Here is a 288,358-nt window from a genome sequence, read left to right on the forward strand (position 1 = left end):
AATTTTGGCAGCAAAACAGTGCAAATAGCAATGAATGTTGTGGTAACTTCACACCTACCCGTCTGTTTATATAGTGATGCAGGTAAGAAGGTGAATCGCCAGGATTTATACACCAGGCGAACAGCTGCTTGCACCCGCTGCGCGGTGGACCGCAGAGACCAAATAGTAACTCTGCAAGGTGGGACCGCTACGCGCTCGGAAACTGAATTGTTTTTCGACAACGAGCTCAGGGAAGGTGTTTTTTCGGACCTTCGGCTTCCCGAAGCCTAAGATACTTTTTTCACGGATCAAGCTCGTTACGAAAAACGATCTAGCACCGCGAAGGGGCTACTGTTGGGACCATGCTTCGTCGCCGAAGGTCCTGCAGAAAGAGACGGCTTCGGCTGAAGCTATCCGCATGAGATGACCGAAGGTTCCTCTTCATGAAGCTTCGGAATTACAAACCGACTTAAAAGTAGAATGACCTTTTAGTCCATAAATGTTTGAGTCGCTGTTGTAATCCCTTATGAGGGGCATAATTGTAATTCCTCACAGGCTGTGTCCCGTGTCTATAAATAGTGAACAGTATTCCTTTACTGTTCACGCATTCCTGTAATAGCGATCGCACCATTCGGGAATCGATCTTTTGTCAAGGCAAAGGTATAATTGTACCCAATGCTTAAATGTATTAAATCGATATAATATGAAAGTAATGTTATTCGTTTATAATTTATTCACCTTTGACGCTTCATATTTTATATTATTTTATTCAATCTATTAGGATTCAAGTACGAAGATTTAACCTTCGTAATCATATTGTCTTAAACCTTCGTCCAAGGCTCATTAATCCATAAGGGAATAATGCTTCATTGGACGAAGGGCATTAACATTTAACATTTTATGTTGCCTTGTTCTTAATTCAAAGCATTTGAGAACAAGTCCCCAACACCAGAATAGAAGACCTGTTCGACCAGTTGAGAGGAGCCAGTGTGTTCTCCAAGATCGATCTGAGGTCAGGTTATCATCAGCTCAGGATTCGACCTTCGGACATTCCGAAGACGACATTCATTACCAAGTATGGTTTGTATGAGTTCACTGTGATGTCTTTTGGTTTGACCAATGCGCCAGCCTTCTTCATGAACTTGATGAACAGTGTATTCATGGACTATCTAGATAAGTTTGTGGTGGTATTCATTGATGACATTTTGATTTATTCTCAAAGCGAAGAAGAGCATGCGAATCATTTGAAGATGATATTGCAGAGATTGCGAGAGCACCAGTTGTATGCAAAGTTAAGCAAGTGCGAGTTCTGGATCAGTGAAGTCCTGTTCTTGGGTCACATAATCAACAAAGAAGGATTGGCTGTGGATCCGAAGAAAGTGGCAGACATTCTGAACTGGAAAGCGCCAACAGATGCCCGAGGAATCAAGAGCTTCATTGGAATGGCCGGATATTATCGGCGATTCATTGAAGGGTTTTCGAAGATTGCGAAACCAATGACAGCGTTGCTAGGCAACAAGGTTGAGTTCAAGTGGACCCAGAAATGTCAAGAGGCCTTTGAAGCGCTGAAAGAGAAGTTGACTACAGCGCCTGTCCTAGTCTTGCCTGATGTGCACAAGCCCTTCTCGATGTATTGCGATGCTTGTTACATATGTTTGGGATGTGTGTTGATGCAAGAGGGAAGAGTTGTGGCTTACTCGTCCCGACAGCTGAAGGTTCATGAGAAGAATTACCCAATCCATGACCTAGAGTTGGCAGCAGTGGTTCATGCACTGAAGACATGGAGGCACTATCTGTATGGACAGAAATGTGATGTTTACACAAACCACAAGAGTCTGAAGTACATATTTACTCAGTTAGAGTTGAATATGAGACAGCGAAGATGGTTAGAGTTGATCAAAGACTATGAGTTAGAGATTCACTACCATCCAGGCAAAGCGAACGTAGTGGCAGATGCTTTGAGCAGGAAGAGTCAGATCAATCTGATGGTCGCTCGTCCGATGCCTTATGAGTTGGCCAAAGAGTTTGATAGGTTGAGTCTCGGATTTCTAAATAATTCACGAGGAGTCACAGTTGAGTTGGAACCTACCCTGGAGCGGGAAATCAAAGAAGCACAGAAGAACGATGAGAAGATCAGTGAGATCCGGCGACTGATTCTAGATGGCAGAGGCTAAGACTTTCGGGAAGACGCAGAAGGTGTGATATGGTTCAAAGACCGCTTGTGTGTTCCCAATGTCCAGTCTATTCGGGAATTGATCCTCAAGGAAGCTCATGAGACATCCTATTCGATTCACCCTGGCAGTGAGAAGATGTATCAAGATCTGAAGAAGAAATTCTGGTGGTACGGAATGAAGAGGGAAATCGCAGAGCATGTGGCTATGTGTGATAGTTGTCGAAGGATTAAGGCAGAGCACCAGAGACCAGCTGGATTGTTGCAACCGTTGCAAATCCCTCAGTGGAAATGGGATGAAATCAGTATGGACTTCATAGTCGGATTGCCTCGCACTCGAGCCGGCTACGATTCCATTTGGGTAGTAGTGGACCGTTTGACCAAGTCAACCCACTTCATACCTGTCAAGACCAACTACAGCAGTGCAGTATTGGCAGAGCTGTACATGTCTCGGATCGTTTGTCTTCATGGTGTGCCAAAGAAGATAGTGTCAGACAGAGGAACGCAGTTCACCTCTCATTTCTGGCAGCAGTTGCATGAAGCCTTGGGCACGCATCTGAATTTCAGTTTAGCTTATCATCCGCAGACAGATGGCCAGACCGAAAGGACCAATCAAATTCTTGAAGACATGTTGAGAGCCTGTGCGTTGCAAGATCAGTCCGGATGGGATAAGAGATTGCCCTATGCAGAATTTTCCTATAACAACAGTTACCAGGCCAGTTTGAAGATGTCACCATTTCAGGCGCTCTATGGAAGGAGTTGTAGGACTCCGTTGCAATGGGATCAGCCTGGAGAAAAGCAGGTGTTTGGGCCAGACATTTTGCTTGAAGCCGAAGAGAACATCAAGAGGGTCCAAGAGAATCTGAAGATAGCGCAATCAAGGCAGCGAAGCTATGCAGACACAAGAAGAAGAGAGCTGAGTTTCGAAGTCGGAGACTTTGTCTATCTAAAAGTGTCACCGATCAGAGGAGTCAAAAGGTTCGGAGTCAAAGGCAAGCTAGCACCCCGCTACATCGGTCCGTATCAAATCCTCGCAAGGCGTGGAGAAGTGGCCTATCAGCTCAGCCTACTAGAAAATTTGTCTGCTGTGCATGATGTCTTTCATGTGTCTCAGTTGAAGAAGTGTCTGCGAGTGCCAGAAGAGTAGTTGCCAGTTGAAGGTCTTGAAGTCCAGGAGGACTTAACCTACGTTGAGAAGCCAACGCAAATCCTTGAGACCGCAGACAGAGTCACCCGAAGGAAGACCATCAGAATGTGCAAAGTCAGATGGAATCACCACTCCGAAGAAGAGGCAACCTGGGAGCATGAAGATGATCTGATGACTAAATACCCTGAGCTCTTTGCTAGCCAACCCTGAATCTCGAGGGCGAGATTCTTTTAAGGGGGATAGGTTTGTAACGCCCTGAATTTGGGGGTAGATTTTTTTCTTCTTTTCTCTCACCAAATTCGGGGGTTACTCTCTTTTCTCTTTCCTGCTTCGCTCCCTCTTCCCAATTTCAAACCAGTATAGTGACAGGTGTCCGTGTCATGTATAAACCAAAACCTAAGTGTCATGGGTGTTGCATCATGCCGAAGCACATTTCTTTGTCTGATGTTGCGTGTTCGTCTCGTTCCGTTTTGGATTTCGATTCGCGATTTAATTCGTTTAGTGGTCGTGCACGTCGTGGGTTTCGATCCGCGAAGTGGCTCGACCCAACCCAACCCAACCCAGCCCGGCCTAGCCCGGCCCGGCCCTGCGCGCCCCTGGCGCCCACACCCCCCCATGCGCCCCCTCCTCTCTCTCTCTCTCATTTGGATTTCCCGTGCAGCAACCTCCCTCTCCCTCTTCCACCTCTCTCTCCCCGTGGTGCCCTAGGGATTGGAGACGGCGATCACCGGAATTTGGACCCCGAGGTGAGCTCCCCTCCCCTTCTCCTCTCTCTCCCTCTCCCTCCCCTTCTCCCCCTGCGCGCGCCCTCTCTTTTCCCTGCGCGCGCACCTGCCCTCCCCGTTCACCGGCGGTGCGGCCCCACCTCCCCTGCCCCGGCGGCGGCCCCGCCCCCTCTCCCGGCCTGCGGCGGCGCGGCCCCGTCCCCTGCTCGCCGGCGCGCGACCCCGCCCGCCCCCTGCGAGCGCGGTGGCGCCCCGCCCTCCCTGCTCGCGCGCGGCGGCGGTCCCGCCTCCCCTGCTCTCCCGGCGCGGCCCCGGCGCGGCCCCGGCACGGCCTCCGGCACCCGGCGCGGCCCCCGGCGGCTCGGCCACCAGCGCAACCCCCGGCGCGGCCCCCGGCACGACCCGGTGTGGTCCTCTGCCCCGGCGGCCCCGACACGACTCGCACGACCTCATTCATCCACTAACGCGTTCCCGCGTGCGCAAACCCGCGCGCGGTGATTATTTTTGGTTTGTAGTTAATGTCAAGCTCCGTTAGTTAGCGTGCTGCGTCGCGCGCTTCGTCGCGCGACAGATTTGTCTAATTTCATATTCTATTTATGTGTTGCGTCGTGCGCTTCGTCGCGCGACGATCCATTTTAATTTTAGGTTGTTTAATGTGTAACGTCGCGCGTGTATTTACGCGACGTTCCGCTTTAGACTCAGTTTAGTTGACATATGCCGTCGTGCGTTTCGTCGCGCGAAGCTTAACGTCTCTTTATAATTAATGCAAAGTGTCTCGCTGTGCGCTCGGTCGCGCGACGAGTCGTGGATTTATTAATTCGATTTAGAGTGCTATGTCGCGCGTCTCGCCGCACGACAATCTTTTTATTTGTCTTCATCTGCTTATAATGGTTAGACATGAAACATGACTTTACTTTATGCTAAACGTAGTATCCAAATTGATTCCCTTCTATATAGCAAGTGGTTTAATCTATAATAATGTAATGTGATCGTTTCTCGACCGTCTCTTTTTCTCTTTCTCTCTTAACCTTAATTGCGAGCCTGCGTGGAACGTCTGTTTACTTACTGCATTCTATTGTATGGTGTACTGTTTGTTTGTATTAAATGTGTGGATGTATGTATGTTTGCGCTCGCATAGAGAACGATCCGGTTGAAGAGCTCGAAGAACTCACAGGAGAAGCCCCTGAGCAGCAGTCGGTTGGTGGAGGCAAGTGTCCCTTGACCTATCTCTGTCCTATTCATTCTTTAATTCACCTCCCGCATTACACATTTATGCCTAAGGATTGACTAGCTTTGTTATCTATATCCTTGTCTACCTATTTGGGTTGGATTATTATTGTTTAGCTTTATGCTATTGCTCAACTCTAATCAATGAACATGATGAGATTATCTATGATACGCTGTTTTCCCTTCTCTTATTATGATGTTGTATTTGTGGCCTTTAAGGGGGCTCGAGCGGTTTCTCGAGTGCCTCTCCGTAAGGACCTGTTCTATGGATGACCGCCCGGGAAAACAGTGCAACCATGAGGGTGGAATGGGATGCCCTTAGCTGAATAATTAGAGGACCTGGGGTGTAGTTCGCTTAGCCGTTGTGCCGTCAATGGGGCTCGGTGTATGCGGCTCGCTCTGCCAAGCTTGGGTTCGCCCCCTTGGGGAGGAGTGCGGTGCATTTAGGAAACCTAACGGGCGGCTACAGCCCCGGGAAATCTTTGTAAAGGCTACGTAGTGATGCCCTGCTGGGTCACCTTGGTAGTGATCAATGGAGAGTCATGATCTCCGGGCAGAAAGGGAATCACGGCTTGTGGGTAAAGTGCACAACCTCTGCAGAGTGTTTGAAAACTGATATATCAGCCGTGCTCACGGTTATGAGCGGCCAAGGGAGCTCCAGTGATTAGTGGTACTTGATCAGAGACACTTTGGTTTACAGGTGGCAATGAGATTGATGGTTCTGGTTATGACTATGGTGCTGGTAAGTGGTATTCTTTCCGTTTGGAAAGGGTACATCGGGCTAATAACTTTGGTTAATGCTAAAACCTGGCTTTCTATTAGTAAATAATAATCTCACCAACTAAAAGCAACTGCTTGACTTACCCCCACATAAAGCTAGTCCACTACAGCCAAACATGATACTTGCTGAGTATGTTGATGTGTACTCACCCTTGCTCTACATACCAAACCCCCCCATCCCCAGGTTGTCAGCATTGCAACCACTGCTCAGGCGAAGATGAAGCTGTGGAAGGAGACTTCCAGGAGTTCCAAGACTACGACGAGTTCTAGGCGTGGGTTAGCGGCAACCCCCAGTCGGTTGCCTGTGAAGGCCGCGTTTATCTACGTTTCTTTTCCGCACTTTGATTTATTGTAAAGACTATATGGATGTCTCAGACATGATGTAATCGACTATTATTTCCCCTTTTAATACTATTTGAGCACTGTGTGATGATGTCCATGTTATGTAATTGCTGTGTACGTGAATTGCTGATCCTGGCACGTACATGGTTCGCATTCGGTTTGCCTTCTAAAACCGGGTGTGACAACGAAACCAGCGCACCACTCCTCCCTCCCGATCATCCACCATCACTTGTGAATTTCCGTCCCCCTAAATCGGCTAAGAACACCGCCGGGTGACCTCGAGTCGTGGCCAGCCATCCTCAGGTCTGTTCATGTCCCTCTGGTCCATGTTTCTACATCCTTTGGTGCTAGTGAAGCCCTCGGTCTCGGTCAATTGAGCGCTACCGCACCATAGCTTAGAGAACGTTGTGTTATTGTCCGTGAATGTCGTCGTGGACATAGCTCACGTTGACTGGCCATTCCTAGTAGTCTCCGTCCAAGTTTGCGTGAGCACCTTAACCCAAGTAGGTCACTAAGTCGTTCCGCATCCTTGGATTAAACTCGATCGGCTCAGGTACACCGGTGAAGGCACGCCGGTGATCCGGTTCCGCCGCTATCGCAGGCAGCTATGAGTTAATGACGCCCTGGCCGAATTGACACATGACTGCGTCCAGGTTGCATCCGTGAGGGTGTCCGCGTGCTCGACACCACCGGAGCACGTCATCGCCGACAGTAATTCGTGCCTCCAGCCATGTGCTCGACGCGGTGCGGTCGAGGACCTAGAACCGTGAAGGAATAGAAGTAGGAGGACCTATGTGAAATTGTCAGTGATACAAGTAACCAGTGTCATGGGCTTTGTATTAGATGTTTGAATGACCAGGGACCTTTGCACAAAACCACCTACGCGGGCGCGGCGCATTCCGCCCGTCTGTGGGTCGGTCGGGCTAAATTGAGCCCATTACTATTCATGTTTTATCCTTTTCTTTTTACTATCAGCTTGGGAAATTTGTAGAAAATAGTAGAAAATTGGTAAAATCATGACAAAATTTTTGCTAGACTCCTAAAATCACATACTTTTTAATAAAAAGAATTCCAAAATTTTTATCCCAAACCTAGAGTTGTGTAGCATTTAAAGATGCTTAAACCAAGCCTTTTAGAATTTTAGAGATAGTTTAGTAATTCCAAAAATCATAAAACTTTTTAATTAAGCTTAATATGATGATTAGAGCCCCTGAGTGAAGTTTGAAATAATTTGAACACTATTTGATCATAAACCCACGAACTAGCCTCATAGGGTTAATTACTTAATACTAATCCTAAAGGAATATCTAATTAGAAAACCTTAGTGATTAGTTTATACTATGAAGGAAAGTTGTATTCAAGATGCAACTTATTATGTATTTTTATTTTTATTCCGTGACTACATATTCATGACATCGCATAAGCATTCATGTACATATATTATCATGTATAGAAAACGAGGAAGAAACCATAGTGGAAGAAGATGTTGTCTCCCAGACTGAGAATCCTCTAGCATAGAACAACTTTTACTTCGACATCTGCGGTGTGGAACCCAAACCTCCTGCAACACAAAGCAATCCTTGTTGTTTAAAATATTTATCGCCTTATATGATGCATTAGGTGATAGGAGTTGTGTGCTAAACAATTGATGCATTCCCTTCCTTGGAAAACTGATTACCATTCCTTGATACCCTTTTATGAAAAGGATTTTTATGATGCTTAGCCTTGCTTTAGAAAAACAAAATATTTTGTTTTAAAACAAAAGGTGATGCTTCACACTGGACGAGATTTTTTACAAAGAAATGACTTATGATGGTGGATCCATCATGACCACGATGGGTTTAACATCTGAAAAGTGTACATCTGTCAGGTACCAAACTTTGGGTTTTAAATGATAAAGATGAGACCGAGCGGGTGTCTTGCATGAGAAGGAAGTCTCGGTGTAGTGTCTCTATCTGAGTCGCTTAAGGACCGAGCCGATGTAGGCCCGCTGACCGAGGACCTTTTAACTGGTCATATGCCTCGTCATGGGTATGCTTTGCCTTGGCCGGACCAATACCAGAAAGGCTACCACGCAATGGGAGTGGAGAGATGGCGAAAGTAGCGTGTACCCTCTGTGGCAAGAGGCTGGACAGTGGAGTATCAGTGCTCTCGGTTGGCGTGAACCCATTCTGGTCTTGAGAAACCCGGGTGCGAGTTGACATATGCAACGATTAAGTGCTACATATGTCGTGTGGTTGGAGATCCCAAGTTGGGTATTAATTGATTCGGATCACCGTTACTTCTCGGACATGAAGACTTGGTCACTGACTTACACGTAGCATCAAGTGAACTGAAGAGATGATAAAAGATGGCTAGTATAGGCCAAGTGCTTGATCTAGAATAGAAAGAAATCTAGATGCAGGTAACTACTTAACCTGACAAGTAAAACGAATTCTTAAGGATCCACTCATAGTAAGCTTTTCTGCAAAAAGAGTCTTTGAATCTTGATAAGCTTTACCTTGATTCCTAACGGCCAGCATATCCTTGAGAGTCTTTTTCCTTTAACGGGTAAGACTTGCGAAAGTACACTCCATACTCAGGGTTTCCAAACCCATGTTGTTGTAGGTGATGAAACGACAGAGTTCTGCTATTTCTGTTCCAAGGTGGTTCCCAAACAGGAGGATGAAAACTAAGTTTTATTTGGGGAAGTAGTTTTGCCTTCCTGTGATGTAATAATAAGTTTACGGACTCAAGTATCCAGAAATGTAATAACCACTCTTACTATATTTTTCTTATGAATGTAAATTATGTTATTGTAATCCTTTCCGCTTACTCCTTACTCCGATGATGTGTAATGTCTGCGTGATGGGTTAAGCGCTCTTGGGCGATGTGATGGAGATACAGATAACTGAACTTGTCGAGTCATTACGTACACCTGCATGACTGTCTGAGGTCCTTAGGACAAGGACATCTGTAGGTGGGCCTAATACCTTAGAAGGTTCCGTGACAGCTGATATCGGAGCAAAGCCCATGTCTTCGGACATTACTTAGTGCTTCAAAAGATTTTAAAATACGTATCTCAGAATATTCTTTCATTCTTATCTTGATCCTTTCTTGTAGCAACTTATCTTTTGAAGTCGGGTAATAGAGTGCTAAATAATAGTCTATGCGTAGGAGGTATGGGATCAACAAGAGGTTGATTCCATAATCGTAGGTTATGCATGCATCATATTTAAACAATACTAAGTAATTTTCCCCTCTTATAGAGGTATGGACGTACCAAGACTACTCAGAGGAAGGCGACCGGACCTCAAGGCGTGCCTCAGCACTAGTTGGCTCCTCGACATGAGGGGAGCATTAGCGGAAGTAATGATCCCATAGGGGATCTAGAGGTCAGAGTTGAAAGACTAACGACGAAACTGCGCCATGGAAGCAGGGAGTGTGCGTGTGATAGCCGTCGTATTGCTGAGTTGTCAGCAGAGGTTGACCATTTGCAGCAGGAGATTGTGGAGTGATACAGGGCTATAGACTGGGCTGTAAATTCATGATATATAGCCTGGGATTGCGAGGCAAATGCCCGAGCTCGGATGGAGGAGCTAAGCGTAGCCTTGGCAAATCTACAAGCATACAATAACACTCTTCACGAGGAAGTGCACGTGTTGTATGACCAGTTGCATCCGAACGTGCCACCAGAGGTTGCAGCAATGGGAGCTGGAACATTAGGAGCAGCTGGCGGAGGAACTTATGGGGAGTTGAATCTCTTTGGAGCCCCTCCTTTCATGAACCTCGCAAATAAAGCTACAGTGGAACGAGAGCAGCCAAGGACGCAGATAACTAGAGTAGTATAGTAGTAGGTTGTTTCCTTATGTAATTTAGATAAGGAAAGCTGAGTTGTACAAATTGAGTATGTATAATTAATACCAGTTTGGAATAATGTAACAAAGGTGGTGTACTCATGGCATGTAATAATCAAATATGTTTTCTTCTTCAGATGCCATCCAGAACTCGTGCTTAAGATGGGACGCGAACTTCCTGTGGTGGGGAGGAAACTCTGGACCCGTTGCCTATACCTCCCACGCTGGCAGAGGCTATCGTTGCCTTAAGCAATACCACTGCTGATAATACTCGCTTCCTTCGGGAAATGGCTGGGAATCAGTATCATCAGCAGGGAGGCAGAGGTCAACCCCAAGGCCTCAAAGACACCACATACCTAGAATTTTCAGAAACTCGTACACCTCTTTTTGTTAAAGCGGAAGAACCTTTGGAGGTGGACGAATGGATTCGGGTTATGGAGCAAAAATTCGGATTGATTCTGTGTATAGAGACCCAAAAGCCCCTGTTCGCTGCCCAGCAACTGAGAGGTCCCACTAGGACCAAGTGGGCAAACTTTATAGCTGTTCAACCTGAAGGACACCTTGTCACGTGAGCAGAGTTCAAGCAAGCATTCAGGGAACACTAAATTCTAGATGGTGTTTTACAGATGAAACTTAAAGAGTTTGTGCGCCTAAAGCAAGGAGGAGATTTGGTGATGCAATACCTCGCCAAATTCAACCATCTCTCCTAGTATGCTATAGAGCAAGTTGACATAGACCTGAAGAAGAAGAATTGCTTTATGAGATGTCTAAATGATCGACTATAGGGAAAGATGGCCACTTGCCTGGACCTCACTTATAGTAAAGCTGTGAGCACAGCGCTTTCGGTGGAAGCCAAGAATTTGATGCAGGGAAATGCACTCGACGAGGAAACAAGTTATGGGCGTGAAGGGGGTGAAGGATCCTCTCAAGGATCTGAGAAGCGGTCGAGGTTGGTGATTCATCCTTTGAACCCAAATCACTCTTTTCCTCGTCCACCCTCTATCCCTTCAAGCAACCAATTTTTATCCGTCCCACTCCTACCCATGCTATAAACAATCAACCGAGTGCCCCTGGTACTCGTTTCCCTGCCTTACCCAGTTCATCTAGTAGATGCTTCAACTGCGGGAAGTCTGGACACTTCATTAAGGACTGTCCCTATCCAAAACAAAATAAATTCAATTCCCAATAGACTTCTGGGAGCCCATTTCAAGGCAAGGTAAATGTGGCCAGCACTAAAGCGGGAAAAAATACAAGGAAAACTGGTCGAGTCTACTACACCCAAGTGGCTACCACCCCAGAAGCAGAGCCTATGATGATGGGTACGTTTTTCGTTGCCAACCATCCCGCCATCATCCTTTTTATTCTGGTGCATCACATACTTTCCTGAGCAAGACTTTTATTGAGAAGCATTGCATACCTACTGTTGAATCAAAGGAGGGTTTTGTTATCCAATCACTTGGGGGTCAAATCTTTACTAAGGAAGTAGTCTTCCACGTACCCGTGAGTTTAGCTGGATATGTATTCCCTACCAACATGATAGTTATAAAGGGGAAAGATGTAGATGTAATTCTACGCATGAATTGGTTAGCCTAGAATAAGGCTGTTATCAATGCTGATGAAAGGACTATTCAGCTAAGTCATGGACAAGAAGAAGTCAAGTTGTCCATCCCTGCATATATCCCAGTTACGGTATCTGGACAAGTTTTTGAAGCCGTGGTGCAAGAAATACAAGACATTTCAGTTGTGTGTGAGTTTTCGGATGTATTTCCTGAAGATTTACCTGGACTACCTCCAGAGAGGGATGTGGAGTTTGTGATTGAACTGAAACCCGGTACAACTCCTATTTCTAGAAGATCGTACCATATGCCTCCTAATGAGTTGGCAGAACTCAAGACACAATTACAAGACTTATTGGAGAAAGGATTTATTAGACCGAGTTCAACGCCATGGGGATGTCCAGCCATCTTTGTCAAGAAGAAGGATCAAACCCTACGAATATGTGTGGACTACAGACCCCTTAATGAAGTGACCATTAAAAATAAGTATCCTCTTCCCCGGATCAATCTTTTATTTGATCAACCCACTGGAGCCCGGGTATTTTCTAAAATTGATCTCAGATCGGGCTAGCATCAGATCAAAATTTGACCCGAGGATATACCCAAGGCAACTTTCACCACTCGGTATGGGTTATTCGAGTATTTGGTTATGTCTTTTGGCTTAACAAATGCTCCAGCCCATTTTACATACTTAATGAATTCGGCATTCATGCCTGACTTAGACAAGTTTGTGGTGGTCCTTATTGATGACATTTTGATCTATTCCAAGAATAAGGAATTGCATGCAGAACATTTGCGGATTGTTCTAACGTGCTTAAGAGAACATCAACTTTATGCGAAATTCAGCAAGTGCATGTTCTGGTTGGAGGGAATCCAATTTTTAGGACATGTTTTATCTGCTAAAGGGATTGTGGTTGATCCCAACAAGGTTAAGGATATTCTGGAATGGAGATCTCCTACCTCGGTGCATCAAGTTAGAAGTTTCCTTGGACTGGCTGGTTATTACCGCAGGTTTATCCCAGGTTTCTCCAAGATCGTTAAACCTATTACTGAGCTACTGAAGAATGATGTTAAGTTTGACTGGTCTCCCAAGTGCAATGAGGCCTTTGAACAATTGAAAGTATTGCTCACCACTACACCGGTTTTTGGCTCAATTGGACATTGAGAAACCGTTTGATGTATATTGTGACGCATCAGGCATTGGGCTTGGGTGTGTTTTGATGCAAGAAGGACGAGTAATAGCGTATGCTTCAAGGCAGCTACGCCGACATGAGGAACATTACCCAACACATGATTTGGAACTGGCCGCAGTAGTTCATGCCCTTAAAACTTGGCATCATTATCTACTGGGAAATGTATGTCATATGTATACTGATCACAAGAGTTTAAAGTACATTTTCAACCAGTCGAAATTAAACATGAGACAAAGAAGGTGGCTCGAGCTGATTAAGGACTATGACCTAGAAATTCATTATCAACCAGGAAAGGCTAATGTGGTTGCTGATGCGTTAAGTCATAAAGCCTTTTGCCATTGCCTCACTGCAAAATTGCCTGACACCACCTTATGTCAGGAAATGGAATGATTAAATCTGGGGATAGTGCAACAAGGAACCTTGATGCATTTGAAGCTTGAGTCAGTTATGAAACAAAAGATTATTGATGCTCAAAGGACTGATAAGGGCATGAAACATATCCACGAGAAAATGGAGGCCGACAAAGCTAATTGCTTTAGGAAAGATAATCAAGGAGTGATATGGTTTAAAAACCGTATAGTGGTGCCTAAGGATGCTGAACTCCGTCAACAAATCTTAAGCCCATCTTAGTCGGTATTCTATTCATCCTGGAAGTACTAAGATGTACCCAGATTTAAAGCAGCATTACTGGTGGACTAAAATGAAGATTGAAATCGCTCGTTATGTGGCAAAATGTGACACTTGTAGAAGAGTCAAGACAGTGCATATGAAAACTACTGGACCTTTACAATCATTGCCTATCCCAACATGGAAACGGGAGGATATAAGTATGGATTTTTTGTGGGATTACCCAAGACATCTAAAGGATATGACTCTATTTGGGTTATAGTGGACCGGCTTACAAAAATAGCTCATTTTCTTCCGGTCAAGACTGATCACCGAGTCATTGTTTATGCTCAGTTATACATTGCTCGTATTCTCAACTTGCATGGAGTTCCAAAGACGATAGTGTCAGACCGAGGACCGCAATTTGTATTCAAGTTTTGGGAAGAGCTGCACAAATCTTTGGCCACAATATTGCTCCACAGTTCGGCCTATCATCCTCAAATGAGCGGACAAACAGAAAGGGTAAACCGAATAATAGAAGATATGCTACGAGCCTATGTCTTGGAGTGTAACACCCCTGGTGTTACTACTACTAAAACTTGAGCATAACATCATAAGCATTGGCATATCATGTGATTGTTACACTTAGAATGCAGTCACTAGGCAAAAAGTTCAAACAAGTTGTATTGATGTGACATGTTATAAGTGAAACCCTAGGGTATAGTGCTTAACCCTAGATTGGGCTTAATAGAGCAAACAAGGCCTAATCAGAGAAAACTTCAAAACTCAATTGAAATAGTCATAAAATGTCACCATGAATAGACTCAAATGGCATCCAAACCCTAGAAGTATCAAAAACCCTAAATAGACCCCTGAGAAACCCTGGACTAAAACCCTAGGGGGTTGTATGCAAAATATGCAAATTTTTGGACCTAAGTGCAAAAACCATGAAATTAGGGCATCTTAACTCATGTGGTTCACAAGTATGTGGATTTGCAACCTAAACCCTGAGATTTGGACCTATTTGCAAAAAGCCACATTTGAGCTCTATTGAGTTAAGTCTGAAATTCAGTGGAATTGGCTCAACTTTGGGGCCCTATATCTTCCAAATTATAAAGTTTTTGACCTAGGTCACCACACCAAGTTTGTAGAGATATAAAAGGGGAACAATTTTTCTATAGAGATCAAGTCCTGGTACTGTCAAAAGTTTTGAGAAAATTGGACCCAAAGATGGGCTGTCAGACTGTCTTAGGTCTAAAATCAGACTGACAGTGTGATTGAGCCATCTTTGGACTGGAATTCAACAATGATCTAGTGAGAGTTTGGCTATGGTTGCTATAGCAAGGTTGTAGCTGGATCATTAGACAACAACTTTGCTACTGGCCGATCAACAAGTTGCCATGAAAAATCAGGAGAAAATCAATGCCAAACTTGGTCTGTCAGGCTGACTAAAGAACAATTCGATGGTATAGTAACCGGATAGGATCAGGTTCAGATCCCATCGCCGCCGACGAGCTGTGCGCTCGGATTCATGCTTGCCATTGGCGATTCACGCTCGGATGAGTTGGATAGCACTTGGGGTAAGTAAATATCACGCCGTGGATATGCTCCGGCCACTAATTTACTCCGACCACCGTACCTGAGCTAGTCACGGTTGCTTCCGATGGGTTCGCCGGAGATAGCCACCTCGCGGCCTTGCGCCACGTGCCCGGGCATCTTACCACGTCACAGTCGATCGTGTTAAGCCTATCCGATGATCGTCGGGGAGCTTGCCACGGTAAATGACACTGATCCCGAGCGCCAGTAACCCCGGTCATCTCCGGCCGCCGCGCGTCTCAATCCAAATTCACCGGTCACCGCTCAAGCCTGCTATAAATTACCAACCCCGCCTGCTCCGCTATGTAATTATGCAACTAGTGAAGCAAACCGTGCCTTGAATCATCCACTAGAGCTCACTAATTTCTCATTTCCCCCAAACCTGCTCTCCATCGCCGTGGTATAGCCCTCGCCGTGGCCAGCGCATCTCAGGTTCGTTCATGCCCTCTGAGTCCTCGTTTCAGTGTTCTTGGATGCTTCTGATACTCGCTGACCCACCCAATTGAGCTAGAGTCCCTAGGATCGTCGGGAACACGATTGAATGTCCGTGATGCCCACTGTCACTGTGGACAGAGCAGGTTAGATCGTCGTTCGTGAAATTAGTTGAGGGGAAACGTTGGTTAGGGATTGAATTCGGTCTCTGCCAAAGTAGAACGTCAGTCCTCAAGTATTCTAGCCGGTACAAGCTCGCCGGAGCTTGTCCCTGCGCCGTTCACCGTCGTGGACTTCGGTCTGTAAAGAAATAGAAGCGCAGGGATGTGTTTGTAACATGTTAGTGAGACATAGAAATAGTGTCGTGCCCCTTTTCCAGTTATTCAAATCGAGAAGGGCGTTTTTGCAAAACCAGCAGCGCGGGCGCGCACGGGCGCGCTTCTGTCTATTGCTGGGCTGACTTGGGCCGGTTTCGGTCCAGAACTGTTCATTATTTTTCTTTTTCCTTTTCTACCAGAGCTAAAGAAATTCTAGAAAATTACAGGAAAATGCTGAAAATACCAAACCAATTTTGCTAGGCTTCTAATTTCCTATAGTATTTAATTAAAATAGTTTCATGATTTTTAGTTCCAATAGGGAATTTTGGGACATTTAAAACCGCCAAAAACCATGCTTCTAGATTTTTAGGGAATAAATAATAAATCCAAAATTCACTAAACTTTTAGGGTAAACTTTAAATAATATTTAGAAGCCTTGGGTAAAGTTTGGTATGATTTGGACCATGTTTGGTACTTAGAACCCAAAACCCTAGTCCCCCTGCCCTATGAACTTCACTATTGACTCCGAAAACCCTAGTTTCTTGGAGATCCGTGAAGGAAAGTTATATTCAAGACATTAGATAATAAACTTTTATTATCTTTGCAACTTCATGAGCATTACATGAGCATTCATTATTATATTTGGTTATATTTAGAAAACGAGGAGGAAGTAGAAGCCGAAGAAGCAAGGACTTCACCACCACCACCTGAAGAACCTCAGGCAGGCAACTGCTTTTATTTTGATATCTGCGGAGCAGAGCCTGATTAACCGGTAACACAAGGCAAGCCTCGGTGCATTTGCCACCTCCTTGTTCCTTTTTAAAATCTTCCTCACTTGCTTGATGCATTAGGTGATAGGAGTTGTGTGCTAAACCAATTTCTGCATTTCCTTCCTTGGATTTGATTACTTCTCCTTAAATCCCTGTTTGACAAAAGGTTTTTATTATTCTTAGCTTTGCTCTAGAAAAACAAAATGTTTTGCTTTTACAAAAGATGATGCTTCAAAGTGGGTGGGATGTTTTCGAAAATAAAACTTGATGGTGGATCCATCATGGCCATGATGGGTTCAACATTCAAAAAGATGTACCTCTGCCAGGTACCAAACTTTGGGTTGAAAAGATAAAGCCGAGGCCGGGCGGGTGACTTGCACTAGAAGAGAGTCTCGATGTAGTGTCTCCGTCTGAGTCGATTAAGGACTGTGTCGATGTAGGCTTGATGATCGAGGACCCTTTAAGTGGTCACATGCCTCATCATGGGTAAGGTTTGCCTTGGGTAGACTAATACCAGAATAAGATAACACGTAATGGGAGTGGAGAGATGGCGAGAGTAGCGTGTACCCTCCGTGGCAAGAGGCTAGACGATGTTGCATATGTGCTCTCGGTTGGCGTGAACCTGATCTGGTCTGAAGAACCCCGGTGGCGAGTTGACATATGAAAGGGTTAAGTGCTACATATGTCGTGTGATTGGAGATCCTCAGCTGAGTATAATCGATTCAGATCACCGTAACTTCGCGGATATGAAGACTTGGTCACTGCCCTACACGTAGCATTCCTGTAAATAAGAAGGGTTGTTAAGAAATTGGCTAGTATAGGTCAAGTGATTGAATTAGGGTAGAAAGAACCCTAGCTACAAGTAATTTTACTTAACATGACAAATAAAACTGGATTTTTAAGGATCCACTGTTAATAAGCATTTCTGCAAACAGAGTCTTTGATTCTTGATAAGCCATACCTTGATTCCCAAAGACCAGCATATCCTTGTGAGTCTTTTATTTGACGGGTAAGACTTGCGAAAGTACACTTCGTACTCAGGGCTTTGTCCCATGTTGTTTTAGGTGAAGAAGCAGCAAACTTTTGTTGCTTCTGTTCCAAGGTGGTACCAATAGAAGAGAATCAAGACTAAAGCTGCGGGAGGAAAGGTCCTCCGTTAAGAAAAACTTTTTACTGCTTATTCGGGAGTGGTTTTTGCCTCCCATGTTATGTAATAATAATACTCAGCACTCCTATATTTTGTTCTGGTCTGTAGCTATATAACTCTGTCTTACTTTTCAATAAAGTATGATATTGTAACTGCTTCCACATTTTCGTACCTCTGATGTATTGTAATGTCTGTGTGACGGGTGAAATACTCTTGGGAAGGTAAGGAATTCAGATACCGAACTTATCAAGTGATCAGGTGCACCTGCAGGGTTGTCTAAAGTCCGTGGGACAAGGACAACTGTAGGTGGGCCTAATGACTTGGGAGGTTCTGTCACAGCTGGTATCGGAGCGAAGCCCATCTCTGCAGATATTATGAGACATTTTCAAAAAGAATTTTCAAAGACTTATCTAGAAAATTTCTTTCCTTCTTATCTAACCATCTTCTGAAGTACTTATTTTAAAGACCAGATAGTAGAGTGCAATGTATAGAAGGTGTGAATCAACTAAGGTTGATTCTGTAGTTATACATGCATCATGCTAGAAACTATGCTAATAAGATTTTCCCCTCATGGAGATATGCCGCCGTGCACAAGAAAAACCGCACGCAAGTCTACCGAACCTATTGGCGTACCCCGCCATCAACTAGCTCCAAGGCATGAAGATAGTTGTAGTGGTAGCAATGATCCAATTGGGGATCTGGAAGCTCAAGTTGAACAGCTTCGATCAGAGCTCCGTCATAGGAACGATATATGGGTCGAGGATGGTGAGAGAATAAACAAATTGAGAACTGACATCCGCCACCTGCAAGACCAACTTGCTGAACGAGATCTAGCGCTCGATTGGGCTGTTAACTCTCGTTCACTTGCTTGGGCCAAGGAAGACAAAGCTCGAGCCCACATGGAGGAGCTTAGCACAGCCGTGGACAACTTGCAGGTTTACTATAATACACTACATGAGGAAGTTCATGTATTGTATTCACAACTGCACCCTAACGTACCTGCGGATCCTGTCGGGATGGAAGCCGGACCTTCTGGAGTAGCGGGAGAAGCACTTGGTGGTGAACTGGACCTTTTTAGGCCTCCTCCCTCTATGAAGCTGGTTGATGAATGGTCTCCTACGCCCAACAGTGAAGCTACCCAAAGCGATAAGAAGCTAGAGTAGTGTAGTATAGAAGTAGTAATAATGTGTAATAGGTAATGTAATCCTGTTGTAAATTCGAGTCTGTATCATTACCCTTTTAAGTAATGTAAAATGGATGGTTTGCTTTGGCATATTATATTTTTCCAAATGTTCTTTGCCTCAGATGTCGCACAAGACTCGTGCACAGGATGGGGCAGGGACCTCCCGTGGGAGGGAAGCAACTCCTAATCCACCCCCAGTACCTCCAACATTAGCTGAGGCCATCGCTGCCTTAGTTAATGCCACGGCCGACAACACCCGCTTTCTGTGGGAAATGGCGGGACAACAAATGCAGCAGCAAGGCGGGCGAGCGTATCCGCAAGGACCCCACGAAACATCATATTTGGATTTCTCAGAAACACGTCCCCCATTATTTGTCAAGGCGGAAGATCCTCTGGAAGCAGATGAGTGGATCTGAGTTATCGAACAAAAGTTCGGGCTTCTCCGATGCACGGAGAATCAAAAGCCCTTATTTGCGGCACAACAGTTGTGAGGCCCTGCCAGCACATGGTGGGGAAATTATGTAGCCGTTCAGCCAGCCGGCCATCAAATTACATGGGACGAGTTCAAATTGGCTTTCCGGGAGCACTATATTCCTGAAGGGGTGCTCCATATGAAGCAGGAGGAATTTATGAAGCTCAAACAAGGTGGGGATACTGTCACTCAGTATCTCAACAAATTCAACCACTTGTCCCAATATGCCATCGATCAGGTCAATACTGATCTAAAGAAGAGAAATTGCTTCATGAGAGGCCTTAATGACCGAATGCAACGGAAGATGGCCACCTGCATTGATCTTTCTTACGGAAGGGCTGTCAGCCCGGCGCTGGCAGTTGAAGCCAAATATGCAGGCCTAGGAAAATCAAAGGGCTATGGAGGCGACAGGCCCAATCAGGGGCCTGAGAAAAGACAAAGGATGGTAATCCGACCTTTTAACCAGAATCGTTCTTTGCCACGTCCACCCTCCTACCCCTTCAAACAACTGGTTTTTATCCGTCCTGCCACTACCCCCACCTCAACAAATCAGCCGAGTGCCCGTGGTACTCGTTTCCCCGCCCTCCCAAGCTCTTCAACAGGTTGCTATAATTGTGGAAAGTCCGGACATTTTATCAAGGACTATCCATACCCGAAGCAGAACAAATCAAATAATCAACAGAGTTTAGGGAGTTCCGCTCAAGGCAAGGGAAATGCGGCGAACAATACCGCGGGCAAATATATGAGGAAAACGGGGTGGATTTATTATACTCAAGTGGCCACGACACCGGAAGGCGAACCGGTTATGATGGGTACGTTTCTCGTGGCCAATCACCCTGCAGTTATTCTTTTTGATTCTGGCGCTTCACATACATTCATAAGCAAGAAGTTTGTGGAGCAACATTGCATTCCATACAATGAATCAAGGGAAGGGTTTATAATTCATTCGCCTGGGGGACAAATATTTACTAAAGAAGTGGCTTACCATGTGCCCGTAACATTGGCTGAACGTGACTTTCCTACAAACATGATTGTTCTAAAAGGCCAAGATATAGATGTAATTTTGGGCATGAATTGGTTAGCCCAGCATAAAGCAATCCTCAACACTGATTTGAGAACCATCAGGTTGAGTTATGGCCAAGAAGAGGTTCTTTTGTCCATCCCCGTAGCTATTCCAGCTAAACCGTGTGGCAGAGTATATGAAGCCATCATACCGAAGATCCAAGATATTCCAGTAGTATGTGAATTCCTGGACGTCTTCTCAGAAGATCTGCCCGGATTGCCTCCAGAAAGAGATGTAGAATTTGTGCTTGAGTTGAAGCCCGGTACGGCTCCTATTTCTAGAAGGTCGTACCGAATGCCTCCGAATGATTTGGCAGAACTCAAGACTCAATTACAAGATCTACTTGAAAAAGGATTCATCAGACCAAGTTCATCACCTTGGGGTTGTCCAGCCATCTTTGTCAAGAAGGATCAAACACTTCGGATGTGCGTGGATTATAGACCCCTTAATGAGGTCACCATCAAGAATAAGTACCCTCTTCCCCGGATTGACATCTTATTTGATCAACTTACCGGAGCCTGGGTATTTTCCAAGATTGACCTCAGGTCGGGTTATCATCAGATCTGTATCCGACCCGAAGATATAACAAAGACCGCATTTACTACGCGGTATGGATTATTTGAATATCTGGTTATGTCTTTCGAACTAACAAATGCTCCTGCCCACTTCACATATCTGACGAACTCGGTATTTATGCCCGAGTTAGACAAATTTTTGGTGGTATTCATTGACGATATCTTAATATACTCCAAGAATGAAGAGGAGCACGCTCGACATTTGCGGATCGTATTAACGTGCTTAAGGGAACACCAATTATATGCTAAGTTCAGTAAGTGCGTGTTCTAGCTGGAGGAGATCCAATTTCTAGGACATGTATTATCTGCCAAGGGGATTGCGGTGGATCCCAGCAAAGTCAAGGATATTTTGGAGTGGAAACCCCCAACCACTGTACATCAAGTCCGAAGTTTCCTTGGACTGGCTGGTTACTACCGTCGATTCATTCCAAATTTTTCTAAGTTTGTGAAACCAATCACAAGTTTATTGAAGAATGATACTAAATTTAATTGGTCTTCAAAATGTAATGAAGCCTTTGAGCAGCTGAAAGTATTATTGACCACTGCTCCGGTATTGGCTCAACCGGACATTGAAAAGCCCTTTGATGTGTATTGTGACGCATCAGGCAGTGGTCTCGGCTGTGTTCTAATGCAAGAAGGCCGAGTGATAGCTTATGCTTCAAGGCAGTTACGCCGGCATGAAGAACATTATCCAACTCATGACCTGGAGTTAGCTGCGGTGGTTCATGCCCTAAAAATATGGCGTCATTATCTGCTGGGGAATGTCTGTCACATTTATACAGATCATAAAAGTTTGAAGTACATCTTTACCCAGTTAGAGCTTAATATGATACAAAGGAGATGGCTCGAGCTGATAAAGGATTATGAATTAGAGATTCACTATCAACCAGGCAAAGCTAATGTAGTGGCAGATGCGTTAAGTCGTAAGGCTTTCTGTCATTGTCTTACCATGAAGACTTCTGACATTATGTTATGCCAGGAAATGGAAAAGCTAAACCTAGGAATGATTCAGCATGGAACTTCAAATCACTTGAAGCTTGAGTCAGTCATCCTGCAAAGAATAATTGACGCACAAAGAAATGACGAGGGAATGAAACACATTCATGAGAAAATAGAGGTCGATAAAGCCAACTACTTCAGAAGAGATGATCAAGGTGTTGTATGGTTTAACCACCGCATTGTTGTGCCTAAGAAAGATGAGATCCGCTAGCAAATTTTGGATGAAGCACATCTTAGTCTCTATTCTATTCATCCCAGAAGCACTAAGATGTATCATGATCTAAAACAACATTATTGGTGGACAAAGATGAAGATTGAAATTGCACACTATGTGGCAAGATGTGACACTTGTAGACGTGTCAAGGACATACATATGAAAGCTGCTGGTCCATTACAATCTTTACCTATCCCAACATGGAAATGGGAGGATATAAGCATGGACTTTATTGTGGGATTGCCTAGGACAGCAAAAGGATTCGACTCTATTTGGGTTATCATTGATCGACTTACGAATATCGCCCATTTTCTCCCAGTCAAAGTAAAATATCCAGTAATCGCATATGCGGAACTGTATATTGCTCGTATCCTCAGTTTGCACGGTGTTCCGAAGACAATAGTGTCGGACCGTGGACCTCAATTCGTATCCAAATTCTGGGAAGAACTTCACAAATCCTTGGGTACCAAGTTGCTTCACAGTTCGGCCTATCATCCCCAAACCAGTGGGCAAACGGAGAGAGTAAATCAGATACTTGAAGATATGTTGCGAGCATGTGTTCTGGAATTCCCACAGAAATGGGATGATTGTTTACCATTAGCGGAGTTCTCATACAATAATAGCTATCAAGAGAGCATCAAAATGGCACCCTTTGAAGCCTTGTATGGACGACGATGTCGTACTCCGTTAAACTAGTCTGAACTAGGTGAAAGAAGTTTCTTCAGGCCAGATATGGTAAAGGAAACAGAAGAGAAAATTCAACGAATAATTTATAACTTGAAGGAAGCTCAAGCTCGTCAAAAGAATTACGCAGACAAATGTCGGATACCCTTGTACTTTCTAGTTGGAGATTATGTCTACCTGAAAGTTTCACCAATGAAGGGTGTATCACGTTTCGAGGTAAAAGGGAAGCTTGCACCCCGGTATATTGGTCCTTTTCCTGTTCTTGAACAATGTGGACCAGTAGCATACCGACTTCAGTTACCCGAAACCTTGTCTGTAGTGCATAATGTGTTCCACGTGTCTCAATTGAAGAAGTGTCTTCGGATTCCCGATCGAACCATTGAAGTAACAGATGTTGCCTTAGAACCAGACTTGACATATGCAGAACATCCTATTCGAGTCTTGGATCAAAAGGACAGAATTACCCGAAGGAAAACTCTCAAGTTTTACGAAGCTACTTGGGAAACTCAAGCCTTTTTAGATAAGAATTTCCCAGGCTTTTTAGCTTCGTGTAAATTGTAAAATGTGTACATTTGTTGTAATAGAGGAATGAACCCCAAACCACCCCTGCCTTGTACCAAAAATAAGGAAATAAAGATGTGTCGTGTTTCCTTTTATGGGGGGAAGGATGTAACACCCCTGGTGTTACTGCCACTAAAACTTGAGCATAACATCATAAGCATTGGCATATCATGTGATTGTTACACTTAGAATGCATTTTGTTACACTTAGAATGCATTCACTAGGCAAAAAGTTCAAACAAGTTGTATTGATGTGACATCTTATAAGTGAAACCCTAGGGTACAGTGCTTAACCCTAGATTGGGCTTAATAGAGCAAACAAGGCCTAATAAGGGAAAACTTCAAAACCCAATTGAAATAGTCATAAAATGTCACCATTAATAGACTCAAATGGCATCCAAACCCTAGAAGTATCAAAAACCCTAAATAGACCCTTGAGAAACCCTGGACTAAAACCCTAGGGGTTGTATGCAAAATATGCACATTTTTGGACCTAAGTGCAAAAACCATGAAATTAGGGCATCTTAACTCATGTGGTTCACAAGTATGTGGATTTGCAACCAAAACCTTGAGATTTTGACCTATTTGCAAAAAGCCACATTTGAGCTCTATTGAGTTAAGTCTGAAATTCACTGGAATTGGCTCAACTTTGGGGCCCTATATCTTCCAAATTATAAAGTTTTTGCCCTAGGTCACCACACCAAGTTTGTAGAGCTATAAAAGGGAAAAAATTTTGCTATAGAGATCAAGTCCTGGTACTATGAAAAATTTTGAGAAAATTGGACCCAAAGATGGGCTGTCATACTATCTTAGGTCTAAAATCAGACTGACAGTGTGATTGAGCCATATTTGAACTAGAATTCAACCATGATCTATTGAGAGTTTGGCTGTGGTTGCTATAGCAAGGTTGTAGCTGGATCATTAGACAACAACTTTGCTACTGGCCGATCAACAAGTTGCCATGAAAAATCAGGAGAAAATTGATGCTAAACTTGGTCTGCCAAGCTGACTGAAGAACAATTTGATGGTACAGTAACCGGATAGGATCAGGTTCAGATCCCATCACTGCCGACGAGCTGTGCGCTCAGATTCGTGCTCGCCGTTGGCGATTCATGCTCGGATTAGTTGGATAGCACTTGGGGTAAGTAAATATCACGTCATGGATATGCTCCGACCACTAATTTACTCCAACCACCGTACCCGAGCTAGTCACGTTTGCTTCGAATGGGTTCGCCAGAGATAGCCACCTCGCGGCCTTGCGCCACGTGCCCGGGCATCTTACCACGTCGCAGTCGATCATGTTAAGCCTATCCGGTGATCGCCGGGGAGCTTGCCACGGTAAATGCCACCGATCCCGAGCGCCAGTAACCTTTGTCATCTTCGACCGCTGTGTCTCAATCCAAATTCACCGGTCACCGCTCAAGCCTGCTATAAATTACCAACCCCACCTGCTCCGCTATGTAATTGTGCAACCAGTGAAGCAAACCGTGCCTTGAATCATCCACTAGAGCTCACTAATTTCTCATTTCCCCCAAACCTGCTCTCTGCCGCCATGGTATAGCCCTCGCCGTGGCCAGTGCATCTCAGGTCCGTTCAAGCCCTCTGAGGCCTCGTTTCAGTGTTCTTGGATGCTTCTGATACACGCTGACCCACACAATTGAGCTAGAGACCCTAGGATCGCCAGGAACACGATTGAATATCCGCGATGCCCGCTGTCACTGTGGACAGAGCAGGTTAGATCGTCGTTCATGAAATTAGTTGAGGGGAAACGTTGGTTAGGGATTGAATTCGGTCTCTGTCAAAGTAGAACGCCAGTCCTTAAGTATTCTAGCCGGTACAAGCTCGCCGGAGCTCGGCCCTGCGCCGTTCACCGTCGTGGACTTCGGTCCGTAAAGAAATAGAAGCGCGGGGATGTTTTTGTAATATGTCAGTGAGACATAGGAATAGTGTTGTGCCCCTTTTCTAGTTATTCAAATCGAGAAGGGCGTTTTTGCAAAACCAGCAGCGCGGGCGCGCTTCTGCCTGTTGCTGCGCTAACTTGGGCCGGTTTCGGTCCAGAACTGTTCATTATTTTTCTTTTTTCCTTTTCTACCAGAGCTAAAGAAATTCTAGAAAATTACAGAAAAATGCTAAAAATACCAAACCAATTTTGCTAGGCTTCTAATTTCTTATAGTATTTAATTAAAATAGTTTCATTATTTTTAATTCCAATAGGAAATTTTGGGACATTTAAAACCGCCAAAAACCATGCTTCTGGATTTTTAGGGAATAAATAATAAATCCAAAATTCACTAAACTTTTAGGGTAAACTTTAAATAATATTGAGAAGCCTTGGGTAAAGTTTGGTATGATTTGGACCATGTTTGGTACTTAGAACCCAAAACCCTAGTCCCCCTACCCTATGAACTTCACTATTGACTCCGAAAACCCTAGTTTCTCGGAGATCCGTGAAGGAAAGTTATATTCAAGACATTAGATGATAAACTTTTATTATCTTTGCATCTTCATGAGCATTACATGAGCATTCATTATTATATTTGGCTATATTTAGAAAACGAGGAGGAAGTAGAAGCCGAAGAAGCAAGGACTTCACCACCACCACCTGAAGAACCTCAGGAAGGCAACTGCTTTTATTTTGATATCTATGGAGCAGAGCCTGATTCACCTGTAACACAAGGCAAGCCCCGGAGCATTTGCCACCTCCTTGTTCCTTTTAAAATCTTCCTCACTTGCTTGATGCATTAGGTGATAGGAGTTGTGTGCTAAACCAATTCCTGCATTCCTTCCTTGGATTTGATTACTTCTCCTTAAATCCCTGTTTTACAAAAGGTTTTTCTTATGCTTAGCTTTGCTTTAGAAAAACAAAATGTTTTGCTTTTACAAAAGATGATGCTTCAAAGTGGGTGGGATGTTTTCGAAAATAAAACTTGATGGTGGATCCATCATGGCCATGATGGGTTCAACATTGGAAAAGATGTACCTCTGCCAGGTACCAAACTTTGGGTTGAAAAGATAAAGCTGAGACCAGGCAGGTGACTTGCACGAGAAGAGAGTCTCGATGTAGTGTCTCCGTCTGAGTCGATTAAGGACTATGTCGATGTAGGCTTGATGATCGAGGACCCTTTAACTGGTCACATGCCTCATCATGGGTAAGCTTTGTCTCGAGCAGACTAATACCAGAATAAGATAACACGCAATGGGAGTGGAGAGATGGCGAGAGTAGCGTGTACCCTCCATGGCAAGAGGCTGGACGATGGTGTATCTGTGCTCTCGGTTGGCGTGAACCTGATCTAGTCTTAAGAACCCTAGTGGCGAGTTGACATATGCAAGGGTTAAGTGCAACATATGTCGTGTGATTGGAGATCCTCAGCTAAGTATAATTGATTCGGATCACCGTAAATTCGCCCTACACGTAGCATTCCAGTAAATAAGAAGGGTTGTTAATAAATTGGCTAGTATAGGTCAAGTGATTGAATTAGGGTAGAAAGAACCCTAGTTGCAGGTAATTTTACTTAACCTGACAAATAAAACTGGATTTTAAGGATCCACTATTAGTAAGCATTTCTGCAAATAGAGTCTTTGATTCTTGATAAGCCATACCTTGATTCCCAAAGACCAGCATATCCTTGAGAGTCTTTTATTTGACGGGTAAGACTTGCGAAAGTACACTTCGTACTCAGGGCTTTGTCCCATGTTGTTTTAGGTGAAGAAGCAACAAACTTTTGTTGCTTCTGTTCCAAGGTGGTACCAAAAGAAGAGAATCAAGACTAAAGCTGCGGGAGGAAAGGTCCTCCATTAAGAAAAACTTTTTACTGCTTATTCGGGAGGGGTTTTTGCCTCCCATGTTATGTAATAATAATACTCAGCACTCCTATATTTTGTTCTGGTCTGTAGCTATATAACTCTGTCTTACTTTTCAATAAAGTAAGTTATTGTAACTGCTTCCGCATTTTTGTACCTCCGATGTATTGTAATGTCTGCGTGATGGGTGAAATGCTCTTGGGAAGGTAAGGAATTCAGATACCGAACTTATCAAGTGATCAGGTGCACCTGCAGGGTTGTCTGAAGTCCGTGGGACAAGGACAACTGTAGGTGGGCCTAATGACTTGGGAGGTTCTATCACATGGAGTTTCCACAAAAGTGGGATGATTGTCTACCGCTGGCAGAATTCTATTATAATAACAGTTACCAAGAGAGTATTAAAATGGCACCGTTTGAAGCTCTGTATGGACAGCGATGCAGAACACCCTTGAATTGGTCAGAACCAGGAGAACAGTGGTTTTATTGGCCTGATTTGGTTAAAGAAATAGAAGAAAAGATCTAACGCATAAGACATAACTTGAGAGAAGCTCAAGCCCGACAGAAAAATTATGCGGATAAACGACGTCGACCATTGATTTTTTAAGTCGGGGATCATGTGTACTTGAAAGTATCACCGATGAAGGGTGTTAGTCGATTTGGGGTCAAAGGAAAGTTAGCACCCCGATACATTGGCCCGTTCCCTATTCTTGAACGATGTGGGCAGGTTGCGTACAGACTTCGGTTGCCAGGATCACTGTCTGCTGTGCATAATGTGTTCCACATATCTCAATTAAAGAAGTGTCTTCGGATTCCTGATCAAACTATGGATGTGGCTGATTTTAATTTGGAACCAGACTTAACCTATTCAGAACATCCCATCCGAGTTTTGGATCAGAAAGACCGAATTACTCGAAGAAGGACTGTCAAGTTTTACAAAGTACAATGGAACCAACACACAGAAGAAGAAGCTACATGGGAGTATGAGGATTTCTTAGAAAAACATTTTCCCAAGTTTTTAGCCTCCTGTAACCTTTAAGGTTTATGTACTTTGCTGTAAAGTTAGAACAAACCCCCACACCCACTCCTGCTCTGTAAGAGAAAATAGGAAATAAAGTTGTGACGCGTTTTCTTTTCCATTACTTACCCTAGAGCCTTAAATCTCGAGATGAGATTCTTTTATGGGGGGAAGGATGTAACACCCCTGGTGTTACTAGAACTAAATATTTGGCACGACATCATATGCATTGGCATTCCATTATGTATGTTGCACCTAGAGTGCATTCACTAGGCTAAAAATTTCAAAACAAACATGTGATGTGATGATTGGACTTGATCCAAGGGGTCTTTGACCCTAGGATAGGGTATTTTCTAGAAGCATTGGAATGTGTGAGATGACAACAAGAGTATGATCCCAAGGGTTAGTAGAGATGTTCAAGAAAGACTAAACTTAGAGACTTTAAGTGCCACTTAAACCCAAGAACACTCAAAACCCTAATTGAAACCCTAAAAACTCTGATTAGTGCCCTATAAGGTGATTTCAATTTCTTTTCACTTTTGGAGAAAACTGTATGTATCAAAATGATAGAGTAACAAAACTTAATCAACTTTCATGTTTGGGAATTTCCAAGTTTTGTGGAGCAATTTGGGGTAAATTGCAAAAATGCCAAAGTGTGTTTCCATATGCCAAACTCTGAAACCAGTGTTATCAGGCCAAGTTTAAGCCTTAATATCTCTTGATCTATGCGACTTTTGTCATGGGTCTCTACAACAAATTTGTAGAGTTACTATAGTAGTCCAAGTTTGATTAAAGGATTGAGCCCTACAACTGTACAGAAATTTGAGCAAAATGCACTAGAACTCGGGCTCTCAGTCGGGCCTTACACTGAACAGAGACTGTTAGTGGTTTCTATTCAACTTTGGGGCCGGATTGTGGCAGAACCGCCCGAATTATTCCAGCTTAAGTGCCCAAGTCGCACCCTTAAGGGTAGCAATACACTTAAACAGGAATAACCCGTCAGTCCCTCGGATCTAGTCCGATAAAGCCACTTATCCTGGATCGAAAACCACTAGCTCACTCGAAGGTGAGGCACAGAGAAATACAATAAAACATAATACAAATTTAATAAGTATCATTAGTGATTACATTATCGGAGTTTCAGAAATGATAACCATAAATTTTAATGCAGCGGAAATAACTAACGGAGAAAATCGAGTAACATGGCGAAGCCTAGCCACGCTACTACTCCTGGTCCTCTCCTGCGGGAGCAATAACCCACTCGATCATCTATCTCGGTGGCAGGGATGAAGGCCAAGTCACACCAGAAACAAATCATCCTAAGGAGTACCTGCAAAAATTGTGCCACAAGCAAGGCTGAGTATACTAATACTCAGCTAGACTTACCCGGTGTGAGGAGTCTACTCCTCTACCTCTAGACATGCAGTTGTTTGGCTGAGGGGTTTGGTTTGCCAAAAGCACTAGCTGAGTCTAAAATCAAGTTTTAGCTTTTCAAGTTTTAGTATGATCCTTTTATACTAGATGATTACCTAGCTACTCATACATGATATCAAACATTTTTAAGCAATCAACATTTTTGCCAGTCAACTCATTTCCACTTATTACTCAATGTAGCAGCATGGATCAAGCAGTCTCATTAGCTGCGAGAAGCAGATGATTCGAATCGAGTTTTTAAACCTTGCAAGGTAAACCTAAACACACGACGTGGCGAGGCAATAGATTAGGGCTCACCGCCTTGGCGTACAATGCCTCACTGACCCCGACTGCCGTCATGCAGTGACCGCACTTGTACCCACCATAACCGGAATGGGAGACCACGTCTCAGGTCGCATGAGGGGTAAAGTCTGCGGGCAAGTTCACTCAGGTACTAGGCTTACCGATTTACCATATTTCTCGGTATGTGTTTAGTACGTTCAAACGCTTGACACAGGTATCCGCACGTTAATCCTTATTCCAATTTTTCCATCTCGTAGACAACCAATCCCCATGGATTGTTGTCCACAGACTAGTATCATGATGATATGAAAGTGGGTACAACCAATTCCTGATCTCGCGCGAGTGCTAGAAAAATCACTCGTCTTCTACCGAGATCCTAATTAAATAAAGCAGCTACTCGACCTAGCATACTAGTATCCATCTCAAAAGGATTCCTGAGATCATGCAACTAGGGTTTCAAACAACTCCTACACCTAAGTGCACATTTAATCCTACAATCATTAAGTATAGTAAAATAGCATAAATAATAGGTTATGCATAAACCGGGGCTTGCCTTAATTTAACACTTAGAGAGTGTTTGCTGGGGAGGTACTCGCTTGGCGAGCATCCACTGGTTAAGTCCATCCTTCCTTGGGTCGTCCACCGACTGCATCTTGTGGTTGGCACCACATCACTAGCTCGATCATCATCTCTCGGTCCTATATGAGGTGCAAGATGCATATGTATGAATATAATGAAAGTAGCACAAAAATAGCACAAGATATACAAAGACACAGTGGCGAACTAAACATTAAAGTGGAAGACACCGTAGATAACTACATGTTAGCTTTAGTTATCTACACGTCGTCGGCATTCAACATTAACACCATTAAAAAGATGACAACATTTTATTTATTTACGCAACATGACCACGACATCACAAGTACACGCATTTACTACGCTCACCTTAATCGTTCATTTGTTCTTCTATTGACCGTACAAGAGCAACCAATACAACGTAAGTTTAAATAGGACCTAGGCATTCATGTCTATGAACTCCTATATCACAATCAACTAGAGAAGAAACATATAAAACAGGACACTTAGGCAATATTAAGCTTAGTCATGGCAAGTTTACATTTATTTATGTGCTAACCAAACATTTTTAGCCAAACGGGTGAACTAACAATCAAATGAGCACTAGTAGAATTTTTGGACAGCAATACAACAGTTGCTTGTTTTAATCATAACTCTTCAATTGTTAGTCCAAAAATATCAAACTAGAACTTTCTGGAAAGCTTAAAAAGTGCTCTACAACTTTGGTATTGTCATCACAACCTGATTAAACACTTAGCAAGGTCGAATTGTCCAAACACAGCAGCTCTGTCCAGATTTGGACAGATTCAGACTTGCAGCTTCAAAAATTCACAACAAAAGATTCAGACATCGAAACAAAGTGATCCTAGACTTTCTGGAAAGCTAATTAAATGTTCTACAAATTATTTATAAACATCCCTGGCTGGTTTAGCATGTATCAAGGGTAAAATATACTATGAAGGCTGTGCTGTCCAAAACTGGACAGATTCAGTCTTCACACTTCAAACACATGTAACTTAATCTTCAGACCACCAAAAATAGTGATCCAAGACTTTTTGGAAATCTTGGGAAAAGTACTACATAACTTTTATAATCACCAAGAAGTGATTCCAGGTTTATTCAGATCAAACATTACAGTTTTTGAAATCTGTTCTGACAGAGGACAGAACACAGCAACCAGTTTGAAAAATTCATAACTCTTAAACTATCAGTCCTATGGTTATGAAATTTTAACACAAGCAAGATCATTGAAGCCTCTACAACTGTCTTATAATCGACAAGGACTGATTCTAAAATTAACTTAAGCAAACAATGCAGCTTCTGAAATCTGTACAGAATTTGGACAGATTCAGTTACTGAATTTGTAAAAAGCATAACTCCTAAACTGTCAGACCTATGACTGTCAAATTTTAACACCAGCAAGATAATAAAGTTGTCCACAACTTTCTTGTGACCACCAATCACTGATTTCAACATTAACTTAAGCAACTATTGCAATTTCTGAAATCTGTTCAGAAATTCGACAGATTCAGGTGCTGGGCTTGTGAAAAGCACAACTCCTAAACGATCAGATTTATGGCTGTCAAATTTTAGTACAAGAAAGATAATCATGTTATCTACAACTTTTCTATAGCGCATATCTAGAGAAAACACAATTTAGTTCATCAAACATACAACACACCGAAAACAGTACGTGCAGCCCAAAACAGCAATCGATACATTTCAGCTTCTATACAATTCAAGAATTGCCGCGTTCTAGAGACTTGAATTATTATAACACTTTGACATTTGTTAGAATTAAAATAACCAAATGAGAACTAACAAGTGGACTTACTAGTTTTTATCCGTGTCATTATGAGCACTAGAAGTACCATATTTAATTAGCAACGCATTCTCCCCGATAATCGATATCGAAGTGTTGTTCACACAATAATTTACATTTTAACTTAGACATCATATGAACACTACTACTTTTTACTCGCGACCGTAACCATACATATGTAGACTACAACAAGCAATTCACCGTGATTACGAGCTTAACCACGCCATCTAACAATTCGGTTAACTAGAGCAACGACATCGCCGCTAAATAACATACACGTCAACTTGCCTTTTATTGCCGCAATCCGAGACATAACATATACTACAACATTTTTATAAACCCACAGATTCACAAGTATATTCGCACACCGACCAACTCATATGAATCGTAAACCACAAATCTCCAAATCGCAATCACCACGCATTTACTTCCCAAATCATGAACGCTTACATGTTTATCCTACGAACCGGGTATTTCAATAATTAGCCTAAAACAACTAACTCCATTACATCCTTGTATCACAAACCTACTTGACTTACGTGAAGTGTCTACTCGAAATTGTGAGTACAATCATACACTATATGCGAAGCCTAATTTAACGAGCGCATAATACGCATCGTCATGACTCGACCTATAAATATAGAGAAAGTGATGACTACTCTGGCATGTCACCACCTCTATAAATTTAAGCCAAGACAATTTCTACCATCGACTAAGAGTCGTAAGCATTAAATACATTACTACTTTACATGCACAAATAAACTTCAACTTAACACAACTGACACTGATGGAATTTTTACTAAACTCATCATACGCATAACCATGTCTCGCATACAACCATATTATGGCGTGCACTCGAGACACTTCACTCAATGTGGCGCGACCACTAATATAAATGAACTCCGACACTCATGTCTTAACGATACATCCTCCACGCAAACTAGCATTCTCTAAACTACTCGCCACATCAATAAATATATCCCCTCTAAAATTACGAATCCCATCACATTGCTTAAAACAAATACACTTTTCACATAAACACATATCGATGCATTTCCCAAAACAAAATCCACATTTTGTAACTTAGTTTTCGCATCAAACAACGCATCGCATATTTTCCTATCAAAATAAAAATACCCGAGTTCTTTTCTATTTCATTTTCTTCCCTACACGCGTCCATTCATACAATTATACTTTCACACACATATAACCACATGCACATCATCGACCAAAACATAATTAGACAACTACAAATCGCGCACATCAATTAACCTCTTGTTCTCCAATCGCAAACGTGATCCTACCAACGTGTATAGCCAAAACATATTACACACATCCACATATATGCATGCACTGCCCGACATCAATCAAAGCATACGTATTATAAACTATAAATCAATCAACCTGAACGAGTCGTGACTAGGCGTGTGGGCTGTCCACATGGCTCGGCATTTCGTCGAACGGCCAAGGCGCGAAGCGCGGCATCAACCACTAGCTGCGATTAGACACACACAACAGTTCAATATTTTTCCGAGCACAAAAATATGATAATAGCAAGGGAAGCGGGGTGTTTCTCACCACGGGTTTCGACGGCGGCGCGCAGGCGCTGCGCAAATCGGGTCAATGCAAGCGATACGGACGAGATCTCATGGCTGCTGCTGGGGAATGCCCGTGTGCTATGGAGGTCGGCTGGTTTCCATGGGAGGTGGAGCGCAGAGCTGCTGCGTAGTGGGGCAAAGGGGAGCAAGGGCTAGCGGCCATGGACAGGGAGGCAGCGCCATGAGGAGACTCGAGCTCGAGCCATGGGGAAGGGAAGGGAGCTCGCTGGGGCATCTCCTGCGCCATGGGAGGAAGCAGGACGCCATGGCTGGGGGTGCGTGGAGCAGGGAGCCTGTTGGTGGCCTTGCTGCCGTGAAGCAGGGAAGAAGAAAGGCAAAGGAAGAAGAAGGGGGAGGGGATGAGGAGCCGGACTGTTCTCCTGCAGGGAGCGAGCGCCAGGGAGGGCGCCATGGGAGGAAGCGTGCTGGCTTCCAGCCTACACGCAGGGGAGAAATTGGAGAGGGCAAAGGGTGTTGTCCCTGCTGCAGCCGTGGGGAGCCAGGGAGGAAGAAGGGCAGAGGACGCCATGGACAGAAGCTCGACGGCCATGGGAGGAGAGGAGGAGCCGAGCTCCCTGCGCGCTGCCACGGGGAAGAAGAGCTCCCTGCCCTAGCGTGCGTGAAGAAGTCTGGCGACTGGGAAAATGGCAGAGCAGGAAGAAGGTTGTGGTGGCTGGGAAAAATTGAGGGGTGGGAATGCAAAATAGCCCAATTTGCAAGGGAGAGAGGTCCTATTTATAGAAGGGGCACTAGGGTTAGGGTTTTCTCATGGGCCAAATGGGCCGGGCTGGAATGGGCTTAGCCCAAAACACGTACTCGGGCCACGCTAATTTATTTTCCCGAATAAAAATGCTCCCATGGAATTTGTTTCAACAGAGAACAGAGCAAAATACAGTTCGGACGAACGGACGATTGAGCGATTAACTCGACCGAGAGTCTGATTTGATTTCGCTCGGCAATAATTTCCTACACATGATTCGAAAATAAATAGTCTCGGGATATGACTGGCTTTCGGATTTAGGATTGAAAGAGACAAATCGCGACATTTAAAATCATCGCCGATGTTGATTTTTTTGAATTCGGATCGAACACATAGGTATTAAGCTGAGTCGAGTAAGATTTGATTAGAGGACGACATACTGAGTATTCCTTTTGAGAGTACAGATTCGGATTAAAATAGTCGAACATCGATCGAAGTTCGAGGAATTGGATTTGGGCTCAGATCAGATAACAGTCGTCGAGAGTTTGATTTAATGAGCTTCAGATGAGATTTATAATTCGAGAATGATCTTCGAGTTTGCATTCGTGCTGAGGATAAAAGTTTTAATAGGCTCCAAAATTGGCCTTCTGTGAGACTGAGTAACTCCGACTTCGGTGAAACGTGAATGAATAATCTGGATAATCAGGGACATACGCGAGCGAGAAATAGAAATTTTTACTGAGCATCCGAGGTAAGGATAAATCTCGCGACGTAACACGAAACTGACACTTGGGGTGTCACAGTCTTCCCCCTTAAAAAGAATCTCGTCCCGAGATTCGAATGAGGATATTTAAGGGTGGAGAAGCATGTAACTCCCAAGCTGGAGATATATGCAAATTTATGAGATGGGATCTGACAAGATACTGAAGATAGATTTGGGTAGAATATCGCGGCATGCTGAGACAAAATGCAGCGATCACTCTGAGAGAATGTTTACAAAAGGTAGCACATCAGTATAGTCCCGTAATGGATCACGACTATTAACCGTGATACCAGCGCGTGCCGAGTAGCTCAACCATGTGTGCGCGCCCACAGGAGGCTCTCGGTTTTGTCGCGGCACCATCAGTTGCTAGCCATAATACCATTACCAAACGCAACCAATAAGAAATCCACATAGCACAGACAGATGGAGCCCATGAGAGTATGGCTCAGAAAATAAGAATGTGATCGGAGTTGAAGCAGAGATTGTTGGCAAAAGAGCATCACATGAGATTTTTTTTCAACTCAGAGAATTATTTTATGATCATCACGGGGATTATCAGCCAAAGATCGAGAGGATATTTAATATGAGAAGGGACTAACCAAGAGATCGAGATTGATAAGCTTTTAGAGACATGAGAGATCCAAAGATAACAACAGCATCCATTACTCCACATGGATATGCCGTTTAGAGATAAGTTGATAAAACAAGCGTCATGATCCTCGGAGAAGGGGTATGAGAATGACCAGAAATGAGAGATTTAGGCAAGATCAACATCCGATACTTGAGAACGGGTCATAGCAGATAACCAGATAACGAGGCAGAATCATTAAGGGATCTAGAGATTCGGATGATAAAGCAAACATGATTCACAAGAAAAAGGATTATTAGATCTAGGCGAAAGGAGAGGTAGGCAAACAGGATCAGCTAGGATGATCGACAGAAATGCTATGAAGTTTTAGGGGCAAGGATTTATGGAAAGAAACATGGCCTCGATAGGGTTTGCGCAACTAGACACCAACAATAATTTTTTTGACGCAACAAGTGCACAAGGAAGTTTTAGTCGATTTAGGGGTCAAGCTATGGGTGTCTACAAGTTGTGTAGGTGCAACTTCACGGTAAAACACACAAGGGTTAGAAAACACCAACACAAGAATGAATTTGTTTTAGAGGTTTCACTTGCTAAACTCAAGGTTGTTTGGGTAGGGGTCTTTTTATGAACAGAACAAGCAAAATTTTTTTGTTGCAAAAAGGGTTGAACAATTACAATACCACGTAGCTAGCAAGACAAGAGAAACATATAGCACGACCTAACAAGACTTACCAATCTGACACGAGGTAAGGCATTTCTTAGAGTTCGCAAGGTGGCAATACATCACATTATTCACAAGTTCTTATTATGGGAATAAAGGTGAGAGAAGCATGTTGATGCACAAGAGACAATTATAATGCGACAATCATGATGCATGCTCATTCTAGTCGTCTTCTCAGACCTAACTAATTTTTCGGATGCTTCTACATCATCCTTATTAATAATAGTAGTAGCCTTTATGGCCTAAATAACTAGCCACCTAGCTACCCATCTATTCCTAGGGCTTCACGTCCTAGGTCTATCCTTATCGTCCTGACATCTATCCAACATTGGTTTCTAAGCAAGTTTTACTTTTAAAAAGTTGATATTCATGACTTATTGACTTCTCTGTAATGGTATTCGCTCCGATACCAGCTGTGGTGGAACCGCCCGAATTATTCCAGCTTAAGTGCCCAAGTCGCACCCTTAAGGGTAGCAATACACTTAAACAGGAATAACCCGTCAGTCCCTCGGATCTAGTCCAATAAAGCCACTTATCCAGGATCGAATACCACTAGCTCACTCGAAGGTGAGATACAGAGAAATACAATAAAACATACTACCACAAATTTAATAAGTATCATTAGTGATTACATTATAGGAGTTTCAGAAATGATAACCATAAATTTTAATGCAGCGGAAATAACTAACGGAGAAAATCGAGTAACATGGCGAAGCCTGGCCACGCTACTACTCCTGGTTCTCTCCTGCGGGAGCAATAACCCACTCGATCATCTATCTCGGTGGCAGGGATGAAGGCCAAGTCACACCAGCAACAAATCATCCTAAGGAGTACCTGCAAAAATTGTGCCACAAGCAAGGCTGAGTATACTAATACTCAGCTAGACTTACCCGGTGTGAGGAGTCTACTCCTCTACCTCTAGACATGCAGTTGTTTGGCTGAGGGGTTTGGTTTGCCAAAAGCACTAGCTGAGTCTAAAATCAAGTTTTAGCTTTTCAAGTTTTAGTATGATCCTTTTAAACTAGATGATTACCTAGCTACTCATACATGATATCAAACATTTTTAAGCAATCAACATTTTTGCCAGTCAACTCATATCCACTTATTACTCAATGTAGCAGCATGGATCAAGCAGTCTCATTAGCTGCGAGAAGCAGACGATTCGAATCGAGTTTTTAAACCTTGCAAGGTAAACCTAAACACACGACGTGGCGAGGCACTCCGTCCCCACACACATCAACCGTCCCCATCGATTCACTTTGACATTTGTTAGAGTTAAAATAACCAAATGAGAACTAACAAGTGGACTTACTAATTTTTATCCGTGTCATTATAAGCACTAGAAGTACCATATTTAATTAGCAACGCATTCTCCCCGATAATCGATATCGAAGTGTTGTTCACACAATAATTTGCATTTTAACTTAGACATCATATGAACACTACTACTTTTTACCCGCGACCGTAACCATACATATGTAGACTACAACAAGCAATTCACCGTGATTACGAGCTTAACCACGCCATCTAACAATTCGGTTAACTAGAGCAACGACATCGCCGCTAAATAACATACACGTCAACTTGCCTTTTATTGCCGCAATCCGAGACATAACATATACTACAACATTTTTATAAACCCACAGATTCACAAGTATATTCACACACCGACCAACTCATATGAATCGTAAACCACAAATCTCCAAATCGCAATCACCACGCATTTACTTCCCAAATCATGAACGCTTACATGTTTATCCTACGAACCAGGTATTTCAATAATTAGCCTAAAACAACTAACTCCATTACATCCTTGTATCACAAACCTACTTGACTTACGTGAAGTGTCTACTCGAAATTGTGAGTACAATCATACACTATATGCGAAGCCTAATTTAACGAGCGTATAATACGCATCGTCATGACTCGACCTATAAATATAGAGAAAGCGATGACTACTCTGGCATGTCACCACCTCTCTATTTAAGCCAAGACAATTTCTACCATCGACTAAGAGTCATAAGCATTAAATACCTTACTACTTTACATGCACAAATAAACTTCAACTTAACACAACTGACACCGATGGAATTTTTACTAAACTCATCATACGCATAACCATGTCTCGCATACAACCATATTATGGCATGCACTCGAGACACTTCACTCAATGTGGCGCGACCACTAATATAAATGAACTCCGACACTCATGTCTTAACGATACATCCTCCACGCAAACTAGCATTCTCTAAACTACTCGCCACATCAATAAATATATCCCCTCTAAAATTACGAATCCCATCACATTGCTTAAAACAAATACACTTTTCACATAAACACATATTGATGCATTTCCCAAAACAAAATCCACATTTTGTAACTTAGTTTTCGCATCAAACAACGCATCGCATATTTTCCTATCAAAATAAAAATAACCGAGTTCTTTTCTATTTCATTTTCTTCCCTACACGCGTCCATTCATACAATTATACTTTCACACACATATAACCACATGCACATCATCGACCAAAACATAATTAGACAACTACAAATCGCGCACATCAATTAACCTCTTGTTCTCCAATCGCAAACGTGATCCTACCAACGTGTATAGCCAAAACATATTACACACATCCACATATATACATGCACTGCCCGACATCAATCAAAGCATACGTATTATAAACTATAAATCAATCAACCTGAACGAGTCGTGACTAGGCGTGTGGGCTGTCCACATGGCTCGGCATTTCGTCGAACGACCAAGGCGCGAAGCGCGGCATCGACCACTAGCTGCGATTAGACACACGCAACAGTTCAATATTTTTCCGAGCACAAAAATATGATAATAGCAAGGGCAGCGGGGTGTTTCTCACCACGGGTTTCGGGTCAATGCAAGCGATACGGACGGGATCTCATGGCTGCTGCTGGGGAATGCCCGTGTGCTATGGAGGTCGGCTGGTTTCCATGGGAGGTGGAGCACAGAGCTGCTGCGCAGTGGGGCAAAGGGGAGCAAGGGCTAGCGGCCATGGATAGGGAGGCATCGACATGAGGAAACTCGAGCTCGAGCCATGGGGAAGGGAAGGGAGCTCGCTGGGGCATCTCCTGCGCCATGGGAGGAAGCAGGATGCCATGGCTGGGGGCACGTGGAGCAAGGAGCCTGCTGGTGGCCTTGCTGCTGTGAAGCAGGGAAGAAGAAAGGCAAAGGAAGAAGAAGGGGGAGGGGATGAGGAGCCGGACTGTTCTCCTACAGGGAGCGAGCGCTAGGGAGGGCGCCATGGGAGGAAGCTTGCTGGCTTCCAGCCTACACGCAGGGGAGAAATTGGAGAGGGCAAAGGGTGTTGTCCCTGCTGCAGCCGTGGGGAGCCAGGGAGGAAGAAGGGCAGAGGACGCCATGGACAGAAGCTCGACGGCCATGGGAGTAGAGGAGGAGCCGAGCTCCCTGCGCGCTGCCACGGGGAAGAAGAGCTCCCTGCCCTGGCGTGCGTGAAGAAGTCTGGCGGCTGGGAAAATGGCAGAGGAGGAAGAAGGTTGTGGCGGCTGGGAAAAATTGAGGGGTGGGAATGCAAAATAGCCCAATTTGCAAGGGAGAGAGGTCCTATTTATAGAAGGGGCACTAGGGTTAGGGTTTTCTCATGGGCCAAATGGGCCGGGCTGGAATGGGCTTAGCCCAAAACACGTACTCGGGCCGCGCTAATTTATTTTCCCGAATAAAAATGCTCCCGCGGAATTTGTTTCAACAGAGAACAGAGCGAAATACAGTTCGGACGAACGGACGATTGAGTGATTAACTCGGCTGAGAGTCTAATTTGATTTCGCTCAGCAATAATTTCCTACGCATGATTCGAAAATAAATAGTCTCGGGATATGACCGGCTTTCGGATTTAGGATTCAAAGAGACAAATCGCGACATTTAAAATCATCGCCGATGTTGATTTTTTTTGAATTCGGATCGAACACATAGGTATTAAGCTGAGTCGAGTAAGATTTGATTAGAGGACGACATACTGAGTATTCCTTTTGAGAGTACGGATTTGGATTAAAATAGTCGAACATCGATCGAAGTTCGAGGAATTGGATTCGGGCTCAGATCAGATAACAGTCGTCGAGAGTTTGATTTAATGAGCTTCACATGAGATTTATAATTCGAGAATGATCTTCGAGTTTGCATTCGTGCTGAGGATAAAAGTTTTAACAGGCTCCAAAATTGGCCTTCTGTGAGAATGAGTAACTCCGACTTCGGTGAAACGTGAATGAATAATCTGGATAATCAGGGACATACGCGAGCGAGAAATAGAATTTTTTACTGAGCATCCGAGATAAGGATAAATCTCGCGACGTAACACAAAACTGACACCTGGGGTGTCACACGGATTACGCTTGATCTAGTGGGTAGCTGATCAACAACCTTATAACTAAGTTGAAGCTGGTATGTAGGACAACAACTTTGATATAGTCGGATTAGCAACTCATCACATAGAAATTATAGGAAAACGTCCCTGAGGTTGCTCTGTTAGGCACACCGAGTGAGGTCTGCATAGTATAGTAAACTGAAGAAGATCACGGGTGCACGGAACCTGGCTACCGGCGATATCCGCACGAGGATTCACACTGGCCGCTGTGATTTGTTCTTGGTTCGGGAAGGATATTACCGTGGGAGTGAAAAGATCAGAAGGGGGTTGGATTGAGCCTGCTTCGCCATACCCACTTGCCCCGCGATGTGGTCATGCGGCTGTCGTCATGGTGGCCACAGTTTACCTCGGTCATGCCACGCCATCGACCGTGTTACCACGTTGCAATTGGTCGCAAGTGATAGTCAGTTACCACCCCAAAACCTTGCTCAATCGTGCGCCATGGTAGCCGTACTCCGATGACTCACCCACTCACCGCCGTAAGCTCAACCTTGCCCAAATTCGTGGCACCAGTGGTCAATTCCTATAAATTAACGCCTCACTCTGCTCCGCTATCTCGTTACGAACCCAGCGCACCACTCCTCCCTCTCGATCATCCACCATAGCTCGCGAATTTCCGTTTTCACCCAAATCGGCCAAGAACACCATCGGGTGACCTCGCGTCATGGCCAGCCGTCCTCAGGTCCATTCATGTCCCTCTGGTCCATGTTTATACATCCTCTGATGCTAGTGAAGCCCTCGGTCTCGGTCGAATGAGCGCTACCACACCATAGCTTAGAGAACGTTGCGTTATTGTCTGGGAATGCTGTCGTGGACATAGCTCACGTCGACCGGCCATTCCCGGTAGTCTCCGTCCAAGTTTGCGTGAGCACCTTAACCCTAGTAGGTCACTAAGTCGTTCTGCATCCTTGGATTAAACTCGACCGACTCAGGTACACCTATAAAGGCACGTCAGTGATTCGGTTCCGCCACTATCGCGGGTAGCTATGAGTTAATGGCGCCATAGCCGAATTGAGCACGTGAATGCGTTCGGGTTGCATTAGTGAGGGTGTCCACGTGCTCAACACCACCAGAGCACGTCACCGCCGATAGGAATTCGCGCCTCCGGCTATGTGCTCGACGCGGCACCATTAAGGACCTAGAAGCGTGAAGGAATAGAAGTAGGAGGACCTATGTGAAATTGTCAGTGATACAAGTAAACAGTGTCGTGGGCTGTGTATTAGATGTTTAAATGTCCAGGGACCTTTGCGCAAAACCACCTGTGTGGGCGCGGGCACGTTCCGCCTGTGCGTGGGCTGGTCGGGCTGAATTGAGCCCATTACTATTCATGTTTTATCCTTTTCTTTTTACTGTCAGCTTGGGAAATTTGTGGAAAATAGTAGAAAATTGGTAAAATCATGAGACCAATTTTGCTAGACTCCTAAAATCACATAGTATTTAATAAAAATAATTCCAAGATTTTTATCCCAAACTTGGAGTTGTGTAGCATTTAAAGATGCTTAAACCAAGCCTTTATAATTTTAGAGATAGTTTAGTAATTCAAAAAAATCATAAAACTTTTTAAGTAAGGTTAATATGATGATTAGAGCCCCTGAGTGAAGATTGAAATAATTTGAACACTGTTTGATCAGAAACCCACTAACTAGCCTCATAGGGTTAATTACTTAACACTAATCCTAAAGGAATATCTAATTAGAAAACCTTAGTGATTAGTTTATACTATGAAGGAAAGTTGTATTCAAGATGCAACTTATTATGTATTTTTATTTTTATTCTGTAACTATATATTCATGACATCGCATAAGCATTCATGTACATATATTATCATGTATAGAAAACGAGGAAAAACCTGTAGTAGAAGAGGAGGTTGTCTCCCAGACTGAGAATCCTCCAGCAGAGAACAACTTTTACTTCGACATCTGTGGTGTGGAACCCGAACCTCCTGCAACATAAGGCAAGCCCCGGTGCATTATCCTTTTTCCTTGTTGTTTAAAATCTTTATCGCCTTATATGATGCATTAGGTGATAGGAGTTGTGTGCTAAACAATTGATGCATTCCCTTTCTTGGAAATCTGATTACCATTCCTTGATACCCTTTTATGAAAAGGAGTTTTATGATGCTTAGCCTTGCTTTAGAAAAACAAAATATTTTGTTTTTAAAAACAAAAGGTGATGCTTCACACTTGACGGGAATTTTTACAAAGAAATGACTTATGATGGTGGATCCATCACGGCCGTGATGGGTTCAAAATATAAAAAGTGTACCTCTGTTAGGTACCAAACTTTGGGTTTTAAATGATAAAGACGAGACCAGGCGGGTGACTTGCATGAGAAGGAAGTCTCGGTGTAATGTCTTCGTCTGATCCGCTTAAGGACCGAGCCGATGTAGGGCTGCTGACCGAGGACCTTTTAACTGGCCATATGACTCATCATGGGTAAGCTTTGCCTCGGCCAGACCAATACCAGAAAGGCTACCACACAATGGGAGTGGAGAGATGGCTAGAGTAGCGTGTACCCTCCGTGGCAAGAGGATTGACGGTGGAGTATCTATGCTCTCGGTTGGCATGAACCCATTCTAGTCTTGAGAAACCCAGGTGCGAGTTGGCATATGCAAGGGTTAAATGCTACATATGTCATGTGGTTGGAGATCCCCAGCCGGGTATTAATCGATTCGGATCATCGTTACTTCTCGGACATGAATACTTGGTCACTAACTTACACGTAGCATCAAGTGAACTCAAGAGATGACAAAAGATGGCTAGTTTAGGCCAAGTGCTTGATCTAGAATAGAAAGAAATCTAGATGCAGGGTAAAACGGATTCTTAAGGATCCACTCATAGTAAGCTTTTCTGCAAAAAGAATCTTTGAATCTTGATAAGCTTTACCTTGATTTCTAACATCCAGCATATCCTTGAGAGTATTTTTCCTTTGACGGGTAAGACTTGTGAAAATACACTTCGTACACAGGGTTTCCAAACCCATGTTGTTGTAGGTGATGAAACAATCGAGTTATGCTATTTCTGTTCCAAGGTGGTTCCCAAGCAGGAGGATAAAAACTAAGTTTTTTTTAGGGAAGGTGTTTTGCCTTCCTGTGATGTAATAATAAGTTCACGCACTCAAGTGCCCGTATATGTAATAACCACTCTTTCCATATTTTTCTTATGAATGTAAATTATGTTATTGTAATCCTTTCCGCTTACTACTTACTTCGACGATGTGTAATGTCTGCGTGATGGGTTAAGCACTCTTGGGCGATGTGATGGAGATACAGATAACTAAACTTGCCGAGTCATTACGTACACCTGCATGACTATCTGAGGTCCTTACAACAAGGACATATGTAGGTGGGCCTAATACCTTGGAAGGTTCCATGACAGTAATGACCCACGAGTTCCGCGGCAAGCCAACGGCGATGGCCATGGCTCTGTTTCCATGGGAGAGAACCAACTGACAATGTGGGTCCCACACGTCAACCAGTCAGCAAGCAACACACACGCGCCTGAGCCGAGGGCACAGGAAACATCACAGCGCAATTTCTTTTCTTTTTGATTTTCTTTTCTTTTACTCATTTTTGGTTATATTTTCTCATTTATAATTGAATTCAAATTTAAGTCATGATTCCTTTATTCAAATAAAATGCATCACATAAAAATATCAGCATGGATGCACCTTTAATTTGCTTAACTTGGTCTCTTTATTTACAGATGTAAAAGAGAAAAGAGGATAATTAATCACATAGGTTCCAAAATTCCCCAAGACATTAACATATAACTATATTTATTTATTTATATCATTATTTTTCTCCGATACAAATTTTGGGCTTTACAAATCCTACCCCCCTTAAAAATAATCGCGTCCTCAAGATTACGAAGAAAAGGGATATAGAAGGTTTTGTTTGTATTTCGCTTCTAGTTTTCAATTGGTACCAAATCATAAAGTTTTTTTTTCTTTAAGACTAACTAGTAGGTGAATAGGATAGCATCGGTACCTTATAACCGTGTGTTAGCTATTGGTAAGAAAGTTGGGGTAAGAAAGATCAAGACAAGTATAAGGAAGAAATATTTTGGCAAGGGAAGACTCCATCATGGATAGTGGATCTTGACTCATCTGGTGATCTAGCTTGGTCATTTAAGACTTGAGTTGGTTCTTATCCTTCCTTGATGAGGTTGATCATCTTCGGTCTTCAATCTTGGAGTTACCATCTGAGTTTATGGATATGTAGATGGATGTGGGTAGGATAGGTTTTATGAGATACTTCAAAATCTCGGATGCTTTTAATTTATGTCGATCTATACGGATTATGCATGTAGGTCAAGTAGTGGTATACGACCGAGTTAGTATAAGACATCAATTTGGGTTGAAACATACTTATATGAGTAAGGTCTAATGTATTTCACACTATTAACTTGTTAAGTGACTGGCCTTAGATTAGCTCAACTTAAGGTTAGACTAGGTTAGGTTAGATTAACCTGTTAGACTAGATCAGATCTAAAATATATTGATATGACTAGTTTAGTCTAGATAAGATCTAATTAATTTAGATTAGATCATGGTGGTTACACTAGGAAGAGATAAGCAAAGTGGTTAGGATAAGATGATTCTATAAGGTCATGATTGAATCTTTTAAGATAAGATGGATCCATTAAGATAAGATGAATCTATTAAGATAAAGTGATCTATTAAGTGATGTCAAATTCTTAATTGATTAATCTTTATTCATTTTTAATGTGGATAATCTAAGTTTTATTAGCTATCTGGACATCATATTTTTATACCTAAATATATAGATGCAGATGCAATTGCTGACACTACTCCACAACTATAATTACACTCACTCAAAGAACTAAATCAAACAGGTACCATAAGAACAAGCATTCAAGCGTATAGATACAAAAATAGTTTTGTTTTTATTCCTAAGGTTTGGTCTCCTATTCCTAAAGGTCACTTTAGGTACAGGATTTCAAAGTGTGAAATCTACTTTTGTCTTTAGAAGTGAAAATGTAAGAATAATCAGAGTAAAGCAGAATAGATGAGAAAAGATTAAGAAAAGCTTAGAAAGAATCATAGTAGAAAAGGTAAGTAGGTAAGGGTTGTCCAGTTCTATCTAGGTTCACCCTACAGTCAACATTCCTTTGATACCACTTCTGTCACACCTGGGTTTTAGGGGCCAAACCCGGGCGCGAAATCAAATGTGTGCTAGGATCAAGTCTCACACATATGATGACTCATGGTATAGAAACGAATGTCACTTCATTAATAAATAACGGAGTTTTGTACAAAATAGATAAATAATTACATCATATGAAGACAATGATCCAACAACCAGAGTTGACTGGGAGACGATGACCTATACAACTCACGAACTCATCACAGCATCCTTCACGCGCCTCATCCTGTGGTACCTGATCTTGACCTGGGGGATGTGAGTACAACAAGGGTGAGCTCACATATGTTCATCGCTCAACAAGTTGTGCGGAATAATGTGCATGAGCTCACTTACTGTGGGGTTCATGTGAAGTGTAAGGCTTACCAAAGAAGATGGCTAAAGCTGAGCATTGCTTTTAGAGTTGGTCAAAATTTTATTAGCAGTTACTAAGTATAAGTAGATACCAACCCAAATAAGAGATCAATTAATAGTAACACCCACGATGCAATGCATATGGCAGATTAAGTTTAGTTTCATAAATTAATCATGCGAGAGTCCTGAGTTGCTCTTGACCGTGAGCACGACTGATATACCAGTTTTATACTCTGCAGAGGTTGCACCCTTTACCCACAAGTCGTGTATCCTGTCTAGCCATGGTTTGCAAGGCACTTAGACACTTCCGAGGTGAATGGCTAGGGATCCACTACGAGGCCTTTACAAAGTTCCACTAGCTTCAGAAAACCCGCTACGGTTTCTGAGAAGGGCAATATACGAATCCCTCAACCGAAAAGTCATCGCAGCATTATCGACCCGAGGACCTCGCTATACGCAGCTCCTCTACCGCCCTTGCCCCTTTCGGGTAAGGTAGTCCTCCACTAGCTTTCCTAATTAGCGAGCCAAGGGCGTCCCATTCCACCCTTGTGGTAGCACAGATATCTCAAGTTAAGCTCCATGTTCCAATTAACACAATTATCTTGTCATGAACAATAATTAAAACAACAACATAATTGGAACATGATCATATTTCAAATGTAATATTAATCCCAAATCTAGGTAGAGCAATAGCACATACTACCCAAAAGTTCAGTGGTAAACAAGGTGTGAAATAAACAAATCTAGGGAAACCTATTAGGTCCCATCAAATTAACCCGAGCATGTCACAGTGATTATCTGGAACATTATTAGGTACAGAAGAGTGATCAAGGGCACAATTTGCCTTAGACTCGAGATTCCCAGGTACTAACTTGGTCTTCAAATGACTCGTAAACTCGCTGCTACTCGTAGCAATACAAACAAGTATGGTATTGGCAAAATTAACATCACACCAAACATAAGAACAAACTGCATAATAATGTTCTATGCATCGTAACGAGATCGTAGGTTTGAGAACCACTAAATTCGGAGTTATGGTTTAAGAGTTATGATTTTCCGAAGGTTTAGGTGTTTGCTACAAAACAAATGAGGTACAAGGTTTTAACCATAGGTTTCATAGTAATACAAGTTTACTACATGATAAACAATATTAATACAAAATTATTGCAACTGGAATGGATTAATTTGGAGTTAAAATAAATTATTTATGAATTAAACAAGTTTCTGGAATTATTTTTATACTAGAAACCATTTTTCCTTATTATTTTACTTAATTTATCCACCCCCTCGATTGCGCGTATAATTTCTATAAAGCTTGGGGTCTACTTTGTAAATTCTGGGGCTCCATTGTAATTATTTCTTAACAACTATGGACGATGGGTTGATATGTAGAAACACGAGGGTTTCATATGCAAAACAGCGCGGCCTACAGTATCTGTGATCCCTGGCCATCCGATCTAATTTCGAGAGCCCAGATTTGATCTAGCCTTTTAATGAATCAATGTCTCATATGGGCTGCTAGATCGGTATCCAATGGCCTAAACTGAACCAGTATGTGGCCCATGATCTCGACCGTCTAACCTAAAGTCTACGACCCCAATCAAAATGAGCTGGAAAGGCACCATCTTCTAATCTCCACCATCGATGATTGATCGGACATCACCTGGTTCTTCTTCTATGTTTGGTCAGCACCAGGCGACGGCGCAGACCCCCCACGGCGGCGCCCGCGTATTCGGCAGAGAGGGGTGATTGCCGAAGTATCACCGCACAGCCAACCGGTGACAAGGGCCCATCTGCGACCCGATCTACACGTTAGGAGGACCAAGGTGAAGCAAGTGGAGCATTCAGACCTCTATCCGTGCGGTGACGAGGTCTGGGCACGGTGCAATGGGGCGGCGGTGGCATACTCCACCCCGGCGAGAAATTGCATCGACAACAAGGGTCTCTGCAGCACGCCGAGGCTCCCTGAAGGTTGCGACACAGACCGGCGACCCATCTGAGCCACCCACCAGGACCAATCGATGGTGATTCCTGAGTTCGGCGGCGGGGTTACTGAAAGTCGCCTAGAGGGGGGTGAATAGGCAAAACCTGCAAAATTATAAACTTTGAACACGCACTACACCAAGGGTTAGGGTTAGAAATAAATAATCTTGAATTCATAGTGCGGAAGATAGTTCCACTTGCTATGTGTTTCTCAATCAATGCGGATAACTTTGGGAGCAAACTCAAAACAATATGAGCAAGGGAACTTTTAGAGAGAGAGGAGAGGGGAGAAACAAATCGAGTGATGAAGATCAACACAAACGAACACGGTGATTTGTTTCCCAAGGTTCGGTTCCAAGGAACCTACTCCCTGTTGAGGAGGCCACAAAGGTCGGGTCTATTCCAACCCTTTCTTTCTCTCAATCGGTCACTTAGACCGGTCGAGTGCTTCTTCTTAATCACACGAGTCACTAAGACCCTGCGAGGATCACCACACAATTAGGTGTCTCTCGCTTGCTTTACAAAACACTTGAGAAGTTTAGAGTGAGAAGAAGAAAGCAATCCAAGCAATAAGAGCAACAAAAGAAACACAAATCACCCGCTCTCATGTCACTATGCACTTGATTTGATTTTGGATCTTGGAGAGGATTTTATGCTTTGATTGTGTCTTGGAGTGTATGCTTTTGCTCTAGTATTGAATGTGAAGGTTGGAAGGCTTGGATGACTATAACACCCTGAATTTGGGGGTATAAAATTTCTTTCTTATTATCATTCAAATTCAGGTATTACTCTTCTCTCTCACACTCTAGTTTCTATCTCTCTCTAGTTCCTCTCTCTTTCTTTCTCTTTTGGTTAGAGTTAGCTTGATTAGGAGAGATTAATTATTTATTTTTTTGCTTAAACATTGTGAGTCATGACATGTTGCACCATGCTGAGCTTAAATATTCTTTGAATTGTTGCACATGTTTGAATTAGTTTGAATTTGAAACTTGGTTTGAATTTGAATTGAAAATCCTAGAGAAAAAGAAATGGAAAAGCAAATATAAATTACAGGAAAAATGAAAAAGCCAAAGTAGCCTAGCCGACCCAGGTCGGCCCAGCCAGGCCGCGCGCCCGCGCCGCCTGACAGGTGGGTTCCACCTGTCAGCGGTGGTTCCCTTCCTCGCACGCTCTCTCTCTCCCTCTCTCTGCCTAGTGGGGCCGGGCTATCGGCGCCAGTTGCCTCCGCCCGCTCGCCCTCTGCCCCTCTGCCTCGCGGGCCCGCCTCGTCAGTGCGCCGAACTGTAACCCCCGCGCGCCCGCTCTCTCTCTCTCGATGCGCCGTGGGACCGCCCTGTCAGCTCCGCCTTCCTCGCGCCCACCGTGGACCAGCACGCGCGCACTCACGCACGCACGCTGAGATCCCCGGCCATGTCGCTCGCCCACGCACCCTAGCTCCTTTTTGAGCACTGCCCGTGCCCGCACTCGCTCCCCCGTCCCAATTTGCACAGCCCTGCCCTCTCTCGCGCTCTACCCACGCTGCTCGACCTCACCGGAGACCCGCGCCCGCCGTGCCAGTCGTGGAGTTCGCCGGAAACTACGCCAGGCCACCCCAAGCTCCGCCCCGCGGTGAGACACCCATTCCCATGCTCGGGTTTCCCAATTGTGCTTCGTTGTTGGTCAATTCAGCTTCGCCGGAGGTTGGCCGTGGTGGTCCGCCGCACCCGCGCAGTGACCGACCAAATTGGCCCAGTCAAGTGCCCCTGCACCGGCCCTTGGCGTTACCCTTGCCCTGCTGAAGTTAGTCCAGGCCTTAGCGCGCCTCAGACCCCCTCCCCGAAGCCGGAATCCCTCACCGGAGTTACCCCGACCCGCCCGGAGTCCTCCTTCAGCCATTCTCCCATTTGTGACCCCGGTCTCGTGGCCATAACCCTAACAGTGAGTTCGCTGCGCCTTCCCCTTCGTTTTTGGCCAGCTCCGGCGACCTCGGAGCCGCCATAGCTCGCACCCGCCCCAACTCCGGCGACCTCACCACCGCGAGAAGTGGCGCCGCTGTAGCCGTTAACACCTCCCTGGCTTTGATCTCCCCCATCCGATCTCTATCGCACGACCCAGATCACGGGATACTGCTTCGCGCACGCGTGCCCTACGTCCGGACCTACCTATCAGCGCATGTGCCCTGGGCCCAACTGGTCAGTCCGCCCCTTCTCGGTCGCTGACACCGCTGGCCCGCCTGTCAGCGCTCGCTCGCCTGCGCGCGCGTGCCTTCGCCCGCTGATCTAATCTCGACCGTCGGTTTTAGATCTGACGGTTGAGTGGATCTCGTACCCCTTCGCATGGTTATTTTGCGTAAGAAACCCTCGGATTGTTGGGAATCAACCCGCCATCCCTGGTTTTCGCGCGCAGGCCCCTGTGATCTTGCAGATTGAACCCTGGGCTTTTAAATAATTACATAATTAGACCTATTTTCATATTTTAAATTCCCAAACTTGTTTATTTCATATCTTTTGCATATGAACTCCAAATTTAGTGATTCAAATTGCAAAATATTCATAGGAATATGCTCTATGCAAATAAATTAGTTCCATTTACTACCTGCACACTCTAATTTTGATGGTAAACTTTGAACTAGTATATGTGTGGATTTATTCATTTAATATAATAAATAAAAGGGAAACCCTAGAGATTAAAGTATACTTAATCTTGTAGGATTAATAGTGTGTATTAAATGATTTTATCTCTGCTTTAATTTTTATGCCTCATTAAAGGTAATTAAATTAGAGTATGTAATCATGGACAGTACTTAGGGAATAATTAACTACTAAATGAGAATTAGTTCACCCTATAATTTGATTTCCCATTTGGGTCTATGCTTTTCTTTTGAGATGTGTTCCCATGTTTGTATATGATTGATGTGTTGTTTATTTGTCATTTACCAAATGTATTGAATGCATGATTGCTTTATTTAGACAACGAGCAGTCTGTGGTTCTTGAGTGTGTTGCTAAAGGTCTTCCTAAGCAACAACTTGGTGAAGGCAAGTGTCCTCAGACCTATCATGTCCTCCTTTACTTTATAATTCACTGTCCCGCACTACATTATTGAAAACTTAAGGATTGACTAGTCTGTATTTACGTTACCCTTGTTTACCTTTTGGGTTATCATGATTAGCTTTATGCTATTGTTTTACTTTAATCAATGAACATGATGTGAATATTATGATACAATAATGTTATCCCGATGATGTTCCTGTGTAGGCTTATCCTCTACATTTTGTATTTCCGCACTTTGATATTAATGTTGAAGACTATGGCTATGTATTAGACTTTGTGGATGTCTTGGACATCTTGATGTAAACAAAGTACCTTTCCGCTATTTACTTTGAGCATTGTGTGATGACGTCCAACTATGTAATCGCTGTGTACGTGAGTTCTGATCCTGGCACGTACATGGTTCGCATTCGGTTTTCCTTCCAAAACCGGGTATGACATAAGTGGTATCAAAGCCTTGATGACTGTAGGACCGCTAACCTAGACTACAATGGTCGCCCTAAGGACTATAGAACCCTACTCTTACCTTGACCGAAGTGTCATTTCAAAAGTTGGTCATCTTGACCAACTCTATGTTATTTACTTATCTCAAAAGTTTTGTCTCACTTTTCTTTCTGTTTACTTTCTGGTCTTATAGTTCTACTCTCACTCTTGTGCTTACGATATCTTTTGTAGATGGCTCGTATTAGGTGCACTACACGTAAGTCTATGATCCCCTTTTTGCCTTCTCTCCTAGAGGAGCGTCCACTGCGTCGCACGGTGCCAGGTCAGTCCAGTCACCTGGAGAGATTGTATTATCACCTGCACGAGGAGCAGGAGCGTCGACGCCAGGAGAAGGAGCAAAAGGACTCTTCCTCCTCGCCTCAGCAGGAGATGGAGTCTAGGAGGCCGCCTTCCCTTGCACCTCAGCCAGAGATGCCCCCTGCATCACCTCAGGGATTCCCGGCTGCTGGAGGAGACCCTGACGGAGACAGAGATGACGATGACGCCGGTGGCAGTTCGGGCCACGGCACTAAGCTCTCAGAGGAGCCGGAGCCAGAGGGGTGGATCGCTAGACCCATCACTCGCGACGTCTCTCGCGGGTGTCACTTCCACGACGCTCTCGACACCTTGTTGCGTCGGGCTTTCGACCGACACACTTGGTCTATCAGTACCGTTGTGTAGTCTACCAGCATAGTCGCGGGTTATATTCGGACCAGTGGGAGGCTACTTGTTTGGTGCGCCATCCGGACGATGATCTCCGGGGTGCATAGGCCTTCTCGGAGCACTATTCTATTGCTGAGAGGGATACTGCCGAGGCAGCCATGCAAGATGCAGCACGACGTGCACTTTCTTAGTATTGCTCGTTGTTCAGTGGGGTAGCTGACGACCTTGACCTGAAATACTACCCTCGTCGTTCGACCGGAAGTGCTGGAGGTGTGATTGTCTCGCCAGTTGGTGAGGGCAATCCCAGGCTAAATAGCATGGTCAACCTGGTCGCCGTGCTCAACACCGAGCTGGACCACGCCCTTGATGAGTTGGGCAAGGTTCAAGCGGAGGTTGCGGAATTACGTGCTGAGTGCGCAGCACGCCACTATCTGGATGGTGGTTCTCCCGCCCCTATTGGGATTCAGCACCCTTACCGCTCACCGCCCCGTGGTCGCTTCTAATATGGTACCCCTGACTGTAGGACCCAGATAGATTTGGATCCATAGATCGACGGAGTCGGAGTCTGTAATAATGATTAATTCAGTATCTTAGTCTTAGTCAGTCTTAGTTAGAGTTAGTCTGCTTATCATATGTTTGATGCTTGTCGTGATGAACATGTAATGAAGTTGGCTCTTTGTAATGATTGTCATCAAGGTGTGGGTATCCCCTGCAACTTGGTGTAGTTATTAATAAAGTCAGTTATTTAGTTGGGTAATTCCTTTATTTCCACTTTCCTCTTTATCTGAGAAGTCTGTCAGAGAAGATGATCGTTTGTTCAGTGCTATGAAGTTTCTGTATATCTTTTCTTATGCTGAAAGACTGCAGAGTCAGATCTGATGTGTGTGTGCTTTCTACAGATGTCTGAGAACAGGCGTCGAGGTGCAAGGCGTGCTCTACCAGAACAGCAGGCACCCTAGGAAGATGCAACTCAGCAGCAGTTGCCACCGCCACCTCCGATGACAGTTGAGCAGATGTTCATGATGCAAACTCAGGTCGTCCAAGCAATTGGTCAGACATTAGCAGCAATGTAGCAGGTGTAGCAGCAGCCACCCCCACCTCAGCCTCCAGTGCAAGTCCAGATGCCACAGGAGCCAAGAGACAAGCAGGCAGAATTCATGAGGGGCCATCCCCTGTCTTTGCCCACTCTGCTAATCCCATGGACGCTGAAGATTGGTTGGTACTATGGAGCGCGAGTTGCACACTGCCTAGTGCAATGATCGCAAGAAGGTTCTATATGGTCCCCGCTAGCTAAGGGGAGCAGCACAGTCCTGGTGGGAGTCTTACCTCGCCACTCACGCCGACCATGAAGCCATCACCTAGGAGGAGTTCAGGGATAACTTCTATCGCTACCATGTGCCAGAGGGACTGATGATAGTGAGGAAGGAGGAGTTTCTCGCCCTGAAGCAAGGTCCCCTATCCGTCAGTAAGTACAGGGACAAGTTTCTGCATCTGTCACGTTACGCCCAGAAGATGTCAACACAGATGCTAAGAGGTAGTACCATTTCCTGAGAGGATTGGTTGATCCCCCCCCCCCACTACCAGCTGATGAACCACACTTTCCCTACCTTCCAACATTTGATCGACAGGGAAATCATGACTGAATGGAAGCGTCGGGAGATGGAGGACAGGAAACGCAAGATCGGTGGATCTTAGGTTCGGAGTAGCAGTTGTCACCGCTACTCAGGCAACCCACCCTAGAAATTCAAGCAAGGTCACCCTCAAGGTCTTTAGCATCAGCGTCAGTACAAGAGGCAGTTTCCTCAGCAGCAGCAGTACCGTCAGAGCACCCAACCTGGAGGAAATCATTACCAGCGTCAGAACAACCAGGCAGCTCGCCTTCCTACCCTAGCAACCAACCAGAATAGCCAAGCAGCTCCAGCGCAAGTAGGAGGTCATGCATGCTTCTACTATGGAGAACAAAACCACTGGGCGAAGAACTGTCCAAAGAAAGCATCTCAGCAGTCGCCAGTAGTCAATGCCCTAGCAAGACAAGGAGCGCCCCATCAAGCACCAGGAGGCTGTGGACAGGCCTACAACCGTGGAAAGGTGAACCACCTAGAGGCCAAAGCAATTCAGGATGCTCAGGACGTGGCAGTAGGTATGTTTCTCGTCGAATCCTATCCAACAAAAGTATTTTTTGATACTGGTGCCACACATTCTTTTGTTTCTTCATCTTGGTACAAGCACATAACATCCCCATAGAACCAATGATCCCACCTTCAAGAGTTAATTCAGTTGGGGGAAAGTTCAGTCCGATAGAATTTGTCCGAATCTAAGGATTGAAATAAGGGGGATATGCTTCCCCGCTAACCTAGTAGTAATGTGAACTCAAGGGTTAGATGTCATCCTAGGGATGAATTGGCTACACAGAAACCAAGCCACTATCAGTTGTTACAAGAGAACAGTTAAGTTGGTGTCCCCATCAGGAAAAGAAGTAGTAACCAAGCTATACTTGCCTGAACTAGAAGGAGTCTGTCACCATTTACCAGTAGACAACAAAGAGTCCAATCCGATTGAGGCAATTAGGATTTGGTTAGAATTCCCCGATGTTTTCCTTCAAGAGTTACCAGGCATGCCACCTGAAAGGAAAGTTGAATTTGCCATAGAGCATATCCCAGGCACTGCCCCTATTTCCAAGAGAGCCTATCGAGTGTCCGAACCAGAATTGGTGGAACTCAAGAAGCAAATGGATGAGTTGTTGGAGAAAGGTTACATCAGACCAAGTACCTCACCTTGTGCAACCCCAGTGCTACTTGTGGAGAAGAAGGATGGTACGAAGAGGATGTACATCGATTATAGAGCTTTGAATGAAGTCACTGTCAAGAACAAATACCCCTGCCTCGAATCGAGGACCTATTTGATCAGTTCAGAGGAGCCAGTGTGTTCTCAAAGATAGATCTGAGGTCAGGTTACCATCAGCTCAGAATCCGACCTTTAGATATACCGAAGACAACATTCATCACCAAGTATGGACTATATGAGTTCATGGTTATGTCATTCGGTTTGACGAATGTGCTAGCTTACTTCATGTACATGATGAATAGTGTGTTCATGGACTACCTCGACAAGTTTGTAGTGGTGTTCATTGATGACACTCTTATATATTCCCAGAATGAGAAAGAGCATGAGGAACATTTGAGGAATGTACTTCAGAGGCTACGAGATTTCCAGTTGTACGCCAAACTTAGCAAGTGCGAGTTCTGGATCAGCAAAGTTCTGTTCTTGGGTCATATTATAAACTGAGATGGACTAGCTGTGGATCCAAAGAAGGTAGCAGCGATTCTGGACTAGAAAGCACCAAAAGATGTCCAAGGAATCAAGAGTTTCATTGGAATGGCCGGTTACTATCGGCATTTCATTGAAGGTTTCTCCAATATTGCCAGACCAATGATAGCCCTGCTAGAAAAGAAGGTTGAGTTCAAGTGGACCCCAGCGTGCCAAGAATCATTTGAGATGTTGAAGCAGAAGTTGACAACAACACCGGTATTGGTTCTGCCAGATGTTCACAAGCCATTCTCAGTATATTGTGATGCTTCGTACACCGGACTGGGATGTGTGTTAATGCAGGAAGGGAAAGTAGTGGCATACTCGTCCCGACAATTGAAAGTTCATGAGAAGAATTACCCCACTCATGATCTGGAGCTAGCAGCAGTGGTTCATGCACTAAAGACCTGGAGACATTATCTTTATGGGCAGAAGTGTGATATCTACATAGATCACAAGAGCCTCAAGTACATATTCACTCAGTCAGAGTTAAACATGAGGCAACAAAGATGGCTAGAATTGATCAAAGATTATGAGCTGGAAATCCATTATCACCTAGGCAAAGCAAATGTGGATGCAGACGCTCTGAGCAGAAAGAGTCAAGTTAATATGTTGGCTGTTCACCCGATGCCGTTCGAGCTAGCGAAGGAATTCGACAGGCTAAGTCTCGGATTCCTGAACAACACTCAAGGAGTGACAGTCAAGCTAGAACCCACCCTAGAGCAAGATATTAGGAAGGGCCAAAAGGATGCTGAGAAGATCAACGAGATCCGACAGCTGATCATAGATGGGAAAGGTCCAGATTTCCGTGAAGATGCCGAAGGAGTGGTATGGTTCAAGGATAGGCTGTGCGTTCCCGACATCAAATTGATCCAGGAACTAATTCTCAAGGAAGCCCATGAGACAACATATTCTATACACCCTGGTAGCGAGAAAATGCACCAAGACCTGAAGAAGAGATTCTGGTGGTACGGTATGAAAAGAGAGATAGTAGAATATGTGATACACCCAGCCCAGGTGGCGTTGGCCGAGGCCCAACAAATTAGGGTTGTCCGGAGCCCAACAGTTCATCAAGCACACCCAACTCAGGGAAAGGCCCAATCGCCCCAAAAGACTAGTCCAATGGGGGAAGGGTGGCTCTCCCTTTTAAAGTGGCTTCCTCCTCCCAAGTTAAGCGAGGTGGGATAATTCTGAGGCTCACACGGTCACCGTCCGACTACAATTGGGCCAACTGGGCCAATTGCGTCTTTGCCAACGGGTAATAGTGGAGGATGTTCTCATCATTCCCACATTCTTAAAATGGGCCCTAACTCTGATACCAGATGATACACCCAGCCTAGGTGGGGTTGGCCGAGGCCCAACAAATTAGGGTTGCCCGGAGCCCAATAGTTCATCAAGCACACCCAACTCAGGGAAAGGCCCAATCGCCCCAAAATACTAGTCCAATGGAGGAAGGGTGGCTCTCCCTTTTAAAGTGGCTTCCTCCTCCCAAGTTTAGCGAGGTGGGATAATTCTGAGGCTCACACGGTCACCGTCCGACTACAATTGGGCCAATTGCGTCTTTGTCAACGGGTAATAGTGGAGGATGTCCTCATCAATATGTGGCCAGATGCGACAGTTGTCAGAAGATCAAGGCAGAACATCCGAGGCCCGCAGGTTTGTTGCAGCCGTTGCAGATTCCTCAGTGGAAATGGAATGAGATTGGGATGGACTTTATAGTCGGTCTGCCCTGCACTCGAGCTGGTTATGACTCGATCTGGGTAGTAGTGGACCATTTAACAAAGGCGGCCCATTTCATACAAGTCAAGACCACCTATAACAGTGCGGTGTTGGCAGAATTATACATGTCTCGAATTGTGTGCTTGCATGGCATTCCAAAGAAGATAGTCTTGGACAGAGGCACCCAATTTACTTCTCAATTTTGGCAGCAGTTGCATTAAGCTTTAGGCACACACTTGAAGTTCAGTTCAACTTATCACTCGCAGACAGATGGTCAGACTGAGAGAACCAACTAGATTCTTGAGGATATGTTGAGAGCTTGTGCTTGGCAAGACAAGTTAGGTTCGGACAAGAGGCTACCGTATGCAAAATTCTCCTACAACAATAGCTATCAGGCCAGCCTGAAGATGTCACCATTCCAAGCACTGTATGGGAGGAATTGCAGAACTCCATTGCATTGGGACCAACCCGACGAAAGGCAGGTGTTCGGTCCATATATTTTGCTCGGAGCTAAAGAGAATATCAGGATGGTCCGGGAGAATCTGAAGGCAGCATAGTCCAGACAGTGAAGCTATGCTGACACCAGAAGAAGAGAACTCAGTTTTGAAGTGGGAGACTATGTCTACTTGAAAGTGTCACCCATCAGAGGAACCAAAAGGTTTGGAGTCAAAGGCAAGCTAGCACCTCGATATATCGGGTCGTATCAGATTCAAGCAAGACGTGGAGAAGTGGCTTATCAGCTCAGCTTACCAGAGAATCTGTCCGCCATGCACGATGTGTTCCACGTGTCTCAGTTAAAGAAATGCTTGCGAGTACCAGAAGAGCAGTTGCCAATAGAAGACCTTGAAGTTCAAGAAGATCTGACGTATATTGAGAAGCCAACTCAAATTCTGGAGACAGTAGATCGGGTCACTTGGAGGAGCACTATCCAGATGTGCAAACTCAAATGGGGCCATCACTCAGAAGAAGAAGTAACATGGGAAAGAGAAGATGATCTGAGAGCCAAGTACCCTGAACTCTTTGCTAGCCAGCCCTGAATCTCGAGGGCGAGATTCTTTTAAGGGGGTAGGTCTGTAACACCCTAAATTTGGGGGTATAAATTTCTTTCTTATTATCATTCAAATTCAGGTGTTACTCTTCTCTCTCTCACTCTAGTTTCTATCTCTCTCTAGTTCCTCTCTCTCTATCTTTCTCTTTTGGTTAGAGTTAGCTTAATTAGCAGAGATTAATTATTTATTTTTTTGCCAAAACATTGTGAGTCATGACATGTTGCACCATGCTAAGCTTAAATATTCTTTGAATTATTGCACATGTTTGAATTAGTTTGAATTTGAAACTTGGTTTGAATTTGAATTGAAAACCCTAGAGAAAAAGAAATGGAAAAGCAAATAGAAATTCCAGAAAAAATGAAAAAGCCAAAACAGCCCAGCCGGCCCAGCTCGGCCCAGCTAGGCCACGCGCTCGCGCGCCCTCGCCGCTTGACATGTGGGTTCCTCCTGTCAGCGGCGGTCCACTTCCCCACGTCCTCTCTCTCTCTCTCTCTCCCTCTCTCTGCCTAGTGGGGCCGGGCTGTCGGCGCCAGTTGCCTCCGCCCGTGCGCCCCTCTCCTCCTCTGCCTCGCGGGCTCGCCTCGTCAGTGCGCCCAACCATTACCCCCGCGCGCCCACTCTCTCTCTCTCGCTGCGTCGTAGGACCGCTCTGTCAGCTCCACCTTCCCCACGCCCGTCGTGGACCAGCACGCGCGCACTCACGCACGCACGCTGAGATCCCCAGCCATGTCGCCCACCCACGCGCTCCAGCTCCTTTTTTAGCACCGCCCGCGCCAGCACTCGCTCCCCCGTCCCAATTCGTGCAGCCTCACCCTCTCTCGCGATCTGCCCACACCGCTCGACCTCACCGGAGACCCGCGCCCGCCGTGCCAGTCATCCAGTCTGCCGGATGCCGCGCCAGGCCACCCTGAGGTGAGACACTTGTTCCCATGCTCGATTTTCCCAATTGTGCTTCGCTATTGGCCAATTTCGGCCTCACTGAAGGTTGGCCATGGCGGTCCACTGCACCCGCGCGGTGGCCGGCAAAATTGGCCTGGTCCAGTGCCCCCCGCGCCGGCCCCTGGCGTTCCCGTCGCCCTGCTGAAGTTAGTGCAGGTCTTAGCGCGCCTCAGACCCCCTCCCTGCGGCCGGAATCCCTCACTGAAGTTACCCCGACCCGCCCGGAGTCCTCCTTCAGCTATTCTCCCCTCTTTGACCCCAGTCTCGTGGCCACAACCCTACCAGTGAGTTCGCCGTGCCTTCCCTTCGTTTTTGGCCAGCTCCGGCGACCCCGGAGCCGCCATAGCTAGCACCCGCCCCAACTCCGGTGACCTCACCGCCGCGAGAAGAAGTGGCGCCGCCGCAGCCGTTAACCCCTCCCTAGCTTTGATCTCCCTCGTCCGATCTCTATCGCACGGCCCAGATCACGGGATACCGCTTTGCACACGCGCGCCCCGCGTCCGGACCCGCCTGTCAGCGCCTGTGCCCTGGCGCTGGGCCCAACCAGTCAGTCTGCCCCCTTCTCGGTCGCTGACACCGCTGGCCCGCCTGTCAGCGCTCGCTCGCCTGCTCGCTCGCCCTCGCCCGTTGATCTAATCTCGGCCGTCAGTTTTAGATTTGACGGTTGAGTGGATCACGTACCCCTTCGCGTGGTTATTTTGCGTAAGAAACCCTCGGTTTGTTGGGAATTAACCCGTCATCCCTGGTTTTCGCACGTAGGCCCCTGTGATCTTGCAGATTGAACCCTGGGCTTTTAAATAATTACAGAATTAGACCTATTTTCATATTTTAAATTCCCAAACTTGTTTATTTCATATATTTTGCATTTGAACTCCAAATTTAGTGATTCAAATTGCATAATATTCATAGGAATATTCTCTATTTAAATAAATTAGTTCCAGTTACTATCTGCACACTCTAATTTTGATGGTTAACTATGAACTAGTATATGTGTGGATTTATTCATTTAATAAAATAAATAAAAGGGAAACCCTAGAGATTAAAGTATACTTAATATTGTAGGATTAATAGTGTGTATACATGAATTTATCTCTAGTTTAATTTTTATGCCTCATTAAAGTAATTAAATTAGATTATGTAATCATGGACAATACTTAGGGAATAATTAACTACTAAATGAGAATTAGTTCACCCTATAATTTGATTTCTCTTTTGGGTCTATGCTTTTCTTTTGAGATGTGTTCCCATGTTTGTATATGATTGATGTGTTGTTTATTTGTCATTTACCAAATGTATTGAATGCATGATCGCTTTATTTAGACAACGAGCAGTCTGTGGTTCCTGAGTGTGTTGCTGAAGATCTTCCTGAGCAACAACCTGGTGAAGGCAAGTGTCCTCAGACCTATCATGTCCTACTTTACTTTATAATTCACTGTCTCGCACTACATTATTGAAAACTTAAGGATTGACTAGTTTGTATTTACCTTACCCTTGTTTACCTTTTGGGTTATCATGATTAGCTTTATGCTATTGCTTTACTTTAATCAATGAACATGATGTGACTATTATGATACGATGATGTTCCTGTGATAGTTTAGGGGACTCAGGCTGTTTCCTGAGTACCTCTCTGTAAGGACCTGTTTGGGGAGTGACAACCCAGGATAACAGTGCAACCATGAGGGTGGAATGGGATGCCCTTAGCTGATTAATTAGAGGAACCATAGGAGTAGTTGGCTTCACCGTAGGGCCGTCAATGGGGTGCAGGCACAGTACTTGCTCTGTCGAGGCTGGTTGCAGAGGTTCTCGATTTGGTTTTGTTAGTCACCCTTCCTTTGGGGAGATGTATTGTGTTTATCAAATTGGAGAAACCTAACGGGCGACTATGACCTCTGGGAAATCTTTGTAAAGGCTACATAGTGAGACCCTGCTAGGTCACCTTGGTAGTGATCAATGGGGAGGCTAGAACCCCGAGCAGAAAGGGAATCATGACTTGTGGGTAAAGTGTGCGACTTCTGCAGAGTGTTAGAAACTGGTATATCAACCGTGCTCACGGTTAAGAGCGGCCTTGGGATCCTCTTTGATTAGAAGAACTTTGGTTACTTTTATGATGATGGTTAACAATGATAGTTATAATTTTGATCTCTGGTATTTCCTCTTGGCGGGAGTGCTTCTAGGTAATCATTGGGTTTATTACTAAAATTTGGCTCTACTTATAGTAATAAAACTTGACCAACTAAAAGCAATTGCTTAACCTTAGCTCCACATACAGCGAGTCCACTTTAGCCAAATGGGACATTTGCTGAGTACGTTGATGTGTACTCACCCTTGCTTTACAAACCACCCCACCCTAGGTTGTCCCCACTGTACTCAGTGCACAGGAGGAGATGTCGGCAACATGGAGGACTTTGAGGAGTTTCAGGACTATGATGAGTTCTAGTTTATCTTAGTGGCAAACCCCAGTCAGCTGCCTGTGTAGGCTTATCCTCTACGTTTCGTGTTTCCGCACGTTGATATTAATGTTGAAGACTATGGCTATGTATTAGACTCTGTGGATGTATTGGACATCTTGATGTAAATAAAGTACCTTTCCGCTATTTACTTTGAGCATTGTGTGATGATGTCCAACTATGTAATCGATGTGTATGTGAGTTCTGATCCTGCTACATACATGGTTCGCATTTGGTTTGCCTTCAAAAACCGGGTGTGACAATGAATTAAATGGAGGTGGTTGGGGGTATCTATAGCCTCCAACCACTTCCTAATTGTTAGATGACTTTGCTGTTGATGGGCACACCGGACACTCCGGTGGCGCACCGGACACTGCACTGTTCACTGTCCGGTGCGTGCCACGTCAGCCAACCGTTAGGGTAGGAGCTGTTGACTGTAGAAGTCCTTTGTTCGCTTGCGGCATTGGACAGTCTGGTGCGTTCTGACTTTGCAGACTTGCTCTGACTTCTGACGGTCAGACTGTACTACAGTTGACCGTGGGCGAAGTTGACCGTTGCTCCATTGGCTCACAGGACAGTCCGGTGGTGCACCGGACAGTCCGGTGAATTTTAGTGCAGTGGCTCTGAGAAAACCCGAGAGTGGCCTGTTCAAGAGGCGCTTCGGCCTGGGCACCGGACAGTGTCCAGTGCGCCACTGGCTGCACCAAAACTTGTATGCTCCAAACTTTGTAGAATTCCCCAACTCATTTTTGTGGTATTTAATGTGAACTTTATGCACCTGATAAAAACATTCACTATGCAAACTAGTTAGTCCATATGGTTTGTGATGGAGGTCAAACACCAAAATCGATTATAGGAAATGTTGAGGCCATTTCCCTTTCAATCTCCCCCTTTTTGGTGATTGATGCCAACACAAACCAAAGCAAATATAAAGTGAGAAATGTAACTAGTTTGTAATTTGATAGATGTGCATAAGTTACTTTGAATTGAACCAATTGAAAGTATTTCTAAGTATATATGGTTGCTTTGATCTAGTTTAACATTTTGGACCAAGTTTGCACCACTTAGCTTGTTTTTGCAAATCTTTCGAAAAAGTCTTTTCAAATTCTTTTGCAAATAGCCAATGGTATAAGAATATGATTTCGAAAAATTCTCCCCCTGTTTCAAATGCTTTTCCTTTGGCTAAATAAAAGCTCCCTCTGAATACATTCTCCCCTTAGCGGACAAGAGGGTTTTTGTAGTTTCAATATTTTCTTCCCATTTTTGAAACAATTTTTAGAAAATAGGGTGGCGGTGCGGTCCTTTTGCTTTGGGCCTAATAATTTCTCCCCTTTGGCATTAAGCATCAAAAACGAAGAAACCTTAGAGGCCTATTACTCTCTCCTAAAAATATATGAATGAAAGTTCAAGAGTAGGGCAAAGGATAAATGATACAGATAGAGTCATAGTGGAAGCCTTGCCTTTGATGAATACTTTCCCTTTCAATCTAAGATTAATCATTAATATACTCATGGAAGCACATTAGTCTTAGCCTTGGCACAAGAAGAATTAGAAATATGCATTTGTACCAAATGAAAGAGACATGATCAAAGGTATATAAATGAGCTATGTGTGCAAGATTTCAATCAAAGTTCCGAAAATCTAAGATGTTTAGCTCATTCCTAAGCTTGCTAAAAGTCTTTTCATCTAGGGGCTTGGTAAATATATCGGCGAATTGGTTGTGGGTGCTAACATAAGCAATTTCGATACCCCCCTTTTGTTGGTGATCTCTCAAAAAGTGATACCGGATGTCTATGTGCTTAGTGCGGTTGTGTTCAACAGGATTATCCGCCATGCAGATTGCACTCCCATTATCACATAGGAGAGGGACTTCGCTCAACTTGTAGCCATAGTCCCTAAGGGTTTGCCTCATCCAGAGTAATTGCGGAACAACAATGTTCTGCAGCAATATACTCGGCTTTGGCGGTGGATAGAGCTACTGAGTATTGTTTCTTTGAAGCCCAAGACACCAGGGATCTTCCCAGAAACTGACAAGTCCCTGATGTGCTCTTCCTGTCAAATTTGCATATGGCATAATCGGCATCGAAATACCAAATTAGATCAAAGGTAGATCCCTTGGGGTACCATAGCCCAAACTTAGGAGTGTAAACTAAATATCTCATGATTCTTTTCACGGCCCTAAGGTGAACTTCTTTAGGATTTGCTTGGAACCTTGCACACATGCATATGGAAAGCATAATATCCGGTCGTGATGTACATAAATGGAGTAAAGAACCTATCATCAACCGGTATACCTTTTGGTCCACGGATTTACCTCATGTGTCGAGGTCGAGATGCCCATTTGTTCTCATGGGAGTCTTGATGGGTTTGGCATTCTTCATTCCAAACTTCTTGAGTATAACTTGAATCTACTTAGTTTGGCAGATGAAGGTGCCTTCTTGGAGTTGCTTGATTTTTGTATCATAATCCTACTAAACTCTTCACAAGATGACTTGTTAGTAGACCCAAATATAATATCATCAACATAAATTTGGCATATAAACAAGTCTTTATCAATTGTTTTGGTGAAGAGAGTAGGGTCAGCTTTTCCAACTTTGAAGCCATTAGTGATAAGAAAGTCTCTTAGGCATTCATACCATGCTCTTGGGGCTTGCTTGAGCCCATAAAACGCCTTTGAGAGATTATAAACATGTGTAGGATACTCACTATCTTCAAAGCTGGGAGGTTGCTCAACATACACCTCTTCCTTGATAGGGCCATTAAGGAAGGCACTCTTCACGTCCATTTGATGTAACTTAAAGCCATGGTAAGTAGCATAGGAAAGTAATATACAAATTGATTCAAGCCTAGATATGGGTGCATAGGTTTCATCAAAATCCAAACCTTCGACTTGTGAATATCCTTTGGCAACAAGTCGAGCTTTGTTCCTAGTCACCACACCAAGCTCATCTTGTTTGTTGTGGAATACCCATTTGGTACCTACAATGTAACACCCCTGGTGTTACTATAACTAAAACTTGAGCATGGCATCATGAGCATTGGCATTGCATATGTTTGACACACCTAGAGTGCATTCACTAGGCAAAAATTTCAAACAAGTTGTATTGTTTTAAGTGTTTTGCAACTAGAACCCTAGTTAAGGAACTTAACCCTAAATGGGGATTATAGGGGTAAAACTTTACCCAAGTTAAGAAAACCTAAATACTTTAGGGTAAAAGTCATAAAATGACCCTAAAAATAAACTTGAATCACTTTTGTACCCCTGAGATACCAGAAACCCTAATTGGAACCCTGGAAAACCCTAAACCAAACCCTAGGGGCTTATATGCAAAATTAGTCCACTTTTGGGCTAAAGTGCAAAAACCAAGTCAAATAGGTTCCTTAAGTCCCTTGGTTCACAAAAATGTGGACTTGAAAGCAAAACCCAAAGATTTGGACTTAAATGCAAAATGGACCTCATTTGAGTTTTGCTCTAAGTCTGAAAATCAGTGTTAAAGGCTCCACTTTGGGGTTTTGTAATTTACAAAGCATAGGGTTTTTGCCCTAGGTCACCACATCAAAGTTGAAGACCAATTATAGGAGAACAACTTTGCTAAAGAGTGCAAGCATAGTTGTTATGAGAAATTTAGAGAAAAACCCCATCAAAGTTCGACTGTCAGGTTGTTTTGAACTGAAATTCTGTTTAGCAGTGAACTGACATCAACTTCTAGCTCAGATTCAAGCATGATCCAGTGCTCAAATATGTTCAAGTCCTATAGTCGAATTGTAGATGGTATATTGCTCTACACTTTTGCTGCAGAGCTCGACATGTGTTGACATTAGAAATTAAGAGATAATGATGCTCCAAGTTCGGCTGACAGACTGTCTGAATGGGATCGCCATGGTACAGTACTGAAGAAGATCACAGGTTCACCCCCCTGCCCATCGCCGGTGACCGTCGCCGTCGATTACCGCTCGCCGTGATTCGTGCACCATGGACATCAGATAAGCATTCCCTAGTAAAAATCTTCACCGCCGTGAGCTGGCCACCACTCCGACGACCCCCCCCTTTTCTCTCTGCTTTGCGGCTGGCACGATAAGCTCGCCGGAGAACCGCCGCTTCCCGGCATCACGCCGCGTGGCCTAGCTTTCTACCGTGTCGCTGTGAATCCCTTGGGCCATCCCATCATCGCCGGGGAGCTTGCCACGCCGTTGGCCACGTAACTGCGCGTGCCAGGCTTCTTCCCCGTCTCCGGCCGCCAACGCATCGCGGTCAAATTGAGAGCCACCGCCCTGGAAGTCTATAAATTGAGGGCGGGGACAGTTGCACCACATAATTGTGAAGCTGTAGCAACCACTCCCACCCTCGATCGTCCACCAGCCCGCCCGAATTGCGCATTCTCCCCAATTCGGTTCAAGAACACCGTGAAGAGCAACCTCACCGCGGCCAGCTCTTTCTAGGTCCGTCCATCCCTAACTCTCTCTTGTTTGAGCACTCTGGCCACCCTGCGATGCTTACTGAACCTCTAATTCGAACCAAGAGACTACCACTCGCCGGGAACACGATGATCTTGCCACGCTGCTCGCGGTCACCGTGGCCAGTGAGTTTTAGTGTCCAATTGGTGAAATTAAGTTAGGGGAAACATCAATTAAGGTACGAATTCGGTGTTAGTCGACGGAGAGCGCTAGTCATAGCCCCTATCGGCCGGTCTACGCGCTCGCCGGAGTTTCTCCGTGCGCTGCCGTCGTCGAGGACGTGTCGGATGAAGAAATAGATATTGGAGGGCTTTTCTGCAAAGCGTCAGTGACTTGCTTAAACAGTAAGCGACCCTGTTCTGGTTTAGTCAAAACGTCGAGGGCCTCTGCGCAAAATCTCCCTCGCGGGCGCGGGCGCGTTCCGTTTTCTCTGAGGCTTGGGCCGTCTGGGCCAGAATCGGCCCAGTTCTGTTTATCCCTTTTCCTTTTTCTTTTTCAGGAAAACTTTAGAAATGTGTAGAAAAATGTAGAAAAATGCTAAAATTGTGAAACTAATTTTCCTAGGTTTGTTATTTTCTATAGTATTTAACAAAAATAAGTTGGTGATTTTTAGTGGAAGTAAGAAATTTTAGGGTATTTAAAGTAGTTAAAAGTCTTGATTATAGATTTTTAGAAAATAATTGATAAGTCCTAAAATGCTCAAAATTTTTATATGAGTGTTATATACTATTTAGAGACTTTGGGTAGAGTTTGAATTGATTTGGACCTTTTTTGATCACCAAACCCCAAAACACCCCCCCTGCCCTATGAACTCCTTTACCGACTCCGGAAACCCTAAGTTCCCGGAACTCCGTGAAGGCAAGTTGTATTCAAGACATAAATAATAAGTTTATGTTGTCTTTGCATCCTCATGAGCATCCCATGGCATCCATTCTTATACTTATGTATGGTTATGAGTAGAACGTGAAGAAGAGGTAGAAGTCCCCGAAGAGCAAGTGCAACCACCTTTGGACACTCAGGCCAGGAATAGTTTCTACTTCGACATTTGTGGATCCGAGCCTGAATCACCTGCAAACGAAGGCAAGCCCCGGTGCATTTGCCACCTTCCTTGATGTTTTTAAAATCTTTCTCACTTGCTTGCTGCATTAGGTAATAGGAGTTGATTGAGTAAACAATTCCTGCATTGCCTTCCTTGATTTTGATTACCCTCCTTGAAACCCTGTTTTTACAAAAAGGTTTTTCTATGCTTAGTATTGCTTTAGAAAAACAAAAGGATTTGTTTTACAAAAGATGATTGGCAAAGTGGGAGGGTTGTTTTCAAAAATAAAACTTGATGGTGGATCCATCATGGCCATGATGGGTCCAACATCGGAAAAGATGTACCTCTGCCAGGTACCAAGTTTTGGGTTAAATAATTAAGCTGAGACCGGGCGGGTGACTTGCACGAGAAAGAGAGTCTCGGTGTAGTGTCTCCGTCTGAGTCAATTAAGGACCGTCTCGATGTAGGCCTGCTGACCGAGGACCCTTTAACTGGTCACATGCCTCGTCATGGGTAAGCCTTGCCTCGGGCAGACTAAGGCCGGAATAAGATACCACGAAATGGGAGTGGAGCGGTGGCGAGAGTAGCGTGTACCCTCCGTGGCAAGAGGCTGGACGGTGGTGTATCTGTGCTCTCGGTTTGCGTGAACCTGATCCGGTCTTAAGAACCCCGGTGGCGGGTTGACATATGCAAGGGTTAAGTGCTACATATGTCGTGTGATCGGAGATCCTCAGCTGAGTATAATCGATTCGGATCGCCGTACCTCCGCGGTTATGGAGACTTGGCCACTGACTTACACGTAGCATTCCACTAAAGATGATGGGCTCTTGTTAAGAAATTGGCTAGTGCAGGACCAGTGATTGAACTAGGGTAGAAAGAACTCTAGTACAGGTAATTTTACTTAACTTGACAAATTAAAACTGGATTTTTAAGGATCCACTTTAGTAAGCATTTCTGCAAAACAGAGTCTTTGAATATTGAAAAGCCTTACCTTGACTCCCACATAACCAGCATACCCTTGAGAGTCTTTTCTTTAGTCGGGTAAGACTTGCTGAGTATTCCATACTCAGGGTTTATCCCTTTGTTGTTTTTAGGTGAGGAAGTAGCAGACTTTTGCTACTTCTGTGCCAAGGTGGTTCCAAAAGAAGAAAATCAAGACTGAGGTGCGGGAGGACTCGGTCCTCCGTTTAGGATCTTTTGCTTTTAGCTTCTTGGGAGGAGTTTTTGCCTCCCTGGTTTGTATAATATTACTCCTATGCACTCACTTTTAGGCTGGTCTGTAATAATATAACTCAAGCTTACTTTTGAAATAAATGTAAAGTTTATGTAATTCGCTTCCGCATTTCTTTATCTCCGATGTTCTGTAATGTCTACAAGATGGGTGAGACGTTCCTGGTAAGGTAAGGAAAGATACCGAACTTGTCAAGTAGTTCAGGGGCACCTACAGGGTTGTCTGATGTCTGTGTGACAAGGACAACTGTAGGTGGGCCTAATTACTTGGGAGGTTCCGTCACAGCTGGTATCGGAGCGTAGCCCTTCTTTGCAGATATTATGAGGCATCTTCAAAAGGATTTTTAAGAGTCTTACCTAAAAATTCTTTTCTCTTCTTACCTAAGTATTCTGAAGAAGTCTATCTTAAAGACCAGATAGGAAGAGTGCAACATATAGAAGGTTGAATCGACTAAGGTTGATTCTGTAATTATACATGCATCATGCTAAGAATCTTACTAATAACATTTTCCCCCTTAGAAAAGATGCCGCCACGTACCAGGCTAACGGCACGCAAGTCCACGGGACCAATTGGGGTGCCTCGGCATCAATTGGCTCCCCGACATGAAAGTAGCAGCAGTGGAAGCAACGACCCGATCGGAGACCTTGAAGCTCGTGTGAGTCGACTTCAAGCAGCACTTCAACATAGGACTGATGCTTGGGTCGCTGACGGTGATAGAATCAACGAACTACGAAGGGACATCCGACATCTGCAGGATCAACTCGCTGATCGAGACTTAGCTCTTGACTGGGCCGTGCAGTCTCGTTTGCTAATGTGTGCTAAGGAAGCAAGGGCTCAGGCCCGAGTTAAAGAACTTAGCTCGACTGTTGATAACCTGCAGGTTTACTGCAACACTTTGCACGAGGAAGTCCATATATTATACTCACAACTACACCCAAGTGAGCCTGCACCACCTGCTGAGGCAGAAGCTGGACCATCTTACGTTGCGGGACGTGCGCTGGGTGGGGAGTTAGACCTTTTTGAGCCTCCTCCTTCCTTGAGGTTGGTAGATGTCTGGACTCCCACACCTGACGATGAAGCCGCCAAGACTGATGGCAGGCAGGAATAAGGGTGTAATAGAAGTAGAGTAGTGTATTGTAGGGTATTGTAGGGTGTACTGTTGTATAATGGGTATTGTATCCTGTTAATAGGTTCAACTTTTGTAAAATGGGTAATGTATCCTGCTGTATAATATTGAGTCTGTATCATTACTCTTCATAGTAATGTAAAACGGAAGGTTTCCTTGGGCATATTATGTTTATTCAAATGTTTTTGCCTCAGATGCCGACCAGGACTCGTGCACAGGATGCAGCCGGAACATCCGGGGGTCGGGACGTTACCCCGAATCCGCCTCCCGTTCCACCCACGCTTGCCGAGGCAATTGCTGCCTTGGTGAACGCCACAGCCGACAACACCCGCTTCCTGAGGGAGATGGCGGGTCAGCAACAGCTTCAGCAACAAGCAGGAAGAGGATTCCAACAAGGTCCCCGTGAGACCACTTATCTGGATTTCTCTGAGACTCGTCCGCCTCTCTTCATCAAAGCAGAAGACCCGCTCGAGGCCGACGAATGGATACGGGTCATAGAGCAGAAGTTTGGCCTTCTACGCTGTTCGGAAGTACAAAAGCCACTATTTGCAGCACAGCAACTCCGAGGACCTGCCAGTACTTGGTGGGGGAATTTTGTGGCCATCCAGCCGGACAACCATCAAATTACATGGAATGAGTTCAAAGCAGCATTCCGCGAGCATTACATTCCTGAGGGAGTGCTGCACATGAAACAAGAAGAGTTTATGAAACTGAAGCAAGGGGGAGATACTGTTAATCAGTATCTCAACAAGTTCAACCACCTGTCACAGTACGCAATTGATCAGGTGAATACGGATTTGAAAAAGAAGAATTGTTTTATGAGAGGACTGAACGACCGGATGCAGCGAAAAATGGCTGCATGTATTGATCTTACTTATGGAAAGGCTGTCAGCACAGCCTTATCTGTGGAGGCCAAATATGCAAATTCTGGAAAGACTAAGGGATTCGGTGGTGAGCGGCCAAATCAGGGCCAGGCGAAGAAGCCACGGTTTGTGATTCGACCCTCAAACCAAAATCGCCCTTTTTCTCGTCCACCTTCATTTCCCTTCAAGCAGCCTATTATTATCCGCCCCAACAATGCCCCCACTACCCCAAAACAGCCGGGTGCCCCAGGCACTCGATTCCCTGCGCTGCCAAGTTCTTCAACTGGATGTTTTAACTGTGGCAAATCTGGGCATTTTATTAAAGATTGTCCCTATCCAAGGCAAAATCAGGCTAATAATCAGCAAGGATCGGGAAATTCAGCTCCAGGCAAGGGAAGTACTTCGGGCAAGAATACCAAGAAAACGGGGCGAGTATATTATACGCAAGTGGCTACCACACCGGAGGGAGAACCAGTGATGATGGGTACGTTCCCTGTGGCCAGTCACCCTGCAATAATTCTTTTTGATTCTGGTGCTTCACATACATTTATTAGCAAGAAGTTTGTGGAACAACATCATATTGCATACCATGAATCAAAGGAGGGATTTAAAATTCATTCACCTGGGGGACATATTTTTACTAAAGAAGTGGCCTATGGAGTGCCCGTAATAATGGCCGGACGGAACTTTCCTGCTAACATGATTGTTCTAAAGGGCCAGGATATAGATGTAATTTTGGGAATGAATTGGTTAACCCAATACAAGGCAATCCTCAACACTGAATTCAGAACCGTCAGGTTGAGTTATAACAAAGAAGAGATTCTCTTGACTCTCCCCGCAACCAATCCGGCCAAAACTTCTGGTAGAGTCTATGAAGCCATTGTACCGGAGATCAAGAACATTCCGGTAGTATGTGAGTTTCCAGATGTATTTCCGGAAGATTTGCCTGGACTGCCCCCTGAAAGAGATGTAGAATTTGTGATTGAGCTAAAGCCCGGTACGGCTCCGATTTCCCGAAGATCGTACCGTATGCCCCCTAATGAATTGGCAGAATTGAAGATTCAATTACAAGACCTGCTGAATAAGGGATTTATCCGGCCAAGCTCGTCCCCGTGGGGTTGTCCCGCCATCTTTGTGAAGAAGAAGGATCAAACCTTGCGCATGTGCGTGGACTATCGGCCCCTGAATGAGGTCACCATCAAGAATAAGTACCCTCTTCCAAGAATCGACATCTTATTTGATCAACTAACTGGGGCGAGGGTATTTTCTAAAATTGATCTCAGGTCGGGCTATCATCAGATCCGTATTCGGCCCGAGGATATACCGAAGACCGCATTCACTACGCGGTATGGATTGTTTGAATACTTGGTGATGTCTTTCGGGCTCACAAATGCTCCTGCCCATTTCACTTACTTAATGAACTCAGTGTTCATGCCTGAATTGGACAAGTTCGTGGTAGTCTTCATCGACGATATCTTGATATATTCCAAGAATGAAGAGGACCATGCTCAGCATTTATGGATTGTATTGACGCGCCTAAGGGAACATCAGCTATATGCCAAGTTCAGCAAGTGCGCGTTCTGGCTGGAAGAAATTCAATTTTTGGGGCACGTGTTATCAGCTAAAGGAATTGCGGTAGATCCTAGCAAGGTCAAGGATATTCTGGAGTGGAAACCCCCAACAACTGTTCACCAAGTCCGGAGTTTTCTTGGACTAGCTGGGTATTATCGCAGATTCATACCAGATTTCTCTAAGCTTGTGAAGCCAATCACAAGTTTGTTGAAAAATGACATCAAGTTCAATTGGTCTTCTAAGTGCAATGAAGCCTTTGAGCAACTGAAGACACTATTGACCACTGCTCCGGTATTAGCTCAACCGGACATCACTAAACCTTTTGACGTATATTGTGATGCATCTGGCAGTGGGCTCGGCTGTGTACTGATGCAAGAGGGCCGAGTGATTGCGTATGCTTCAAGGCAGTTGCGCCGACATGAGGAGCACTATCCAACTCATGATCTGGAGTTAGCTGCTGTGGTTCATGCCCTAAAGATTTGGCGTCACTATCTACTGGGAAATATCTGTCACATATATACAGATCATAAAAGTTTGAAGTACATCTTCACCCAGTCAGAGTTAAATATGAGGCAAAGACGATGGCTTGAGCTCATCAAAGACTATGAACTGGAGATCCATTATCACCCAGGCAAGGCCAATGTGGTGGCAGATGCATTGAGTCGTAAGACTTCCTGCCACTGTCTTATGGCAAAGATCTTCGAGAACACTTTATGTCAAGAAATGGAAAAGCTAAACCTGGGGATCATTCAACAAGGAACTCTAAATCAGTTAAGGCTTGAGTCAATCATTTTGCAAAGAATAATTGATGCTCAAAAGCATAATCTAGGTATGAAGCACATACGAGAAAAGATAAGGGCTAGAACAACCAAGTGTTTCAAAGAAGACGATCAAGGTGTGATATGGTTTAAAAACCGCATAGTTGTGCCAAAGAACGAAGAGCTCCGCCAGCAAATTCTGGATGAGGCACATCTTAGTCGTTATTCTATTCATCCCGGAAGCACTAAGATGTATCAAGACTTAAAGCAACATTACTGGTGGACAAAAATGAAGATTGAAATTGCACGCTATGTGGCTAAATGCGACACCTGCAGACGTGTCAAGGCCATACACATGAAAACTGCCGGTCCATTGCAGTCATTATCAATACCAACATGGAAATGGGAAGACATAAGCATGGACTTCATTGTGGGATTGCCCAGGACCGCAAAAGGATATGACTCTATCTGGGTGATTGTTGATCGACTTACAAAGATTGCTCACTTTCTGCCGGTCAAGACAAATTCCCCGGTTACTGTCTACGCCCAATTGTACATTGCTCGTATTCTTAGTCTGCATGGTGTTCCGAAGACCATTGTGTCGGATCGTGGACCCCAATTTGTAGCCAAGTTTTGGGAAGCACTTCACAACTCCTTGGGTACTAAATTACTCCACAGTTCGGCTTATCATCCTCAAACCAGTGGGCAGACTGAGAGGGTGAACCAAATACTTGAAGATATGCTGCGGGCATGTGTCCTGGATTTCTCACCAAAATGGGATGAATGTTTGCCCCTAGCAGAGTTTTCATACAATAATAGTTATCAAGAAAGTATTAAGATGGCACCCTTTGAAGCTTTATATGGACGACGGTGTCGGACTCCGCTAAATTGGTCTGAACCTGGAGAAAGATACTTCTTTAGACCTGATATGGTGAAAGAGGTTGAAGAAAAGGTTCAGAGAATTATCCATAATATAAAGAAAGCTCAAGCACGGCAAAAGAGTTATGCAGACAAACGGCGAATGCCCTTATATTTCCTGGAAGGAGACTATGTCTACTTGAAGGTCTCACCAATGAAGGGTGTATCGCGTTTCGGAGTTAAAGGAAAACTTGCACCACGATATATTGGTCCTTTCCTTATTCTAGAAAGATATGGGCCAGTGGCGTATCGACTTCAGCTCCCCGAAACATTGTCTGCTGTGCACAATGTGTTCCACGTGTCACAATTAAAGAAATGTCTTCGGGTTCCTGATCGAACCGTTGAAGTGACTGATGTTGTCCTGGAACCAGACTTAACATACTCGGAACATCCTCTTCGAGTTCTGGATCAAAAGGACAGGGTCACCCGAAGAAAGACTCTCAAGTTCTACAAGATACAGTGGAACCAACATTCGGAAGATGAGGCTACATGGGAAACCCAAGACTTCTTGAATAAGAATTTCCCAGGCTTTCTAGCCTCATGTAAATTGTAAAGCCTGTATAGCTGTTGTAATAAAGAAGTAACCCCCACATCACCCCTGCCTTGTACCAAAATTAAGGAAATAAAAATATTCCGCGTTTCCTTTTCCATTACTTACCCTAGGACTTTTAATCTCGGGACGAGATTCTTTTATGGGGGGAAGGATGTAACACCCCTGGTGTTACTATAACTAAAACTTGAGCATGGCATCATGAGCATTGGCATTGCATATGTTTGACACACCTAGAGTGCATTCACTAGGCAAAAATTTCAAACAAGTTGTATTGTTTTAAGTGTTTTGCAACTAGAACCCTAGTTAAGGAACTTAACCCTAAATGGGGATTATAGGGGTAAAACTTTACCCAAGTTAAGAAAACCTAAATACTTTAGGGTAAAAGTCATAAAATGACCCTAAAAATAAACTTGAATCACTTTTGTACCCCTGAGATACCAGAAACCCTAATTGGAACCCTGGAAAACCCTAAACCAAACCCTAGGGGCTTATATGCAAAATTAGTCCACTTTTGGGCTAAAGTGCAAAAACCAAGTCAAATAGGTTCCTTAAGTCCCTTGGTTCACAAAAATGTGGACTTGAAAGCAAAACCCAAAGATTTGGACTTAAATGCAAAATGGACCTCATTTGAGTTTTGCTCTAAGTCTGAAAATCAGTGTTAAAGGCTCCACTTTGGGGTTTTGTAATTTACAAAGCATAGGGTTTTTGCCCTAGGTCACCACATCAAAGTTGAAGACCAATTATAGGAGAACAACTTTGCTAAAGAGTGCAAGCATAGTTGTTATGAGAAATTTAGAGAAAAACCCCATCAAAGTTCGACTGTCAGGTTGTTTTGAACTGAAATTCTGTTTAGCAGTGAACTGACATCAACTTCTAGCTCAGATTCAAGCATGATCCAGTGCTCAAATATGTTCAAGTCCTATAGTCGAATTGTAGATGGTATATTGCTCTACACTTTTGCTGCAGAGCTCGACATGTGTTGACATTAGAAATTAAGAGATAATGATGCTCCAAGTTCGGCTGACAGACTGTCTGAATGGGATCGCCATGGTACAGTACTGAAGAAGATCACAGGTTCACCCCCCCTGCCCATCGCCGGTGACCGTCGCCGTCGATTACCGCTCGCCGTGATTCGTGCACCATGGACATCAGATAAGCATTCCCCAGTAAAAATCTTCACCGCCGTGAGCTGGCCACCACTCCGACGACCCCCCCCCCCTTTTCTCTCTGCTTTGCGGCTGGCACGATAAGCTCGCCGGAGAACCGCCGCTTCCCGGCATCGCGCCGCGTGGCCTAGCTTTCTACCGTGTCGCCGTGAATCCCTTGGGCCATCCCATCATCGCCGGGGAGCTTGCCACGCCGTTGGCCACGTAACTGCGCGTGCCAGGCTTCTTCCCCGTCTCCGGCCGCCAACGCATCGCGGTCAAATTGAGAGCCACCGCCCTGGAAGTCTATAAATTGAGGGCGGGGACAGTTGCACCACATAATTGTGAAGCTGTAGCAACCACTCCCACCCTCGATCGTCCACCAGCCCGCCCGAATTGCGCATTCTCCCCAATTCGGTTCAAGAACACCGTGAAGAGCAACCTCACCGCGGCCAGCTCTTTCTAGGTCCGTCCATCCCTAACTCTCTCTTGTTTGAGCACTCTGGCCACCCTGCGATGCTTACTGAACCTCTAATTCGAACCAAGAGACTACCACTCGCCGGGAACACGATGATCTTGCCACGCTGCTCGCGGTCACCGTGGCCAGTGAGTTTTAGTGTCCAATTGGTGAAATTAAGTTAGGGGAAACATCAATTAAGGTACGAATTCGGTGTTAGTCGACGGAGAGCGCTAGTCATAGCCCCTATCGGCCGGTCTACGCGCTCGCCGGAGTTTCTCCGTGCGCTGCCGTCGTCGAGGACGTGTCGGATGAAGAAATAGATATTGGAGGGCTTTTCTGCAAAGCGTCAGTGACTTGCTTAAACAGTAAGCGACCCTGTTCTGGTTTAGTCAAAACGTCGAGGGCCTCTGCGCAAAATCTCCCTCGCGGGCGCGGGCGCGTTCCGTTTTCTCTGAGGCTTGGGCCGTCTGGGCCAGAATCGGCCCAGTTCTGTTTATCCCTTTTCCTTTTTCTTTTTCAGGAAAACTTTAGAAATGTGTAGAAAAATGTAGAAAAATGCTAAAATTGTGAAACTAATTTTCCTAGGTTTGTTATTTTCTATAGTATTTAACAAAAATAAGTTGGTGATTTTTAGTGGAAGTAAGAAATTTTAGGGTATTTAAAGTAGTTAAAAGTCTTGATTATAGATTTTTAGAAAATAATTGATAAGTCCTAAAATGCTCAAAATTTTTATATGAGTGTTATATACTATTTAGAGACTTTGGGTAGAGTTTGAATTGATTTGGACCTTGTTTGATCACCAAACCCCAAAACACCCCCCCTGCCCTATGAACTCCTTTACCGACTCCGGAAACCCTAAGTTCCCGGAACTCCGTGAAGGCAAGTTGTATTCAAGACATAAATAATAAGTTTATGTTGTCTTTGCATCCTCATGAGCATCCCATGGCATCCATTCTTATACTTATGTATGGTTATGAGTAGAACGTGAAGAAGAGGTAGAAGTCCCCGAAGAGCAAGTGCAACCACCTTTGGACACTCAGGCCAGGAATAGTTTCTACTTCGACATTTGTGGATCCGAGCCTGAATCACCTGCAAACGAAGGCAAGCCCCGGTGCATTTGCCACCTTCCTTGATGTTTTTAAAATCTTTCTCACTTGCTTGCTGCATTAGGTAATAGGAGTTGATTGAGTAAACAATTCCTGCATTGCCTTCCTTGATTTTGATTACCCTCCTTGAAACCCTGTTTTTACAAAAAGGTTTTTCTATGCTTAGTATTGCTTTAGAAAAACAAAAGGATTTGTTTTACAAAAGATGATTGGCAAAGTGGGAGGGTTGTTTTCAAAAATAAAACTTGATGGTGGATCCATCATGGCCATGATGGGTCCAACATCGGAAAAGATGTACCTCTGCCAGGTACCAAGTTTTGGGTTAAATAATTAAGCTGAGACCGGGCGGGTGACTTGCACGAGAAAGAGAGTCTCGGTGTAGTGTCTCCGTCTGAGTCAATTAAGGACCGTCTCGATGTAGGCCTGCTGACCGAGGACCCTTTAACTGGTCACATGCCTCGTCATGGGTAAGCCTTGCCTCGGGCAGACTAAGGCCGGAATAAGATACCACGAAATGGGAGTGGAGCGGTGGCGAGAGTAGCGTGTACCCTCCGTGGCAAGAGGCTGGACGGTGGTGTATCTGTGCTCTCGGTTTGCGTGAACCTGATCCGGTCTTAAGAACCCCGGTGGCGGGTTGACATATGCAAGGGTTAAGTGCTACATATGTCGTGTGATCGGAGATCCTCAGCTGAGTATAATCGATTCGGATCGCCGTACCTCCGCGGTTATGGAGACTTGGCCACTGACTTACACGTAGCATTCCACTAAAGATGATGGGCTCTTGTTAAGAAATTGGCTAGTGCAGGACCAGTGATTGAACTAGGGTAGAAAGAACTCTAGTACAGGTAATTTTACTTAACTTGACAAATTAAAACTGGATTTTTAAGGATCCACTTTAGTAAGCATTTCTGCAAAACAGAGTCTTTGAATATTGAAAAGCCTTACCTTGACTCCCACATAACCAGCATACCCTTGAGAGTCTTTTCTTTAGTCGGGTAAGACTTGCTGAGTATTCCATACTCAGGGTTTATCCCTTTGTTGTTTTTAGGTGAGGAAGTAGCAGACTTTTGCTACTTCTGTGCCAAGGTGGTTCCAAAAGAAGAAAATCAAGACTGAGGTGCGGGAGGACTCGGTCCTCCGTTTAGGATCTTTTGCTTTTAGCTTCTTGGGAGGAGTTTTTGCCTCCCTGGTTTGTATAATATTACTCCTATGCACTCACTTTTAGTCTGGTCTGTAATAATATAACTCAAGCTTACTTTTGAAATAAATGTAAAGTTTATGTAATTCGCTTCCGCATTTCTTTATCTCCGATGTTCTGTAATGTCTACAAGATGGGTGAGACGTTCCTGGTAAGGTAAGGAAAGATACCGAACTTGTCAAGTAGTTCAGGGGCACCTACAGGGTTGTCTGATGTCTGTGTGACAAGGACAACTGTAGGTGGGCCTAATTACTTGGGAGGTTCCGTCACATACAACATTTTGGTTAGGACATGGAACTAAATGCCATACCTCATTTCATGTGAAGTTGTTGAGCTCCTCTTCCATTGCTGCCACCTAGTTTGGATCATCTTCCTTGTTTTGATCATCTTCATCTCCCCCTTGATCAATGTCCTCCTCTTGAGGTGGCTCATCGTCTTGATCTTGATCCTCGTCCTCTTGAGCCATTTCTCATCTTGAGTTCGTGGAGATGCTTGTATGGAAGATGATGGTTGATCTTGTGCTTGTGAAGGCTCTTCAGATTCTTTTAGACACACATCCCCAATGGACATGTTCCTTAGCGTGACGCACAGAGCGTCTTCATCATCTAGTTCATCAAGATCAACTTGCTTCACTTGGGAGCCATTAGTCTCATCAAACACAATGTCACAAGAAACTTCAACTAATCCAGTAGACTTGTTGAAGACTTTATATGCCCTTGTGTTTGAGTCATAACCAAGTAAAAAGCCTTCTACTGCTTTAGGAGCAAATTTAGAATTTCTACCTCTATTAATAAGAATAAAGCATTTGCTCCCAAAAACTCTATAATAAGAAACATTGGGCTTTTTACCTGTGAGGAGTTCATACGATGTTTTCTTGAGGATTCGATTAAGGTAGAGTCTATTGATGGAGTACACTATAGGAATTCTAAAGATTCCCGTCAGCCAGGGTAATTCCCGCTGGCGACGGCAAAAGCCGACGAGAATAGGGTAATTCTCGTCGACTACCTAGCAGCCGACGAGCATTATATTAATTCCCGTCGGCCAATGCACAAGCCGATGGTGATTATATTAACTCCCATCAGCCAAGTCACAAGCCAACGGGGATTATATTAACTCCCTTCGACCAATGCACAAGCCGACGGGGATTAACCATCCCTGTCGGCCCCGTATTCTGGCCGATGGGGATTAAACTTTTATGAGCCAGACCGCACACGCGCGGGCTCATTTCTTCTCCGTGCACTGCTTCTCAAACCGCCGAGCTCGACGCCACCGTCCACAAGCGCTGCCGTCCGAGCTCCACCGCCCCTAGCCCCTACCCGAGCGCCGCCCCCACCCGAGTACAAGACTATGTAGCAAGCGGTGTTAATTGCCTCCGCCCAAAACCGATCCGGTGTCTTGTACTCATCAAGCATGGTCCTTGCCATGTCCAATAGAGTTCTATTCTTTCTCTTCACAAACCGTTTTGTTGAGGTGTGTAGGGAGAGGAGAACTCATGCTTGATGCTCTCCTCCTCAAGAAATCCTTCAATTTGAGAGTTCTTGAACTCTGTTCCATTGTCGCTTCTAATCTTTTTTATTCTTAAACTAAACTCATTTTGAGCCCATCTTAAGAATCTCTTTAAGGTCTCTTGGGTTTGAGATTTTTCCTGCAAAAAGAATACCCAAGTGAAGTGAGAATAATCATCCACAATAACAAGACAATACTTACTTCCACTGATGCTTATGTAAGCGATCAAGCCGAATATATCCATGTGGAGTAGCTCAAGCAGCCTCTCGATCATCATGATGTTCTTATGTAAGCGATCAAGCCGAATATATCCCTGTTTGACATGCGCTACAAATCATGTCCTTCTCAAAATGAACATTGGTTGGTCCTATAATATGTTCCCCCTTTAGAAGCTTGTGAAGATTCTTCATCCCAACATGAGCAAGTCAGTGATGCCAAATGTGGCAGAACCGCCTGAATTATTCCAGCTTAAGTGCCCACGTCACGCCTTAGAGGCCGCAACACACTTAAATCGGAATAACCCGTCAGTGCCTCAGATCTGGTCTGATAAAGCCACTTATCCAGGATCAAATACCACTAACTCACTGGATGGTGAGTCACAGAGAAAATACAATAAAACAAGAAACCTCAAATTAAAGTACTGGAGTGATTACATAAATCGTAGTTTTTCATGTAACTGAAACGAGTTCATAATTTAAATTGCAGCGGATAGTCGGTAACGTCGAATAGTGAGGAATCGGGCAAGGCCTAGCCCACTACTCCTCCTGCTCCTCTCCTGCTGGAACATCATCCCACTCTACTGTCCAACCCGGTGGTAGGGTGGTAGGCCAAGTCACACCATCAACCATATCCTGAAGCGTACCTGCAAAAATTTATGCCACAAGCAAGGCTGAGTATACTAATACTCAGCTAGACTTACCCGGTGTGAGGAATCTACTCCTCTACCTCTAGACCATGCATATGTTTGGCTGAGGGGTTTGGTTTGCCAAAAGCACTAGCTGAGTCTAAAATAACTTTTAGCTTTTCCAGTTCTAGCATAGTTAAATTAGCTAGATTCGTTCCTTTCTAAACATTCATGGTAACAATCATTTAGTGCAATCAACATGTTATCTCAAGTAAAACCTCATTTTGCTTCTTACTCAATGCAGTACAAGGGGTCAAGCAGTCTCATTAGCTGCGAGAAGCAGACGATTCGAATTGAGTTTTTAAACCTTGCAAGGTAAACCTAAACACACGACATGTAGGGGCATTCCGTCCCCACACACGTCAACCGTCCCCATCAATTCCCCGTTCGCGGCCAGGGCTCACCACCTTGGCGTACAATGCTCCAGTGACCCCGTTTGCCGCCGTGCAGTGACCGCACTTGTACCCACCGTAGCTAGCATGGGATACCCAGTCTCAGGACAAGTGAGGGGGAAAGTCCGTGCCCGGCTTCACTCAGGTACTAGGTTTACCGGTTACCATATTTCCCGACATGTGTTTAGTACATTCAAACGCTTAACTCAGGTATCCACACATTAATCCTTAGTTCCTTTTTCCCGTCTCATGGACAAGGCATCCTCCCTGGATCCAAGTCCATGGACCATCATAGATCACGTTATCAAGATGAATACAATCAATTCCTAACCTCGCGCGAGTGCTCGAAAAATCACTCAACTTCTACCGATATCCTAATTAGCAAGTAGCTACTCGACCTAGCATGCTAGTATCCATCTCAAAAAGGAATCCTAAATTAATGCAACTAAGGGTTTCAAGCAACTCCTACACTTAAGTGCACATTACAAGCCTACAAACATTAAGTGTAGTAAAATAGCATATATATAAACTTGTTATGCATAAAACCGGGGCTTGCCTTCAAATGCTGGGGCTGTGGGGAGATCCTCGGTGGCAGGCTCGGGAGCTGGCTCCTGGTCTTCCTCGTGGACAGCTCCTTGCTCGGGAATGAGCACGTACTCTCCATCAACGAGGTTGCAATCTAATGAATGCAATGAGTAAGATATATGTATGACATGATATGCAATTTAGCAATTATACTTGGATGGTGAATGATTAAATTAATAAGGTAAAGCTTAATCTTACTACTGGAAATTTTGGTGGTACACTTAGCCATTTAGGTCAAGTTTGGTTAGGTTGAGTGGTCAGATTATTTTAGTGTTCCACTAATTTTCCTTTTTATGTTTTTGTGAAAGTTTATTATAATTCCTAGCTGAAATCATTGGGGTGAGATTCATTATTCTTCCCAATTTCTCTCTTCTTTCACTTTCTCTTATGTTTTAAGGTGGGTTTGAACTACAAGCTAGTTTTATAAATTTCCGAAAATCCTCCAAAAGTTACTATGGCTTCTCACTGGTGTACAACTCTCTGCATCAAAAATTGGGGCTTAAAAAGTTAAGGGTTCTCTCTGTACCAAATTATCAAATCTTAGGGCAGAGGAGGTGCGTTGAACTACAACTCTCCTCTAACAGTAGATTATTCTCTAAGGCTTATTTTTGCTGGCATTTAGGTGTAATAACATGAGTTTGTACCAAATTTTAGCCACTAATACTTATTGGTCATTTTACTGTGATTTCCTAAAGTTTTTGGCCAAAGGGGTGCTTTCTACTACCACTATACTTGAAAAATGTCAAACAACATATTCCTAATTTTTCCTATTTTTTTCTTTGTGCAAGCGCAATCATTCTAGAATTTGGCAATTTTTTGCTTAAGGGAAGAGGGGTTAGAAATTCTTGGATTATATGGTCTTTTTCATGGGGTAGGGGGTAATGGGTGTTATCTTGTATTTTTGAATAGGTTTTGTATTTTTCTCTGGTGGTATACTTCATCAATAATTTGGTAAAAATTCATTTGCCTACTGTTGCACAATTTTAGACTTTCTTATGATTTAATTAGAACATGGGCCAAAACCATATTTGAATTGTTTAGCTCAATTATTGTGAGGGGTTGGGGTGTTTATTATTTTTGTAGTGGTGTCCTAGTAGTTAGGAGTCTACTGAATTTTTCTTACCATTTTTGAAATGGTTCTTACATTTTTAATCATTGTTTTCCTTGGTTCTTTATTGCCTAATAAATTTTTTAACCCTGAATTAGTCTTGGACTAGGGTTCTCTCTGTTTTTCCTAGGTTCCTCATCACTTAAGTATATTAGGAAAAATATGCTCCTTCTCTGTTTATTATTTTCCACTACCTTTCTTAATTTTCTAAGTTTTGGACAGATGTAGTTTTTAATAGCAAAACTTGAGTTAATCTTGTATACTGGGGTGCTCAGTATTTTTAAACAGTGTCTAAGTTGGGTGTGCATCTCTACAAATTTTCTTAAGCCTAGCTGAGAGCACCTAGAGGGGGGGTGAATAGGTGATCCTGTGAAACTTAAACTTATAGCCACAAAAACTTGTTAAGTGTTAGCACAATAATCGCCAAGTGGCTAGAGATGAGTCTCAACAAATCACAATACCACAAAAGATCAACATAGAGAAGACACAGTGGTTTATCCTGTGGTTCGGCCAAGTACAAAACTTGCCTACTCCACGTTGTGGCGTCCCAACAGACGAGAGTTGCACTCAACTCCTCTCAAGTGATCCAATGATCAACTTGAATACCACAGTGTTATGCTTTTCCTTTCAATATCCCGTTTGCGAGGAATCTCCACAACTTGGAGTCTCTCGTCCTTACACTTGAGATTCACAAAGAAATACGCAGTAAGGGAGGGAAGCAACACACACAAATCCACAGCAAAATGCGCACACACACGGCCAAGAATCGAGCTCAAAAGACTATCTCAAAGTTCTCACTAGAACGGAGCTCGAATCACTGAGAATGACAAACGAATGCGCAAAGACTAAGTGTGGATGATCAAGGATGCTCTAAGGTTGCTTGGTGTACTCCTCCATGCGCCTAGGGGTCCCTTTTATAGCCCCAAGGCAGCTAGGAGCCGTTGAGAGCAATTCTGGAAGGCTGATCTTGCCTTCTGTCATCGGGCGCACCGGACAGTCCGGTGCACACCGGACACTGTCCGGTGCCCGATCTCCTTCCTTAAATGGCGCAGCCGACCATTGCAGATCTGGGTGCTGTTGGCGCACCGGACAGTCCGGTGCACACCGGACAGTCCGGTGCCCCCTTCTAGTCGTTGGCTCGGCCACGTGTCCCGCGCAGATCGCGCGGCCGACCGTTGGCCCGGCCGACCGTTGGCTCACCGGACAGTCCGGTGAATTATAGCCGTACGTCGTCGGCGAATTCCCGAGAGCGGCCACTTCGCTCGAGGCAGCCTGGCGCACCGGACACTGTCCGGTGCACCACCGGACAGTCCGGTGCTCCAGATCGAACAGCCTTTTGGCTGTACACAGCCAACTTTTCTTTGACTCGGTTTCTCCTGTTTCAAGCACTTAGACACAATACATTAGTCTTCAAAACAATGTACTAAGGCTTAGAAACATACCTTTACTCTTGATTTTCACTTTGTCCATCCATGGGTATAGATTCACATTTAAGCACTTGTGTTAGCACTCAATCACCAAAATACTTAGAAATGGCCCAAGGGCACATTTCCCTTTCAATCTCCCCCTTTTTGGTGATTTATGCCAACACAACATAAAGTAACTAGAACAAGTGCAATATCACTTCAAATAAAAACTCAAATTTATTTTGATTCAATTTGGCATATATGGATCATCCTTTGCCACCACTTGGTTTGTTTTTGCAAATCAAACTCAAAATCCTATCTCTAAGTCAAATCCACTTGTAGAGACATAAAGAGAGGTTTTCCAAAGAAAATTGATTCAAGATTCCAAAAACTCCCCCTTTTTCCCATAATCAACACTTCTCCCCACAAGAGGCCAACTTTTGACAAAAGGGACAATGCAAGAGTTTTGACAAACCAAAAGCTCTATCCTACTGTTTTCAAAGTTTCTCAAGTGGTAGCTGATCCATTTATTGCTTTGGCCTTTATTTTCTACTGTTTTCAAAGTTTCTCAAGTGGTAGCTGATCCATTTATTGCTTTGGCCTTTATTTTCTCCCCCTTTGGCATCAAGCACCAAAACGGGATCAATCTTGGCCCCAGAACCCCATTGCCTCACCAAAATCTTCAATAAGAATACAAAGACAATAAGAGTACATGAGATGAACTTGGAATAAGTTACCCTCTCATCGGAGTGCAGTGGAAGTCTTTCATGGTCCAAGTCCACCTTTTCCCTTTTAATTCTCCTTTGAGACTAAAACAAGCAAACTCAAGCATACGGTTAGTCTCAAAGGGTCAAGTTGTAACACATCTCCCCCTAAAACTGTGCATCACTTAGCAACGGACTTGTGAGGTCCAGGGAGTGTTTGTACAACTTGAGCACCACAATAAGCAACAAAATGCAGAATGAACATGATCAAAGGCATAAACACATGCATGCTACAATTCAATCCATGTTCCGCGAATCTAAGACATTAACCTCACTACGCAACCTGCAAAAGGTCTTCTCATCTAGAGGCTTGGTAAAGATATCGGCTAGCTGGTTCTCGGTGCTAACATGAAACACTTCGATATCTCCCTTTTGCTGGTGGTCTCTCAAAAAGTGATGCCGGATGTCTATGTGCTTTGTGCGGCTGTGTTCAACAGGATTTTCCGCCATGCGGATAGCACTCTCATTATCACATAGGAGTGGGATTTTGCTCAGATTGTAGCCAAAGTCCCGGAGGGTTTGCCTCATCCAAAGTAGTTGCGCGCAACACTGTCCTGCGGCAACATACTCGGCCTCAGCGGTGGATAGGGCAACGGAGGTTTGTTTCTTAGAGTTCCACGACACCAGGGACCTTCCTAAGAATTGGCACGTCCCTGATGTACTCTTCCTATCGACCTTACATCCAGCATAGTCGGAATCTGAGTATCCAACCAAGTCAAAGGTAGACCCCTTTGGATACCAGAGCCCGAAACAAGGCGTAGCAACTAAATATCTTAGAATTCGTTTCACCGCCACTAAGTGACACTCCTTAGGATCGGATTGAAATCTAGCACACATGCATACGCTAAGCATAATATCCGGTCTACTAGCACATAAATAAAGTAAAGACCCTATCATTGACCGGTATGCTTTTTGATCAACGGACTTACCTCCTTTGTTGAGGTCGGTGTGTCCGTCGGTTCCCATCGGAGTCTTTGCGGGCTTGGCATCCTTCATCCCAAACCGCTTTAGCAGATCTTGCGTGTACTTCGTTTGGGAGATGAAAGTGCCGTCCTTGAGTTGCTTCACTTGGAACCCAAGGAAGTAGTTCAACTCGCCCATCATCGACATCTCGAATTTCTGCGTCATCACCCTGCTAAACTCTTCACAAGACTTTTGGTTAGTAGAACCAAATATTATGTCATCGACATAAATTTGGCACACAAACAAATCACCATCACATGTCTTAGTAAAGAGAGTTGGATCGGCTTTCCCAACCATGAAAGCATTAACAATTAGAAAGTCTCTAAGGCATTCATACCATGCTCTTGGGGCTTGCTTAAGTCCATAGAGCGCCTTAGAGAGCTTACACACGTGGTCGGGGTACCGTTCATCCTCGAAGCCAGGGGGTTGCTCCACGTACACCTCCTCCTTGATCGGCCCGTTGAGGAAAGCGCTCTTCACATCCATTTGGTACAACCTGAAAGAATGGTGAGCGGCATATGCTAGCAAGATACGAATTGATTCTAGCCTTGCCACAGGAGCAAACGTCTCCTCAAAGTCCAAACCTGCGACTTGGGCATAACCTTTTGCCACAAGTCGAGCCTTGTTCCTCGTCACCACCCCGTGCTCGTCCTGTTTGTTGCGGAACACCCACTTGGTTCCCACAACATTTTGCTTGGGACGAGGCACCAGTGTCCAAACTTCATTGCGCTTGAAGTTGTTGAGTTCCTCCTGCATGGCTAACACCCAGTCCGGATCTAGCAAGGCCTCTTCTACCCTGAAAGGCTCAATAGAAGAGACAAAGGAGTAATGCTCACAAAAATTAACTAATCGAGATCGAGTAGTTACTCCCTTGCTAATATCACCCAGAATTTGGTCGACGGGATGATTCCTTTGAATCATCGCTCGAACTTGGGTTGGAGGTGCCGGTTGTGCTTCTTCCTCCATCACATGATCATCTTGTGCTCCCCCTTGATCACACGCCTCCTGTTGATGAACCTGTTCATCGTCTTGAGTTGGGGGAAGCACTGTTGTTGAGGAAGAAGGTTGATCTCGTTCATCTTGTTCCTGTGGCCGCACTTCTCCAATCGCCATGGTTCGTATAGCGGCCATCGGAACATCTTCTTCATCCTGTTGATGGCGTGGCAAGCCGTGTTCACAGCTTCCGACCAAAAGCACTCGGGGGTCTTGAACTCTCCAAGCATCGTCCTTGCCATATCGATTAGCGTCCTGTTCTTCCTCTCTACCACACCATTTTGCTGTGGTGTGTAGGGAGCGGAGAACTCGTGCTTGATCCCTTCCTCCTCAAGGAACTCCTCCACTTGAAGGTTCTTGAACTCGGACCCGTTGTCGCTCCTTATCTTCTTCACCTTGAGCTCAAACTCATTTTGAGCTCTCCTGAGGAAGCGCTTGAGGGTCCCTTGGGTTTCAGATTTATTCTGCAAAAAGAATACCCAAGTGAAGCGGGAAAAATCATCAACAATAACTAGACCATACTTACTTCCTCCTATGCTCAGATAGGCGACGGGTCCGAAGAGGTCCATATGTAGTAGCTCCAGGGGTCTTGAAGTGGTCATCACATTCTTGCTGTGATGCGCTCCTCCCACTTGTTTACCTGCTTGACAAGCTGCACAAGGTCTATCTTTTTCGAAATGAACATTGGTTAGACCTATCACGTGTTCTCCCTTTAGAAGCTTGTGGAGATTCTTCATCCCCACATGTGCTAAGCGGCGATGCCACAGCCAGCCCATGCAAGTCTTAGCCATTAAGCATGCATCTAGACCGGCCTCTTCTTTTGCAAAATCAACTAAGTAAAGCTTGCCGTCTAGAATACCCTTAAAAGCTAGTGAACCATCACATCTTCTAAAGACAGACACATCTATATTTGTAAACAAACAGTTATATCCCATATTGCATAATTGACTAATAGATAACAGATTATATCCAAGAGACTCAACTAAAAACACATTAGAGATCGAGTGCTCATTAGATATTGCAATTTTACCTAACCCTTTTACCTTGCCTTGATTCCCATCACCGAATATTATTGAATCTTGGGAATCCTTATTCTTGACGTAGGAGGTGAACATCTTCTTCTCCCCCGTCATATGGTTTGTGCATCCGCTGTCAATAATCCAGCTTGAACCCCCGGATGCATAAACCTGCAAGGCAAATTTAGGCTTGGGACTTAGGTACCCAACTCTTGTTGGGTCCTACAAGGTTAGTGCAAATATCCTTAGGGACCCAAATGCAAGTTTTGTCTCCCTTGCATTTTGCCCCTAACTTCCTGGCAACAATTTTCCTATCCTTTCTACAAATAGCAAAGGAAGCATTTAAAGCACAATAAATTGTAGAGGGTTCATTCACTACTTTCCTAGGAGTATGAATAATATTCTTTCTAGGCACATGATGAATAGCATTTCTCCTAGACATATTTCTACCATGCATATAGGAAGAACTAGAAGCAAACATAGCATGAGAAAAATCATCGTAAGCATTATAACTCCTATAAGCATTTCTAGTTTGTCTCCTATCATGATACAAAAAGGCATGGTTCTTTTTAGCACTAGTAGCCATAGGGGCCTTCCCTTTCTCCTTAGCGGGAATGGGAGCCTTATGGCTTGTTAAGTTCTTGGCTTCCCTCTTGAAGCCAAGTCCATCCTTAATTGAGGGGTGTCTACCGATCGTGTAGGCATCCCTTGCAAATTTTAGTTTATCAAATTCATTCTTGCTAGTCTTAAGTTGGGCATTAAGACTAGCCAATTCCTCAGTTAATTTGGAAATTGAAACTAAATGATCACTACAACCATCAACATCGAAATCTTTACACCTAGTGCAAAGCTCAACATGTTCTATAAAAGAATTAGATTTACTAGCTACTTCTAGTTTAGCATTTAAGTCATCATTAACACTCTTTAAAGTAGCAATGGTTTCATGACAAGAAGATAATTCACTAGAGAGCATTTCATTCCTCTTAATTTCTAGAGCAAGAGATTTCTGAGCTTCTACAAATTTATCATGTTCTTCATACAACAAATCCTCTTGCTTTTCTAAAAGTATATTCCTATCATTCAAGGCATCAATCAATTCATTAATTTTGTCTACCTTGGTTCTATCTAATCCCTTGAATAAGCATGAGTAATCTATCTCATCATCGTCACTAGACTCATCCTCACTTGAAGAAGCATAAGTACTAGTATTATGAGTGCTTACTTTCTTCTCCCTTGCCATGAGGCAAGTGTGACGCTCGTTGGGGAAGAGGGATGACTTGTTGAAGGCGGTGGTGGCGAGTCCTTCATTGTCGGAGTCGGATGAAGAGCAGTCCGAATCCCACTCCTTGCCCAGATGAGCCTCGCCCTTTGCCTTCTTATAGTTCTTCTTTTTCTCCCTCTTGTTCCCTTGATCCTGATCACTATCATTGTCGGGACAGTTAGCAATAAAATGACCAAGCTTACCGCATTTGAAGCATGAGCGCTTCCCCTTGGCTTTGGTCTTGCTTGGCTGTCCCTTGCGACCTTTAAGCACCGTCTTGAATCTTTTGATGATGAGAGCCATCTCTTCATCATTAAGTCCGGCCGCCTCAAACTGTGCCACCTTGCTAGGTAGCGCCTCCTTGCTTCGTGTTGCTTTGAGAGCAAGGGGTTGCGGCTCGTTGATCGGACCATTCAAGGCGTCGTCCACGTACCTTGCCTCCTTAATCATCATTCGCCCACTAACGAATTTCCCAAGAACTTCTTCGGGTGACATCTTGGTGTACCTGGGATTTTCACGTATATTGTTCACCAAATGAGGATCAAGAACGGTAAATGACCTTAGCATTAGGCGGACGACGTCGTGGTCCGTCCATCGCGTGCTCCTGTAGCTCCTTATTTTGTTGATAAGGGTCTTGAGCCGGTTGTATGTTTGCGTCGGCTCTTCCCCCCCTTATCATCGCGAACCGTCCAAGTTCGCCTTCCACCAACTCCATTTTGGTGAGCAAGGTGACGTCGTTTCCCTCATGAGAGATCTTGAGGGTGTCCCAGATCTGCTTGGCATTGTCCAAGCCGTTCACCTTGTGATACTCGTCCCTGCACAAAGAGGCTAGCAACACAATAGTGGCTTGTGCATTTCTATGAATCTGTTCATTAATAAACATAGGGCTATCCGAGCTATCAAATTTCATTCCACTTTCCACAATCTCCCAAATGCTTGGATGGAGAAAAAATAGGTGAGTACGCATTTTGTGGCTCCAAAATCCGTAATCCTCTCCATCAAAGTGAGGGGGCTTGCCAAGTGGAATGGGAAGCAATTGAGCATTTGAACTATGCGGGATGCGCGAATAATCGAAAGAAAAGTTTGAGTTAACCGTCTTTCGTTTATCATAGTCGTCGTCGTCCTTTTGGGAGGAGGAAGATTTGTCGCTGTCGTAGTAGACAATTTCCTTGATGCGCCTTGCCTTCTTCTTTCTCCCGTCTTTTCTTTTGTGGCCCGAGCCTGAGTCGGTGAGCTTGTCATCATTGGGCTCGTTGACGAAGGACTCCTTTTCCTTGTCGTTGATCACCATCCCCTTGCCTTTAGGATCCATCTCTTCGGGCGGTTAGTCCCTTTCTTGAAGAGAACGGCTCCGATACCAATTGAGAGCACCTAGAGGGGGGGTGAATAGGTGATCCTGTGAAACTTAAACTTATAGCCACAAAAACTTGTTAAGTGTTAGCACAATAATCGCCAAGTGGCTAGAGATGAGTCTCAACAAATCACAATACCACAAAAGATCAACACAGAGAAGACACAGTGGTTTATCCCGTGGTTCGGCCAAGTACAAAACTTGCCTACTCCACGTTGTGGCGTCCCAACGGACGAGAGTTGCACTCAACTCCTCTCAAGTGATCCAATGATCAACTTGAATACCACAGTGTTATGCTTTTCCTTTCAATATCCCGTTTGCGAGGAATCTCCACAACTTGGAGTCTCTCGCCCTTACACTTGAGATTCACAAAGAAATACGCAGTAAGGGAGGGAAGCAACACACACAAATCCACAGCAAAATGCGCACACACACGGCCAAGAATCGAGCTCAAAAGACTATCTCAAAGTTCTCACTAGAACGGAGCTCGAATCACTGAGAATGACAAACGAATGCGCAAAGACTGAGTGTGGATGATCAAGGATGCTCTAAGGTTGCTTGGTGTACTCCTCCATGCGCCTAGGGGTCCCTTTTATAGCCCCAAGGCAGCTAGGAGCCGTTGAGAGCAATTCTGGAAGGCTGATCTTGCCTTCTGTCATCGGGCGCACCGGACAGTCCGGTGCACACCGGACACTGTCCGGTGCCCGATCTCCTTCCTTAAATGGCGCAGCCGACCGTTGCAGATCTGGGTGCTGTTGGCGCACCGGACAGTGCGGTGCACACCGGACAGTCCGGTGCCCCCTTCTAGCCGTTGGCTCGGCCACGTGTCCCGCGCAGATCGCGCGGCCGACCGTTGGCCCGGCCGACCGTTGGCTCACCGGACAGTCCGGTGCACACCGGACAGTCCGGTGAATTATAGCCGTACGCCGTCGGCGAATTCCCGAGAGCGGCCACTTCGCTCGAGGTAGCCTGGCGCACCGGACACTGTCCGGTGCACCACCGGACACTGTCCGGTGCACCACCGGACACTCCGGTGCTCCAGATCGAACAACCTTTTGGCTGTACACAGCCAACTTTTCTTTGACTCGGTTTCTCCTGTTTCAAGCACTTAGACACAATACATTAGTCTTCAAAACAATGTACTAAGGCTTAGAAACATACCTTTACTCTTGATTTTCACTTTGTCCATCCATGGGTATAGATTCACATTTAAGCACTTGTGTTGGCACTCAATCACCAAAATACTTAGAAATGGCCCAAGGGCACATTTCCCTTTCACTAGCACAGGAGTATTTCTATTTTTCTTCATATTAATAAGGTTTGGGAAGTTTCCTTATTTAATTCAAAACTCTTAAAATTAATACAAAAAACATGGGGTTTACTATTTTTGCCTGATAGTTTCTATTATTTTGAATCCAGCAAAATTGGTTTGACTAATTTTGGATAACTATTCTTCAAGTTATGAATTTCCTAATTTCTCTGTTCATTAAAAAGAATAATCAGAAATGGTTAAATGGAAACTAGCTTTGCATCGGGGTCCCTGGCGAATGTTTTTAAGTTTCCTTATAGACTAGTCCTCGGGTCACTATTCAAGTATGCCACTGACAGTTCAGAAACCTCCCTAGGATTTTGCTAAACCTAACCCGAGGTCCTTCTCCCAATTAAACAGTACCCGCGGCGGAGGAAAGGGCGGAGGGGCTTACCGGTGGCGAGATTGCTCCAGTGAGGTGGTCGAGGGCGTAGGGGAGGTTGTGACGGTCACGCCGATGTGTGGATCGTCTCCGGGGATGGTCGGAGTAGGCCTGTCCACGTGCTGTCACACCCGGATTTAAAGGACAAAGCCGGGTGCATCTCATACATGCGCCAAAGAAGACAACTTATATAATAACAGTATAGAGATAAATGTCACAATATAATCAGAGTACTTATTACATAGCGGAAGTCTTACAAAATAAAAGATAAATATAAAAGGATCAAACTAAAGTCCATCATTGGTGCCAGAAAGTCAACTGGGAGACGCCACCTAGATCGAATCAAACTCCTCGATACGTGGCTTCACTTGAACCACCTGTTCTCCTCCTGTGGAGAGGTGTGAGACAGCAAGAGTGAGCTCACACATGATCATAGCTCAACAAGTTGTGGGGAACCAGTGTGCATGAACTCACCAAAGATGGGAGTTCATGTGAAGTGTAAGGCTAATCAATAAAATAAAGGCTGAAGTTGAGCATTGCTTTTATAAGTTGGTCAAAATTTTAATAGCAATTACTAAGCGTAAGTAAATACTAAACCATAATAATAATAAGTAAAAGTAATAATAAAATAATCCCAATGCAATGAAATAACAAATTGAATTTAATTCCATAAATTAATCATGTGAGTGTCCGAGTTGCTCATGACCGTGAGCACAGCTAGTATACCAGTTTTATACTCTGCAGAGGTTGCGCATCTTTACCCACAAGTCATGTTACCCATTTGCCACGAAGTTGATCAGACCCCATACACTTCTACCGAGGAAGCGAGGCAGGGTACCAGTAGAGGCCTTTACAAGTTCCTCTAGCTTCAGAAAACCCGCTACAGTTTATAGGAAGCTCTAGTGTAGGAATCCCTCGCCTGACCGCCATCGCAGCAAAATCAACCCAAGGACCTCCCTACACTGACCACTCCCCTACTGCCCTTGCCCTTTCGGGTAAGGTAGTCATCCACTAGCTTTCCTAGTTAATCAGCCAAGGGCGTCCCATTAAACCCTTGTGGTAGCACTGTTTTCCCAGGTGGTTCTCCATGTTTCCATTAACATAATGATCTTATCATAAAAAGTAAATAATAAACAGATAATAAAAAGTGTAATCATGAGTAATAAATATCTCTATACCCAAAACCACATAAAGCAATAGCATCTACTACCCAAAAATTTAGTAGTAAAACCAGTGGTGAAACAAGGTATAAAGATAGTCAGAATCTAGGGTAACCTATTGGGTCCCATCAAAATTAACCTATGCATATCATTATGATTAATAAGAACATGACTGGGTAAAAAGGAAGTGATCAAGGGCACAACTTGCCTGGGACTCGAGATTTCAGGTACCAGGATGATCTTCAGATTCTCGGGACCATACAACTATTCGTAGCAATACAAACAAACATGGTATAGGCAAAATTAACATCACACCAAACATAAGCACAAACTGTATAATAATATTCTACGCGATGCTACGAGATCGTAGTTCGAGAACGACTAAAATCGGAGTTACGATTTTCCAAAGTTTTATGTGTTTAAATTATGAAATATATTTTATCAATATAAGACATGTGAGAGAATATATAACTATCTTCGTTCAACTTTAAACTAAGTTATTACTTGCTTACAGCTTACCTTTTAGTCACATCATGACTATAGGATCAGAATATTATATTACTACTAGAAAAGCTAGTCCAATAAGCATAGGTTAAATAATTATCTATTTATAAAAATAGATGATATGATAAAAATAACGTTGTTACTACATAGACAAACTTAATTTGAGACTAACGCAATTTGAACGGGTCCTTTCGGAGCTAAAATAGACAAGTTATGATTTTCGGGAAGTTTAAGTGTGGGGGTAAAAAAGAAATTAAGCGCATAATTTTATACTAGATTCCATGACAAAATAAAGTTACTAGATTAAAAAGAATATTAATATGAGACTAATGCAACTGGAATGAATCAAAAAGGAGTTAAAATAAATTATTTATGAATTACGCAAGTTTCTAGAATTATTTTTATATTAGAAATCCTTTTGTATATTTAATTACTTAATTTACCTCCTCTCTGGATTGCGCGCAAAGATTCTAGAAAACTTGGGGTTGAATCTATAAATACTAGGACTAATCTGTAAGCTTCTTTGTACTACGGTGGTCTGCGGGTTAAATGCAGAAAAGAGTAGGGGTTCTTTTGCATGATTCCCTGGGCCAAGGGGTATTGGATGACAACAGCCGTCGGATCTGATATGGAAGGCTCAGATTATATCTACCCTCGACGCGAACCGGTACGCTATACAGGCCCTACGATCACAGATCAACGTCCGGGATTTAAAACAGCCCCAAACCAACCGTGTCCGCACACACACCAATCTACGGTCGAGATCGGGCCGAGCCGAACCGGTACAAGCCTCTAATCCTAGCCACCCATATCAAGATCAATGGCACAAAGGCCTTCTTCCCCAACGCATTGTGCATCAACAGCGCGCCCCCAGAAATCACGCAGACCCCGACGGCGGCCTGAAGCGCCACCAGCCGTCCCACCCCTGCTTGCCCCAACCACCGCGTCCTAGCTAGAGTCGATACAACGATGGTGCTGCGCCTCGTTTCGCCGAGCTGGCTAACAATTTCTACCTCGGTCCATGCATGCAGCGGTGAGGAAAGGATGAAAGACGAGTCCGAGGTGGTTTCTTACCGATGAGCTTGACCAGCCGCAAACCCGCATACGATGAACCCACACACACACCGCCCTCATGGATTCTCCCAAAAGCCGATGGCAGACGCCGAGGAGCCCAGACGACGACGATCGATTCGAGCTCAGGTCTACCTGGCATGGGCGTGCGATCTCACAGATCCCGTCGGCGCTGCGAAATTATTTTGCGCGGTTGGGTTAGAGGAGTAGGGGAGAGGGTTTTCCCCTCCATATATCCAGGAGCCCAAGGAAGTCCTCGTGTAGATCCTGCATGCCTGGCCGGTGGTTACGGCGGTGGTTGTGAGGTGGGCGAGCCGCCGTGAGAGAAGATCCCGGAGCTGAGGGGCCACATGTGAACGAGAGAGATGGTGCCTCATTTAATAGAAGCAACAGGCACAACGCAGAGCCCGCAAGCCAAAGGCTATGGCCGTCCGAGTGCACACCAAGTTGGGCTGCTAAGTGGGCCCCTCAGTGCAAGAAGAGCCAAGCGCCCATTCAGGGCTTGTTCGGTTAGGCCAATCCAGAAGGGGATTGGAGGGGTTTAAATCCCCTCCTATTCAAAAATGACTAGGAGGGGATTTAAACCTCTCCAATCCCCCTTTGGATTGGTGTAACCGAACACGCCCTCAAGTGGTCGAGCAACGTGAGGAGTTGAGCTGGCCACTCGAAAGGAAGAGAAAAAAAAGAACTGGGTCGAGGGGAAATGAAACAGCACAACGTGGGTTCCTTTATTTATTTATTTTTCTATTTTCTTTCCTGCTATTTTTTATTTCAAATTTGAATCTAAACTAAACTTGTTTCAAATATAATCTTGAGTTTGATGCACAAACAAAGAAATTACAGCATGATGCATGAGTTCATGTGTTTATTTGGCATTTATTTAAAAAGGAAATATGCCTCCATAACAAGTCACATAGTCAGAATGACTCCTTATTATTTCTCAAAGACTAGAGTCTAGCGACTATATTCTAGGGTTCACACGTGCGCAGGCGGTGGAGCTCGTCAGCGGCGAGGGCTCCAGCCTATCCAGGGCCGTAGAGTTCAATTAAACCGGTCAGTGAGCTTCACTAGGTGCTAGGGAAGGCATGGACGCGAGGAATTTGAGAATGGCTCACCGGATAGCTCGGCCTACGCGCGGTGGCGGGCGACCGAAGTCCGGTGACGATGATCTCACTATTCCGGTGAGGCAGGGTCTTGATCCTTGCTTGGAGAAGCTTCACGGCTCCACGGGGAAGCTGTCCAAGGGCTCGGTTTAGGCTGAGAGTCTCCGAAAATGACTGGCCGTGGTGGCCGGTGCTCGGGTGGCTCGGGTGGGTGGCGCAGAGCTCACCGGAGCTAAGGGTGTTGTCTGGCCAGCGAAGGTGAGTGCGGAGTGAGGTGAGGCGCGTCTGGGGGTGGTATTAAAGGCGCGGGCGAGCACGACCGAGGGGTGGCTCTGACACGTGCTCAAGGTGTGCGCGGGCGAGCGCCAGTGCGCGCTCTCGCGCCTGGGCACGACATCGAGCATGAGGCAGCGTAGAGAGAGGTCAAGTTCAAGCGCGGATTGGCCCCAAATCTTCACGATTATGGCCATGATCCCATTGAGAGATCTCTTCCCCTAACATTCCTTTGTCGTTTGTGTGTGGAGGCTTATGGGTTTTGTTGACTGGATCAAAAGATATGGAGGGATGAAGTTTGGTTTGTCTCATTGCTGAACTCCGAGAGGAAATCCCAGATTTGATGTGTCTAGGGCACGAATCTCGATGCCATCTTCACACACGTTGTAGAGGGGTTAGTTTAGAACAAATTTGTCAATGGGGACTTAAGGATTTGAGATAGGGATCAAGGTGAACGTGCTCAAGCTCTAGGTGAGTGCTGAAATTCAGCAATCTGAATTTCAGATTTTCCCTCGAGAGCTTCCACTTGGATGGCCTTTTTGGGGATTTTAATCAATCATTTTGGCCAAACTTTTATAACAATTATTTTGGCTTAATTAGTGTATTTCAACTTTTATAATTGGCCTAAGCCATGATTCCATGTTTTTCATGGTCTTTTTACCAATTTATTTCTTTTTACTTAAATGGCCCATTTAAGGTTATCCTAGGGTTTAGACATTTTTTCCACTTTGAGTGCATGATATGATTAAGGCATGATTCTTAAGGCAAAAAGACTTAGTTGAATTTGTGTTCCCAAGTTTTTGGTGTCTTTTGCTCATTTTGATTAACACGAGATAATGGTTCTTGAGTTAGCACTGAGAAGAACTCTGGGAAATTTCTGGGGTTTTACAGCCTTCCCCCCTTAAAGGAATCTCGTCCCGAGATTCGGGTCGGAGTCCTTCGGGGTGAAGTGAAGGTTAAGGCTTGCTTGAATTTGGTGGTTTGTTCATTAAGGTTCTTCTTAGTAAACTGTTCTTCGAATGTCATCTTCTTTGCAACTTCAGAAGGAAGTCCTCTTAGTTTTAGTCTTACAACTAACTGCTTTTATGTTAAGATCATTTTTCTTATATTTAGATTCAAAGGGTAGGGGGAGGGGTTGGGCATGGTTACGTACCAATTACCCTAGGTAGACAATTGGGGAAATTTGAACTTAGAAATTCCTTAGTCTCCCAAGTAGCCTCTTCTTCTGAGTGATTACTCCATTGGATCTTATACATTTTGATCAATTTAGCCCGAGTTGATCTTTCTTTGCAATGCAGAACCTTGGATGGATACTCTTGGTATGATAGATCTGGCTCTATCTCCACTTCTGGTTCTGGTATGATCTCGGTCGGCAATAGAACACATTTCTTCAGTTGGGATACATGGAATACATTGTGGACGACAGACATTTTTGGAGGTAACTTCAATTTGTATGCCACGAGTCCACATGCTTCTACGATCCCATAAGGTTCAATGTAGCGAGGGGCTAACTTGCCTTTGATCCCAAACCTTTGCACTCCTTTGGTGGGGGATACTTTCAGATATACGAAATCTCCCACTTCAAACTGGAGGGGTTTTCTTCCCTTATCATGGTAACTCTTTTACCTGGCCTGAGCAGCTCCTAGATTTTTCCTGATTAGTTTGACTTTCCTTTCAGCTTCAGTCACTAAGTCAGGTCCAAAAATTTCTCTTTCTCCAGGCTAAGACCAATTGAGGGGTGTTTGACACCTTCTTCCATATAGGGCTTCAAAAGGTGCCATCCTTAGGCTGGATTGATAACTATTTGTCGGGGACCATAATTAGGGGTACCCCCAAGAATCCTAATCTCAGCTGGTAACCCCCATCAGCACAAAGCTGCAAAGGCCTGATGGGCGCGATTCCGGTCAAGGCTCCGTCCACTCAAGGGACACGATCTCGTCTCGCCCGAGCCCAGTCTCGGGCAGGAACAGTAGACCAAGGCAGATTCACGCCTTGCCCGAGGATCTCCTCAAGCAACGGGCGCACCTTCGACTTGCCCGAGGCCCAGCTCGGGCAGGCTTCACGGAGAAGCAACCTTGGCCAGATCGCCACGCCAACCGAACGTATCGCAGGAGCAATCAATGCAAGGATCGCCTGACACCTTATCCTGACGCACGCTCCTCAGTCGACAAGGCCGCAGTGACCGCAGTCACTTCACCGCTCCACTGACTGACCTGACAGGAAAACAGCGCCGCCTGCCCTGCTCCGACTGTTGTGCCACTCGCCAGAGTGAGGCCGACAGCAGCTAAGTCCAGCCTCGGGCGCCATAGGAAGCTCCGCCTCGCCCGACCCCAGGGCTCGGCCCCCGTCTCGGCCTCGGAAGACGGTCTCCGCCTCGCCCGACCCCAGGGCTCGGACTCAACCTCGACCTCGGAAGACGGACTCCGCCTCGCCCGACCCCAGGGCTCGGACTCAACCTCGACCTCGGAAGACGGACTCTGCCTCGCCCGACCCCAGGGCTCGGACTCAGCCTCGACCTCGGAAGACGGACTCCGCCTCGCCTGACCCCAGGGCTCGGACTCAGCCTCGACCTCGGAAGACGGACTCCACCTCGCCCGACCCCAGGGCTCGGGCTCAGCCTCGACCTCGGAAGATGGACTCCACCTCGCCCGACCCCAGGGCTTAGACTCAACCTCGACTCCGGAAGACGGTCTCCGCCTCGCCCGACCCCAGGGCTTGGACTCAGCCTCGACTCCGGAAGACGGTCTCCGCCTCGCCCGACCCCAGGGCTCGGACTCAGTCGACCTCGGAGGAGTCACCGCCTCGCCCGACCTCGGGCTCGGACCGACCACGTCACAGGGGGGGCCATCATTACCCTACCCCTAGCTAGCTCAGGCTACGGGGAACAAGACCGGCGTCCCATCCGGCTCGCCCCGGTAAAACAAGTAATGATGGCACCCCACGTGCTCCATGACGACGGTGGTTCTCAGCCCCTCACGTCAGCAAGGATCCGACAGCCCCGACAGCTGTGCTTCCACAGGGCTCAAGCGCTCCTCCGACGGCCACGACATCACATGAACAGGGCAGCAACACCTCTCCGACAGCCACGACGGCATGTACATAGGGCTCTGGCTCCCCTTTGCTAGACACGTTAGCACATTGCTACACCCCCCATTGTACACTTGGGCCCTCTCCTTACATCTATAAAAGGAAGGTCCAGGGCTCTCGTATGAGAAGGTGGCCGCGCGGGAGAACGGGCCGACGCACAAGGCTCTCGCTCTCTCTCTCTCCCTCGCGAACGCTTGTAACCCCCTACTGCAAGCGCATCCGCCCTGGGCGCAGGACAACACGAGGTCGCGGTTTCCCCTTACTGTTTCCCCCCTTGTGTTCCGTCTCGCGCCAACCCATCTGGGCTGGGACACGCAGCGATAATTTACTCGTCGATCCAGGGACCCCCCGGGGTCGAAACACCGATAGTTGGCGCGCCAGGTAGGGGCCTGCTGCGTGTTGACGAACAGCTTCCCGTCAAGCTCCAGATGGGTAGTCTCCAGCAACCTCTCCAACCCGGGACGGTGCTCCGTTTCGAGAGCCTTGAGTTCATGTCCCTCAACGGCAGCTGCGACATGATACTCCTTCCTCCGCCGCGCGACAGCGACAATGGCGGCCGTCAGCCCGCCCGCCGGCGGCGGAATCGACGACGTCTTCCCCGCGTGACAGAAGAGCAACATCCGGGTCTGTCCCGTCACCTTCCCTGCCGACGGAGGAGGAGGCGGGGCGGGCATGGCCAAGCAGGAGGCGCCACCTTGTCAGCTGTCGAGCGAGTCGACGACGCCGGCGCCCCAGCGGGGGACACGTCGGGCATTGACCTCGCGTCTGAGACGAAGACGAGCGTCATTTCCCCGCAACACGCCAACCCCAAGCAGACGGACGACGCCAACACGCTCGCGAAGGACTTGCTGGGCGTTAGCCTCGTACCTGAGATAACGGTGCAGTCTGTCCCCGACGCGACTTCGTCACCATCCGTCGATCAAGAGGTACCGTCTGTTTCCCATCCTGTGCCTTTTAGATTCAGCTTCGACCCACCAAGCGACCCTGCTTCGGTGGATAATTTCATAAAGGCATATCCGAACCTTCCGGGGTATCATATGCGGTCAACCTAGGACCGACTGACGGCTGTCTCGACCTACAGGCCCCCGGGTTCCGAGGAAGATGACGAGCCCGACTATGGTTGGGATTTCTCCGAGCTCGGTAACCCTAATGCCATGCGGGACTTCATGACCGCATGTGACTACTGCCTCTCCGATTGCTCCGATAGTAGCCACAGCCTCAGCGACAAGGACTGTGGCCCAAGTCGCGAATGTTTCCACGTCGATCTAGGGGGTCTCAACGAAGGCAACCATCTTGGTATGCCGGAGGACGGCGATCCCCCTAGGCCTGCGCCTCGCGTTGACATCCTTCGGGAGCTAGCTGTGGTCCCAGTCCCTGCAGGGGGTCAAGACGCACAGCTCGAGCAAATCCGCGAGATGCAGGCCAGGTTCGACGAGGAAGCAGGACAACTTGTGCCGCTCCGGCAGAATATCGGGCAGGAGTGGGCAGGTCGAGCGCCGACCGGAGAAGCGCGTCATCTGGCCCAGGACGTCCAGCGCCGCATCGCCGACGATGCCAGGGCAAGGCTGCCCCCGGCTTCCAGTGGGGTCGGCCAGAACCTGGCTGCAGCAGGAATACTACTCCGAGCGATGCCGGAACCATCCACTACCGAGGAGCGGCGTATCCAGGGAGAGCTCAAGAACCTCCTAGAGGATGCCGCGGTCCGACGGGCCGAAAGCTCTGCCTCCCGAAGGCAGGGGTACCCCCGGAGCATCGTGCCGCGACTTCCCGATTCTTGCGGGAAGCCTCGGTCCACACTGGGCGCACGCGGGACACAGCGCCTGCAACCCCGGGACGCCTCAGCAACGAGCACCACCGCCACGATCGTCGAGCCCACCTCCACGAGCACCACCCCTGGCTGCTGCATCTGCCACCTGCGCAGATCTCCAACTGGGACGACCTGGTCAAAGCCTTCGCCGGCAACTTGCAGGGCACATACGTGCGCCCTAGAAACTCCTGGGATCTCCGAAGCTACCGCCAGCAGCCGGGAGAATCCCTCTGGGACTACTGAGAGCACCTAGAGGGGTGGGGGTGAATAGGTGATCCTGTAGAACTTCAAAAACTTAAGCCACAAAACTTGGTTAATTGTTAGCACAGTAATTTGCCAAGTGGCTAGAGAAGGATCTCAACACAATAACCAAGAGATATCAATCACAGAGATGGCACAGTGGTTATCCCGTGGTTCGGCCAAGACCAACGCTTGCCTACTCCACGTTGTGGCGTCCCAACGGACGAGGGTTGCAATCAACCCCTCTCAAGCGGTCCAAAGACCAACTTGAATACCACGGTGTTGCTTTGCTTTTCTTAATCCTGCTTGCGAGGAATCTCCACAGCTTGGAGCCTCTCGCCCTTACAAAAGATGTTCACAAAGAATCACGGAGCAAGGGAGGGATTAGCAACTCACACAAGACACAAAGATCACAGCGAATACGCACACACAAAACCCAGACTTGAGCTCAAGAGACTAGCACACTAGAACGGAGCTCAAATCACTAGAATGTCGAACAAGTGCGCAAGAATGAAGTGTGAGTGATCAATAATGCTCAAAGGATGCTTGGTGTACTCCTCCATGCGCCTAGGGGTCCCTTTTATAGCCCCAAGGCAGCTAGGAGCCGTTGAGCACAAATCTGGAAAGCCATTCTTGCCTTCTGTCGTCGGGGGCACCGGACAGTCCGGTGCACACCGGACACTGTCCGGTGCCCGATTTCCTTCCTTAAATAGCGAAGCCGACCGTTGGCAGACCTGAAGCCGTTGGCGCACCGGACATGTCCGGTGCACACCGGACAGTCCGGTGCCATCGTCTAGCCGTTGGCTCGGCCACGTGTCCCGCGCAGATTGCGCGGCCGACCGTTGGCCCGGCCGACCGTTGGCTCACCGGACAGTCCGGTGCACACCGGACAGTCCGGTGAATTTTAGCCGTACGTCGCCGGTGAATTCCCGAGAGCGGCCACTTCGCTCGAGCTAGCCTGGCGCACCGGACACTGTCCGGTGCACCACCGGACACTGTCCGGTGCACCACCGGATAGTCCGGTGCTCTCAGACTCAGCAGATTCTTGGCTGCTCGAGCTAAGACATTTTAAATTTGATTTTTCCTGTTTCCAGCACTTAGACACAATACATTAGTCCATAAAACAATGTACTAAGTCTGAGAAACATACCTTTATCCTTGATTTGTACTTTATCCACCTTTTTACACTTAGGCACTTGTGTTGGACACTAAATCACCAAAACACTTAGAAATGGCCCAAGGGCACATTTCCCTTTCAATCTCCCCCTTTTTGGTGATTTATGCCAACACAACATAAAGCAAGTAGAACAAGTACAAAATCAAAATCAAATAAGAACTCAAAATTGTTTTGATTCAATTTAGACATATATGGATCACTTTATGCCACCACTTGGTTTGTTTTTGCAAATCAAACTCAAATTTCTATCTCTAAGTCAAACACACATGTTAAGACATAAAGAGAGTCATTCCAATTCAAAAACTCCCCCTTTTTCCCATAATTAATACTTCTCCCCACAAGAAGCCAACTTTTGACAAGAGAGACAACAAAAGAGTTTTGACAAACCAAAAGTTCTATTCTACTATTTTCAAAATCTCTCAAGTGGTAGCTGATCCATTTATCGCTTTGGCCTTTATTTTCTCCCCCTTTGGCATCAAGCACCAAAACGGCATCACTCTTGGCCCTTTAACCCCATTGCCTCACCAAAATCTTCAAATAAGAACATAAAGGCAATAAGAGTATAAAGATGAACTTGGAAAAGTTACTCTTTTCATCGGAGTGCAGTGGAAGTCTTGCATGGTCCAAGTCCACCTTTTCCCTTTCAATTCTCCTTGGAGACTAAAACAACCAAACTCAAGTACATGGTTAGTCTCAAAGGGTCAAGTTGTAGCACAGCTCCCCCTAAATATGTGCATCACTTGCAAACAGGACTTGTGAGGTCCAGGGAGTGTTTGTACAACTTGAGCACCACATTAAGCAACAAAATGCAGAATGAACATGATCAAAGGCATAAACATATATATGCTACATTTCAATCCAAGTTCCGCGAATCTAAGATATTGAGCTCACTACGCAGCCTGCAAAAGGTCTTCTCATCTAGAGGCTTGGTAAAGATATCGGCTAGCTGGTTCTCGGTGCTAACATGAAACACTTCGATATCCCCCTTTTGCTGGTGGTCTCTCAAAAAGTGATGCCGGATGTCAATGTGCTTTGTGCGGCTGTGCTCAACAGGATTTTCCGCTATTCGGATAGCACTCTCATTGTCACATAGGAGTGGGACTTTGCTCAGATTGTAGCCAAAGTCCCTGAGGGTTTGCCTCATCCAAAGTAGTTGCGCACAACACTGTCCTGCAGCAACGTACTCGGCCTCAACGGTGGATAGGGCAACGGAGGTTTTTTTCTTAGAGTTCCATGACACCAGGGATCTTCCTAAGAATTGGCACGTCCCCGATGTACTCTTCCTATCGACCTTACATCCAGCATAGTCGGAATCCGAGTACCCAATCAAGTCAAAGTTAGACCCCTTTGGATACCAGATCTCAAAGCAAGGCGTAGCGACTAAATATCTAAGAATTCGCTTCACAGCCACTAAGTGACACTCCTTAGGACCAGATTGAAATCTAGCACACATGTATACGCTAAGCATAATTTCCGGTCTACTAGCACATAAATAAAGCAAAGAACCTATCATGGACCGGTATGCTTTTTGATCAACAGACTTACCTCCTTTGTTGAGGTCGGTGTGTCCGTCGGTTCCCATCGCCGTTTTTGCGGGCTTGGCATCCTTCATCCCAAACCTCTTTAGCAAATCTTGCGTGTACTTCGTTTGGGAGATGAAGGTGCCGTCCTTGATTTGCTTCACTTGGAACCCAAGGAAGTAGTTCAACTCGCCCATCATCGACATCTCGAATTTCTGCGTCATCACCCTGCTAAACTCTTCACAAGACTTTTGGTTAGTAGAACCAAATATTATGTCGTCGACATAAATTTGGCACACAAAAAGATCACCATCGCAAGTCTTAGTAAAAAGGGTTGGATCGGCTTTCCCAACCTTGAAAGCATTAGCAATTAAAAAGTCTCTAAGGCATTCATACCATGCTCTTGGGGCTTGCTTAAGTCCATAGAGCGCCTTAGAGAGCTTACACACATGGTCGGGGTACCGTTCATCCTCGAAGCCAGGGGGTTGCTCCACGTACACCTCTTCCTTGATCGGCCCGTTAAGGAAAGCGCTCTTCACATCCATTTGGTACAACCTGAAAGAATGGTGAGCGGCATATGCTAGCAAGATGCGAATTGACTCTAGCCTGGCCACAGGAGCAAAAGTCTCCTCAAAGTCCAAACCTGCGACTTGGGCATAACCTTTTGCCACAAGCCGAGCCTTGTTCCTTGTCACCACCCCGTGCTCGTCCTGTTTGTTGTGGAACACCCACTTGGTTCCCACGACATTTTGCTTGGGACGAGGCACCAGTGTCCAAACTTCATTGCGCTTGAAGTTGTTGAGTTCCTCCTGCATGGCCAACACCCAGTCCGGATCTAGCAAGGCCTCTTCTACCCTGAAAGGCTCAATAGAAGAGACAAAAGAGTAATGCTCACAAAAATTAACTAATCTCGAGCGAGTAGTTACTCCCTTGCTAATATCACCCAAAATTTGGTCGACGGGATGATCCCTTTGGATCGTCGCTCGAACTTGGGTTGGAGGTGCCTGAGGTGCTTCTTCCTCTTCAACTTGAACATCATGTGCTCCCCCTTGATCATGCGCCTCCACTTGAGGTACATGTTCGTCATCTTGGGTTGGGGGATGCACCATAGTTGAGGAAGACGGTTGATCTTGCTCCAAATGTTCCTGAGGCCGTACATCTCCAATCGCCATGGTGTGTATTGCGGCCGTTGGAACGTCTTCTTCATCTACATCATCAAGATCAACAACTTGCTCTCTTGGAGAGCCATTAGTCTCATTGAATACAATGTCGCTAGAGACTTCAACCAAACCCGATGATTTGTTGAAGACCCTATACGCCTTTGTATTTGAATCATAACCTAATAAAAACCCTTCTACGGCTTTGGGAGCAAATTTGGAATTCCTACCCTTCTTCACTAGAATGTAGCATTTACTCCCAAAAACACGAAAGTACGATACATTGGGTTTGTTACCAGTCAGCAGCTCATATGAAGTCTTCTTGAGGAGGCGGTGAAGGTAGACCCTGTTGATGGCGTGGCAAGCCGTGTTCACAGCTTCCGACCAAAAGCACTCGGGGGTCTTGAATTCTCCAAGCATAGTCCTCGCCATATCTATGAGCGTCCTGTTCTTCCTCTCTACCACACCATTTTGCTGAGGTGTGTAGGGAGCGGAGAACTCGTGCTTGATCCCTTCCTCCTCAAGGAACTCCTCCACTTGAAGGTTCTTGAATTCGGACCCGTTGTCGCTCCTTATCTTCTTCACCTTGAGCTCAAACTCATTTTGAGCTTTCCTTAGGAAGCGCTTGAGGGTCCCTTGGGTTTCAGACTTATCCTGCAAAAAGAACACCCAAGTGAAGCGGGAAAAGTCATCAACAATAACTAGACCATACTTACTTCCTCCTATGCTCAGATAGGCGACGGGTCCGAAGAGGTCCATATGCAGCAGCTCCAGAGGTCTTGACGTGGTCATCACATTCTTGCTGTGATGTGCTCCTCCCACTTGTTTACCTGCTTGACAAGCTGCACAAGGTCTATCTTTTTCGAAATGAACATTGGTTAGACCTATCACGTGTTCTCCCTTTAGAAGTTTGTGGAGGTTCTTCATCCCCACATGTGCTAGGCGGCGATGCCACAACCAGCCCATGCAAGTCTTAGCCATTAAGCATGCATCTAGACCGGCCTCTTCTTTTGCAAAATCAACTAAGTAAAGTTTGTCGTCTAGTACACCCTTAAAAGCTAGTGAACCATCACATCTTCTAAAGACAGACACATCTACATTTGTAAATAGACAGTTATATCCCATATTGCATAATTGACTAACAGATAGCAAATTATATCCAAGAGACTCTACTAAAAACACATTAGAGATAGAGTGCTCATTTGAGATTGCAATTTTACCTAACCCTTTTACCTTGCCTTGATTCCCATCACCGAATATTATTGAATCTTGGGAATCTTTATTCTTGACGTAGGAGGTGAACATCTTCTTCTCCCCCGTCATATGGTTTGTGCATCCGCTGTCGATAATCCAGCTTGAACCCCCGGATGCATAAACCTGCAAGGCAAATTTAGGCTTGGGTCTTAGGTACCCAACTCATGTTGGGTCCTGCAAGGTTAGCACAAATATCCTTAGGGACCCAAATGCAAGTTTTGTCTCCCTTGCATCTTGCCCCTAATTTTCTAGCAACTATCTTCCTATCCTTTCTACAAATAGCAAACGAAGCATTTAAAGCATGATATATTGTAGAAGGTTCATTAACTTTCCTAGGAACATTAACAACATTTCTCCTAGGCATATTATGAACATCATTTCTCCTACCAACATTTCTATCATGCACATAAGAAGAACTAGAAGCAAACATGGCATGAGAATCAAAGGCATTATATGCATTACAACTTCTATAACCATTTCTAGATTGTCTCCTATCATAGTACATAAAGGCATGGTTCTTTTGCACACTACTAGCCATAGGGGCCTTCCCTTTCTCCTTGGCGGAGATGGGAGCCTTATGGCTTGTCAAGTTCTTGGTTTCCCTCTTGTAGCCAAGTCCATCCTTAATTGAGGGATGTCTACCAATCATGTAGGCATCCCATGCAAATTTTAGCTTGTCAAATTCATTCTTGCTAGTTTTAAGTTGGGCATTAAGACTAGCTAATTCCTCATTTAATTTGGAAATTGAAACTAAATGATTACTACAAGCATCAATGTCAAAATCTTTACACCTATTACAAGTTTCAACAATTTCTACACACGAATTAGATTTATTAGCTACTTCTAGTTTAGCATGTAAATCATCATTAAAACTTTTTAACGTAGCAATAGTTTCATGACAAGAAGATAATTCACTAGAGAGCATTTCATTCCTCTTAATTTCTAGAGCAAGAGATTTCTGTGCTTCTACAAATTTATCATGTTCTTCATACAACAAATCCTCTTGTTTTTCTAAAAGCATATTCTTGTCATTCAAGGCATCAATTAATTCATTAATTTTGTCTACCTTGGTTCTATCTAATCCCTTGAATAAGCATGAGTAATCTATCTCATCATCATCACTAGACTCATCCTCACTTGAAGAAGCATAAGTACTAGTATGAGTGCTTACTTTCTTCTCTCTTGCCATGAGGCAAGTGTGACGCTCGTTGGGGAAGAGGGATGACTTGTTGAAGGCGGTGGCGGCGAGTCCTTCATTGTCAGAGTCGGAGGAGGAACAATCTGAATCCCACTCCTTTCCGATATGTGCCTCGCCCTTGGCCTTCTTGTAATGCTTCTTCTTCTCCCTCTTGTTCCCTTGGTCCTGATCACTATCATTGTCGGGACAGTTAGCGATAAAATGACCAAGCTTACCGCATTTGAAGCATGAGCACTTCCCCTTGGCTTTGGTCTTGCTTGGCTGCCCCTTGCGACCTTTAAGCGCCATCTTGAAGCGCTTAATGATGAGGGCCATTTCCTCATCATTGAGCCCGGCCGCCTCAACTTGCGCCACCTTGCTTGGTAGCGCCTCCTTGCTCCTTGTTGCCTTGAGAGCAATGGGTTGAGGCTCATGAATAGGACCGTTCAACGCGTCGTCCACGTATCTTGCCTCCTTGATCATCATTCGTCCGCTTACGAACTTCCCAAGAACTTCTTCGGGCGACATCTTGGTGTACCTGGGATGTTCACGTATATTGTTCACCAAATGAGGATCAAGAACGGTAAATGACCTTAGCATTAGGCGGACGACGTCGTGGTCCGTCCATCGCGTGCTCCCGTAGCTCCTTATTTTGTTGATAAGGGTCTTGAGCCGGTTGTATGTTTGGGTTGGCTCCTCGCCCCTTATCATCGCGAACTGTCCAAGCTCGCCCTCCACCAACTCCATTTTGGTGAGCAAGGTGACGTCGTTCCCCTCATGAGAGATCTTGAGGGTGTCCCAGATCTGCTTGGCATTGTCCAAGCCGCTCACCTTGTGATACTCGTCCCTGCACAAAGAGGCTAGCAACACAGTAGTAGCTTGTGCATTTTTATGAATCTGTTCATTAATAAACACAGGGCTATCCGAGCTATCAAATTTCATTCCACTTTCCACAATCTCCCAAATGCTTGGATGGAGAGAAAACAGGTGAGTACGCATTTTGTGGCTCCAAAATCCGTAGTCCTCTCCATCAAAGTGAGGGGGCTTGCCAAGTGGAATGGGGAGCAATTGAGCATTTGAGCTATGCGGGATGCGCGAATAATCGAAAGAAAAGTTTGAGTTAACCGTCTTTCGTCTATCGTAGTCGTCGTCGTCCTTTTGGGAGGAGGAAGATTCGTCGTTGTCGTAGTAGACAATTTCCTTGATGCGCCTTGTCTTCTTCTTCCTCCCGTCTTTTCTTTTGTGGCCCGAGCCTGAGTCGGTGGGCCTGTCATCATTGGGCTCGTTGACGAAGGACTCCTTCTCCTTGTCGTTGATCACCATCCCCTTGCCTTTAGGATCCATCTCTTCGGGCGGTTAGTCCCTTTCTTGAAGAGAACAGCTCCGATACCAATTGAGAGCACCTAGAGGGGGGTGAATAGGTGATCCTGTAGAACTTCAAAAACTTAAGCCACAAAACTTGGTTAATTGTTAGCACAGTAATTTGCCAAGTGGCTAGAGAAGGATCTCAACACAATAACCAAGAGATATCAATCACAGAGATGACACAGTGGTTATCCCGTGGTTCGGCCAAGACCAACGCTTGCCTACTCCACGTTGTGGCGTCCCAACGGACGAGGGTTGCAATCAACCCCTCTCAAGCGGTCCAAAGACCAACTTGAATACCACGGTGTTGCTTTGCTTTTCTTAATCCCGCTTGCGAGGAATCTCCACAGCTTGGAGCCTCTCGCCCTTACAAAAGATGTTCACAAAGAATCACGGAGCAAGGGAGGGATTACCAACTCACACAAGACATAAAGATCACAGCGAATACGCAAACACAAAACCCAGACTTGAGCTCAAGAGACTAGCACACTAGAACGGAGCTCAAATCACTAGAATGTCGAACAAGTGCGCAAGAATGAAGTGTGAGTGATCAATAATGCTCAAAGGATGCTTGGTGTACTCCTCCATGCGCCTAGGGGTCCCTTTTATAGCCCCAAGGCAGCTAGGAGCCGTTGAGCACAAATCTGGAAAGCCATTCTTGCCTTCTGTCGTCGGGGGCACCGGACAGTCCGGTGCACACCGGACACTGTCCGGTGCCCGATTTCCTTCCTTAAATAGCGAAGCCGACCGTTGGCAGACCTGAAGCCGTTGGCGCACCGGACATGTCCGGTGCACACCGGACAGTCCGGTGCCATCTTCTAGCCGTTGGCTCGGCCACGTGTCCCGCGCAGATTGCGCGGCCGACCGTTGGCCCGGCCGACCGTTGGCTCACCGGACAGTCCGGTGCACACCGGACAGTCCGGTGAATTTTAGTCATACGTCGCCGGTGAATTCCCGAGAGGGGCCACTTCGCTCGAGCCAGCCTGGCGCACCGGACACTGTCCGGTGCACCACCGGACAGTCCGGTGCTCTCAAACTCAGCAGATTCTTGGCTGCTCGAGCCAAGACATTTTAAATTTGATTTTTACTGTTTCCAGCACTTAGACACAATACATTAGTCCATAAAACAATGTACTAAGTCTGAGAAACATACCTTTATCCTTGATTTGTACTTTATCCACCTTTTTACACTTAGGCACTTGTGTTGGACACTAAATCACCAAAACACTTAGAAATGGCCCAAGGGCACATTTCCCTTTCAACTACATCCGACGATTTTCGAAGCAGCGCACCGAGCTGCCCAACATCACCGACTCGGATGTCATCGACGCGTTTCTCGGTGGCACCACTTGCCGCGACCTAGTGAGCAAGCTGGATCGCAAGACTCCCACCAGGGCGAGCGAGCTGATGGACATCGCCACCAAGTTCGCCTCTGGTCAGGAGGCGGTCGAGGCCATCTTCCGAAAGGACAAGCAGCCTCAGGGCGCTAGCCGGAAGACGTCCCCGAGGCATCCGCTCAGCGCGGCACCAAGAAGAAGGGCAAGAAGAAGTCGCAAGCGAAACACGACGCCGCCGACGCAGACCTTGTCGCCGCTGCCGAGCACAGGAACCCTCGGAAGCCTCCCGGAGGCGCCAACCTGTTCGACAAGATGCTCAAGGAGTCGTGCCCCTATCATCAGGGTCCCGTCAAGCACACCCTTGAGGAGTGTGTCATGCTTCGGCGCTACTTCCACAAGGCCGGGCCACCGGCGGAAGGTGGCAGGGCCCACTATAACGATAAGGAGGGCCACAAGGCAGAAGAGTTCCCCGAGGTCCGTGACTGCTTCATGATCTACGGTGGGCAAGTGGCGAACGCCTCGGCTCGGCATCACAAGCAAGAGCGCCGGGAGGTCTGCTCGGTGAAGGTGGCGGCGCCAGTCTACCTAGACTGGTCCGACAAGCCCATCACCTTCGACCAGGGCAACCACCCCGACCGCGTGCCGAGCCCAGGAAAGTACCCGCTCGTTGTCGATCCTGTCATCTACGTCAGGCTTACCAAGGTCCTCATGGACGGAGGCAACAGCCTCAACATCATCTACGCCGAGACCCTCGGGCTCCTGCAGATCGATCTGTCCTCGGTCCGGGCCGGCGCGACATCCTTTCACGGGATCATCACCAGGAAACGCGTCCAACCCCTTGGGCAACTCGATCTGCCCATCTGCTTTGGGACTCCCTTCAACTTTCGAAAGGAAACCCTCACGTTCGAGGTGGTCGGGTTCCGAGGAACCTACCACACAGTGCTGGGGAGACCATGCTACGCCAAGTTCATGGTCGTCCCCAACTACACCTACCTCAAGCTCAAGATGTCGGGCCCCAACGGGGTCATCACTGTCGGCTCCACGTACCGACACGCGTACGAATGCGATGTGGAGTGCGTGGAGTACGCCGAGGCCCTCGCCGAATCCGAGGCCCTCATTGTCGACCTGGAGAACCTCTCGAAGGAGGTGCCAGATGCGAAGCGCCACGCCGGCAACTTCGAGCCAGCTGAGACGGTTAAGTCCGTCCCTCTCGACCCCAGCAACGACGCCTCCAAGCAAGTCTGGATCGGCTCCGAGCTCGACCCCAAATAGGAAGCAGTGCTCGTCGACTTTCTCCGTGCGAACGCCGAGGTTTTTGCGTGGAGTCCCTCGGACATGCCTGACATACCGAGGGATGTCGCCGAGCACTCGCTGGATATCCGAGCTGGAGCCCGACCCATGAAGCAGCCTCTGCGCCGATTCGACGAAGAAAAGCGCAGAGCCATAGGCGAGGAGATCCACAAGCTGATGGCTACAGGGTTCATCAAAGAAGGTATTCCATCCCGAATGGATAGCCAACCCTGTGCTTGTGAGAAAGAAAGGCGGGAGATGGCGGATGTGTGTAGACTACACTGGTCTAAACAAAGCATGTCTGAAAGTTCCCTACCCTCTTCCTCGCATCGATCAAATCGTGGATTCCACTGCTGGGTGCGAAACCCTATCTTTCCTCGATGCCTAGTCAGGGTATCACCAAATCAGGATGAAAGAGTCCGACCAGCTCGTGACTTCTTTCATCACACCTTTTGGCATGTACTGCTACATTACTATGCCATTTGGTTTGAGGAATGCGGGTGCGACATACCAAAGGTGCATGAACCACGTGTTCGGAGAGCACATTGGTCGAACGGTCGAGGGTTACATCGATGACATCGTAGTCAAGACGAGGAAAGCCTCCGACCTTGAAAGGGAATTAGGCTTACACCTATTTCCTAAATGATTTTGGTGGTTGAATTGCCCAACACAAATAATCGGACTAACTAGTTTGCTCTAGTGTATAAGTTATACAGGTGCTAAAGGTTCACACTTGGCTAATAAAAAGATCAAGTATTGGGTTCAACAAAGGAGCAAAGGGATAACCGAAGTGTGCCCTGGTCTGGCGCACCGGACTGTCCGGTGTGCCACCGGACAGTGTCCGATGCACCAGGGGACTTCACGCTGAACTCCTCACCTTCGGGAAAATCCAGAGGCGCTCCGCTATAATTCACCGGACTGTCCGGTGTACACCGGACAGTGTCCGGTGCCCCAGGGAAGAGCAGCTCTGGAACTCGCCAGCCTCGGGAAATTGCTCCGCTATAATTCACCGGACTGTCCGGTGTACACCGGACTGTCCGGTGAACCAGCAGAGCAACGGCTACTTCGCGCCAACTGTCACCTGCAGGCGCATTTAATGCGCGCCAGAAGCGTGCAGAAGTCAGGCACGCGCAAGACGGTGCACCGGACAATCTACAGTACTTGTCCGGTGTACACCGGACAGCCAGGCGGGCCCAGAAGTCAGAAGCTCCAACGATCGAATCCCAACGACCTGGTGACGTGGCTAGCGCACCGGACATGTCCGGTGCGCACCGGACTGTCCGATGCACCATATGACAGTCAGCCACCACCAAACGGCTAGTTTGGTGGTTGGGGCTATAAATACCCCCAACCACCCACATTCAAGTCATCCAAGTTTTCCCACTTCAACTACTTACAAGAGCTCTAGCATTCAATTCTAGACACACACAAGTGATCAAATCCTCTCCAAACTCCACACAACGCCCTAGTGATTAGAGAGAGAGATTTTCTTGTGTTCTTTCGAGCTCTTGCGCTTGGATTGCTTTCTTTTTTCTTTGATTCTTCATTGCGATCGAACTCACTTGTAACTGAGGCAAGAGACACCAATCTTGTGGTGGTCCTTGTGGGAACTTTGTGTTCCAAGTGATTGAGAAGAAAAGCTCACTCGCTCCGAGGGACCGTTTGAGAGAGGGAAAGGGTTGAAAGAGACCCGGTCTTTGTGACCACCTCAACGGGGAGTAGGTTTGCGAGAACCGAACCTCGGTAAAACAAATCCACGTGTCTCACTCCTTATTCGCTTGCGATTTGTTTTGCACCCTCTCCCGCGGACTCGATTATATTTCTAACGCTAACTCGGCTTGTAGTTGTGATTATTTTTGAGAATTTCAGTTTTGCCCTATTCACCCCCCTCTAGGCGACTTTCAATTGGTATCAAAGCCCGGTGCTTCATTAGAGCCTAACCGCTCAAAGTGATGTCGGGAGATCACACCAAGAAGGAGATGGAGACCGGCGAAAAGTGTAACACTCTAAATTCATCGGTTAAAAAGCAACCTAGTTTATATTATTAATTCTCAATAGGAATAAAAATATTTATGATTTCAAATAAGAAAAATGTGATACAAATAAATCGAATAAATTTTTAATAGATAAATTTTTGCCAAGTGTTTGATGCATTCATTATCGATGCATAATTTCTTTGTTTGATAATGAATTGCAACACCTTTATTTTAATTTATCCTCTTTGTGAAGCCCAATTTATTTAAATAATAGAAATTAGCTAAAGCTTATTTATAATGTTTTTTATTAAAATATTGTTATTAGATTTATTATATATTTTTTAAAAGTATTTAAATATAGTTATTTACGAATAACCTAATCTAAAGAAAAGAAAAGAGATTGAATTTTTGAAATAAAAAAAAAAGAAAAACATTTTTTTGGAAAGGAACGGTCGCTCATGTGCTAGCCGATCAGCCCAACTTCCACAGGCACCTGCACGTTCTCCTCCCTCCCATTTTCATTTCTATGCATGTGGACCCATATTCTTTTCTCTTCCCTTCTCTATGACATGTGGGGCCCACATGTAAGCTCTCTCTTCCTCCCTAAATCAGGAAACGCACGCACGCAGCCGCCGACGCCGCGCAGCTGCGCCCAAGCCCGCGCCAGGATGCCGCTACGACGCCTCAACCGCCCAGCCGTGCCTCGCGCCCAACAGGAAACCGTCGCCCCTTCCTCTCCCAGTCGTTTCCCCTTCTCTCTCTCCCTCCATTCAAAACCTCCATTGATGGCCATCAATGGAGTTGATGCCGGTTGTTTCTTCTCCCTCCCCGGCGCCCTCTCCCCTTCCCTCTCCTCCTCTATAAATTGGACAGCCGCGCCCAAGAGCTCTCCCTCCCCAAACTCGCCATCTCTCTCGTTCTCCTTGCTCTCACCATAGGCCACGCTCGTGCCGTACCCAGCTCACCGACGGCCGTCGACTCAACCGCGCAGCACCCCGGCTGGACCATCCACCGCCTTGCCGTGCTCGGACCGCCCGTGGAACTCGCCGGACCGTCCGCCTGCACCACGCCCTCGCCACGCTCGTGCCCTGCTCGTCATAACGACGCCTAGCTGTTCGCGAATTTCCCTCATTGGAAGCCTCGCCGTTCGTTGCCGCATAGTTCCTCAACTCTCTACGTCCGTGTCCCATTGCTGTCACGTCCGACGACGCTGTCGTTGCTGTGAACAAAGGTAGAAAAATGTTATATTTCTAATCTACTTCCTAGAAGCTATGGTTAATAATGTATTAATTCTTGCGACATTGATTTATGTGTATTTGATATGCAAATAAAATGAATAGTATTTAGATAGCTATGTATTAGTGTGCTGATTAGTTGAATTGATAGTTGCAACGATTTATATGTTTTTGTAAAATAATTTGTATTTGTTATAATGTGTAGTTTTCAAATTAGAAATTAAAACGAATTACAACTTTTATGTTTTTGTAAACAAAAATAAGAGATAGTTATTTATCATGATATTTGTACACAAAATGTAAATATTTACTAGCTACCCTTATAGTCTACCTTTATTTATGTGTAGGTTCCTGTTACAGTTTTTATAAAATATAAATTTAGAATCCAAATAAAATAGAAATGGTTTCGTTAGTTTCACAATTATATGATAAGTATTTTTAGTTAGTGTTTCTAACTGTTCAAATGTTGTGTAATTTAAATTCGATTTGTTATTGATATAATAAATTTATGTGTAGTTTTCTAATTATGAAGTTAAAACAATTGTAGTTCACCTTTTCTTAATCAAATGTACGAGATGAATAATTATATAATTACCTATTTATGATTTAGATACAAGTATTTCATATTTACATATGTGTATGCCAGATAGGGATTTCTAATAATATTAATATAGCTTGATTAAGTGCCCACATAACTAAAATAAATCGATTAAATATTATTGAACAAATTTTCCTTTTTAATGAATTAGATCCTTTGTTTCTAAATTAGAACTAAAGATAATTAATAGATTAATTATCCTTTGTCATAATTTATTAATCAAACCCATCATCAATTTGCTCATAACTAGTTATATAGGCTTGATTAATCATACCATCACATTTAGTCCACGTTATATATATCACTTAGTTTTTCCTAAAGAATAAACTAATGAAATTTGTGTTTATGTTCTTTAATAATAATTAAAATGTTTGTTTATATATTGTTTTGTATATAGCTTTCTTAATAAAGAATATAGGACATGTACTTTCTAATAAAAATAAAATATAGTTGTTTGTTCATTGTCTTTTTTTATAAAAGTTCATTTAAGACATATATCATAGCTTTCCATAAATATGTGTTTAATAATAATGATCTTTTCACATAAAACCTATTTAGACTTATATCTTAATTTGGCATAAGTGAAGGTCTAACAATGAATTATAATACGTTCCATAATGCTTCTAAGATTAATAACATGTTTCGTAGCCCATTAACCTTAGATATAACTTATATGTGTTCTAAAAGGTTAAAAAGGTTTAATATCGCTATTACGTGTTTTATCATCTTATTAACCTTTTATCTTAGACGTATCATGTATGACGTTTTATAAAAGATTAAAATTGATGAACCCAATATTTGTATATTTTAATTAAGATATTTTTAAGCTCATGTCTTGTTTAATAAATTATAGATCACACATTTTTGAAAGGAATACCTTCTTATTATAACCATTACTTGCGACGTTTTTGAAAAGCGAACGCTCTTTTCGTTAGGCTTTCTTTTAGCGTTACGTATGGTGAATGTTGTATGTTATTGAATGGTGTTTGTTCTTCTTGTTTGTTTGTGTGATATTCAGTGGTTGATCTAGTAGTTAAGAATCAAGATCTATTCCTATACGCGGAAGAACCTCAAGTTTTCTATAAGCAAGGCAAGTGGACTTCTCCCTCTGCATACTCTGCTTGATCCCAAACAATACATTTAATAAAGTTTATTCTTCGATGAATATATGCATAATTTGATGGGTTACCTATTTAGATACCCCTAACCTTTTCAACCTTACTCCTTGTTTAACCTGGGATTATGATTTAATCAAGTAGCTATGCTATTGCTACAACTTAACTTTATGCAGTCACTCCCGCTTATGATATTAATGTTCCAAAATTGCTAAGTTTACATTATTGTTGTTAACCCGATGGTTAAACAAGATTATTGCATGTTAATTGGAACATGGAGTGACCACCCGGGAAAACAGTGCTACCATGAGGACTATCATGGCTCTGGTCTTGGCTAAATAACTAGGGAAGTCTTATGTTGGGTGCTGGTCGTGGTCGACAGGAACGAGGGCATATGGCAAGCTCTTATAGTTCCGGCTCAGGCAGATTGGATACGGGCATAGTTCCCAAAGCTTTACCCTGTAGTCTGGACTATAAGTTGGTTACGGTAGGTGTGCCTTATGCATTTTGACCATTTCCAGCATTTGTGTAATGAGGACTCTAGGGAGAAGCCTCGTAGTGAGACCCTGGCCATTCACCTCGGAAGTGAATATGGGTCTAGCTAACCCGGGCTAGAAGGGAATCGCGACTCATGGGTAAAGATGCGCCACCTCTGCAGAGTGTAAAACTGATATATCAGTCGTGCTCACGGTTATGAGCAGCCTGGACTCCTCACATGATAATTGAACTTGAAGATGGAAATAAATCGAGATCCGATGATCTGCCAATGGTTTTGCTTAAGTGGTTTCACTTAAGTGTTTTTGATATAATCTTGTATCTTTGTTTAATGGGAATACTTGGGATTCACACTTATTAGTAAGACAGATGTTGTTAATAAAATGTTGACCAACTAAAATGCTTACTGCTCAACCTCAGCCTCACCTTGTTAGACTTGCATTAGTTTTTCCCCCACTTGCTGAGCCCCGACCATAAGTGAGCTCACCCTTGCTTAATTTTGATCAGAAGCTTGCAGATGAAGATATGATGCTGAACCCAATGGATGCTAGTCTAGTGATACCCCCGATCATCTTCCTGTGGATGGATGTCCTTGTTTCGCTGTACTTTGATGAATCAAGATTAAGACATTATGTCTGTTTGAAGTGTAATATGTTAATATAATCGTTATTTACGCTTTTATGCATTGTTCTTTTGATATATTACACTTGTGACGTCAACATATGTGTGGAAATAGATCTTGGCACACATATGCTATGCACCCGGCTCTACCCCTTAGAAACGAGTGTGACACAAGTGGTATCAAAGCAATGTGACCGTAGGTCGCTAGATTAGTTAGAAATGGAAAGCCCAGTCAGTCGTTCAAAACTTGACTTAATTGTGTCCATAAAAACTTACTTTATACAAAAACTCGTCTCTTTATCTTCAACCCTTCTTATCTGATTCTTCCTCTATCAGAAGGTTCTAATGAGAAGCATTGCAAGATGATCAAGCTAGGATTGCGGAACTTGAAGCGAAGATTGCCAGAAGAAACCCGTTCGAAGCTATCGACGATGCCCTATTCTCTGTCTTATCCTCACTCCGCAAGAAGTTTTGTTAAGGATCCTTTGGATCTATCTAGACTTCTTGGTTAGGTTGATAGGATAGTTCTATAGTGTTAAGTTTTCGACTAGATCGGTAAGGACGATATTATATTATATTACAAGTGGTTTTCTAATCCCTAATATTGCTATAAAACCCTTGACTTCTTATACTTTTGTTTCCTTGCCATTGTATTGCCATCCTTAGGCAATATCTACCTTGATATATTAAACTTTTGCCTCTCTACTTTTCTCCTTGATAATGCTTTCTCCCTATTGAATTCTTATACTTTTGTTTTCTTGCCATTGTATTGTCATCATTGGACAATATCTACCTCGAGATATTGAACCCTTTGTCTCTCTACTTGATAATGCCCTTGTATTTTGTATCCTTAAAAAAAGGGAAAAAAACTTTCTCATATCCTTGGTTGTATAATTTATCCTCGCTTCACCAGTTAGTGGTTATCTTATTTCATTATTGGTCATTAACAATAATGTTTTGGTCTTGTCTAACTCCTTGATAATTCTTACCTGACTCCTTGACTTTATAATATCTTTCTTATTCTAAACATTGTCTCACCTTTTGTTTTGGTTGAATGAGTAGAATTGGATTGTGTTGTGCTGGTATGCTTGAATTCATTGTCCTTTGTGTTCACGTTTGATTTGCTTCTTTGAAATGATTGTTGGTGTATTGTGTGACTTTTGTCCACAATGACATCAGTTAGCTAGGCAAAACCTTAGATAGATGGGTTTTCTCTACTCTCTATAATCTGTCTTTGCTCAACCCTTTCGTCCCTTCCATTCTTCCATACCCATACAGATATCAAACCTTGGAATGTCAACTACATGTGACGTCACTAAATGCAAAGAATGTGGTGTGTTGACAAGTCAAAACGTCACTAGAAATGAAACAACTGATGAACAAAAGGATGCACACCAACAGAAAAAGGACCCTGGAACATGTTGTTGTTGTGAGTACTATGGAATTCCTTGTCACCAAATCAATGCAGACGAAAGTGAAACTACAAAACAGAAGAATTAGATTTTATTTTCTAGCATAAACAGTCAAATGTCTCCCCAAGAACAACTAATAGCAGATTCTCTCATATCTAATGCACTGTCAGTTGATGAATTGCAAAGTATTCCAAAAAGGAAACATCACAAGGATGCCAAGCCCCAAGAAGAAACAGAAGAGTGTTACATTGATGGATGGACTATTACTTGCACACAGTTTCAGCCTCGTCGTCGCATCAGATCCAAGAAACAAAAAGGGAAACATGGAAAAAGTCAAGAAATAACTTCAAGAAAAGCTTGCTATCAATGTGGACGTGAAGGTCATTACTTCCGTAACTGTCCTGAGAAGAGTTCACTACAGATCACCTCCGAGATGAAGCTATCTCAGTCTTCAGACATGGAATATGAACAAAAATGCACAGAAACTTCTACCAACACAGTAAAGACAACTCCACCATGTAACTTATCAAGTCGTGCTTGCTTTGGCTGTGGTGATACCGGCCATCTTGTTAATGGTTGTCCTAAGAAGGATGTGGAGATCAATAAGGTCCAAAAGAAAAGACAACGCCCTCAAACCCATGCATCAACAAAGAATAAACAACGGAAAGAGTCCACAGGAAGGATAAGTTATGCAGTGACAGGAACCATTCCATATGATGATGTAGTAATTTTTGGAACACTAGTCATTCACACAACCATCGCCACCGTGTTGTATGATCCTCGTACAACACATTCTCTTATCAGTGCCCAGTTTGCAACAAAGTATGGTATCTTCAAGTGTCCCTTGAGATCAAGAAAGACCATCAGTACATCCGAAGGAAAAATGTTAGTGAACTACATATGTCCGAAAGTAAGTGTTAAAATCAACGGGATAGATTTTCCAGCTGATCTCCTAGTGATAGAATCAATGGGAAATGATGTGATTCTTGGAAAGAATTGGTTACAAAGAACTAAAGCAGTAATCCAACATACTGAGAGAACCATATGTTTGGAAACTCCATCTGGAGAAACAATAGTAGTTGAAGACAATCGACCTCCAGCTCAGATTGGTACATCTATCAAGGAAGAATAATATATCGTTTAACTAGAAGAAGGAGTATGTCACAGAGAAGAAAAAAACGTCAAAGTGTTGCCCCTTTCAAGATAGTGCTAAGTAATATATGAATAAATTTGGAGAATCTTTCACATCTATTGTGTTTTGCCTCTTTATAAAGAGAATAAAGTGTGGTGTCATCTGCTATATGCAATCAATGTGATGCTCTATTCTAGTTGCCCTAAAGTCTCGCTCAAGTTTTTCTATCAAATTGTGCTCGAAGAAATACTGTTGGATCAGAAAGATGATTTGAATATCAAGCTTTGAAATCTATAAGGTTCAAAAGATCTATGTTAAGGATTATAACACTTGTACTCTCTCAAAATATGATGAAGCTAGTAGAAATCTGAAACCATCCTTGTTCCTTGACTAATCTTATCTTGGAAATCAAAAAGTTGTGTTCGCTCTTTATCTTAATGTCATACAAGCCTCTTATGCAATCTGTCTCACTAACTCTTTTATCCTCTGACTAGATGATGAACCCCAATGGAAATGAAGTAAATGGTGCCAACGACAATATTCCTACCTTAACAACTAGGAACGAGAAAAATGAGTCACAGAGATATTTGATGAATGGAATGAAGAACAACAAAAGAAATAGAAAAATGTTTGGATACATGATTAGTCCACCTCAACCACAAGCAAAAGCCACGAAACACATGGATACACAAACAGAAGAATCAAGTCAGGCTCAGCTATATGAGATACAGACACCCAATCAACCCTCACCTCCTGTTGGTCAAGCAAAGTTGACTCGCAAAGAACTCAAAGCAAGAGGTGCTTGCTACTACTGCAAAAACGAAGGACATCTTATTCGCGAATGCCCCAAGAAGCGTCTAGACCGACTAGAGAAGAAAACTGCCAAACATGACCTAAGCAATAAATCAGAAGACCTACCATTTTATAAGTATGATGATGAAGGACGCTTGATTAGTATACATTTCGGAGCAGAGAAGTAAGGAAGTTACTTATGTTTGGAGGAGTTCAATGAGAACTAAGAACCTACAAATAAACCATGTATCTCCCTTGCTTTCGTGCTAGCCTTTCTTAATCTCGAGGACGAGATTCTTTTTAAGAGGGGTAGATTTTGTAACACTCTAAATTCATCGGTTAAAAAGCAACCTAGTTTATATTATTAATTCTCAATAGGAATAAAAATATTTATGATTTCAAATAAGAAAAATGTGATACAAATAAATCGAATAAATTTTTAATAGATAAATTTTTGCCAAGTGTTTGATGCATTCATTATCGATGCACAATTTCTTTGTTTGATAATGAATTGCAACACCTTTATTTTAATTTATCCTCTTTGTGAAGCCCAATTTATTTAAATAATAGAAATTAGCTAAAGCTTATTTATAATGTTTTTTTAAAAATATTGTTATTAGATTTATTATATATTTTCTAAAAATATTTAAATATAGTTATTTACGAATAACCTAATCTAAAGAAAAGAAAAGAGATTGAATTTTTGAAATAAAAAAAAAAAGAAAAACATTTTTTTGGAAAGGAACGGTCGCTCATGTGCTAGCCGATCAGCCCAACTTCCACAGGCACCTGCACGTTCTCCTCCCTCCCATTTTCATTTCTATGCATGTGGACCCATATTCTTTTCTCTTCCCTTCTCTATGACATGTGGGGCCCACATGTAAGCTCTCTCTTCCTCCCTAAATCAGGAAACGCACGCACGCAGCCGCCGACGCCGCGCAGCTGCACCCAAGCCCGCGCCAGGATGCCGCTACGACGCCTCAACCGCCCAGCCGTGCCTCGCGCCCAACAGGAAACCGTCGCCCCTTCCTCTCCCAGTCGTTTCCCCTTCTCTCTCTCCCTCCATTCAAAACCTCCATTGATGGCCATCAATGGAGTTGATGTCGGCTGTTTCTTCTCCCTCCCCGGCGCCCTCTCCCCTTCCCTCTCCTCCTCTATAAATTGGACAGCCGCGCCAAAGAGCTCTCCCTCCCCAAACTCGCCATCTCTCTCGTTCTCCTTGCTCTCACCATAGGCCACACTCGTGCCGTACCCAGCTCACCGACGGCCGTCGACGCAACCGCGCAGCACCCCGGCTGGACCATCCACCGCCTTGCCGTGCTCGGACCACCCGTGGAACTCGCCGGACCGTCCGCCTGTACCACGCCCTCGCCACGCTCGTGCCCTGCTCGTCGTAACGACGCCTAGCTGTTCGCGAATTTCCCTCATTGGAAGCCTCGCCGTTCGTTGCCGCATAGTTCCTCAACTCTCTACGTCCGCGTCCCATTGCTGTCACGTCCGACGACGCTGTCCTTGCTGCGAACAAAGGTAGAAAAATGTTATATTTCTAATCTACTTCCTAGAAGCTATGGTTAATAATGTATTAATTCTTGCGACATTGATTTATGTGTATTTGATATGCAAATAAAATGAATAGTATTTAGATAGCTATGTATTAGTGTGCTGATTAGTTGAATTGATAGTTGCAACGATTTATATATTTTTGTAAAATAATTTGTATTTGTTATAATGTGTAGTTTTCAAATTAGAAATTAAAACGAATTACAACTTTTATGTTTTTGTAAACAAAAATAAGAGATAGTTATTTATCATGATATTTGTACACAAAAATGTAAATATTTACTAGCTACCCTTATAGTCTACCTTTATTTATGTGTAGGTTCCTGTTACAGTTTTTATAAAATATAAATTTAGAATCCAAATAAAATAGAAATGGTTTCGTTAGTTTCACAATTATATGATAAGTATTTTTAGTTAGTGTTTCTAACTGTTCAAATGTTGTGTAATTTAAATTCGATTTGTTATTGATATAATAAATTTATGTGTAGTTTTCTAATTATGAAGTTAAAACAATTGTAGTTCACCTTTTCTTAATCAAATGTACGAGATGAATAATTATATAATTACCTATTTATGATTTAGATACAAGTATTTCATATTTACATATGTGTATGCCAGATAGGGATTTCTAATAATATTAATATAGCTTGATTAAGTGCCCACATAACTAAAATAAATCGATTAAATATTATTGAAAAATTTTTCCTTTTTAATGAATTAGATCCTTTGTTTCTAAATTAGAACTAAAGATAATTAATAGATTAATTATCCTTTGTCATAATTTATTAATCAAACCCATCATCAATTTGCTCATAACTAGTTATATAGGCTTGATTAATCATACCATCACATTTAGTCCACGTTATATATCACTTAGTTTTTTCTAAAGAATAAACTAATGAAATTTGTGTTTATGTTCTTTAATAATAATTAAAATGTTTGTTTATATATTGTTTTGTATATAGCTTTCTTAATAAAGAATATAGGACATGTACTTTCTAATAAAAATAAAATATAGTTGTTTGTTCATTGTCTTTTTTTATAAAAGTTCATTTAAGACATATATCATAGCTTTCCATAAATATGTGTTTAATAATAATGATCTTTTCACATAAAACCTATTTAGACTTATATCTTAATTTGGCATAAGTGAAGGTCTAACAATGAATTATAATACGTTCCATAATGCTTCTAAGATTAATAACATGTTTCGTAGCCCATTAACCTTAGATATAACTTATATGTGTTCTAAAAGGTTAAAAAGGTTTAATATCGCTATTACGTGTTTTATCATCTTATTAACCTTTTATCTTAGACGTATCATGTATGACGTTTTATAAAAGATTAAAATTGATGAACCCAATATTTGTATATTTTAATTAAGATATTTTTAAGCTCATGTCTTGTTTTATAAATTATAGATCACACATTTTTGAAAGGAATACCTTCTTATTATAACCATTACTTGCGACGTTTTTGAAAAGCGAACGCTCTTTTCGTTAGGCTTTCTTTTAGCGTTACGTATGGTGAATGTTGTATGTTATTGAATGGTGTTTGTTCTTCTTGTTTGTTTGTGTGATATTCAGTGGTTGATCTAGTAGTTAAGAATCAAGATCTATTCCTATACGCGGAAGAACCTCAAGTTTTCTATAAGCAAGGCAAGTGGACTTCTCCCTCTGCATACTCTGTTTGATCCCAAACCATACATTTAATAAAGTTTATTCTTCGATGAATATATGCATAATTTGATGGGTTACCTATTTAGATACCCCTAACCTTTTCAACCTTACTCCTTGTTTAACCTGGGATTATGATTTAATCAAGTAGCTATGCTATTGCTACAACTTAACTTTATGCAGTCACTCCCGCTTATGATATTAATGTTCCAAAATTGGTAAGTTTACATTATTGTTGTTAACCCGATGGTTAAACAAGATTATTGCATGTTAATTGGAACATGGAGTGACCACCCGGGAAAACAGTGCTACCATGAGGACTATCATGGCTCTGGTCTTGGCTAAATAACTAGGGAAGTCTTATGTTGGGCGCTGGTCGTGGTCGACCGGAACGAGGGCATATGGCAAGCTCTTATAGTTCCGGCTCAGGCAGATTGGATACGGGCATAGTTCCCAAAGCTTTACCCTATAGTCTGGACTATAAGTTGGTTACGGTAGGTGTGCCTTATGCAGTTTGACCATTTCCAGCATTTGTGTAATGAGGACTCTAGGGAGAAGCCTCGTAGTGAGACCCTGGCCATTCACCTCGGAAGTGAATACGGGTCTAGCTAACCCGGGCTAGAAGGGAATCGCGACTCATGGGTAAAGATGCGCCACCTCTGCAGAGTGTAAAACTGATATATCAGTCGTGCTCACGGTTATGAGCAGCCTGGACTCCTCACATGATAATTGAACTTGAAGATGGAAATAAATCGAGATCCGATGATCTGCCAATGGTTTTGCTTAAGTGGTTTCACTTAAGTGTTTTTGATATAATCTTGTATCTTTGTTTAATGGGAATACTTGGGATTCACACTTATTAGTAAGACAGATGTTGTTAATAAAATGTTGACCAACTAAAATGCTTACTGCTCAACCTCAGCCTCACCTTGTTAGACTTGCATTAGTTTTTCCCCCACTTGTTGAGCCCTGACCATAAGTGAGCTCACCCTTGCTTAATTTTGATCAGAAGCTTGCAGATGAAGATATGATGCTGAACCCAATGGATGCTAGTCTAGTGATACCCCCGATCATCTTCCTGTGGATGGATGTCCTTGTTTCGCTGTACTTTGATGAATCAAGATTAAGACATTATGTCTGTTTGAAGTGTAATATGTTAATATAATCATTATTTACGCTTTTATGCATTGTTCTTTTGATATATTACACTTGTGACGTCAACATATGTGTGGAAATAGATCTTGGCACACATATGCTATGCACCCGGCTCTGCCCCTTAGAAACGGGTGTGACAAAAAGCCCACTACAAGCAACGAGAAAGCCCTATCGGGAGAGTCCCACAACAAGGAGAAGAGAAAGGAAAAGAAGAAGGAGATGAAGACTTCTTCTCACAAGTCGCATCGGAGTGGCGATAAAATAAAGAAGATGAGGAAAGTGGTCTACTACGAGACTGACACTTCATCACCTTCTACCTCCGGCTCCGACGCGCCCTCCATAACTTCTAAGCGCCATGAGCGCAAGAAGTTTAGTAAGATTCCCTTACATTATCCTTGCACTTCTAGACATGCTCCTCTACTTTCCGTTCCATTAGGCAAACCGCCAACCTTTGACGGTGAAGATTATGCTAGGTGGAGTGATTTAATGAAATTTCATCTAACCTCATTCCACAAAAGTATATGGAGTGTTGTTGAGTTTGGAGCACAGGTACCATCCGTAGGGGATGAGGATTATGATGAGGACGAGGTGGCCGAAATCGAGCACTTCAACTCCCAAGCCACAACCATACTCCTTGCCTCTCTAAGTAGGGAGGAGTACAACAAGGTGCAAGGACTAAAAAGCGCCAAGGAAGTTTGGGACGTGCTCAAGACGGCGCACGAGGGTGATGAACTCACCAAGATCACCAAGCGGGAAACGATCGAGGGGGAGCTCGGTCGCTTCCGTCTTCGCCAAGGGGAGGAGCCACAAGATATGTACAACCGGCTCAAAACCTTGGTTAACCAAGTGCGCAACCTTGGGAGCAAGAAATGGGATGACCACGAGGTGGTTAAGGTTATTCTAAGATCACTTATTTTCCTTAACCCTACTCAAGTACAATTAATTCGTGGTAATCCTAGATACACACTAATGACTCCCGAGGAAGTAATCGGGAATTTTGTGAGCTTTGAATTTATGATTAAGGGCTCACGAAAGATCAACGAGCTTGATGGCCCCTCCACGTCCGAAGCACAACCGGTCGCATTTAAGGCGACGGAGGAGAAGGAGGAGGAGTCAACACCAAGTAGACAACCAATCGACACCTCCAAGCTCGACAATGAGGAAATGACGCTCGTCATCAAGAGCTTCCGCCAAATCCTCAAACAAAGGAGGGGGAAGGACTACAAACCTCGCTCCAAGAAAGTGTGTTACAAATGTGGTAAGCCCGGTCATTTTATTGCAAAATGTCCTATATCTAATGACAGTGACAGGGGCGACGACAAGAAGGGGAGAAGAAAGGAGAAGAAGAGATACTACAAGAAGAGGGGCGGCGATGCCCATGTTTGTCAGGAGTGGGACTCCGACGAAAGCTCTAGCGACTCCTCCAACGACGAGGACGCCGCCAACATCGCCGTCACCAAGGGACTTCTCTTCCCAAACGTCGGCCACAAGTGCCTCATGGCAAAAGACGGCAAAAAGAAGAAGGTTAAATCTAAATCCTCCACTAGATATGAATCCTCTAGTGATGAAAATGCTAGTGATGAGGAAGATAACTTTCGCACTCTTTTTGCCAACTTAAACATGCAACAAAAGGAGAAATTAAATGAATTAATTAGTGCCATCTATGAGAAGGATGACCTCTTGGACTCCCAAGAGGACTTCCTAATCAAGGAAAACAAAACGCATGTTAAGGTCAAAAATGCTTATGCTATAGAACTTGAAAAATGTGAAAAATTATCTAATGAGCTAAGCACTTGCCATGAGACTATAGACAATCTTAGGAATGAGAATTCTAATTTACTAGCTAAGGTTGATTCTATTACTTGTAATGTTTCAATTCCCAATCTTAGAAATGACAATGATGATTTGCTTGCTAAGATTGAAGAATTAAACATGTCTCCTGCTAGCCTTAGGAATGAAAATGAAAAATTGCTTGCTAAGGCTAAAGATTTTGATGTTTGCAATGCTACTATTTCCGATCTTAGAGACAAAAATGATATATTGCGTTCTAAGATTATTGAACTTAATTCTTGCAAACCCTCTACATCTACCGTTGAGCATACTACCATTTGTACTAGATGTAGAGATGTTAACATTGATGCTATACATGATCACATGGCTTTAATTAAACAACAAAATGATCATATAGCAAAATTAGATGCTAAAATTGCCGAGCATAACTTAGAAAACGAAAAATTTAAATTTGCTAGAAGTATGCTCTATAGTGGGAGACGCCCTGGCATCAAGGATGGCATTGGCTTCCAACAGGGAGGCAATGTCAAACTTAATGCTCCTCCTAAGAAATTGTCCAACTTTGTTAAGGGCAAGGCTCCCATGCCTCAGGATAACGAGGGTTACATTTTATACCCTGCCGGTTATCCCGAGGACAAAATTAGGAGAATTCATTCTAGGAAGTCTCACTCTGGCCCTAACCATGCTTTCATGTATAAGGGTGAGACATCTAGCTCTAGGCAATCAACCCGTGCTAAGTTGCCTAAAAAGAAAACTCCTAGTGCATCAAATGAACATAGCTTTTCATTCAAAACTCTTGATGCATCATATATTTTGACTAACAAATCCGGCAAGGTAGTTGCCAAATATGTTGGGGGCAAGCACAAGGGGTCAAAGACTTGTGTTTGGGTACCCAAAGTTCTCGTTTCTAATGCCAAAGGACCCAAAACCATTTGGGTACCTAAAGTCAAGAACTAAACATGTTTTGTAGGTTTATGCATCCGGGGGCTCAAGCTAGGTAATCGACAGCGGGTGCACAAACCACATGACAGGGGAGAAGAAGATGTTCTCCTTCTACGAGAAAAACCAAGATCCCCAACGAGCTATCACATTCGGGGATGGAAATCAAGGTTTGGTCAAAGGGTTGGGTAAAATAGCTATATCTCCTAACCATTCCATTTCCAATGTTTTTCTTGTAGATTCATTAGATTACAATTTGCTTTCTGTATCTCAATTATGCAAAATGGGCTACAACTGTTTATTCACTGATGTAGGTGTCACTGTCTTTAGAAAAAGTGATGATTCAATAGCATTTAAGGGAGTGTTAGAGGGTCAGCTATACTTAGTGAATTTTGATAGAGCTGAACTCGACACTTGCTTAATTGCTAAGACTAACATGGGCTGGCTCTGGCATCGCCGACTAGCACATGTTGGGATGAAGAATCTTCATAAGCTTCTAAAGGGAGAGCAGATTTTAGGATTAACCAATGTTCATTTTGAGAAAGACAGGGTTTGTAGCGCATGCCAAGCAGGAAAGCAAGTTGGTGCCCATCATCCACACAAGAACATCATGACGACCGACAGGCCACTGGAGCTCCTACACATGGACTTATTCGGCCCGATCGCTTACATAAGCATCGGCGGGAGTAAGTACTATCTAGTTATTGTGGATGATTATTCTCGCTTCACTTGGGTGTTCTTTTTGCAGGAAAAATCTCATACCCAAGAAACATTAAAGGGATTCTTGAGACGGGCTCAAAATGAGTTCGGCTTAAGGATCAAGAAAATTAGAAGCGACAACGGGACGGAGTTCAAGAACTCACAAATTGAAGGCTTCCTTGAGGAGGAGGGCATCAAGCATGAGTTCTCTTCTCCCTACACCCCACAACAAAATGGTGTAGTGGAGAGGAAGAATAGAACTCTATTGGACATGGCAAGAACCATGCTTGATGAGTACAAGACTTCGGATCGGTTTTGGGCCGAGGCGGTCAACACCGCCTGCTACGCCATCAACCGGTTGTATCTACACCGAATCCTCAAGAAGACATCATATGAACTCCTAACCGGTAAAAAGCCCAATATTTCATATTTTAGAGTCTTTGGTAGCAAATGCTTTATACTGGTTAAAAGAGGTAGAAAATCTAAATTTGCTCCTAAGACTGTAGAAGGCTTTTTACTCGGATATGATTCAAACACAAGGGCATATAGAGTCTTTAACAAGTCCTCTGGACAAGTTGAAGTTTCTTGTGACGTTGTGTTTGATGAAACTAACGACTCTCAAGTAGAGCAAGTTGATCTTGATGAGATAGGTATTGAAGAGGCTCCATGCATCGCGCTAAGGAACATGTCCATTGGGGATGTGTGCCTTAAGGAATCCGAAGAGCCTCCAAATGCACAAGATCAACCATCCTCCTCCACGCAAGCATCTCCACCAACTCAAAATGAGGATGAGGCTCAAGTTGATGAAGGAGAAGATCAAGCAAATGAGCCACCTCAAGATGACGGCAATGATCAAGGGGGAGATGCAAATGATCAAGACAAGGGGGATGAAGAACCAAGGCCGCCACACCAAAGAGTTCACCAAGCAATCCAACGAGATCACCCCGTTGACACCATCCTCGGCGACATTCATAAGGGGGTAACCACTAGATCTTGTGTTGCACATTTTTGTGAGCATTACTCCTTTGTTTCCTCTATTGAGCCACACAGGATAGAGGAAGCACTTCAAGATTCGGATTGGGTGGTGGAGATGCAAGAGGAGCTCAACAACTTCACTAGGAATGAGGTATGGCATTTAGTTCCACGTCCTAACCAAAATGTTGTAGGAACCAAATGGGTTTTCCGCAACAAGCAAGATGAGCATGGTGTGGTGACAAGGAACAAAGCTCGACTTGTGGCCAAGGGATACTCCCAAGTCGAAGGTTTAGATTTTAGTGAAACCTATGCACCCGTAGCTAGGCTTGAGTCAATTCGCATATTATTGGCCTATGCTACTTACCATGGCTTTAAGCTTTACCAAATGGACGTGAAGAGTGCCTTCCTCAATGGACCAATCAAGGAAGAGGTCTATGTTGAGCAACCTCCCGGCTTTGAAGATAGTGAATACCCTAACCATGTGTATAAACTCTCTAAGGCGCTTTATGGGCTCAAGCAAGCCCCACGAGCATGGTATGAATGCCTTAGGGATTTTCTTATCACTAATGGATTCAAAGTCGGAAAAGCCGATCCTACTTTATTCACTAAAACTCTCGAAAATGACTTGTTCGTATGCCAAATTTATGTTGATGATATTATATTTGGGTCTACTAACGAGTCTACATGTGAAGAATTTAGTAGGATCATGACACAAAAATTCGAGATGTCTATGATGGGGGAGTTGAAGTATTTCTTAGGATTTCAAGTGAAGCAACTCCAAGAGGGCACCTTCCTAAGCCAAACGAAGTATACTCAAGACATTCTAAGCAAGTTTGGAATGAAGGATGCTAAACCCATCAAGACACCCATGGGAACCAATGGGCATCTCGACCTCGACGAGGGAGGTAAATCCGTCGATCAAAAGGTATACCGGTCGATGATAGGTTCTTTGCTATATTTATGTGCATCTCGACCGGATATTATGCTTTCTGTATGCATGTGTGCAAGATTCCAAGCCGACCCTAAGGAAGCTCACCTTACGGCCGTAAAATGAATCTTGAGATATTTGGTTTATACTCCTAAGTTTGGGCTTTGGTATCCTAGGGGATCCACTTTTGATTTAATTGGTTATTCGGATGCCGATTGGGCGGGGTGTAAAATCAATAGAAAGAGCACATCGGGGACTTGTCAGTTCTTGGGAAGATCCTTGGTGTCTTGGGCTTCAAAGAAGCAAAATTCTGTAGCTCTTTCTACCGCCGAAGCTGAGTATATTGCTGCAGGCCATTGTTGCACGCAACTACTATGGATGAGGCAAACCCTTAGGGACTACGGTTACAAATTAACCAAAGTCCCTCTTCTATGTGATAATGAGAGTGCAATCCGCATGGCGGATAATCTCGTTGAGCATAGCCGCACTAAACACATAGCCATTCGGTATCACTTTTTAAGGGATCACCAACAAAAGGGAGATATCGAGATTTCTTACATTAATACTAAAGATCAATTAGCCGATATCTTTACCAAGCCACTTGATGAACAAACCTTTAACAAACTTAGGCATGAGCTAAATATTCTTGATTCTAGGAACTTCTTTTGTTGATTTGCACACATAGCTCATTTATATACCTTTAATCATGTCTCTTTCATATGCTATGACTAATGTGTTTTCAAGTCTATTTCAAACCAAGTCATAGGTGTATTGAAAGGAAATTGGAGTCTTCGGCGAAGACAAAGGCTTCCACTCCGTAACTCATCCTTCGCCATCGCTCCGAGCAACTCTCCATCTTTGGAAGAGAGATCACTCTTCTACTTTGGTATATTCTTCACTCACTTACTTATGACCAAAGGGGGAGAGAGTAATTCCAAGGGCTCTAATGACTCCGTTTTTGGCGATTCATGCCAAAGGGGGAGAAAGTATTAGCCCAAAGCAAAAGGACCGCACCACCACCTAATTTTTTTAAAAAAAGAGAGTTTTTCAATTGGTATGATTCTCAATTGATAAATTTAAAATTGGCATCTTATTGTGTTCAAAAGGGGGAGAAAGTAGCTTTTCAAAATTGATATATCAAAACCCTCTTGAACACTAAGAGGAGAATTTTATTTAGGGGGAGTTTTGTTTAGTCAAAGGAAAAGCATTTGAAACAGGGGAGAAAATTTCAAATCTTGAAAATGCTTCGCAAAAATCTTATTCATTTACCTTTGACTATTTGCAAAAGAACTTTGAAGAGGATTTACAAAAGAATTTGCAAAAACAAAACATGTGGTGCAAGCGTGGTCCAAAATGTCAAAAATTGAAGAAACAATCCATGCATATCTTATAAGTATTTATACTGGCTCAATTCCAAGCAACCTTTGCACTTACATTATACAAACTAGTTCAATTATGCACTTCTATATTTGCTTTGGTTTGTGTTGGCATCAATCACCAAAAAGGGGGAGATTGAAAGGGAATTAGGCTTACACCTATTTCCTAAATGATTTTGGTGGTTGAATTGCCCAACACAAATAATCGGACTAACTAGTTTTCTCTAGTGTATAAGTTATACAGGTGCTAAAGGTTCACACTTAGCCAATAAAAAGATCAAGTATTGGGTTCAACAAAGGAGCAAAGGGATAACCGAAGTGTGCCCTGGTCTGGCGCACCGGACTGTCCGGTGTGCCACCGGACAGTGTCCGGTGCACCACCGGACAATGTCCGGTGCACCAGGGGACTTCACGCTGAACTCCTCACCTTCGGGAAAATCCAGAGGCGCTCCGCTATAATTCACCGGACTGTCCGGTGTACACCGGACAGTGTCCGGTGCCCCGCGGAAGAGCGGCTCTAGAACTCGCCAGCCTCGGGAAATTGCTCCGCTATAATTCACCGGACTGTCCGGTGTACACCGGACTATCTGGTGAACCAGCAGAGCAACGGCTACTTCGAGCCAACGGTCACCTGCAGGCGCATTTAATGCACGCCAGAAGCGCGCAGAAGTCAGGCACGCGCAAGACGGTGCACCGGACAATCTACAGTACTTGTCCGGTGTACACCGGATAGCCAGGCGGGCCCAGAAGTCAGAAGCTCCAACGGTCGAATCCCAACGGCCTGGTGACGTGGCTGGCGCACCGGACATGTCCGGTGTGCACCGGACTGTCCGGTGCACCATACGACAGTCAGCCACCACCAAACGACTAGTTTGGTGGTTGGGGCTATAAATACCCCCAACCACCCACATTCAAGTCATCCAAGTTTTCCCACTTCAACTACTTACAAGAGCTCTAGCATTCAATTCTAGACACACCCAAGTGATCAAATCCTCTCCAAACTCCACACAACGCCCTAGTGATTAGAGAGAGAGATTTGCTTGTGTTCTTTCGAGCTCTTGCGCTTGGATTGCTTTCTTCTTTCTTTGATTCTTCATTGCGATCAAACTCACTTGTAATTGAGGCAAGAGACACCAATCTTGTGGTGGTCCTTGTGGGAACTTTGTGTTCCAAGTGATTGAGAAGAAAAGCTCACTCGGTCCGAGGGACCGTTTGAGAGAGGGAAAGGGTTGAAAGAGACCCGGTCTTTGTGACCACCTCAACGGGGAGTAGGTTTGCGAGAACCGAACCTCGGTAAAACAAATCCACATGTCTCACTCCTTATTCGCTTGTGATTTGTTTTGCACCCTCTCCCGCGGACTCGATTATATTTCTAATGCTAACCCGGCTTGTAGTTGTGATTATTTTTGAGATTTTCAGTTTCGCCCTATTCACCCCCCCTCTAGGCGACTTTCAGACCTCCTCTCCGACCTTGAAACGACATTCAAGTGTCTCAAGGCGAAAGGCGTAAAACTCAATCCCGAGAAGTGTGTCTTCGGAGTCCCCCGAGGCATGCTCCTGGGGTTCATCGTCTCCGAGCGGGGCATCGAGGCCAACCCGGAGAAAATCGCGGCCATCACCAACATGGGGCCCATCAAGGACTTGAAAGGAGTACAGAGGGTCATGGGATGCCTTGCGGCTCTGAGCCGTTTCATCTCGCGCCTCGGCGAAAGAGGCCTACCTCTGTACCGCCTCTTAAGGAAGACCGAGCGCTTCACTTGGACCCCCGAGGCCGAGGAAGCCCTCGGGAACCTAAAGGCGCTCCTCACAAGCGCGCCCATCTTGGTGCCCCCCGCTGCCGGAGAAGCCCTCTTGATCTACGTCGCTGCTACCACTTAGGTGGTCAGCGCTGCGATCATGGTCGAGAGACGAGAAGAGGGGCACGCATTGCCCGTCTAGAGGCCGGTCTACTTCATCAGTGAGGTACTGTCCGAGACCAAAATCCGCTACCCGCAAATTCAGAAGCTACTGTACGCGGTAATTCTGACGAGGCGAAAGTTGCGACACTACTTCAAGTCTCATTCGGTGACTGTGGTGTCATCCTTCCCCCTGGGAGAGATCATCCGGTGCCGAGAGGCCTCGGGTAGGATTGCAAAGTGGGCAGTGGAGATCATGGGCGAGACAATCTCATTCGCTCCTCGGAAGGCCATCAAGTCCCAAGTTTTGGCGGACTTTGTGGCTGAATGGATCGACACCCAGCTTCCAGCAGCTCCGATCCAACCGGAACTCTGGACCATGTTTTTCGACGGGTCGTTGATGAAAACAGGAGCGGGCGTAGGCCTGCTCTTCATCTCGCCCCTCGGGAAGCACCTCCGCTACGTGCTGCGCCTCCATTTCCCGGCGTCCAACAATGTGGCCGAGTACGAGGCTCTGGTTAACGGGTTACGCATCGCCATCGAGCTAGGGGTCCGGCGCCTCGACGCTCGTGGCGACTCGCAGCATGTCATCGACCAAGTCATGAAGAACTCCCATTGCCGTGACCCGAAGATGGAAGCCTACTGCGATGAGGTTCGGCGCCTGGAGGACAAGTTCTACGGGCTCGAGCTCAACCACATCGCCCGACGATACAACGAGACTGCGGACGAGCTGGTTAAGATAGCCTCGGGGCGGACGATGGTTCCTCCCGACGTCTTCTCCTGAGACCTACACCAACCCTCCGTCAAGACCGACAACACGCCCGAGCCTGAGAAGGCCTCGGCTCAACCCAAGGCACCCTCAGCCCCCGAGGGTGAGGCACTGCGCGTCGAGGAAGAGCGGAATGGGGTCCCACCTAATCGAAACTGGCAGACCCCATACCTGCAATATCTCCACCGAGGAGAGCTACCCCTCGACAGAGCCGAAGCTCGGCGACTGGCGCGACGCGCCAAGTCATTCGTCTTGCTGGGTGACGGAAAGGAGCTCTACCACCGCAGCCCCTCAGGCATCCTCCAGCGATGCATATCCATCGCCGAAGGTCAGGAGTTATTACAAGAAATACACTCGGGGGCTTGCGGTCATCACGCAGCGCCTCGAGCCCTTGTTAGAAACGCCTTCCGACAGGGTTTCTACTGGCCAACCGCGGTGGCCGACGCCACTAGGATTGTACGCAACTGCCAAGGGTGTCAATTCTACGCAAGGCAGACGCACCTGCCCGCTCAGGCCTTGCAAACAATACCCATCACCTGGCCATTTGTTGTGTGGGGTCTGGACCTCGTCGGTCCCTTGCAGAAGGCACCCGGGGGCTACACGCACCTGCTGGTCGCCATCGACAAGTTCTCCAAGTGGATCGAGGTCAGACCCCTAAACAGCATCAGGTCCGAACAGGCGGTGGCGTTCTTCACCAACATCATCCATCGCTTTGGAGTCCCAAACTCCATCATCACCGACAATGGCACCCAGTTCACCGGCAGGAAGTTCCTGGACTTCGGCGAGGACCACCACATCCGGGTGGACTGGGCCGCCGTAGCTCACCCCATGACGAATGGACAGGTAGAGCGTGCCAACGGCATGATTCTGCAAGGACTCAAGCCACGGATCTACAATGACCTCAACAAGTTCGACAGGCGATGGATGAAGGAACTCCCCTCGGTGGTCTGGAGTCTGAGAACGATGCCAAGCCGAGCCACGGGCTTCACGCTGTTTTTTCTAGTCTATGGGGCCAAGGCTATCTTGCCCACAGACTTAGAATACGGATCCCCGAGGATGAGGGCGTACGACGACCGAAGCAACCGGACCAACCGAGAAGACTCACTGGACCAGCTGGAAGAGGCTCGGGACATGGCCTTACTACACTCGGCACAGTATCAACAGTCCCTGCGACGCTACCACGCCCGAGGGGTTCGGTCCCGAGACCTCCAGGTGGGCGACTTGGTGCTTCGGCTATGTAACGCCCTGAATTTGGGGGTAGAATTTTTCTTCTTTTCCCTCACCAAATTCGGGCGTTACCCTTTCCTTTTCCCTTTTCTCCTCGCTAAACCTTGATCTTTTCCAAAGTTATAGCGGGTTTCAGCTTGAGATCCCATGTAAAGCAAAACCCTAAAATATTTTATTTTGTTTGATGCACCATGTCGAACCATGCATTCTTTTTGATTGTTTGAAAATGTGAATGCATTCATCTAGAGAAAAATAGATTTTAGAAAAAGGAAAACCATTTTTCTTCTCTCTTTCCCCCTCTCCTCCCATTTCGGCCCAGCCGCCCCCCCCCCCTCGCGCCCGGCCCAGCTGGCCAGCGGCCCAGCCGGCCTCTCCCCCTATCCCTTCCCGCCGTGGGCCCCGCGCTGGCCAGCCGGCCCAGCCGGTTTGCGGCCCAGCCGTGGCCCCCCTCGCCCCCCCACGCGCGCCCCGCTTTGGGACCAAGCCGGCCCAGCCACCCCTCCCCTCCCCCCAAATTTCTCTCCCCTTCCCTGCGGGCCCCACCCATCATTCTCCCCCCAAATCCCTCCCTCTCCCCTGCCTCGTCGTCCCCTTGCACGCCCGAACCGCCGCCGCCGATCTCGCCGCGGTGAGGCCCCCTCCCCCCTCCCCTCTTCTCCCTCCCCTCCCTCCCCCTTCCCCGCCCGCCGGCGTCCTCCCGCAGCGCGGCCGTGCCCGCAACCGCCCCCGCGAGCCCCACCCCTTCCCGGCCTCGGCCCCGCCCGGCGAGCTGCGCCCTCCCCACGCGCGCGCTCGGCCCCGGCGAGCCGCCCCCGCGCCACCTCGGCGAGCCCCACCCCTCCCCGGCCTCGGCCCCGCCCGGCGAGCCGCGCCCTCCCCCCGCGTGTGCTCGGCCCCGGCGAGCCACCCCCGCGCCCGCTCCCGGCGAGCCGCCCCGCGCCCCCCCGGCGAGCCCCCTCCCTGCGCCCGACGAGCCCCACGCCGCCCCGGCGAGCTCCACGCCCGGCTCGGCCCCGCCCCGCCTCCGGCGAGCCCCTCCCGGCCCCGCGCCCGCGGCTCCCCGCCCGCGTCCGGCGCCGGTGGCTCGGCCCCTGCCCGTCGCGCCCTCGCCGAGCCCGCTCATCGCACGCCCCCGCTCTCCGGCCGTGCCCCGACGGCTACGCCCTCGTCGCGCGCCCCAGCGGCCGTGCCTGGCCCCGTGTCCAGGCCCCAGCAATTCGCGTCCCACGTGCCTCATGGTTCGCGTGCCTTTGACACGCATAACGTGCTTTCGCGCGTGCGACCGTATTTGCACTGCGCTTAATCTCGTTTTATTCTATTTTAAATTGGTTAGTCGACGTGCTGCGTCGTGCGCTTCGTCGCACGACGATTCTTTTAATTTATAAATATTAAGGTGTTGTGTCGCGTGCTTCGTCGCGCGACAATCTATTTTAATTTCAGATTGTTTAAGGTGCGATGTCGCGCGTCCAGACGCGCGACGCTCCACTTTAAACCCAACCCTGTTGGCGTATGCCGTCGTGCGCTTCGTCGCGCGATGCTTACCGTCTCTTTAAAATTAGTGCAAGTGTCTCGTTGTGCGCTCTGTCGCGTGGCGAGTCGTTTACCTCTTAATTTAATCTAAATGCCGTGTTGTACGTCTCGATGTGCGACCCCTCCCTTTCATTCACCTTCAATTGTTTACAATGATTAGACATGAAACATGACTTTACCTTATGCTAAACATAGTGTCTACATTAACGCCTTTCAATTGAGCGAGTGGTTTAATTCATGATCATGTAACGTGATCGTTTCTCGACTGTCTTTTTCTCTTTCTCTCTTAGCCTTAATTGCGAACCCGTGTGGAACGTCTGTTTACTTACTGCACTCTATTGTATGGTGTACTGTTCTTTTGTATTAAATATGTGGATGTATGTATGTTTGCGCTCGCATAGAGAACGATCTGGTTGAGGAGCCCGAAGAACTCGCAGGAGAAGCCCCTGAGCAGCAGTCGGTTGGTGGAGGCAAGTGTCCCTTGACCTATCTCTGTCCTATTCATTCTTTAATTCACCTCCCGCACTACACATTTATACCTAAGGATTGACTAGCTTTGTTATCTATGTCCTTGTTTACCTATCTGGGTTGGATTATTATTGCTTAGTCTTATGCTATTGCTCAACTCTAATCAATGAACATGATGAGATTATCTATGATACGCTGTTTTCCCTTTTGATTACGATGATGGAACTTGTGGTCCTTAAGGGGACTCGAGCGGTTTCTCGAGTGCCTCTCCGTAAGGACCTGTTCTTTGGATGACCGCCCGGGAAAACAGTGCAACCATGAGGGTGGAATGGGGTGCCCTTAGCTGAATAATTAGAGGATCCGAGGTGTAGTTCGCTTCACCGTCGTGCCGTCAATGGGGCTCGGTGTATGCGGCTCGCTCTGCCAAGGTTGATTTGTCCCTTGGGGAGGAGTGCGGTACATTTAGGAAACCTAACGGGCGACTACAGCCCCGAGGAATCTTTGTAAAGGCTACGTAGTGAAACCCTGCTGGGTCACCTTGGTAGTGATCAATGGAGAGTCATGATCTCCGGGCAGAAAGGGAATCACAGCTTGTTGGTAAAGTGCACAACCTCTGCAGAGTGTTTGAAAACTGAAATATCAGCCGTGCTCGCGGTTATGAGCGGCCAAGGGAGCTCAAGTGATTAGTGGTACTTGATCAGAGACATTTTGGTTTACAGGTGGCAATGAGGTTGATGGTTCTGGTTATGACTATGGTGCTGGTAAGTGGTATTCTTTCCGTTTGGAAAGACTACATCGGGCTAACAACTTGGGTCAATGTTAAAACCTGGCTTTCTACTAGTAAATAATAATCTGACCAACTAAAAGCAACTGCTTGACTTATCCCCACATAAAGCTAGTCCACTACAGCCAAACAGGATACTTGCTGAGTATGTTCATGTGTACTCACCCTTGCTCTACACACCAAACCCCCCCCATCCCCAGGTTGTCAGCATTGCAACCACTGCTCAGGAGAAGATGAAGCCGTGGAAGGAGACTTCCAGGAGTTCTAAGACTATGGCGAGTTCTAGGCGTGGGTTAGCGGCAACCCCCAGTCGGCTGCCTGTGAAGGCCGCGTTTATCTACGTTTCTTTTCCGCACTTTGATTTATTGTAAAGACTATATGGATGTCTTGGACATCATGATGTAATCGACTATTTCCCTTTTTAATACTATTTGAGCAATGTGTGATGATGCCCATGTTATGTAACTGTTGTGTACGTGAATTGCTGATCCTGGCACGTACATGGTTCGCATTCGGTTTGCCTTCTAAAACCGGGTGTGACATAGGTGGTATCAAAGCCGTGCTGACTGTAGGACCGCTAACCTAGAGTAGAATGGTCGTTCTAAGGACTAAAGACCTCTTTCCCTGCCTTGACTGTGATATCCCTTCAAAAGTTGGTCATACCGACCAAACCTATGTTCTACTATATATTATACCTTGCTGAAAATTATGTTTTATTCTAATCCTTCATTTACTTATGGTTCATTATTTGCTGGTCATATTAAGTCTGTTCTCACTCTTTTGCTTGCGGTGTCTTTTGTAGATGGCTCGTCTTAGGCACACTGCACGAAAGTCCGTCATCCCCTTCTTACCTTCCCGCCTTGCTGAGCGTCCGCTTCGCCGTCCCGTGGCCGGTCAATCCAGTCACTTGGAGAGGCTGCACCACCACCTGCATGAGGAGCAGGAACGTCGACGACAGGAGCAGCAGGGCTCTTCTTTCTCACTCCAACAGGAGATAAATTCCGTGAGGAGCTGCTCCCCCGTGCTTCCTCTGGAGGCACCCCCTGCACCACCACTGGGTGCCCCAGCCTCTGGAGTAGCTGATGGAGGAGACCCAGACGACGGAGGTGGCGACGACAGCTCGAGCCACGACACCGATTTCTCTGCTGACCAGGAGCCGGAAGGATGGGTTGCTTGACCCATCACTCGCGACGCTGCTCGCGGGTGTCACTTCCATGATGCGCTCGACACCCTGCTACGTCGGGCACTTAACCGGCGTACTTGGTCCATCGAGTATCACTGTGTGGTCTACCAGCATAGTCGCGGGGTTTACCCGGACCGCTGGGAGGCGACCTGCTTGGTGCGCCGTCCGGAGAACAGTCTCCAGGGTGCGGAGGCCTGCTCAGAGCACTATTCTATCTCTGAGCGGGACTCAGCTGTGGTGGCCATGCAAGATGCTGCACGGCGTGCGCTTTCGCCCTACTGCTTGGTTCTCGGTGGGGTGGCTGACAGTCTCAACCTGAAGTATTACCCCCACCGTCCATCTGGCAGCACAGGAGGCGTGATTGTCTCACCTGTTGGTGAGGACAATCCTAGGTTGAGCAGCATAGTCAACCTAGCCGCCGTGCTAAACACGGAGCTGGACCATGCGCTAGACGAGCTGAGTAGGGCTCGTGCTGAGATCGCCCTGCTGCGAGCTGAGCGCGCGGAGCGTCGTCACCTGGACGGTGGTTCCCCCGCTCCCGTCGAGACCCAGCACCCGTACCGCTCACCTCGGCGTGGGCGCCAGTCTTATGGCAATCCCGACTGCAAGACCAACATAAATCTAGAACCATAGATCGTTAGAGTTGGATCTTGTAATTAATACAAAATATATACGTAGAAGCTAGAGTCTTAGCGTTAGTCTCGCTCTTAGTTAGTCTTAGTTAGCCAGGGTAGTTTGCTATATCCTGTGCATTTATGTTTGTCATGATGAACTATGTTTGATTTGGATCTTTGTAATGACTGTCACCAGAGTGCGGGTACCCCCTGCATTTTTGGTTTACCTGTTATGTTAATGGAGTTAGTTATCTAGCTGGGAAGCCTTTTATTCCACTTTCCTCTTTATATGAGAAGTTGTGTTGGAGATCAGTGAAGATGCTCGTCCGTTCAGTGTTGTGGAGAATTCTATACCCTTTTCTTATGCTGCAAGATTTGCAAGATTGGTTCTGATGTATGGTTGCATTCTGTAGATGTCAGAGAACAGGCGCAGAGGAGGAAGGCGTGCTCAGCAGGAGCAAGCCGCTCAACAGGAAGAGGTACCCCAGCAACAGCAACTACCGCCCCCGCCCCCGATGTCCATCGAACAGATGTTTCTGATGCAGACTCAGGCAGTCCAAGCCATCGATCAGACTCTGGCCGCCATTCAGCAGCAACAGCAGCAGGCACCACCTCAGCCTCAGATGCCTCAGATGCCTAGGGACAAGCGTGCTGAATTCATGAGAGGTCATCCACCAACGTTCACCCACTCTTCTGACCCCATGGATGCTGAAGACTGGCTGCGCACTGTGGAGCGGGAGTTGCATACCGCTTAGTGCGATGACAGGGAGAAAGTCTTGTATGGTTCTCGTCTGTTGAGAGGAGCAGCTCAGTCATGGTGGGAGTCTTATCTCGTCACCCATGCCAACCCCGACACCATCACCTGGGAAGAGTTCAGAGGTAGCTTTCGTCAGTACCATGTTCCTGCAGGTCTGATGACAGTGAAGAAGGAGGAGTTCCTGGCCCTCAAGCAAGGGTCATCGTCTGTCAGTGAGTACCGGGATAGGTTTCTGCAGTTGTCTCGCTATGCTCCCGAAGATGTCAACACCGACGCCAAGCGACAGTACCGTTTCCTGAGAGGCTTGGTTGATCCTCTGCAGTATCAGCTGATGAATCATACCTTCCCGACATTCCAGCACTTGATTGACAGGGCAATCATGACAGAGAGGAAGCGTAAGGAGATGGAGGATCGCAAGCGCAAGATCAGTGGACCCCAGCCTAGAAGCAGCAATCGTCCTCGTTTCTCAGGCAATCAACCTCAGCAGTTCAGGCAGAATCAGCGTCCACCTCAGCAGCACCAGTTCCAAAGGTAGTATCCTCAGCACTAGTATCAAAACCGTCAGAGCAATCAGTCAGGAGGAGGTCAGTTCCAGAGGCAGAATCAGCAGGCACCTCGTCTTCCTGCCCCAGCAACCCAGCAGAACAGTCAGGCAGCACCAGCTCAGGTTGGAAACAGAGCATGTTTCCACTGTGGAGAGCAAGGCCACTGGGTGATGCAATGTCCGAAGAAGGTAGCCCAGCAGCAGTCAGGCCCCAATGCCCCAGCAAAGCAGAATGTGTCTCAGCCTAGAGCAGGCAACCGCTCTCAGCCGCGTTATAACCATGGAAGACTGAATCACTTGGAGGCTGAAGCAGTTCAGGAGACCCCCGGCATGATAGTAGGTATGTTCCCAGTCAACTCCCATATTGCAGAAGTGTTATTTGATACTGGAGCAACGCATTCTTTCATTACTGCATCATGGGTAGAAGCACATAATCTTCTGATAACTACCATGTCAACCCCCATTCAAATTGACTCAGCCGGTGGTAGAATTCGAGCCGATAGCATTTGTTTGAATGTAAGTGTGGAAATAAGGGAGATAGCGTTTCCCGCTAACCTTATAGTAATGGGTACTCAGGGAATAGATGTCATCCTAGGGATGAATTGGCTAGATAAGTATCAGGCAGTTATCAGTTATGATAAGAGGATAATCAAGTTGGTGTCCGCACTAGGAAAGGAAGTGGTGACCGGGTTAGACCCGCCTGAGCCGAGGAAAGGAAGTTGTTATCAGATGGCTGTCGATAGCAGTGAATCAGACCCAATTGAGAGGATCAAGATTGTGTCTGAGTTTCCAGATGTGTTTCCAAAGGATTTACCAGGTATGCCACCAGAGCGGAAAGTTGAGTTTGCCATAGAGCTTCTTCCTGGAACCACCCCCATCTTTAAGAGAGCTTACCGAATCTCTGGACAAAAGTTGGTTGAACTTAAGAAGTAGATCGATGAGATGTCGGAGAAAGGTTACATCCGGCCAAGCACCTCGCCTTGGGCCGCCCCTGTCCTATTTGTGGAAAAGAAAGATGGCACCAAAAGGATGTGTATCGACTATCGAGCTCTCAATGAAATCACGATCAAGAACAAGTACCCTTTGCCCAGTATAGAAGATCTGTTCGACCAGTTGAGAGGAGCCAGTGTGTTCTCCAAGATTGATCTGAGGTCAGGTTATCATCAGCTCAGGATCCGACCTTCGTACATTCCGAAGACAACATTCATTACCAAGTATGGTTTGTATGAGTTCACTATGATGTCTTTTGGTTTAACCAATGCACCAGCCTTCTTCATGAATCTGATGAACAACGTATTCATGGATTATCTTGACAAGTTTGTGGTGGTATTCATTGATGACATTCTGATATACTCTCAAAGCAAAGAAGAGCATGCAAGTCATTTGAGGATGTTATTGCAGAGATTGCGAGAGCACCAGTTGTATGCAAAATTGAGCAAGTGTGAGTTCTGGATCAGTGAAGTCCTGTTCTTGGGTCACATAATCAACAAAGAAGGATTGGCTGTGGATCCGAAGAAAGTGGCAGACATTCTGAACTGGAAAGCGCCAACAGATGCCCGAGGAATCAAGAGTTTCATTGGAATGCCCAGATATTAACGGCGATTCATTGAAGGGTTTTCGAAGATTGCAAAACCAATGACAGCGTTGCTAGGCAACAAAGTTGAGTTTAAGTGGACCCGGAAATGTCAAGAGGCCTTTGAAGCGCTGAAAGAAAAGTTGACTACATCGCCTGTCTTAGTATATTGCCTGATGTGCACAAGCCCTTCTCGGTGTATTGCGATGCTTGTTACACTGGTTTGGGATGCGTGTTGATGCAAGAGGGAAGAGTTGTGGCTTACTCGTCCCAACAGCTGAAGGTTCATGAGAAGAATTACCCAATCCATGACCTAGAGTTGGCAGCAGTGGTTCACGCACTGAAGACATGGAGGCACTACCTGTATGGACAGAAATGTGATGTTTACACAGACCACAAGAGTCTGAAGTACATATTCACTCAGTCAGAGTTGAATATGAGACAACGAAGATGGTTAGAGTTGATCAAAGACTATGAGTTGGAGATTCACTACCATCCAGGTAAAGCGAACGTAGTGGCAGATGCTTTGAGCAGAAAGAGTCAAGTCAATCTGATGGTCGCTCGTCCGATGCCTTATGAGTTGGCCAAAGAGTTTGACAGGTTGAGTCTCGGATTTCTGAACAACATGCGAGGAGTCACAGTTGAGTTGGAACCTACCCTGGAGCGGGAAATCAAAGAAGCACAGAAGAACGATGAGAAGATCAGTGAGATCCGACGACTGATTCTAGACGGCAGAGGTAAAGATTTTTGAGAAGATGCAGAAGGTGTGATATGGTTCAAAGACCGTTTGTGCGTTCCTAATGTCTAGTTTATTCGGGAGTTGATCCTCAAGGAAGCTCATGAGACAGCTTATTCGATTCACCCCGGAAGTGAGAAGATGTATCAGGATCTGAAGAAGAAATTCTGGTGGTACGGAATGAAGAGGGAAATCGCAGAGCATGTGGCTATGTGCGATAGTTGTCGAAGGATCAAGGCAGAGCACCAGAGACCAGCTGGATTGTTGCAGCCGTTGCAAATCCCTCAGTGGAAATGGGATGAAATCGGTATGGATTTCAAAGTCGGATTGCCTCGCACTCGAGCCAGCTACGATTCTATTTGGGTAGTGGTGGACCGCTTGACCAAGTCAGCCCACTTCATACCTGTCAAGACCAACTACAGCAGTGCAGTATTGGCAGAGCTGTATATGTCTCGGATCGTCTGTCTTCACGGTGTGCCAAAGAAGATAGTGTCAGACCGAGGAACGTAGTTCACCTCTCATTTCTCGCAGCAATTGCATGAAGCCTTGGGCACACATCTGAATTTCAGTTCAGCGTATCATCCGCAGACAGATGGTCAGACTGAAAGGACCAATCAAATTCTTGAAGACATGTTGAGAGCCTGTGCGTTGCAAGATCAGTCCGGATGGGACAAGAGATTGCCTTATGCAGAGTTTTCGTATAACAACAGTTACCAGGCCAGTTTGAAGATGTCACCATTTCAGGCGCTTTATGGAAGGAGTTGTAGAACTCCGTTGCAATGGGATCAGCCTGGAGAAAAGCAAGTGTTCGGGCCAGACATTCTGCTTGAAGCCGAAGAGAACATCAAGATGGTCCGAGAGAATATGAAGATAGTGCAATCAAGGCAGTGAAGTTATGCAGACACAAGGAGAAGAGAGCTGAGTTTCGAAGTCAGAGACTTTGTGTGGCAGAACCGCCCGAATTATTCCAGCTTAAGTGCCTAAGTCACGCCCCAGGGGTCGTAACACACTTAAATCGGAATAACCCGTCAGTCCCTCAGATCTAGTCTGATAGAGCCACTTAACCAGGATCAAATTCCACAATCTCACTCGAAGGTGAGTCACAGAAGAAATACAATAAAACAGGAAACCTCAAATTAAGCACTGAGTTATTACATAAATCGGAGTTTTTGAGTAGCAAATAAAGTTCACAAAATAAAGTGCAGCGGATAATCGATGTCGTCGGTACTGAGGAAATGGGCAAGGCCTAGCCCACTACTCCTCATGCTCCTCTCCTGCCGGAGCAACATCCCACTCGACCGTCCAACCCGGTGGCAGGGTGGTAGGCCAAGTCACACCATCAACCATTTCCTGCATGGTACCTGCAAAAATGGTGCCACAAGCAAGGCTGAGTATACTAATACTCAGCTAGACTTAACCGGTGTGAGGAGTCTACTCCTCTACCTCTAGACTATGCAGCTGTTTGGCTGAGGGGTTTGGTTTGCCAAAAGCACTAGCTGTTTCTAAAATCAATTTTTAGCTTTTCAAGTTCTATCATCATTAACTTAGCTAGGTTTGCTCCTTCTAAGCATACATGGTAACAATCGATTAGTTCAATCAACAAGTTATCTCATATAATCCACATTTCACTTCTTACTCGATGCAGTACAAGGAATCAAGCAGTCTCATTAGCTGCGAGAAGCAGACGATTCGAATCGAGTTTTATCCCTGCAAGGTAAACCTAAACACACGGCATGTCGGGGTACTCCGACCCCACACATGACAACCGTCCCCATCGATTCCTCGTTCGCGTCCAGGCCTCACCGCCTTGGCATACAATGCTCCACTGACCCCGGCTGCCGCCGTGCAGTGACCGCACTTGTACCCACCATAGCTAGCATGGGAGACCCAGTCTCAGGTCGCATGAGGGATAAAGTCCGCGCCCGGCTTCACTCAGGTACTAGGTTTACCGGTTACCATTTTTCCCGGCATGTGCTTAGTACGTTCAAAAGCTTGACTCAGGTATCCACACATTAATCCTTAATCCATTTTTCCCGTCTCATGGACAAGGCATCCTCCCTGGATCCAAGTCCATAGACTAACATAGATCCCGTTATCAAGATGAATACAATCAATTCCTGACCTCGCGCGAGTGCTAGAAAAATCACTCGACTTCTACCGAGATCCTGATTAGCAAGCAGCTACTCGACCTAGCATACTAGTATTCATCTCAAAAAGGAATCCTAAGTTCATGCAACTAGAGGTTTCAAGCAACTCCTACACTTAAGTGCACATTACAATCCTACAAGCATTAAGTGTAGTAAAATAGCATAATTAACAGGTTATGCTTAAAACCGGGGCTTGCCTTCAATTGCTGGGGCTGCGGGGAGATCCTCAATAGCAGCCTCTGAAGCCTGCTCCTGGTCCTCCTCTTGGACAGGTCCTTGCTCGGGGATGAGCACGTACTCTCCGTCGGCAAGATTACAATCTAATGAATGCAATGCGTAAGATATATGCATGATATGATATGTGCTTTTAGAAATTACAACTTTAAAGGTGTATGATCTTTTGAGGTTAAACAAGTTAACTTTACTTATGTAAAACCCTTAGTGGTATACTTGGTAAATTGGGTTAAACTTAGCTAAGGTAAGTGGTAGGTTTATTTTTGGGGTTCCACTGAAATCTTTTTAAGTCTTAGGGATAAATGATAAGTACTCAAGTTAGATTTATTGAGGTGAGGTTTATTTCTTCTTCCCTTTTCTTTCATTCTCTTAAGGTTTTGGAGTAGGTTTGAACTACAAGTTGCTATTATAAAATTCTAAAAATTCTGCACAAATTACAGTGGCTTGTTACTGGTGTGTGTTTCTCTGTCTCAAAATTTGGGGATCAGAAAGTGAATAGTTTTCTCTGGATAAAATTATCAAATTTTAGGGCAGAAGGGGTGCTTTGAACTACAACTATTATTTAACAGTGGGTAATTCTCTAAAACTTATTTTTGCTGGCTTTTAGGTGTTATAACATGACTTGATACAAATTTCTAGTCATTACTACCTTTTAATTATTTTTCTATGTTTTTCTCAAGTTTCTAGCCAAATGGGTGCTTTCTACTATCACTATATCTGAAACACATTAAACAACAAAGTTCTTATTTTTCATAGTTAGTATTTTGTGCAAGAGCAATCATTCTGAAGTTTGGCCTCTATTTGCTTAAGGGAAGAGGTGGTATGCATTATTTGAATTAAGTGGCCTTTCTTTTAAATTATTAGCAATAGGTATGAGTTTGCTTCTTTTTCATGGGTTTGCATTTTTCTCTGGTAGTTCATCACATTATGATCTTAGCAAAATTTTGGTTGCCCATTATTGCATCATTAGGGGTTATTCAAGAATTATTTGGAAAATGTCTTATTATCACTTTGTATTTATTTTCCTTACTTAAAAAGTTGGGCTGAGGTGTTCTGTATTTTTGTAGTGGGGCTCTGGTGGTTGTAAGTCCACTGGATTTTTATTAAGCATTTTGGTTATAGTTTTGCCTCTCTAATAATTGATTTTCAGTCCATATAAGGCTAAATAAATCATTTTAATTCAAAACTGGTCCAAATTAATAGGCTCTGTATTTTTCCTAGGTTCTCTGTTACATAAGTAAACTAGGAAAAATAATCTTAATCACTGTTCATTAATTTCTAATGCCTTTCTGATTTTTCCTATGTTTTGGGCAAAATAGCTTTAAATGAATAAGCACATCATAATTTCTAATGCTGGGGTTCCTACTATTTTTAAACAGTGTCTAAATGAGGTTTGATCATCTACAAATTTTCTTAAGTTCAGCACAGAAGAAAAACTAATTTTCCTTAATTAAACAAGGTTTAGTGGGTTTCTGTTTTAATTTCTAAACTCTAAAACTTTGAACAGAAAGTATAGGGTCTACTATTTTTAAATGATAGATTATAATATACAGAAGCTAGTAAAATTGGTTTGACAACTTTCTATTAAGATTTCATCAAGTTATGGATTTTCTAAGTTCTCTGGTCATTTTAAAAGAATAACAGAATTGGTTTAAATGGAAATCCACTTTGCACTGGGGTCCCTGGCGGGTTTTCTAAGTTTTCTTCGCGAATCAGCCCTTAGGCTACTATTCACATGAGTCACTGACATTACAGAAAACCCCTCGGGTTCTACAAATCCTAACCCGAGGTCCTTCTTCTACCTTAAACAGTAACCGCGGCGGAAGAAAGGGCGGAGGGGCTTACCTGCGGCGAGATTGCTCCGGTGAAGTGGTCGAGGACGAAGGGGAGGTCTCGGGGATCACAACGGTGTGCGGAACACCGTCGGAGATGGCCGGAGTCGGTCGGTCCACGCGCGCAAGCGGGGATGCTCGTCGGCGGCGAGGAGACCGGCCTGGTCACGACGCGATAGTTCAATCAAATGGGTCAGGGAGGTCCACGGGATGCCAGAGAAGATATGAGCGCAAGGAATTGGGCGGGGACTCACTGGATAGCTCGGTCCACGCGTGGCGGCGGAAGACCGATGTCCGGTGAGGTCGATCTCGGGCCTCCGGTGAAGTCCGGCCGGGTCCGAGGGCTTGGCAAGCTTCACGGGCTACTGGCGGAGCTAGCCGAAGCACTGGCTTGGCTTGAGGGTGGCTGGAGTGGGCTGGCCACGGTGGCCGAAGCTCTGGCGGCAATGGCGGGCGGAATTAAGCTCGCCAGAGCTAAGGAAAGGTGGCTGGCCGATGAGGGTGAGTGCGGGGCGAAGAGAGGTGCGCCCGGGGAGGCTTTATAGGCGCGGGCGGGCACGGCCGAGGGCGTGGGCGCGCGGCGGACTTGACCGGACGCCGGGGTGAGCGCGCGCGGGGGTTGGGCGAGCTCTGGCGTGCCGACCAGGGTCGAACACGTGTGCCCGTGCGTTCTGCCCAAGTTCTGGCGCGTGTGGTCGCTCATCCGAGCCTGCTCTCGCCTTGGTCAGTGCACAAAACCTCTTCTCCTCCCTACAAGCTACCATTCTTGTGTGGGGGTCATAGGATTTTGCCTACTGGTTGCAGAGATATGGAGCTAGGAAATCTGGTCTGTCTCCCTGCCCAAACCCGAGGCAAATCCAAGGTTTTGTCGTGTCTAGGGCTCGCGTCCCAACGCCATCTTCTGGCACACGACAGAGGGGTTAGTTAGACACAATTTTGTTAATGGGGCCATTAGGATTCGAGTTAGGGATCAAGGTGAACATCCCTGATCTTTGGCTCAAGGTCTGAATTTCAGAATTCTGAAATTCAGAATTCCCATTAAGTCCCCACATGAGAAGCTTGATTTGGGGTTTTATTTGAGGTATTTTGGCTAAGTTTCCTCAACATTTCTTGTTGCCCATTAAATATACTTTAATTTTTATAATTGGCTCAATTCATAATTTTAAACTTTCCATACCCTTTTTCTTATTTTCTTGAATTTTTCTCATGGGGCTCACTTAGGGTCTTTAATTAGGGTTGCACATTCTTATCTTTTAAAAGTCTCAATTGTTTTGATCATGACACTTTTAAGTATATACTTGGTGAATTCTTTATTACTTGAGTTATTTTGATGCTCATGCTTACTTTGATTCACATGAAATAATGATTCTTGGTTTGGCATTTGAGAGAAACCCTAGGTGACACTGGGGTGTCACAGCCTTCCCCCCTTAAAGGAATCTCGTCCCGAGATTCGGGCCAGAGTCCTTCCAGGGTGAAGCGAAGGGTGAGACTTATAGGAAATGGGTGATTATAGTTATTATTAGGGTAAAACTGCTCTTCGAATGTCATTCTCTTTGCAACTTCAGAAGGAAGTCCTTTTAAGTTTTACTTTATAGTTTCTTCATTCTGAATTAAGATCATATTTTCGAAAATTATATTCGAAGGGCAGGAGGAGGGGTTGGGGGTGATTACGTACCAGCTTCCTTAGGTAGGCAATCGGGGAAGTTAGATCTTAGGAATTCCTCGGTTTCCCAAGTAGCTTCCTCCTCTGAGTGATTGCTCCACTGGACCTTGAACATCTTGATCGATTTAGCCCGAGTTGATCTTTCTTTACAATCCAGAATCTTGGAGGGGTACTCTTGGTACGATAGATCTGGCTCTATCTCCAATTCTGGCTCTGCTATGATCTCGGTCGGCAATCGAACACACTTTTTCAGCTGAGATACATGGAATACATTGTGAATGGCAGACATCTTTGAAGGTAACTTCAGCTTGTATGCCACGGGTCCACATGCTTCGATGATCTCATAAGGTCCAATGTAACGAGGGCTTAGCTTGCCTTTGATCCCAAACCTCTGCACTCCCTTGGTGGGTGATACCTTGAGGTATACAAAACTTCCCACCTCGAACTGGAGAGGTTTCCTTCTTTTATCATGATAGCTCTTCTACCTGGCCTGAGCAGCTTCTAGATTCTTCCTGATTAGCTTGACTTTCCTTTCGGCTTCAGTCACTAAATCAGGTCTAAAAACTTCTCTTTCACCAGGTTGAGACCAATTGAGTGGTGTCCTGCACCTTCTTCCATAGAGAGCTTCAAAAGGTGCCATCCTTAGGCTGGATTGATAACTATTGTTATAAGCAAACTCTGCCAAGGAGAGGTGCTTATCCCAGTTCTTGCCACAATCGATCGCACAAGCTCTCAGCATATCCTCCAGAATTTGGTTTACCCTTTCCGTCTGACCATCAGTCTGTGGGTGGTAAGCCGAACTCCTGATTAGCTTGGTTCCCAAAGACTCTTGCAATTGTTCCCAAAATCTGGCAACAAATTGGGCTCCTCGGTCAGAAACAATGGTCCATGGTAATCCGTGCAAACACACGATCCGGTCAATATACAATTCTGCATATTTCTGAGCCTTATCAGTGGTGTGCACAGGAAGAAAATGTGCCACTTTCGTCAATCGGTCCACAATAACCCAAATTGAATCATGATGACGAGAGGTGTTGGGCAGACCCACAATGAAATCCATGCTGATGTCATCCCACTTCCACGAAGGTACGGACAGTGGTTGCAAGGCGCCAGCTGACTTCAAGTGGCTTGCCTTTATCCTCTGACAGGTGTCACACTCTGATACATACTGGGCTATCTCCCTCTTCATTCTGGTCCACCAGTACAAAAGCTTCAAATCATGGTACATCTTGGTGCTTCCCGGATGCATAGAGAATTTGGAGAGATGAGCCTCATCCAAAATTTTCCTCTTGAGCTCCTGGTCTTTAGGAATTACCAATCTGCTTTTGAACCATAACACACCCTTTTCATCCTGGCAGAAACAATTATACTTCTCAACCTTCTGATGGAGATTCTTCTTGATAATCTGCACTCCCTTGTCACTGAGCTGGGCCATGATAATCTGGTCTTGCAAAGCTGGCTCAACAGAAATGTGAGACAAAGAACCAGAAGGAATCACTTCAATTTGCATCTTGCTCAACTCATCACACAAGGTGTTAATGCGAGAATCCATCAGAATACAATTGCATTGCAACTTCCGACTCAAGGCATCTGCTACCACATTAGCTTTTCCTGGGTGATAATGTACCTCCAGGTCATAATCCTTGATCAGCTCTAGCCATCTTCTCTGCCTCATGTTGAGATCAACCTGAGTAAAAATGTACTTAAGGCTCTTATGATCAGTGAAGATGTTGCAGTGGGTTCCCATTAGATAGTGCCTCCACATCTTCAATGCATGAACCACTGCTGCTAACTCGAGGTCATGAGTGGGATAGTTTTGCTCATGAGGCCTGAGTGCTCTTGAGGCATAAGCAATGACTCGGTTGTCTTGCATCAAGACACAACCTAGTCCGGTGCCAGAGGCATCACAATATACATCAAAAGGCTTGCTGCTGTCGGTTGCGCCAATACTGGTGCTATGGTCAGATGCTGCCTTAATGCATGAAAGGCATCTTCGCACTTCTGACTCCACACAAACTTGACTTCTTTCTTCAGCAACTCAGTAATAGGCTTCGCAATTCGAGAGAAGTCCGGAATAAATCTTCAGTAATAACCAGCTAATCCCAGAAAACTCCGAATCTGGCGAACAGTTGTTGGTGGCCTCCAGTTCATCACCTCTTGCACTTTATCAGGATCAACAGCTATTCCAGCCTGAGAGATAGTGTGACCCAAGAATTTGATTTCCTTTAGCCAAAAATCACACTTGGATAACTTGGCATAAAGGTGGTGCTCTCGCAGACGTTGAAGCACTACATGCAAATGCCCGGCATGTTCTTCTTCGTTCTTTGAGTACACCAGAATATCATCGATGAAAACCACCACGAACTTGTCCAATTCCGGCATAAAAACAGAATTCATCAGATACATGAAATATGCTGGTGCATTTGTCAGCCCGAATGACATCACCAAAAATTCATATAGCCCATATCTGGTTGAGAATGCCGTCTTCGGAATATCACTTGCTCGTATTTTGATCTGATGGTAGCCAGAGCGAAGGTCTATCTTGGAAAACACCTTGGCCCCGACCAACTGGTCAAAAAGAACATCACTACGAGGCAAAGGATACTTGTTCTTGATAGTTACCGCATTAAGAGGGCGGTAATCTATACATAGCCTCAAGCTTTCATCCTTCTTCTTCACAAACAGTGCTGGACATCCCCAAGGCGAAGTGCTTGGGCGAATAAAACCCTTATCCAGCAAATCTTGCAATTGCTTCTTCAACTCTGCCAACTCAGCGGGTGGCATTCGGTAGGGCCTCTTGGAAATTGGGGTCGTTCCTGGTTGCAACTCGATGGCGAATTCAATATCCCGGTCCGGTGGCATTCCCGGCAATTTATCAGGAAAGACATCTGCATACTCACAGACCACTGGGATCTTCTTCAGGGGTAACTCCGTCATAGAGAAAGCACATGACTGAGAAGAACCCTGACTAGGCAGAATCAAAGTGAAATTCCCGCAGAACGGAGAATTAACTTCCACGGTACGACTGGCTATATCAAGCACAACTTGGTGCAAGGTCATCCAATTTGCCCCTAGAATAATGTCCATATTTTCCAATCCCAACACAAGAAGAGTGGTTTTGATAATGTGGCTTCCCAGTTGAATAGGCACACTTTGGTTTAATTGATTAGTTGCAATTTTACCCCCAGGTGTGACTATTATGAATGACCCTTTTGAGTGAGAGAATGGCAGTTTGCATTTAGCACTGAACTTTTGGCTAATGAAACTATGAGATGCACCAGAATCAAACAGAATTAAAGCAGGTTGATTATAAACTGAAAAGGTACCGGTCATGATAGGAGCTCCTTCTGGTACTTCCTCTAGAGCAGTGAAGTTGAGCTTCCCTTGCCTGACTTGCACCTTCTGCTATCTTCCCTTGTCTTGATTTGGTGCTGGCATCTGCCTCTGCTGGTTCCTGGGACAATTCTTGGCATAGTGGCCCACATTGCCACAAGTGAAACACTTGTTCCCATTGCCCTGGCGGAGCTGCTGCTGCTGCGGAGGCTGATTGTTCCTTGGGGCGGGAGCTGGGTAGCAGTTGGGTGCCGGCTGCTGCTGCTGCTGAGGTGGCCTGATCACCTATCTGCCTGCCTGCTGCTGAAAACCCCTGCTCTGATTGTGAGAAACAATCCGGAACCTCTGAGCCTGAGCGGATGGTGCTGCCATTGGTGCCTTTCTCTTCTTCTCTGCCCGGTGAGCAACAATGCAATCCTCCTGGGAGATGGCCATGTTGACCAACTCATTGAAGCTATCAGCCCGGACAGTGTTGAGTCTTTCCCGCAGCTTGGTATTGAGACCCCTGCGGAAGCGATCCCTCTTCTTTTCATCAGAATCAGCATGATACCCTGCATACTGGCATAAGTCGTTGAAGGCTTGCGCATACTGCAGTACCGTGCGGGTTCCTTGATTAAGGGCTAGGAATTCATTCAACTTCCGATCAAGAATGCCAGCTGGGATGTGGTGTCCTCTGAAGGCAGTCTTGAATTCCTCCCAAGATACTTCAAAATCAGCGGGGAGCATAGCACGGAAGTGATCCCACCAAGTCTGAGCAGGGCCGCGAAGCTGCTGTGCGGCGAAGCGAGCCTTGCCCTCATCAGGGCAGTCTCCCGTGAGGAGGGGAAACTTGGACTCGACGACGCGAAGCCATACGTCGGCGTCCAACGGATCCTCTGCCTTGGGGAACAAGGGCGGCTGCGTGCTCAGAAACTCCTGGTATGTTGCCATAGCCGGAGGTCGCTGATACTGGCCTCCACCATGCTGCTGTTGGTGGGGCTGGCGCTGCAAGAGCTGTCGCAGAATCTCATTCTGCTGGGCCATCAGCTCCTGCACTGTGGGAGCTGGGGGAGGTGGCGGGGGAGCTTGCTCGTTCTGCCCGCGACGCTGCCTATCTGCCATCTGAAAACAGAGATTGTCGCCATTGTTATCCCAACTCACAGTTTCGAACGGCAAGATATCATCTCATATGGAAGGAAAATGCCATAATCATAATATTGGGTTCGAAATGAAGGTAACATGGTGACAATTATCCCACAGATTTCAAAAGTTACAGGGTTACATCAATCAGGGGAAAGTACCCATAAGCCTAGTCCAAAATGTGATACTACTAAGCTCGCATAGGTTTCTATCCGCCTAAAAATGTCAAAGCGACTGCTTAACCCTGAGCGGTGGAAACGACATTGGATACGGGTGAAGGAGGCATCGCGGAGGTAGTCCCATTAGCACCAGGGGCTGGTCCTAGCTCCTCGGGAGCCTCTTCTCCCTCGCTTCCTGCTTCATTGGCCTCCATCTCCAGGTGGTGCATGTCCAAGTGGTCATTTGCTTCCTCGAGTTCCCTCTGCACATCGTGAAGCTGGTTCTCCAAGACATCAATAGTGTTGTCTCGGATCTCCACTTGCTGCTCCAGGGTGGTGATACGCTGGCTCAGCCTTTCCACCTGCAGATCCTTCTCCACCAACTCTATGGATAGGTCGACCACAAAAGCTTCCCGACTGTCGAGAGTGAGCTTGGCAGCCTGAGCGGTGTTAGCAAGAAGTGTCATAACATCGCTCTGAAGGGCCTGAAGGCGGTACAGCGCACTCATGCACTGGACAGTGACCCTCCCAACCAAGTCAGGATACATTGCCCACACATCCTTCACATGGCTCACGCGGTTACACCACATGGGATCATCCTTCTTCTCAGCAGGGAAGAGTCCCAAAGGGTGCATCACCATCTCCAGGGGATGGTAGCCACAAAAAGTCGTCAGAGTCTTCATGACTGCTGCCTCAACGGTGTCGTCCGTCCTGAGTCCAATCGTCTTAGAGTCAAGAGAACACCAACCCGGCTGAAGGGGATGAGCCTCCAAAGTCAGCCAGACCCGACAACGAGGTACCCGATGCTCCTCATACAACTGCACCGTGTACAAAGGGGGCGTAGGGTAACCGGCGGAGTTAAGCACTTCCCACAAGATGGAGGGAAAGCCATCGCGAGAAAGGAAGTCAGAACTGAAACGAGAGTCTCCTCCACTGGCGGGGGTGGGTGAATTCATCTGCGGAAGGGAATCAAAGATAAAGATTATGGTGGAAGGAAAAAGAAAAAGAGAGCCCGAATGGTTCCAAAGAAAGGGGGTTAGCTCAAATTTTTAATTCTTCTTGGTGTTTTATAATGCATGCATGCTGGAAGAAACGTTGCCTCTCAAGAGAAAGATAGGGTGCCTTTTTAGGGCATCCTGAAAATATAAGTATTGGCCCACGGGGCCTAATTAATTAGCCACCTATATTCCCCTCTATGCCTAAGGCCTTTCGTCTTAGGTCTAGCGGTCTAGTCCTGACGATCCGTAACAGTTTCTAGGCAAGTTTTAGGTTTTGAAAATTGGTATTCATGGTTTATTGTCCTTCTCTGTGGTGGAATTTGCTCCGATACCAGCTGTGGCAGAACCGCCTGAATTATTCCAGCTTAAGTGCCTAAGTCACGCCCCAGGGGTCGTAACACACTTAAATCGGAATAACCCGTCAGTCCCTCAGATCTAGTCTGATAGAGCCACTTAACCAGGATCAAATTCCACAATCTCACTCGAAGGTGAGTCACAGAAGAAATACAATAAAACAGGAAACCTCAAATTAAGCACTGAGTTATTACATAAATCGGAGTTTTTGAGTAGCAAATAAAGTTCACAAAATAAAGTGCAGCGGATAATCGATGTCGTCGGTACTGAGGAAATGGGCAAGGCCTAGCCCACTACTCCTCATGCTCCTCTCCTGCCGGAGCAACATCCCACTCGACCGTCCAACCCGGTGGCAGGGTGGTAGGCCAAGTCACACCATCAACCATTTCCTGCATGGTACCTGCAAAAATGGTGCCACAAGCAAGGCTGAGTATACTAATACTCAACTAGACTTAACCGGTGTGAGGAGTCTGCTCCTCTACCTCTAGACTATGCAGCTGTTTGGCTGAGGGGTTTGGTTTGCCAAAAGCACTAGCTGTTTCTAAAATCAATTTTTAGCTTTTCAAGTTCTATCATCATTAACTTAGCTAGGTTTGCTCCTTCTAAGCATACATGGTAACAAGCGATTAGTTCAATCAACAAGTTATCTCATATAATCCACATTTCACTTCTTACTCGATGCAGTACAAGGAATCAAGCAGTCTCATTAGCTACGAGAAGCAGACGATTCGAATCGAGTTTTATCCCTGCAAGGTAAACCTAAACACACGGCATGTCGGGGTACTCCGACCCCACACATGACAACCGTCCCCATCGATTCCTCGTTCGCGTCCAGGCCTCACCGCCTTGGCATACAATGCTCCACTGACCCCGGCTGCCGCCGTGCAGTGACCGCACTTGTACCCACCATAGCTAGCATGGGAGACCCAGTCTCAGGTCGCATGAGGGATAAAGTCCGCGCCCGGCTTCACTCAGGTACTAGGTTTACCGGTTACCATTTTTCCCGGCATGTGCTTAGTACGTTCAAAAGCTTGACTCAGGTATCCACACATTAATCCTTAATCCATTTTTCCCGTCTCATGGACAAGGCATCCTCCCTGGATCCAAGTCCATAGACTAACATAGATCCCATTATCAAGATGAATACAATCAATTCCTGACCTCGCGCGAGTGCTAGAAAAATCACTCGACTTCTACCGAGATCCTGATTAGCAAGCAGCTACTCGACCTAGCATACTAGTATTCATCTCAAAAAGGAATCCTAAGTTCATGCAACTAGAGGTTTCAAGCAACTCCTACACTTAAGTGCACATTGCAATCCTACAAGCATTAAGTGTAGTAAAATAGCATAATTAACAGGTTATGCTTAAAACCGGGGCTTGCCTTCAATTGCTGGGGCTGCGGGGAGATCCTCAATAGCAGCCTCTGAAGCCTGCTCCTGGTCCTCCTCTTGGACAGGTCCTTGCTCGGGGATGAGCACGTACTCTCCGTCGGCAAGATTACAATCTAATGAATGCAATGCGTAAGATATATGCATGATATGATATGTGCTTTTAGAAATTACAACTTTAAAGGTGTATGATCTTTTGAGGTTAAACAAGTTAACTTTACTTATGTAAAACCCTTAGTGGTATACTTGGTAAATTGGGTTAAACTTAGCTAAGGTAAGTGGTAGGTTTATTTTTGGGGTTCCACTGAATTCTTTTTAAGTCTTAGGGATAAATGATAAGTACTCAAGTTAGATTTATTGAGGTGAGGTTTATTTCTTCTTCCCTTTTCTTTCATTCTCTTAAGGTTTTGGAGTAGGTTTGAACTACAAGTTGCTATTATAAAATTCTAAAAATTCTGCAAAAATTACAGTGGCTTGTTACTGGTGTGTGTTTCTCTGTCTCAAAATTTGGGGATCAGAAAGTGAATAGTTTTCTCTGGATAAAATTATCAAATTTTAGGGCAGAAGGGGTGCTTTGAACTACAACTATTATTTAACAGTGGGTAATTCTCTAAAACTTATTTTTGCTGGCTTTTAGGTGTTATAACATGACTTGATACAAATTTCTAGTCATTACTACCTTTTAATTATTTTTCTATGTTTTTCTCAAGTTTCTAGCCAAATGGGTGCTTTCTACTATCACTATATTTGAAACACATTAAACAACAGAGTTCTTATTTTTCATAGTTAGTATTTTGTGCAAGAGCAATCATTCTGAAGTTTGGCCTCTATTTGCTTAAGGGAAGGGGTGGTATGCATTATTTGAATTAAGTGGCCTTTCTTTTAAATTATTAGCAATAGGTATGAGTTTGCTTCGTTTTCATGGGTTTGCATTTTTCTCTGGTAGTTCATCACATTATGATCTTAGCAAAATTTTGGTTGCCCATTATTGCATCATTAGGGGTTATTCAAGAATTATTTGGAAAATACCTTATTATCACTTTGTATTTATTTTCCTTACTTAAAAAGTTGGGCTGAGGTGCTCTGTATTTTTGTAGTGGGGCTCTGGTGGTTGTAAGTCCACTGGATTTTTATTAAGCATTTTGGTTATAGTTTTGCCTCTCTAATAATTGATTTTCAGTCCATATAAGGCTAAATAAATCATTTTAATTCAAAACTGGTCCAAATTAATAGGCTTTGTATTTTTCCTAGGTTCTCTGTTACATAAGTAAACTAGGAAAAATAATCTTAATCACTGTTGATTAATTTCTAATGTCTTTCTGATTTTTCCTATGTTTTGGGCAAAATAGCTTTAAATGAATAAGCACATCGTAATTTCTAATGCTGGGGTTCCTACTATTTTTAAACAGTGTCTAAATGAGGTTTGATTATCTACAAATTTTCTTAAGTTCAGCACAGAAGAAAAACTAATTTTCCTTAATTAAACAAGGTTTAGTGGGTTTCTGTTTTAATTTCTAAACTCTAAAACTTTGAACAGAAAGTATAGGGTCTACTATTTTTAAATGATAGATTATAATATACAGGAGCTAGTAAAATTAATTTGACAACTTTCTATTAAGATTTCATCAAGTTATGGATTTTCTAAGTTCTCTGGTCATTTTAAAAGAATAACAGAATTGGTTTAAATGGAAATCCACTTTGCACTGGGGTCCCTGGCGGGTTTTCTAAGTTTTCTTCGCGAATCAGCCCTTAGGCTACTATTCACATGAGTCACTGACATTACAGAAAACCCCTCGGGTTCTACAAATCCTAACCCGAGGTCCTTCTTCTACCTTAAACAGTAACCGCGGCGGAAGAAAGGGCGGAGGGGCTTACCGGCGGCGAGATTGCTCCGGTGAAGTGGTCGAGGACGAAGGGGAGGTCTCGGGGATCACAACGGTGTGCGGAACACCGTCGGAGATGGTCGGAGTCGGTCGGTCCACGCGCGCAGGCGGGGATGCTCGTCGGCGGCGAGGAGACCGGCCTGGTCACGGCGCGATAGTTCAATCAAATGGGTCAGGGAGGTCCACGGGATGCCAGAGAAGATATGAGCGCAAGGAATTGGGTGGGGACTCACTGGATAGCTCAGTCCACGCGCGGCGGCGGAAGACCGAAGTCCGGTGAGGTCGATCTCGGGCCTCCGGTGAAGTCCGGCCGGGTCCGAGGGCTTGGCAAGCTTCACGGGCTACTGGCGGAGCTAGCCGAAGCACTGGCTTGGCTTGAGGGTGGCTGGAGTGGGCTGGCCACGGTGGCCGAAGCTCTGGCGGCAATGGCGGGCGGAATTAAGCTCGCCGGAGCTAAGGAAAGGTGGCTGGCCGGTGAGGGTGAGTGCGGGGCGAAGAGAGGTGCACCCGGGGAGGCTTTATAGGCGCAGGCGGGCACGGCCGAGGGCGTGGGCGCGCGGTGGACTTGACCGGACGCCGGGGTGAGCGCGCGCGCGGGTTGGGCGAGCTCTGGCGTGCCGACCAGGGTCGAACACGTGTGCCCGTGCGTTCTTCCCAAGTTCTGGCGCGTGTGGTCGCTCATCCGAGCCTGCTCTCGCCTTGGTCAGTGCACAAAACCTCTTCTCCTCCCTACAAGCTACCATTCTTGTGTGGGGGTCATAGGATTTTGCCTACTGGTTGCAGAGATATGGAGCCAGGAAATCTGGTCTGTCTCCCTGCCCAAACCCGAGGCAAATCCAAGGTTTTGTCATGTCTAGGGCTCGCGTCCCAATGCCATCTTCTAGCACACGACAGAGGGGTTAGTTAGACACAATTTTGTTAATGGGGCCATTAGGATTCGAGTTAGGGATCAAGGTGAACATCCCTGATCTTTGGCTCAAGGTCTGAATTTCAGAATTCTGAAATTCAGAATTCCCATTAAGTCCCCACATGAGAAGCTTGATTTGGGGTTTTATTTGAGGTATTTTGGCTAAGTTTCCTCAACATTTCTTGTTGCCCATTAAATATACTTTAATTTTTATAATTGGCTCAATTCATAATTTTAAACTTTCCATACCCTTTTTCTTATTTTCTTGAATTTTTCTCATGGGGCTCACTTAGGGTCTTTACTTAGGGTTGCACATTCTTATCTTTTAAAAGTCTCAATTGTTTTGATCATGACACTTTTAAGTATATACTTGGTGAATTCTTTATTACTTGAGTTATTTTGATGCTCATGCTTACTTTGATTCACATGAAATAATGATTCTTGGTTTGGCATTTGAGAGAAACCCTAGGTGACACTGGGGTGTCACACTTTGTCTATCTGAAAGTGTCACCGATCAGAGGAGTCAGAAGGTTCGGAGTCAAAGGCAAGCTAGCACCCCGCTACATCGGTCCGTATCAAATTCTCGCAAGGCGTGGAGAAGTGGCCTATCAGCTCAGTCTGCCAGAAAATTTGTCTGTTGTGCATGATGTCTTTCATGTGTCTCAGTTGAAGAAGTGCTTGCGTGTGCCGGAAGAGCAGTTGCCAGTGGAAGGTCTTGAAGTCCAAGAGGACTTGACCTACACAGAGAAACCAGCGCAAATCCTTGAGATTGCAGACAGAGTCACCCGAAGGAAGACTATCAGAATGTGCAAAGTCAGATGGAATCACTACTCTGAGGAAGAAGCAACCTGGGAGCGTGAAGATGATCTGATGGCTAAATACCCTGAGCTCTTTGCTATCCAACCCTGAATCTCGAGGGCGAGATTCTTTTAAGGGGGATAGGTTTGTAACGCCCTGAATTTGGGGGTAGAATTTTTTCTTCTTTTCCCTCACCAAATTCGGGCGTTACCCTTTCCTTTTCCCTTTTCTCCTCGCTAAACCTTGATCTTTTCCAAAGTTATAGCGGGTTTCGGCTTGAGATCCCATGTAAAGCAAAACCCTAAAATATTTTATTTTGTTTGATGCACCATGCCGAACCATGCATTCTTTTTGATTGTTTGAAAATGTGAATGCATTCATCTAGAGAAAAATAGATTTTAGAAAAAGGAAAACTTTTTTTTCTTCTCTCTTTCCCCCTCTCCTCCCATTTCGGCCCAGCCGCCCCCCTCGCGCCCGGCCCAGCTGGCCAGCCCGCCCAGCCGTCCTCTCCCCCCCCCCTCTCCCTTCCCGCCGTGCGCCCCGCGCTGGCCAGCCGGCCCAGCCGGTTTGCGGCCAAGACGCGGCCCCCCTCGCCCCCCGTGCGCGCCCCGCTTTGGGCCCAAGCCGGCCTAGCCGCCCCTCCCCTCCCCCCAAATTTCTCTCCCCTTCCGTGCGGGCCCCGCCCGTCATTCTCTCCCCCCAAATCCCTCCCTCTCCCCTGCCCCGCCGTCCCCCTGCACGCCCGAACCGCCGCCGCCGCCGCCACCGATCTCGCCGCTGTGAGGCCCCCCCTCCCCCCTCCCCTCTTCTCCCTCCCCTCCCTCCCCCTTCCCCGCCCGCCGGCGTCCTCCCGCGGCACGGCCGCGGCCGCGCCCGCCCCGGCGAGCCCCACCCCTCCCCGGCCTCGGCCCCGCCCGGCGAGCCGCGCCCTCCCCCCGCGCGCGCTTGGCCCCGGCGAGCCGCCCCACGCCCGCCCCGGCGAGCCCCACCCCTCCCCGGCCTCGGCCCCGCCCGGCGAGCCGCGCCCTCCCCCCGCGCGCGCTCGGCCCCGGCGAGCCGCCCCCGCGCCGTCCCCGCGCCCGCCCCGGCGAGCCGCCCCGCGCCCCCCCGGCGAGCCCCCTCCCCGCGCCCGACGAGCCCCGCGCCGCCCCGGCGAGCTCCACGCCCGGCTCGGCCCCGCCCCGCCCCGCCCCACCCCCGGCGAGCCCCTCCCGGCCCCACGCTCGCGGCTCCCCGCCCGCATCCGGCGTCGGTGGCTCGGCCCCTGCCCGTCGCGCCCTCGCCTCGCCGAGCCCGCCCGTCGCAAGCCCCCGCTCTCCGGCCGTGCCCCGACGGCTACGCCCTCGTCGCGCGCCCCAGCGGCCGTGCCTGGCCCCGTGTCCAGGCCCCGGCGATTCGCGTCCCGCGTGCCTCATGGTTCGCGTGCCTTCGGCACGCGTAACGTGCTTTCGCGCGTGCGACCGTATTTGCACTGTGCTTAATCTCGTTTTATTCTATTTTAAATTGGTTAGTCGACGTGCTGCGTCGTGCGCTTCGTCGCGCGACGATTCTTTTAATTTATAAATATTAAGGTGTTGTGTCGCGTGCTTCGTCGCGCGACAATCTATTTTAATTACAGATTGTTTAAGGTGCGATGTCGTGCGTCCAGACGCGCGACGCTCCACTTTAAACCCAACCCTGTTGGCGTATGCCGTCGTGCGCTTCGTCGCGCGATGCTTACCGTCTCTTTAAAATTAGTGCAAGTGTCTCGTTGTGCGCTCTGTCGCGTGGCGAGTCGTTTACCTCTTAATTTAATCTAAATGTCGTGTTGTACGTCTCGACGTGCGACCCCTCCCTTTCATTCACCTTCAATTGTTTACAATGATTAGACATGAAACATGACTTTACCTTATGCTAAACATAGTGTCTACATTAACGCCTTTCAATTGAGCGAGTGGTTTAATTCATGATAATGTAACGTGATCGTTTCTCGACTGTCTTTTTCTCTTTCTCTCTTAGCCTTAATTGCGAACCCGCGTGGAACGTCTGTTTACTTACTGCACTCTATTGTATGGTGTACTGTTCTTTTGTATTAAATATGTGGATGTATGTATGTTTGCGCTCGCATAGAGAACGATCTGGTTGAGGAGCCCGAAGAACTCGCAGGAGAAGCCCCTGAGCAGCAGTCGGTTGGTGGAGGCAAGTGTCCCTTGACCTATCTCTGTCCTATTCATTCTTTAATTCACCTCCCGCACTACACATTTATACCTAAGGATTGACTAGCTTTGTTATCTATGTCCTTGATTACCTATCTGGGTTGGATTATTATTGCTTAGTCTTATGCTATTGCTCAACTCTAATCAATGAACATGATGAGATTATCTATGATACTCTGTTTTCCCTTTTGATTACGATGATGGAACTTGTGGTCCTTAAGGGGACTCGAGCGGTTTCTCGAGTGCCTCTCCGTAAGGACCTGTTCTTTGGATGACCGCCCGGGAAAACAGTGCAACCATGAGGGTGGAATGGGGTGCCCTTAGCCGAATAATTACAGGATCCGGGGTGTAGTTCGCTTCGCCGTCGTGCCGTCAATGGGGCTCGGTGTATGCGGCTCGCTCTACCAAGGTTGATTTGTCCCTTGGGGAGGAGTGCGGTACATTTAGGAAACCTAACGGGCGACTACAGCCCTGGGGAATCTTTGTAAAGGCTACGTAGTGAAACCCTGCTGGGCAACCTTGGTAGTGATCAATGGAGAGTCATGATCTCCGGGCAGAAAGGGAATCACGACTTGTGGGTAAAGTGCGCAACCTCTGCAGAGTGTTTGAAAACTGATATATCAGCCGTGCTCGCGGTTATGAGCGGCCAAGGGAGCTCCAGTGATTAGTGGTACTTGATCAGACATTTTGGTTTACAGGTGGCAATGAGGTTGATGGTTCTGGTTATGATTATGGTGCTGGTAAGTGGTATTCTTTCCGTTTGGAAAGAGTACATCGGGCTAACAACTTGGGTCAATGTTAAAACCAAGCTTTCTACTAGTAAATAATAATCTGACCAACTAAAAGCAACTGCTTGACTTATCCCCACATAAAGCTAGTCCACTACAGCCAAACAGGATACTTGCTGAGTATGTTGATGTGTACTCACCCTTGCTCTACACACCAAACCCCCCCATCTGAGAGCACCTAGAGGGGGGGTGAATAGGTGATCCTGTAAACTTCAAAACTTAAGCCACAAAACTTTGATTAAGTGTTAGCACAGTTAATGCCAAGTGGCTAGAGAGAAGATCTTGCACAATAGGATAATCACATGGAGTTCAACACAGAGAAGACACAGTGATTTATCCCGTGGTTCGGCCAAGTACAAAACTTGCCTACTCCACGTTGTGGCGTCCCAACGGACGAGAGTTGCACTCAACTCCTCTCAAGTGATCCAATGATCAACTTGAATACCACAGTGTTATGCTTTTCCTTTCAATTTCCCGTTTGCGAGGAATCTCCACAACTTGGAGTCTCTCGCCCTTACACTTGAGATTCAACAAGAAATACGGAGTAAGGGAGGGAAGCAACACACACAAATCCACAGCAAAATGCGCACACACACGGCCAAGAATCGAGCTCAAAAGACTATCTCAAAGTTCTCACTAGAACGGAGCTCGAATCACTTAGAATGACGAACGAATGCGCAAAGACTGAGTGTGGATGATCAAGAATGCTCTAAGGTTGCTTGGTGTCCTCCTCCATGCGCCTAGGGGTCCCTTTTATAGCCCCAAGGCAGCTAGGAGCCGTTGAGAGCAAATCTGGAAGGCTGATCTTGCCTTCTGTCGTCGGGCGCACCGGACAGTCCGGTGCACACCGGACACTGTCCGGTGCCCGATTTCCTTCCTTAAACAGCGCAGTCGACCGTTACTGATCTGGGAGCCGTTGGCGCACCGGACATGTCCGGTGCACACCGGACAGTCCGGTGCCCCCTTCCGACCGTTGGCTTGGCCACGTGTCGCGCGCAGAATCCGCGGCCGACCGTTGGCCCTAGCCGACCGTTGGCTCACCGGACAGTCCGGTGCACACCGGACAGTCCGGTGAATTTTAGCCGTACGCCGTCGGCGAATTCCCGAGAGCGGCCTGTTCGGCCGAGGCAGCCTGGCGCACCGGACACTGTCCGGTGCACCACCGGACAGTCCGGTGCCCCAGACCGAAACAGCCCCTTGGCTGTACACAGCCACCTTTTTCCTTTTCTTTTTCTTCCTGTTTCCAATACTTAGACAAGTATATTAGTACACAAAACCAATGTACTAAGACTTAGAAACATACCTTTGCTCTTGATTTGCACTTTGTTCATCCATTGCATAAATTTACATTTTAAGCACTTGAGTTGGCACTCAATCACCAAAATACTTAGAAATGGCCCAAGGGCACATTTCCCTTTCAATCTCCCCCTTTTTGGTGATTTATGCCAACACAACATAAAGCAACTAGAACAAGTGCAAAACCACTTCAAATAACACTTAAATTTATTTTGATTCATGTTTGGGATATATGGATCATCCTTTGCCACCACTTGGTTTGTTTTTGAAATCAAACTCAAATCTCTATCTCTAAGTCAAACACACATGTTGAAGCATATAGAGAGTTATTCCAAAAGAGATTGATCAAAGATTTCAAAAACTCCCCCTATTTCCCATAATCACCACTTCTCCCCACAAGAAGCCAACTTTTGACAAGAGACACAATAAAAGAGTTTTGCTAAAACAAAAAGCTCTATTCTACTATTTTCAAAATCTCTCAAGTGGTAGCTGATCCATTTATCGCTTTGGCCTTTATTTTCTCCCCCTTTGGCATCAAGCACCAAAACGGGATCAATCTTGGCCCTTTAACCCCATTGCCTCACCAAAATCTTCAATTAAGAGTACAAAGGCAATAAGATTTCATGAGATGAACTTGGAATAGGTTACCCTCTCATCGGAGTGCAGTGGAAGTCTTTCATGGTCCAAGTCCACCTTTTCCCTTTCAATCCTCCTCCGAGACTAAATCATCAACTCAAGCACATGGTTAGTCTCAAAGGGTCAAGTTGTAACACATCTCCCCCTAAACATGTGCATCACTTTGCAACGGACTTGTGAGGTCCAGGGAGTGTTTGTACAACTTGAGCACCATAATTAGCAACAAAATGCAAAAAGGAACATGATCAAAAGCATAAATACATGTATGCTACAATTCAATCAAGGTTCCGCGAATCTAAGACATTTAGCTAACTACGCAACCTGCAAAAGGTCTTCTCATCTAGAGGCTTAGTGAAGATATCGGCTAGCTGATTCTCGGTGCTAACATGAAACACTTCGATATCTCCCTTTTGCTGGTGATCTCTCAAAAAGTGATGCCGGATGTCTATGTGCTTTGTGCGGCTGTGCTCAACAGGATTCTCCGCCATGCGGATAGCACTCTCATTGTCACATAGGAGTGGGACTTTGCTCAGATTGTAGCCAAAGTCCCGGAGGGTTTGCCTCATCCAAAGTAGTTGCGCGCAACACTGACCTGCGGCAACGTACTCGGCCTCAGCGGTGGATAGGGCAACGGAGGTTTGTTTCTTAGAGTTCCATGACACCAGGGACCTTCCTAAGAATTGGCACGTCCCCGATGTACTCTTCCTATCGACCTTACATCCAGCATAGTCGGAGTCTGAGTATCCAACTAAGTCAAAGGTAGACCCCTTTGGATACCAGAGCCCGAAGCAAGGCGTAGCAACCAAATATCTAAGAATTCGCTTTACCGCCACTAAGTGACACTCCTTAGGATCGGATTGAAATCTAGCACACATGCATACGCTAAGCATAATATCCGGTCTACTAGCACATAAGTAAAGCAAAGAACCTATCATTGACCGGTATGCTTTTTGATCAACAGACTTACCTCCTTTGTTGAGGTCGGTGTGTCCGTCGGTCCCCATCGGAGTCTTTGCGGGCTTGGCGTCCTTCATCCCAAACCGCTTTAGCAGATCTTGCGTGTACTTCGTTTGGGAGATGAAGGTGCCGTCCTTGAGTTGCTTCACTTGGAACCCAAGGAAGTAGTTCAACTCGCCCATCATCGACATCTCGAATTTCTGCGTCATCACCCTGCTAAACTCTTCACAAGACTTTTGGTTAGTAGAACCAAATATTATGTCATCGACATAAATTTGGCACACAAACAAATCACCATCACATGTCTTTGTAAAAAGAGTTGGATCAGCTTTCCCAACCTTGAAAGCATTAGCAATTAAAAAGTCTCTAAGGCATTCATACCATGCTCTTGGGGCTTGCTTAAGTCCACAGAGCGCCTTAGAGAGCTTACACACGTGGTCGGGGAACCGTTCATCCTCGAAGCCAGGGGGTTGCTCTACGTACACCTCCTCCTTGATTGGCCCGTTGAGGAAAGCGCTCTTCACATCCATTTGGTACAACCTGAAAGAATGGTGAGCGGCATATGCTAGCAAGATACGAATTGATTCTAGCCTAGCCACAGGAGCAAAAGTCTCCTCGAAATCCAAACCTGCGACTTGGGCATAACCTTTTGCCACAAGTCGAGCCTTGTTCCTCGTCACCACCCCGTGCTCGTCCTGTTTGTTGCGGAACACCCACTTGGTTCCCACAACATTTTGCTTCGGACGAGGCACCAGTGTCCAAACTTCATTGCGCTTGAAGTTGTTGAGCTCCTCCTGCATGGCCAACACCCAGTCCGGATCTAGCAAGGCCTCCTCTACCCTGAAAGGCTCAATAGAAGAGACAAAAGAGTAATGCTCACAAAAATTAACTAATCGAGATCGAGTAGTTACTCCCTTGCTAATGTCACCCAGAATTTGGTCGACGGGATGATCCCTTTGAATCATCGCTCGAACTTGGGTTGGAGGTGCTGGTTGCGCATCTTCCTCCATCACATGATCATCTTGTGCTCCCCCTTGATCACACGCCTCCTGTTGATGAACCTGTTCATCGTCTTGAGTTGGGGGTTGCACCATAGTTGAGGAAGATGGTTGATCTCGTTCATCTTGTTCCTGTGGCCGTACTTCTCCAATCGCCATGGTTCGTATAGCGGCCGTCGGAACATCTTCTTCATCTACATCATCACAATGAACAACTTGCTCTCTTGGAGAGCCATTAGTCTCATCAAATACAATGTCGCTAGAGACTTCAACCAAACCCGATGATTTGTTGAAGACTCTATACGCCTTTGTATTTGAGTCATAACCTAACAAAAACCCTTCTACAGCTTTGGGAGCAAATTTTGAATTTCTACCCTTCTTCACTAGAATGTAGCACTTGCTCCCAAATACACGAAAGTATGATACATTGGGTTTGTTACCGGTTAGAAGCTCATACGACGTCTTCTTGAGGAGGCGGTGAAGGTAGACCCTGTTGATGGCGTGGCAAGCCGTGTTCACGGCTTCCGACCAAAAACGCTCGGGGGTCTTGAACTCTCCAAGCATAGTCCTCGCCATGTCGATTAGCGTCCTGTTCTTCCTCTCTACCACACCATTTTGCTGTGGTGTGTAGGGAGCGGAGAACTCGTGCTTGATCCCTTCCTCCTCAAGGAACTCCTCCACTTGAAGGTTCTTGAACTCGGACCCGTTGTTGCTCCTTATCTTCTTCACCTTGAGCTCAAACTCATTTTGAGCTCTCCTGAGGAAGCGCTTGAGGGTCCCTTGGGTTTCAGACTTATCCTGCAAAAAGAACACCCAAGTGAAGCGGGAAAAGTCATCAACAATAACTAGACCATACTTACTTCCTCCTATGCTCAGATAGGCGACGGGTCCGAAGAGGTCCATGTGTAGCAGCTCCAGGGGTCTTGAGGTGGTCATCACATTCTTGCTGTGATGTGCTCCTCCCACTTGTTTACCTGCTTGACAAGCTGCACAAGGTCTATCCTTTTCGAATTGCACGTTAGTCAAACCTATCACGTGTTCTCCCTTTAGAAGCTTGTGAAGGTTCTTCATCCCCACATGTGCTAAGCGGCGATGCCACAGCCAGCCCATGCTAGTCTTAGCTATTAAGCATGCATCTAGACCGGCCTCTTCTTTTGCAAAATCAACTAAATAAAGTTTGCCGTCTAATACACCCTTAAAAGCTAGTGAACCATCACTTCTTCTAAAGACAGACACATCTACATTTGTAAATAGACAGTTATACCCCATGTTGCATAATTGACTAACAGATAGCAAATTATATCCCAAGGACTCAACTAAAAACACATTGGAAATTGAGTGCTCATTTGAGATTGCAATTTTACCTAATCCTTTTACCTTGCCTTGATTCCCATCACCGAATATAATTGAATCTTGGGAATCCTTATTCTTGACGTAGGAAGTGAACATCTTCTTCTCCCCCGTCATATGGTTTGTGCATCCGCTGTCGATAATCCAGCTTGAACCCCCGGATGCATAAACCTGCAAGGCAAATTTAGGCTTGGATCTTAGGTACCCAAATCATGTTGGGTCCTACAAGGTTAGCACAAATATCCTTAGGGACCCAAATGCAAGTTTTGTCTCCCTTGCATCTTGCCCCTAATTTTCTAGCAACTATCTTGCTATCCTTTCTACAAATAGCAAAGGAAGCATTTAAAGCACAATAAATTGTAGAAGGTTCATTTACTACTTTCCTAGGAGCATGAATAATATTCTTTCTAGGCACATGATGAATAGCATTTCTCCTAGTCACATTTCTACCATGCATATAGGAAGAACTAGAAGCAGTCATGGCATAAGAATCATAAGCATGTGAATTAAAAGCATCATAACTTCTAAAAGCATTTCTAGAATTTTTCCTATCATGATACAAGAAGGCATGGTTCTTTTTAGCACTAGTAGCCATAGGGGCCTTCCCTTTCTCCTTAGCGGGAATGGGAGCCTTATGGCTTGTCAAGTTCTTGACTTCCCTCTTGAAGCCAAGCCCATCCTTAATTGAGGGGTGTCTACCAATTGTGTAGGCATCCCTTGCAAATTTTAGTTTATCAAAATCACTCTTGCTAGTCTTAAGTTGGGCATTAAGACTAGCTACTTCCTCATTTAATTTAGAAATGCACTCTAGGTGTTCACTACAAGCATCAACATTAAAGTCTTTACACCTAGTGCAAATCACAACATGTTCTACACAAGATGTTAATTTACTAGATTTTTCTAGCTTAGCATTTAAATCATCATTTATGCTCTTTAAGCTAGAAATTGTCTCATGGCAAGAAGATAATTCACAAGACATCATTTCTTTTCTCTTAACTTCTAAAGCATGGGATTTTTGTGCTTCTACAAATTTGTCATGCTCTTCATATAAAAGGTCCTCTTGTTTTTCTAGTAATCTATTCTTGTCATTCAAGGCATCAATCAACTCATTAATCTTATCAATTTTAGATCTATCTAATCCCTTGAATAAGCATGAGTAATCTATCTCATCATCATCACTAGACTCATCCTCACTAGAAGAAGCATAAGTAGGGTTTTGAGTACATACCTTCTTCTCCCTTGCCATGAGGCAAGTGTGATGCTCGTTGGGGAAGAGGGATGACTTGTTGAAGGCGGTGGCGGCGAGTCCTTCATTGTCGGAGTCGGAGGAGCAATCCGAATCCCACTCCTTTCCAATATGTGCCTCGCCCTTGGCCTTCTTGTAATGCTTCTTCTTCTCCCTTTTGTTCCCCTTTTCCTGGTCACTTTCATTATCGGGACAGTTAGCAATGAAATGACCAATCTTACCACATTTGAAGCACGAGCGCTTCTCCTTTGTCTTGGTCTTGCTTGGCTGTCCCTTGCGACCTTTAAGCGCCGTCTTGAAACGCTTAACGATGAGGGCCATTTCCTCATTATTTAGCCCGACCGCCTCAACTTGTGCCACCTTACTTGGTAGCATCTCGTTGCTCCTTGTTGCCTTGAGAGCAATGGGTTGAGGCTCATGAATAGGACCGTTCAATGCGTCGTCCACGTATCTCGCCTCCTTGATCATCATTCGCCCGCTTACGAATTTCCCAAGAACTTCTTCGGGCGACATCTTGGTGTACCTAGGATTTTCACGAATATTGTTCACCAAATGAGGATCAAGAATGGTAAAGGACCTTAGCATTAGTCGAACGACGTCGTGGTCCGTCCATCGCGTGCTTCCATAGCTCCTTATTTTGTTGATAAGGGTCTTGAGCCGGTTGTATGTTTGAGTTGGCTCCTCGCCCCTTATCATTGCGAACCGTCCAAGCTCGCCCTCCACCAACTCCATCTTTGTGAGCAAGGTGACATCATTCCCCTCATGAGAGATCTTGAGGGTGTCCCAAATCTGCTTGGCATTGTCCAAGCCGCTCACCTTGTGATACTCGTCCCTGCACAAAGAGGCTAGCAACACAGTAGTAGCTTGTGCATTTTTATGAATTTGTTCATTAATAAACATGGGACTATCCGTACTATCAAAGTGCATTCCACTCTCTACAATCTCCCATATGCTAGGATGGAGAGAGAACAAGTGACTTCGCATTTTGTGACTCCAAAATCCGTAGTCTTCTCCATCAAAATGAGGAGGTTTACCAAGTGGAATGGATAATAAATGAGCATTAGTACTTTGAGGAATACGAGAGTAATCAAAAGAAAAGTTCGAATTAACCGTCTTTCTTTTGTTGTGGTCGTCGTCATCCTTTTGGGAGGAGGAAGATTCGTCGCTGGAGTAGTAGACAATTTCCTTAATGCGCCTTGTCTTCTTCTTCCTCCCGTCTTTTCTTTTGTGGCCCGAGCCTGAGTCAGTGGGCTTGTCATCATTGGGCTCGTTGACGAAGGACTCCTTTTCCTTGTCGTTGATCACCATCCCCTTGCCCTTGGGATCCATCTCTTCGGGCGATTAGTCCCTTTCTTGAAGAGAACGGTTCTGATACCAATTGAGAGCACCTAGAGGGGGGGGTGAATAGGTGATCCTGTAAACTTCAAAACTTAAGCCACAAAACTTTGATTAAGTGTTAGCACAGTTAATGCCAAGTGGCTAGAGAGAAGATCTTGCACAATAGGATAATCACACGGAGTTCAACACAGAGAAGACACAGTGATTTATCCCGTGGTTCGGCCAAGTACAAAACTTGCCTACTCCACGTTGTGGCGTCCCAACGGACGAGAGTTGCACTCAACTCCTCTCAAGTGATCCAATGATCAACTTGAATACCACAGTGTTATGCTTTTCCTTTCAATTTCCCGTTTGCGAGGAATCTCCACAACTTGGAGTCTCTCGCCCTTACACTTGAGATTCAACAAGAAATACGGAGTAAGGGAGGGAAGCAACACACACAAATCCACAGCAAAATGCGCACACACACGGCCAAGAATCGAGCTCAAAAGACTATCTCAAAGTTCTCACTAGAACGGAGCTCAAATCACTTAGAATGACAAACGAATGCGCAAAGACTGAGTGTGGATGATCAAGAATGCTCTAAGGTTGCTTGGTGTCCTCCTCCATGCGCCTAGGGGTCCCTTTTATAGCCCGAAGGCAGCTAGGAGCCGTTGAGAGCAAATCTGGAAGGCTGATCTTGCCTTCTGTCGTCGGGCGCACCGGACAGTCCGGTGCACACCGGACAGTCCGGTGCCCCCTTCCGACCGTTGGCTTGGCCACGTGTCGCGCGTAGAATCCGCGGCCGACCGTTGGCCCTAGCCGACCGTTGGCTCACCGGACAGTCCGGTGCACACCGGACAGTCCGGTGAATTTTAGCCGTACGCCGTCGGTGAATTCCCGAGAGCGGCCTGTTCGGCCGAGGCAGCCTGGCGCACCGAACACTGTCCGGTGCACCACCGGACAGTCCGGTGCCCCAGACCGAAACAGCCCCTTGGCTGTACACAGCCACCTTTTTCCTTTTCTTTTTCTTCCTGTTTCCAATACTTAGACAAGTATATTAGTACACAAAACCAATGTACTAAGACTTAGAAACATACCTTTGCTCTTGATTTGCACTTTGTTCATCCATTGCATAAATTTACATTTTAAGCACTTGAGTTGGCACTCAATCACCAAAATACTTAGAAATGGCCCAAGGGCACATTTCCCTTTCACCATCCCCAGGTTGTCAGCATTGCAACCACTGCTCAGGAGAAGATGAAGCTGTGGAAGGAGACTTCCAGGAGTTCCAAGACTACGACGAGTTCTAGGCGTGGGTTAGCGGCAACCCCCAGTCGGCTGCCTGTGAAGGCCGCGTTTATCTACGTTTCTTTTCCGCAGTTTGATTTATTGTAAAGACTATGTGGATGTCTTGGACATCATGATGTAATCGACTATTTCCCTTTTTAATATTATTTGAGCACTGTGTGATGATGTCCATGTTATGTAACTGCTGTGTACGTGAATTGCTGATCCTGGCACGTACATGGTTCGCATTCGGTTTGCCTTCTAAAACCGGGTGTGACAGGCTACGACAAGACGCCCGAGGGCGCCACAAGCTCACGCCTCCTTGGGAAGGGCCATTCATCATCGCCAAGATTTTGAAGCCCGAAACATACAAGCTGGCCAACAGTCAAGGCGAGGTCTACAGCAACGCCTGGAACATCCGACAGCTACGTCACTTCTACCCTTAAGATGTTTTCAAGTCGTTCATACACCTCGTTTACATACGCAAATAAAGTCTAACCGTCAAGGAAGGGTCAGCCTTGCCTCGGCAAAGCCCGACCCTCCCTCGCGGGCTAGAAGGGGGGAGCCCCCTCTGCGTCAGAATTTTCCTCGGAAAAAATCTTTCTGCCAGAACATCTTTCGTGCTTTTCGACTACTTCGATAGTGGGATCACGAAAACGACGGAGTACACGTAAGCAGGCAAGGCCGACCAAGGCGAGGGACTCCTACGCCTCCGGGATACGGATACCTCACTCATCACCTTCTGCGATAAGTAACTCACGCTCGGATAAGCGATTCCGCTGGCCAAACAAGTCTTAACGCTCGAAATCTTTTCTGCCAAAACGATTTTTCGTGCCTTCTCGACTATATCGATAACAGAATCCAACGGACGAGTAAGAGTATACGTAAGCGGCAAGGCCGACCGAGCCGAGGGACTCCTACGCCTCCGGGATACAGATACCTCACTCATCACCTTCCATGAAAGTAACTCTCGCTCGGATAAACAATTCTGTTACCGACGTACAAGTCCTGATACTCAAAACAAGGGGAAAAGAAACGCAGCTTTACAACACGACGACGGTATGTTTGGGCCTCGGCGGCTGCAAAAAAAACATACGCACACTACAGATAAACTGTTCCTGCAGGTTCAGACATCAATAGAGGGAGCAGCAGCACCCTCGGCATCGACTCCACCTTCGGCGGAATCCGACCCAGCCTCGGACGGCGACACGGTCGGAGGATCTCCACCTCGAAGGAAGATGTCAGCATCGCGCCTGAGCCATCGCTGCCAGGGTCTCCTCCAGGAACCTGGCCCAAGCAGACAGCTGGACCGGCCATCCTGAAGCCTCAGCCAGCTGTCCCCCGAGGACATCAGCCCGGCTCATGGCCTCGGCAGCCCGACTCCAGGGTTGGTCCCACTAGTGGACGACCTGGCCAGGTTCTAGCCGCCGCTGCTACACCTCCTCGGCCTGGGAAGTGTCACACCCGGGTTTTACGGGTCCAAAGCCCGGGCGCGAACATAAACACCAGGTGTGCTGGGACCAAGTCTCACACATATGATGCATAGTGGCACAGGATCGAATGTCACATCTTTACTATATAACAGGAGTTCTATACAAAATAATTAAATAATTACATCATATGAGGAAACGATCCAGCAACCCAAAGTTGACTGGGAGACGATGGCCTAGACCTCTCACGAACACATCGCAGCATCCTCCATGCGCCTCATCCTGTGGTACCTGTTCTTGACCTGTGGGGGGGTGTGAGACAGCAAGAGTGAGCTCACATACGTTCATCGCTCAACAAGTTGTGGGGAATAATGTGAATGAACTCGCCAAAGGTGGGAGCTCACGTGAAGTGTAAGGCTTACCAACGGAGATGGTTGAAGCTGAGCATTGCTTTTAAAGTTGGTCAAAATTTTATTAGCAATTACTAAGTATAAGTAAATACCAACCCAATTAAGTAGTAGAACAGAAGTAACAACATCACCTGCGATGCAATGCATATGACAAATTGAATTTAAGTTCCATAAATTAATCATGTGAGGGTCCGAGCTGCTCATGACCGTGAGCACGGCTAGTATACCAGTTTTACACTCTGCAGAGGTGGCGCATCTTTACCCACAAGTCATGTTACCCATCTGCCAAGGGATCGCGACTTCCCGTACACCTCTACCGAGGAGGCGAGGCAGGGTAACACTACGAGGCCTTTACAAAGTTCCACTAGCTTCAGAAAACCCGCTACAGTTTATAGGAAGCTCCAATGCAGGAATTCCCTTGCAGGACCGCCATCGCAGCAAAATCCTCCCGAGGGTCTCCCTACACTGACCACTCCCCTACTGCCCTTGCCCCTTTCGGGTAAGGTAGTCCTCCACTAGCTTTCCTAATTAATCAGCCAAGGGCGTCCCATTATACCCTTGTGGTAGCACTGTTTTCCCGGGTGGTCGCTCCATGTTCCAATTAACATAATGATCTTATCATGAACGATAAATAACAACGAATAACAAAAGTATAATCATGAGTAATGTATCTTCATACCCAAAACCACATAAAGCACTAGCAAGTACTACCCAAAAAGTTCAGTGGTAACAAGGTATAAAGATAATCAAACTAAGGTAACCTATTGGGTCCCATCAAAATTAACCTATGCAGATCATTATGATTAATTAGAACATGAGTAGGTAAAAAGAAGTGATCAAGGGCACAACTTGCCTGAGACTTGAGATCCAGGTACCAGGATGATCTTCAGATTCTCGTGACCTCACTGCTAGTCGTAGTAATACAAACATACATGGTATAGGCAAAATTAACATTACACCAAACATAAGAATAAACTGCATAATAATGATCTACACGTGCTACGAGATCGCGGGATTGAGAACTACTAAGATCGAAGTTACGATTAAGAAGTTATGGTTTATAAAAGATCTATGTGATTTAACTGTCACATTATATTATAATTTGGTTATTATAATTCATATGAGAGGTTATTCTATAAATAATTATCTCAACTTTAATCTAAGTTATGAATTGACCATAGATCATCTTCTAGTAGATTATAATGATAAGTAGATTAACAAGACTAACCCACATAAATTAAATAAAGATCTAATTAGAAAAGGATGAGATATGGTATAACAAATATTGTTACTGCATAGTAAATACTTATACAAAACTAACGCAACAGGAACGAGTCAAATCGGAATTAAAACGAGGAAGTTATAAATTTCCAAAGTTGATATGAGATTAATTAGGAGATAAATTTTATTATTGTTTTCATGTCAAAATAGTGACACTATTTGATAAACAACATTATAAAAAATTATAGGAACTAGAATGGATTAATTTTGATCTATTATGAATTTTATATGAATTTTACAAGTTTCTATAAGTATTCTTGAGTTAAAAATCAATTTCTATAATCAATTTTCCTAAATTCTCAATTCTCTGGACCGAGTGCATAAAAACAGATAAATACAGGGGGTTCCATGCAAGATTTCTTAGACTCAGTCCACAGCAACTATGGACGGCGGGTTGATTTGTGTTTTTGTCAGGGGCTCATTTATAAATCTACAGAGCCGAAGGGGTACGGTGAGATCTCGGCCGTTGGATTAGATACGGGCGCGCCAGATTAAATCATTATTCCTGCGAACCGGTATGGAATCGCATCCGTTGGATCCGAATCAAACGGTGAGGGTTTTATTACTCTAGATCTATCGCTGTCCGTCCGATCCAGATCGACGAACCAGATCGAAACGTGGTGAAAGGGTATGCGCGGACTAATCACAGCCGTCGAACACCAGATCTACGGCTGGCAACCTTCCCCTCTACCAACGACGGCCGGCCACGGATGAGCAGAGGCCCGCGGCGGCGCGCCATGGCCTACCAACGCCCCAAGCGGCCCCCGGTGCGAGAGCTTCAAATGAACGGGTGCTACCTAAGCATAAAGTTAAGGCAAATTACATGGATGGATTTTCACCTACCGTGGATTTGTGAAGGAGCATGGCCACGCCGTGATGCGGCCCTGTGGCCAAATCCAAAGACGACAAGCAATACCGGGCTCCCCCGCCATGGATTTCGCTGATTGAGGTCACGAGCAATCTCCAGGCGACCCAAGGAGGAGTTTAGGATGGTTGTAGAGGCTGGGGAGACAACGAATCGCACGACCATGGTGTGCGGTGAACCATCGACAGAGCTTCTTACACCGATTAGCGCAGACAAGAGCTTCACACGTCCCAAATCATGCACAGATACGTCATCAACGAATTCCATGGATGGAAGAACAGAGGGCGAGTTCGCTGTGGCCGGAGGAGCATGAGGGGATGCGGCCATGGCCCAGGAGCGTCGGATGCACACCAACGAGATCCCATGCCGGCGACATGGAGAGGGTGCAGAGAGGGGGCGCACCGAGCGGAGGGGATGGTGGCGGCATGGGCATGGTCGAGCAGAGAGCGGAAGCAGGGATGCGACGGGGGAGCTTGGCCATTGGAGGGAGCTCGCCATGGGGAACAGGGAGAGCGGCCGCGCAGCCCTGGCAAGGAGCCACCCGTCGCGGGATGACAGCGCCTGCGCAACCATGGGAGTTGTTGCAAGGGGGATCGGCCTCGGTTTTTATACCCCGAATCGGATCACAACAACCCAATGATCTCGCAACAAACTGGGTTGGTGCCTGCGGTATTCGCGATGAAATCGCGGCTGTTGCGTGCGATTTGGGAAAGAAAGCTCTGACAAGCCGGTCCCACAAATCGGTGAGCCATCCGGCCAATAGCAATGAAGCCCCGCGCAGGGGCCCCACACGTCAGGGACAGATACCCGCCTGGAGGGCGCAGTGGCCGCGGACTGCGTTGGGCCGCCCCACGCATTTGGCCCAGTACGGGGAGGGGGTTTCTTTTCTATATTCTCTTTTTTTTTTCTTTCCTATTTTCTTTTGCATTTACAAAATCAAGTTCAAGTCCAAGTTTAAACTTAAAATGAAATGCAGAGGCAAAAATTCCAGCATGAGATGCATCAATATTTATTCGTCTATTTATTTATCTATTAATCCTATTTAAGAAATGCTTCCACATAACCTGTTCATGCACACAAAATAGTGGTTCAAGAAAATGTCTTCTTAGGGTGTAGCATTTTTTTAGAGATGTTTTAACTTAAATATATAATCGAACAAATACTTGAATAGAAATCATTCTAGTTGATGTTTATTCCAGGAAATGTAGCTTTCACAAAAGAAAAACCTTATTAGAAGGTATTTTAAATTCAAACTCTTTGAAGAATTTTAACGAATTCGACTAACACAATTTTGAGGTGTTACAAATCCTACCCCCCTTAACAAAAATCTCGTCCTCGAGATTTGTAAGGACAGGGATTTAAAAAGCTTTATTTATAGTTTAGCCTTTAACTTTTAGTTAGTTTAAGAATTAAGAAGTTTCATGTTATTTAGATAGTGGTTATAAAAGCATGGGTATGCACATCCACTCTATTGTGTATGGTAAAAGATGTCTTTAAAGCAAAGAGAGGTTTGGTTAAGAAAGGGTAGGGTGAGGAAAGACTCTATCCAAGATTATGGATCTTGATTCCTTTTGAAGATCTGGCTTGAATCTTTTCCTTCCTCGATTTGATGAGGTCGATCATCTTCGATCTTCGTTCTTGAAGTCTTTATCCGAATTAGGGACATGTAGTTAGGATAACTTGTGGGTAAGGACAGATGGTTAACAGGTTGGTGGCATAAGATAAGTGTATTATGGCAACATCTAGGATGGGATGGATGGTCACCATGAGTATGCTGGTAGGTTATTTGTTCATGGGTGATTTGGTCTGATGTACTAATTTAAGTTAAAACATGGCCAGTGGGTCTAATCTATTTCACTAGTATTAACTATTCCTGTTAAGTGACTTCCAATAGGCTTGATCATAATAAATTAGGTAAGATTGGGTACGACTAGATTAGACTAGTTTAAAGTTAGATAGATCTACCAGGGTAGGATATATATTACTAGGATATGTTAGAATCTTTTGAGGTCAGTTAGATCTATTAGGATGAGATAAAATCTTTTCAAGATAGGATGATTCTATTAAGGCAATAGAGTATCTTTTAAGATAAGGTAGATCTATTAAACTGGATATATTTTAATTAGGATAAGTTAGGATTTTTTTTGAGACGAGATGGATCTATGAGTGTAGGATAGAATCTTTTAAGATGAGATAGATATTGTTAGGCTACCTACCTTAATGAGGGATAATCCAGTTTGTCTAGTTATTTTTATAAGCAATTTTTTTTTCTATAAGTATATGCAGATGTAATTGTGGACATTACTCCACAACCCATCACACTCAATCAAAGATCCAAATCAAACAAATATCATAAGAACAATCATTCGAGCATACAAATATTTAGAAAAATTAGTTTTGATTTTGTCCCTAAGATGAGGTCTCCTATTCCTAAAAGTCACTTTAAGCACAGGATTTCAAAGTGTGAAATCCAAGTTTGTCTTTAGAAGGAAAAAGGTAAGGATAATCAGAGTAAAGCGGAAATAGATGAGAAAAGATTAAGAGAAGTTTAGATAAGAATCAGAGTAGTAGAGGTAAGTAAATATTGGTTGTCCAGTTCTAACTAGGTTTCGTCCTACAGTCAACATTCCTCTGATACCACTTCTGTCACACCCGGGTTTTACGGGTCCAAAGCCCGGGCGCGAACATAAACACCAGGTGTGCTGGGACCAAGTCTCACACATATGATGCATAGTGGCACAGGATCGAATGTCACATCTTTACTATATAACAGGAGTTCTATACAAAATAATTAAATAATTACATCATATGAGGAAACGATCCAGCAACCCAAAGTTGACTGGGAGACGATGGCCTAGACCTCTCACGAACACATCGCAGCATCCTCCATGCGCCTCATCCTGTGGTACCTGTTCTTGACCTATGGGGGGGTGTGAGACAGCAAGAGTGAGCTCACATACGTTCATCGCTCAACAAGTTGTGGGGAATAATGTGAATGAACTCGCCAAAGGTGGGAGCTCACGTGAAGTGTAAGGCTTACCAACGGAGATGGTTGAAGCTGAGCATTGCTTTTAAAGTTGGTCAAAATTTTATTAGCAATTACTAAGTATAAGTAAATACCAACCCAATTAAGTAGTAGAACAGAAGTAACAACATCACCTGCGATGCAATGCATATGACAAATTGAATTTAAGTTCCATAAATTAATCATGTGAGGGTCCGAGCTGCTCATGACCGTGAGCACGGCTAGTATACCAGTTTTACACTCTGCAGAGGTGGCGCATCTTTACCCACAAGTCATGTTACCCATCTGCCAAGGGATCGCGACTTCCCGTACACCTCTACCGAGGAGGCGAGGCAGGGTAACACTACGAGGCCTTTACAAAGTTCCACTAGCTTCAGAAAACCCGCTACAGTTTATAGGAAGCTCCAATGCAGGAATTCCCTTGTAGGACCGCCATCGCAGCAAAATCCTCCCGAGGGTCTCCCTACACTGACCACTCCACTACTGCCCTTGCCCCTTTCGGGTAAGGTAGTCCTCCACTAGCTTTCCTAATTAATCAGCCAAGGGCGTCCCATTATACCCTTGTGGTAGCACTGTTTTCCCGGGTGGTCGCTCCATGTTCCAATTAACATAATGATCTTATCATGAACGATAAATAACAACGGATAACAAAAGTATAATCATGAGTAATGTATCTTCATACCCAAAACCACATAAAGCACTAGCAAGTACTACCCAAAAAGTTCAGTGGTAACAAGGTATAAAGATAATCAAACTAAGGTAACCTATTGGGTCCCATCAAAATTAACCTATGCAGATCATTATGATTAATTAGAACATGAGTAGGTAAAAAGAAGTGATCAAGGGCACAACTTGCCTGAGACTTGAGATTCCAGGTACCAGGATGATCTTCAGATTCTCGTGACCTCACTGCTAGTCGTAGTAATACAAACATACATGGTATAGGCAAAATTAACATTACACCAAACATAAGAATAAACTGCATAATAATGATCTACACGTGCTACGAGATCGCGGGATTGAGAACTACTAAGATCGAAGTTACGATTAAGAAGTTATGGTTTATAAAAGATCTATGTGATTTAACTGTCACATTATATTATAATTTGGTTATTATAATTCATATGAGAGGTTATTCTATAAATAATTATCTCAACTTTAATCTAAGTTATGAATTGACCATAGATCATCTTCTAGTAGATTATAATGATAAGTAGATTAACAAGACTAACCCACATAAATTAAATAAAGATCTAATTAGAAAAGGATGAGATATGGTATAACAAATATTGTTACTGCATAGTAAATACTTATACAAAACTAACGCAACAGGAACGAGTCAAATCGGAATTAAAACGAGGAAGTTATAAATTTCCAAAGTTGATATGAGATTAATTAGGAGATAAATTTTATTATTGTTTTCATGTCAAAATAGTGACACTATTTGATAAACAACATTATAAAAAATTATAGGAACTAGAATGGATTAATTTTGATCTATTATGAATTTTATATGAATTTTACAAGTTTCTATAAGTATTCTTGAGTTAAAAATCAATTTCTATAATCAATTTTCCTAAATTCTCAATTCTCTGGACCGAGTGCATAAAAACAGATAAATACAGGGGGTTCTATGCAAGATTTCTTAGACTCAGTCCACAGCAACTATGGACGGCGGGTTGATTTGTGTTTTTGTCAGGGGCTCATTTATAAATCTACAGAGCCGAAGGGGTACGGTGAGATCTCGGCCGTTGGATTAGATACGGGCGCGCCAGATTAAATCATTATTCCTGCGAACCGGTACGGAATCGCATCCGTTGGATCCGAATCAAACGGTGAGGGTTTTATTACTCTAGATCTATCGCTGTCCGTCCGATCCAGATCGACGAACCAGATCGAAACGTGGTGAAAGGGTATGCGCGGACTAATCACAGCCGTCGAACACCAGATCTACGGCTGGCAACCTTCCCCTCTACCAACGACGGCCGGCCACGGATGAGCAGAGGCCCGCGGCGGCGCGCCATGGCCTACCAACGCCCCAAGCGGCCCCCGGTGCGAGAGCTTCAAATGAACGGGTGCTACCTAAGCATAAAGTTAAGGCAAATTACATGGATGGATTTTCACCTACCGTGGATTTGTGAAGGAGCATGGCCACGCCGTGATGCGGCCCTGTGGCCAAATCCAAAGACGACGAGCAATACCGGGCTCCCCCGCCATGGATTTCGCTGATTGAGGTCACGAGCAATCTCCAGGTGACCCAAGGAGGAGTTTAGGATGGTTGTAGAGGCTGGGGAGACAACGAATCGCACGACCATGGTGTGCGGTGAACCATCGACAGAGCTTCTTACACCGATTAGCGCAGACAAGAGCTTCACACGTCCCAAATCATGCACAGATACGTCATCAACGAATTCCATGGATGGAAGAACAGAGGGCGAGTTCGCTGTGGCCGGAGGAGCATGAGGGGATGCGGCCATGGCCCAGGAGCGTCGGATGCACACCAACGAGATCCCATGCCGGCGACATGGAGAGGGTGCAGAGAGGGGGCGCACCGAGCGGAGGGGATGGTGGCGGCATGGGCACGGTCGAGCAGAGAGCGGAAGCAGGGATGCGACGGGGGAGCTTGGCCATTGGAGGGAGCTCGCCATGGGGAACAGGGAGAGCGGCCGCGCAGCCCTGGCAAGGAGCCACCCGTCGCGGGATGACAGCGCCTGCGCAACCATGGGAGTTGTTGCAAGGGGGATCGGCCTCGGTTTTTATACCCCGAATCGGATCACAACAACCCAATGATCTCGCAACAAACTGGGTTGGTGCCTGCGGTATTCGCGATGAAATCGCGGCTGTTGCGTGCGATTTGGGAAAGAAAGCTCTGACAAGCCGGTCCCACAAATCGGTGAGCCATCCGGCCAATAGCAATGAAGCCCCGCGCAGGGGCCCCACACGTCAGGGACGGATACCCGCCTGGAGGGCGCAGTGGCCGCGGACTGCGTTGGGCCGCCCCACGCATTTGGCCCAGTACGGGGAGGGGGTTTCTTTTCTATATTCTCTTTTTTTTCTTTCCTATTTTCTTTTGCATTTACAAAATCAAGTTCAAGTCCAAGTTTAAACTTTAAAATGAAATGCAGAGGCAAAAATTCCAGCATGAGATGCATCAATATTTATTCGTCTATTTATTTATCTATTAATCCTATTTAAGAAATGCTTCCACATAACCTGTTCATGCACACAAAATAGTGGTTCAAGAAAATGTCTTCTTAGGGTGTAGCATTTTTTTAGAGATGTTTTAACTTAAATATATAATCAAACAAATACTTGAATAGAAATCATTCTAGTTGATGTTTATTCCAGGAAATGTAGCTTTCACAAAAGAAAAACCTTATTAGAAGGTATTTTAAATTCAAACTCTTTGAAGAATTTTAACGAATTCGACTAACACAATTTTGAGGTGTTACAAATCACCTGCTCCTGGGCCGACGAAGTCTTCTTTTCGAGCCAACTCCGCCTCTGTCCATGCTGACATCGCTGCCTCCGGCGCCGGCTCATCGCAGAGCGGCCGAGGGTTTCTTTAACTGGGCAAGAGAAGCCTCGGGCGGCAAGGCCGACCGAGCCGAGGGACTCCTACACCTCCAGGATACGGATACCTCACTCGTCACCTTCCGCACGAGGCAACTCACACTTGGTTAAGTGGTTCCGCTAGCCGACAGGCGAGTCCTAGTGCTCGAAATGAGGAAAAAACACGACTTTACGCCCAATTACATAGCCGACAGCCACAATGAACAGACACCGGCACTCAAGGTGCCATTACAAACGGAACACCGGTTCCACTCCCGCAGGTACGAACAACCCCCCACATTGGAGGGCCTGCGGGACGACAAAATCCCAGGTGGCACGCCGCCGCCCACTCCGGCAGCAGCGACAACGACCTCCGCTCCGGGCGGCCAAACAGCAGCAGCGATGACCTCAGGGCAGACGCTGCTGCGATAAGGCCCACGTCCCCACTCGTGGGGCGAGGACAAGCCATCAAAGCCAAAGAGCCAGAGGCCTGGAGCGCGGATGGCGGCGGCGATCTCGTCGGTGACGAGGACTTCTTCAGCCGCCACCACCTCAGCACCGACGACGGCAGCCGCCTGCCCACTGGCAGATCCCCACTCAAGTCCTCCCAGACAGGCGAGCACCGACCTCCGCGTGAAGGCGTCGTGCCGGAGCAAGGGCATGACAGCCCAAGAACACGAACGCCGCCCTAGCAGCGCGTGACGTCTTGGGCGGTCCCCTGATGCGCGCAGTGCAACAGTCGCCCGTATGTCGGGCAGATAGCCGCACTCCGCCCAGCGGTGGGAGGTGGCACCAGAAGTCGTGCCAGAGCCAGCTGAGCCAACGAACCAGGCATGCTGGAGCCGACGACGCTTGCGGCCGCTCGGCCCCGCGTTGTCAAAGTCCGCCCCTTCCGCTAGGCCGGTGAGCGCCTTCTCCCTTGAATGCTGAAGGAGAAGGTGGCCCACGAACCTGTGCGGGAGGTAGAGCTCCGGCTCATCTCGCCCTCCGCCCCAACAAGGATGATGAATATCCTTGAAGCTGAGGGCGGGGCAGAGGCCGCAGCCCAGCTTGCTTCTCCCCACCATCAAACTAGTGGTCACCGTCTTGGGTGACCATCGGCAAGGGGATGCAGCCGGGCTGCCTGATGAAAATCCTTGAGGCCGAGCGATGGCTGAAAGGTACCAACTTCTGCGAAGTTGCATTCCTCTAACAACGACAGCAAGACGAAAGCAGCGCAGGCGCTCCCCATCCGGGGGCTCGGAAGGTGGAAGGACGCGATGCATGAGGGGAGTGCGAAGGCATGGCTGCCATCCAAGGGGGTCGCCCCCTTTTTAAAGGCGACTCTCCCCACTTGCGTCCTCAGCCGTCGCGGACTGAGTCTTCACCAACACGCTCCAAGGTCCTCCCCTGCGACACGGGGGCTGGGTCCCACGCGTCATGCAAGCTGGCCTAGGACAGAAGAAGCCAAACCGCCGCGCGCGGAGCGCATAACTGCCCAGCGGTTACGAGTGTTCCTCCACTTTCGCCTAGACCAGCGGGTGAAAGGGCAGACCGCCATGCAGGTGGCATGCAACTGCACCAAGGGGGCGCACCCTTTCGACTTCGACGCATCCAGCATGGAGGCCTAGGCCCACACGTCATGTAACCGGCGCGCCGGTTACTACGTGCGAAAAACTGCACCGCTACTTGCGCCAGTACCACGCCTTCTCGACTGCGGAACCGGTGCCGCGACTCGAGGCAACCCCGCGCATGGTCCAACAGTGCCAACCAGGCGCATCGGCCATGGGTCAGTCCGCCGCGGGAGAAGGCGCGACGGTCGATATGGCCAAAAGTGGGCCAGCAGTGATGGCGGCGGCAGGCGGGCGGAAGCAGCAGTCAAGTTGTCTGCAGGCTCACGTCCCCTGCTGGGACAGCGAGAGAACCCTCTCCCACGGCGTGAAGACGACGCGCCCGTGTTCCGTTCCTCGAACGGCTTGCGCACGCACAACGGCTGCCTCGCCAACCACTCGTCCCGTCGCATTAACTCTGCGGCAGGGCACGCGACACCTTTGGCAGGCGAATCGGGCGACGCTTCACCTCCGCCATAATGACCGCGTCAAAAAAGGTACGCCACGTCGTTCAATTTCATATCCTTTTCCTCTTCCCCTTTCTGTCTCTTGCTACAGGGACCGGGAAAGGGGATACTCCGAAAGGGATATTTCTCCGCGAAGGAAGCGGGCCCCGAGCCCTCCTACTGATCAGAGGTTCGAAGGCTGGCCCCTCGGAAGGGTTCGACAGCCGCCTCAGAGCACTCGGGCTCCGTGCCCACTACTGGTCAGGGGTTCGAAGGCTGGCCCCTCGGAAGGGTCCGACAGCCGCCTCAGGCCACTCGGGCTCCGCGCCCACTACTGATCAGGTGTTCGTAGGCTTGCCCCCGAAGGGTTCGACAGCCGCCACAGAGCACGCAGAGCGAGGGATGACTCTGGGTACGTCCGATACATGGTCGAGGCTCGGGCTACGCTCCCGAGGTACCCTAGGACATTTCCGAGACCAGCAGGAGTGATTCTGTAACGGAATCCCATCAGAGGGAGGCATCGAGCCCTTGGACCCTATCAAACGGGACCGGGTCCGGCAAATCACCTGCGGGTACTTTTGGAGCGCGCCTCTGGGCCACTAGCCGACCCTTATCGAACGGGGCACGGGCGTCCACTTGGATCACCCGTTAGCAACTCACTGGAGACACCATGTTTGGCGCCCTCCGAGGGCAACATGGCGCTCTCCCCCCTCCTCCTTGCGGAAAGGCGACGAAGGGGCGTATGATAAAAGCCGAGTCAGTCCTTGACCGTCCTCTCGCTCTGTGCAGAGGCTCGGGGGCTGCTCTCGCAAACCCAGCTCCGGCCAAACCGTTGACAGCGTCAACATACCAGCCCGAGAACTTGGAACCTGACTATGCACCCAGGCAACGACCAGTTCGCATGAGGGAACAACCAGACCGGTCGAGGCATCACGAAATGCGCTAAGACCTCGGAGGAGTCAAACCACTCCTTCGAGGCCTTGGGGGCTACACCCGGCGAGTGCGCTCGCGCGCACCCACTAGAACAAAATGCAACCGAGAAAGGCTGGTCCCCTTGCAAAAAAGTGCGACAAAAGCCTCCAAGCGAGTACTAACACTCCCTTCGAGGCTCGGGGGCTACTGTCGTGGACCATAATTAGGGGTACCCCCAAGACTCCTAATCTCAGCTGGTAACCCCCATCAGCACAAAGCTGCAAAGGCCTGATGGGCGTGATTCCGGTCAAGGCTCCATCCACTCAAGGGACACGATCTCGTCTCGCCCGAGCCCAGTCTCAGGCAGGAACAGTAGACCAAGGCAGATTCACGCCTCGCCCGAGGGTCTCCTCAAGCAACGGGCGCACCTTCGACTCGCCCGAGGCCCAGCTCGGGCAGGCTTCGCGGAGAAGCAACCTTGGCCAAATCGCCACGCCAACCGACCGTATCGCAGGAGTAATCAATGCAAGGATCGCCTGACACCTTATCCTGACGCACGCTCCTCAGTCGACAAGGCCGCAGTGACCGCAGTCACTTCGCCGCTCCACTGACTGACCTGACAGGAAAACAGCGCCGCCTGCCCTGCTCCGACTGTTGTGCCACTCGCCAGAGTAAGGCCGACAGCAGCTAAGTCTAGCCTCAGGCGCCATAGAAAGCTCCGCCTTGCCCGACCCCAGGACTCGGCCCCCGTCTCGGCCTCGGAAGATGGTCTTCGCCTCGCCCGACCCCAGGCTCGGACTCAACCTCGACCTCGGAAGACGGACTCCGCCTCGCCCGACCCCAGGGCTCGGACTCAACCTAGACCTCGGAAGATGGACTCTGCCTCGCCCAACCCCAGGGCTCGGACTCAGCCTCGACCTCGGAAGACGGACTCCGCCTCGCCCGACCCCAGGGCTCGGACTCAGCCTCGACCTCGGAAGACGGACTCCGCCTCGCCCAACCCAGGGCTCAGGCTCAGCCTCGACCTCGGAAGACGGACTCCGCCTCACCCGACCCCAGGGCTCGGACTCAGCCTCGACTCCAGAAGACGGTCTCTGCCTCACTCGACCCCAGGGCTCGGACTCAGCCTCGACTTCCGGAAGACGGTCTCCGCCTCGCCCGACCCCAGGGCTCGGACTCAGCCTCGACCTCGGAGGAGTCACCGCCTCGCCCGACCTCGGGCTCGGACCGACCATGTCACAGGGGGGCCATCATTACCCTACCCCTAGCTAGCTCAGGCTACGGGGAACAAGACCGGCGTCCCATCTGGCTCGCCCCGGTAAAACAAGTAATGATGGCACCCCGCGTGCTCCACGACGATGACGGTTCTCAGCCCCTTACGTCAGCAAGGATCCGACAGCCCCGACAGCTGTGCTTCCACAGGGCTCAAGCGCTCCTCCAACGGCTACGACATCACATGAACAGGGCAGCAACACCTCTCCGACAGCCACGACGGCATGTACATAGGGCTCTGGCTCCCCTTTGCTAGACACGTTAGCACATTGCTACACCCCCCATTGTACACCTGGGCCCTCTCCTTACATCTATAAAAGGAAGGTCCAGGGCTCTCGTACGAGAAGGTGGCCGCGCGGGAGAACGGGCCGATGCACAAGGCTCTCGCTCTCTCTCTCTCCCTCGCGAACGCTTGTAACCCCCTACTGCAAGCGCATCCGCCCTGGGCATAGGACAACACGAGGCCGCAGTTTCCCCTTACTGTTTTCCCCCCTTGTGTTCTGTCTCGCGCCGACCCATCTGGGCTAGGACACGCAGCGACAATTTACTCGTCGGTCCAGGGACCCCCCCCCCCGGGGTCGAAACACCGACACTATTGTTATAAGCAAACTCTGCCAAAGAGAGGTACTTATCCCAGTTCTTGTCGCAATCGATCGCACAAGCCCTTAGCATATCTTCAAGAATTTGATTTACCCTTTCGGTCTGACCATCAGTCTGTGGGTGATAAGCTGAACTCCTTATTAGCTTGGTTCCCAAAGACTCTTGCAGTGGTTCCCAAAATCTGGCAACGAATTTGGCTCCTCGGTCAGAGACAATGGTCCGGGGTAACCCGTGCAAACACACGATTCGGTCAATGTACAACTCTGCATACTTCTAAGCCTTATCGGTGGTGTGCACTGGAAGAAAATGTGCCACTTTGGTCAATCGGTCCACGATGACCCAAATTGAATCATGATGTCGAGAGGTATTGGGCATACCCACAATAAAATACATGCTGATGTCATCCCATTTCCATGAAGGTATTAATAGGGGTTGCAAGGCACCAGCTGATTTCAAGTGGCTTGCTTTTATCCTCTAACATGTGTCACATTCTGATACATATTGGGCTATCTCCCTCTTCATTCTGGTCCACCAATACGAGGGCTTCAGATCATGGTACATTTTGGTGCTTCCTGGATGCATGGAGAATTTGGAGAGATGAGTGTCATCCAAGATTTTCTTCTTGAGATCCTTAGTTTTAGGAACCACCAATCTGCTTCCAAACCACAATATACCATTCCCATCTTGGCGGAAATACTTATACTTCTTTGTCTTCTGATGGAGGTTCTCCTTAATGATTTGCACTCTCTTATCACTGAGTTGGGCCATGATTATCTGGTCTCGCAAAGTTGGCTCAACGGAAATGTGAGACAAAGCACCAAAAGGAATCACTTCAATCTGCATTTTGCTCAACTCATCACACAGGGTGTTGATGCGAGAATCCATCATAACATAGTTGCATTGTGATTTCTGACTCAAGGCATCAGCTACCACATTAGCTTTCCTCGGGTGGTAGTGTACCTCCAGGTCGTAGTCCTTGATCAGCTCTAGCCATCTTCTCTGCCTCATGTTGAGATCAGCTTGAGTAAAGATATACTTGAGGCTCTTATGACCTGTGAAGATGTTGCAGTGGGTTCCCATCAATTAGTGTCTCCACATCTTCAATGCATGAACCATGGCTGCTAACTCCAAGTCATGAGTGGGGTAATTTTGCTCGTGAGGCCTGAGTGCCCTGGATGCATAGGCAATGACCCGGTTGTCTTGCATCAAAACACAACCCAGTCCAGTGCTAGAGGCATCACAGTACACATCAAATGGCTTGATGTTGTCGGGTTGCGCTAACACCGGTGTTGTGGCCAGATGCTGCCTCAAGGTGTGGAAAGCATCTTCGCACTTCTGACCCCAAAAAAACTTGGCTCCTTTCTTCAACAATTCAGTCATGGGCTTTGCAATTCGAGAGAAATATGGGATGAATCTTCGATAATAACCAGCCATTCCCAGAAAACTTCGAATCTGATGGACAGTTGTTGGCAGCTTCCAGTTCATCACCTCTTGCACCTTATTCGGATCAACAGCTATGCCCGCTTGAGAGATAGTGTGACCCAAGAATTTGATTTCCTTTAGCCAAAAATCACATTTAGATAGTTTGGCTTAAAGACGGTGCTCTCGCAGACGTTGGAGCACTACATGCAAATGACTGGCATGCTCTTCTTCACTCTTTGAGTACACCAATATATCATCGATAAAAACCACCACGAACTTGTCTAGTTCAGGCATGAAGATAGAATTCATCAGATACATGAAGTATGCTGGCGCATTAGTCAGCCCAAACGACATCACCAAATAATCATACAGTCCATATCTGGTTGAGAAGGCAGTCTTCGGAATATCACTTGCTCGTATCTTGACCTGATGATAGCCGGAGCAAAGGTCTATCTTGGAAAACACTTTACCTCCGTCCAACTGATCGAAAAGAACATCAATACGAGGCAAAGGATACTTGTTCTTGATAGTCACCGCATTAAATGGGCGGTAATCTATACATAGTCTCAAGCTTTCATCCTTCTTCTTCACAAACAAGGCTGACAAGGCGAAGTACTTGGGCAGATGAAACCCTTGTCTAACAACTATTGCAATTGCTTCTTCAATTCTGCCAATTCAGCGGGTGGCATCCGGTAAGGCCTCTTGGAAATAGGTGTCGTTCCCGGTTGAAACTCGATGGCGAATTCAATATCCTGGTCTGGTGGCATTCCTAGCAATTCATCAGGAAAAACATGTGCATACTCACAGACCACTGGAATCTTCTTCAAGGGCAACTCTATCATAGCAAATGCACATGATCGAGCAGAATCTTGGCTGGGTAGATACAATGCAAGGTCTCCGAAGGTAGGAGAATAGATTTCTAGAGCTCTGGCAGCTACATCCAACACCACTCGGTGTTGATTCATCCAGTCAGCTCCGAGAATGATGTCCATACCCTCTAATCCCAAAATCAGGAGTGTGGTTTTGAAGATCTTACTTCCCAGTGAGATAGGCACATTTCGATTTAATTGGTTTGTTGCAATTTTGTCCCCAGGCGTTGCTATCATGAAAGACCCTTTTGTATGATAGAAAGGCAGTTGACATTTAGCACTGAACTTCTGGCAAATGAAGCTATGAGATGCACCAGAATCAAACAGAATTAATGCAGGTTGATTAAAAACTGAAAACATACCAGTCATGATGGGGGCTCCTTCAGGTAACTCCTCCAGAGTAGTGAAGTTGAGCTTCCCTTGCCTGACTTGCACCTTCTGCTTCCTTCCTCTGTCTTGATTTGGTGTTGGCATCTGCCTCTGCTGATTCCTTAGGCAATTCTTGGCATAATGGCTCACATTGCCACAAGTGAAGCACTTGTTCCCATTTCCCTGGCAGAACTGCTGCTGCTGGGGTTGATTGTTCCTTGGAGCGGGAGCTGGAAAGCGGTTGGGTGCTTGCTGCTGCTGAGGTGGCCTGATCACCCATCTGCCTACCTACTGCTGGAATCCTCTGCTCTGATTGTTGGAAACAATCCTGAACCTTTAGGGTGGAGCGAAGGGTCCTAACATTGGTGCCTTCCTCTTCTTCTCTGCCCGGTGAGCTACAATACAGTCTTCCTATGATATGGCCAGGTTGACCAACTCATTGAAGCTATCAGCCCGGACAGTGTTGAGACGCTCACGCAACTTGGTGTTGAGACCCCTGCGGAAGCGGTCTCTCTTCTTTTCATCAGAGTCAGCATGATACCCCGCGTACTGGCACAGGTCGTTGAAGGCCTGGGCATACTGCAACATAGTGCGGGTCCCTTGATTGAGTGCTAGGAACTCATTCAACTTGCAGTCAAGAATCCCAGCTGGAATGTGGTGTCCCCTGAAGGCAGTCTTGAACTCCTCCCATGAAACTTCATGATTAGCAGGTAGCATGGCGCGGAAATGGTCCCACCATGTCCGAGCAGGTCCATGAAGCTGATGCGCGGCGAAGAGAGCCTTGGTGTCATCAGGGCAGTCTCCCGTGAGGAGGGGAAACTTGGACTCCACGACACGTAGCCACACGTCAGCGTCCAATGGATCCTCTGCCTTGGTGAACAAAGGCAGATGCGTGCTCAGGAACTCCTGGTAGGTCACTGCGACTAGCCTCCACCATGCTGCTAAGGGTGGGGCTGGCGCTGCAAGAGCTATCGCAGAATTTTGTTCTGCTGAGCCATCAGCTTCTGCACCGTGGGAGCTGGAGAAGGTGGCGGGGGAACTTGCTCGTTCTGCCCGCAACGCTGCCTAGCTGCCATATGAAAATAGAGATTGTCGCCACTGTTATCCCAATTCATAATTCTGAACAATATGCTTTATATCATACAGAAAGAAAATGTCATAACATAACATCAATTTGAACGAGGATAACATGGTTACAATCACTTCATTGCTCGCAAAAGTTCTCATGGGTTACATCAATTTAGGGGAAAGTACCCGTAAGCCTAGTCCAAAATCTGACGTCAACTAAACTCGCGTGGGTTTCTATCCTCCTAAAGCATCAAAATGACCCATCAACCCTGAGTAGCAGAAGCGACACTAGATATGGGTGAAGGGGGCATCTCGAAGGCAGTCGCATTGGTACCAGGGGCTGGTCCTAACTCCTCGGGAGCCTCCTCTCCCTCGCTTCCGGCCTCGTTGGCCTCCATCTCTAGGTGGTGCATGTCCAAGTGGTCGTTAGCTTCCTCAAGCTCCTGCTGCACATCGTGGAGCTGGTTTTCCAGGACATCAATGGTGTTGTCCCGGATCTCCACCTGCTGCTCTAGGTTGGCGATGCGCTGGCTCAACCATTCCACCTGTAGGTCCTTTTCCACCAACTCTGAGGACAGGTCGATCACGAAGTCCTCTCGGCTGTCGAGGGTGAGCTTAGTGGTCTGAGCAAGGTTAGCAAGATGTGCCATAGCGTCGCTCAGCAGGGCCTGTAGGTGGTACAGTGCGCTCATGCACTGAACAGTGATCCTCCCAACTAAGTCGGGATACATAGCCCACACATCCTTCACATGGCTCACACGGTTGCACCACATGGGGTCATCCCTCTTCTCAGCGGGGAAGAGTCCCAAGGGGTGCATCACCATCTCTAGGGGATGGTAGCCATAGAAAGTCGTTAGGGTCTTCAAAGTTGCCGCCTCGGTGGTGTCGTCCGTCCTGAATCCAATAGTCTCGGAGTCAAGGGAACGCCAACCCGGCTGAAGGGGGTGAGCCTCCAGAGTCAGCCAGACTCGGCAATGTGGCACCTGATGCTCCTCGTATAGCTGCGCCGTGTACAAAGGGGGCGTAGGGTAACCGGCAGAGTTGAGCACCTCCCACAAGATGGAAGGAAAACCCTCGTGAGAAAGGCAATCGAAACTGAAACGAGTGTCTCCTCCATTGGCGGGGGTGGGTGAAGTCATATGTGGAAGAGGATCAGATGTAAAGGTTATGGTAGAAGGAAGAAAAATAAGAGAGCCTGGGTTGTTAAAAGGAAGTGGGTTAGATCAAACTTTTACTCCTTTAATTTCTAATCCTTTCAGTTTTATAATGCATGCATGCTGAAAAGAACGTCTCCTCACCAAATCAGAAGGGTGATTTTGGGGCATCCCTAAAATCCTAAGACTGGTCCATAGGGCCTACTTAATTAGCCACTTATTTTCCCACTATTCCTAAGGCCTTTCGTCCTAGGTCTAGCGTTCTAGTCCCGATGATTCCAATACTAGTTTCTAAGCAAGTTTTATTTTTTTGAAAAGTTGGTATTCACGATTTATTGCTTTTCTCTGTGGTGGTATTTGCTCCGATACCAGCTATGGCGGAACCGCCCAAATTAGTCCAGCTTAAGTGCCCACGTCACGCCTTAGAGGCCGCAACACACTTAAATCGGAATAACCCGTCAGTCCCTCAGATCTGGTCTGATAAAGCCACTTAACCAGGATCAAATACCACTTACTCACTCAATGGTGAGTCACAGAGAAAATACAATAAAACAGGAAACCTCAAATTAAAGTACTAGAGTTATTACATAAATCGGAGTTTTTCAAGTAACTGAAACGAGTTCATAATTTAAATTGCAACGGATAGTCGGTAACGTCGAATAGTGAGGAATCGGGCAACGCCTAGCCCACTACTCCTGCTCCTCTCCTGCTGGAACAGCATCCCACTCGACCGTCCAACCCGGTGGCAGGGTGGTAGGCCAAGTCACACCATCAACCATATCCTGAAGCGTACATGCAAAAATTTATGCCACAAGCAAGGCTGAATATACTAATACTCAATTAGACTTACTCGGTGTGAGGAATCTACTCCTCTACCTCTAGACCATGCAGCTGTTTGGCTGAGGGGTTTGGTTTGCCAAGAGCACTAGCTGAGTCTAAATAACTTTTAGCTTTTCCAGTTCTAGCATAGTTATATTAGCTAGGTTCGTTCCTTTCTAAGCATTCATGGTAACAATCATTTAGTGCAATCAACATGTTATCTCAAGTAAAACCTCATTTTGCTTCTTACTCAATGTAGTACAAGGGGTCAAGCAGTCTCATTAGCTGCGAGAAGCAGATGATTTGAATCGAGTTTTTAAACCTTGCAAGGTAAACCTAAACACATGACATGTAGGGGCATTCCGTCCCCACACACGTCAACCGTCCCCATCGATTCCCCGTTCGCGGCCAGGGCTCACCGCCTTGGCGTACAATGCTCCACTGACCCCGGCTATCGCCGTGCAGTGACCGCACTTGTACCCACCATAGCTAGCATGGGAGACCCAGTCTCAGGACAAGTGAGGGGGAAAGTCCACGCCCGGCTTCACTCAGGTACTAGGTTTACTGGTTACCATATTTCCCGACATGTGTTTAGTACGTTCAAACGCTTGACTCAGGTATCCACACATTAATCCTTAGTTCCTTTTTCCCGTCTCATGGACAAGGCATCCACCTTGGATCCAAGTCCATGGACCATCATAGATCACGTTATCAAGATGAATACAATCAATTCCTGACCTCGCGCGAGTGCTCGAAAAATCACTCGACTTCTACCGAGATCCTAATTAGCAAGCATCTACTTGACCTAGCATGCTAGTATCCATCTCAAAAAGGAATCCTGAGTTAATGCAACTAAGGGTTTCAAGCAACTCCTACACTTAAGTGCACATTACAAGCCTACAAACATTAAGTGTAGTAAAATAGCATATATATAAACTGGTTATGCATAAAACCGGGGCTTGCCTTCAAATGCTGGGGCTGCGGGGAGATCCTCGGTGGTAGGCTCGGGAGCTGGCTCCTGGTCTTCGTCGTGGACAACTCCTTGCTCGGGAATGAACACGTACTCTCCGTCAGCGAGGTTGCAATCTAATGAATGCAATGAGTAAGATATATGTATGGCATGATATGCAATTTAGCAATTATACTTGGATGGTGAATGCTTAAATTAATAAGGTAAAGCTTAATCTTACTACTGGAAATTTTGGTGGTACACTTAGCCATTTAGGTAAAGTTTGGTTAGGTTGAATGGTCAGATTATTTTAGTGTTCCATTGATTTTCCTTTTTATATTTTAGTGAAAGTTTATTATAATTCCTAGCTGAATTCATTGGGTGAGATTCATTATTCTTCCCAATTTCTCTCTTCTTTCCCTTTCTCTTATGTTTTAAGGTGGGTTTGAACTACAAGCTAATTTTATAAATTTCCAAAACTTCTGCAAAAATACAGTGGCTTCTCACTAGTGTACAACTCTCTGCCTTAAAAATTGGGGCTTAAAAAGTTAAGGGTTCTCTCTGTACCAAATTATCAAATCTTAGGGCAGAGTGGTGCTTTGAACTACAACTCTTCTCTAACAGTAGATTATTCCCTAAGGCTTATTTTTGCTGGCATTTAGGTGTAATAACATGACTTTGTACCAAATTTTAGCCACTAATACTTATTGGTCTTTTTATTGTGATTTCCTAAAATTTTTGGCCAAAGGGGTGCTTTCTACTACCACTATACTCGAAAAATGTCAAACAACAGATTCCTAATTTTTCCTATTTTCTTCTATGTGCAAGAGCAATCATTCTAGAATTTGGCAACTTTTTGCTTAAGGGAAGAGGGGGTAGAAATTCTTGGATTATATGGTCTTTTCCATGGGGTAGGGGTAATGGGCGTTATCTTGTATTTTTGAATAGGTTTTGTATTTTTCTCTGGTGGTCTACTTCATCAATAATTTGGTAAAAATTCATTTGCCTACTGTTGCACAATTTTAGACTTTCTTATGGTTTAATTAGATCATGGGTCAAAACCATATTTGAATTGTTTAGCTCACTTATTGGGAGGGGTTGGGGTGTTTATTATTTTTGTAGTGGCGTCCTAGTAGTTAGGAGTCTACTGAATTTTTCTTACCATTTTTGAAATGGTTCTTATATTTTTAATCATGGTTTTCCTTGGTTCCTTATTGCCTAAGAAATTATTTAACCCTGGATTAGTCATGGACTAGGGTTCTCTGTATTTTTCCTAGGTTCCTCATCACTTATGTATATTAGAAAAAAATATGCTCCTTCTCTGTTTACTATTTTTCACTACCTTTCTTAATTTTCTAAGTTTTGGACAGATGTAGTTTTTAATAGCAAAACTTGAGTCAATCTTGTATAATGGGGTGCTCATTATTTTTAAACAGTGTCTAAGTTGGGTGTGCATCTCTACAAATTTCCTTAAGCCTAGCACAGGAGTATTTCTATTTTTCTTCATATTAATAAGGTTTGGGCAGTTTCCTTATTTAATTCAAAACTCTAAAACTTAATACAGAAAACATGGGGTTTACTATTTTTCCCTGATAGTTTCTATTATTTTGAATCCAGCAAAATTGGTTTGACTAATTTTGGATAAATATTCTTCAAGCTATGAATTTCCTAATTTCTCTGTTCATTAAAAAGAATAATCAGAAATGGTTAAATGGATACTATCTTTGCATCAGGGTCCCTAGCGAATGTTTTTAAGTTTCTTTACAGACTAGTCCTCGGGTCACTATTCAAGTTTGCCACTGACAGTTCAGAAAACCCCCTAGGGTTTTGCTAAACCTAACCCGAGGTCCTTCTCCCAATTAAACAGTACCCGCGGCGGAGGAAAGGGCGGAGGGGCTTACCGGCGGCGAGATTGCTCCAGTGAGGTGGCCGAGGGTGTAGGGGAGGTCGTGACGGTCACGCCGATGTGCGGATCGTCTCCGGGGATGGTCGGAGTAGGCCGGTCCACGTGCGCAGGCCGGGGAGCTCGTCGGTGGTGAGGGTTCCGGCCTATCCAGGGTGGTAGAGTTCAATTAAACCGGTTAGTGAGCTTCACTAGGTGCTAGGGAAGGCATGGGCGCGAGGAATTTGAGAATGGCTCACCGGATAGCTCAGCCTACGCGCGGTGGCGGGCGACCGAAGTCCGGTGACGATGATCTCGCTGTTCTGATGAGGCAGGGCCTCGATCCTTGCTTGGAGAAGCTTCACGGCTCCACGGGGAAGCTGTCCAAGGGCTCGGTTGAGGCTGAGGGTCTCTGGAAATGGCTGGCCGCGGTGGCCGGTGCTCGAGTGGCTCGGGCAGGTGGCGCAGAGCTCGCCAGAGCTAAGGGTGATGTCTGGCCAGCGAAGGTGAGTGCGGAGTGAGGTGAGGCGCGTCTGGGGGTGGTCTTAAAGGCACAGGCGCGCATGGCCGTGGGGTGGCTCTGACACGCGCTCAAGGTGTGCGCGGGCAAGCGCTAGTGCGCGCTCTGGCGCCTGGGCACGGCGTCGAGCACGAGGCAGCGCAGAGAGAGGTCAAGTTCAAGCGCGGATTGGCCCCAAATCTTCACGATTATGGCCATGATCCCGTTGAGAGATCTCTTCCCCTGACATTCCTTTGTCGTTTGTGTGTTGAGGCTTATGGGTTTTGCTGACTGGATCAAAAGATATGGAGGGATGAAGTTTGGTTTGTCTCACTGCTAAACTCCGAGAGGAAATCCCAGATTTGGCGTGTCTAGGGCACGAATCTTGATGCCATCTTCACACACGTTGCAGAGGGGTTAGTTTAGAACATATTTGTCAATGGTGACTTAAGGATTTGAGCTAGGGATCATGGTGAACATGCTCGCTCAAACTCAAGGTGAGGGCTGAAATTCAGCAATCTGAATTTCAGATTTTCCCTAGAGAGCTTCCACTTGGATGGCCTTTTTGGGGATTTCAATCAATCATTTTGGCAAAACTTTTATAACAATTATTGTGGCTTAATTAGTGTATTTCAACTTTTATAATTGGCCTAAGCCATGATTCCATGTTTTCCATGGTCTTTTTACCAATTTCTTTCTTTTTATTTAAATGGCCCATTTAAGGTTATCCTAGGGTTTAGACATTTTTTTCCACTTTGAGTGCATGATATGATTAAGGCATGATTCTTAAGACAAAAAGACTTAGTTGAATTTGTGTTCCCAAGTTTTTGGTGTCTTTTGCTCATTTTGATTAACATGAGATAATGGTTCTTGAGTTAGCACTGAGAAGAACTCTGGGAAATTTCTGGGTGTTACACCAGAGCCAGCCCATATTAGTCTTAGCAATTAAGCAAGTGTCTAGTTCATCTTTGTTATCATAAAAATCAACTAAATATAGTTTACCATCTAACACTCCCTTAAAAGCTACTGAATCATCACTTATTCTAAAGACAGTAACACCAACATCAGTAAAAAGATAGTTGTAATCCATTTTGCATAATTGAGAAACAGAAAGCAAGTTGTAATCTAAAGAATCTAAAAGAATGGTCAGGAGATATAGCAATTTTACCCAAACCTTTGACCAAACCTTGGTTTTCATCCCCGAATGTGATTGCTCTTTGGGGATCATCATTTTTCTCATATGAGGAGAACATCCTTTTCTCCCCTGTCATGTGGTTTGTGCACCCGCTATCGATTATCCAACTTGTCCCGCTGGATGCATAAACCTACAAAACAAATTTAGGCCTTGTTCTTACGTACCCAAACGGTATTGCGTCCTTTCACATTAGAAACAAGCACCTTGGGTACCCAAACACAAGTCTTGGGACTCTTGTGTTTGCCCCCAACATATTTGGCAACGACCTTGCCTGATTTGGTAGTTAGCGCAAAAGATGCATCAAAAGTTTTGAATGAAATGATATGTTCATTGGATGCATCAACAATCTTCTTTTTAGGCATTTTAATATGAGTTGAATGCCTAGAGCTAGAAGCCTCATTACTATACATATAAGCATGATGAGAAATAGTATGAGATTTCCTAGCATGAATTCTCCTAATTTTGTGCTCAGGATAGTTTTTAGGATACAAAATGTAACCTTCTCTATCCTGAATCATGGGAGCCTTACCCTGAATGTGTAGGATGTGTTTGAAATTCCTTATGTTATCACTAGTATGCTAGGTGGCTATGTCTCATGCCATATAAGAAGGTCGAGCCCACAAACACTTAGTCACCCACACAGCAGTACACAATCAACACCTACAACAGTGGGTTCAAAGAACCCTGAGTACGAAGTTACTTTCACAAGTCTTACCCGACTACAGAAAAACACTCTAAGGATATGCTGGCCTTTGGGAAACAAGGTTGGGTTTAGCAAGAATAAAAGACTCTTTTGCACAAAATCTTGCTAAAGTTGGTCCTTAAGAGCCAAAACCAGTCGCACAACACAAGAACTCAATCACAAGATCACAAACACAAGAGTTACAAGAAATGGCTCAAAGATAGTGCTCGGATCGACTGTGTGGTGGCAGAAGCAGTATAGCTCTTGGTATGCTTGTGTGCTGAAGAGGTGTGCCATGGGATCCTTTTATAGCCCTAAAAGGCCCCATAGCAATTGCCCATTCTTTCTAAAAAGATGATGAAATCTAGCCTTCCACGGGGGCCCTGGACCGGTCTAGTGCACCACCGAACCGAGTCAGTGTGCACTAACTCCGAGATCTGACAGGCACCTTTCATCTAAGGGGAGCACCGGACCGGGTCCGTGCACCTCTGGACATGGACACATGTTTCCTCCTCATGAGGTAGTCATTGGCGTCCGAAGCTAGCTATTATTGGGCGGTCTGGTGCGCCATCAGACCATGCACAGTACAGGTCCAGTGAATTTTATAATAAAATTCTTGAGACCTCACTGTTTAGTCGTACGAGTGGTCCAGTGCACACGGACTTGGTCTGGTGCACTAGGTCGCCAAAGCTCCAAGTCCTAGGACCCTTGTGGACTTGGTCCAGTGCGCCACCAAACCAGTCTGGTGAGGCCCAGAACAACCCAACTTAGGCTCTTTTGAGCCTATCTTCTGCTATTCTTGGGAGCTTCCCTACGACTTATACAAACATTATTAGTACATAATCCAATTTACTAAGTGTAGATAACTCACCTTTTGCTTGGTCTTTTACCAGGATTTGCATTTTGACTCAAACTAAGTTCTAAAAGCACTTTTCTCATTGAATAGAGTTAGAGCTTAAACAAAAGTGTTAAACACATAGTATTAGGCATATGTGACTTTTCTAAGTACTCAAACCTCATGGTTTTACTAATTTACTAAAATTTGCACTTTTGAGCGTCCATTTCTACTCTTTAGGACTTAGTGATTTCAAATTGCCTTCAAGTGAACCTGTGCTCATACTCATATCAAACTAGTTATTCCATGTTGGTGTGTTGGACACTTAATCACCAAAAAAGGTAGAAATGGCTATCTAGCATATTTCTCTTTCAATATGACAACTATAGAAACTGTCACATTTCTACCATATGGAGAGACACTGTGTGAGCACTGAAAGGGAATTAGGCTTACACCTATTTTCCTAATTGATTTTGGTGGTTGAATTGCCCAACACAAATAATTGGACTAACTAGTTTGCTCTAGTCTATAAGTTATACAGGTGCCCAAGGTTCACACTTAGCCAATAAAAAGACCAAGAAATGGGTTCAACCAAAAGAGCAAGGGACAACCGAAGGCTGCCCTGGTCTGGCGCACCGGACTGTCCGGTGTGCCACCGGACAGTGTCCGGTGCACCAGGGAACTCCAAGCTAAACTTCGCATCTTCGGGAATTTTCAGAGGCGCTTCACTATAATTCACCGGACTGTCCGGTGCCCCAGAGGAGAGCGACTCTGAACTCGCCAGCTTCGGATTTCCGCTCCGCTATAATTCACCGGACATGTCCGGTGCACACCGGACTGTCCGGTGAGCCAGCGGAGCAACGACTACTTCGCGCCAACGATCGACTTCAACGCATTAAATGTGTGCCAGCGCGCAGAGGAGCAGGGCACGCGCGGGTGGCACACCGGACAGTCTACAGGACTTGTCCGGTGCACCACCGGACAGCCAGGCGGGCCCACACGTCAGATCTCCAACGGTCGGAACCCAACGGCCAGGTGACGTGGCTGGCGCACCGGACAGTGTCCGGTGGCGCACCAGACTGTCCGGTGCGCCATGCGACAGCAGCCTCCACCAAACGGCTAGTTTGGTAGTTGGGGTTATAAATACCCCCAACCACCCCACATTCAAGTCATCCAAGTTTTGCAACTTCCAACCACTTACAAGAGCTCTAGCATTCAATTCTAGACACACCCAAGTGATCAAATCCTCTCCCAATTCCACAAAAGCTTTAGTGTTAAGTGAGAGAGATTTGTTGTGTTCTTTTGAGCTCTTGCGCTTGGATTGCTTTCTTTCTCATTCTTTCTTGAGATCAAACTCACATGTAATTGAGGCAAGAGACACCAATCGTGTGGTGATCCTTGTGGGAACTTTGTGTTCCAAGTGATTGAGAAGAAAAGCTCACTCGGTCCGAGGGACCGTTTGAGAGAGGGAAAGGGTTGAAAGAGACCCGGTCTTTGTGACCACCTCAACGGGGAGTAGGTTTGCAAGAACCGAACCTCGGTAAAACAAATCTGCGTGTCACACTCTTCATTCGCTTGCGATTTGTTTTGTGCCCTCTCTCTCGGACTCGTTTCTATTTCTAACGCTAACCCGACTTGTAGTTGTGATTAATTTTGTAAATTTCAGTTTTGCCCTATTCACCCCCCCTCTAGGCGACTTTCAATTGGTATCAGAGCCCGGTGCTTCATTAGTGCTTAACCGCTCGAAGTGATGTCGGGAGATCACGCCAAGAAGGAGATGGAGACCGGCGAAAAGCCTACTACAAGCCACGGGAAGGCTACATCGGAAGAGTCCCGCAACAAAGGGAAGGGGAAGGAGAAGAAAGCCTCTTCCCACAAGTCACATCGGAGTGGCAACAAGAAAAAGAAGATGAGGAAGGTGGTCTACTACTAGACCGATACTTCATCACCTTCCACCTCCGGCTCCGACGCGCCCTCCATAACTTCTAAGCGCCATGAGCGCAAGAAGTTTAGTAAGATCCCCTTACACTATCCTCGCACTTCTAGGCATACTCCATTACTTTCTGTTCCATTAGGCAAACCGCCAACCTTTGACGTGAAGATTATGCTAGGTGGAGTGATTTGATGAAATTTCACCTAACCTCACTCCACAAAAGTATATGGAATGTTGTTGAGTTTGGAGCATAGGTACCATCCGTAGGGGATAAGGATTATGATGAGGACGAGGTGGCCCAAATCGAGCACTTCAACTCCCAAGCCACAACTATACTCTCGCCTCTTTAAGTCGAGAGGAGTATAACAAGGTGCAAGGATTAAAGAGCGCCAAGGAAGTTTGGGACGTGCTCAAGACCGCGCACGAAGGAGATGAGCTAACCAAGATCACCAAGCGGGAGACGATCGAGGGGGAGCTCGGTCGCTTCCGTCTTCGCCAAGGGGAGGAGCCACAAGACATGTACAACCGGCTCAAAACCTTGGTAAACCAAGTGCGCAACCTCGGGAGCAAAAAATGGGATGACCACGAGGTGGTTAAGGTTATTCTAAGATCACTTATTTTCCTTAACCCTACTCAAGTTCAATTAATTCGTGGCAATCCTAGATATACACTAATGACTCCCGAGGAAGTAATCGGGAATTTTGTGAGCTTTGAGTTTATGATCAAAGGCTCAAGGAAGATCAACGAGCTTGACAGTCCCTCCACATCCGAAGCTCAACCGGTCGCATTCAAAGCGACGGAGGAGAAGAAGGAGGAGTCTACACCGAGTAGAACACCCATCGACGCCTCCAAGCTCGACAACAAGGAAATGGCGCTTGTCATCAAAAGCTTTCGCCAAATCATCAAGCAAAGGAGGGGGAAAGATTACAAGCCCCGCTCCAAGAAGGTTTGTTACAAGTGTGGTAAGCCCGGTCACTTTATAGCAAAATGTCCTATTTCTAGTGACAGTGACAGGGGCGACGACAAGAAGGGGAGAAGAAAGGAGAAGAAGAAGTACTACAAGAAGAAGGGCGGTGATGCCCATGTTTGCCGGGAGTGGGACTCCAACGAGAGCTCCACCGACTCCTCCTCCGACGAGGACGCCGCAAACATCGCCGTCACCAAGGGACTTCTCTTCCCCAACGTCGGCCACAAGTGCCTCATGGCAAAGGACGGCAAAAAGAAAAAGATTAAATCCAAATCCTCCACTAGATATGAGTCTTCTAGCGATGATAATGCTAGTGATGAGGAAGATAATTTGCGTACTCTCTTTGCCAACCTAAACATGCAACAAAAGGAAAAATTAAATGAGTTGATTAGTGCTATTCATGAGAAGGATGATCTCTTGGACACTCAAGAGGACTTCCTGATTAAAGAAAACAAAAAACATGTTAAGGTGAAAAATGCTTATGCTCTAGAAGTAGAGAAATGCGAAAAACTATCTAGTGAGCTAAGCACTTGCCATGAGACTATAGACAACCTTAGAAATGAGAATGCTAATTTGTTAGCTAAGGTTGATTCAAATGTTTGTGATATTCCCAATCTTAGAAATGATAATGATGATTTACTTGCTAAGATTGAGGAATTAAATGTTACTCTTGCTAGCCTTAGGACTGAGAATGAGAAATTAATTGTTAAGGCTAAAGATTTTGATGTTTGCAATGCTTCCATTTCCGACCTTAGAAGTAAAAATGATATATTACATGCTAAGGTTGTAGAATTAAAATCTTGCAAACCCTCTACATCTACCGTTGAACATACTTCTATTTGCACTAGATGTAGAGATGTTGATATTGATGCTATTCATGATCAAATGGTATTAATTAAGCAACAAAATGATCATATAGCAAAATTAGATGCTAAAATTGCCGAGCATGAACTTGAAAATGAAAAATTTAAATTTGCTCGTAGTATGCTTTATAGTGGGAGATGCCCTGGCATCAAGGATGGCATTGGCTTCCAAAAGGGGGACAATGTCAAACTTAATGCTCCTCCTAAGAAATTGTCCAATTTTGTTAAGGGCAAGTCTCCCATGCCTCAGGATAACGAGGGTTACATTTTATACCCTGCCGGTTATCCCGAGAGCAAAATTAGGAGAATTCAATCTAGGAAGTCTCACTCTGGCCCTAACCATGCTTTTATGTATAAGGGTGAGACATCTAGTTCTAGGCAACCAACCCGTGCTAAGTTGCCTAAGAAGAAAACTACTAGTGCATCAAATGATCATGAAATTTCATTCAAAACTTTTGATGCATCATATGTTTTAACTAACAAATCCGGCAAGGTAGTTGCCAAGTATGTTGGGGGCAAGCACAAGGGGTCAAAGACTTGTGTTTGGGTACCCAAAATTCTTGTGTCTAATGCCAAAGGACCCAAAACCATTTGGGTACCTAAACTCAAGAACTAAACTTGTTTTGTAGGTTTATGCATCCGGGGGCTCAAGTTGGATCATCGATAGCGGGTGCACAAACCACATGACAGGGGAGAAGAAGATGTTCTCCTCCTACAAGAAAAACCAAGATCCCCAACAAGCTAACACATTCGGGGATGGAAACCAAGGTTTGGTCAAAGGATTGGGTAAAATTGCTATATCACCTGACCATTCCATTTCCAATGTTTTTCTTGTAGATTCCTTAGATTACAATTTGCTTTCCGTTTCGCAATTATGTCAAATGGGCTACAACTGTCTTTTTACTTATGTAGGTGTCACTGTCTTTAGAAGAAGTGATGATTCAATAGCATTTAAGGGAGTGTTAGAGGGTCAGCTATACTTGGTAGATTTTGATAGAGCTGAACTCGACACTTGCTTAATTGCTAAGACTAACATGGGTTGGCTCTGGCACCGCTGACTAGCCCATGTTGGGATGAAGAATCTTCATAAGCTTCTAAAGGGAGAGCACATTTTAGGATTAACAAATGTTCATTTTGAGAAATACAGGATTTGTAGCGCATGCCAAGCAGGGAAGCAAGTTGGTGCTCATCATCCACAAAAGAACATCATGACGACTGACAGGCCACTGGAGCTCCTACACATGGATCTATTCGGCCCGATTGCTTACATAAGCATCGGCGGGAGTAAGTACTGTCTAGTTATTGTGGATTATTATTCTCGCTTCACTTGGGTATTCTTTTTGCAGGAAAAATCTCATACCCAAGAGACTTTAAAAGGATTCTTGAGACGGGCTCAAAATGAGTTCGGATTAAGGATCAAGAAAATTAGAAGCGACAACGGGATGGAGTTCAAGAACTCACAAATCGAAGGCTTCCTTGAGGAGGAGGGCATCAAGCATGAGTTCTCTTCTCCCTACACGCCACAACAAAATGGTGTAGTGGAGAGGAAGAATAGAACTCTATTGGACATGGCAAGAACCATGCTTGATGAGTACAAGACTTCAGATCGGTTTTGGGCCGAGGCGGTCAACACCGCCTGTTACGCCATCAACCGGTTGTATCTACACCGAATCCTCAAGAATACATCATACGAACTCCTAACCGAGCAAGTTGATCTTGATGAGATAGGTCATGAAGAGGCTCCGTGCATCGCGCTAAGAAACATGTCCATTGGGGATGTGTGTCCTAAGGAATCCGAAGAGCCTCCAAATGCACAAGATCAACCATCCTCCTCAACGCAAGCATCTCCACCAACTCAAAGTGAGGATGAGGCTCAAGTTGATAAAGGAGAAGATCAAGCAAATGAGCCACCTCAAGATGACGGCAATGATCAAGGGGGAGATGCAAATGATCAAGACAAGGAGGATGAAGAACCAAGGCCGCCACACCCAAGAGTCCACCAAGCAATCCAACGAGATCACCCCGTCGACACCATCCTCGGTGACATTCATAAGGGGGTAACCACTAGATCTCGTGTTGCACATTTTTGTGAGCATTACTCTTTTGTTTCCTCTATTGAGCCACATAGGGTAGAGGAAGCACTACAAGATTCGGATTGGGTGGTGGCGATGCAAGAGGAGCTCAACAACTTCACGAGAAATGAAGTATGGCATTTGGTTCCACGTCCTAATCAAAATGTTGTAGGAACCAAGTGGGTTTTCCGCAACAAGCAAGATGAGCATGGTGTGGTGACAAGGAACAAAGCCCGACTTGTGGCCAAGGGATACTAGCAAGTCGAAGGTTTGGATTTCGGTGAAACCTATGCACCCGTAGCTAGGCTTGAGTCAATTCGTATATTATTGGCCTATGCTACTTACCATGGCTTCAGGCTTTATCAAATGGACGTGAAGAGTGCCTTCCTCAATGGACCAATCAAGGAAGAGGTCTACGTTGAGCAACCTCCCGGCTTTGAAGATAGTGAGTACCCTAACCATGTCTATAAACTCTCTAAGGCGATTTATGGGCTCAAGCAAGCCCCAAGAGCATGGTATGAATGCCTAAGAGATTTTCTTATCACTAATGGCTTCAAAGTCGGAAAAGCCGATCCTACACTCTTCACTAAAACTCTTGAAAATGACTTGTTTGTATGCCAAATTTATGTTGATGATATTATATTTGGGTCTACTAACGAGTCTACATGTGAAGAATTTAGTAGGATCATGACACAGAAATTCGAGATGTCTATGATGGGGGAGTTGAAGTACTTCTTAGGATTTCAAGTGAAGCAACTCCAAGAAGGCACCTTCCTAAGCCAAACGAAGTATACTCAAGATATTCTAAGCAAGTTTGGGATGAAGGATGCCAAACCCATCAAGACACCCATGGGAACCAATGGGCATCTCGACCTCGACGAGGGAGGTAAATCCGTCGATCAAAAGGTATACCGGTCGATGATAGGCTCCTTACTCTATTTATGTGCATCTCGACCGGATATTATGCTTTCTGTATGCATGTGTGCAAGATTCCAAGCCGACCCTAAGGAAGCTCACCTTGCGACCGTAAAACGAATCTTGAGATATTTAGTTTATACTCCTAAGTTTGGGCTTTGGTATCCTAGGGGATCCACATTTGATTTGATTGGTTATTCGGATGCCGATTGGGCAGGGTGTAAGATTAATAGAAAGAGCACATCGGGGACTTGCCAGTTCTTGGGAAGATCCTTGGTGTCTTGGGCTTCAAAGAAGCAAAATTCCGTAGCCCTTTCTACCGCCGAAGCCGAGTACATTGCCGCAGGCCATTGTTGCGCGCAATTGCTTTGGATGAGGCAAATCCTAAGGGACTATGGTTACAAATTAACCAAAGTTCCTCTTCTATGTGATAATGAGAGTGCAATCCACATGGCGGATAATCCCGTTGAGCATAGCCGCACTAAACACATAGCCATTCGGTATCATTCTTAAGGGATCACCAACAAAAGGGAGATATCGAGATTGCATACATTAATACTAAAGATCAATTAGCCGATATCTTTACCAAGCCACTTGATGAAAAAACTTTTAACAAACTTAGGCATGAGCTAAATATTCTTGATTCTAGGAACTTCTTTTGTTGATTTGCACACATAGTACATTCATATACTTTTGATCATGTCTCTTTTATATATGCTATGACTAATGTGTTTTCAAGTGAATTTCAAACCAAGTCATAGGCGTATTGAAAGGGAATTGGAGTCTTCGGCGAAGACAAAAGGCTTCCACTCCGTAACTCATCATTCGCCGTCGCTCCGGGCAACTCTCCGTCTTTGGTATAATCTTCACTCATATTTTATTTGCCAAAGGGGAGAAAGTAGTTAGCAAAGGGCTCTAATGATTCCGTTTTTGGCGATTTATGCCAAAGGGGGAGAGAGCATGAGCCCAAAGCAAAAGGACCGCACCACCACCTAATTTTAAAAAGAGTGTTTCAATTGGTATGATTTTTCAAATTGATATCTCGTTGTGTTCAAAAAGGGGAGAGAGTAGTATTTTCAAAATCAATATCTCAAAACCCTAAGAGGAGGAATTTATCAAGGGGGAGTTTTGTTTAGTCAAAGGAAAAGCATTTGAAACAGGGGGAGAAAATTTCAAATATTGAAAATGCTTCGCAAAATCTTATTCATTTACCTTTGACTATTTGCAAAAGAACTTTGAAAAGGATTTACAAAAGTATTTGCAAAAACAAAACATGTGGTGCAAGTGTGGTCCAAAATGTTGAAATTAAAGAAACAATCCATGCATATCTTATAAGTATTTATATTGGCTCAATTCCAAGTAACCTTTGCACGTACATTTTGCAAACTAGTTCAATTATGCACTTCTATACTTGCTTTGGTTTGTGTTGGCATCAATCACCAAAAAGGGGGAGATTGAAAGGGAATTAGGCTTACACCTATTTTCCTAATTGATTTTGGTGGTTGAATTGCCCAACACAAATAATTGGACTAACTAGTTTGCTCTAGTCTATAAGTTATACAGGTGCCCAAGGTTCACACTTAGCCAATAAAAAGACCAAGAAATGGGTTCAACCAAAAGAGCAAGGGACAACCGAAGGCTGTCTGGTCTGGCGCACCGGACTGTCCGGTGCACCACCGGACAGTGTCCGGTGCACCAGGGAACACCAAGCTAAACTTCGCATCTTCGGGAATTTTCAGAGGCGCTTCGCTATAATTCACCGGATTGTCCGGTGCACCACCGGACAGTGTCCGGTGCCCCAGAGGAGAGCGACTCTGAACTCGCCAGCTTCGGATTTCCGCTCCGCTATAATTCACCGGACATGTCCGGTGCACACCGGACTGTCCGGTGAGCCAGCGGAGCAACGGCTACTTCGCGCCAACGGTCGACTGCAACGCATTAAATGCGCGCCAGCGCGCGCAGAGGAGCAGGGCACGCGCGGGTGGCACACCGGACAGTCTACAGGACTTGTCCGGTGCACCACCGGACAGCCAGGCGGGCCCACACGTCAGATCTCCAAGGGTCAGAACCCAACGGCCAGGTGACGTGGCTGGCGCACCGGACAGTGTCCGGTGGCGCACCGGACTGTCCGGTGCGCCATGCGACAGCAGCCTCCATCAAACGGCTAGTTTGGTGGTTGGGGTTATAAATACCCCCAACCACCCCACATTCAAGTCATCCAAGTTTTCCAACTTCCAACCACTTACAAGAGCTCTAGCATTCAATTCTAGACACACCCAAGTGATCAAATCCTCTCCCAATTCCACAAAAGCTTTAGTGTTAAGTGAGAGAGATTTGTTGTGTTCTTTTGAGCTCTTGTGCTTGGATTGCTTTCTTTCTCATTCTTTCTTGAGATCAAACTCACTTGTAATTGAGGCAAGAGACACCAATCGTGTGGTGATCCTTGTGGGAACTTTGTGTTCCAAGTGATTGAGAAGAAAAGCTCACTCGGTCCGAGGGACCGTTTGAGAGAGGGAAAGGGTTGAAAGAGACCCGGTCTTTGTGACCACCTCAACGGGAAGTAGGTTTGCAAGAACCGAACCTCAGTAAAACAAATCCGCGTGTCACACTCTTCATTCGCTTGTGATTTGTTTTGCGCCCTCTCTCTCGGACTCGTTTCTATTTCTAACGCTAACCCGGCTTGTAGTTGTGATTAATTTTGTAAATTTCAGTTTCGCCCTATTCACCCCCCCCCCTCTAGGCGACTTTCAAGCACACTTATGGACACGTTGATATGGCAACCCACATTTATAACATAATCCCTTGGCTTCACGATAAGCATAAAGGGTGACCAGTTTATCATGAGCTAGAGCAGTACATGTAGGAGGTGATGTCTTGGAATCAGTCCCTTCGAGAGGAAGTGAGGGGATGTCTTGGAGAAACCATGTTGAGAATACTTGAAGTCACGACGACGACCACCATTGTCCACCTCCTACTGCAGCTGAGCAAGGCCATAAGCAGTATCTAGATCTCTTAGTCGTTAACTAAAATGATAGATTTAACATCATCTTTGAGGCCATCAATAAATTTAGTGGTGTAATACAATGGATCATCATGAGATTGATAGGCTTTTAATTGGTCAACAAGCTAAGAAAAGTTTTCTACATAATCCAAAATAGTGTAGTGTTGTCGGATATGCAACTGATGTCGAAGGATTCGTGTTGGTCCTTCCCAAGGCCCTCATGAATGAGGAATCCAAACTCATGCCAAGGCATTGTAGGGAGTTTATGTTTAATGGACTGGACCCAATGGGCAATAGGGTTGGAAAACTTCGTAGTAGCTACCAGAATCCCCACGACTAGGTCAACCCCATACATGGTGAAATAACTTTCACAACGAGATTGCGACAACTTAGGGTGTTCACCATCAAAGGAAGGGAAGCTGGGGCAACTGCCCGAGTTGGTTGGCAAAATACGACCAATGGACAACATCTAGTACTACAATGGTGTGTATGGAGGTGCTAGATTCTTAGGAGGACGCACACCGAATGAAAATTCTATAGCCATAGGATGAGGGGGTTGAGGAACATACCATTGCCCGAGACATGATGATGGGTAAAAATTGACCCAAAGCCACGCTCCCGAAATGGTTTGTCAAAGCGGTGCCCGTGGGGGTCGTCGGCGTGCACTGTGGAGGCAGATGGGTGCCCCACCTCCGAATGATGTTGACTGAGGATGCGGGCCTAGATGGGGGTGTCCTTTAGGGCAGTCTGTTCTAGGAGGTGAGACATCTTGGATATCTCAGCGCGCATGCTGGAGATGGAGTCGGTGACATCGTCAACAAACGCATTGGTCCGGGTCCGCCAATTGTCGAACATAGATTGGACATTATCTAAGGGCAGCGACTAATATGCAAGCAGGTACTATATGCAAATGTGCAAGCAGACTTTTTAGTCCGTTAGATCTGCATCCAACGATAGATACAATTGTGGTTTGTCAGGAGGTTTTTTATAAAGCTATATCAGATGGTGGTGGAAGAGTTTAAGTGCTAAATATGACATTCTGTTGAATCTATATCTAACGGATCAAAATATCTGTTTGCCTGCTTGCACCTATTACCTGCTTGTATATTAGTCGTTGCCTTATATAAGACAGCCACACTAGTGGCCATGTCGGTGGTGGCGCCGCCAAAGTAAGTCCACGTCGGTGCCTCCAGCGTAGAGATCTGCGCTGTGATGTGCTCGTCGATGGCGTGACACAGATCCTTAGATCATCTAGCTTAAAGACGCTCGATGGTGTTGGTGGCCACCAATTTCTCGAGAGCACTCCATCTCTGATCCTGTGTTTCTAGCATGTCGCACATCCCGATATTCTTGATTGGGTTTCAATTTGCTTTGCTTGAGCCACGAGTGTGGTGGAAACGCTTGGATTGGATATGCCAGCCATCCTCGCCGATCAAATGAATTGAATAGGCACTGCGAAAGCCAAGACCGATAGTCCAATACCAGTTTTCACAGTAGCAAACTCGCATTGACTGCGGGGATCTGGAAGGAATGCTTGGCGAAGAAGAGGAGGGAGGAAGACGGTAGTGTCGTGTTAATTGTTGTTCTAGAGCTATTTTCAGTTCTGAACTAGTAATTCACCAACAGCTTCATGGGCCACTCACACAACCCATCCCGGGCCCTTGTAACTGGTCTTCGACCGTTGTCCCACCAGCCTGCACAACAGCCAGCAATGTCACCCTCCTCCTGTGTAGGAGTGGATATCAAGCCAGCTTGGCTTGGCTCGTTATGGCTCAGGTTATTATGGCTCGTTATTATAACGAGCCTAGCTCGAACGAGCTAAATATTTAACTCGGCTCGTTAGGTAGCTCGAGCCAGCTCGTTAGGCTCGAGAGCCATACGACTAAAATACAAATATCTATGTACATAAATATATATAATAAAAAATCATATTTTAAGTGTTTAACACTATAAACCCAAAACCTTTATAATATTATTATTATATTGTCGTCCTACCTTCTAACTTTCAATATTAAATTGAATAACCAAATATATATTAATTTACATATTTACAACCATTTTATTATAATAAGATAGCAACAAGTATTATTATAAAGCAATTCATCATCCATTTCACAAATATGTAACATTTCATTGCACAACACTAACATCATATGCTGCAAGAAAAAAAGTTCACAAAACCATAACCAATAATCAAATATTAAATATGTAATGTAGATATGTAGTCATGCAAGAATGCAAATATTTAAGCACATGGCACATCCACACATGTCCATATCACAAATCATAACTACGAAAAGACAAGACCATGAGGGATGAGATGACACCAACGACTAGACAAACTTGTGTTGTGGCTTGGCTCATTTGGCTCGCGAGCTAGCTCACGAGCTAACCTGAGCTGGCTCATTAGAGAACCGAGCTAGAATGCTAGATTGACTCGCTACAAAATTAAAACGGGCCGAGTCAAGTCGAGCTACTAACGAGCCGAATCAAGCGAGTTATCGAGCCACGAGTATTTCGTCCAGCCCTACTCCTGTGTATGCGTATCAGGGCTGCTGACATGCTCTCCGTCATCGTCACCTGAGCTTTTTGGAACCGTGATATCGCCAACACTGGGCTTCTGAAAATAGGTATCCCAAACAGCGCAATTGAAATTTTAGTATTATAATCCGTTGAAATTCGGAATTGTAGTATCTGAGTCAGATTAAACCCAGGTGTTACGGCAATCCGTTTCTTACAACGGCTCCTCTCCCCAGCGCTCCTCTCCCTGACGAGCGCATTGCTCTCCCACCGCTGCCGAGCCGGCGCCCGTGCAGGAGCGGCGGCGCTCGTCTACACGGCCTCGTCGTCGAGCTCCTCCTCTCCTCGAGCGCTCCTCCTGAAGCTAAATCTGTTAGCTTCGTCGAGCTCCTTGCTCTCCCCGACATGGAAATGGGCAGTTGCTAGCATGTAGAGTCTGAAATTCCAAACCTTATATCCTTGCTCTCCCGACGAAGCTAGTGAAAATGGGCAGTTGCTAGCATGCTAGCATGCAGATGTGCTAGTCTGTTGGTCTCACTGATTTTCAGGTATGGCAGTTGTGCTAGTCTGCTAGTGAAAATGCAAATGCACATGTGCTAGTCTGCTTGTGAAAATGCAGATGAAAATGCAAATGGCAGTTGTGCTAGTTTGCTACAGCTGCAGATGTGCTAGTGAAAATGCAGTTGGCGATATCAGTGTTTTCAGAAGCCCAGTTTGGTATGGCTGCCAGATTTTCGGACAGCTGCCAGTTCTAGCACATCTGCGATTTCAGTTTGGTATGGCTGCTTCAGTCCAATTCAGTTGGCTTCAATTATTTTTAGTTAGCTTCAGTTAGTCCTAGTCTAATCGTGTTAGCTTCAGTTCAGTTATCTTTAGTTTTTCCCTAGTCCTAGTTCAGTTAGCTTCAGTTAGTCCCTGGTCAGTAATTTCGGAAGTAGCAAGTTTCTGAAAATGCAGTTCCTGTATGTTTCTGAAAACCGAGCAGACAGAACCGAGCAGTCCAATTCTGAAAATGCAGTTCCTGTATTCCTCGTTCCTACATTTCAAACACACCTTGAGAGTAGGGTCCATGTTCTACATGGTAGCATTTCTTCTCTTTTTGAAGATAGATTACACGTTTAACACTTTCCTGAATACATCATAACTTAATTCAGGTAAATTACTGCTATGTAGTAATTATTTGATTTTGTCTTTACTCTTCAAGGACCGAGCAACTGAAATCTTCAAGAAAATTATTAAGTTGCTAGCTTATAAACTCATAAAAATTGCAGAGGCGTTTCTGTTCAACTCTTGGAATGACCAATCAAGCTGTTAACGCAGCCAAGGAGGCAGTTCAGCGCTCAGAGGACCTTGATATAAGGTTTGGAATTTCAGACTCTACATGCTAGCAACTACCCATTTCCATGTCGGGGAGAGCAAGGAGCTCGACGAAGCTAACAGATTTAGCTTCAGGAGGAGCGCTCAAGGAGAGGAGGAGCTCGACGACGAGGCCGTGCAGACGAGCGTCGCCGCTTGTCGGGTACCGTAATTAGGGGTACCCCCAACACTCCTAAACACGGCTGGTAACCACCCTCAGCACAAACCGCAAAGACTGATGGGCACGGTTCAGGTCAAGGCTTCGTCTACCAAGGGACGCAATCTCGCCTCGCCCGAGCCCAGCCTCGGGTGGGAACAGTAGTCCCGGACGAATTCACGCCTCGCCCGAGGGCCTCCTCAGGCGGTGGGCGCACCCTCGGCTCGCCCAAAGCCCAGCTCGGGCAGGCTTCGTTGTGAAGCAACCTTGGCCAAATCGCCTCACCAACCAACCGTATCGCAGGCGCATTCAATGCGAAGATCGCCTCGCACCTTATCCTGACACGCGCGCCGCAGTCGGCAAGGTCGAAGTGACCGCAGTCACTTCACCCTTTCACTGACCGATCTGACAGGAAAACAGCGTCGCTCGCCCTGCTCCGACTGTTTTGCCAACCACCCAGGCAAGGCTGAAAACAGCCAAGTTCAGCCTCGGGCGCAACAGGAAGCTCCGCCTCGCCCGACCTTAGGCCTCGGCCTCGGGGGGAGGTCTCCGCCTCGCCCGACCCGAGGACTCGGCCTCGGGAGGAATTGCGTCCTCGCCCGACCCCAGGACTCGGCCTCAGCCTCGGCCTCGGGAGGAATCGCGTCCTCGCCCGACCCCGGCCTCGGCCTCGGGAGAAGTCTCCGCCTCGCCCGACCTTGGGCTCGGACCGACCACGCCACAGGTGATACATCATTACCCTACCCCTAACTAGCTCAGGCTACGAGGGAACAAGACCGTCGTCCCATCTGGCTCGTCCCGGTAATAGGTAATGATGGCTCCCCGTGTGCGTCCATGACGTCGGTGGTTCTCAGCCCCCTACGGAAGCAAGGAGACGTCAGCAGGATCCCAGCCGCACCGCCAGCTGTGCTTCTACAGGGCTCAGGCACTTCTCCGACGGCCACGTTATCGCGTATGCAGGGCTCAAGCACTTCTCCGACAACCACGTTGACATGTACACAGGGCTCAAGCACTTCTCTGTCAGACACGTTAGCGCCTAGCTACACCCCCCATTGTGCATCTGGACCCTCTCCTTGCATCTATAAAAGGGAGGTCCAGGGCCTTCTTGCGGAAGGTCGCGCGAGGGGACGAGCAAACGAACAGACTCTCTCTCTCTCTCTCTCTCGCGACGCTTGTAACCCCTACTACGAGCACCCCCGGTGCGAGATAATACAAACCGCATTTCCCCTTGTGTTCCATCTTGCGCCAACCCATCTGGGCAGGGGCACGCAGTGATAAATTCACTGGTCGGCTCGGTTGAGGGTCCCCCGGGGTCCGAAACGCCGACAATTGGCGCGCCAGGTAGGGGCATGCTGCGTGTTAACGAACACCTTCCCGTTGAGTTCCAGATGGGTAGTCTTCAGCAACCTCTTCAGCCCAGGACGGTGCTCCACTTCGGGAGTCTCGAGTTCATGTCCCTCGACGACAGCTACGACATGGTACTCCTCCCCCCGCAGCGCGACAGCAACAACGACGGTCGTCAGCTCGCCCGGTGGCGGTGAACTCGACGACGTCCTCCCCCCGTGGCGGAAGACCAGCATCCGGATTTGCCCCGCCACCCTCCTTGTCGCAGGAGGAGGAGACGGGGCAACCGTGGCCAGGCAAGAGGCGGCACCTCCTCGGCTGTCGGTCCAGAGCGAGTCGACGACGCCGGCACCCCAGCGGGGGACATGTCGGGCGTTGTCCTCGCACCTGAGACAACGACAGATGTCGTTTCCCCGCAACGTGCCAACCCCAAGCAGACTGATGACGCCAGCACACTCGCAAAGGACTTGCTGGGCATTAGCCTCGTACCTAAGACGACGGTTGTTGGGGACTTGTTCTCAAATGCTATGAATTAAGAACAAGGCAACACAAGATGTTAAATATTAATGCCCTTCGTCCGCTGAAGCATTATCTCCCAAAGGATTTAATGAACTTCGGACGAAGGCCACGAGTAAAATATCACGAAGGTTACACCTTCGTGATTAAACTTACAAAATAATACAAAGTAATATTAAATGTGAAACATTAAAGATAAATATATCAGAAATAAATGACATCATTCGCTTATCTTATTATATGAATCTAAAATGTTAAAACATAATATTTGGGTACATTTATACCTTTGCCTTGACAAACAATAATTCCCGAGTGATGCGTTTGCGATCACAAGAATGTGTGAACAGTAATGGAATAATGTTCACTATTTATAGGCACAGGACACAGCCTGTGAGGAATTACAATCATGCCCCTCATAAAAGTTTACAACAATGACTCAGACCCTTATGGACTAAAAGGTCATTCTATCTTTAAGTCGGTTCGACCCTCCATCTTCGGATATGCTATAATACCGAAGCTTCATGAATGGTACCTTCGGCATCACGTACGAGCAGCTTCAGCCGAAGCTGTTTTCTTTCCGCAGGACCTTCGGCGACGAAGCATGGTCCCAACAGTAGCCCCTTCGCGGTGCTAGATCGTTTTTCGTAACGAGCTTGATCCGTGAAAAAAGTCTCTTAGGCTTCAGGAAGCCGAAGGTCCGAAAAACACCTTCCCTGAGCTCGTTGTCGAGAAACGATACAGTTTCCGAGCGCGGAACGGTCCCACCATGCAGGTTCACTTTTTGGTTTTTGCGGCCCACCGTGCAGTGGGTGCGAGCGACTGTTTTCCCGGTGTAAAAATCCTTATGATTCACCTTCTTACCTGCAGCACTATATAAACAGACAGGTAGGTGTGAAGTTACCACAGCATTCATTGCTATTGCACTGTTTTGCTGCCAAAAATTTAACCATAGCCGAAGCTTGACTTTTGCATTCGAACGAAGCTCCACTTTGGATTCGGCTTCGTCACAAGAAGAGCTTCGGAGAAAAGGTTATTAATTTCCAAGGAATTTTCAAGAAATTTAAAATCAAATGGCCAGAGTACGCTCCACTGCTAGAGTTGAGCGTGATGGAGATGAGGCCGAAGCTGCTGAAACTGTTCCGATTTCTGAAGCGATGAGGCGCTCCGGGCTAGTTACAGCAGAGGACACAGCTACAGCAGAGGACACACCTGCTGCCGAAGCAACACAAGCTGATGTTGAAGAAGTTGGTTCTGAGGATGAGCTCAGCTGCGGGGTACCAACTAAACCTAGTCATTTGGACTTTGGGAAGTCCACCATCTCTGAAGCTGACCTTCCAAAAATGGTGAAGCTGGGCTACTTCAGCAAAGCAAAAAAGGAGCTGGTTCGTTTTGGCGGAGAAGAAACTACTCCGAAGCCGGAAAAGAATGAGGTAGTAGTGTTCAAAAGCTTCTTTAAAGCAGGATTAAGATTTCCTTTGAATGGGATGATTGCTGACGTTTTGAAGAAATTTGGGGTTTACCTTCATCAGCTGACCCCTAATGCCATTGTTAGATTAAGTGTTTATATTTGGGCCCTTCGTAGTCAAGGAGTGGAACCGTTCGGCGAAGGTTTCTGCCGAGTCCATGAACTACATTATCAGACTAAAGCCAGAGGAGATGGTCTCCATGAGAATTTTGGATGTTACAACTTTGCTTATCGCAAGACTACGAAGTTTCCAGTGATAAGCTACCGAAGCAAATGGCCAGCCGGATGGAAATCTGAGTGGTTTTATGTTAAAGTTGATAAAGATGAAGATAAATTGGTCCAGAGTCCAATAGAGCTAAGCTTCGGAGAAACGAGGCCCCGATGCAACATGATAAGAGGAAGCCCGAGCCAAATTGCTATGGCTGAATTTCGCGTGATTTCAGATCACATTGGCACTAGAGACTTGGTGCAGGAATTTCTGGCTTTTAAAGTGTTCCCAACAATGAGGGATTGGGAGATGCCGAAGCTGGAGGGAGAAAAGAAAAAAGGAGAACTTATTTGATTGCCTTATTATTACAAGTTTAAGAAACACTTTAAAAAACCCTGCCAGGAGTGGTTGGACACAATTGAGATTATGTGCAACGATATACTCAGAAATTATTCTAAGAAAGAAGATCAGTTGATGACAGCAGCCTTCGGCAGTCGCCCCAAACGAACATTGAATCGGGTGCTAGATGCCTTGAATTTTGGATATCCTGATTATGAGCAACTGGGCGGAGATGCCGAAGGCCCGAAGAGAAAAAGAATTGTCAGCGCCCTTGACAAGGAAAGCACCAAATTGGCCAAAAAGGAGCAAGAAATTTCCAAAAAACTGAGCTCAGAGCCGAAGGTAGCTGCTCCAAGAAAAAGAAAAGTTGTATCTCCAAAACCTGCATCTCCAGAACCAAAGACATTGGTCCGAGAGGAGGAAACTCCTGCGACACCTTCTGCTGCCGAAGTAGAAGAGATTCTGAAGGTAATGACTGAACCTTTGCCTATCAAGCTAAGTCTGCTGGCGCCAGAACTGACGAAGTTTTTTCAGAAGGACAAAGAAGCTTTGGCAGCAGAAAATCCTGCAAAGCAGAAAAAGCGAAGAATTATCCAAGTGGCAGATGTGATTCATCAGACACCGCCACCGATATCGGTGTCAAAAATTGTCATTGCCGAGACCGCCGGAGCCAATACCGCCGCAGCCGAAGCTACCGGAGCCGAAACCACTGAAGCTGAAACCGCCGAAGCCGAAGCTACCGGAGCCGAAGCCGGGACCACCGAAGATTCTAACCTGGAAACCACACTTGATGTTATTGATAATATACTTCTGAAATGGCTGAAGAAGAAGCTGCTGTGGCTGCGGTGAACACGGCTACTGAAAAAGGAAAAGAGCAGGTTGAAGACATTTTGGAGGAAGGAAATTTTAACTTTCAAGATTTACTTGGACAAGAGTTAACAGGCGCTGAAAAAGAAGAGCTGAAGAAATATGCCATATCTTGTGGATATAAACCAGGGTCTCTGCTATTTGGTGGGGTCAACGAAGGAAAGCTAAGATGCCTTCGGAATCGCACCGAGGCCAAAATTGTTAGGACCTTCTCCAAAAGCGTTGGCCTGCCGAAGGTAGAAGCGGACCTTTGCAGGTACCAACGACAACATATCGCCGGTAGCTTGCTCTATGCTAATTTTAAGGTAAAAAATATTATTATTACTTTATTATTATTATTATTATTATTTAGGTCGTTTTCTGACGAAGGTTGTTTTGGCAGAGTATACTACTAAGTAAAGTGCTAAAAATGCAACAAGATCTCGAAGAGGAGAAAAACAAAGCTATCATCAAAGATTTAGAAGACAAAGTTGAGAATTACGAAGCTGCTCTGAAGAAGAAGGACTTCGTCATTCAAGACCTTGAAATCATAGCTAAAGAACACGAAGCTGCCTTAGAAAAGAAAGACTTCGTTATTCATTCTATGGAAGGCTCACTGGCCGAGGTCCAGGCCGAAAATGACAGGTTAAACAATGAATTACTCAAAAAGTCCGAAAAATCTGAGCAGGAAAAGAACAACCTCGAAACAAGTCTCAAGGCTGAGATCAAAAAGAATTCAAATCTGCAAAAGTCATTAAAGGAGCTTCAGGAGAAATGCCTAAATTTCGGTAGCCGATGCGTGCAACGGCTGAAGGATGTGTTTCACTCTATCGGAGCCAGCTCTGAAAAATTTACACCTTCAGCTGAAAACCTGCCCAGCACCTTTGAATACATTGAAGGCGAGGTTGATGCACTTGACGAAGTTATTGCTGGGCATGCTGACTTCTGCGCCCTGGTAGCTTCTCGAGGCACAGCTACCGCTTTCCTGAAGGCTGGCTGCACGCACGGAAAAATTGTAAATAGACCAAACTTCAGCTTGTCAGCAGCAAATTTGGTTGATATCCCAAGCCTAGCCCGAAGCATCGGAAACAGATTTATGACCCAGATTTGGGTAAATGGCGGGCGAAAAATGGCTGGTGACGAAGCTCGGAGCCACCTTAAGCCGGTGAGAAACTTATATCTGTTACTTTTTCCTTCTCTTTGAAATTTGCACCTTTCTTATTTTGCTTTTTAATATGTGCAGGATGACGAAGCTGAAGAATGACGGGCTGAAGCTTAGCGGTTGCTATAAAAGACTTTCCTACAAAAAATTCTGGAGAAATCTTTGTAATATAATTGTGGAAAAAAACTTATGTAAATTTGTACATACCTTGTAATATATCTTGTCTCCTTTATCCGTGTACAATCTGCTTTGCTGTGAACGAAACTTCACTTTTGAGCCGAAGGCAAAAAACACCTTCCCTTCTTTTCGTACACAACGAAGCATGAAAATTTCCTCTTTCTTCGAAGTTTTTTCTCATAGCCGAAGCATCTGTCTTTTGTGGTATGATGATGATGATTCTATATATGTCTAAATGAATGTTTATGAATGCAAATGTGATGATGTAATGTGTCGTGCAAATGAATATCAGAATATATTCCAAACCATATTCATAGCCTTCATTCCCTTGGGAATAACTCAAATCTTTTTGCCGTTTATTTTTCGGCTTCACCGTTTACTTTTCGGTGTATCAGCGCTGACTTTTCGCTGTAAGCCTCCCTTAGGAGCTTCTTCGCCTTTTACTTTCAGCGGAATCAGCGTTTATTTTTCGTTGTAAGCCTCCCTTAGGAGCTTCTTCGCCTTTTACTTTCTTCAGAATCAGCGTTTATTTTTCGCTGTAAGCTCTGCATTCCCTTAGGAACGACTTTTGAGCTTCTCCCTGTTTTCTTTTCTTTTTTCCTTTGCATTTACATTTACATTTTTTGGGGGATATCACTCTTATAGAATTGAAATAAGGAAAAGAAAAATTACATGTTGTGGCCCCATTAAAAACCTTTCTCCCCCTTTGGAAAGGAAAAGGGTGCCACAAAAAAGAATAGAAAAAATTACATCAAGCTAAACATAATATCTCCGAAGCTCATCCGCATTCCACGATCTAGAAATATCGTTGCCGTCCATATCCTTCAATCTGTATGAACCGGGTCTTGACGAAGATACTACCAGAAAAGGTCCTTCCCATTTCAGCTGTAATTTGCCTACTATCTCAGGGTTGGCCACTCTTCGAAGCACCAAGTGTCCTGGTTCAATGTTCTTTGGCTTAACCTTTCTATCACGCCACTTTATTGTTTCAGCTTGATATTTGTTGATGTTTTCCACAGCTTGAAGCCTGATCCCCTCTATAGCATCTTTTTCCACAGAGTAATCAGCTTCAGCTTCGCCTTCTGTCGAAGCTACTATTCTTATTGATCCTGCTTTGGCCTCTTCCGGAGTTATTGCTTTGTCACCAAACAATAGTTTGAATGGTGTAAAGCCTGTTGATCTTGATACTGTTGTATTGTGGCTCCACACCACTTTGATCAATTCATCTGGCCACTTTCCCCTGGGCTGATTGAAGATTAACTTCATTATTCCTGTCATTATGACGCCATTAGCTCTTTCAACAAGTCCATTTGACTCCGGATGTCGAACTGATGCGAAATGAATCTTTGTGCCAATTTGATCGCAAAATTCTCTGAAAGCTTCGGAATCAAACTGTGTCCCATTATCCACAGTAATGGCCTTCGGCACTCCGAAGCGATAAACAATATTTTGCCAGAAAAACTTTTGGATAGTGACCGAAGTTATTGTGGCTAAAGGCTTTGCCTCAATCCACTTAGAAAAATATTCCACTGCCACTACAACATATCTTAAGTTGCCTTGTGCTGGTGGTAATGGACCTAACAAATCAAGGCCCCACCTTTGCAACGGCCAAGTGGGTTGTATTAACTGAGTTAAAGATGAAGGTTGTTTTTGATCTCTTGCACATTTCTGACAACCTTCGCACTTTTGGACTAATTCCGCTGCATCCGAAGCTGCCTTTGGCCAATAAAATCCTTGACGAAAAACTTTTCCAAGCAAAGGCCTAGATCCAATGTGAGATCCACATAGGCCTGCATGTATTTCCTTCATCAATTCTATACCTTCGGCTCTGGATAAACACTTGAGTAACGGAGAACAGACCCCACGCTTGTATAGTTCCCCTTCTATTATAACATATGGTCGGGCTCTTGCCTCTATCCTCCTGTTATAAGCTTCATCATCTGAAAGAAAGTTACCCTGGAGAAAAGAGATGATCTCAGTTCTCCAGTCCTCACTATAAATAGGGGATATGTTGAGGACTGCTCTTTCAAGAAGCTCAACCGAAGGTGCTTTTATTGTTTCGAAAAATACTTCCGAAGGTAATGGCATCCCCTGTGCTGCTGACTTATGAAGCGTCCCAATCCTCTAGGACTCAAATGTGATACAATTACTAGTCCCAGGAGGCTAGTAAACACATTTATACATCAGATGATTACAGATCTGCTTAAAAGACAAACCTATAAAGGTGGCGAACAACTTTAAGAGTTGGTCCACAACTCGGGACATATCATCAGAGTGGGGCTGAAGCAGCCCGATATACGCAGTGAAGCAAATCAGCGGTCCAACAGCCACAGGCAAGGTTGGGAACAGTCATAACTCTTACCCGATCACCTTTTTCTGAAAAACAACAAATAAGCAAGGGTGAGTACAAACGTACTCAGCAGCCCACCTTCACCCACGGAATGGGGAAATCAGATATAATGCATGGAATATGTGGAGCTCAGGATATTTGCAGAAACAACAATATTTTATGCAGGGTTGTTTTTGAAAAACATTTTGTATTTTGCAAGGCGCATCCTCTCCAAAAGGAGCAGGAAGTTTTTCAGTATTATAATAAAATCCCCTGGACTAAACCATCCAGGTATCTCAGCAGTTTCCCACTGGTTTTCCTTTTCAAAAACAGCTACTGGACTTCCCGTCCACCATAGCTCACGGCTCAACCGCCGGACCTTTTAAAAACCATTTATCTCAAACGCACCCTTTTTCGAAAACAAAACATTAATTGCCATACCATACCAGACTCGTCCATTCTAGTGGACACGGACTATTCGAATAGGTTTGAACTCTGCGCAGAGGTGTACACTTTACCCACTAGTCCGGCTCTGCGATCCCATAGCTAGTGAGACCCGAATCCGAATCTCTTTCTTTCCTCGCACGTCCTAACCTTAACGGTTATACCGGAAGGAGTCAGGCCACCACCATGTCCAAACCGGACAAAACATTCCCCCTCCTTATCCTCCCGGTGCTCCCCAGCCTTCATAACCCTGGGGTTGGACCGTACGAGTTCAGATTGAGTGACTGCCCACACAGTCTCGAGTGGTTGTACTTATCATGAGTACAGGTAGTGAAAGATGACAAACCGGTCCTTATACGAGGGGACAATCCTTCTACTCACGCCTAAACCAGCTGAGCCATCACCTTAGGCCCTCCCCTAAACCAGGGAGTCCCTGATTATCCCACTCACAAGGTGATAAGGGTGAAAACCCTTCATCATACACATTTTGAAAAGCATTTTCTTTTGAAAACTCACACCCTTTCTCAAATCATTTGTAACAAATATATCAGGGATTGATTGCGGCAAGCGGCTGGGTGGCCATAATAACTTGTCTCAAAATCATATCATGCATAAAATAACAGGCTGAGGGTTGTGGTTGAAAATTCATAGGTAATTTATGCATCAAAGGGATCCAGTGAGCTTGCCATGCTTATCCGGTGAAGGGGGAAGAAGAGCTCGCGGAACAGGCTTCTGGCTCCTGGCGTAGACTTGTAGATCTGGCCTCCACGAGACAGTACGAACGCTCCGATAACTATGCAACATGAACAAGCAAACATACAAACAAGCAAGTATACCAACAAATATTTAGTATAGTGGTCAGAATAGAGATATATGGATGGGTAGAGTCTTGAGTAGAATCTGTGTCTTGTGGTGTTGAGATACTACTAGTGGTGGAGCGGAGGTGCTTACCAGGAGGGTGGACTGGAGGCGAAGCGACACTATGCGTGTAGCCGGTAGAGCGGAGTAACTGAGTGGGTGGGCGTTTGCCTTGGCTGAGGGTGTTGAGTGTGTGTGGAGAGGGAGAGGGTAGCTGGGTGTATTTATAGCTGGGTGTATGTGGTGTAGCACAGTGAAGTTCACTGTTGGTGAGAATAGTGACGAATGAATCGTCTGACTTAGTCCGAACAGAGAGATTATAGGCAGAATATGGGATAAGAGTATTTTAGGAGTTTTTTGGATTATGAACCATGCTTATGGGATGACATGGTTGGATAGGGAATAATTCGATAAGAATTTAGAAACGAGAATAATTGGAATCTGAGTTTGGAAGCCTGGTTCGAAGGAATCTCAAGTTAAGCGTGCTCAACTTAGAGAAACCTAGGATGGGTGACCAGATGGGAAGTTCCCACTGGAAGGAAAATCACAGTCACCGGAGTTTGTATAACTGGGATATGGGTCTGGCTGGTCTTAGGTGGACTGGACAGCATGATGGATGAGTAGTTGAAATTTGGGGTGATCGGATGATCGATGAATAGTAACGGTGAATAGTAACGGTAAATATTAACGGTAAATAGTAACGGTAAAAAGTAACGGTAAATAGTAACGGTAAAAAGTAACGGTAAAAAGTAACGGTAAAAAGTAACGGTAAAAAGTAACGGTAAAAAGTAACGGTAAATAGTAACGGTAAAAAGTAACGGTAAAAAGTAACGGTAAATAGTAATGGTAAATAGTAAAAAGTAACGGTAAAAAGTAACGGTAAAAAGTAACGGTAAATAGTAACGGTAAATAGTAATGGTAAAAAGTAACAGTGAATAGTAACGGTAAATAGTGATGGTGAATAGTTCGTATGAACGAACGATGGATAGGAACTATGAACGAACGATAAACGATCGAATGATCGAACGAACGAACGATCGAAATTTCGGCAACATAACGGCAGGAAAAAGATTATTTGGACGAACGAACGGACGAACGATCGAACGATCGGATGAACGGACGAACGAACCATGAACGATCGGACGAACGATCAAACGATCGGACGAACGAACGATCGGAATTTCGGCAGCATAACGGCAGGAAAATGATTATTTGGACGAACGAACGGACGAACGATCGGACGATCGGACGAACGAACCATGAACGATCGGACGAACGATCGAACGATCGGACGAACGAACGAACAAACTAAGAACAGGGGGACGAACGATCGAAGAACGACCGAACGATCCTTGTGCTAGTGTGTGCTTGTGTGGAACATGGAGTGGGTGTGTGTGGGGGGGGAGAGAGTTGCCATGAGATGGCTTGGGGTGGGATGAGAGGAGGCCCTTGCCCCTCTATTTATAGCCATGGTGGGGGGATTAGGGGGAGGGATGAGGGGATTAGTGGGAGGATGAGAGGATTAGTGGGAGATTAGCATGGATTTGTCTTATATGAGTGTAATTAGCTTGTAGAGCTCACCGTATGACACCGGAGGCATACGTATACGTATGAGCATGAGAAAAGTTATGGGGAAAATATTTGTAGGGACTTGAAAAATGATTCTGAAGGTATTTCTCAGGAAGAAAATACTTGGACATATATCGGTGGAATATTTGGGCAGTATTTCTGAAAGAGTTTGATGGTGATCACTGGGGAAATATTTTGAGGAGGATTTTAGAGAGAATATAGACCACTATATTTTATTTGCTGATATCAACTTGCAAACAAACATTTTGAAATGAAATTTGAAATTCATTTTGAATTTAGAGCGAGTTTGAGAAAATTTCAAGATTTGAATTTTTGGGATGCTACAAATCTACCCCACTTAAAAGGAATCTCGTCCTCGAGATTCGGCTTAGAAGGGTTATGGGTATAGCTTTACTTCAGCTACATATCTTCACTTTGCAGACTCTTCGAGGAGATGGAACTTCAACAAAATCTGACCTTTGAGGAGCATCTGGTTGTCGATTGCAAATGCTGATTCTGGCTACTCAAAGATCATCTTCAGGCTTCAGCTTTCGCTTGGCAGCTAGCTTATTGAGTAAGCATTGATGCCAACACGCAAACCTTTCTCTTACGAACTTCCACATGGATTCCTTCCTTGATTGGTCTTCTGGTGCTTCATCAACAAAACATGGGTGACCACTTCTCATCCAGAAACTCATAAGCTTCGACGATCTGGTCCTTCCACAAGCTTGCTACGGGCCTTCTTCTTTTTCTCCATAGCAGGAACCTTACTGGAACACTACCCCACTTAAAAAGGATGAGGGTAGATCTCTTGGATTTTTGGGGATTTGAACTCCTTGAAGTGCCTCATAACAAGGGTGTTACGGGGCCTTCTTCTGCTGTTGCTGCTTGAGCAGGCTGCGGAGAAATGACTGTCACAGGGTTGATTCTGGGAGAACCTTCTTCTTATCTTCTCTTCACTATCTTCTTTTCACTGACCCTTTCTTTCTCTTTGCTCTTCCCACTGGAGGATTCTATCAAATAGTATTACCATCATATAGAGGAGGAAACCAAAGATGTTGAACCATGTACAACAGTCTTCAACCCAAGAATCACCAAGCATTGTGATCTTAGGGGCGAGGGAGTGGGAAATGGGGTTGCTTGCGATTTGGCAGAGGGGGTTTTATCTGGAGTGTGCTTTGCTTTGAGTGAGATGGGAGTTGAGGGAGCTGGTGGGGGGGTTTATAGGTGAGCGGCATGCGAGGTGGTGCTCTGGTGCGGAGTGGTGATGATGGAGCAGGTGACACAAGGCAACAAGTGCGATGGGGGGATGGTGTTGCTGGCGGTGATGGTGGCGGTGGGTGTGCTGCAAAGGGGGCATGGGCGGCGGTAGTGCACTGCAAAGGGGCGTGGGGTGGTAGTAGTGCGCATGGAGGTGGCCACGCGTGCGGGGGGCACGAGTGAGTGGTGGGGTCAATGACCCTGATGTTTGTGGTCTCTGGTTCCAAGAATCTTTGCCTCTCTGTATGGTAATAACTCCTTCTGTCCTCTTTTCCTGTTTACTTTGACTCAGGGGCAGTGTTTTGATTCTCATGGTCGGTCCTTTTGACTGAGCGGCTGGACTGGTTGCTTTTGTAGCTTGTTCCAGGCTTCAAGGGTAAGCTTCCCGGTATCTTCTTGGGTAAGGTGCTTTTCTCTTGAGATGGGTCAAGACGAGAATGGAAGCATAAGGTAAGGATTAGCTCTAATTTGTGATCTATGTTTTTAGAGAAAACCTTTCTTAAAAAGAAAGAAAACACATAAGTTCAGCAATGATAAGCACAAACAAATCAAATGTTTTGAATAAGGGAAGGATAGAGTTTTTCCAAAGCACGGACTACTCAGATTCGGGGGCTAAGCATAACTACTATTGCTTGGCTCCTGAATTGAGAACTATGCTAAATGCGACTTATGAGCACTAACGTTAAAGCATCACATATACACTCAAAAGGGGAGAAAACATCAAGCAAAATTCATTTTGAAATGCCCTAGGGGGCCACACAATTAGAGTTTTGCAAAATACGAGTCTACACGATTACCTCTCATACATGCAGGGCTCTAGCCAAAGTGAAGAAAAACTTCACTACCCAATGCATGCAGAGGACTGGGCATACTAACTTCAGACCAAGCAATTCTCTTCTGGCAAGGCTTGCACACAACTTCAATCTGAGACATCTCCTGGATGGGTCAAGAGGGAGCTGATGTTGATGACTTCTTCTGGCGGCGACTGAGATGGCAGCACGGGGTCGAACTCTTCTTCAAGCTGGACTGGCTCTTGTAGCTCCTCAGAGGGCGGCGGTGCTGGCGGGGTGCTTGCAGCTTCTTCTTTGATCTCACGGGACAGTGCTGGAATCTTCTTCATGGTGAGGGGCTCAAACAACTCTGGCGGGGGATCTTGGGCGGATTCGGGGTGCTCTTGCTTATTCATAGCCTGAGGAAAGACTGGAATTCCTTCCAAGACTATGGCTCCTTCCGGTAGTTCCCAAGCCTTCTTCTCTCCTCTGATAGAGACCGGGTGACCTTCAAGAATCGGGGGGTCTTCAGCTCTGATGGGTTGAACATGGTTGGATGAAGCGGGCTCTTGGATCCGCAGGGCTCTACATTGGTTATGGGTTACCAAGTAGGCCTCCATCAACTTCTGGACGTGCTCATCCTTGGCTTGCTTCAGGGCTTCAACAACAATGGCTTCACGACTTTCCAAGGCAGCTACACGGGCTTGAGCTGAGGTGAGATCCACATGGAGCTTACGGTTGAGCTTCTCTGCATCTTCTGCTCGAGCAATCATCTGACGGTGGTGCCGATCCAAGAAATCATATTGTGCATCCAGGGTGAGCAGGTATGCAGTGAGGTACGCGACTGTGGGGTCGTCCTCAAGCAGCTGCTGCTCTTCCAATGCACGCATCCTGGCCATCCAAACTGGACGATTTCTCTGAAAGGGCGGAAAGAATCTGAGCGATGTGTCGGCCACTTCTTCTTCATAGATCTGACACAGGGCCCTCAATGCCTTGCGAGCGATGACTTGGCAGGTGTCTCTGAATCTGTGCCCAGCATCAGTGACACTCCATTCCACATGGTGCGGACTGGATCCAATGTACACTGTCATGACACATTTCTCTGTGCCATGCTCGACGAATTCACGACCATCATACTCTGGCTGGCTCCTGATTCCGAGGCGAACTGTGCATGCTCTCAGCAACTTGGGGAAACCATCTTCATTCTGGCAAAAGCTGGTTTGGCAGCGGACCTCCATCTGACTTCTGAGAGAAGGAAAGGGGGAAGCATTTTTGAAATGAAGGGATGAGAGCAAGAATTTTTTAAGAAAATAGTTTGGACTCAAAAACTATTGATCAGGCTAAGGGTTACGTCCTGCGGCCAACCTAACAGCTCTGATACCACCTGAAGCGTCCCAATCCTCTGGGACTCAAATGTGATACAATTACTAGTCCCAGGAGGCTAGTAAACACATTTATACATCAGATGATTACAGATCTGCTTAAAAGACAAACCTATAAAGGTGGCGAACAACTTTAAGAGTTGGTCCACAACTCGGGACATATCATCAGGGTGGGGCTGAAGCAGCCCGATATACGCAGTGAAGCAAATCAGCGGTCCAACAGCCACAGGCAAGGTTGGGAACAGTCGTAACTCTTACCCGATCACCTTTTTCTGAAAAACAACAAATAAGCAAGGGTGAGTACAAACGTACTCAGCAGCCCACCTTCACCCACGGAATGGGGAAATCAGATATAATGCATGGAATATGTGGAGCTCAGGATATTTGCAGAAACAGCAATATTTTATGCAGGGTTGTTTTTGAAAAACATTTTGTATTTTGCAAGGCGCATCCTCTCCAAAAGGAGCAGGAAGTTTTTCAGTATTATAATAAAATCCCCTGGACTAAACCATCCAGGTATCTCAGCAGTTTCCCACTGGTTTTCCTTTTCAAAAACAGCTACTGGACTTCCCGTCCACCATAGCTCACGGCTCAACCGCCGGACCTTTTAAAAACCATTTATCTCAAACGCACCCTTTTTCGAAAACAAAACATTAATTGCCATACCATACCAGACTCGTCCATTCCAGTGGACACGGACTATTCGAATAGGTTTGAACTCTGCGCAGAGGTGTACACTTTACCCACTAGTCGGGCTCTGCGATCCCATAGCTAGTGAGACCCGAATCCGAATCTCTTTCTTTCCTCGCACGTCCTAACCTTAACGGTTATACCGGAAGGAGTCAGGCCACCACCATGTCCAAACCGGACAAAACATTCCCCCTCCTTATCCTCCCGGTGCTCCCCAGCCTTCATAACCCTGGGGTTGGACCGTACGAGTTCAGATTGAGTGACTGCCCACACAGTCTCGAGTGGTTGTACTTATCATGAGTACAGGTAGTGAAAGATGACAAACCGGTCCTTATACGAGGGGACAATCCTTCTACTCACGCCTAAACCAGCTGAGCCATCACCTTAGGCCCTCCCCTAAACCAGGGAGTCCCTGATTATCCCACTCACAAGGTGATAAGGGTGAAAACCCTTCATCATACACATTTTGAAAAGCATTTTCTTTTGAAAACTCACACCCTTTCTCAAATCATTTGTAACAAATATATCAGGGATTGATTGCGGCAAGCGGCTGGGTGGCCATAATAACTTGTCTCAAAATCATATCATGCATAAAATAACAGGCTGAGGGTTGTGATTGAAAAATCATAGGTAATTTATGCATCAAAGGGATCCAGTGAGCTTGCCATGCTTATCCGGTGAAGGGGGAAGAAGAGCTCGCGGAACAGGCTTCTGGCTCCTGGCGTAGACTTGTAGATCTGGCCTCCACGAGACAGTACGAACGCTCCGATAACTATGCAACATGAACAAGCAAACATACAAACAAGCAAGTATACCAACAAATATTTAGTATAGTGGTCAGAATAGAGATATATGGATGGGTAGAGTCTTGAGTAGAATCTGTGTCTTGTGGTGTTGAGATACTACTAGTGGTGGAGCGGAGGTGCTTACCAGGAGGGTGGACTGGAGGCGAAGTGACACTATGCGTGTAGCCGGTAGAGCGGAGTAACTGAGTGGGTGGGCGTTTGCCTTGGCTGAGGGTGTTGAGTGTGTGTGGAGAGGGAGAGGGTAGCTGGGTGTATTTATAGCTGGGTGTATGTGGTGTAGCACAGTGAAGTTCACTGTTGGTGAGAATAGTGATAAATGAATCGTCTGACTTAGTCCGAACAGAGAGATTATAGGCAGAATATGGGATAAGAGTATTTTAGGAGTTTTTTGGATTATGAACCATGCTTATGGGATGACATGGTTGGATAGGGAATAATTCGATAAGAATTTAGAAACGAGAATTATTGGAATCTGAGTTTGGAAGCCTGGTTCGAAGGAATCTCAAGTTAAGCGTGCTCAACTTAGAGAAACCTAGGATGGCTGACCAGATGGGAAGTTCCCACTGGAAGGAAAATCACAGTCACCGGAGTTTGTATAACTGGGATATGGGTCTGGCTGGTCTTAGGTGGACTGGACAGCATGATGGATGAGTAGTTGAAATTTGGGGTGATCGGATGATCGATGAATAGTAACGGTGAATAGTAACGGTAAATAGTAACGGTAAAAAGTAACGGTAAATAGTAACGGTAAAAAGTAACGGTAAATAGTAACGGTAAAAAGTAACGGTAAAAAGTAACGGTAAATAGTAACAGTAAAAAGTAACGGTAAAAAGTAACGGTAAAAAGTAACGGTAAATAGTAACGGTAAAAAGTAACGGTAAAAAGTAACGGTAAATAGTAATGGTAAAAAGTAACGGTAAAAAGTAACGGTAAAAAGTAACGGTAAAAAGTAACGGTAAATAGTAACGGTAAATAGTAACGGTAAAAAGTAACGGTGAATAGTAACGGTAAATAGTGATGGTGAATAGTTCGCATGAACGAACGATGGATAGGAACTATGAACGAACGATAAACGATCGAATGATCGAACGAACGAACGATCGAAATTTTGGCAGCATAACGGCAGGAAAAAGATTATTTGGACGAACGAACGGACGAACGATCGAACGATCGGATGAACGGACGAACGAACCATGAACGATCGGACGAACGATCAAACGATCGGACAAACGAACGATCGGAATTTCGGCAGCATAACGGCAGGAAAAAGATTATTTGGACGAACGAACGGACGAACGATCGAACGATTGGACAAACGGACGAACGAACCATGAACGATCGGACGAACGATCGAACGATCGGACGAACGATCGAACAAACTAAGAACAGGGGGACGAACGATCGAAGAACGACCGAACGATCCTTGTGCTAGTGTGTGCTTGTGTGGAACATGGAGTGGGTGTGTGTGTGGGGGGGAGAGAGTTGCCATGAGATGGCTTGGGGTGGGATGAGAGGAGGCCCTTGCCCCTCTATTTATAGCCATGGTGGGGGATTAGGGGGAGGGATGAGGGGATTAGTGGGAGGATGAGAGGATTAGTGGGAGATTAGCATGGATTTGTCTTATATGAGTGTAATTAGCTTGTAGAGCTCACCGTATGACACCGGAGGCATACGTATACGTATGAGCATGAGAAAAGTTATGGGGAAAATATTTGTAGGGACTTGAAAAATGATTCTGAAGGTATTTCTCAAGAAGAAAATACTTGGACATATATCGGTGGAATATTTGGGCAGTATTTCTGAAAGAGTTTGAGGGTGATCACTGGGGAAATATTTTGAGGAGGATTTTAGAGAGAATATAGACCACTATATTTTATTTGCTGATATCAACTTGCAAACAAACATTTTGAAATGAAATTTGAAATTCATTTTGAATTTAGAGCGAGTTTGAGAAAATTTCAAGATTTGAATTTTTGGGATGCTACAACTTAGCTAATAAATCAGCATATTCATTGTCTCCACGAGGAATATTTTTAACAGAAAACCCCTCGAAGGAAGCCGCAATCCTTCGGACCGTGTCTAAATATTTTTCAAGCTTCGGATCTCTTGCTTTATAACTTTTGTCAATATGACCAGAAATAACCTGGGAATCAGTTTTAAGAACCGCCCTTCTGATTCCCATTGCCTTTAGCTTCCGAAGACCAAGTAGTAAAGCTTCGTACTCAGCAATGTTATTTGTGCAACTGAAATCAAGTCTTGTTGCATAACAAGTTTTAACTTTGGAAGTTGCAACCAACACAACAGCTGCTCCTGCTCCGAAGGTTCCCCAAGATCCATCGCAAAATACTGTCCAAACTTCAGCATCTTTATTCGTTTCTTCTTCCTGAGCCCCTGGCGTCCAGTCAGCAATGAAGTCTGCTAATGCTTGAGATTGAATCGAAGATCTATGCACATAATCAATACAGAATTCATTGAGCTCCGCAGCCCATTTTCAAACCCTTCTAGTAGCTTCTCTATTTCTCATAATATCCTTCAACGGTTGTGAAGAAGGAACAACTATATTGTATGCCTGAAAATAGTGCCGAAGCTTCCTGGAGGCCATTAAAACAGCATACAACACCTTCTCCAACACTGTATAATTTTTCTTTGATAAACTAAGAACTTCGGATACAAAGTATATTGGGGCTTGCTTTTAGACTTGGCCTTCAAGCTTCTCCTGGACGAGTGCTGCACAAACCGCTGAGTGCGAAGCTGCCACATATAACAACAGAGGAGCCCCTGGCGTTGGTGGAGTTAGTGTTGTTAGGTCTATCAAATATTGCTTCAGCTCTTCGAAGGCTCTCTGCTGAATTGGTCCCCATTGAAAAACTTCGGCTGACTTCAGTACTTCAAAAAATGGTAAATTTCTCTCTGCTGATCTAGATATAAATCTGTTGAGAGATGCCAGTCTTCCTCTCAATCTTTGAGCCCCCTTCTTTGTACTTGGTGGTTCCATTCGAAGGATAGCTTCAATTTTATTTGGATTAGCTTCAATCCCTTTTGTTGAAACTAGACAACCAAGAAATTTCCCATTCTTCACTCCGAAGACACATTTTTCTGGATTCAACTTTAAACCAGCCTATCTAAAATTAGCGAAGGTCTCCTGCAGATCAGCAATGTGATTATCTTGCTTCGTGCTTTTTACAATGATATCATCAACATAAGTTAGCATATTTCTGCCTATCTGAGAATGAAGAACCTTCGTTGTCATTCTACTGAAGCTTCCTCCAGCATTCTTGAGCCCCTCAGGCATCCGAAGGCAACAATATGTTCCACTAGGGGTTATAAAGCTGGTTTTTGGCTCATCCTCTTTCTTCATCCAGATTTGATGATAGCCTGAATAACAATCCAGCAGACTCATAAGCTCTGATGAAGCTGCTGCATCAACTAGAGAATCTATCCTGGGCAATGGAAACTCGTCCTTCGGACAGGCCTTGTTGAGGTCAGTAAAATCGATACACATTCTCCATTTGCCATTGGCCTTTTTTTACCATAACAGTGTTAGCCAGCCATTCTGGGTATTTTACCTCTCTGATAACTCCGGCACTGAGGAGCCTTTTCACTTCATTCCGAGCACCTTCGGCCTTGTCATCAGACATCTTCCGAAGCCTCTGCTTTCTGGGTCTAAAGGATGGGTCAACATTGAGCGAATGTTCAATAACATCCCTGTTAACTCCGCAAAGATCATTAGCTGACCATGCAAAAACATCTTTGTTGTTGAACAGAAACCTTATCAAGGTTTTCTCCTGTTCTTCAGACAATTGGGATCCCAATAGCACCTTCTGCTCTGCTATGTCCTCACACAAAAGCATGGGCTTCGGCTGATCGGCCGAAGCAGCTTTCTCCCTTCTAAACTTGTACTGCTCACAAGCTTCAGCTCCATCTATGTTATGGATTGCTTTTGAGTCTGTCCAGTTTCCTTCGGCCCTTCTGGCAGCTTCCTGACTTCCATGAATGGCAATAGGTCCTTGATCCGAAGGTATCTTCATGCAACGGTATGCTGGATGAAGAATTGCTTCGAAGGCATTGAGAGTACCACGACCAATGATTGCATTGTAAGGGTATTCCATGTCAACAATATTGAACACAACTTGTTCTGTCCTTGTGTTGTTGATAAATCCGAAGGTTACTGGCATTGTGATTTTTCCAAGTGCTACAATCTGTCTTCCTCCGAAGCCACAAAGGGGATGTGTGGCATCATGGATCTTGTCTTCGGGCTCTTGCATCTGTCTGAAGGCCTTAGCAAATATGATATCAGCTGCACTGCCTGTATCAACCAAAACATTATGGACAAGAAATCCTTTGATCACACAAGAGATAATCATAGCATCATTGTGTGGGTAATCCTTGAGCTGAAGATCCTCTTGAGAGAAGGTAATTGGAATGTGAGACCATCTTGACTTGATGAAGGGTCCTTGTACCCCTACATGTTGTACTCTTCTCTGCGCCTCCTCCTTCTGTTTCTTGTTAGCCGGCTCTGAGCATGAACCGCCTGTTATCGGGAGAATCAGCTTCGGAGCCGAAGCAGTTCCAGCTTGGTTCTTGAACGAAGCCATTGTCTCAGGAGAGTGGAAGTGAGTTCACCGAAGGTGGGCGCCAATGTTGGGGACTTGTTCTCAAATGCTATGAATTAAGAACAAGGCAACACAAGATGTTAAATATTAATGCCCTTCGTCCGCTGAAGCATTATCTCCCCAAGGATTTAATGAACTTCGGACGAAGGCCACGAGTAAAATATCACGAAGGTTACACCTTCGTGATTAAACTTACAAAATAATACAAAGTAATATTAAATGTGAAACATTAAAGATAAATATATCAGAAATAAATGACATCATTCGCTTATCTTATTATATGAATCTAAAATGTTAAAACATAATATTTGGGTATATTTATACCTTTGCCTTGAAAACAATAATTCCCGAGTGATGCGTTTGCGATCACAAGAATGTGTGAACAGTAATGGAATATTGTTCACTATTTATAGGCACAAGACACAGCCTGTGAGGAATTACAATCATGCCCCTCATAAAAGTTTACAACAATGACTCAGACCCTTATGGACTAAAAGGTCATTCTATCTTTAAGTCAGTTCGACCCTCCATCTTCGGATATGCTATAATACCGAAGCTTCATGAATGGTACCTTCGGCATCACGTACGAGCAGCTTCAGCCGAAGCTGTTTTCTTTCCGCAGGACCTTCGACGACGAAGCATGGTCCCAACAACGGTGCAGTCCGTCCCCGACGCGACTTCGCCACCGTCCATCGACCAAGAGGTACTGTCCATTTTCCACCTTATCCCCTTTAGATTCAGCTTGGATCCCCCAAGCGACCCCGCTTCGGTGAGCGCCTTCGTAAAGGCATATCCTAACCTTCCGGGGTACCATATGTGGTCATCCTGGGACCGACTGACGGCCGTCTCAACCTATAGGCCCCCGGGTTCGAGGAAGAAGACGACCCCGACTCCGGTTGGGATTTCTCCGGACTCAGTGATCCCAGTGTCGTGCGAGACTTCATGTCCACATGTGACTACTGCCTCTCCGGTTGCTCTAACGATGGCCACAGCCTTGACGACGAAGGTTGTGGCCCAAGTCGCGAATGTTTCCACGTCGATCTAGGGGATCGCGACGAAGGCAACCACCTCGGTATGCCGGAGGATGACGATCCCCCTGTGCCTGCTTCTCGCATTGACATCCCGCGGGAGCTAGATGTGGTCTCAGTCCCTGCGGGGGGTCAGGACACACAGCTCGAGCAAATCCGCGAGATGCAGGCCAAGCTCGACGAGGAAGCAGGCCAACTTGTGCAGCTCCAGCAAAACATCAAGCAAGAGTGGGCAGGCCGAGCACTCGCCGGAGAAGCAGGTCATCAGGCCCGGGACGTCCAACGCCGTATCGTTGACGATGCCAGGGCAAGGCTGCCCCCGGCCTCCAGCGGGGTCGGCCAGAATCTAGCTGCAGCAACAATGCTACACTGAGCAATGCCGGAGCCATCCACCACCGAGGGGCGGTGTATCCAGGGAGAACTCAAGAATCTCCTGGAGGATGCTACGGTCCGACGGGCCGAAAACTCTGCCTCCCAAAGGCAAGGGTGTCCCTCGGAGCATCGCGCAGCGACTTCCCAACTCATGCGGGAGGCCTCGGTCCGCACCGGGCGCACGCGGGACGGGACGCCTGCAGCCCCAGATCGTCTCAGCAACGAGCACCACCGCCGCGACCGTCGAGCCCGCCTCGAAGAGAAGGTGCGCCGAGGCTACCACCCCAGGCACGGAGGACGCTACTACAGTGAGGAGGATCGGAGTCCCTCGCCCAAACCACTAGGTCCGCGAGCCTTCAGCCAGGCCATACGACGGGCGTCGTTCCCGGCTCGGTTCCGGGCCCCGACTACCATCACCAAGTACTCGGGGGAGACAAGGCCGGAGTTGTGGCTTGCAGACTATCGGCTGGCATGCCAACTGGGAGGGACGAACGACGACAACCTCATCATCCGCAACCTCCCCCTGTTCCTCTCCGACGCTGCCCGGGCCTGGCTGGAGCATCTGCCTCCTGCGCAGATCTCCAACTGGGACGACCTGGTCAAGGCCTTCGCGGGAAACTTCCAAGGTACGTACGTGCGCCCTGGGAACTCCTGGGATCTCCGAAGCTGTCGCCAGCAGCCAGGAGAATCCCCGTGAGAGTACATCTGATGGTTTTCAAAGCAGCGCACCGAGCTGCCCAACATCACCGACTCGGACGTCATCGGGGCGTTCCTTGCCGGCACCGCCTGCCGAGACCTAGTGAGCAAACTGGGGCGCAACACTCCCACCAAGGTGAGCGAATTGATGGACATCGCCACCAAGTTCGCCTCTGGTCAGGAGGCGGTCGAGGCCATCTTCCGGAAGGACAAGCAGCCTCAGGAGAGGCATAAAGAAGACGTCCCCGAGGCGTCCACCCAGCGTGGCACGAAGAAGAAGGCCAAGAAGAAGTCGCAAGCGAAGCGCGACGCCGCTGACGCAGATCTTGTCGCTGCTGCCGAGCACAGGAACCCTCGGAAGCCTCCCGGAGGGACCAACCTGTTCGACAAGATGCTCAAGGAGTTGTGCCCCTATCACCAGGGTCCCGTCAAGCACACCCTTGAAGAATGTGTCATGCTCCGGCGCTACTTCCATAAGGTCGGGCCCCCGGCGGAAGGTGGCAAGGACCAAGACAACAACAAGAAGGAGGGTGACAAGGCAGAGGAGTTTCCCGAGGTCCACGGCTGCTTCATGATCTACGGTGGGCAAGTGGCGAACGCCTCGGCTCGGCACCGCAAGCAGGAGCCCCGGGAGGTCTGCTCGGTGAAGGTGGCGGCGCCAGTCTACCTAGACTGGTCCAACAAGCCCATCACCTACGACCAAGGCGACCACCCCGACCGCGTGCCAAGCCCAGGAAGGTACCCACTCGTTGTCGACCCTGTCATCGGCAACGCTAGGCTCACCAAGGTCCTCATGGACGAAGGCAGTAGCCTCAACATCATCTACGTCGAGACCCTCGGGCTCTTGGGGATCGATCTGTCCACGATCTGGGCCGGTGCGGCGCCCTTTCACGGGATCATCCCCGGAAAGCGTGTCCTGCCCCTTGGACAACTCGATTTGCCCGTCTGCTTCGGAACTCCCTCCAACTTCCGAAGGGAAACCCTCACGTTCGAGGTGGTTGGGTTCCGAGGGACCTACCACGCGGTGCTGGGGAGACCGTGCTACGCCAAGTTCATGGTCGTCCCCAACTACACGTACCTCAAGCTCAAGATGCTAGGCCCCAACGGGGTTATCACCATCGGATCCACGTACTGACACGCGTACGAATGCGACGTGGAGTGAGTGGAGTACACTGAGGCCCTCGCCGAGTCCGAGGCCCTCATCGCCGACCTAGAATGCCTCTTCAAGGAGGTGCTTGATGCGAAGCGCCACGCCAGCAACTTCGAACCGGCTGAGGCGGTTAAGTCCGTCGCCCTCGACCCCAGCAATGACGCCTGCAAGCAAGTCCGGATCGGCTCCAAGCTCGACCCAAAATAGGGAGCAGTGCTCGTCGACTTTCTCCGCGCAAACGCCGAAACTTTTGCGTGGAGTCCCTCGGACATGCCCGGCATACCGAGGGATGTCGTCGAGCACTCACTAGATATCCGAGCCGACGCCTGACCCGTGAAGCAGCACCTGCGCCGCTTTGATGAAGAGAAGCGCAGGGCCATAGGCGAGGAGGTCCACAAGCTGATGGCTGCAGGGTTCATCAAAGAGGTTCCCTACCCTCTGCCTCGCATCGATCAAATTGTGGACTCCACTGCTGGATGCGAGACCCTGTCATTCCTCGACGCCTATTCAGGTTATCACCAAATCAAGATGAAAGAGTCCGACCAGCTCGCAACTTCTTTCATCACACCTTTTGGCAAGTATTGTTATACTACTATGCCATTTGGCTTGAGGAATGCAGGTGAAACATGCCAAAGGTGCATGAACCACGTGTTCGGGAGCACATCGGCCGAACGGTCGAGGCTTACGTCGATGACATCGTTGTCAAGACGAGGAAAGCCTCCGACCTCCTCTCCGACCTTGAGACGACATTCAAGTGTCTGAGAGCGAAAGGCGTGAAACTCAATCCCGAGAAGTGTGTCTTCGGAGTCCCCCGAGGCATGCTCATGGGGTTCATCGTCTCCGAGCGAGGCATAGAGGCCAACCCGAAGAAAATCGCGGCCATCACCAACATGGGGCCTGTCAAAGATTTGAAAGGAGTACAAAGGGTCATGGGATGCCTTGCGGCTCTGAGCCGCTTCATCTCGCGCCTCGGCGAGAAAGGATTACCCTTGTACCGCCTCTTAAGGAAGGCCGAGCGCTTCACTTGGACCCCCAAGGCTGAGGAAGCCCTCGGAAACTTAAAGGCACTCCTTACTAATGCGCCCATCTTGGTGCCCCCCGCTGCGGGAGAAGCCCTCTTGATCTACGTAGCCGCAACCACTCAGGTGGTCAGCGCCGCGATCGTAATGGAGAGACGAGAAGAAGGGCATGCACTGCTCGTCCAGAGGCCGGTCTACTTCATCAGTGAGGTGCTATCCGAGACCAAGATTCGCTACCCACAAATTCAGAAGCTACTGTACGCAGTAATTCTGACGCGGCGAAAGTTGCGACACTACTTCGAGTCTCATCCGGTGACTGTGGTGTCATCCTTCCCCCTGGGGGAGATCATCCAGTGCCGAGAGGCCTCGGGTAGGATAGCAAAGTGGGCAGTGGAACTCATGGGCGAGACAATTTCATTCGCTCCTTGGATGGCCATAAAATCTCAAGCCTTGGCGGACTTCCTGGCTGAATGGGTCGACACCCAATTGCCGACAGCTCCAATCCAAGCCGAACTTTGGACCATGTACTTAGATGGGTCGTTGATGAAAACAGGAGTAGGTGTTGGCTTGCTCTTCATCTCACCCCTTGGGAAACATGTGCGCTACGTGATTCGCCTCCATTTCTCGGCGTCAAACAACGTGGCCGAGTACGAGGCTTTGGTTAACGGGCTGCGCATCGCCGTCGAGCTAGGGGTTCGGTGCCTCGACGCTCGGGGCGACTCGCAGCTCGTCATCGACCAAGTCATGAAGAACTCCCACTGCCACGATAAAAAAATGGAGGCCTATAGCGATGAAGTTCGGCGCTTGGAGGATAAGTTCCACGGGCTGGAACTCAACCATATTGCTCGACGGTACAACGAGACTGCGGATGAGCTGGCTAAAATAGCCTCGGGGCGGACGACGGTTCCCCCGAACGTCTTTTCTAGGGATATACATCAACCATCCGTCAAACTCGACGACGTGCCCGAGCCCGACGAGACCTCGGCCCAGCCCGAGGTACCCTCAGCCGCCGAGGGTGAGGCCCTGCGCATCGAGGGGGAGCGGAATGGGGTCACGCCAAACCCGAACTGGCAGACCCCGTACCTGGAATATCTCTCCGAGGAGAGCTACCCCTCGACAAGGTCGAAGCTCGGTGACTGGCTCGGTGCGTCAAGTCGTTCGTTTTACTGGGTGATGAAAAGGAGCTCTACCACCGCAGCCCCTCGGGCATTCTCCAACGATGCATATCCATCGCCGAAGGACAAGAGCTGTTGCAAGAGATACACTTGGGGGCTTGCGGTCACCATGCAGCACCTCGAGCCCTTGTCGGAAACGCTTTCCGACAAGGTTTCTACTGGCCGACGCCACTAGGATTGTACGCTCCTGCCAAGGGTGTCAATTCTACGCGAGACAGACGCACCTGCCCGCTCAGGCCCTGCAGACGATACCCATCACCTGGTCGTTCGCTGTGTGGGGTCTGGACCTCGTCGGTCCCTTGCAGAAGGCACCCGGGGGCTTCTCGCACCTGCCGGTCGCCATCGACAAATTCTCCAAGTGGATCGAGGTACGACCCTTAACTAGCATCAGGTCCGAGCAGGCAGTGGCGTTCTTCACAAACATCATCCATCGCTTTGGGGTCCCGAACTCCATCATCACCGACAATGGCACGCAGTTCACTAGGAAGAAGTTCCTGGACTTCTGCGAGGACCACCACATCCGTGTGGATTGGGCCGTCGTAGCTCACCCCATGACGAATGGGCAGGTGGAGCGTGCCAACGGTATGATTTTGCAGGGACTAAAACCGAGGATCTACAACGACCTCAACAAGGTTGGCAAGCGATGGATGAAAGAGCTACCCTCGGTGGTCTGGAGTCTGAGGACGACGCCGAGCCGGTCCACGGGTTTCTCGCCGTTCTTTCTAGTCTATGGGGCCGAGGCTATCTTACCCACGGACTTAGAATATGGTTCCCCGAGGACAAAGGCGTACGACGACCGAAGCAACCAGACCAGCCGAGAAGATTCATTGGACCAGCTGGAAGAGGCTCTAGACGTGGCCTTACTACACTCGGCGCGGTATCAGCAGTCCCTGCGACGCTACCACGCCCGAAGGGTTCGGCCTCGAGGCTTCCAGGTGGGAGACTTGGTACTTCCGCTCCGACAAGACGCCCGAGGGCGCCACAAGCTTACTCCTCCCTGGGAAGGGCCGTTCATCATCGCCAAGATTTTGAAGCCCGGAACATACAAGCTGGCCAACGATCAAGGCGAGGTCTACCGCAACGCTTGGAACATCCAACAGCTACGTTTCTTCTACCCTTAAAATGTTTCAAGTCGTTCATGAACCTCGTTTTCTTTACATACGCAAATAAAGTCTAACCGTCAAGGAAGGATCGGCCTTGCCTCGGCAAAGCCCGACCCTCCCTCGGGGGCTAGAAGGGGGGAACCCCCTCTGCGTCAAAATTTTCCTCGGAAAAGTCTTTTGCCAGAATGTCTTTCGTGCTTTTCGACTGCTTCGATGACAGGGTCCTAAAAACGACGAGAGTACACGTAAGCGGCAAGGCCGACCGAGCCGAGGGACTCCTACGCCTCCGGGATACGGATACCACACTCATCACCTTCCGCGAAAAGTAACTCACGCTCGGATAAGCGATTCTACTACCGAACAAGTCCTAACGCTCGAAAACTTTTCTGCCAGAACGACTTTCGTACCGTTTCGACTGCTTCGATAGCAGAACCCTAAAAACAACGAGAGTACACGTAAGCGGCAAGGCCGACCGAGACGAGGGACTCCTACGCCTCCGGGATACGGATACCTCACTCATCACCTTCCATGAAAAGTAACTCACGCTCGGACGAGGGATTCTGCTACCAAACAAGTCCTAACACACGAAACGAGAGGAAAGAAAACACAGCTTTATAATCTGGCGTTAAAATGTTTAGGCCTCAGCGGCCGCGAAAAACATACGCATGCTTCAGACAAACTGTCCCTGCAGGTTCAGACATCGGCAGGGGGAGGAGCAGCACCCTCGACGTCATTTCCACCCTCGGCGGAATCTGGCCCGGCATCAGACGGCGACATGGGCGGAAGGATCTCCACCTCGAAGGAGGACGCCGACACCGCGCTTGGGCCCTCACGGCCAGGTTCTCCGCAAGGGTTCCGGCCCGAGCGGACACCTCGGCTGGCCGCTCCGTAGCCTCAGCCAGCTGTCCCCCGAGGACCTCAGCCCAGCTCACGGCCTCGGCAGCGTGACTCCGGGGTTGGTCCCGCTCGCGGATGACCTGGCCAAGCTCCAGCCGCCGCTACTGCACCTCCTCGGCCTGGGAAGCCACATGCTTCCGGGCCGACGAAGCCTCTCTTTGACCCGACTCCGCCTCTGTCCATGCTGACATCGCTGCCTCCGGCTTCAGCTCCTCGCAGAGCAGCCGAAGGTTCTAAAACTGAGCAAGAGAAGCCTTGAGCGGCAAGGCCGACCGAGCCGAGGGACTCCTACGCCTCCGGGATACGAATACCTCACTCGTCACCTTCCGCGCAAGGCAACTCACGCTCGGTTAAGTGGTTCAGCTAACCGACAGGCGAGTCCTAGTGCTCGAAATGAGGAAGAAACACGACATCACGCTCAAATGCCCGAATGTTCAGGCCTCAGCAGCCGCAAAGAACAAACACCCATACTCAGGGTACCATTACAAACGGGACTCCGGTTCCACTCCCGCGGGTATGAACAACCTCCACACCAGAGGGCCTGCGGGATAACAAACTCCAGGTGGCTCGCCGGCGACCGCTCCACCGGCAGCGACAACGATCTCCGCCTCGGGCGGCTAAACAGCAGCAGCGATGACCTCAGGGCAAACGCTGCTGTGAAAAGGCCCTCGCCCACGTCCCCACACGAGGGGCGAGGACAAGCCATCAAAGCCAAAGAGCCAGAGGTCCGACCGCAGGTGGCGGCGACGGTCTCTTCGGCGGATACAACCTCCTCTGGCTGCCACCACCTCAGCACTGACGATAGTGGCCACCTGCGCGCTAGCGCCACGCCGACGCATGGCGGCCGCCCCAGCCTGCACCGGTAGATCCCCACTCAAGTCCTCGCAGACGGGCCGGCGCCAGCCTCCGCACGGAGGCGTCGTGTCGGAGTGAGGACAAGACAATCCAAGGACACGAACGCCGCCCGCACGGCGTACGACGTCTTGGACGATCCCCTGGTGCGCACGGCGCAACAGTCGCCCGTGCGGTGGACGGACGACCACGCCCAGACCAAGCGGCAGGAGGCAGCATCGGAGGCCGCGCCAGAGCAAGCTGAGCCAGCGAGCCAGACACGCTGCAGCTGACGACGCTTGCGGCCGACCTGTCCCGCGTTGTCGAAGTTCGCCCCCTCCGTAAGGCCGGTGAGCGCCCTCTCCCCTGAATGCTGAAGGAAGAGGCGGCTTGCCGGCCCATGCAGGAGGTAGAACCTCGGCTCGGCTCACCCTCCGCCACAGCAAGGATGATGAACATCCTTGAAGCTAAAGGCGGGGCAGAGGCTGCAGCCCGGCTTGCTTCTCCCCACCACGAGGCCTATGGTCATCATCCTGGGTGACTGCCGGCGGGGGACCGCAACCGGGCTGCCAGATGAAAATCCTTGAAGCCGAGTGATGTCTGAAGAGCGCCAACCCCCACGGGGTCGCACTCCTCAAACAGCAGCAAAAAAAGGCAACGCAGGCGCACCCCATCTAGGGGCTCGGAAGGTGGAAGGGCGCAATGCATGAGGGGAGTGCGGAGGCATGTCTGCTGCCCGGGGGATCGCTCCCTTTTTAAAGGCGGCTCTCCCCACTCGCATCCCCAAGCATCGCAGGCAAAGTCTCCACCGACATGCTCCAGGGTTCTCACCCTCCGGCGCGGGGGCTGGGTCCCAGTCCCACACGTCATGCGGGCTGACCAGAAACGGAAGAAGCCAAACCGCTGCACGCGAAGCAGGTAACCGCCCCGCGGTTATAAGCGTTCCCCCATCCTCACCAAAACCAGCGGTCGAAAGGGCGGATCGCCACGCATGAAGCATGCAACCGCATCGCGGTTGTGCACCCTTTCGGCTCCGTCGCATCCGGTGGACCAGCATGGAGGCCCGGGCCCACACGTCATGCAACCGGCGCGACGGTTACTGCGTGCAAGGAAACCGCACCGCCACTCGCGCTAATGCCACGTCTTCTCGACTGCGGAAACAGTGTCGCGACTCGAGGCAACCCTGCGCGTGACCCAACAGTGCCAATGGAGTGCAATGATCACGGGTCAGTCAGCCGCGGGGAGAGGCACGATAGTCGACATGGCCAAAAGCGGGCCGGCAGTAATTGCAGCAGCAGACGGGCGGAAGCAGCGGTCAAATTGCCTGCAGGCTCGCGTCCCCTCCTGAAGCGGCAGGAGAGCCCTCTCCCACGGCATAAAGACGACACGCCCATGTTCCGTTCCTCGAACGGCTCACGCACGCGCAACAGACGCCCCGCGAATCGCCCGTCCCGTCGCATTAACTCCTTGGCAGGGCAAGCGACATCTCCGGCAGGAGAAGCGGGCGCCGTTTCACCTCCGCCATGATGACCGCGTCAAAAAAGGTGTGCCACACTATTTAAATCCATATCCTTTTCCTCTTCCTCTTTCTCTCTCTCGCTACAGGGACCAGGAAAGGGGATATTTCGAAAAGGATCCTTCTCAGCGAAGGAAACGGGCCCCCGAGCCCTCCTACTGATCAGGGGTTCGAAGGCTGGCCCCTCGGAAGGGTTCGACAGCCGCCCTAGAGCACTCATGCTCTGAGCCCATTACTGATAAGGGGTTCGAAGGCTGGCCCCTCGGAAGGGTTCGATAGCCGCCCCAGAGCATACGGGCTCCGCGCCCTTTACTGATCATGGGTTCGAAGGCTGGCCCCTCGGAAGGGTTCGACAGCCGCCCTAGAGCACGCAGAGTGAGGGATGACCCTGGGTACGTCCGTTACATGGCCGAGGCTCAGGCTACGCTCCCGAGATACCATAGGACATTTCCGAGACCAGCGGGAACGATTTTGTAATGGAATCCCATCGGAGGGAGGCATCGAGCCCTCGGACCCTATCGAATGGGACCGGGTCCGGCAAATCACCTGCAGTTACTTTTGGAGCGCGTCTCTGGGCCACTAGCCAACCCTTATCGAACGGGGCACGGGCGTCCACTCGGATCACCCGTTAGCAACTCACTGGAAACACCATGTTCGGCGCCCCCCGAGGGCAACATGGCGCTTTCCCCCTTCCTCCTTGCGGAAAGGCGATGAAGGGGTGTATAACAAAAGTCGAGACGGTCCTTGATCGTCCTCTCGCTCTGTGCAGAGGCTCGGGGGCTGCTCTCGCACCAGGCTACGGCCAAACTGTTGACGGCGTCAACAAACCAGCCTAAAAACTCGGAACCTAACCATGCACCCGGGCTACGGCCAGGCCGCATGAGGGAACAACAAAGCCGGCCGAGGCATCACGAAAAGCATTAAGACCTTAGAGGAGTCAAACCACTCCTTCGAGGCCTCGGGGGCTACACCCGACGGGTGCGCTCGCGTGCACCCACCGGAATAAAGTATAACCGAGAAAGGCCGGCCCCCTCACAAAAAAATGCGGCAAAGCCTCCAAGCGAGTACCAACACTCCCTTCGAGGCTCGGGGGCTACTGTCGGGTACCGTAATTAGGGGTACCCCCAACACTCCTAAACACGGCTGGTAACCACCCTCAGCACAATCCGCAAAAGACTGATGGGCACGGTTCAGGTCAAGGCCTCGTCTACCAAGGGATGCAATCTCGCCTCGCCCGAGCCCAGCCTCGGGCGGGAACAGTAGTCCCGGACGAATTCACGCCTCGCCCGAGGGCCTCCTCAGGCGGTGGGTGCACCCTCGGCTCGCCCAAAGCCCAGGTCGGGCAGGCTTCGTTGTGAAGCAACCTTGGCCAAATCGCCTCACCAACCGACCGTATCGCAGGCGCATTCAATGCGAAGATCTCCTGGCACCTTATCCTGACACGCGCGCCGCAGTCGGCAAGGTCGAAGTGACCGCAATCACTTCACCCTTTCACTGACCGATCTAACAGGAAAACACCGCCGCTCGCCCTGCTCCGATTGCTGTGCCAACCACCCGGGCAAGGCTGACAACAACCAAGTTCAGCCTCGGGCGCAACAGGAAGCTCCGCCTCGCCCGTCCTTAGGCCTCGACCTCGGGGGGAGGTCTCCGCCTCGCCTGACCCCAGGACTCGGCCTCAGCCTCGGCCTCGGGAGGAATCGCGTCCTCGCCCGACCCCAGGACTCGGCCTCAGCCTCAGCCTTGGGAGGAATCGCGTCCTCGCCCGACCCCGGCCTCGGCCTCGGGAGAAGTCTCCGCCTCGCCCGCCCTTGGGCTCGGACCGACCGCGCCACAGGGGATACATCATTACCCTACCCCTAGCTAGCTCAGGCTATGAGGGAACAAGATCGGCGTCCCATCTGGCTCGTCCCGGTAACAGGTAATGATGGCTCCCCGCGTGCGTCCATGACGTTGGTGGTTCTCAGCCCCCTACGGAAGCAAGGAGACGTCAGTAGGATCCCAGCCGCACCTCCAGCTGTGCTTCTACAGGGCTCAGGCACTTCTCCGACGGCCACGTTATCGCGTACGCAGGGCTCAAGCACTTCTCCGACAACCATGTTGGCATGTACACAGGGCTCAGACACTTCTCTGCCAGACACGTTAGCGCCTAGCTACACCCCCCATTGTGCATCTGGACCATCTCCTTGCATCTATAAAAGGGAGGTCCAGGGCCTTCCTGCGGAAGGTCGCGCGGGGGGGGGGGGGGGGACGAGCAAACGAACATGCTCTCTCTCTCTCTCTCTTGCGACGCTTGTAACCCCTACTACGAGCACCCCTGGTGTGAGATAATACAAGCCGCATTTCCCCTTGTGTTCCATCTTGCGCCAACCCATCTGGGCAGGGGCACGCAGCGATAAATTCACTGGTCGGCTCGGTTGAGGGTTCCCTGGGGTCCGAAACGCCGACACCGCTCCTGCACGGGCGCCGACTCGGCAGCGGTGGGAGAGCAACGCGCTCGTCAGGGAGAGGAGCGCTGGGGGAGAGGATCCGTTGTAAGAAACGGATTGCCGTAATACCTGGGCTTAATCTGACTCAGATACTACAATTCCGAATTTCAACGAATTATAATACTAAAATTCCAATTGCACTGTTCGGAATACCTATTTTCAGAAGCCCAATGTTGGCGATATCACGGTTCCAAAAAGCTCTCGTCACCTTGCCTCTCTCGCCTTTAATCCCTTCCGCTAGTGAGTTTTTTGCTATTATAAGACTCATTTTAAGACGCTTCTTTGTATTGGTATTTTTAATCTAAACTTCTCTATAATAGTATTTATAAGTGCTATTATTCTCTGAAATAGTATTATAACCATTTTATTATTATTTCTTAATCCTTTCTTTTCTCTCACCTCCTAATCTGACTTTATTGCCCCCATAGATAACGTTTCTTCCAGACTTCCTCGCCTTGCTTCTTTCTGCCTGCCGCAGGCGTCGAGCTCCGGTTTCAGGAGAAGCTGGTGGGCGGCTCGGCGCTGGACACCACCGGCGTGCCACTCCTTGACGAGACGCTCGACGAGGCCAAGGGTTCGGACGCTGTTCTCCTCGGCACCATTGGAGGGTGAGTGGATTTGTTATTGTCATTTCAGGAGCAGACACAGAGCCCACAGTATTGGCACTGCAGCGAATTGCATCCTTTTAGTTGGAATTGCTCTCTAGTGTCTGCGCTATTAGTACTTAGATGACGTTTCATGCTTGTAGCTATAAGTGGGATACCAATGAGAAGCACCTCAAGCCTGAGACCGGGCTGCTGCAGCTACGTGCCGGACTCGGGGTCTTTGCCAATCTGCGACCAGCTGTAGTTTTGCCGCAGGTATGAGCATGCCGGAGTATTAGTTTCAGTACAAATTCTGTAAGATGTGGTCACTTTGTCCATAGAAGTAAAAAGTCCATGCAAGCTTGAAGCCGATATTTGAGATGGATATTCTGATATCATTTGTTTAATTGTTCATGATTATAATTAATTAATTATGGAGGTGCACTCTGATGCAAGTTTTAAATTTTAATTAAAAGGACTGTCTTTCTAGCTAATGTTACTTGACTGTCTTTCTTATAGCTTCTTTTTCCCCCCTTTGAACTCATGCTCTTTGTAGTTGGTAGACGCATCCACTCTGAAGAGAGAGGTAGCTGAAGGTGTTGACATCATGGTTGTCAGGGAGCTTACTGGAGGTGACTCTAACTGAATTTTGATAAAACACGGATAGTCATGGTTTTAGTTTCAATACCAATACAATGTTTGATCGTTTATTCTAATGAAACTCTAGGCTGCAAAGAGTAATTGGTAATTTCTTGTGCCAGGCATCTACTTCGGCAAACCCAGGGGTTTTGGAACAAATGACAAGGGAGATGATATTGGCTTCAACACAGAAGTTTATTCAGCCACTTTTTACTCACAACTTCACTCCGAAACAAACTGTAAGATCATGTCTCATAAACCATGGCTTACAGTCTTGAAAATAATTCTGAAACTAACAACATATGAACATGATAAAAAGAATGGCAAGCGTACTGAAAACTGGAGTCGTCTTTATTACTGCACTAACATATTTATTACCGCACTAACATATTTCTCTAAGTGTCTTTAAAAATACAATTTCATAACTTTCTCTTCGTCTTTCTTGGAGTCATCTTTCTTGGAGTTGTTGTCGAAGTCTCCAAAGCTTGCGAAGAAGCCTCCTGTGATGTCCCCTCTCCCATCAAAATTCCAAGACGTCTACATATGTAACCATATATTTATCAAAATTCACTTGTTTTCAACATAATGCATGCATGGTGACAATTATGAAATATGTACCTTCTTGTCATTATTCTAGGACTCTCTTGCATTAGTTGTTCTCTTGTAGTTTTCGGTCTCTCAGGCGTAGACTCTTTAGGAAACCATCCTTTGGTACTATTTTTCCTTGGCCTTCTTGGCCTAACGAAAACAAATATGAGAATGTAAACAAATATGTGAATGAAAGAAACATGGAATGAATTAGACAATTTAAATCTTGCCTTTTCTTTGTTCCGTTGAGTGGGCACTTGTAACTAGTTTTCCTGTGTCCTAATTCTCCACAATTGGGACACCGCACTTTTCCTCTAATCATTTTTTGTCTTCTCATTCTCATTTTCAGCAACCCTTTTAGTGCATTTAGACCCACCACTTCCACCTTCGAGGCAACTTTTGATCCTATTTTTTTGTTGCCTTCCTACTCCCCTTTTACTAAGTGGTGCACCAACCTCAAACGCCAACTCCACCTTGGGCCACTTTTCCTTGCTTGGGAGTTGTTCTATTTGTCTAGCATATGCCTTCCTAAACTTCTCCACAGAATAGTAATCATGAACAAAGTCCTCCATCCTCACATTTCTAATTTGTCGGGCTGTTATCAATGATAAAGCATGCTGGCAAGGCTTGCCAGTGTGTTGCCACTCGCAACAGGAGCACTCATGCAAATATGCTTTAACCACAAACCTATGGTTGCAATTATCCCACACCTCAGCAGCATAGTTATCACCTTTGATAACGGTTAAATGGAATTGATGGCTCTACTCTTGGATATGAATCAGTAGATGGAATCGGCGGTGGTACCAATGGCATTTCAAACCTATTCATGCCAATAACAAATAGTAGATAAGTTACAAATTGTTAGTTTATTCCTAATGGATCTAAAATTAGCACAATATAACAAATGTGTACCTTCTGTTTTCCTCATCGATGGTCCCGAATGATTTATCTCCATCCATAGGCACCGTCACTATGACTATCCCAACAAGTCTTGAGTATTCTTTCACCTAAGTATCATCATTCATCAAGGAAGAAAATATATAATATATCCTTCGCTTAATCTGAAATAACAAGATTAAATTGCTACCGAACAGATTAATCCGACGAACAGGAAACAAACAACCATGGAGCTATGGAGGCGAATAGGAAACAAACATGTATGGTATTGCTATGGAGTCGAAGAGGGAGCTGAACCTGCTATGGCGGCGAGGATGGAGGCGACCCTTCTGTTTGTGCGACGAGGGAGGTAACTGACAAACCTGCTATGGCGACGACGAGGGAGGGAACCGACAATCTTCTATGGCGGCGAGAAGGGAGTCGACCGGCGATCTTCTATGGCGGCGAGAAGGGAGGCGATCGGCGACCCGGGTATGGCAGCCAGGAGAACGGCGAGAGGAGGGAGGCCCACGACTAGAGGAGAGAGGCCAGCGACGAGGAGACGCGCGGCGAGGCGATGTGAGGCGCGAGGAGATGTGCGGCGAAGGCTACGGAGACAGACAAAGTAACGTTACCTGCTACGGAGGCAATAAAGTCACGTATAGGGGCAATAAAGTCAGATTAGGAGGTGAGAGAAAAGAAAGAATTAAGAAATAATAATAAAATGATTACAATACTATTTCAGAGAATAATAGCACTTATAAATACTATTATGGAGAAGTTTAGATTAAAAGTATCATTAGAGAGAAGCGTCTTAAAATAAGTATTATAATAGAAAAAAAACTCTCCGCCAGTACACCCGCATCACCCTCTCCCTCGACTTCGCCACCTCCACGGCTCCACCGCTTCCGCGCCTCCCCCTCTGTTGTCCGCCTCCTCCACACCTACGACCTTTTCACATCCCGCCCCCTCACCCAGGCCGGTAGGCCGCATTCAATCACCTCTGCCAGGCACCCCTCCCAGCCGGCTAGCCTAAGGCTGAGTCCAGTGCACAGCCTCCCTCTCGCCCCTGCCACGTCAGCTCTCGTCTCCACTCTCGCCTGTGCTGCTCCAGTGCACAGGCTGCAGCAGGCTACAGCCTCAGGCTATAGCCACATCAGCTTTTCTATTTCAGAATTAAGTAATTCACGCGGATTTATTTCAACGCTCAGAAAACACACAACATAATATTTTTATTGAATTAAAAATTACAAATTGCGTAATAATTAAAATAAAATTACATGACGATTTAAAAATACATAATAATTAATAGAAAATTACATAAATCTAATGATTATTATGTCCCCATACATGTTCAACCAAATCATTTAGTAGTTGTGTATACATCGATGTATCCGTCATCTCGTTGTCCATTTGAATCCTAGCTGCTAGGCTCGGGGTTGCATTGTAGTAGATCGACGGGCCGACTGTAGAATCAACTGTCTCATATGTCTCGTCTAAATCGGCATCACGCTCGTCATCGATGATCATATTGTGCAAAATGACACATGCACGCATGATCAAACCAAGAGTACGTTGAGAGTAAGAACGTCCAGGAACTGCTATAATGTTGAACCGAGATTTCAACACTCCAAAAGCGCACTCAACATCTTTGCGCCATGCTGCTTGAGCATTTGTGAATAACTGATGTTTCTCACTTTGTGGAAGCGGAATACCCTTGATGAACACCGGCCAGGAAGGGTAGATGCCGTCGGCAAGATAGTATCCCATATTGTGTTCATGTCCATTAACCATGAAGTTCACTATGGGTGCTTGACCTTGAAGGACATCCTTGAATAATGGCGACTGATTCAGTACGTTAATGTCATTGTTGGACCCGGCCACCCCAAAAAAAGCATGCCAGATCCACCGATCATACGATGCAACAGCTTCTAAGATGATGGTGGGATGTTTGATATCCCCCCTTGTGAATTGACCGGCATGGGCGACCGGACAATTCCTCCACTGCCAATGCATACAATCGATACTTCCTAGCATGCCTGGAAAGCCACGCTCTTCTGCTTTTGCTAGTAGACGCTGAATATCCGCGACATTTGGTCGACGACAGAACTCCTCCTCATAACAATGAATGATACCCTCACAAAACTTCTCTAGACACTCTAATGCAGTTGATCTAGCTAGCTTTAAGTACTCATCTATCGAATCTGCAGCGGATCCATAGGCTAACAAGCGCAGAGCTGCGGTGCACTTTTGTAGGGGAGAGAGCCCGAGTCGACCCAGAGCATCTTCTCTTTGGGTGAAATACGGAGAGTATTCACCTAATCTAAGCATAATACTCAAAAAAAGTTGTCGCCTCATGCGATACCTGCGCCGAAAGTAATTTGGAGGATACACACAGTCATCGGCGAAGTAGTCTTGATGAAGCCGATCATAGGCAGACTCATGATCACGATTGATGTAGCGTCGACGACGCTTGGGCCTGCTCGACGACTCTTCATTGAGGTTGAGCATAGCCTCCTCCATGGCTGCTTGCAATGCATTGCAGATTGCCCCTTCGGCTCCTTCACTTGAGTTTGTGCTCGAGGAAGACATGACGTGAAGATGAGTAGAAAAGGCGAGTTTGGAAGAGAGAAATGAGATGAAATGGTGTGTGAAATGAGCTCCACCTGGGTAGGTATATATATAGAGGGATTGGGGATGAAATTTGTAATTTTTTGCATTTTTTTTTCGAATTTTTTGGACTCCAAACGGTCAAAAACGGCTAGTTGCAACGGCTAGCACACGTGGACCAATCAGATCGCGACACGTGGACTAGTCAGATCGCGCCACGTCGCTCTCGCCCGCGCTCTCGCTCCGCGCTCTCGCCCCGCCAGTGCCTCGCCTCCCTCTCGCCTCCCTCTCGCCCGCCTCTCGCCCGGGCGGGCGCTCCAGCGCGGGCGAGAGCAAGGCGATATCGCCCGCTCTCGCCGGGCGCCAGCGCCATCGCCCGGCGCCGGCCTCTCGCCCGCCTATCGCCCGCGCGCGGGCGGCAGCGGCCTCTTCTCGCCCGCGCTGCCGCCCGCACTGGCACCAGCCTAACACCTTGATCTCATGTCCACTGATTTCTCCTCCAACGGTAAGCTGCTCTTCGGCACCAAGCCCCTCATGCTCAAGCTTGCGTGGCAAAAGGGGCATTTCAAGATCGCCTACTCCCCACTCATTTCTACTGACGTCAATGCCAAGAGGAACCTCATAACTGAAGGCAAGTTCAATTTTATTCTATTTACTCCTACAAATAACCCAGCATTGTAAAACCATATGCCCTAGGATTTTAGTCGGAACTTCGATCATGATTCTTGGTCACCGATGGCCTAGATTCCTGTTGCGTGACGCAGCGAGTTTTTCCTGTAGCAAGGCAAGAGCACTAGTTGTGTCCATGTCCCTGGGCCGAGAGGGCGCACTTCCTAGTGCCACCACATTCTTCTTCGGATGCAAGGCTCAAGGATGAGTGTGCATCAGAAAGACGCGCTAGCCCAGGAATCATGTTTAGACTTCTATCAAGGAATTGGATTCTAGCAATGGATGTCCAACAATTTTGATCAGCCTATCAACTTCTACCCGAGTAATAACTTCGAATTTTTTCTCTTGATCTCGTTTGGAAGGTGCTCCTTGTGTTTGAACATCGAATCAGTCGGCTTTCTATTACAATCTTTTGTTGGGGATCCGACAGAGGATTTCAGAATTATACCTTTATCATATACAGTTTTTCGATTCTCAGTTTCTTGTAAATCAGTGGGTTTTGCTATATATGGCATCAAATATTTTGAGTGTAAATTCTTCAAGGCTTATATCCATATATGGAACTCTGGTGGCCCAATTTGGCCCAAAGACCTTCAATTGTTCAATGAGGAAGAGTTAAACTCATGCCATTTGGTTTCCAACAGACATCATTGATCCTTTTATTATGTTGATGTGGTTTGTCGAAATATTCTTACTAGGGCTAACTCAGTCCCTATGGATTCTTCAAAGTCTCATAGAAATGTTACAAAACATAATATTTGGCGAAGGGAGTCTGTCTTCATTCACATCTCTTTTGAGAAGATTCCCCCAAAAGTTATGTCAAATGCATCTCTCTTTGGCAAATTTCATAATTCTGTGAATTTAGCGAAGAACACGCAATTAACATTCATTGTGAGAGAACCAAGATCTCAAAATTCAAATTCTAGGCAATCAATAGGGTTCTCAACGAAGTCGATTCACGAGCAATAATGATTTGGTGGATTCCCTAGGGTTTCGTCTTTCGTGACAGAAAAAGAGGCTCATCGAGAAAAAATGGTGCGCTGTGTTACCCACACCCAACCGATGACCCACGAAGATTGGGGTATAGTCTTGATTAATCCTCTCCCAGAGCATGAAGTCAACTTTCAAATTTGTGAAGAAATGGTTCAGGAGTATGTGGTGGGTGTCAGAAATGTCTAGTTTAGAGCAACCCAACGAACTCACCTTGGTCAAGCTCTCGTTAGATTTAGATATATCTTTGATATAGATAATCTAGTAGCTCTGGGACCCCAACAACCTATGGGATTCACATTTACTGTTATAAAGCATAATGAGGCTTGGAATCAGAGGGCTCCAAACTTTAATCATGAATGTTGGATTATGCTACTGGGTTTTTCCCTGGATTTCTAGGCACACGATCACATCCAAAACGCCATCGATTCATTTGGAAGAGTCATCATGTGGGACCAGCAGATCCGTCTAATGTAACAAGGCTTCTAGAGATCCCACAGTTTATTGTGTTTTTTTGGTGGCTGAGGGATTCAATGGGGTATCATGGATAGTATAGTGTGAAATTATTCAGTAGGCCATGCTTGGAGCTTTACCTCAAGATGAGGACCCTGTCCCACCCTACCCTGTGGATGGCCAGCAACTTCTAGTGGATTACTTGGGTATGAGTAAACCGGTGGTCCACACTCACTTTGATCTTAACATGCCACCATCAGAAGGGGTACATATGGCTAATGAAAATATCGAGAATGAAGCAAACACAGGATGGGATGAATGGATTCTTCCCTAGGCTCCAGTGCAAGCTCATGATGAAAATGCTGCTGAAAACAACAAAGAACAATTTAGCTATCAACTGTCTAGCCTTGAAGATCTCCTCTCCTCTGATGACTCCATTGGGTTCCTTACTGGGCTCATTAATTCACCCCAACCTCAAATGCAACCAGATGAAATGCAGGAGCATATGGGAGCAGTGCTAGCTTTGCCTACTGCACCTCTAGAGAACATGGTGGAGGGAAACCAAGAACAAGATGCTGTGAATATGCAGATTGATGATAACATTCAAGTGCGCCTGAGAGACAGATCGATCTACACAATGTCGATCCAGCCTATGAAGGATACCTGGCTAGAAAGCGTCACAACATATCGGCCAAAGCAATGCCCATGACTAGGGCCGATGTCATGGTAAAAGTGCCACGAGTGTGAGCCAATTTCTTTATGGGCCTGCTCCTGAACTATGACTCCGTTGATTGGGCCAAGAAGTTTCTATCTTCAAATGCAGTCATGGCCCTCATGGAACAAAATATGGAAACAATACCAATATAGCTATCTAGCAAACGCCTCCCCCTGCTGCCTCAGAGGGATCATTGGAAAATCAGGCTCTCGAACCCACCAATGCAGAGAAAAGGCAGAAGAGAGACATTCTAGTGGACACAGAGGTTAGAAGGAGCATACAACTCAGAGAAAAATCCAAGGGTTTAAGAACTGCACAAGATCGCACAAATGTTGCTTGGCATGCTCAAACAACGCCCCAACAATCTCTTTGTAGGTCATAAAAATCTAGGAGAATAATTCTGCAAAAAAGCTCCCAAAGACTTACCTGAAGAAGTTTAGCTCTACCATTCAGAGACCTGCCTAGTCAAGCACCAGCAATAGTGATGATGAAGGTGCTAGCAGCCCAGATACAAGCAAGTCAAGAGGCGAATGCTAGGACCATTGGGATCCTAGCAAAAACTTATGGGCTCTCCACAATGGTGGATGATTCAGCATATGTTGTCTCATTATTTTGCCTCTTTTGATGTGGTTTATCTATGGCTACAAACCTAAAATACATTATGGTCCCGCCCCTGGGGGATGTGCGTGTCAAACACACCTTTTATAATCTGCAACTATTTGCGGATGGGTTGACACACATAAACTTATTCCAATGGACCTTCATGTCATTCTTAAACTCTTATATATTGTGATGAAGGTGGACATATGGATATATCATGTTATGTACTCAGTTTTGGAACCTTTCTATATTATTATGCAGCTGATACTCTGGACTTATCTAGTGGTTTATTATGTAATTGGTTATATGGTGATGAAGCTGGACTTCTGGATTTATCTCGCTAAATACTTAGTTCTGGAACATTCCTATATTGTTATGAAGTTAGTGCTCTGGACTGGGCCTGTGGTTTATTTTATAATTGGATATGCTATGCATATGCAAAAACATCCAACTATTACTCGATTTATTTATTGCTTACAACACTCAGTCAAATCATCGTGACTTCAAAATTTTGTCGCAAAACATTAGAGGCATCAACTCTGCTTTCAAATGGAATTCATTGAGAAACAAAACTATTGAGACTGGATGTGATATCATATGCATTCAAGAAACTAAACATGCCCAATTTGATGATGCTTACCTCCGAAACTTTTGCCCAACTCTCTTTGATAGTTACTGTATCTGCCCCTCTGAGGGAGCCTCTGGAGGCATCATCACTATCTGGTAAAGCTCGAAATTTGAAGCGTTAATGGTTCAACAAAACGCTTTTGCTCACACAGTTCACTTCTACTCCAGACTGTCCCACCAGAGCTGGTGGATCACAAACATATATGCACCATGTACAAATCAAGACAGGGGATTATTTCTTCAATGGTTTTCTAACATCATAATGCCACCAGATAGCCCGTGGATCATCTTGGGTGATTTCAATATGATTAGAAACCCAGAAAATTGTAACAAGCTAGGTGGTAACGTCCAGTGGATGCTCAATTTTAACATGGCCATAAGTTAGCTTGGAGTTCAGGAAATTCCACTTAAGGGACAGACATTCACCTGGTGTAATATGCAGCGTCACCCACTTCTTGAAGAATTGGACTGGTGCTTCACCTCTCAAACATGGTGATCGCAATTCCCTGGCACAATGGCCCAGACGCTGACAAGAGGTACCTCTCACCACATCCCCTGGGTGGTTGTAGTCAAAACAAATGTCCGTAGACCGCATGTTTTCAGGTTTGAAAACTATTGGCTGTAGCACGAGGAGTTTTAGACAACCTTTCAAAATGCATAAAACTTACTGATTCACTACCCTGACCCGGCCAAAAGACTAATGGAGAAATTCAAAAAAAAAAACTAGAAAGGCCATCAATGAATGGCACAGAAAACTGCCCAGCTTGAATTTGATGATCGACAACATAAAGTTAGTCACCCAATTCCTAGATCTTGTGGAAGAAAGTAGAGACCTGACAGTTCAGGAATGGAACTTCTAGGATATTCTTATGCAAAACCTACAAGAGTTGTTATCAAAACAAAAGGCATATTGGAAACAAATAGGGCAGATCAAATGGGCAACCTTAGGTGATGTTGGAACGAAATTCTTTCATGCAAGGCCAATAGTGAGGCACCTGTTGGAAACTGAACCCATAACCCTAAACAGGGTTGGGGGTAGTATTAATAGAGTAAGTAGATGGGCCAGGCCCATTACACTGAGGGTATGACGGTAAATACAAGGGGAATACCCCAAACCCTAGACGGGCAGTCTAACACCCCCCGCAGTCACAACTCTATCCTGTACAGATGTTGAGACTGGATCAAAAGTCTAAAAAGACACTCGACGGTAATCCCTTGGTGAAGATGTCGGCGAACTGCAGCGTGGTGGGGACGCTGAGAACCCGAACGTCACCGGCAGCGACACGCTCGCGGACGAAGTGCAGGTCGATCTCTACGTGCTTCGTGCGCTGATGCTGCACGGGGTTGGTGGAGAGGTAGACCGCACTGACGTTGTCGCAGTAGACGAGAGTGGCGCGCTGGAGGGGACTGTGGAGCTCATGGAGGAGCTGGCGCAGCCAGGAGGCCTCTGCCACACCGTTGGCCACGACACGGTACTCGGCCTCAGCGCTGGAGCGGGAGACGACGGGCTGCCGCTTGGCAGCCCAGGAGACGAGGTTGGCGCCCAGGAACACGGCGTAACCGGAGGTGGACCGGCGCGTGTCGGGACAGCCAGCCCAGTCAGCGTCGGTGTAGACCACGAGCTCCGACGTTGGGGATGGGCGGAGTAGGAGGCCGTAGTCGAGGGAGCCGCGGAGGTAGTGCAGAATCCGCTTGAGCGCAGTGAGATGGGGCTCCCGCGGAGTGTGCATATGCAGGCACACCTGCTGGACGGCGTAAGCGATGTCGGGCCTGGAGAACGTGAGGTACTGGAGCGCGCCGGTGAGGCTCCGGTATGACGTCGCGTCGGCGACCGGAGGCCCGTCGTCCGCAGAGAGCTTCGCCTGAGTGTCGACAGGCGTGGAGCAGGGCTTGCAGTCAGACATGCCAGCCCGCTCCAGGATGTCGATGGCGTACTGGCGCTGGTGGAGGAAGAGACCCTGAGGGCGGCGCTCGGCGGTGATGCCGAGGAAGTGGTGTAGGGGTCCCAGGTCCTTCATCGCGAACTCCCGCTGAAGGGCGACGATCGTGCGGTGAAGAAGGTCGGCGGTGGATGCCGTGAGCACAATGTCGTCGACGTAGAGCAGGAGGTAGACGGTGTCGTCGCCGCGCTGGTAGATGAACAGGGACGTGTCCGACTTGGCCTCGACGAAGCCGATGGAGGCCAGGTAGGAGGCGAAGCGACTGTACCATGCCCGTGGTGCCTGCTTAAGGCCGTACAGGGACCGATTCAGCCGGCAAACCAGATCCGGACGGTCAGCGTCGACGAAGCCAGTGGGCTGGCTGTAGTAGACAGTCTCCGTCAGAGTGCCATGGAGGAAGGCATTCTTGACGTCGAGCTGGTGGATCGCCCAGTCGCGGGAGAGGGCGAGGGAGAGGACGGCGCGAACAGTGGCGAACTTGACGACGGGGCTGAAGGTCTCGTCGTAGTCCACTCCGGGGCACTGGGTGAAGCCCCGAAGGACCCAACGGGCCTTGTAGCGGTCGAGGGAGCCGTCCGAGGTCAGCTTGTGGCGAAATAGCCACTTGCCGGTGACCACGTTGGTGCCTTGTGGACGCGGCACCAGGTCCCAGGTGTGGTTGGCCAAGAGGGCCGCGTACTCCTCCTCCATAGCACGACGCCAATGTGGGTCGGCGAGGGCAGTGCGAACGGAGGAGGGCACCGGGGAAGCGTCGGGTGGAGTGCTGGACGTAGTAGCTGCCAGGATCAGCCGGTCGACGGGGCGGAGAACGCCAGCGGCGCGCCGAGTCACCATCGGGTGGACGTGCCCGGGGTCGCGGTGGATGGCGACCGGGTGATATACGGACGACTCGGAGCGGACCGCCGGGACGTCGAGAGCGGCGGGTGTGGCCGGCTCGCGGCGGTGATAGACGACGGCGGGGTCGGCGAAACGGGCCGCGCTCGTCGACGGGTCCGAGGCGGGGGGCGCCGAGGTAGCGGCGTGGCCGCGGCGATGGTAGACGAGTGCGGGGTTGGCGAAGCGAGCCGGGGTCGACGGGGCCGCGCGTGGCGCAGGCGGGGTCGACGGGGTCGCGCATGGCGCAGGCGTGGTCGACGGGGCCGCGCGTGTCGTTGGCATAATCGACGGGGCCGCGCGTGGCGCAGGCGGGGTCGACAGGGCCGCGCGTGGCGCAGGTAGGATCGACGGGGCCGCGCGTGGCGCAGGCGGGGTCGACGGGGCCGCGCGTGGCTCGGAAGAGGTCGTAGTGGCCGCACGAGGAGCAGGTAACGGCGCAAGACGGGGAGCCGGTGGTGGGGGAGGAATCGGATCGGACTCGAGGAGGGAGTCAAGATCGGTGGGTGGGGTGGAGCCAGCAAGGGGAAACACATCTTCGTCGAAGATGACATAACGAGAGATGATGATGCGGTGGGAGGTGAGGTCCAGACACCGGTACCCCTTGTGGTCAGGGGAGTAGCCAAGGAATAGACAGCGGGTGGAGCGAGGAGAAAGCTTATGTGGAGCGGTAGCGGAAGTGTTAGGGTAGCAGGCACAGCCGAACACGCGAAGGTGGTCATAGGAAGGGGCTGTGCCGTATAGGGCGAAGTGGGGGGTAGGGTGGCGCACCGCATTCGAGGGAAGACAATTAAGGAGGTGGGTGGCAGTGTGCAGGGCCTCTGCCCAGTAGCTGGCAGGGAGAGACGCCTGGAAGAGGAGGCAGCGGAGCATATTAGTGGTGGTGCGGATCATGCGTTCGGCGCGGCCGTTCTGTGCAGAGGTGTAGGGGCACGAGAGACGCAACTGGACGCCATGAGTGAGGAAGAAAGAGCGAGAGGCGTTGTTATCGAACTCGCGGCCATTGTCACACTGCAGAGCACGGACCGGGCGACGGAACTGAGTGGAGACCCAGGTGAAGAAGTGTGTGAGGGTGGAGAATGTGTCCGACTTCAACCGAAGCGGGAAGGTCCAGAGAAAATGGGAAAAATCATCCAAAATCACCAAATAGTATTTATAACCAGAAAGACTGAGTACAGGGGAGGTCCAAAGATCACAGTGAACTAGGTCAAAAGCCTGCTCAGCCCGAGAGGAAGAGGTAGTAAATGGGAGACGAGTATGTCGGCCTAACTGACAAGCATGACAGAGACCCTCAAAATGTCCCCTACTACATGAAGGATCTAGACTACTGGTAATCTTGGTCATGACGTCGGGTCCAGGATGGCCGAGACGACGATGCCATGTGGTGGAGGAGGTGGTGGAGACCAGGACAGGGGGTGGAGACACGCCGGCGGTGGAGGGCTAGAACGTGTAGAGTGGCCCCGAGCTGTCACAGCGGGCGAGAAGGGTCCTGGTGGCCAGATCCTTCACAGAAAAACCAGAGGGGTCAAACTCAAGGGAACATGAGTTGTCAGTGGTGAATCGTCGAACAGAAAGAAGGTTGTGAGTGATGTGGGGAGCTACGAGAACATCGTTGAGGTAAAACGGCCCAGGGAGAACCGAGGCACCTACTGAGGTGACTGGCAGAGTGGAACCGTTTCCAACGACGATCGAGGATGGGTGAGAGGGGAGGGGGGGATGAGAGCGAGAGAGCGTGCCTGTCGTGGGAGTGGTGTGGTACGAGGCACCGGAGTCGATCACCCAGTAGGAAGGGGGTGGGGTCATCGCCATGGTGTTGAAGGCAGCAGCGAGGGAGGCGTTGTCCCAACCACCGGCCGGCGGGGACCAAGGCGACGAGGTGTGGGTCCCTGGGGGCAGGAGCGCGGGCGGAGCCTGGGGCACGATGGGTACACCGTAAGGAGGCGTGCCGTAGTGAGGTGCAGTCAGGAGGGCCGGCGCCGGAGGACGGGAGGCACTCGGTGCCTGGCCCGGCCACATGGCGATGGTCCCGGTCCAGGGGTTGTAGAATGACGGCCACGCGTGGCCGCCACCCCGGCCGGAGGGACCACCACGAGAGGAGCCGCCACCCCCACGGCCGCCCTTGCGGGAGCGACGACCCCCGTCGGTCGTGGAAGTCGGACGAGGGGCCGCTGAGACGGCGGGTGGAGGGCTGGTAGGAGCCCCGGTCGACGGAGGACGGGTGGCCTGGCCCCCTGAAGGCGGCAGACCGCTGGTAGGAGCGCTGTAGAGAGCCGAGGCAGGAGTGGGTGCCTCATTCGCCATGGTGAGCTCCTCAAGGAGAAGCTCGTTCCGCACGGCGTGGAAGGTGGGGAAGGGCACGCTCCGCTTGATGAGAGCCTTCAGGTGGCCGTAGCGGGGGCTGAGGCCACGCAGGAGGTTTAGCACCAGGGTACGATCGGCAACTGGCTCGCCGAGATCGCGGAGAGAGTCAGCCAGGCCCTTCATCTGGCGGCAGTATTCTCCCACGGAGAGGTCCCCCTGAGAGAACAGGTGGAACTGGGCGTCGAGGTGGAGCGCCCGCGCATCCCGATTCCCGAGGAACTGGTCCTCGAGAGCGAGCCACGCCTGGCGCGCAGTGTCCGCCTGGTCGCGGATGATGTCCTGGAGCTCAACGGTGATGGTGCCGTGGAGCCACGAGAGGACAACGCTGTCCATGAGGCACCAGGAGCGAGGCGGCGGAGCGTCGTGGTAGATGAGGACGTGGTCGTCGAGGACGAACCTCCGCAGCGTGAGAAGGACCTGTCCTCGCCAACGGGTGTAGTGGGGAGACGCCGGATCCAACACCACGGACACGAGAGCCCGGATGTTGTGCAGACCTGCGGCTTGAGCGTGGAGAGCAGCGATGAGGTCGGCGTCGAGGTCAGAGGCGAGGGGGTCCTCCGAGGGTTCCACAGAGGCGACCGGCGGGCGGCCGAGGAGGCGCTGCGTGGTGGCCATCTGGGTGGTCAGAGCGGCACCCAGGGCACACTCACGCTCAAGGGCGAAGGAGGCGGCGCGCTCGCGCTCCCGCGAGGCCGTCACAGCCACCTGGATCGTAGCGAGGGTGTCGCCGAGTGTGGAGTCGGTACCGGGGGGTGCCGCGAGTGCAGGAAACCCCGGTGGAGAGCCTCGACGGAGGGCCGGGGAAGAGACGTCGCGGAGTGGCCTGAGGCCGACGATGTAGGGAGCCTCGGCATCTGCGTGTGCGGCCAGGGAGCGGCCGGGGGTCTGGCCGGCAGCGGGGAGGCCCAGGTAGGGGTTGCCGGCGGCCAGGGGAGCGGGGGCCGCGCCCAAGCCCGTGGCCAGGGGCGGGTGCGCCAGGCCGCCGGTGGTGGTGTGCAGGCCAGAGGCGGGGGTGATGCGTGCGCGTCCGGGGGGAGCTCCGCCATGGCCAGAGGACGCGGCGGCGGCGCGGTCGGGAGGGCGCGGACGGGGCTGCTCGGCGTGGACGGACGCGAAGTCCAGCTCGGCGCGGAGCCGTACCTGGTAGCGGCCGCGCAGAGGCGGTGGGAAACAGCGGCGGTCGGCGGCTGGGGGCCGGCGGCCGTCGCAGGGGAGAGGAGGGAGAGGAGCCGGCGGCTGGGGGGCCGGCGGCGGCTGCAGGGGAGAGGAGGGAGGGGAGGTTAGGAGGCCCCTGGCGGCTGTGCAGGGGAGAGGATGCCCCTGGCGGCTGTAGGACAGGAAACAGGAAACCTAAACCTAGGCTGATGATACCATGTTGGAAACTGAACCCATAACCCTAAACAGGGTTGGGGGTAGTATTAATAGAGTAAGTAGATGGGCCAGGCCCATTACACTGAGGGTATGACGGTAAATACAAGGGGAATAACCAAAACCCTAGACGGGCAGTCTAACAGCACCAACACAATCTGATTACTGCTGTAAAAGATAAGGATGGAAATGAAGTCCATAGTCATCCAGATAAAGCTTTTGTACTGCTTGAAGCATATAAAGAAAGGTTGGACTCCTCCCAAGAAACATCAATGATTTTTGACCTATCAATGCTTCTTCAACCTACTGACAATCTCGTAGCTCTAGAAGAACCTTTCACGACACAGGAAATTGACTCGATTGTTAAAGGTCTCCCCTCAAATAAATCCCCAGGGCTGTCATACCTGGTAAGGATGGGAAGGCGTCTACCAGTGATGTTGGCGGGAAGGTGTGAGAGTAGTGTTGATTCAATGGAGTGTCTGGATCGTGGGCCGTGGGCCGGTTGAAGTTGTATCGAGTCTGATGGGTTGTAAGGCGTACTGGAGTCTGTAATGGGCTGGCCACATATATGCTGAACCAATGCCAGATGGCAGGAATATCGAATAACAGAAAGCAAAACCACTTCGTAACAAACTTATCTCGAGTTGCGTTGCGATTGCCGTGCCTCCGACGATCTCACGTCCCGGCGGTGGCTCGCCGGCGGCCACGGGGCGTCACAGGTGGTATCAAAGCCTTGGATTCTCGGAGTTTCCACGACGGCGCCGACCACCAAGCCGTCGGTGCAGACGCGACTGCTGCTGCAGACGATGGAAGCCACGGAGCAGAAGAGTGATGAGCGTTGGGATCGGATGATGCGGATCCTGGACCGCTTGGGCGACAAGGTGGAGGCCATGGAGATCGGGCAGCAGCGACTTCATCAACAGGCGGAGGCGATGGAGGCTGGGCAGTTCCGTCTTCAACAACAGACGGAAACTGTAGCGGCGGCTGCTCGGAAGGCGGAGGAGGAGCGGTCCATTCTTGCGCGGCAAGTGGATGAGACCGGGAAGACGGTGTCTCGGCTTCGCTTGGAACTGCTGGCGAAGGAGATGGAAGGTATGGAAACTGAATCTGAGAGGGAGGGACGTAATCATAGGCAGGAGGGAGGTGATGATCGGACGCATGGAGAGAGGGAGTACCATGACCGGCAAGGTGGAAGTAGGGAGCGTAGAGCTGCTAATCCACAAGGGGGAAACCGGGAGTATCGAGATCAGCAAGGTGGAAACAGAGAGTATCGTGCTTCCGATTTACCTAAGATGTCATTTCCCAAGTTCCAGGGAACTGAACCAGGCGTTTGGTTTGATAAGTGCATGGAGTATTTCAACGTCTACCAGGTGCCTGAGTTTATGTGGCCTTCATCTGCTTATTTACACATGGAGGGAAACGCAGCTAGGTGGGCGCAGGTGTACAAGAGGAGGCAGGGGCTAGGAAACTGGGCACAATTCACTCAAGCAGTGCAAGAGAAGTTTGGGGCAGAGGAGAATGCACAGACGATGAGGGGCTTACTGCACTTATCACAGAAATCTAGTTTGGAGGAGTACATTCATGCATTCGAAGAAGCTAGATATGCTACTATATTGCACAATCCTGAAATGGGAGAAACATTCTTTGTTTCTCAGTTTGTGAAGGGTTTGAAGGGGGAGTTGCAGGGACATGTTTTAGCTCAACTGCCTCGGACAGTAGATCGAGCTATTCTCCTGGCTCAGATTCAGCAAGAGGTTGTGGAAATGAATAGAGCAAAATTTCAGAAAAGTTTTCAGGGTAGTAAAGTGATGATGAATTGAGGAAAAGGGGACACCAGAGCAGGAGTGGGCTCTAGTGAGTTGGCTAAGGAGAGGCAGTTGAGGGATTTTCGAAGGTTGAATGGATTGTGTTTTGGGTGCGGAGAAAAGTATGAGCCAGGACACCAGGCCAAGTGTCCAAAAAGGGGTGGAACTCAATTACATAGTCTGACAATGGAGGATATGGGGTTAACATTGTCAGATGAGGTGCTGCAGCAGTTAGACAAGGAGGATAGGGAGATGGAGGAAGCAAGTAATCTGTCCTTAAATGCCATCAGTGGAACTGATAGAGAGGGGTGTATGAGGGTTCGAGCACTGATTCAAAATCAGGTGATGGGGATGCTGGTAGACTCGGGCAGTTCCACCAGTTTTGTCAGTCAGAGAATTGTGGACAAACTGACTTTGCAGACAGAGCCTGCTTCACCTGTCAGGGTTAAGGTGGCTAATGGGGAGTTCATGTTGAGCTCGAGGAGGGTGGCAGCATTAGAGTGGTGGGCTGATGGACATACCTATATCAGTGACATGAGAGTATTGGATTTAGAAGCTTATGACGCCATCTTGGGATATGATTGGTTGAAGGGTCATAGTCCCATGCAATGTGATTGGGATAACAAGGTTTTGGTGTTCAAGGATAGAGGTGTGGAGGTGCAATTGAAGGGAGATAGCATGGAGAACAAGGAGGTGCTGCAAGTGTCTGCTGCTCAGCTGCAGAGGTGGATGAAAGGGAATGAGGTATGGGTTCTGGTGCTGTTAGAGTCAATGCAGGAAGAAGAGGTTGAAAAGCATCAAGAACCATTGCAGCTCATACTCAAGGAGTTTGAGGATGTTTTTGCTGTGCCAACCGGGCTACCTCCTGCTAGAGTGTATGATCACCATATACCTCTGTTACCAGGTTCCATACCTGTGAATTCTAGACCCTACAGGTACTCACCATTCCACAAAACAGAGATAGAAAGACAGGTGACAGAATTACTGAATGCGGGTCTGATAGTACCTAGTGCCAGTCCTTTTGCATCCCCGGTATTACTAGTCCAGAAGAAAGATGGTAGCTGGAGGTTTTGCATTGACTACAGAAGGTTGAACTCTATGACTATCAAGAATCGATTTCCCATGCCCTTGGTAGATGAGATTCTGGATGAGTTGGCTGGCACCCAGTTTTTTACCAGTTTGGATATGACTGCCGGGTACCATCAGATTAGAATGGCAGAGGAGGATGAGTTTAAAACTGCGTTTAAGACTCATCATGGACATTACCAATTTCGAGTCATGCCTTTTGGTCTCACCAATGCCCCCGCAACGTTTCAGTGTGCCATGAATACTGTTTTGGATCCTTTTCTCAGAAAATTTGTTATGGTTTTCCTGGATGACATATTGATTTACAGTCCAACTTTGGAGGAACATTACAAACATCTCAGATTGGTTCTGTCCAAACTCAGGGAACATAAGTTTTTCTTGAAGCTTAAGAAGTGTGCTTTTGTGAAAAGAGAGCTGCAGTATCTAGGGCATGTGATATCCAGAGAAGGAGTGGCAACAGACCCTGCAAAAACAGCAGCTATGCTGGCTTGGCCTATACCACAGAATATAACTGAGTTGAGAGGGTTTCTGGGACTTACAGGATACTATAGAAAGTTTGTGAGTGGGTATGGAGTATTGGCAAGACCCCTTACTCAGTTACTTCAGAAGCAACATGGGTTCAAATGGACTGAAGAAGCTCAAACAGCATTTGAAGCCCTAAAGAAGGCTATGTCCTCAACTCCTGTTTTAGCTCTACCCAGATTTGACCTTCCTTTTGTGGTGGAGACAGATGCTTGCGAGACTGGAATGGGTGCAGTGCTCATGCAACAAGGGAAGCCAATCGCTTATATCAGCAAGGCCTTAGGTGTGAAGAACAGGCACTTGTCCATCTATGACAAGGAATTTTTGGCTTTGATTCTAGCTGTAGAGAAGTGGAGACCCTACCTTCAGAGAAGCCCATTTGTTATCAAAACAGATCACAAGTCACTCACATTTCTGGGTGAGCAGCAATTACAATCAGAACTGCAAAGGAAGGCTATGTCCAGGTTAATGGGCCTGCAGTTTCAGATTGTTTATAAAAAGGGAACAGAAAACTTAGTGGCCGATGCCCTTTCCAGAGTGGGGTCTATGATGGAGCTTGCTGTTATTTCTGAAGTCCAACCAGTGTGGATCCAGGAAATCTTGAATTCCTATGTAACAGATGCTGAGGCTCAGGATATGATTACTCAATTGTTGGTGCACAGCCCCAATGAGCAGGGATTCAGCATACATCAAGGCATTATTCGAAAAGATGACAAGATCTGGATAGGATCCAATTCTGCTCTTCGAACAAAGTTAATTGCAGCCCTCCATGACAGTGCTATGGGGGGGCACTCTGGCATCCATGCTACTTATCAAAGGGTTAAGAAGCTTTTCTGGTGGAGGGGCTTGAAAGTAGATGTCACTCAGTTTGTGCAACAATGTTTAGTCTGTCAACAGGCCAAGTCTGAAAGAAATCACCCAGCAGGGTTACTCCAGCCTCTTCCTATACCACATGGCATTTGGGCAGATGTTACTATGGATTTTATTGAAGGGCTGCCAAAGTCCGGGGGTTTTGACACCATTATGGTAGTAGTGGACAGATTCACTAAGTATGGGCATTTTCTTCCACTTAAACACCCATTCTCAGCTCAGGGGGTGGCACAATTGTTTTTGGACCAAGTGATTAAATTACATGGACCGCCTAAGTCTATTGTTTCCGACAGGGACAAGATCTTCATTAGTTCCTTCTGGAAACACTTATTTCAGCTCATGGATGTGAAGTTGCTGCTGTCAACTGCTTACCATCCGCAAACCGACGGCCAAAGCGAGAGAGTGAACCAATGTCTTGAGACCTATCTCAGATGTGCAGTCAATGCCCAGCCTTCTCACTGGAAATCCTGGTTGGCTTTGGCCGAATTTTGGTATAATACTAGTTATCACACTAGCCTGGGCTGTACTCCTTTCAAAGCATTATATGGCTATGATGCACCCATGCTGGCTTTACCCCCATCTGATGTTCCTGAGGCCGAACAGGTGGCAGACTGGTTGTCTGAAAGGATGGTTTTTTCTACTCTTCTCAGAGACCATTTGGCCAGAGCACAAAATAGGATGAAACAAATGGCTGATCGGGGCAGAATTTCAAGGGAGTTCCAGGTGGGAGAAATGGTTCTTTTGAAGCTACAGCCGTATGCTCAGAAAACGGTAGTAAATCGCCCCTGCCCGAAGTTGGCATTTAAATTTTTTGGTCCTTTCAAGGTGCTTGCTAAAATTGGGTCAGCTGCCTACAAATTGGAGTTACCTGATAGTGCTCAAGTCCATCCAGTATTTCATGTCTCTCAATTGAAGCCCTATCATCCATCTTACACCCCAGTCTTCACTACTTTGCCTCCCTTGGTGGATCTGACAAAGACTGACATTGTGCCTGAGGAGATCATTGATCGTCGTCTGGTACGCAAAGGTAATCAAGCGGTCCCTCAAGTTCTAATCCGGTGGTCTGGTGTTCCAGTGGAAGCAGCGACCTGGGAGGATTATTACGTGGTGAAGCATCGCTTTCCTGAAGCACTCGCTTGGGGTCAAGCGGATATTGGAGCCCGGGGAACTGTCATACCTGGTAAGGATGGGAAGGCGTCTACCAGTGATGTTGGCGGGAAGGTGTGAGAGTAGTGTTGATTCAATGGAGTGTCTGGATCGTGGGCCGTGGGCCGGTTGAAGTTGTATCGAGTCTGATGGGTTGTAAGGCGTACTGGAGTCTGTAATGGGCTGGCCACATATATGCTGAACCAATGCCAGATGGCAGGAATATCGAATAACAGAAAGCAAAACCACTTCGTAACAAACTTATCTCGAGTTGCGTTGCGATTGCCGTGCCTCCGACGATCTCACGTCCCGGCGGTGGCTCGCCGGCGGCCACGGGGCGTCACAAGGGCCTGATGGTTTCAATACAGACTTTGTGAAAAAATGCTGGCCAACAACCGCTCAAGATTTCTACGACTTATGCAACAGATTCTATAATGAAGAAATTTGCATGAGAAGTATAAATGGATCCTACATAACTCTAATCCCCAAAAAAGACGCACCTGTTACAGTGATGACTATCGACAAATTTCTCTACTAAACACCAGTGTAAAGCTGATTATGAAGCTCCTTGCTAAGAGGTTACAGAATGTTATCACCAAACTCATTCATAGAAATCAGTATGGTTTTATAAAGGAGACATCCATCCAAGACTGTTTGGCCTAGTCTTTCGAATACCTCTTCCTATGCAAGCAAATAAGGAAAGAGTTGGTGATCCTAAAGTTGGACATCAAGAAAGCTTTTGATAAACTGGAACACAAGGTGATTATAGACATACTGTGGCACAAAGGATTTGGGCCTAAATGGATAAACTGGACCAACATGATAATGAATTCTGGCACGTCGAAGATTCTATTGAATGGTGTCACTGGCAAACAATTTCACTGTAAAAGAGGAAGAGGAGTCAGACAAGGTGACCCTCTATCGCCCTTCCTCTTTGTTGTTGCAGCAGATCTACTTCAAACCATAATCAACAAGGTGAAGGACCAGGTCTCATCAGGTTGCCAATACAACAGAGATGTGGACAATACTTCCCGATCATTCAATATGCGGACGACACGATAATGATAACGGAAGCATGCCCTAGGCAATTATTTTTCCCAAAGGCAATGCTAAATTCCTTTGCAGAATCCACATGACTCAAGGTCAACTATTAGATGTCAAGTATGTACCTAATAAATGTTATAGAACAACAGATGCTACTGCTGGCAAATACATTTCAATGTCAGATTGGAACTCTACCTTTCACAAATCTGGGTCTCCCCATGGGCCTATGCAAGCCAAAACTTGATGCGTTCTTGCCCTTGATTCAGAAAATTGGAATAAGACTCCCATCAACTTCCAACTTCCTATCTCAAGCTGGCCTACTTCAAATGGTAAATGCAGTATTTTCGTCACTGCCCACATACTATATGTGCACCCTTAAGCTCCCTCAAGCAGTGATCAAGCAAATTGATAGATACAGAAGACACTTCTTGTGGAGAGGATCAGACATCAACGTGAAAAGGCCACCTCAGGCCGCATGGGACCTAGCATGTGAACCAAAAAACCTAGGTAGGCTAGGGATCATACACTTGGGCACTCAAAACAAAGCTCTACTAATGAAAAACCTACACAAAATTCTAAATAGACAAGACATTCCGTGGGTGAACATTGTTTGGTACAATCACTATAAGGACAGTGCTACACCATTGGACAAAAATGTGGGATCCTTTTGGTGGAGAGATGTCCTAAAGAACATGACCACTTACAAAGAGCTTGCCCAAGTAAATATGGGGGATGGCCGTACCATACAACTATAGAACGATAGGTGGGCCAACAAGATACAAGCAAAAGAATTCCCTGAGTTACTGTCGTGGTAAAACAGGCTATGATGTTGTCTCACCCACAAGAGATGTTCCACACCTCCATGTACAGTGAGGCTTATCAGCAATATCAAATATTCACCAGTGTGATACAAGGACAACACACCCACGGCCAATTGGACAGGTGGACATACGATGGATGGGCACTCAAATACTCTTCTCAACGATCATACAAACACATGGCCAGGAATGTATGGACCCACCCGATATACAACTGGATATAGAAATCAAAATGCCAGCCAAAACAAAAGGTATTCTTTTAGCTACTAATCAAAGACAGGCTCAACACCGGATCCTTACTCCGGAGAAGGGGCATGAACTTAGACTCATACATGTGAAAATTGCATACTACAAAGAGAGGAAACAGTCTCACATCTATTTCTAAAATGTAACTCAGCTCGAAGATGCTGGCAATTGATTGGTGTCATGCCACTGCGCATCTCCAACCTGCCCCTAGCAATCTAGATGATCAGAATGCACCTGCCCAGCCCTGGAAAATGGAAGCCATTACAACCATGTCATGGTGCATATGGAAATGCCAGCTGGATATTTGAAAATATACCCCCATAGTGGAAGCCTGCAAAGATATGTTTAGAAAAGAGATGTCTTTAATCTGCTATAGGGTTAAACCCGGGCTAGCGGAAGGTATAAGAAACTGGATACAACACTTGTAAAGCACACATATACAAACAGCTTGTACAGATCCACATTTTGAGCAATAAAAAATATTGTAGGGGCAATCCCTACAATAACGCATTTTTAAAAAAATAACCCAACATTGTTTTCCCTTTGTGATAACGCCTTGCTCTCTTGAGAAAATCACCCATTTTCAGACATTATATGGTACATAGAACATTTATACATCTACAATATAGTACATTCTATTTTCAGCTTTTGGTGGACTAGACTAAGGTTCTGGTTGGAAGCCCTAGAGGTAATATAGAACGGCTAACTATTAGCTAGTTAATTATTAGCCTAGGGCTATTTGGAAACTCTAGCTAATAGGTTGGTTGAATCTACTAGTTTTTTTAGTGTCCCTGAGTCTTTTTTGCTGCCATTGTAAAAAAAAAGAAATGGATTTCACACTCCAAATATATGACAAGTAACATGAATTCAGAAAAAAATAGACAGAGTGGCGACATATGTGACAAGTAGTGATGTTCGAGCGACTGCGGCCTTGTGCATATGAGGTCGAGCGAGCGTCGAGTGAAGATTGTGGGCTGCCTTGGAAGGATAAGGGGTCTTGCCAAGTTTTAGCTGACCCAACCAAGCTATTGAACAAATTGTTAGTTGCGGGTACAACTAAGCTGAGTGTTAGACTGTGTGTGTAAGTGTGTGGGGGCCGGCACCACTGTTGGGCTACCGGCCCATTAGGGTTAGGGTTGTGAGTCTATATATTGTACCCCATCTATTATCAATACATCAAGCAGTTCACTATTCTACATGGTATCAAAGGATCAGGGTTAGGGTTTCTTCTTCCTCCCACCCCACAGCCGCCACCTCCTCCTAGCCACCACCGGCTTCCGCGCCGCCGCCCCGGGAGGCTCATCCAAACCTCCCGAGGCGGTCCTTCTCCCCAGTAGTAGCCGCCGCCCCCTCCCCTCTCTCTCTCCAGCTGCCACCTTTCCCTTCCTCTTCCATCCCCAAATCGAGGCCAGCCAGGGGCACCACCGCCAACTCCTGCTATCCCCCACGTTGCTCGCCACCGCGGCCGCCTGCTGCACGGCGGGAGCGGATCGTGTCGGACACCGTCGCCGCCAAGCAGCACGCCAGCCCGTCCACGGCGACGGGCACGCTACGGCTCTTCTTCCACGACTGCTTCGTCAACGGCTGCGATGCCTTGGTGCTGGTCTCGCCGCTCTCCTCCTCCGGCGCCGCGCCGGAGCGCGCCGTGCAGATCAACCTCTCCCTACCCAGGGATGCCTTCGACGCCGTGGGCCGCGCCAAGGCGGCGCTGGAGGCCGCGTGCCCGGGCGTCGTGTCCTGCGCCGACGCGCTGGCGCTGGCGACGAGCGACCTCGTGGCAACCCTGGGCGGGCCCCGGTTCCTTGTCGCGCTGGGCCGCCGCGACTCCCGTCGCCTCCGACGCACGCCCAGCCCTTCCCGGCCGTCCTCCCCCATCTCCCCTGCTCGGCCGCTGCCGCCCATCCTCTACTCGGCGGCGCCGCCGCCCCTTCCCTGGCCGACCGCGCCTCTAGGACTCCGCACTGCCTCACGCCCTGGCCGGGGCTGCGACTGCCCGCGCGGTCGAGGGCTAGACCACGCCGCTACCGACCCGCGCCAGGCCTGCGCCGCCCTCCCCTGGCGGCCACTCCCCGCCACTGCCGGCCGTGCCCGACGGCATCTCCTCGGCGTACGCGCCCCCATCGCAACACCCTTTCCGGTGTCCGCGCCCCCACACGCAGATCTTCTTCTCGCGCGTGTTGCGCAGCCACTGCAATGCTGCCATCACCGGGCCTAGTGCAACCTCGACCCTTCGAGCTTCTCCCGTCACCGGTGCCGTCAACACCCCTTGGCAGGTCCGGCGCAGGCCCCTGCCCGGCTGGACCCACCCCACCGCCCTCCCTCCTTCGTCGCTTTCATTGGTTCCGTCGCTGTCGCGGCCTCCCGGCTTGATCCACCATCCCTTTGGCTAGATCGTTGTCTTCATGGTTGGATCCGTCGCTATCGTGGCTTTCCCGACCGGATCCGCCGATACCCCTTCTTTTCTGTCGTGGGCGTGACCACCCTGACCGGCAGACGCGTGCGCTGTCGTGGGCCTCCCTGGCGAGGCTCCTCGACAACCGATTGCGGAACGAAGCAAGAAGGCCCTGAGGTTGCTGCTGCTCTTTTGATATGTCGCCCTGCCGACCGTTGACGCTCAAACGTCGACCCCTCCTGAAGAATAGGCTTCTGCTGCGTGTCTCCCGACCGCGACCACCTCAACTTCGGCTATCTCGGCATCTAGGGGCTATCGTCTTTTTGGAGCACACACCGGTCTCTACTCCAGCCGCAACATTCGCACCATCACGACGCTGCGACTGCAGGGGGATTTCAACCCGTCAGCTCCTACTTTTGGCCTCTACTCCAGTCTCATCGTGTGTGGTGCCCTCGTTGCGACTGCGGGGGGATGTAGAGTGTGTGTGTAAGTGTGTGTGGGCCGGCACCACTGTTGGGCTGCCGACCCATTAGGGTTAGGGTTGTGAGTCAATACATCAAGCACTTTCACTATTCTACACTGAGGCTTTAGCTAGGTTGTTTAGAACCACTGCAACTAATTATAGTTTCTAACAATTATTTCTAGATGTTCCAAACAGGTCCTAAAGATAAAAATCTTATCTCAAGCGCTGCTCATACTGCTCAGACCAACCTATCAACTTATTTACTTGCATTCCTGTTGACCGAGCAAACTGCAGGCCAATTATTCATTCAAGCCCCTTGTTTCATTGACCATACATGGTTAGCTTGCACCATGCATAACTTACTCAGGGCTTGTTCATTTGTCCAAGAATGGACTTGGAATTGTTCCAGCTAATCAAAACTTATCTAATTTAGAGAAGAAATCCAGCTAGGAATTGTTCCAGGCCTCTATTCCGTGAAAACCGAACGGCACCTCATTGGGTTAGTTTTGTCTCACACAGTAAACCCTGTGTAAAGAGCATCCTATGTTGTTGGGAAATAACAGACTTTCGTTTTTTTAGATTCGACTACATGATTAACCTGGAACCAGCCATTCTGTTAACTTACTCTACATGATTGAAGTGTAATGTTATGTTATGCCATTTTCTCACTGCCAGGTCACTTGTTTTGAAGGCTATGAGGAAGAAACACTTCTACAAAAAAAAACAATACGAATTGACAGACTATTTCCAAATGAAGATTTGACTTCAACAAAATTCAAGCTTGCTGATTGGATTAGTTGGAATTCTGTATCATCTGAAGGCGGGGCAAATCAGCTGGAACCTTCTTCCATCTTTGAAGAACATCCTTGTTCACCCATATGTGGTGTAATCAAAGGGTCACATGAAAAACCTCACAATCCTGATGTGTCTGTCTTTGCTAAACTATCAGAATAATCTAGTCAACAAGAACTGATCCCATCCCAAACTCAAGAAGTGACACTGCAAGTTGACAGAACTGAAGTTCTAACAGATTGTGGCGAATCTATCTTGTCAGCATCTTTCAGTTATCAAGAAGGCCGAAAACTATGAAGTTTTTGTGAACTCGTTTGTACAACGTGGTGCAGGTTTTTCTGCTGACCCTAAAATTATCACCAAGCATGTTGTTGAATTCATGCAGGATGCAATGGAAGTAGTTACAATAGAATCATGCAGGGCAAAGCTCGTGGGTGACAACATTTCTTCAACCTCTGATACTAGTACCAAGCTAACATGTTCTTCTCTTCTCCATGGCACAGAGCTTTCTGGTACTAGTCTTGAGGATCAGGGTCCAAGTCACTCTAGTGAAAGCCTAGCTAATGATAAATCTTATATGAAATATCACTCTGACTGTACCTCTGGTGTGAATAAAAAGACCGTATTGGTCCATTAAATTCTTTCTGGTGCTGATGTTTGACCTGAGGACAAGGGTTCAGACAGGTCTAATGGAATGCAAGTTGATAATGAGGCTTGCAGAGGTACGTCAGAACCATCGAATTGCCCCCCCCCCCGCCCATGTGGGGTAGATGACAAGGCACCATTCAATCTTTCATTTTACTCGAGTAGGGATGAGTGCAGCAAAGTAGGGATGAAAAAAATAGTACAAACCGTGGAAAATGAAGCAGAATTCGTTGACACAAAAACAAGAACATCTTTTTAATTGGAACCTACATCACGAAAGGGCCTCTAGAGTAATGGTAAGGCTTCCGAGTATCCAGGTTCCGGGTTCAACCCCCCTCGGGAGCGAATTTCTGACTTCGTTAAAAAAATCCTCTCGCTATGCCCCTCCCGCTCTTGTGTTACGTCTTGCACATCACCCTCCGTCTGGGCTATTGCAAAGTGGGTGGTGACGTCCCGCTAGTGATGCGGGCTAAGGTTTGGGGATTTTCTCGACCAGAACCATGTTTCGATCTTTTCTTAATATAATACCACGAGGGCGATCTTTTGCTTCCTGACCTAGTTTATTGGAACCTATGTACCATGGGGAGGAGATCAGCTCAACTATTCATACAAGAAGCACTGGTGCAAAGCTGCAAAAATGATGAGCTCAAAGAATAGAATTCTAAGGATACAAATGCTTCTTTGCATAAAATTGTTGCTAAACGCATGATCTGCTTAAAATTTTCTTATCCAAGTGGAATGTTTGAGATGCCAACAATCAGACCAGGTAAGATGTGATGCCGTAACTACTATCTTGTTTTTTGAATTTGCAACACTGCTTAATCTTTCTACTCTTTAATATTCACATTTGTTTCAATTATTTATGGTGCATACTGTTAATTCTCTAGTTTCGTGAGATGATACAATGGGTTTTGTCATCTTTATTTTCTAAGGGAAAGGCATCAGAAGGACACTCTTTGTTCCTTGAGCCGTTTACATATTTTGGTTTAGACTAAAATGAACTTTCTTTTGGATAGGTTTATCATCTTGTTTCATGAAAAGGATTTTATTGTGCACAAAATGAAAAATAAGTTGATAATATATCTATCTTCTAAACAAGTCTAGATTATTATTGCTTTTGCAGAGAGTAAGGCCACAACATCCAGCTTATTTTCCTTTCTTGGACTTCCTTCGACCTTCGGTCCGCTTGTTTCAAGAAGAAAATATGCAAAGTAAGAGGATTGTTCAAACGCGTATAAGGTTTTATTCTACTTCGACAGAAGAATATCAATGATCATAATAGTTCGTTTGGATGTCGATATTGGAGAACATAATTGTGAATTGGAATTAAATTTTCTAAATTCTGTTGTTTGGTTGCACGCAGAATTGAGAATTGGAATCAGAGGCTCATTTTCCTGGAATTGGACTATAATTAGAAACTCACTCTCCTAATACCGAGTGTCACCCCTCTGTATTACATGGAATTAGACCGCGCAATTCCAAACTTCAATTCAATGACATCCAAACAATAGAATTAGAATTACATCTCATTTCAATAACATGACTGATTTGGTATTGAAACCAATTCAATTCCATGCCCTCCAATATCGACATCCAAATGGAGCATAACTTTTATTACGTAACAAGGGAAGGTTGAGAACTCTCATTTTAAAGTTTTGATCTCAAATACAAATCTGTTTACGAACCAGTTGTATTGTATATAACTACATATGGAAAATAGATCCATACCTAGGGGTGGTAATGGATCACGATCCAAATGTTTCTTCACAATATGTTAAGACCCTTAAATAATTTTAGTTAAAAAATGAATAGAAATAGAGTCTGATCCTAATTCGATTCGATACTTAAATTTTATATTGTAAAATTTAGAGTCCATTACCACCCCTATATATACTTGAAAGCTGGAAGATTTTCTTTTTTGGTTCGTCCTTATGTAACCTAGGTTTAACTTTGACCGGTGCCACTATAAATCTCAACATTCATGTTTTGTACAGTAAAACTCTTCTTTTGATTGAGACTTTCATGTTTGGTGACTTCAGTCAAATTGTCAGAGGGATAACCCTTGATTGACTGGGCCAACCCTAGGGGTGGCTATATAGGGTATATACATGGGCCACATGGGCTTAGCCTCATGGGCCTAATCCACATACTCTAACACCCCCCCGCAGTCTGAACTTCCGTCGCAGCGGAGTATACAGACTGGACTCGAAAAGAAGAAGTACATCACACACAACATGAAGTACATCACAACAGGAAGTACATCACACACAACAGGATCCCCCCACAGACTCAACTAGCCACTACTGATGTTGAGGCTGGAGCGAAACTCGACGAAGGTCGATGACGGAAGACCCTTGGTGAAGATGTCGGCAAACTGGGAGGTGGTCGGGACGTGGAGTACCCGAACAGCACCGGCGGCGACATAATCGCGAACGAAGTGTAGATCGATCTCTACATGTTTGGTCCGCTGGTGCTGCACTGGGTTGGTGGAGAGGTAGACCGCGCTGACGTTGTCGCAGTAGACCAGTGTGCTCCTGGAGAGGGGACTGTGAAGCTCAGCGAGGAGCTGCCGAAGCCAGGCAGCTTCGGCCACGCCGTTGGCCACGGCACGGTACTCCGCCTTGGCACTCGAGCGGGAAACGACCGGCTGGCGCTTCGACGACCAGGACACCAGGTTGCCGCCTAAGAAGACGGCGTAGCCAGAGGTGGAGCGCCGAGTGTCTGGGCACCCAGCCCAGTCAGCATCAGTGTAGACGACCAGCTCGTCGGAGGTAGACCGATGAAGAAGCAGCCCGTAGTCTATGGTGCCCCGAAGATAGAGGAGGAGGCGTTTGAGAGCCGCAAGGTGGGGCTCCCGGGGATCGTGCATATGGAGACAGACCTGCTGCACGGCGTAGGAGATGTCTGGCCTGGTGAAGGTGAGGTACTGAAGGGCACCTGCAAGACTCCTGTAGTCGGTGGGGTCCGCGACTGGGTCACCAGTGGTCTCAGAGAGCTTGGCCTGCGTGTCGACTGGGGTGGAGCAGGGCTTGCAGTCACTCATCTGGGCCCGCTCCAGAATGTCGAGAGTGTATTGTCGCTGGTGAAGGAGGAGTCCTGAGGGGCGAGGCTCAGCAGTAACCCCCAGGAAATGGTGAAGCACGCCCAGATCCTTGACCGGAAACTCCTGCTGAAGTGCGTCAATGAGGCGGCGAAGAAGTGACGGGCTGGAGGCGGTGAGGACGATGTCATCCACGTAGAGAAGCAAGTAGGCAGTCTCTGCGCCATGATGGTGGACGAACAGAGACGTGTCTGACTTGGCCTCCACGAAGCCCAGGGTCACCAGGAACGTGGCCAGTCTGGAGTGCCACGCCCGGGGGGCCTGCTTGAGGCCGTAGAGGGACCTGTTGAGCCGGCAGACCAGGTCAGGGCGAGAGGAGTCCACGAACCCCGCCGGCTGACAGCAGTAGACGGTCTCGGTGAGGGCGCCGTGCAGGAAGGCGTTCTTGACGTCGAGCTGGTGAACGGGCCAGGAGCGAGCGAGGGCCAATGAGAGCACCGTGCGGACGGTGGCCGGCTTCACAACCGGGCTGAAGGTCTCATCGTAGTCGACTCTGGGGCGCTGAGTGAAGCCCCGAAGGACCCAGCGAGCCTTGTACCGCTCCAGGGTACCATCGGCCCGCCGCTTGTGCGTCCAGATCCACTTGCCAGTGACGACGTTGGTGCCGGGCAGACGAGGGACCAGATCCCACGTCTGGTTGGCGACGAGCGCCGCATACTCCTCCTCCATCGCCTGACGCCAGTGGGGGTCCAGCAGAGCGGTGCGGACGGAGGAGGGTACCAGAGAAACCTGCGAGTCCCCGGGCGTGGTCGCCAGGACACGGGGCGGCAGGGTACCAGCCGCGTGCCGCGTCACCATCGGGTGGACGTGTCGCGGGTCGCGGTGAAGGAGCGGTGGGTGGTACACCGACGTCTCGACACGAGCCGCGGATGGCCGCGACGGAGGTGTAGGTGTCCCTGGCGGGGACGGTGCCACCGGCGATGCCGCCAGAGGAGAGGTCACCGTTGGGGACGGCGGTGGTGGTGGCGACGGTGGAGGTGCGAACCCCGGCGGCGGCAGCCGGCGCTGATAGACGCGCACCGGCTGGGCGAAGCGGGCCGGAGGGGTCGATACCGACGGCCCCGCAGGCGGTGCAGTCCCACCACCCTCGCTCGGCCCGGGGGCGATCGTAGACGGGACCCCGCGGAGAGGCGACACCAACGGACCCGGGCAAGGCACCGGGCCGGGAGGAGGACCAACAGGCGGTAAGTGAGTACCTGCAGAGAGAGGAAGAATAGGTGGCTCAACCACCGCGTCAGTCGAACGGAGAGTGAAGAGGTCAAGGTCAGGGTCGGAGGAGGGTGTTGTGGTGGTGGAGGAGTAGGGAAATACGGACTCATCAAACACCACATGGCGAGAGATGAGGACCCGACGAGAGGAGAGGTCAAAGCAGCGGTAGCCTTTGTGGTCTGGGGAGTACCCGAGAAACACACAGAGGGTGGATCGGGGTGCAAGCTTGTGAGGAGCAGTGGCGGCAGTGTTCGGGTAGCAAGCACACCCGAAAACACGGAGGTGGTCATAGCGCGGAGGGGTACCGAAGAGTGCCTGGTGAGGAGTAGGGGCCGGGCACGCAGTGGAAGGGAGACGGTTGAGGAGGTAGGTGGAGGTGTGGAGGCCCTCGGCCCAGAAGCGTGTCGGAAGGTGCGCCTGGACGAGAAGAGTGCGGATGGTGTCGTTGGTCGTGCGGATCATGCGCTCAGCCTTGCCGTTCTGGGAGGTATACGGGCAAGACATCCGCAATTGCATCCCGTGGGAGAGAAAGAAGGCGCGGGAGGTAGAGTTATCGAACTCCCGACCATTGTCACACTGGACGGCCTTAATGGGGAGGCCGAACTGAGTGGACACCCAGACGAAGAAGTGGCGTAGGGCGGGGAAAGCTTCAGACTTGGCACGCAAAGGGAAAGTCCACACATAATGAGAAAAATCATCAAGCACCACAAGATAGTATTTGTAGCCTGACATACTGGTAATAGGTGAAGTCCACAAATCGCAGTGTACAAGATCAAATGCATGAGTAGCATGCGAGGAAGAAGAAGAAAAAGGAAGACGAACATGGCGACCTAACTGGCACGCATGACAAAGGTGCGCATCATGTGATCTAGTACATGAGATAGTGGCACTACGAGTAAGCTGCATCAAGGCTTCGCGTCCGGGGTGACCAAGGCGACGATGCCAGGTGGTAGGAGACGTAGTGGCAGCAAAAGCAGCAGCAGTGGCAGGTGACGAAGACGAAGAAGAGGTGGTGTGCGGAAGCCGAAGGGTGTAGAGGGGGCCGGTGCTGTCACATCTGAGGAGGGGGCGCCGAGTGGCCGAGTCCTTCACAGTAAGACCAGAAGAGTCAAACTCGACAGAACAAGAATTATCAGCAGTAAACCGACGAATAGAAAGAAGGTTGTGGACCAAAGAAGGAGCGACAAGAACATCTGGAATACGAAAAGAGCCGGGAGGGCCGGCAGCACCCACAGATGTGACAGGAAGACACGAGCCATTCGCAACCATGATGGACGAAGGGAGAGAGGAAGAAGGAGGGCGAACAGAGGTGAGGATACCAGGGTCGGGAGTGGTGTGGTAGGTAGCACCAGTGTCTGCAATCCACTCGGGACCCATCGGCGGAGTCAGAGTGGGAGTTTGGAAGGCAGCCAGGGCGGTCGCGTCCCACCCAACCAGCCCGGACGGAGGAGCAGCCGGCGGTGTGGGCCACGACGAAGCGGTAGGCGTCGAGGTCCAGGGCGACAGAGAGGCGAAGGCGAACCCCAGCGACGAGGTGAACCCTGGCTGCGCACCAGCGAACATGGCCGCCGGGGGACGAGCCTCACCAGCGAACATGGCCGCCGGGGGACGAGCCTCAGAACCTGGCCCCTGGAACGGCCACATGGAGATGCGTCCGGACCACGGGTGGTGGAAAGTGGGCCAAGGCGCACCCTGCTGGGGTCCCGGCGTCGGTGCGTTGCCACGAGCACCACCGCCGGAACCCCCCCCACCACCACCACCGCGGCCAGCACGGCGGCGGCGACCACCACCGCCCCCGCCAGCGCCACCGCGACCCCCGCCGCCCCTGCTCGGCCCGTGTGGATGAGGGCCAAGGGAAGAGTGGGACAGAGGAGGTGGACGGGTCGGGGTGATAGCCGCAAGGGCCGTCGAGGAGGACGAGGACCCCGGGCCGGAAAGCGATGCAGCCTGGGCACCCAGAGTGATCTCCTCCAGGGCAAGGTCGTCGCGGACCTGGAGGAAGGTAGGGAAGGGACGCTGGCGCATGACCAACGACCGGAGGTGGGTGTAGCGATCGCTGAGGCCACGGAGGACGTTGAGGACGAGCATGCGGTCCTCCACAGGACAACCCAGATCACCAAGTGAGTCCGCCATGGCCTTCATCTTGCGGCAGTACTCACCGACGCTGAGGTCCCCCTGGACGAAGGTGCGGAAGGTCGCGTCGAGGCGTAGAGCCCGAGCTTCGGCGTTGCCCAGGAACTGGCCCTCGATGGCTAGCCAGACAGCCCGAGCGTGAGGAAGGTTCCGGAGGAGGCTGTGGAGGTCGACTGAGATCGTCCCCACGATCCAGGTGAGTACGATGCTGTCGAGGCGAACCCACGAGGCGGTCGGCGCCACGCCGGTGAGGTCGCAGAGGACGTGGTCATCCAGGGCGTAGCGGCGAAGGGTAAGGAGGAGTAAGTCCCGCCAGCGTGCGTAGGACGGCGACTCTGGCTCGAGGACGACAGGAACCAGGAGACGAATGTTCTGGACACTCCCAGCTTGAAGGTGGAGCTGAGCCACAAGCGGGTCAGTCGGGTCATGCCAGAGCACCGTGGGGATGGTGCGGGGTCCGGCACCGACGGTCGGTGCGGTCGGGACGCCGTAGGCGCTGCCCACGGGTGCAGAGGAGGTGGCCCCGCCGTCGTGAGTCGCAGGTGAGGCGAGGAGCTGTTCTGTCGCGGCAATCTGAGCAGCGATAGCGTCGGCTGCCTCGCGCTCGCGCTCCCACACGAGGGCCGCGTCCCGCAGACGTGTCTGCCGCGCCGCGTGCTCCGCGCGGGCAGCGACGAGGGTGGCGACGGTGTATCCCTGATGGGCGACCAGTGGAGGAGGCGGCTGATCGACGACAGGGGGTGGATCGACGACCAGCGATGGGGGGATTGGCGGGGGAGGGTCCGCCGGATCTGCAACCCCCGCAGGAACCGCAGTCGCCACAGCAGTTAGGGTAGAGGCAGTACTCGCGGCAGGAATGCGCGGGCCAGGGGCGACAGCACGGGCCCAAGAAGAGAGGGGAGGGAAGACGGAAGGGGAAGGTGGCTGCTCAGCCATGGAGGGAGGGATGGCAGCGCAGCAGCGCGGAGCGGCGACGCCGGCGAGCAGAGGAGGTGGTGGCCGGAACGGGCAGGACCGAGCACGGGGCCCGCGGACCTGAGGAGGAGGCGACAGAGGTCGACGGCGCGGCGGCCAGGGCGCGCCTGGGCCCGGACGGCGGCGCAGCGGCCGAGGTGCGCCGGGGCGCGGGGAGAGGGGCCGCCTGCACGCGGGCCGCCAGAGGAGGGCGCGGCCGGCGGCAGAGGAGAGCGCGGCGCGGCGGCCTGGGGCGCGGGGGCGGGCGGCGGCGCGGGAGAAGGCCTCCTGGGTGCGGTCCGCCAGAGGGCGCGCGGCGCGGCGGAAGGCGCGCGTACGGCGGACAGGGCACGTACGGCGGCGCGGGGAAGAGACTGCCGCCTGGGCGCGGCGCCAGAGAAGAGCGGGCGCGGGTCCAGGGCAGCGGCGGCGCCTGGCGGCGGCTGGAGGAGCAGAGGAAAAACCTAGCCGCCGGCTGGGGTGAGAGAAAACCTAGCTGATACCATGTCAGAGGGATAACCCTTGATTGACTGGGCCAACCCTAGGGGTGGCTATATAGGGTATATACATGGGCCACATGGGCTTAGCCTCATGGGCCTAATCCACATACTCTAACACAAATTAACCTTGGTGAAATTAAGAGATGTGCTAATCTGATCAATGACTAACCAGAGTAGAGCAGTTCCACCTAGGTCACTACCTTTAATGCAAAAACTCATGAAATCTAGTGAATGTTGCAGTAGATATGTTTTGAGTTTGACCATTGACTGAATAATGCTATGATTTTGAAAATAAATAGAAATATAAGAAAAAAAAGTGTTGGTTTTACTATTTCACCAATGTGCAAAGTTGTGGTAACAATCTGATTTGTCTTTTTTCACGTTGCAGACTTAGTAATTCTTAATTAATTTGATTCTTATATGTAGTTTTACATTCTTACCTAGTATCATAGATTTTATTATAAATGGAATAGAAACATTCGGTTGTATGTTTATTCATGAAGTGTTCTATCATGCTAACGACAAAATTAGGAAAAAATTAATTTATTAGCTCAATCCTTTGGTCAGCCTACAATGGGTATATCTGGCACTTAGTTCTTCATTGCCTATGTAACGTGATTTTATATATTCTTGTTGAAATAGATTTGTTGGCATTTGTTGCTATATCTTTATTACAGAATCATTGACACTAATAAATTTGTATAAACACCAATGATGGTGTATGCATGTTTAACTAAAAGAAACCTTGAAAGAGTTTGCATATCAAGCCTTGAAACACATTTACATATAGCACCTCAATTGGAGCAGCTTCTTTTCCTAATGAAAATAAACCTGCACCTAGCCACCATGTATGACCATTATGTTAATATTGAGCTTTTTAGGCTTTGTAGCTGTCTGATGTAGCATCATGTTATTCCTACTCATGCTACTATTCTCTACACCTAGCAATACTGAAGTAGTAAAAGTATGATGTTTTTTACTGATTAGCTTGATAGACTGTATTGGAAGGAAAGACAAGCACAAATAAAGCACAGTAAGCTCCGCTTACATTGCAGTAGCAGTTGATGGCATTATTATTGGTGGCCAAACAACAATATCCTATTATAATGGTATAAGATTCCACTATAATTAGTTAACTATTACAACATAGCACGTGAACCATGATTCTAATGAATTTGAGGTTAAAAGTTTGAAATTTTGGGGGCAGGACCAAAATCCTTTTTCCATATCTCACATATCATTCCCACCTGAACGAGAGGTCTTATCAGCCTCATCTATGTGGTCTCCTCCAGCTAAAGCTTATAACATTTGAAATTACCAATTGGTTATTCTTAACTTCATTTCATATGAATAGTGATTTTCAATTTACATTACTACATCAGGCATCCTATTGGAGTTAAATGAACTTCTTTGTACTTGAATACCAATTATTTATATAACTGTATATCTATGTAGTCTGTCAATAAATTCTTTGTGCACTTGAACTAAACAATCATTGCATCACCACTCATGCTATATATAGTGGTGTGACTGTTCTTGCAGTTGACCTAGTAGAAGAAAGGGAAAATCTAGGAGAACTGCGTGTTATCCTATCACTCCCACTTGTTTCCATTATCTTATTACATGAATGATTCGTTGATGTACTGAGCTTGACAAAAGGCATTGTCTTGTGAAGTATACTTGTTTTTTTCACCTTTCTATGCAGTAAAGTGTCAATGGTTTAATGTGTGATTGCTTTGGTATCTTGAAATCGATGCAGGTTGCATGTAAAAGGAAGTCGTAAGAATTGTGGTGTGCACAAGCAATTTGGCTCATGGCAAAGGACAACAGGTCTATGGTGCCCTTTGACTTTATCTTGTCGGTTGGCTGAGTCCAGTTGAAGTCGTCAGGGCATACATACATACATGATTCTTGAGTGGGCTACTGTAGGGATTCACGAGAAGCTGTGGCCACGATAGAAGCAGGTGCTGCTGCGATCGGTGTAAGGACATTCAAATGATGTTACCAGCCAATTGCCAACTGAAACCAACGTCCTGGATCAATAGCAGGAATCTTGTGCCCAATAGTGTTGCTTGGAAACAAAACTGATGCTCCTCGGGCTCAAGCCTAGTGTAGGCTGCATTATTCAAAGGCGGTATCATATCATTTTTATTCCTCCCCCCACCAAAATTCTTGGGAGATGTCACTTCTGATTTTGGAAGCTCATCATATGAGTTAGTGCGGTGGACTTTGTAGAGACAAAGTATTTTGAAAGGATGCTTTGTCATCATTCGGTGAGCTTCCTTTGCAATGACATTTGCTTCTCGAGATCTGGATGTAAATGAACTAACTGCATGGAAAATCTTGGGAGATGTCACTTGTAGTCTTGGAAGCTCATTTTTAAGCACCAAATTTGTTGCGGGACGGTCTGGCCCTATAGGCCGGACGGTCCGCGGTCCGGATTGTCCGCAGTAGTGATGTGGACGGTCTGTGAGGTTTGTTAGCAAATTTCACGGGATTTGTTTCGTAACCAACTTGTAACGGATCTAGATTTCCCTTTTATATAGATGAAGGAGTACGACCGATTAACCCCTCATAATCGATCTAATCAAATCTATTTATCAAGTTACCTTATTTGCATTGTTCTTTGGTTTTATTAGGAGTAGGAGTAACCTAACCTTAGTCTAGCCCTGGTTTAGCCTTCCTCTACCTCAAATCTTTATATCTCTTCGGCTCTACATCGATTAGAGGCGTTTTGGGTGGCCGGTCGACACCAAGGCAACCCTAGGATCTCTCCTCCTGATGGGATCATTTCGGTGTCACACTCGGCTTTAGAAGGAAAACCGAATACGAACCATGTATGTGTCAGGATCAGCAATTCACGTACACAGCAGTTACATAATCGGACATCATCGCACAGTATTCAAATAATAACATAAAATATAAATAGTTGATTACATCATGATGTCCGAAACATCCACATAGTCATTAACATATATCAAAGTGTTAAAACGAAACGTAGCTAAACATAGCCTTCACAGGCAGCCGACTGGGGTTTGCCGCTAACCCACACCTACAACTCATCATACTCTTGAAACTCTTGAAAATCTTCCACCACGACTTATCTTCTTCTAAGCAGTGGTTGCAATGTAGACAACCTGCGGGGTTTGGTGTGTAAAGCAAGAGTGAGTACACATCAACATACTCAGCAGTTGTCTCGTCTGGCTGTAGTGGACTAGCTTTATGTAGGGTTAAGATGAAGCAGCTGCTTTTAGTTGGTCAGATAATTATTACTAGTAGAGAACCAGGTTTTAGTATTAAACCCAAGTTGTTAACCCAAAAGTACTCCTTCCAAACGGAAAGAATACCATAAACCATAATCATAATCATCAAAACCATCATTATCTTCATCATTATCATCTATAAACATAGTATCTCTAATCAGCGTGTCCCTAATCTATGGAGCTCCTAAGACCGCTCATAACCGTGAGCACGACTGATATATCAGTTTCATAACACTCTACAGAGGTTGCACACTTTACCCATGAGTCGTGATTCCTTTTTGCCTCAGGCCGATCAAACCCTTAAACACTACCAAGGTGAATAGGCAATGTTTCACTACGTAGCCTTTACAAAGATTCCCTGAGGCTGTTAGCCGCCCGTTAGTGAAAGGGAAATGTGCCCTTGGGCCATTTCTAAGTATTTTGGTGATTTAGTGTCCAACACAAGTGCCTAAGTGTTAAAAGGTGGACAAAGTACAAATCAAGTATAAAGGTATGTTTCTCAGACTTAGTACATTGTTTTAGAGACTAATGTATTGTGTCTAAGTGCTGGAAACAGGAGAAATCGAATTGGAGAAGAGATGGCCTTGTTCAGCCAAAGCCAGTTCTGTCTGGGTGCACCGGACAGTGTCCGGTGCGCCAGACTGGCTCAGGCGAACTTGCTGCTCTCGGGAAGAAATTAACGGCGTACGACTATAATTCATCAGACTGTCCGGTGTGCACCGGACTGTCCGGTGAGCCAACGGTCGGCCGCGCGATCCGCGCGGGACACGTGGCCGAGCCAACGGTCGGAAGGGGGCACCGGACTGTCCGGTGTGCACCGGACAGTGTCCGGTGCGCCAACGGCTCCAAGGCGCCAACGGTCGGCTTCGCCAAAGAAGGAAAGAAATCCGCACCGGACTGTCCGGTGCGCCAGACGACAGAAGGCAAGAATTGCCTTCCCAGATTGCTCTCAACGGCTCATAGCTGCCTTGGGGCTATAAAAGGGACCCCTATGCGCATGGAGGAGAAAACCAAGCATTCCTTGAGCAATCTTGATCACTCACACTCCACTCTTGCGCACTTGTTCGACATTCTAGTGATTTGAGCTCTGTTCTAGTGTGCTAGTCTTTTGAGCTTAAGTCTGGGTCTTGTGTGTGTGTATTTGCTGTGATCTTTGTGTCTTGTGTGAGTTGCTAATCCCTCCCTTACTCCGTGCTTCTTTGTGAACATCTTTGTAAGGGCGAGATACTCCAAGTTGTGGAGATTCCTCGCGGACGGGATTAAGAAAAGCAAAGCAAAACACTGTGGTATTCAAGTGGGTCTTTGGACCGCTTGAGAGGGGTTGATTGCAACCCTCGTCTGTTGGGACGCCACAACGTGGAGTAGGCAAGCGCTGGTCTTGGCCGAACCACGGGTGTTGGGGGCCTTCGGCTTCCGAAGGTCCTCAAAAACATAATTTAACAATGTTTCTGGAGTATAATGAATGAACAGGTATCTTCGGACTCGAATCGGTACCACAGTGGGAGAAGCCCAAAGAATACAAAGGTTGACACAGCGCCGAAGCTGTGAGCAGGAAAGCTTCGGCGTGATAGCAGAAAAGGAAACCGACTTAAAGATGAAAAGGCTATTCAGACCTCGGTGGATTACTATAGAATTACTACCAAATGTAAAGGGCAAGGGTGTAATTTTACATGGGCTGTGTCTCGTGCTTATAAATAGATGAACAATGCTCCTGTACTGTTTGGGCTGACTTGGCATTTGCTTTTGCGTCACGCTTGTACTTTTACC

At 46.9% G+C, this 288,358-nt stretch overlaps 3 protein-coding genes across 3 annotated transcripts; 1 reads left to right on the plus strand and 2 right to left on the minus strand.

Annotated features, from left to right (window-relative positions):
* The first annotated feature begins 244,969 nt into the window (after positions 1-244,969).
* LOC103644860 (3-isopropylmalate dehydrogenase, chloroplastic) lies at positions 244,970-250,620 on the plus strand. The gene is made up of 6 exons (XM_023300753.1): positions 244,970-244,990; positions 248,155-248,318; positions 248,459-248,570; positions 248,851-248,926; positions 249,056-249,172; positions 250,616-250,620. The coding sequence occupies exons 1-6, from the start codon at positions 244,970-244,972 to the stop codon at positions 250,618-250,620; spliced, it is 495 nt and encodes a 164-aa protein (XP_023156521.1).
* Positions 250,621-251,723: 1,103 nt separating this feature from the next.
* On the minus strand, positions 251,724-252,765 carry LOC109941367 (uncharacterized). Its single transcript, XM_020542139.1, has one exon. It carries the CDS (start codon positions 252,753-252,755, stop codon positions 251,724-251,726), a length of 1,032 nt encoding a protein of 343 aa, XP_020397728.1. The 5' UTR covers positions 252,756-252,765.
* A 19,812-nt stretch (positions 252,766-272,577) lies between these two features.
* On the minus strand, positions 272,578-273,042 carry LOC109941369 (uncharacterized). Its single transcript, XM_020542145.1, has one exon. It carries the CDS (start codon positions 273,040-273,042, stop codon positions 272,578-272,580), a length of 465 nt encoding a protein of 154 aa, XP_020397734.1.
* Between the last annotated feature and the right edge of the window lie 15,316 nt (positions 273,043-288,358).

The sequence above is a fragment of the Zea mays genome, chromosome 1, assembly GCF_902167145.1.
Source record: "Zea mays cultivar B73 chromosome 1, Zm-B73-REFERENCE-NAM-5.0, whole genome shotgun sequence".
In the NCBI taxonomy this organism is placed as follows: Eukaryota; Viridiplantae; Streptophyta; class Magnoliopsida; order Poales; family Poaceae; genus Zea; species Zea mays.

Coding starts and splice junctions, on each gene's coding strand:
- LOC109941367 (XM_020542139.1), bottom strand. CDS start 252,755: ATGAGGCGACAACTTTTTTTGAGTATTATGCTTAGATTAGGTGAATAC.
- LOC103644860 (XM_023300753.1), top strand. CDS start 244,970: ATGGCCAAAAGCGGGCCGGCA. Junction 244,991..248,154: donor TGGCCAAAAGCGGGCCGGCA/GTAATTGCAGCA, acceptor CGTTTCTTCCAG/ACTTCCTCGCCTTGCTTCTT. Junction 248,319..248,458: donor CTCCTCGGCACCATTGGAGG/GTGAGTGGATTT, acceptor TCATGCTTGTAG/CTATAAGTGGGATACCAATG.
- LOC109941369 (XM_020542145.1), bottom strand. CDS start 273,042: ATGGGCGGCAGCGGCCGAGCAGGGGAGATGGGGGAGGACGGCCGGGAA.